Consider the following 288358-nt stretch of genomic DNA (forward strand, 5'->3'; position numbering starts at 1 on the left):
TTCTTCCTTTCTATAATATCCAAATCTTATGAAACATGTTATTTTATGATTAGAAATTAAATATTATTTAAAAAATCCTGAAACCCAAAAGTCAACTTTCCAAAAGAAAAGAGTACTCAGTACTGGCCTCATTTTCTCTGCTCAGCATCGTGGGGTATTTCCCCTTTTGGGAGCCTTGCAGTCCGTTGGTGCTGAGGCCATTTAACTGAAACAATAAACATTCCTGGATTGTTCGATGGCTAATTAGTCAGCAGGACAAATAGTTCAAGTACTGGAAAAAGAATGATGTATTTTTGGAGCTGATCGTTTGAAATGAAAGCAGTTTTGCTAAATAGAGACAGTATTTATTTCATGCTGTTCTATTTTCAGTCAAAAGCCAAAGTTTTGTAACTGTAAACTATCAAATGTCGCACTAAAAATTCTTAAGGAAATTTATTTTGGGGTCATTAGAATAACATTTAGATGCTAACTGGAATATCTTAATGTTTTTTCATAGCTGAAGTATGAATTACTCTTTCAGGCAAGTTCAGACTTATCCTATTTTTATCTCTTGCCCAGGTATATTTCACACATGCAATTATTTCACAAAATACACAATAAACAAAACAATGAATAAACAAATGCACCCTGTTTATAGTTTAATAGTCTTTAATATGATGGCACTGTATTTAGAAATGTAATCATACTTTGTAAAAACCTAAACAATTCTTTCAAGAATTCACCCTGGATGAATTGATAGTGTCATTTTAATAAAATCCACTAGGCAGTATTACCTTTGGCTAACTTTACTTTCAGATTTGTTAAGAGGTGCATGTAGTTCTGAGAAACCTCCTTTTATACCTCACTCTTATACATATTAATGAGCTCCAGCTCCAGCTAAGGATAATGGTGATTTGGTTGCTGTTATTTTCATCCGTATATAAATCCGCAAATCCAATACCGACTCATGAAATCCTCCTTTGGCAATGCCACAGAATTGTTTCTTTCTTTGGGAATGATTAAGAAAACTAGACGTTTTCACATGTTTAAAGAAAGGAAAAAGATCTGTATATTTATTATTTAAAAAAATTAGGACCTGGCTTTTGACAATGTCAAGATTTGCACTATCTCCCTGTTTGTTTTGAATATACTACTGACTTCTGTTTCTAGAAGACACAGATACATTGCTTAAGCAACCAAAGGTAAGAACCCAGTAGTAATTACTGTTGTATTTTCACATATGTTTACACCTCTGTTTTGATTTATTAAAGTATCAGCATTTGCTTTGTTTTCTGTTACGTGCTTTCTATTTACAGCAATGATTGCTTGTATCTTTATTGACTTCTCTGTAGTTTTGTCAGATAAATGAATATTACACTAAAATACATTTTTAGTTAAAAGTAATAATAAATAAATACCTGGTAATATGATTCTGTTAATCGGAATATCACAACAGTAAATACTACCTGCTTTTTGCAAATTTCAAGTTCATTTTTAGAAGTCAGAAACAATAACTTTGGCAGATGTGTCTTTTTTCAAAGGAAGTGTCTAATGCCGGGTTTTCTTTCTCTTTAAAATGTTTGAAGATTGAACACCATTAAATTCGTATATATCTTAATAAAAAATTAATTCCTGAAAACATGAGCTTCAACTCATTGAGAGCTTCTTAAGTGTTAGATACTTCTAAGCATTATTATAGCAACCTGCACACTTCCTTTTAGAGATAAGTAAGTGTTCTAAGGAGATTAAGAGGGTTCCTCAAGGTAAAATATTATTGTCGTGTGATGGAGACAGAACTGAAATCACCTTGCCTTCTTTTAATTCTCCATGGTAGTCAGTATATTTTAATTAGACTTTTAAAAACTATTATTATTTACTGTCATGTTTTATTTTTATAGATTTAAAAACTACTCTTTATCACTTTTATTGTGTCAAGAATACAAAATTATAAATACTTGTCATTTCATTATGTATTACAAAGCGAGGTGTTGTTAAACTAAGCTTTTAAAATGTTCTTATTAATAAACACACGGCTTCTGACATTTTGGTTTTTTTCATTTATATAACCCTTAATTGATTCGTTTAATTACATTCATTTTTTTGCTTAACATTCTTTCCATAAACATCTTTCACTCATGTCTTTGTTAGATCAAGCAGGCAAACGAAACAGGATGGTGTGTGTGTGTGGGGGGGGAAGCATCAGAGAGAAACTGTAAATAAAAGCCCTAATAGTTATTGATTACACTTTATATATCATAGAGGGTACACCCTCTTTTCTCTACACTTGGAATGTTTATAAATTGTTCACAAAATGATCTCGGTAAGGCAAAAAAGCATACAGGCTATAATCTCTGCCAACGGTCAAAGTTAGAAATTAATAAGTAAAGTTTATATTAAAGACCCTACCCTTAGGAATAAAAAAAATACTGAGGGTAAACTTGGGGGTGGGGGGAAGAATCATCAAAAACTTCTTTAATTGAAGATAGAAAAAAAGCAATTATAGATTTTCCTTTTCATGGAGGTAATTTTTTAGGCTGTGATGTTAATATGTGTAAAAGATCTGGATAAAATAGATTATTTTCTATAAAAACAAACGTAAAAAAAACAAATTCAATGTACATTGAATTTAGGAAGTAAAAATTCAATTGATGAAAAATTATGGGCAAAAGTGAGAAGAGTCCAAGAACTTCTTCCAAAAAAAAGCCACTTGTAACTTAAAATTTTTTACTCAATAATTTATTCAACAAATGTTTAATTAGTACCTATTATGTGAAAGGCATTGTCTTAGCCAGAAACTTTGGTTTGTTTCTTACTGTGTCCTCATCAATAGGTCTAAGGAATAAATCCACATAATGCCAGAACCTTTCACCTTGGGTAAAAGTACACGAGAATTTGGATAGCATATTTTAGGTTTTGGCTATGGCACTAACCAAACTTCCCACAGCTACATCCCCTTAAAGGAGAAATATAACGTACCTTCCCTTCAGCAGACAACTGTTGTGCGAAGATTTTGAACTATGCTATGAACTATGCTAATATAGGCAAAAAAAAGTATACAGGCTACATTCTCTGTCCACTCTACATGGGGGACAAATAGTTATATTTATGCCTAATTGTTCTCACATGAACAAATGTTCCATGGTACACAAATTTAGCTTTAATTCATATAGTTTTAGTTGATAAAAAGGTAACTGATAAAATTCAACATCTATTTTTGATATGATAGCAAATTAATAATAAAATAAAACTCTTTAACATAATAAATAATTTATCTGAAATCAACGGGCAAAAATAGGAGAAGCTCCAAAGTCTGAAATAAAACAAGGAGTGCCGGGGTATCTATTATTTAACATTGTTCAGTGACTTGTATTCAACACAATAAGACAGGAAAAATAAATAAATACAGTTTTCAGAGATAAAATTATCATTACCTATGGATGATATAATTGTCTACTCAGAGTACTCCAAAGGATCAATTTAAGACTATTAAAACTAATAAAAATGTCAATAAGATAATAGGCTACAAAATAAATATGTAAATTAATACTTCCCAGTCAATACAATAAAAATAGATCTTATTTACAAATAAAAATTTAACTATGTATAATGCATTTAATAGGAAATGTACATGCTTATTTAAAGGAATAATAAAGACTTGGGGCGCTTGGCTAGCTCAGTTGGAAAAGCATGCTACTCTTGATCTCGGGGTTGTGAGTTCGAGCCCCATGTTGGATGTAGAGATTACTTAAAAATAAAATTTAAAAAAAAGAAAGAAAATTATAAAGACTTACAAAGTAGATTTTTAAAGCCATCGATAAATGAGCTGTCCCTTGTCATGTGATTTTATTTTCTTATTATTTTTTTAATGTTTATGAGTGAGAGAGAGACAGAGAGACAGAGAGCAAGCAGGGGAGGGGCAGAGAGAGAGAGGGAGACACAGAATCCGAAATAGGCTCCAGGCTCTGAGCTGTCAGCACGGAGCCCAATGCAGGGCTTGAACTCACAAACCTCAAGATCGTGACCTGAGCCGAAGTTGGCCCTTTAACTGACTGAGCCACCCAAGTGCCCCCCTTGTCATGTAATTTTAAAAGTTTTAATATATTAAGCATGTTGATTCTCCCAAAATTCATTCATACATTTAATGAAATATCTTTTTAAAACATATTGTGTTCCAGGGAACATTATTCTAAAGGCAACTGGGAATAATAAATGTACACGTTGTAGTGACGTAGAAATAGTTATTTAAGTGCAGTCTTTAACACGATGATGGGGTGTAGATGTTTATTACCTCTACATGTAGTGTAGATGTGGTGTTTGTGCAATACAATAAGTAACGAAAGTAAAACAATTTTTTTTGGTTGTTTATTATGAGCCAGATATTATGTAAAGTGCTGCAGACATAAAAATCAGAGCTCACTGGTACCTGCTCTCAAGGCTGGTGGGAAAGACACCGCTATAAAGGGATCATCATAAAAGATCCACGCTCTGATAATAAGTGCTCCCCATTATCTGAGTGTTCAGGGGAACCACACACACCCAGGCATCTTCTTCCAGCCATTAGAAATATTTCTTCTTTACCTTTTTCACATGCTGTTTGCTCTGCCAAGAATGCTCATTTCCTCTCCTGTCTGGCAAACTACTCATTCTTCAAAATCCAGGTGTATATCCCCTGCTTTGGAAAGCTTTTTGTGAATCTCCCTGCTGTACGGTGTTGCACACACACAAAATTGTCCCACTGGATTTTTATTATGTACCTGGTTCTCTTACTAACTTTTCTTGGCCCGGAAGCCTGTCTTCATCAACAACCATCCTCTTTTGTTTCTCGCCTTGGCAACTCAGCGAGTTACGCGGTGCTGCTGTTTACACGGCCTATGCTCACCAAATGTTGAGAAGCAAAAATATTGAGTGCAGATTGGATTACGTTCTCTGCAAAGGGTTTGCAAGTAAAAATATCAGTAGTCTTAAGGTGTTTCTTTTGGGTACAGGTATAAATTTGTAAGAAAAACAGGAAAAAAACTATCCTAAATTTCAAATACTCATTGTGACTGACAAAATCTCCATATAATTAGAGTCCAGGGGACCTCAAGTGCTGAGTTCTAAGTATTTTTTGACTTTTATATGTTTCCTCACTTTTGTTATTTCCATAAAGTTTGTATTTGTGTTGTCCCAGGGCATATACAGAGAAAAAGGAAGTTCTCTGTCCTTAAGTAGCTTAGAGAATATTGGAAAAGTGGGACATTCACATGCAACCATAGATGTACGTACCAAGAAGTAAATGCTTAGGGCTAAAGAAATGATTTAATATATAGTCTCTCTCTGTCTCTCCCTCTCTCTCTCTCTTCATCTCTCTCTCTCCCTCTCTCTTTATGTATAATATATATAATTCATAATTTATTAATATATTTATTAATTTTGGGGGGTCAGTTTTTAGAATTCTGACTGCTTTCTGATTTAAAGGAGAAAGTAGAAAGATAACACATTAAAGCCTCTGACCATTGCAAAAAATCCCTTGTTCTTACCCTTGATCAGTAGAATGTATTGATTTTAAAGAAAACTTTCTTCAGTGATATAAGGTTTTGCAATACCCCAATGTCATAATATATATGACTTTGTAGTTAAAATCAATTCTTTAAATTTATTTGAAAAAGATCTCTAGTCAGTGGGAATGTAGGAGTGAACAAAACACAATTTTTTGCTCTAATGCGCTTACATTTTCTGACATTTAAACCACTCTCTATCACTGTGTTTTCTTGTAAAATGTTTTAGCCAAAAAAAAGGGAATATTGGAAGATGTATTTATTTGGTTACTTGCTGGTTTTGTTCATTGGCTTTTGATCAATCAAGATTTTATTCTATGATGGTCACTCTATAAATTTTCTGTGGATTTTGAAGGGGATGGTAATGATTATAATAATTACGGCCTCCTTGGTGAAATTGTTTCTTCCTGAGAAAGAATCGTGTTTTCTTCATAAGTTGGTAACAAGTGACTTAGCAAGCCTGTCGGGTCTCAATGTTTGTTAAAGGCAGATAGAGCAACAGTGTTGGGCCAGCTCTGTTTTTGTTTTCACGGGAATTACAGGTTGTTTATAATCCTATAAAGATAATTATTAAATAGTTGCTCTGACCAATTTGACCTCTTAAAGTGATAGTTCAAGGGGGAAGGGTTTAAAGAAAGATTATTTTAATCATTTAACTCTCTTTGTCTCCATGAGAAAGTTGATGGTCGCTTCTCTGAGCTTGGGGATTACATAACAATATCATCAATTTGCATTTATATAGCCCTTCAATATTGCTTTCGAGGTATTTATGTGAGTTTTTTCATTAGCCCCCATAGAGAATCAATCATCACCTTGGACAGGGCAGGTATTATCATCTCCACTTTACAGCAGAGGCGACTGAAGCTCAGAGAGATCTCTCTGCCAAGATCTCACCGGCAATTTGGGGAAGAGCTGGGGCCAGAACCAACATCTTTGCCAAGCAGGTGGTGGCTGTTTCCAGGCACTGGCTGCCTGTCTCTGGTACAGCCAGCAAAGCCTGTTCTGGATGGTTACACAACTCTGGGAGGATTATTAAATATTAAGCAGCAACCTTAACTCTGCAACTGAATACTGAGATTGGGCAAGGACTGGGAAACATTATTTTAAAGAAAAAGTGCTGACACTAAGTATTCTTGTTATGAAACAAAATTCCATTTAAGAATACTACCTTTTTTCCCATTAAAAAAATAAATTAGGAGAAAATGCAGAAGCGCGCAAAGAAGAAAGTGAAAACACTAATGATCTCACCACTGAAAACTTAACATGTTTACCATTTAAGTGCTTACCCTTTGTATGCACATATACACAATTTTTAATAAAATGGGATGATATTATAAATATTGCTGAACAATCGGTTTTTTCCTGCTTGACACAGTAGCGTGAACATTTCTACAAGTTGTTAAGTTATGCTCTTTAGAGAAAAAAAATATCAAAATTTATCCTTTTATTATTAAGTTAATACATGCCCATTGTATAAAACTTGAATAATACAGAGAACAATAGAGACTGCTCCAAAACTGTTGTTTACAGTGTAGTGCATATAGTTCTGCACTCTTCTATGAGGCTGAATTTTACTGGTTGCCTCAGCAGATGAGAGTGCCTTCTTTAGAAAAGCTTTGCCCTGTTGGAGGAGGGCACATCATTTATTTTAGAAGGTACATATTTTACTTATTAGAGCCAATATAACAATGGCCGAAAAACAAACACATCATTTATAATAATCATTTGGAACATTCACAAAGAAATCTACTCCAGAAAGCACCAGCACACAGCAATCTTTATACAAGCTGAATCATCCTTGGCCCTCTTCAAATAATTAGGTGGTGTGGGTGCTCTGACCTGCTTAATATGTAACTATCCTGTTTTAAAGATAATGTTTTTGGGTGTGGCGGCGGGGGGGGCTTAGTCAGTTGAGCATCTGACTCTTGATTTTGACTCAGGGCATGATTCCAGGGTTATGGGATCAAGCCCCTCGTTGGGCTCCACACTGATCATGGAGCCTGCTTAAGATTCTCTCTGCCTCTCCCTCTGCTCTGCCCCTGTGTGCCCACATGCTCTCTCTTCCTTTCTCTCAAAAAAAGAAAAGTAAAGATGATGCTTCAAAGTCTGCGTACTATGCCGGCCTTGCAAAATGAATTTCTCAGGTCAGTTTTCAATTTTATCCAGAAGTGGTATAAAAGTGCTTGGGTGACATAATACAGCCCATTATGGATCATGACATAGTAGAGATAATAGTTAACTGAGATTAGAGGAGTCAGATTGCTTTGTAAGCCATATACCGGTAAACATGTATTGCTATGTAATTGAAGGGACTTACAGATTAGTAAAGTACACAAATGACATTAGTTGATGGCAGAATTTTATGTTTATTTTAGCAAAGTAAAGTACAATTAATAGAGAATCGGGGTGCATATTCACGTAGGGGATAGTAATAATGTCTGATGCCTAGCAGGCATTTATTAAACACATGTTACATGTTGAATGGGGGAAAGAATCCAACTGAAGAAAAATTAGCCAAGAATATGAACATCTAATTCACAAAGAAGAAATCCAAATGACCAATGGACACATGCGACTTTTGCCACTTTACTAGTAAATGCAAATCAAAAAAGTTTTACTCATCAAATTGGGGAAAACCTTAAAATTTGGCGGCAGGAAGGGTTGGTGAGGATGTTGGGGATATAGCACATTTGTATAGGGTTGGCAGGATACATAAAATGATATTCCACTTTGGGCAGTGATCTGGCTGGCTCTAATAACCTAAAACTAGAACTAGCCATTCCATATTTGGATATGTACATAAGAACCACTCTCACACATGTGTCTAAGGAGACATGCAGAGGAATTTTAATTTTGCTACAGCGCTGCTCACAATCTCAAAACACTAGAAAGAACCAATCCTTCGTTATTAGAGAGAAGAAATACACATAGAGAAAAGGAACACAATACGATACACGTAGACTGCAATATTTACAAACAATATTATAAAAGGAAATAGCTCTGTATATTAGCATACTTTTCAAAACATAATTTTGAGTGAAAAAAGCAAGTTGCAAAATTATACACAGGTGAAGCTTTACATGCTTAAACAACATGTCCAAAACTATACACTGATTGATGCATATGTAGGCATGCAGTAGGAAGGAGAATGGTCTGGAAGAACACACCCCAAATTTACAGTAGTGGTTGCTTCTGGGAGGTAGGGAACGGGACAGTAAGAACAGCACTGGGAGGTGGCAATTTCTTAAAGGGCTGTAACTTTAGGCATAAAGTTTTATTGTTTTTCACTTACCATAAAAGTTGTGGATGCAAATTTGACAAAAGGCAAAAGGTAACGATAATTCTCGGTGGTAGAACTATGGATGATATCATTTTTGTACTGTTCTGCATTTTGAAATAAGAGTCACTACGTGTATCCACTAAGTACTTAATTTATATGATACAAAATTTAAAAAGTACAAAGTATTCCCTCTTCCTCTCCTATCATCTAGCCCCATCCATAGTTCCCCTTCTTAGAGGAAGGTAATCACTGGTACCAATTTCTTGTGGCATCTCTCCCTCTCTCTACACATGTGCGTGCACGCGTGTGCACACACACACACACACACACACACAGGAAATTATATATCCTTTTTCCCTGCACATGGTACTATATTATATCTTTGAGGACTTTCAATACCTGTTCATATAGAAGTGTCTTCTTATTAAAAAACTATTTTTAATGTTTATTTATTTTTGAGAGAAACTATTTTTAATGTTTATTTATTTTTGAGAGAGAGAGAGAGCATGAGCAGGGGAGAGGCAGAGACAGAGGGAGACACAGAATCTGAAGCAGGCTCCAGGCTCTGAACTGTCAGCACACAGCCTGATATGGGGCTCGAACACACGAGCAGCGAGATCATGACCTGAGCTGAAGTTGGGCGCTTAACCGACTGAGCCACCCAGGTGCCCCTCTTTGGGCTTCTTTTTTACAGCATCTGGCAGAGAACTTTGTATACAGTACTTATTTATTGAATTGGATGTAGACATTACTTGCTTGTTATGTATATATTCAATTTCATTTCATTTTCTACTTATTCATTGCTAGCATACAGAAAGAAAATGAAACTTTTACATTGATTTTTATCTTGAGACCTTGCCAAGTTTACTAATTTGTTCAATTTCCTTTTTCGTAGATTCTTTAGGGTTGTCTAATACACTATTATGTCATCTGCAAATAAAGATAGTTTAATTTCTTCACTGTATGGATATCTTTTTTTATATTTAAATATTTTGGGGGGCTTGTTGCAAGAGACAGCACAATGTTGAACACCTCTAAAATATCCTTGCCTTGTTCTTGACTTTAGGGAGAACGTGTTCAGTCTTTTATCATTAAGTATGTTATTAATTATAGGTTTTTTGTACATGTTCTTTATTGGGTTGAGGAAGTTCCTTTCTATTCTGAACTTGCTGAGATTTTGTATTATGAATAGGTGTTGAATTTTGTCAATGCCTTTTCTTCATCTGTTGAAATTATCATATGACTTTTCTCATCTTTCTTCTATTAACATGGTGAATTTTACAGACCATTTTTCAAATCAAAGTCTATATTTTTTACATTCTGTTATGAAATTGACTTCTTGTTACAATAGTTGTTTGTGAAATTTGTCTTCAGGAATTGATTCTAAAGTTTTCAGATTTGTAGATCTGAAATGTCAGAGAAGTAACAGCGATGTTGAAGCCTTTCCTGATAGTTAATTCATGTCTCTCGCTACTATAATCAGAAATACAGATACGACTGGGGTAGTGCGCCAAGATCAATAGCATAGAGTAATGTTCCTTTAAGTGTGACTCAGGAACCCCTTGAAACAGAATTACTTATGGTGCTTGATGAAATTGTAGATTCGTGTCTACACGAATTCATACTTCATTCGTACCCTGAGAGCAGGGCCGTGATATCTGCATTTTAAACAAGTTTCACAGGTATCCTTCCTACTAAATTTAGAGAATTACTGCTGCATACTAAATTATGTTTGGATGTGTGGATTTGAGATTGGGGGTTCACAACATCTTTATTGGATATAAAAGAGATTTTATTCTTCTGATTTTATAGATGATAAAATTGAGGTTCAGTAAGGTTAAAAAAAACTCACTTGAGTTCATTCAGCTAGTGAGGGAGTCAGGCTTTGAACCCAAGTTAGAGCCTGATGTCAATCAATAGAATAGACGACTTCCTGGGGATTCATAGTTTATATTCCAAATTAATTTTTCCTGAACTCTCCATAAGATTTTCCCTGTCATTTGCTTTGCTTTATCTTTGTTCGGGTTTTTACATCCTCATTTAAGTGAGAAATGTTTGTGATTCAGTTAAACATGAAAACTGAACCTTACTTTATTTTTTGAAAAGTTAAAAAAAAAAGTTTATTTATTTTTGAAAGGGAGAAAGACAGAGTACGGCTCGGGGAGGGGAAGAGAGACAAGAAAACACAGAATCCAAAGCACAGAGCCCGACACAGGGCTCGGGTTCAGGAATTGTGAGATCAGGACCTGAGTTGAAGTCGGATGCTCAACCAACTGAGCCACCCAGACACCCCTGAAACTTATTTTTAAAAGCAGCTGTTTCTCTTTGATTCACAAATTTTGATTTAAGATTCATATTCAGGAAAACCAGCAAAGCAATGAATTGTCTAAAAGAAGAATCTTTTCGTTCTTTTCAGATGCCTTCTTAACAATCCTATGATACCAAAAAGAGTTGAAAAGTGTATGAAAAACGTCAACATTTACTGTCAAAAACCCTTTCCCAAGCAACAGACTAATTTTGTGCTTTAATACAATGCAAAACATTTTAATGTAAAAATGCAAAATAAAATACAGTATTAGCAGCTAGGTTCCAATAGCATACGAAAAGAGGAATTTACCATAATCAAGAAGAGTTTATTTCATAACTATTAAAATAATTCATTAATACAGTTCATGTTAATAGAAAAAAATTAAAAGGAAAAATACTATTTCTATAAAAGTAAGAGATTCTTCAATAAAAATCAATATTCATTCCTGTTTCTAATTTTAAAAAAATTGATAAAATAAGAATAAATGGAGACTTCCTTAACACGAATCAAACATTTCTCTCAAACCAAGGGTTGTCACCATGCTGGAGGGTAAAATGATGAAAATATTTGTGTTTTTTTTAAATTTTTTTTAATGTTTATTTATTTCTGAGACAGAGAGAGACAGAGCATGAGTGGGGGAGGGGCAGAGAGAGAGGGAGACACAGAATCAGAAGCAGGCTCCAGGCTCTGAGCTGTCAGCACAGAGCCCAATGCAGAGCTCAAACCCACAAACCGTGAGATCATGACCTGAGCCGAAGTCGGTCGCTCAACCCACTGAGCCACCCAGGCGCCCCAATGCTAAAAATATTTGTATAAAGCCCAAACCACACTTAGGTATCTGTTAAGACAATGTTGATATCAAGATACGTATTATGTTCTGGAACTTTTTAGTCAAGATAATTAGCCACCTGGGTGGCTCAGTCAGTTAAGCAGCTGTCTCTTGGTTTTGGCTCAGGTTATGATCTCATAGTTTGGTGAGTTTGAGTCCCATGTCCAGCTCTGCACCTCTCTCTCTCCCCCCCGTCTCTCTGCCCTTTGCCCCTCATGCTGTTTCTGTGTCTCTCAAAATAAATAAGCCCCTAATGTGGGGCTTGAATTCATGAACCATACGATCATGACCTGGGTCGAAATCAAGTCCGATGCTTCACCAGCTGAGCCACCCAGGCGCCCCAAAAAGCAAATCATTCCTTAACATATTTTACTATAAAGAATGAAGTGTTTTATACGTTTTTTCCATATCAAATGATTCCTTCTCTCTCTCTCTCTCTTATTTTTTATTTTTGCTTTTCTATGTTATTAACAACAAAGGCAAATTTGTTGCCCAAACCTAGAACTCAGTGGTAGAAAAATAACAAAGGAAATCTCCCCAAGTCGTACAATAAAAACTTGGGAGTGCAGGCTAGGTGTGCGTTGTGGTGTAGGGGATGGATAGATGACCCGCCATCTTGGGAAGGTAGAGGTATGGGAGGTATTGAAGTTGTCTAGCACCCCACAGTCCTCCTCTCACCGCCTTGACCTTTTTTGGGTCTTCATCCCCAGACCATGGCACACACCTTCAATACAAGAGCCGGTCAACAGTGGCACTTTTTTTGGAGTGACCAGATATTGATTTTTTTTTTTCCTGCCGACACTGGGAGCTTTTAGAGTGAGGAAACTGGGTCTGGGAGAGGGGAGGCTGGGATGGACACCCAGCACCCATCTCGAGGGATTTTCCTCCAGGCAGATTTGGAGGAAACACCATCGTGGATGAAAAGCCCAGAGGGCAGCGCGGTAACTGCCAAGCAAGCGGGGTGGAGGGGAGGCCCCAGCTGGGCCCTGTGGCCCGGCTGAGCTTCCAAGTCAATGGTCGCAAAGCAGCGGCTGTATCTCCCCACAGGCACACCGTTCGTGCCCACCAGGAACTTCTCCGAGGTTCCAGGCGACGTGGTTGCAGCACACCGGAGGCCAGCGGACGACCGTGAGAGGTCGCTAAGGGCAGTGGCGTGGTCTCTGGGTGACTGCAGAGCCTCGCCTGGAAGGTGATGCGCAGCGCGCTTGCGCTCCATTCAGCGTCTGTCCAAGAGCCAGAGGTTGGTCTCGAACTGCCAACTGCCGCGGGGTAGAACGTACCTGGGGGAATTCAGAATCCCTTCGTTCTGGGCATTCTCCTGATGCCTGAGATGGTTGCACGAGCAGCCGAGCACTATATGTAATCATTTAGGGGCCTTGCTACGTGTGTCACATCCAGTTTTTCCTCCGAAGTTTAAATACCGCTCAAGAACCACCCCCCCCCCCCCGCCCGCCCCCGCTCTGTTGTTTTGGAATGCTTGTAGAAATTCATAGCTGATTACAGTCATTTTGGTATTTTATTTTACTGCTTTTTATTACTTGTTTGATCTATATGTGAGGTCCCTATAGTTTTGTTCTCTGACGACATTGCCTGAATATTTTAAAGCTGGGGTAAATTCAGGGGCACCTGGGTGGCTCAGTGGGTTAAGCCAGGTCATGATCTCACAGGTGGTGAGTTCGAGCCACGTGTGGGGGGCTCTGTGCTGACAGCTCAGAGCCTGGGGCCTGCTTCGGATTCTGTCTCTCTCTCTCTCTCTCTGCCCCTCCCCTGCTTGTGCTCTGTCTCTCTCTCAAAAATAAAAATAAACATTAAAAGAAAAAGCTGTGCTAAATCCAAAATTAAGAAAAAAAAGTTTACACCTCTGATATATTCTTGAATTAAAAAAAATACACAAAAAAACTGGCTAGTGGTAATGAAGGGCTTAGGCCACATCTATATTCTATTAGAGAATAAGTCCTATATATAACTGGAAATAAAATTATGATGAGAACCTTAGATGAATGGTAGAGTGAAACTTTTGATTGTATATGTAAATATATAGTCTTTCTACTAAGAAGACTTTTTTTCTCCCCAGATATTAAACTAACCATGAAGAAAAATATTATCAATACACGGTTCTCTTTTATAAACGTTCCCAATGTGATTGTTCCAGATATTGAAAAGGAAATAAGGAGGATGGAAAATGGAGCATGCAGGTAAATCCATGCATTGTTAATACCAGCCACCGCTAATAAATTTAACTAGGCTTGATTTCAGTTTAACTTTTAATTTGTGACTTTACCCTTTGTAATTTATTTAATTTTGTGAATGTGTTTATACTTTGGAACAGCATAACTTGTCTCACAAGTGAACAGAGATATTATTGTGGTGATTATTTAGAAGCACTTAGGCCAGGCCTTTTCTCATGGGACATTTCAAATCTAAAGCGGTGGCATTGCCATAGATGAATGTGAAAATAATTGTGTGATATGCTGAATGTTTTAGAAGTATAATTTAAAGTGGCTACCCCATGAATGCATAGACATTTATACACATATATTGCATTTATTTTTCGTGGAAAGAGATGTTATTACAGGTTAGTCCATACAAATGTATAATGTGACCTAAAAACATAGATATCATACTTTCTATTTGATAAATATTAACGTTAATCAATGCGTCAAGTAATAGAAATATGGAAGACCTAGGAAGTGGTTTCTGAACTACAATTCAGTAGTATGCACTGAATTATGCATATATTTTATCTAATTCCATGTATTCTAGAAGTTCTCATTTCCCTCTAATTAAAATGGGGGTAGGGGCACTCGGGTGACTCATTTGGTTGAGCATCTGACTCTTGATTTTGGCTCAGGTCTTGATTTCAGGGTCATGGGATACAGCCCCACATTGGGCTCTGTGCTGGGTGTGAGGCCCACTTAAAAAAAAGAAAAAGCGTCATATGTTAGTTTGAGAGGGAAGGAGAAAAGATGAGGCAGTGGTCCTCCTAATGAGAAACATTATTCCTTCATAATAATTTAAAACATTGATCTCATTCACCTCTGCCTCCTATTGGACCGTAGCTCCTTTTCTGATGACGATGATGATGACGACAGTGCCTCCATGTTTGAAGAGTCAGAGAATGAAACCCCCCATGCAGGGGATTCCTTTGGAAATAACTCACGCAGAAGGGGACCAACACAGAGGTGAGCAGTATAATCTATCCCTCCGTATCTCTTTCTAAACTATTATTTAGAGGAAAGAAAGGTATTCTACTCCTCCATTTAGTGGGCTTGGCAATGCTCCTGCTACCTAGCCACTGTGCAGGATCTCAGGAGTAACTTGCTACTTATTCTTTTCCTCTCGTGGAAAGCACAGGCTGATGATTATAGATGCCCACGGGGCTTTGAGTCACAAACACTCTTGCTGATCATTTCCCCTGAGACTGGTCTCTGCCCCTTTAGAACCTGATGCCTCAGTCCTCTCTGACTTCCTCCGCCTTTCTGATCCTTCTTTCAGGGCCCTGAGGCAATGGTATGTGAGAAGGGTTGGCTGTCATCCTCTGAAATGCTGAATCCCATTTGCCCCTACTTTCAGGGAAGTTGAGCATAGGAGTGAGTAGCTAGAACAGAAAAGCTAAAAATCCTTAGTAGGAAATGAAGCACTCATGAGAACTTCACACACGTGCCTCTAAGGGTGTGGGCACGAATGTGATTTTGGTGTGGATCAGGAGTTCCCATATTGTGGGACATATTCACTTTTTCTTTGCGTTTTCTCCCTCCTTTTTTCCTCTCTCTTATTTCTGCTTCCACCAACAACCTTCAGTTTCCCCAGTGTTTTTTATTTGTCTTTTCTTCTTTTCCAATCTTCTCTGACAATCTAAGTCTTAGATGTCTTGCTGGCATCCAAGTTGCCTCACTTGAGGCCATGGAGGATGCTAATTTTTGGTGCTAGCATTGATAGATAGGTGTTTACTAATCACTTTGGTTCATCGCATTGATATTTAGCAATTCAAGCTTCATGGAGGCTCTATATTTTCAAAATTTGTCTAGACAAGAGTAACTGAAGATAATTTGTTCTTGAAAAAAATTTTTGTAATGTTTATTTATTTATTTTTGAGAGAGAGACAGAGCACGAATGGGGGAGGGGCATAGAGAGAGGGAGATGCAGAATCCCAAGCAGGCTCCAGGCTCTGGGCTGTGTGCACAGAGCCCAACACAGGGCTCGAATCCACCAACCGCAAGGTCATGAACTGCAAGATCGTGAACAGAGAGATCATGACCTGAGCCAAAGTCGGCTGCTACACTGACTGAGCCACCCAGATGCCCTGATAATTTGTTCTTTAAGACTTCTTGGGGCACCTGGGTGGCTCAGTCAGTTAAGCATCTGACTCTTGATTTTGGCTCAGGTCATGATCTCATGGTTTGTGAGTTCAAGCCCTACGTCAGGCTCTGCACTGAAGGCATGGAGCCTGCATGGGATTCTCTCTCTCTCCCTCTATCTCTGTCCCTCCCCTGCTCATGCTCTCTCTCTCTCTTAAAATAAATAAACATTAAAAAAACAATTTTTTAAAAAATACTGTTCTTTAATGGCATTATGCAGATGGTAACTGTTATGATTTTACTGTACTTTTTCATTTTCCAGGGAGCACTACCTGCCTGGTACCATTGCACTTTTCAACGTTAACAACAGCAGCAATAAGGAGCAGTAAGTACATTTATAATAGAAAACCAAAGCTTTGCTCTTGAAGAACACCAGTAAAATGTAGGAATATATCTGAATCTGCTATAGAGGAGAACTTTATTAGGAAAACTCTATTTAATGCAATGGCAATGGTATTCCATTATTTTGTCATGTGGTTATTTACTTCTGAAAAATGTGGCTACCCATATTAAAAGCAGCATGTATTTAGGTATGTATGTGTGTTTAAATACATATAGAAAACCATGTCTCCTGTGTAAATGCAGTTGCCCCACCTGGTGGACAAAAATAAATGAAATATCAGTAATCCTTTCCATTCTGAGCCAGTGTGCCTTAGGTCAATTCCTCAGGAGACGATCTCTGAGAAGGGAGTTAGGGGAGCAGAACGGGGCAGAGGGAGAAGTTGAACTTCAGAGAATAGAGTTGATATGCCATACGATCCCATGGGAAACTCTAGAGCAGGGATGGCCCTTCAGAGTTGTGTCATAGTTAGGCAGTAGGACCGGGCCTTTACCCTCATGCACACTGTAGTCATAGTCACCCTTATTCCTGATGGATTTCAGCCCCTTGTCACTGGGCCTTTCTTGAGTTATAGCTGCCGTTATTTGTCCATTTACCACTAAAACTGGGCTGGAGAACACCAAAGGCACCAGAGTGGATCATCTATGTGCCAAATACATCCCCCTCACCCACTCTAACACAGCAACACTATCTAGTTCTGATTAAAGAACTTGCCTCATGCCTTGCATGAGGGGCCTAAAGTGACTGGGGAGCAGTCATAGCTTAATGTTTAATGGGACACCTACCGTGTTCCCTGGAAGACACGTGACCTATCTGGAAGCCTTTAGATCCACAGAGCAGAAAGTTGTGAGGATGAGAAGCACACATTTCCTATGTGAATCACTCCTACTTCAACTCCTTGGTTCCCAGACCCATGCATGGCCATTTCCTTTTCTACACAAAAGGGATGACTGGGCACTGCTTGGAGCTGTGACATTAGAAAGATTAACTTTACCATTGTCTTTCAAGGTCACTTCTAAGGAGGGCTATGGTATAGACATAGCCCATTTTGGCTTGTATCCTGATCAAGCTGACCCATTCATTGACCAGATCATTGATGATGACCTGTCCTGTAAGACCCACATATATGGCCCTGGTGGAGAGTTGAAGAGTAGGAGCTGATGCAACGGTGGTAGATGACATGACGGAAGGGTAGTGAGCACCTGCTCAATCCCAGATATACCACTTCATCATGTGATAGATTGCTGTACAACCTCATGACTTGTTAGTTCTGACAGAATCCAACTCATGGTCAACAGTCATCTTCTGTTCCATGGTTAGTCAGTCCTCTTTCAAGGTCCTATTAACATGATGCCATTGATATAGTGGACCAATGTGATGCTCCAAGGAATGTCCAGATAGTCCAGGTCCCTCTAGGCTGTGTCATGACATTAAGCAGGACAGATAACATAGCCCTGGAAGAGACTATAAATGTGCCATTTTCCATCCCGTAACTATTTCAGATCCTCTTCCCTGATAGTGATAAAAAAAAAAAAAATAACACAGTCACTGTGACTGGCCCAGAACTTTAGGTATATGGTTTAGATAGCACAAATGCATTGTTTTTCACATTTGCCACAGGAGCCACAATTGGGGCTGCCATGTGCTTGATTTTCAGTAGTCTACTGCCATTCATGAGTATCCATGTGAATTTTGTAGGGACAAGACATTGAATTAAATGTGGGGGGACTACCACCCCTGCATGCATTAGGTCTTTAAGGGTCTCATTTTCTTTCCCTCCTGTTTAGGATGCAATATTGTTTTCGGCCAGCAGGTAGGAGGCAGCTTGAGAGCTTCCACTTGGCCCTCCCCCTTATGATAGCTCTTACTCTACAAGTTAAGGAACTAGTAGGGATAAGGGTTCTGCCAATGACCAAATGTATGCATCCACTTACATTCCAGTTAACATTGAGGAACTGGAGAAATGACCACAATAGGGGTCCTTAGATCCAGTGGAAACCCCCTAAGTTGTAAATCATACAGGATTCTGTTATTAGTAAGTCACCATCTGCTGCCCCCCACTTTAATGGGAGGCATGATGACGCTTCAATCCCTGGGTCTCAATAACAGCTTGGGTCTTTTGCCAAACAGTCTTTAATGTATCTAGGTACTCCCTCTTCTCCCAGCGTATAGTCACCTATGTAAGTGACCATGGGTTTTCTCTGGGGAAAGACTGGGGAAATCATTACTGAGTATACTGGTCATGGTGTTTGCAGAGTCTTTCTTTATGGGGGCTTGGCTCCCTCTTCAGTCAGTGGTTTCATTTCTGAGAACTGGCTCAGGTTTAGAAACTACTCATAAGGTTGTGACTTTTTATCCGGTTAAGTTGCCTTCAACCTCTTAATCATCCATACCTGATATGTTTTCATTGTATACATTAAACAGTACCCCAACAAACCAAAAGGATGCCCATCTATCTAGGAATACCGTATACAATTAACTTCTTCTATAGCTGTCTATGAGTTAAGCCCTCTGGCTACCATGCTCACCTTCATGGTAATTATAGTTATTGGACCCATCTCTCCTCTGATGTGTAAGCACTGCCACCGATCTCTTATTCCCAGGTTCTGTCATCTCAATTGCTCTCAGGGAACCCAGTTTTGCACACAGTTCAGCATCTCCCACTACCAGCTCTGGCTTATAGAGGACAATACCACTGAGTTTCTTAATGATGCTGGTGCGCCTCTCACCAGCATATGCCTTATCATTTTTGTGTCCTCTGAGCCCTCTTAGGGACCATAGTCAGTTGGTGGGTACTCTTCCTTACTTGGTATGTCCACTTCAGCACATCACTTCTCTAGTCTCCCTGATACCTTCCTCCACCATCTGTCATGGCACTTTGTAATTTCTATTACACTTAGCACAAATCATCATTTTTCCTGAGCTTCTGAGAGCCATCCCAGCAGTGTGTTGGCACCATTTCCATGGATCTGGGCTAGGGTGTTGAAGCCTATAACACAAGAATATGCTGTCATGGCAGTAAATTCTCCCTTGTCCAGTTTTATGTTCTGGTCCCCTTTGTACGTGACAGTCTTAGGTGCCAAGCCCCACGTCTTTATCTAATTTATTTCATATTTCTCCTCAATAGCAGCATTCTACTTTTCCTGGGCTATTGATATGCAGACTAAATTCACTTGTACATTTGCACCTGAAAATTTTCTTCCTTTTAGTGTCCTCACTCTTCTCAACCACTCCAACTCTTACCCATGCTTTGAGGCCTAGCCCTATCTCCCTTTAACATCCTCTCTGACTACCCTAGTGGTAGTGCAATGCCTGTTCATTCATGTCTGAATAATAAACTTTCCCAAGACATCTGAGCCAACAATGGCAGCCTGTTTTGACCATAGGTCTGCCTGGCTCCAGAATCCATTCTTCAGCTAATAGAACCAACTGTAGGAAGGAGCCTCAAATCGCATAATCTCCACTGCAGAAGAAATTGTATATAGAGAAAAGGTGATCTCAAATTCAGTGAATGATTCTAAGAATTGGGATTCCACTGTGTGGAGTTTTTTGACTACTCATAAAAAATTGCTTCAGTCAGGATTACCCTTCTAAAGAAAATTGATGGCATTTTCTTGAAATTCTCCAAGTTCTTACTCAATAATAAATATAAGTGATATCAAGAAGCTTACATTTTAAATAAAAAATTTTTTTTTTGTACACATGGAGACTTTTTGAAAGTGCACTCTTGGGAGTTGTTGTTTTCTAAATTTCCCTTGTTGGGTTTATGCCTTTATCCACCTCCCTTGTCTTCAATTTTCCATGTGTACTAACCCAGGAATGTTTGTTTGTTTGTTTGTTTGTTTTATTATCTAGGTGTAGGTCTATTTTTGTATAACTCTCCATTAGAAGACCAGATTTCTAGTTCTTAGCACGCGGGCAGGTCTCTGAAGACAAGGTTCAGATTTCTTGCTCAATAGAGAGGGAAGTAAATAAGAATGGAAGTCAGGATGTAATTTGATTGTGTGACTTAGATATTATTTCTTCTTTAGAGAACCAAAAGAAAAAAAGAAAAAGAAGAAAGAAAAGAAGAGGTAAGTTAGGCTTTGGCATGAATGATCCCAGATTTTTTGGCCCATAACATTTTCATATTTTATTACTGACCACATCTCTCACTTTTCAGCAAGTCAGATGATAAAAATGTAAATAAAAAGGACTCAGAGAAGAAAAAGAAGAAAGAAAAGGAAAAAGAGAAGAAAAAGAAAGAGGAGAAAGGCAAAGATAAGAAAGAAGAGTAAGTGTTTTTACTGGCATTGAAATTAGGAATTAATTTGTAATGGATTTTGGATGCAAGGATAATTTCCTAAAAGTTCATAATTATGAAACCTTGTGTAAAAGACTAAATAGATTGTTATCTAATGGGAATTAATTTTTTTTTCTTATTTCCTTAAAGTGACCAATGGTAGTTTTATTCTTACTTTTCTCATCAAGACTTTTCAATGTTATGGTTAACTGACTTCCTCAAGACCTGGTGAAGATAAATTTACCATTTGGAGATATTTGGATTTCAAGAGAATTAGGTTTTTAGGGTCTTACCATTAATTTTTTTAAATTGAAATAAAAATTTAATAATTTTACTAACATTTTTGAGTAATAAATACTGTATGGCAAATACTCCAAAGTAAGCTAGTCTCCTTGCAAAAGCCATGCTTAATTCTGAGAGCAGGACAGGGCGCCTGGGTGGCTCAGTTAAGGGTCTGACTTGCACTTGGGTCATGATCTCACAGACTTTGAGTTCCAGCCCCGCATTGGGTTCTGTGCTGACAGCTCGGAGCCTGGACCCTGCTTCTGATTCTGTGTTTCTTTCTCTCTCTGTCTCTCTCTCTCTCTCTCTCTCAAAAATAAGGAAACATTAAAAAAAATTCTGAGCTCAGTATAAATGCTTATTAAAACTCCAACCATTTGCAAGATCTTTTGTAAGCAAACATTTGAGGGTTAGAATTTCATAAGGGTGAGGCTGAATGATATTTTCAAAACTATCTTTTTACTTTTTATTAAAGGGGAAATTCTTTTCTAAGCTTAAAGAAAACTCTTTTTCTTTACCAGATAATATTCACTTATTTGTGCCTGCTAGAAAGCCATTGAAGTTCTTACAAAGGAAAAAGTCCTTTGCAATATAGGTTTGGGGTGCCTGGCTGGCTCAGTCAGCAGAGGGGCGACTCTTCCTCTCGGGTTGTTAAGTTCAAGCTCCACACTGGAGCTTGAACTTGGGTGTAGAGATTATTTAAAAATAATATCTTTAAAAACAAAAAAAACCCAACCCCTCTCCCCAAACCCAATAGAGGCTTGATACTAGGCAATTAAAAAAAATTTTCCATTTGACGATATATTTCCTTTCTTCCTTCCTTCCTCCCTCCCTTCCTTCCTTCCTTCCTTCCTTCCTTCCTTCCTTCCTTCCTTCCTTCCTCCACCTCCTATTGCCTCTTCATCCTTCATAGATGCTTATGAACAAGTGCCTTTTATTAGATTGTGTTACAGTCTTCTTTCCACACAGATGAGAGCTCCCTCTCACAGTGCAGTTCCTGATTATTTTGTTACCTGGTAGGAAAAGTGGTAACACCACCATTCTCTCACCACCTACAACCTACCAAAGAAGTCTATGGAATATTCAGAATCTGGCATGATCTGTGCCATTATTCCTTTTCAGTGGCTGAATTGATAGAAGTATCTGCAGCATCGCAGTAAAACAGGGCTTTAATAAAAGTCTAATGTAAGGTTTAATGTAAGACTAATAATTTAACCATCTATCCAGCCCTCACTAGGTAATTGCTGATATCTAATACACTCATGCCAAGCTAATCTTCTCCCTGGAGGGTGAGCTTCTCCAGCTTAGTTCTGTTTCATTAATTGTGGATAATGGACATAACCCTATTTAATATGTGAAATAAAAATGTTCTTGTTTCTTGGTAACCTTCTACTTCATTTCAAATTGCTGCTAGGGAGAAGAAAGAAGTCACAGTTATTGATCCCTCAGGAAACACATACTACAACTGGCTGTTTTGCATCACCTTACCTGTCATGTACAACTGGACTATGATTATTGCAAGGTATCTATATATTTTTGTGGCTCTCAATTTGCTTCTAGTTTCTGAGTTAACTGACTTAATGGTTTGGTCCATAGCTCTTCAGGACATACATCCTTTCTCCACCTCAGGTTGTAAAGAGAGGTTATGTTATTCTCATATTCTCATATTCTCTTTCCTGACATCAGGAGAACATGTATTGGTTCCCAGTATACTTGGAAATCCAGTACTGGAATGAAGTGTGGGGGGATAGTTTTAAACTTTTGATTGCTGAGTCGTTTTATTAGAATTTTGGGAGAAACTTTATTTTTGTGGCCTAAGAAAAAAACATTGCCAGGAGTGGAAAAAGATAAAAAATTTAGGTTGTTTTAGAGCAAGATATGTTTCTCAGGTATGTCTACGGTTCTCTGTCTTTTAGATAGTAAACATCTCAGCAACCCAGGACCAAGCACAATTCCTGGAAGCATTTTGGGTACAGATAGTCAATAAGAACCTGGTTATCAATGTGTATAAGCCAATATATTTTGACATTAGCTTGAGGCCATTTATTCTTGTTTGATGTTTCCACAAAACGAACTAGTGTAATCGAAAGAATGCTGGAATTCAGACGCATGAGAAAAATAAATCAAACCATTCAGATTCGGAAAAGCTGTGGTTGATTAAATGGACTCTAAGGACCCTCTCAGCCTTAGTGCATTATACCTCTTACCATGATAAAAAGTATACAGAGAAGACTTTTACTTAAACTGGCTCCCAGTTCATTTTATTTACATGTTTTTCTTTTACAGAGCATGTTTTGATGAACTTCAGTCTGATTACTTAGAATATTGGCTCATTTTTGATTACCTATCAGACATAGTCTATCTTCTTGATATGTTTGTACGAACAAGGACAGGTAAATACGTTCAGCTTTGGATATTTTGCAATGTTGTGCTTTTATCTCTAGAGTATAATTTGAAATTTTTTAATTCAAGTCTTCTTCAAAATAAGCTCACAGATCTACTTTAGAAGAAAAAGCACTGTTGGAAACAAGAATACCATATATTCACCCACAAGCTTAGGCTACTCCAACGGATTCAGGTTACTTGGCAACATTTTGAATGTGGATTGGTGGCTTTCCTCCATTATCTTGTTCATTGGTTTTATGCCAGTGGGAGGAATAGAGAGAACAGAAATATTGTGCCAGCTCTATGGTGAAAAGGTAGTTGCTACCTCACAGAGAGATTCCATGAAGAGGCATGGGGAGAAATCAGTGTATCTGGCATAGCTGTACTAGACATTTTATAACAGTACACACATCCTTATTTTATTTTATTTTATTTTTATTTTTTTTCAATATATGAAATTTATTGTCAGATTGGTTTCCATACAACACCCAGTGCTCATCGCAAAAGGTGCCCTCCTCAGTACCCCTCACCCACCCTCCCCTCCCTCCCACCCCCCATCAACCCTCAGTTTGTTCTCAGTTTTTAAGAGTCTCTTATGCTTTGGCTCTCTCCCACTCTAACCTCCTTTTTTTTTCTTCCCCTCCCCCATGGGTTTCTGTTAAGTTTCTCAGGATCCACCTAAGAGTGAAAACATATGGTATCTGTCTTTCTCTGTATGACTTATTTCACTTAGCATCACACTCTCCAGTTCCATCCACGTTGCTACAAAGGGCTATATTTCATTCTTTCTCATTGCCATGTAGTACTCCATTGTGTATATAAACCACAATTTCTTTATCCATTCATCAGTTGATGGACATTTAGGCTCTTTCCATAATTTGGCTATTGTTGAAAGTGCTGCTATAAACATTGGGGTACAAGTGCCCCTATGCATCAGCACTCCTGTATCCCTTGGGTAAATTCCTAGCAGTGCTACTGCTGGGTCATAGGGTAGGTCTATTTTCAATTTTTTGAGGAACCTCCACACTGTTTTCCAGAGTGGCTGCACCAGTTTGCATTCCCACCAACAGTGCAAGAGGGTTCCCGTTTCTCCACATCCTCTCCAGCATCTATAGTCTCCTGATTTGTTCATTTTGGCCACTCTGACTGGCGTGAGGTGATATCTGAGTGTGGTTTTGATTTGTATTTCCCTGATGAGGAGCGACGTTGAGCATCTTTTCATGTGCCTGTTGGCCATCCGGATGTCTTCTTTAGAGAAGTGTCTATTCATCTTTTCTGCCCATTTCTTCACTGGGTTATTTGTTTTTCGGGTATGGAGTTTGGTGAGCTCTTTATAGATTTTGGATACTAGCCCTTTGTCCGATATGTCATTTGCAAATATCTTTTCCCATTCCGTTGGTTGCCTTTTAGTTTTGTTGGTTGTTTCCTTTGCTGTGCAGAAGCTTTTTATCTTGATGAGGTCCCAGTAGTTCATTTTTGCTTTTAATCCCCTTGCCTTTGGGGATGTGTCGAGTAAGAAATTGCTGCAGCTGAGGTCAGAGAGGTCTTTTCCTGCTTTCTCCTCTAGGGTTTTGATGGTTTCCTGTCTCACATTCAGGTCCTTTATCCATTTTGAGTTTATTTTTTGTGAATGGTGTGAGAAAGTGGTCTAGTTTCAACCTTCTGCATGTAGCTGTCCAGTTCTCCCAGCACCATTTGTTAAAGAGACTGTCTTTTTTCCATTGGATGTTCTTTCCTGCTTTGTCAAAGATTGGTTGGCCATACATTTGTGGGTCTAGTTCTGGGGTTTCTATTCTATTCCATTGGTCTGTGTATCTGTTTTTGTGCCAATACCATGCTGTCTTGATGATGACAGCTTTGTAGTAGAGGCTAAAGTCTGGGATTGTGATGTCTCCTGCTTTGGTCTTCTTCAAAGTTACTTTGGCTATTCGGGGCCTTTTGTGGTTCCATCTGAATTTTAGGATGGCTTGTTCTAGTTTTGAGAAGAATGCTGGTGCAATTTTGATTGGGATTGCACTGAATGTGTAGATAGCTTTGGGTAGTATTGACATTTTAACAATATTTATTCTTCCAATCCATGAGCATGGAATGTTTTTCCATTTCTTTATATCTTCTTCAATTTCCTTCATAAGCTTTTTATAGTTTTCAGCATACAGATCTTTTACATCTTTGGTTAGATTCATTCCTAGGTATTTTATGGTTCTTGGTGCAATTGTGAATGGGATCAGTTTCTTTATTTATCTTTCTGTTGCTTCATTATTAGAGTATAAGAATGCAACTGATTTCTGTACATTGATTTTGTATCCTGCAACTTTGCTAAATTCATGTACCAGTTCTAGCAGACTTTTGGTGGAGTCTATCAGGTTTTCCACGTATAATATCATGTCATCTGCAAAAAGTGAAAGCTTAACTTCATCTTTGCCAATTTTGATGCCTTTCATTTCCTTTTGTTGTCTGATTGCTGATGCTAGAACTTCCAACACTATGTTAAACAACAGCGGTGAGAGTGGACATCCCTGTTGTGTTCCTGATCTCAAGGAAAAAGCTCTCAGTTTTTCCCCATTGAGGATGATGTTAGCTGTGGGCTTTTCATAAATGGCTTTTATGAACTTTAAGTATGTTCCTTCTATCCCGACTTTCTCGAGGGTTTTTACTAAGAAAGGTTGCTGAATTTTGTCACATGCCTTTTCTGCATCGATTGACAGGATCATATGGTTTTTATCTTTTCTTTTATTAATGTGATGTATCACGTTGATTGATTTGTGAATGTTGAACCAGACTTACATCCCAGGAATGAATCCCACTTGATCATGGTGAATAATTCTTTTTATATGCTGTTGAATTTGATTTGCTAGTATCTTATTGAGAATTTTTGCATCCATATTCATCAGGGATATTGGCCTGTAGTTCTCTTTTTCTACTGGGTCTCTGTCTGGTTTAGGAATCAAAGTAATACTGGCATCATAGAATGAGTCTGGAAGTTTTCCTTCCCTTTCTATTTCTTGGAATAGCTTAAGAAGGATAGGTATTATCTCTGCTTTAAACGTCTGGTAGAACTCCCCTGGGAAGCCATCTGGTCCTGGACTCTGATTTGTTGGGAGATTTTTGATGACTGATTCAATTTCTTCACTGGTTATGGGTCTGTTCAAGCTTTCTCTTTCCTCCTGATTGAGCTTTGGAAGTGTGTGGGTGTTTAGGAATTTGTCCATTTCTTCCAGGTTGTCCAGTTTGTTGGCATATAATTTTTCATAGTATTCCCTGATAATTGCTTGTATTTCTGAGGGATTGGTTTTAATAAGTCCATTTTCATTCATGATTTTATCTATTTGGGTCATCTCCCTTTTCTTTTTGAGAAGCCTGGCTAGAGGTATACCAATTTTGTTTATTTTTCAAAACACCAACTCTTGGTTTCGTTGATCTGCTCTACAGTTTTTTAGATTCTATATTGTTTATTTCTGCTCTGATCTTTATTATTTCTCTTCTTCTGCTGGGTTTAGGCTGTCTTTGCTGTTCTGCTTCTATTTCCTTTAGGTGTGCTGTTAGATTTTGTATTTGGGATTTTTCTTGTTTCTTGAGATAGGCCTGGATTGCAATGTATTTTCCTCTCAGGACTGCCTTCACTGCATCCCAAAGCGTTTGGATTATTGTATTTTCATCTTCATTTGTTTCCATATATTTTTTAATTTCTTTTCTAATTGCCTGGTTGACCCACTCATTCTTTAGTAGGGTGTTCTTTAACCTTCATGCTTTTGGAGGTTTTCCAGACTTTTTCCTGTGGCTGATTTCAAGCTTCATAGCATTGTGGTCTGAAAGTATGCATGGTATGATTTCAATTCTTGTAGACTTATGAAGGGCTGTCTTGTGACCCAGTGTGTGATCTATCTTGGAGAATGTTCCATGTGCACTCGAGAAGAAAGTATATTCTGTTGCTTTGGGATGCAGAGTTCTAAATATATCTGTCAAGTCCATCTGATCCAATGTCTCATTCAGGGCCCTTGTTTCTTTATTGACCGTGTGTCTAGATGATCTATCCATTTCTGTAAGTGGAGTGTTAAAGTCCCTTGCAATTACCACATTCTTATCAATAAGGTTGCTTATGTTTGTGAGTAATTGTTTTATATATTTGGGGGCTCCTGTATTCAGCACATAGACATTTATAATTGTTAGCTCTTCCTGATGGATAGACCCTGTAATTATTATATAATGCCCTTCATCTCTTGTTACAGCCTTTAATTTAAAGTCTAGTTTGTCTGATATAAGTATGGCTATTCCAGCTTTCTTCTGACTTCCAGTGGCATGATAAATAGTTCTCCTCACTCTCAATCTAAAGGTGTCCTCAGGTCTAAAATGAGTCTCTTGTAGACAGCAAATAGATGGGTCTTGTTTTTTTATCCATTCTGATACCCTGTGTCTTTTGGTTGGTGCATTTAGTCCATTTGCATTCAGTATTATTATAGAAAGATATGGGGTTTAGAGTCATTGTGATGTCCGTAGGTTTCATGCTTGTAGTGATGTCTCTGATATTTTGTCTCACAGGATCCCCCTTAGGATCTCTTGTAGGGCTGTTTTAGTGGTGACGAATTCCTTCAGTTTTTGTTTGTTTGGGAAGACCTTTATCTCTCCTTCTATTCTAAATGACAGACTTGCTGGATAAAGGATTCTCGGCTGCATATTTTTTCTGTTCCTCACATCGAAGATTTCCTGCCATTCCTTTCTGGCTGCCAGGTTTCAGTAGAGAGATCAGTCACGAGTCTTATAGGTCTCCCTTTAGATGTTAGAGCACGTTTATCTCTAGCTGCTTTCAGAATTTTCTCTTTATCCTTGAATTTTGCCAGTTTCACTATGATATGTTGTGCAGAAGATCGGTTCAAGTTACGTCTGAAGGGAGTTCTCTGTGCCTCTTGGATTTCAGTGCCTTTTTCCTTCTCCAGTTCAGGGAAGTTCTCAGCTCTTATTTCTTCAAGTACCTCTTCAGCACCTCTCCCTCTCTCTTCCTCCTCTGGAATACCAATTATGCGTAGATTATTTCTCTTTAGTGCATGACTTAGTTCTCTAATTTTCCCCTTATACTCCTGGATTTTTTTTTATCTCTCTTTTTCTCAGCTTCTTCTTTTTCTATAATTTTATCTTCTAGTTCACCTATTCTCTCCTCTGCCTCTTCAATCCGAGCTGTGGTCATCTCCATTTTATTTTGTAGTTCATTAATAGCATTTTTTAGCTCCTCCTGGCTGTTCCTTAGACCCTTGATCTCTGTAGCAAGAGATTCTCTGCTGTCCTTTATACTGTTTTCAAGCCCAGCGATTAATTTTATGACTATTATTCTAAATTCAGTTTCTGTTATATAGTTTAAATCGTTTTTGATCAGTTCGTTAGCTGTCGTTATTTCCTGGAGGTTTTTTTGAGGGGAATTCTTCCATTTCATCATTTTGGATCCTCCCTGGAGTGGTGCGGGACTGTGGGGCACTTCCCCTGTGTTGTCTTGGATAACTTGTGTTGGTGGGCGGGGCCGCAGTGAGACTGGTGTGTGCCTTCTCTTCCCCTGTCCTAGGGGCAGGATTCACTGTGGGGTGGCGTGGCCTGTCTGGGCTACTTGTACACTGCCAGGCTTATGGTGCTGGGGATCTGGCGTATTGGCTGGGGTGGGTAGGCAAGGTGCATGGGGGCAGGAGGGGCAGCCTTAGCTCACTTTTCCTTTGGAGATCCGCTTTGGGAGGGGCCCTGTGGCACCGAGAGGGAGTCAGACCCGCTGGAGGGATGGATCCGCAGAAGCACTGCGTTGGGTGTTTGCGCGGTGCAAGCAAGTTCCCTGGCAGGAACCAGTTCCCTTTGGGATTTTGGCTGGGGGATAGGCGAGGGAGATGGCACTGGTGAGCGCCTTTGTTCCCCGCCAAGCTGCGTTCTGTCGTCAGGGGCTCAACAACTCTCCCTCCCGTTGTCTTCCAGCCCTCCCGCTCTCCGAGCAAAGCTGTTAACTTATAACCTTCCAGCTGTTAAGTCCTGCTTGCTGTCCGAACACACTCTGTCCGGCCCCTCTGCTTTTGCAAGCTAGACTCGGGGCCTCTGCTTGGCCAGCGGGCCGCCCCTCCGCCCCTCTGCCCCGGCTCCCTCCCGCCAGTCCTTGTAGCGCGCACCGCCTCTCCGCCCTTCCTACCCTCTTCTGTGGGCCTCTCGTCTGCGCTTGGCTCTGGAGACTCCGTTCTGCTAGTCTTCTGGTGGTTTTCTGGGTTATTTAGGCAGGTGTAGGTGGAATCTGAGTGATCAGCAGGACGTGGTGAGCCCAGCGTCCTCCTACGCTGCCATCTTTCCCCCCATCCTTTTTTTAAAAAATATAATTTATTGTCAAATTGGCTAACATGCAGTGTGCAAAATGTGCTCTTGGTTTTTGGGATAGAGCCCCGTGGTTCATTGCTTATATACAATACCCACCGGTCACCCCAACAAGTGACCTCCTCATTACCCATTTTCCCCTCTCCCCCCCATCAACCCTCAGTTTGTTCTCTGTATTTAATAGTGTCTTATGCTTTGCTTCCCTCCCTCTCTGTTTGTAACTAATTTTTCCCCCTCCCCTTCCCCCATGGTCTTCTGTTAAGTTTCTCAAGATCCACATAGGAGTGAAAACATATGATATCTGTCTTTGTCTGAGTGACTTATTTCACTCAGCATAACACCTTCCAATTCCATCCACGTTGCTACAAATGGCATGATTTCATTCTTTCTCATTGCCAAGTAGTATTCCGTTGTATATATAAACCACATCTTCTTTATCCTTTCATCAGTTGATGGACATTTAGGTTTTATCCATAATTTGGCTATTGTTGAAAGTGCTGCTATAAACATTGGGGTACAAGTGCCCTTATGCATCAGCACTCCTGTATGGGTAAATTCCCATTGGGTAAATTCCTAGTAGTGCTATTTCTGGGTCATTGGGTAGTTCTATTTTTAATTTTTTGAGGAAACTCCGCACTGTTTTCCAGAGTGGCTGCACCAGTTTGCATTCCCACCAGCAATGCAAGAGGGTTCCCATTTCTCCACATTCTCACCAGCATCTATAGTTTCCTGATTTGTTCATGTAAGCCACTCTGTGGTGAGGTGGTATCAGTGTGGTTTTGATTTGTATTTCCCTGATGATGAGTGATGTTGAGCATCTTTTCATGTGTCTCTTGGCCATCTGGATGTCTTCTTTGGAAAAGTGTCTATTCATGTCTTTTGCCCGTTTCTTCACTGGATTATTTGTTTTTCAGGTGTTGAGTTTGGTAAGTTCTTTATTGATTTTGGATACTAACCCTTTATCTGATATGTCATTTGCAAATATCTTTTCCCATTCCATTGGTTGCCTTTTAGTTTTGTTGATTGTTTCCTGTGCAGTGCAGAAGCTTTTATCTTGATGAGGTCCCAATAGTTCATTTTTGCTTTTAATTCCCTTGCCTTTGGAGATGTGTCGAGCAAGAAATTGCTGCGGCTGAGGTCAAAGAGGTTTTTTCCTGCTTTCTCATCTAGGGTTTTGATGGTTTCCTGTCTCACATTTAGGTCTTTCATCCATTTTGAGTTTATTTGTGTGTGTGGTGTAAGAAAGTGGTCTAGTTTCATTCTTCTGCATGTTGCTGTCCAGTTCTCACAGCACCATTTGCTAAAGAGACTGTCTTTTTTTCCATTGGATACTCTTTCCTCTTTGTCAAAGCTTATTTGGCCATATGTTTGTGGGTCCAACTCCGGGTTCTCTATTCTATTCCATTGGTCTGTTTTTGTGCCAATACTGTACTATCTTGATGATTACAGCTTTGTAGTAGAGGCTAAAGTCTGGGATTGTGATGCCTCCCACTTTGGTTTTCTTTTTCAACATTACTTTGGCTATTTGGGGTCTTTTGTGGTTCCATACAAATTTTAGTATTGCTTGTTCTAGCTTCGAGAAGAATGCTTGTGCAATTTTGATTGGGATTGCATTGAATGTGTAGTTTTGGGTAGTATTGACATTTTAACAACACAGCACAGAGTTGGGTGCCTTCTTTCACTTTTTTTTTCCTTAGAGGATCTTTGTAGAAGAATTCCTTGTACTGGTTTATTTTCTAATTTTCATTATTGCAGGAGATGAGTTTTGTCTTGATGAACTCTTTACTGAAAGTTTGTGTAGGGGAGTTATTCTTGATTTGGGGTTTTAAGTGAATTTGTTGAGTTTTGCTTCTCCCGAAGCAATGAAGGTAAGCAGCAGTGAAATTCTAGCAACCCAAAGACTCTTTTGTGCTCCTACAGAGACAGAATTCTTACAAACATGGCTAGCATCTGGTTCCTTGGAAGGCTCATCTTTGTCTTTTAATACATGAGCATGGAATGCTTTCCCATTTCTTTGTGTCTTCTTCAATTCCCTTCATAAGCTTTCTATAGTTTTCAGCATACAGATCTTTTACATCTTTGGTTAGGTTTATTCCTAGGTATTTTATGGTTCTTGGTGCAATTCTGAATGGGATCAGTTTCTTGATTTCTCTTTCTAACAGTACACACATCCTTAACTCAACTTTGTGGTCATGGTGAGGCATTACTGACCAGGGAGCAGGATCTGATAGCTTCCCACTTAAATATGCTTTTTAAGTAGGTATAAGCTTACTGTTTCTACACTGCTGTCTACATTCAAAGGTAACCACTGTACAGAGAATAGCATTTAAGAATCATTATGTAAAATAGGGACGTGTTGTAAATCCCAGTGTGCTGGAGCAATGTTCCTGTTATTCTGTCCTAGTCACAGCTCTGGTGGCCAGTATAGAAAGGGGAACAAATTCTTTCCTTGATAAAATGTATCAGAATGCTAAAAGTCATGGCCTACTGTGTTAACATCGGAGAAGGGAAGATCCCAGATGTCTAAGGAAGCCTGAGGGATAAGAGGGCTAGAGAAAATGAATCTTTGAAAGACATTTATTCTTCACATTGGTGGGACAAGCAAGAATACACATAATACACAGTAAGGCAGGTACCCAAATTTCAAGGGTGGGGCTAGGATTCTGGGAAGAGAGTGGTGTATGGCTTTAGGCACAAGAGCTGGGGTGTTTTAGAAAACTTCCCAAGAACGCTGTTCTTGGCTTTACGTGCATAGACAGGCTGGATCTAGAGAGAATTGCAGATATACATTGTATGGAATCTCTCACTTTGCACTTACAAAGTTTAATTTTTTATTTCTGCAAAATAATATTTTCCGTAGCCATATGTTGATTGGTACTCATATCTGATTGCATTGCTAAAAGCATTTTTACTGGAAATGAAGTCTTGTTTTGCACTCAGTGAAGTTCACTGAGGGTTATTTTAGAAAAAATTCCTAATGGCATAAAAGTGAAAAGCATTAAAAAAATTTTTTTTTCTATTTTAGGTTACTTGGAACAAGGACTGCTGGTAAAGGAAGAGGTTAAACTCATAGAGAAATATAAATCAAACTTGCAATTTAAACTTGATTTTATATCACTGATACCAACTGATCTGCTGTATTTTAAGCTAGGGTGGAACTATCCAGAAATTAGATTGAACAGACTGTTAAGGATCTCTCGGATGTTTGAATTCTTCCAGAGAACAGAAACGAGAACAAACTACCCAAACATCTTCAGGATTTCTAATCTTGTTATGTATATTGTCATCATTATCCACTGGAATGCATGTGTGTACTTCTCTATTTCCAAAGCTATTGGATTCGGAAATGACACATGGGTGTATCCTGATGTTAATGATCCTGAATTTGGCCGTTTGGCTAGAAAATATGTGTACAGCCTTTACTGGTCTACACTGACTTTGACCACAATTGGTGAAACACCACCTCCTGTGAGGGATTCTGAGTTTGTCTTTGTGGTGGTTGATTTCTTAATCGGAGTGTTAATTTTTGCTACCATCGTTGGTAACATAGGTTCTATGATTTCCAACATGAATGCTGCCAGAGCAGAATTTCAAGCAAGAATTGATGCAATCAAGCAATATATGCATTTTCGAAATGTAAGCAAAGATATGGAAAAGAGAGTTATTAAATGGTTCGACTATCTGTGGACCAACCAAAAAACGGTTGATGAGAGAGAAGTCTTGAAGTATCTACCTGATAAGCTGAGAGCAGAGATCGCCATCAACGTTCACTTAGACACATTAAAAAAAGTGCGTATTTTTGCGGACTGTGAAGCTGGTCTATTGGTGGAGTTGGTCTTGAAATTACAGCCCCAAGTCTACAGTCCTGGAGATTACATTTGCAAGAAAGGGGATATCGGGCGAGAGATGTACATCATCAAGGAGGGGAAACTGGCTGTGGTGGCAGATGATGGAATCACTCAGTTTGTGGTATTGAGTGATGGTAGCTACTTTGGTGAGATCAGCATCCTTAACATTAAAGGTAGCAAAGCCGGCAATCGAAGAACAGCCAATATTAAAAGCATTGGCTACTCAGATCTCTTCTGCCTCTCAAAAGATGACCTCATGGAAGCTCTGACTGAGTACCCAGATGCCAAAACTATGTTAGAAGAGAAAGGAAGGCAAATCCTGATGAAAGATGGCCTGCTGGATATAAATGTCGCAAATGCTGGAAGTGATCCTAAAGATCTTGAGGAGAAGGTCACCCGAATGGAGGGGTCCGTAGACCTCTTGCAAACGAGGTTTGCTCGGATCCTGGCGGAGTATGAGTCAATGCAGCAGAAACTGAAGCAAAGACTCACTAAGGTCGAGCGATTTCTGAAACCACTTATTGACACAGAATTTTCAGCTCTTGAAGGATCTGGAGTTGAAAGTGGGCCCATGGACTCCACCCAGGACTGAAAAGCTGGTTGTTAACAAGGACATGCTTCATGATCCTTTTGGTGATGTTATTAGGCCGCTCTAATTTGGAAGAAGAGGAAGATTCAGCTGGGGGATTTTTCCATAAGGAAAATGTGCTTTGGTGCAGGGCACAAGGCCCACATACTCACTTGTGAGGTACTGTGATTAAAGAATCATCGTACTTAGGATTTTTCAGAATGGATAGTGTGCAAAGATATAGAATGATTGTCAGTCTCTATATCTTCTGATCTTTTTCATGTATGTTCCTTTTGTGTAATATGCTTTGTAAAAGTGAATAAGTATCCCTCACTTTCAGGCATTTTTGGATCACTGAGGAGCAGCTGGGAATTACCATGTACATCATGTTCAGGGTACCATTTTGAAAAGACTTACAAGGCAGTAAAGTAAAATAAATCCTAAAATGAATACTCTTTATCTGATCATTTAGTAGGGAGTTTAGGATCTTACAGAGCATCAGAGTCATTTTAAGGATCATTTAGTAGGCAGTTTAGGATCTTACAGAGCTTCTGAGTCATTTTAAGGGTAGTAATCATTGTACTTTTGGACTTGGGAAGCGTGGTTAAGAGAAACTTCTTATGATAAAAACATGACAAATTAGACTTCACATATATATGCTAATATATAAATATGTAACATTAAAAATCATAAAATGTAGGAATCTTTTATAATAAATTTTTTAAAATTTCTCTGATTCTTTTTTTAATTAAAAAATTTTTTTTGAATGTTTATTTTTGAGAGAGAGAGAGAGAGAGAGAGCATGAATGGGGGAGGGGCAGAGAGAGAGGGAGACACAGAATCCGAAGCAGGCTCCAGGCTCCAAGCCCGACACAGGGCTCGAACTGAGAGCCATGAGATCATGACCTGAGCCGAAATCGGACGCTCAACCAACTGAGCCACCCAGGCGCCCCAAAATTTCTCTGATTCTTAAGGCCTGACAGCAATGACTACTATCTTCCTTATCTGACTGGCCAGCAATAAAAAAAGGGATAAAAATAATTCTATTGCTGGGTGATTAACAAAGGAAATTGTTGTAATGTTAGAAAAGGAGATCTGAAAGTTCAATGGCAGCTTCTTAGAAATTCAGAATCTCAGGCCCTACCCTAGACCTACTGGATTAGAACCTACTTTTTAGCAAGACCCTTGGGTGATTCATACCTACATTAAAGCTTGAGAAGCACCTAATTAGACAACCAGGAAGGAGTTAATGGGATTGTTTTAGAAATTTCAGAAAAGGGAACTGTATGAGAAGTGTGTGGTTGTGGAAGACATTGCTAATCAGTCATACAGCTCTCTATTGCTTAACCCATGTGGTTCAAAAGTTCTTCTTAACACAGATCTCTGGAATTGATATAAAATTTCAATCTCTGCCTATAATAATACGGCTTGACATGACATCTTGTTAATTTGACATTTCAAATACTTATATGAACCTTGATCAGTGTATGTCTATGGTAGAGTTTATTCTGTTCTACCAAAAAGGATATTCATTGAACTATGCATGGTATTTGCAGTCTTATGTTGCCATTTTACATGTTATTTGTTCAATATCACCCAGCAAGTGTTTCTTCACTACAGAGGAAGTGGCTGGTTCTGGAGTGGGTGGGTTGTAATTAAAATGTAATATGGTTTCTGACTGAGACAAGTACTCTTTTTACTCTCTCTTTTTCCTTATTTTTAATACTCCTCCTCCTTCACACACATTTTATTCTTTGTGCTCCTTGTTGCCTGTTATAAAAACCTCTAAGGCATTGCAAAGAGACTTGATTTAGTAAGATAAGATGGCTCAGGGCCGGGGCGCCTGGGAGGCTCAGTCGGTTAAGCATCCGACTTCAGCTCAGGTCATGATCTCACGGTTTGTGAGTTTGAGCCCCGCATCAGGCTCTGTGCTGACAGCTCAGAGCATGGAGCCTGCTTTGGATTCTGTGTCTCCCTCTCTCTGTTCCCCCACCACTCGCACTCTGTCTCTCTCTCGCTCTCTCAAAAATAAAGATTAAAAAAATAAAAATAAAAAAATATGGCTCAGGGTCTGGTTCCCAAGGAGAAGCAGCTCCAGTCACAGCATCCAGGAGGGTGGGTACATCGAGTCTGATCTGGGCTAGAGACAGCCATTCTGATTTGATGACCTCGGACCCAAAGCTCTGTAAGTCTTTCTGATGCTTCTATTGGACAGGTGGCAGATTCTTGGTACAAAGACTTGAGTCGGGAGGGCTAAGCCAATTCCTTTTCCATGACTCTTCCAGGTGGAGGCTCTGACAGGTAGTGGCAAAGTTCCACTTTAGACACCTGGAGTGCAATGCAGAGGTTCACAACTGGATTCTGGCTTCATACAGAAATCTTTTAAAAAGACAGGAAATATGTGGCTTTGGGAGACTCATGGTAAGGATGCTGACCTGGGTACAGATAGATGCCAAAGCAGGAACTCACCTTTTGCTAATGCAAGAAACCACCCTTATTCTAGATTGATTCCAGACTCCACTTGCCTGTCTTAACATATTAAGACTAGGACAGGGTCTAGATAAGGACAAGGGAGAAGTGGTTGAAATTTGAAGTTGTTTAGTAACTAATCTGAGAGCAAATGAGAGAGAATTCTGGAACTCATAGATGGCAGATCAAGGAGGGAGCAGAAGCCCAATCAGCTAGTCTTGCCAGTGTGTCTGATGAGTGTTTACTCTGCATTTCCTGCCCCACTCTAGTATAATGTAATGTTTCCATAGGAATAGATTACTTCAGAGTTTTGCATATATCTTTAAAAAACCCCAACTTTTCCAACTTGAAATATGATATAGTTAAACTTCTTACCATTAGGTGGCAATGTTGGTCTACAATCACAACCTCCAAAGCCTGAATGAAACTACTTTTTTTTTCACAGAAATTATAGGTAGTAAAATCAGAGCTCTTTGGCAATAATGGGCATTTTTTTTTCCTAACATGAATATTTCCAGAAGATTTTAGCATAGCAAACTATATGCCAGTCTAAAATTAAAGCATGATCAAATAAAATTTAATATGCAAATTTAATGGATACAGCAACAAGATAAATTGAAGCATTTTAGTATTTCTTAATTTCGGAAAGCTCACCAATGCAATAATGACAATTACATTACAAGAAGCTTTTTACCAATCTGTGAGCTATGTATTAGAGGTAAGCACACACAAAAAAGGAGCAAGCAGCATCTATATTGAAATTCACTTTATATTTTTATTAAAAAATATCCATTGCTTTAAAAAGTTTGGGAACTATTGATATGTTTTAACAGTGTTGGAAGTATGCCTGGCTAAAACACTGTCAATGTGGTTAATATTCTACCTTATGACTACAGAAATTGTATTATTGGATGCCTTTGTTTATAGACCGTTCAGAATATAAAATACCAAACAACAGGCCTATAGACTCAAAAGAAAAGGTTGCTATTCCCTGGACTAGTTTATCTCTAGGTGAAGGAAGAAAGCAGGAAATTCACGGAAAGGAAATTGGAGCACATAGAAAATGCAAAAAGATTCCAGAGATCGTCTAATTCACCCCTCCTCGTTTTACAAGTACAGAAATGATGATGAGGCAACACTACAGTTGGTGAGGATGTAGAGTGTCAGGAACTTGGAGTAGCAGTGGGAATTTTTACCATATGTTGGAGAGCCATGTGCTAATATCTGCTAAAGCCAGGGTCAGGCTGATCTAAAAGCCAGCAATTTCATCGTTAGGTATAGTCACTACAGAAAATTGGCCACATATGCACCATAAGACATGTCAAAGAATGCTTATAATAGTTAAAGGTTGGAAACAACCTAAATGTCCATCAAAAGGGAGCCAGATACATGAATTGGAATATAGCCCCATAATGGAATACCATACAACATGCTTGAATAGTAACAGATACCAACACTTAACCTAGTGATTAGTTTGTGCTGGCACTGTTCAAGTACTTTCTAGATTTCAGTGCATTTAATCTTCGCGATAGCTTGTAAATTAGGTTCCACTATGTGTTCTGTTTAAAAGATGAGGAAAGGGAGGCACAGAGAGTGTAAGTAATTTGCCCAAGGCCCACAGGAAGGAAGTGGTATAACTGCTCTTTGAACCCGGACAGTGAGGCTTCAGGGCTCCTGCTCTTCACCCTTGCATTCATGAGCCGACTTTCATGTGCACAAAATATCACCTATACAAAATTTACGAACACACAACACAATACTCAGTAGTGTGTATGGATCTGCACCTCTGATGTCACAGTTTAATAACAGGCATGGGAATATTCGATAGCAGAAATCGGAACAGCATTCACACTTGTGGGGCTGGAGAGAATGAGACGGGGGTGGGGGGACAGTGAAAAGTTCAGAGGACTTCAACAGTCCATGATGTTTTATATTTTTAAAAACAATCTGAAAGACATAAGTTCAAATGTTAAGATCTGATGAACCTAGGTACAAATACATGTATTCTGTCTATAATTTTTGGTATATGTGAACTATTTCAAATGGAAGAGAAAAGAGGAGTAGAAGAGGTAAGTATGAATTCACACAGCTAGTTTAGTGACAAAGCCTGGACTTTTGACCCTTGGTTCAGTGTTTACTTCACTGTGAGGTTGCCCTTGATTGCTCTCTACACAGACCAAGTTGAGTGCTTTATGGGGTTCTACTTGGTGATAACATGTCTGTTACCTGTAGGTTTCCACTTTAAGCTAGTCAGACTGCATATTGAGTAAATTCGAGACAATACCTTCTAGAATTACATTTCATGTCTGGCTCTTGGTTTCCTGATGAGTTAGAGGTGAAAGAATGCATTTTTCACCAATGCATTCCTTTGGGGTTCTGAAAATAGCAATTTACCACAAAATTACTCATCAGCCTGACAATGTTGGCCCTTAAAAAGAGTTGATATTGGATTTCTTGTCAGATTTCCAATTTCTCTTTTTAGTTAGATTCATTTTTGTTTTATCTGGGTTGAGCTTTAGCCAGTTGGATGTGGTCCAAAAAGCTACTTGAGTTAGTTCTTTAGAGATCATGGAGCCTGTTTCCTGGGTTTGTCACAAAGATTGATGATGCCCAGGAGCACAGTACCGTTATGGCACCAAAATCCATGATGTTCCATGCTTTCCTTCAGTGGTCTCATTGCTTTCTCTCTGCAGAAAGGGGGACCAATGAGCCAGCCACTCAGGGCACAAGGGATGAACATTTGCGTACCATTATCAGGAGTCTCTAGAACACAGATGTAATTTTTTTCCATTCATTTTTGAATGTAATAAGTCACTGTCCCTAGTTCCTTCATTTGCCAAAAATACTGATAATCAATAGATTTATATTACAGATATTCCCATTGTTCCATTTAGAAATAGTTTCAAAATGCCCAAAGAGCACAAAATATATAAAATTACTACGGAAGCATACCACAATAACGTAATATGAAATTTACTTCAATTATATTTCTTTTATTTTTATATCTAAAATAATTGGGCATTTGAAACGTTTTGATTAAAGAGAGGCAAGACTCTTTGGTGACAGAAAACTGAGAGTTGTTTTTTACTGAACTGCAATAATGGCTATTTCCTCCCTTTTTAGAAATTCTTTTTTCACATTTTGGTACTAAATCTCTTAACATAGACCTCTTGGTTTAACACCGGTGACCTAGTTTCATTTCTATGTCTTACCTGGAGAAAGAGACTGCCCTTCTGGCCTCCATGCCAAACCAGAAAGACTTTGCTTCTTTGCAGCTCAGAAAGGATGGTCAAAAATAAATCACAAAGGATCTAAAAATACATAATATAGCTTAACCATATTTCAAACACTTATCTGCAATCAAATATAGTATGCCAAAGGTATTGACCATGCGGATTGAGAGTTTGCTCTCTGAGTCTGGTTAAGATCACGCTCTTCAAATTAAATGATCCTTGAGAACAGGAAGCCATAACTAAATCACCTAGTTGAGCTGTAAATAGGTTTGTGGACAAGGGAAATAAGTAAATATCACTTATTTGAACTTCCAAAAATTTATCATAGGGATGCTTACTATTGTTTCAATTACATATGACATTTAGAGTAAGATCATACAAGTGGTAAGGTTAAATAGATTCTTGGCTTACTGATCCTGATGGGACCAGTTACACCTAACATGTTTAATTAAATATGATCTTAAAATCAATGGATGAGCTTCAGTATAGATAAGTTCCACTGGAGTACCCCAAGTAAAATAATTCAAATTATAATTTTTAAGTAATTGGCTTTAAGCAATCAAATACAGTAAAGAATACAGTAAAGGCCTAGATAAGGAGTTTTGTAGCCTGTAATGTTCCAGGGAGTACTTACAAAAAAAAAATCACGAAAAGTTTGGGTTTCGTTAGGAAGTTTTAAGAAGAAATTTTCCTGCCTTTGTAGAAAATCATGAGCATCCAAACTTAGGAAATCGTGTGCTCTTCTGTTTAATGAACCCTGAATATATTTTATTAGAGCTGGGTGGGGTCTGGAGAATGAGTGGAAAGGTGACACATGGATTAATGGTGGTGCGGGAGAGAACACAGGACTCCAGTACAGAAAGACAAAGGCTGGGAAAATGCACTTAAAAAAACAGCAACAGCAACAGTAAAGATACCTAGATGATTATTAAGAGAATGGAAAGACTTAACATTGACTATTTCATCTATAAATTTCCTTCAGAAGCTGGTTATTCCCATACTTGTCTCTGAGGACTAAGAGAAACGGAATATCTAGTCTTACTGTGGAAAGAGGCCTCAAAGCTCATCATCTACTCCTAAAGCCAAATGTAAGAAAAACAGAGAGATCCAGCAGCTTCGGATTTTGCTTCACTGATTGGACTTCCCTGAGTGCTGCACTTGTAAGACACATGACAGCATGGTACCAAAGGAAGGCTATTCTCATTGGGGAACAAATGATTCTTAGAAGTGTAATTTAAGCAGAATGTTGAGGCAAAGAAAAAATATTTCTGAGCTGAGAAAGGTCAGGTGCGATAATGAGGGCAACTGTTTCCAGGGCAGTCTGTTCAAACTTCCTTGATTATGACCCATAATAAATGACCCATATAACATGCATTTTAATTGCGATCTAGAAAACACATAGCTGTAACAAACCTTTCAGAAAAGAATACTTCCCCTTATAACGTGCAATGTACTCAAGGACTTTCTCTTTTATCTATTCTATTTTAGTTCTTTTGAAAAAATGCTTGTTGCAAATTACTAAATTGATATCGTGATTAATTAATGGACCACCACTGGCAATTTGGAAAAAAAATAAGCTCTCTTTCAGAGAATAAGTAGGATTGCTTGGAAGAGGAACGAACTCACTTTAAACTAGGCAGAGATGAGGAAAATCACGTAATGGGGAAGGGGAGGGAAAAATGTGTAATGGTGGAGGTTCTGGAAGTCTCTTCATACAAAACATTAAGAGTATAACTCCTCACAGTGCTGTCACTAGGAATGAAAAATAGCTTATTTGGAGTGGTTGCCTGTTATTTCTTGAGAGCAAACTGTGATAATGAATCACCTTGTTGCCAGATGGTTCCATCATTTTTAAAAAGTGATATATGAATGTCAACCTCATTTGCAAGAGTTGCTTCTAGTGTTTAGAAGATTTTCTTTCAGCACATTCAGAGAAATAGTGAGTCTTTTTCTAGATCACCTAGAAGTGGCAAGAATGTTTGTAATGTTTTGTAAGGTGCCTTGAATCTCCTCAGAACTAGGGTTTCTCAGATTTTATTTTTCTCTTCAAGAGAAGGCAGTAATTGTGGAAATGAAGGCTCCTACTAACTTTAGAAGCATTACGCACTGTTTGGCACACTGTCACGCCATATTAGGAAGTAACATGTTTCTAGTATCATAGTTTTTTTTTTTTTATGTTTTATTTATTTTAGAGAGACAGACAGATGAGAGCAGGGGAGGGACAGAGACACAGAATCTGAAACGGGCTCCAGGCTCCGAGCTGTCAGCACAGAGCCCGACACGGGGCTCGAACTCATGAGTGGTGAGATCGTGACCTGAGTCGAAGTCGGACGCTTCACTGACTGCGCCACTGAGGTGCCCCTCTAGTATCATAGTCTTGATGCCAACCCTGGAAAAATAAACACAACAGAATAGTCCAGTAACAAGCCTGGAAAGGATCTTCAGATGTCAAGTTAACTATTGCTGAGTTCATCTGAGTAATATCTAACGGAACAATATCTGAGCACTTTCAAAAGCCTCAAGGAATTAAAAATTTATCACCTCTTTTAAGCTGATGATTGTATTCTCTGACAGCCATCTCACTTCTGTTGGAATGTTTTTCAAATTCTTGTAATGGCTTTTGATTAAAGGTCTGTAGAAAATTTATTGAAATCGAATTATCAGCTTTCCCTCACAAAACTGGATTATTTGTGTATTGTGGGTTCAGATGCAAGCAGAGGATAGTAACGGCTTAGAAGAATTCAGGAACTGTTGTTTAAACATGATTGATCTATATTTACTTCTCGTGCTGAAGTCCAGAGAGAAGCAGGACAGGCCTGCCATGACATTTCTCAGAGAAGTTCTCCGGGATACTAGCTCCTATCTGGATGTTTCAACAGATCTGCCTTTCATCCCGTAGGTCTCCTCTCCCAAGATCGCCTCATGGTCTGAGATGGCTAATTCAGCTTCCGCCATCCTATTTACACATTAGGCATCTGGAATGAGAAAGGGGGAGGGCATTTCTTTCCTTTAGGACACTTTCCGTTTCCACTCACATCTCACTGGCAAAAACTTAGTTGTGCGGTTACACCTAAAAGCAAGAGAGGCCGACACGGCATAGTCTTTATATTAATATATAATATTACATACATGATATGTTCCGTAAAAAATATATATAAAATAATAATATAACATATCATATACAATACATAATAATATAAATATAAATAACATATGATAGTGTATAATATACATTATATATAATATTAAAGTCTAGCAGAAATACCTGTCTTCTTCTTTTAGCAATGGAACCCCTGAATCTATGTATATCTCATATTTGGAATATCTGCCCAAATAAATCTGTTGTTTCTTGAGACCATTATGTACTCATGAGTTATCCTGCTCCCAGCCTATCTTTTTTTTTTTTTTTTTTTTTAAGGTGATATCTGAATGTCAACCCTACTTCCAGGGCTTTCTCTTCTAGTTTTAGAGAATTTCCTTTCAACATATTCAGAGAAATAGTGAATCTTTTACTAGATCACAGATGAACGGCATGAACATTTTACAAAGTGTGTTGCGTTAACTCAGAAGTAGGATTTCTGCTAGACTTTAACTCTGAGCTGGGGGAAGGAAAAAAAAAAACCTGTTGGTTCCTTGGGTGCTCCCCAAGGCTATAGTAGGCCCTCAAAGGAAACAACCAAGTTGAACATGGGGAAGGCTGGATCCTAGACCTGGAGTCCCTAGCCTCTAAAAGAGTCTCATGCCCCAAGTAGTGCACTGAGAACGCACACGTTAGGGTCTTGCCACCACAGCATCGGGCATGGGAGCAAGCCTGAAGAATGTCTGAGACAAGTCTCTTACAATGGACAAGCACCCTAAGTTCCTGTCTGAGAAACTGTATCTTCTACTTGTGCACAGGTTTCTAGACCCTCTCTTGTACTCAAGGACTTTGTTGTTACAATCATCTCCCCCTTGCCTTGCCCCTCCCCCCATTATGCTTTACCATCTTCTCACCCCCTATGGATTGTCCCCTTCAATGTGCAATGGCTCAAATCTTAAAAGAACATCTACCTGCTGCTTGGCCCTGTATCTGCTTCCAGCCAACACAGCATTCTGCTCTCTTTGACTGTAAAACTTCTGTAGAATTTGTCTTTGCCAACGGAGAGAGTTCCTCTCTCTCTGTTCTTCCTTGAACCTGACACGATGAAGTTTTGCTGCTATCACTCCACTGCAATCTCTTGTCAAGGTGACCAATATCAATGACCCCTGCTTTGCCAAATCTCGTGGTCAGTCCTGAGTCCAAAACTCACCAGATCTCTCAGTGGTGTTAGGTAGAAATGATCACTTCCTTTCTGGAAATGCTTTTCTTCACTTGCCTTTCGAGATACTTGGCTTCCAGTCACTTCTCTGACTGGATTTCCATCTCCCTTGGTTCCCCTCCTCATTGAATCTTTAAAGGCCAAAGTGTCCCGTGGCCACCATAATCACTCCCTAAGTGAGCTCATATATCCCGTAGCATTTTACAAGATCTATGTGCTGTAAACTCCCAAATTTGTATCTGCAGCCTCTCCTCCGAACTCCAGACTTGTATATCGAACTGGGCACATGGTATTTTCTTTGCTAAATGTACTTTAATAAGAAATATAAATTTTGGTCTTTGTTTCTGTTTCCTGGCCCAAGCTCCTAAAACCGTTGTAGTTCCCTAAGTGATAAGAGCTATAGGAATATCTTTTTTAAGATTTGGTTTTTGTCACTGACTCCTGAAGCCAGCTCCAGAGTGAAAAATTTTTTAAAAAGCATTTTTTTGTTTTTCATAACATGCCTCTTTCAACCACATCTGAGTTTCTGTTGATGAGGTAACTTTTAGAAAGCCCCTAAGGATGGGGGCTGGTTGCCAGGGGAATAAACCATGGGATTAGATAATTGGAACTTTCAGCCCTACTCCCTGACCTTGGGAAGGGGAGAGGGACTACTGGTTGAGTCAATCACTAACACCCAATGATCTAATCCATTAGGCTTATGTAATGAGGCTCCAATAAAAAATCCTTAACCCAAGGGGTTTGGAGGGCTTCTGGCTTGCTAAACACATTGAGGTACTGGGAGGGTAGTGCCCTCAGAGTTATGGAAGCTCCTTACCCCTTCCCACATTCCTTGTCCTATGAATATCTTCCATGTGCCTGGTCCTGAGTTGTATCATTTATGATAAATCAGTAAGAAAAAGTAAACTCTGTTTCTGGCTCCTGTGAGCCATTCTAGAAAATTATAGAACAATAGGAGGAGGACATGATTTATAACTAGTTGGCTAGTAGCACATGTGACAACATGAGACTTGTGACTGGACATATGAAATGTGTGTGAGGGCAGTTTCGGGGGACTGAGCCCTTAACCTATGGGGTCTGTACTCTCCAGGCAGTTAGTGTCAGAACTGAGTTAAGTGTCAGAACTGAGTTAAATGTCAATTCTGCAAATTGAATTGTTTTGTTTGGAAGAAGCTATACATCTAGTGCCAGAAGCATTGTTGTGCAAGCTGGTGATCTTGTTTGTTTGTTTGTTTATAGTGAGAATTTGATGTGTCCTAGGCAGAACTCATGACTTTTTTTCTCAAGCCTGTTTCTTTCCCTGTCCTTCCTATGTCAGAAAATGACACTACCATTGACCCAGTTCCTCTGGTGAAAAAGTTTGAGTCTTATTTTCTTGACTCTTAATCTCATACCTGTTATCTAAGCTGTCAGTGAATGTTGTGACCTCAACCTTCAAGATATACCCCGAGTGTGAGGGTAATCTGTCACATCCATTGCTCATCTAAACTACCGTCTTTCACCTAGATTCCTACAGTAGCCTGTTACCCAGCATCTAATTCCACTTTTATTCCTCTTACCTCAACAGTCCATTTCCACGGAGTTGCCACTGTGATCTTTCAGAAGCAAAATCAGATAAAAAAAAAAAAACCTAAGGCTTCCTTTTATGATATTGTTTCCCCTTTCTTGAACCTCGTAGCGATTACTTAGTGCCATCGTTGAGAACGAATTTTTCTACTTCTGTTTTCAAGATGCTCTCCAACTTTCTTTATGACCTTTGCCTTGGGATTCAATAGAATTTTCCCTTTTCTGGTTCAAACATGTGCCATATTTATTTTCTCTTCTAAACCTTGGCTTACCACTCAGATTGCATCTTTCCATTCTATCCAAATCTAACCCTGCCCCTGGCGTCTTCATGAGTCTCTTCATCCTAATCCTGGTACTTTACCTATCATGAATCTCTCTCATCTCTGAGTACATTATGTCCAGTGCCTGATAATATTAGATATCTGCTAGACTCCATTATTGATTGATGGATGGATTATTAAGCTGAATATTTGAAAACAGTTTACATTAAATATGAATAAATGTTTGTTTGATTTTTGTTTCTCTTGTGGTTTTCCTCGACAAAGTAAAATGATAAAGTCAAAAAAAATTTTAGTTTCATTTTCATAAAATTTACATTATACAGTGCTATTTTTATCATTCAATTCTGAATATTACTAACTAAAGGAAAAAAAGAATAAGTCCCCTAAAGTTATATTTTGAAAGTTATTTTAATGTGACTATGGAAACAACCTGATTATTAATATTCTAGTTTTCCTCTGCCCTATGTATGGCAGAAAATCTTTTTTACTTATTTTGGCTGGTATATTTTTGCACTTTATGTCGTATTCTTAATTTCCTTAAAAAATTTTTTTTTTTTAATTTAAGAGAGAGTGAGCAGGGGGCCCTGGGCCAGTTTCCATGTTGAGTCTGTTTTGAAGGTTAACTGCAGGCCAGGCAGAGACTGCAAGGTTGCTGACCCTACGTGCGGTAGCAGGAAACACCGGAAAAGTTCTTTCCCACTATGTCTCTCCAGCGCCCTCTTCTGAGAAAACTTAAGGTGGTGCTCTAAGACGAGGTGCTTAAAAGAGTGCTGTCCATTATTATAGAGCATATATTGAAGGGTGAATTGGAGTTGAGAGGCAATAAATTGATAACTGGCATAGTGTTTACATAAATATATATGTATCTGTCAAGGATAAATGTATTTGGGGGCTCTGTATGGGTACTCTGGCAAAAAAAATCCACATCAGGATAATGTACCAGTAATGGACAAATAAATATAATTAAATCACATTTTTCAAGGGGCTGGACAATAGACGTATTCAGATATCTTATTTTTTCTATATTTTATAATTCTTTTCAGAATTGAGGGGTATCACACATATCGTAAATTGCACAAATCATACATGTATATATTTTTTGTTTTTATATGTATACACACACATGAAACTACCACCCAGATCAAGATAGAAGTTTTCCACCACTTAGGTGGCTACCTCACTCCTCTTCTCAGTTAAAATCCTTCTACCCCCATCAGAGGTTATCACTAATTTGGCTTCTATTTCTAGTTCAGAAACTTTATGAAATTGGAACCACACGTAAGTACTCTCCTTTGTCTGGCTTCTTTTGCTTAATATGATATCTTTGAGATCACCCATCATGTTATATTCATATATGTGTGTGTGTGTATTCATATATATTCATGTTATATTCATATATATATGTGTGTGTATATATATTCATATATATTCATGTTATATTCATGTATGTGTATGTATGTGTATATATGTATATACACACACATACACACACACACATTTGTGTGTGTGTCCATTATATGACTACACCACATTTATTTTTCTATTCTGGACATTAGGATTGTTTCTAGCTTTTGGTTGCTATGAATAAAGCTGCTCTAAATGTGAGTTTTCTGGACATATGCACTCATATCTTTTAGGGGTATATACAGAAGTGGAATTGTTTGGTTATGGTGTTATAGTACTAAGTCATATTTTAGTAGATATTGCCAAACATTTTTTGAAAGGGTTTCAACCAATTTCCACTTCCGCCAGTAAGTATTAGAGTTCCAGTTACTCCACATTGTTGCCAACACTTTGTATTGTCAGCCTCTTTTTAGCTATTCTTCTGGGTACTATTTCCAATAATTAAAATTAATTGGACCTGCACAATTATAGTTATCGATCTTTATAATTTTAATTATATTTTATAATTTTAATTGTGTTTACTTATATTTACTTATATTTATTATATAATAATTTAAAAAAATTTTTAACGTTTATTCATTTTTGAGAGACAGAGTATGAGCAGGGAAGGGGCAGAGAGAGAGGGAGGCACAGAATCCGAAGCAGGCTCCAGGCTCTGAGCTGTTAGCAGAGAGCCCCACGCGGGGCTCGAACTCACAAACTGTGAGATCATGACCTGAGCCGAAGTCGGACGCTCAACCGACTGAGCCACCCAGGCGCCCCTATTATATAATAATTTAATATATACTATATAATAACATAATATGATAATAAATTATTAATTTAATACATAGGATATATACTAAATAATATAATTTTAATTATATTTATAATTTTTAATTATATTTCCCATAAACACACAAAAAAATCTTGTTTCTCCCAAATATTATCTGAAATTCCAAAGTAAAAATAACAGCAATGGTCACTTTGTAAACAGGTTCTCAACTGACATATGCTTCCACATGGTATACAATTCTTCACTGCAAAACTTTACTATCATTCTGTAATAGTTTCCTAACACAGATAACACATATGATTCCGATTCCAAAATAATTATGATTATAAATTTTTATTTTGTCATATGGCAGGGGAAAAATTCTCGTTATGTGAGGATTTTTTCACTTGATTAGGCCCTCTAAAAGTAACTGGAATTTCTATGTAAACATTAAATACATTTATACAGTAATCATATGGCATGGTGTTTAAGAATATAGGTCAGGAATCACGCTACTCTGTTGCGATTTTGATTCTGCTAGGATTTTGAATAAGAAAATTTTGTGTTTGTTTCCTAATTTAAAAAATGGTATCCATGATAACAATACCTAGTTCTATCAGCAAAGGCAGATTACTTAACCTCTCTGTGCCTCGGTGTTCTCAGCTGTAAACTGGGAATAAATAGGGTTATTGTGAAGAATTCATTAATACATATATATTAAGACACTTTGAATAGTGTCTGGCACTTAACAAATGCCATTTAAACGTTAGGTATTTATTATTAATGTAGAGAATTGAGGTTGAAGAGTTGTATAAAGACAGTAGTTCCAAACAGCAATCAACATATTCCTCAGTCCCAGTCAGACCCCCAATTTTTTGACATTTATCTTTTTTTGATGTTTATTTATTTTGAGAGTGGGGAGACGCGCAGAGAAAGAGGGAAAAAGAGAATCCCAAGCAGGCTCCCTGTTCAGCGCTCAGCGCAGTATATCTTACTGGAAAAGTCAGCAAAGTCATGTCATGGCTTTCAATTACTTTCCTTAATAAAATCTACTTTAGGGAGCTGTCATGAAGGTAAAAATCAGCCTCCTTCAGGACCTTACTGTAAACTATAAACTATAAAAAACTATGAGACTTATCCTTTATATCGCTATAGCAATTCAGAAGGGCGCTTGTCTGTATTCCATCCACTTTCTCTCAATACTCCCAGCTTTCTTTCCTTCCTCTACGCCCAAGTGTTTTCATTGTTTATTTCCGTCAGTGAGAATTCTCCTGCCACCTGAAAGCGCGGAGTCAAGGCTAAGGCTGGAGAATAGTCAATTACAGCCACTCTGACAGAACCCTGATACCCAACTGGGTTTAAGGTACCGTTGGGGAAGCCTTAGTATCCTCTGGAGTTGAGAGCATTTAGGGCCCGCCCAGCTCCCAATCTTCCGCCCTCTCTGGGCGACGATCCCACCCAAACCCCAGAGCACGCCGGGAATTGTAGTTTCCGAAGGCTCGGTGCAAGTCAGCGCACGCGCTTTGAGCAACTCTCCCTCCCAGAAACGCTCCCGGATAAGGAAGTGGCCAGTGATGCCACGCGTTCTGCGGGCAGTCGATCTGGGCTTCTGGGAGTTGTAGTCGCCCGGGGCGGGCGCCGTCGGTAAGGAGACGTAGCTTTCCTTGGGGTCCGCTACTACGGTTGGTCTCCCGCGGGAGCCGAGGGGTCAGTCTGTACTTTTATCCGCACTACGGTCCCTCTGAGGCTGAGGAGGCGCTTCCCTTCTCCCGGGCTCTCCCTCTGCGGTACTGGATGCTCCTTGCCCTGAGGTCCATTTCTCTGTCTAGTCCTCTCTCTCCCTGGTCCATCTCCTGAACCTGGGCTTAGCGGGGACTGGCCCTCCTAGTGACAGGGCCGCGACCTTCTCACACCAGGTCCTCGCCCCGCGGGGACCCTCCTCATTCTGCTCCTCGCACTGGCTTCCCCCACTGCCCCTTTCCCCGCCTCGGCACCCGCTGCGCTCACTCTCCTTCCACTTATTTTTTCCCCCTTCCTCTGCAGGGATGGAAGCTTCCTGGCGCCAGGTGGCCGGTGGCCGAGGCCGAGCCCGAGGACGGGCCACTGCGGCCCCCTCTTCGGGAAATGGACTCCATCTTCGCGGCGCCGGAGGGGGGCGAGAGAAAGGGTCAGTGGGCGCTGTGGGTCCTGGCCCCAGCCCCAGAGGAGCCGCGACCCCTGCGGCTGCAGGTAGTTCGGCCGGGCGCAGCCCCGCGGGATCTGAGGCACTGCAGACCTCCGTAGCCTGTGGTGAGAAAGACTCCGTCCTCGGTTTCACCTGGATACCTATTAAGGCACTTACTGCCCAGAACTGCCTCCCTGCCCTTGCTCTCGTTCACTGATTTTCTTCTCCTTCGAGTTTATTATTGCCCCTACATCTCAAACTCTGCAAGGAAGCTACTCATTTCGGCATTCTAGGCAGATTCCCAGCATACCTTTAATTTTAATTGACATTAATCAGCGTCTCCTCTTTGTCCGGTGTTCTTTTCTTTATTCGTTTTTGCCTACTGAATCCCTAGACCAAAAGTTGCAAACTGTGGTCCGGGGTTCTGATTTAGCCTATAGTTTGGTTTGGTTAACACAGTCCTTTAAATCTGAATTGGTTGCCAGCAGGTTTTTTTGTTTTTCTTTTTAAAAATCTCATAAAAATCTGGTTAATAACTTTTCTTGTAAAATAGGGTCGTGTGGCTTCATTACCTTTGTTCATGGTAACAGTCAACTTGCAGAAATTCCGTTTAGGCACTCCATTTCACGTGGTCTCTCCTACCTTGGGGGCAGTTGTCATTTTCCACCTTTGCAAGATTGCCTTAGTTTAGTAACTTAAATGGTCTATGCCCCGTAAGCACTTGAGCTTGAGGTGTTTTCCTCAACTTTGGTTGCTATTCACAAATTTCATGTCCTTTTCCGGATGTCTGATGTGGCCGCACCTGGAATGTCAGTATCCTTCATCCAAGGCTGTTTGAGTGGAGCCTGAGAACACACAGGCAACTGAATTGTCCATGCTAATGGAGGATTGCATGAAGCTAAAGAAATAATCCCCTAAATCATTTCACTTTTATGTTTGGAATTTATTTTTCAGAATATATTTTTTGACGGGAGGAGCAAGTTAAGCTTGAGTGCTTTTTTTTCCTAAGCTACTTTTTAAAAAAATTAAAAAAATATATTTATTTTTGAGAGAGAGAGAGAGCATGCACGCACGCGCGAGCAGGGGAGGGGCAGAGAGAGAGGGAGACACAGAATCCCATGCAGGCTCCAGGCTCTGAGCTGTCTGCACAGACCCTGACGCCTGGCTCGAACTTGTGAACGGTGAGATCATGACCTGAGCTGAAGTCAGTTGCTTAACTGACTGAGCCACCCAGGTGCCCCTTTCCTGAGCTACTTTTATTCTCATAGCTTGCAGTTACTGAGTTTATTTTAATTCCAGTATAGTTAATAGTTAACATACAATGTTATGTTAGTTTCAGGTGTACAATATAGTGATTCAGTTCCATACAACACCCGGTGCTCATCACAAGTGCCCTCCTTAATCCCTGTTATCTCTTTCACCCATTCCCCTATCCCCTCCCCTCTGGTAGTCCTTAGGAGTTTATGATAGTGGTGGTGGTGAAATGTGTAAGTTGGAGACCAAGAACAGTTTTGGTAATGTTTCTTGGACTTTGTGGATAGTAGAAAAGCAAGCATTCTTCACCTGTATATATGAGATTTGACTGTAAGAAATAATATATATAGGAAGTTTGTTTTGTCACCTTTCCTTGAGAGGATCTTATGGGGATACCCTGATCGGGTTATGGACGTTTTTATTATATCTTCTAATTCAGCCTTAAAAAATGTATCCTTGGGGTGCCTGGGTGGCTCAGTCGGTTAAGCGACTGACTCTTGGTTTCAGCTCAGGTCATGATCTTGTGGTTTCATGAGCTCGAGCCCCGCACTGGGCTCCGAACAGGCAGTCTGCTTGGGATTTTCTCTCTCCCTCCCTCTCTCTGCCCCTTCCCTATGTGTGCTCTCTCAAAATAAATAAATAAACTTATTAAAAAAATAAATAAAAAAAGGATCCTTAAGTGGTCTTTTCCCACAATTAATGACATTTATCATCTCTCTTATCGCACATCAAGTTTTGGGTCATATAGCTCATAGCCATTACTTTTTTCCTAATACACAAAGATTCTTATAAAGGCACTGTATACATTTCTTTCAGTTTTATTTGAAATACTGAAATAATCCCCACCTAAACTGGCTTTAAAATGTAGATTTTGATTTCACAAGGGAACAAAAGATAAAATACCATTAAGTACACATATACAACCCAGATTAAGAAAGTTTGTCCTGGTAGGGGCTCATCAGTTTCAAGCATAAAGTTTAATTTTAAATTAGTGATTTATAATTTTAAATAAGTAAAATTAAAATCCTCTCAATATGGGCATTAATAAGTTCATATCAATTCGGTATGTTTGGGACTTATGTCCTAAAACTGTGGTTGTTGTCCATAAGACTTTATTAATAGTTACTTAGTGCTTAAAGAAATTTCCCCTGGTCCTTGCCCTTAAGTAGTTGGGAATACACTATGAAGTAATCTAATTCTTTTTGTGTTATTATTTAACCAAGTAACAAAATGAGAAGTATAGTCAGTGATAGAATAGTGGAAGAACTGATCAATTTATTTAACATTTCTTTTTGGAATGAAGCTGTTGTAAGAACCACATTTTCTGTATTGGCAACATTCGGGTGGATTAATGTTAAATATATATATTTTGTGACCACATTTTAATAAGGGCAAAATGTCCTTGAGCTTTCTAAGAACAGATGATAAAATAACAGGTATGCAGTGAATATTGTTTGTGCAAAATCTTCGGTGGGCTAGGTAAGGCTGGGCTGTAGTGTGGAAGAGGATTGTTTGAGAAAGCATCCATTTTAACTGATTCTGATGTGTTCCCAGTTGGCATGATTCCCACCTCTTAAAAATCACTGTGTATGATTTGTTTTTAAACATCCCATTTTTAATTTTTTAGTGTCCTTATTTTGGGATTGATTACAGTTTTTTGATGCTTTTATTATATCTTTATAATTTTTTAATCGATTTGTTAGTCACTCTGTTTCTAGAACAATTTGCTGCATTTAGGATATTTAACAAAAGTGAAAGTTTTCATTGTAGTATTCTCTTTTTTTTTAATATTTTATTTTTTATTTGAGAGAGAGTGCATGAGTGTGAATTGGAGGGAGAGGGGCAGAGGGAGAGAGAATCTTAAGCAGGGTCCATGCTCAGCGAGGAGCCTGATGCAGGGCTAGATCCCATGACTCTGGGATCATGACCTAGGCTGAAATCAAGAGTGGCTTGCTCAACTGACTCAGCCACCCAAATGCCCCAATGGTGGTATTCTCTTTAGTTATATGACAAGAAACTTGAAAATACTTCTTTTGTGCATAAAGCAAAACAGAATGTTCCAAGGGTGACTTTTAAATCTGTGCTTTTAGAGATTGTTTTGAAGAAATGAAACTAATTTTTTTTTCTTTTAAATAGAGCTAATGTCTCAAAGGAAATTTGAGGAAATCAAGAAGGCCAATCAAGCTGCAGCCAAAAAACTTGTTGAAGAACACTTTAGCTCTTCCTCTGAAGAAGAAGGAGATGAAGATTTTGAAGGAAAACAGGGAAAAATAGTTGCTAATACATTTACAACTTACACTACTCAGACAGGTGCTGTATGGTGTTTTAAATTTGATTTTTTATAGTTTTTATTGAAATTCCAGTTAACATACAGTGTAATACTAGTTTTATGTGTACAATTCAGTGATTCAGCACTTATATGTAAAACCCGGGACTCATCACAGCACGTGCACTCCCGTCACCTATTTAGCCCGTCCCCCCCATCCATCTCCTAGTAACCATCAACTTGTTCTCTGTAGTTAAGAGTCTGTTTCTTGGTTTGCCTCTCGCTTTTATTCCCCTATGATCATTTGTTTTGTTTAGAAAATTCCACATATGAGTGAAATCATACAGTATTTGTCTTCCTCTGACTGACTTCGCTTAGCATAATACTCTGTAGCTCTATTCATGTCATTGCAAATGGCAAGGTTTCATTCATTTTTATGGCCCAGTAATATCCCATTGTATATATAAACCACAACTTCTTTATCCATTCATCAGTCATGGACATTTGGGCTCTTTGAGTAATTTGGCTATTGTAGATAGTGCTGCTGCAAATACTGGGGTGGATGTATGTCTTCGAGTTAGTATTTTTGTGTTTTTTGGGAAAATGCCTAGTAGTGCAGTTGTTGGATCGTAGGGTAGTTATATTTTTAACTTTTTGTGGAACCTCCATACTATTTTCCAGAGTGGCTGCACCAGTTTGTATCCCCACCAACAGTGTAAGAGGGGTTCCCTTTCTCCACATCCTCGCCAACACCTGTTTCTTGTGTTGTTGATTTTAGCCATTCTGACAGGCGTGAGGTAATATCTCATTGTAGTTTTGATTTGTGTTTCTCTGATGGTAGGTGATGCTGAACATCTTTTTATGTGTCTGTTGGCCATCTGAATGTCTTTGGAGAAATGTCTGTTCATGTCTTCTGCCTGTTTTTTATTTATTTATTTTTATTTATTTTTAATGTTTATTTTTGAGAACGAGAGCGAGCGCAAGCAGGGGAGGGGCAGAGAGAAGGAAACACAGAATCTGAAGCGGGCTCCAGGCTCTGCGCTGTCAGTACAGAGTTCAACGTGGGACTCGAACTCACGGACTGCGAGATCATGACCTGAGCTGAAGTCGGACGCTCAACCGACTGAGCTACCCAGGCGCCCCGTCTTCTGCCTGTTTTTTTTAAAAAAATTTTTTTTTTTAAACGTTTATTCATTTTTGAGATAGAGAGAGAGCATGAACAGGGGAGGGTCAGAGACAGGGAGACACAGAATCCGAAACAGGCTCCAGGTTCTGAGCTGTCAGCACAGAGCCCGACACGGGGCTCGAACTCACGGACCGCGAGATCATGACCTGAGCCGAAGTCGGCCGCTCAACTGACTGAGCCACCCAGGCGCCCCTTCTGCCTGTTTTTTAATTGGATTTTTTTTTTTTTTCTGGGTGTTGAGTTTTATAAGGTCTTTTTATTTTAGATACTAGGCCTTTATCAGATATGTCATTTGCAGATATCTTCTCCCATTCTCTACATTGCCTTTTAGATTTTTTGATTGTTTCCTTTGCTGTGCTGAAGCTTTTTATTTTGATGGAGTCCCAACAGTTCATTTTTTGTTTTTGTTTCCCTGGCCTCAGGAGACATACCTAGTAGGAAGTTACTATGGCTGATGTCAAAGAAGTTACTGCCTGCTTTATCCTCTAGGATTTTTATGGTTTCCTGTCTCACATTTAGGTCTTTAATCCATTTTGAATTCATTTTTGTGTATAGTGTGAGAAAGTGGTCCAGTTTCATTCTTTTGGGTGTTGCTGTCCAGTTTTCCCAACACTATTTGGTGAAGAGACTGTCTTTTTCCCATTGGATATTCTTTCCTGCTTTGTTGAAGATTAATTGACCATATAGTTGTGGGTTCATTTCTGGATTTTCTATTCTGTTCTGTTGATCTATGTGTCTATTTTTGTGCCAGGACCATACTGTTTTGATCACTACAGCTTTGTAATATAACTTGAAGTCCAGAATTGTGATGCCTCCATCTTTGCTTTGCTTTTTCAAGGTTGCTTCAGCTATTGGAGTTCCGTACAAATTTTAGGATTGTTTGTGAAAACAGAAATGTCTGCAAAAAATGCTGGTGGTATTTTGATAGGGATTGCTTTAAATGCACAGATTGCTTTGGGTAATATAGGCATTTTAACAATTTTTGTTCTTCCAATCCATGAGCATGGAATGTCTTTCCATTCTTTGTGTCATCTTCAACTTCTTTCCTCAGCATTTTATAGTTGTCAGAGTACAGATCTTTCACCTCTTTGGTTAGGTTTATTCCTAGTTATATTATGGTTTTTGGTGCAATTGTAAATGAGATTGATTCCTTGACTTCTTTTTGATGCTTCATTATTGGTTATAAAAATGCAGCAGATTTCTGTATGTTGGTTTTGTATCCTGTTACTTTAATGAATTCATTGTATCAGTTCTAGCAGTTTTTTGGTGGAGTCTCTCAGGTTTTTATATATAGTATCATTTTATCTGTGAAGAATGAAAGTTTTACTTCTTCCTTGCCAGTTTGGATGCCTTTTATTCCTTTTTGTTGTCTGATTGCTGTGGTTAGGACTTCCATTACTGTGTTAAATAACATGGTGGTGGTGAGATTGTTTCGTTCCTGACCATAGAGGAAAAGCTCTCAGTTTTTCCCCATGGAGGATGATCTTAGCTGTGAGTTTTTCATATATGGCCTTTATGCTGAGGTATATTCCCTCTAAACCTACTTTGTTGAGGATTTTTATCGTATTTTGTGTTGTGTGTTGTATTTTGTCAAATGCTTTTTCTGCATCTATTGAAAGGATCATATGGTTCATATCCTTTCTTTTATTAATGTGGTGTATCATATAGATTGATTTGCAATATGGAACCATCTTTGCAGCCTAGGAATACATTCTTCTTGGTCATGGTGAATGATTCTAATGTAATGTTGGGTTTGGTTTGCTAGTATTTTATTGAGAATTTTTGCATCCATGTTTATCAGGGATAACTGGCCTGTAGTTCTTTTTTTTAGTGGAGTCTTTATCTGGTTTTGGTATCAGAGTAATGCTGACCTCAGAGTATGAATTTGGAAGTTTTCCTTCCTTTTCTATTTTTGAAATAGTTTGAGAAGAATAGGTATTAACTCTTCATTAGATACTGATAAAATTTGCCTGTGAAGCCATCTGTCCCTGGACTTTTGTTTGTTGGGAGATTTTTTATTACTGTTGAATTTCTTTGCTGGTTATCTGTCCAAGTTTTCTATTCCTGTTTCAGTTTTGGTAGTTTATATGTCTCTAGGAATTTATCCATTTCTTCCAGATTGTCCAATTTGTTGGCATATAGTTTTTCATAATATTCTGCTATAATTTTTGCATTTCTGTGGTTTTGGCTGAGATCTCTCCTCCTCATTTATGATTTTATTTATTTGGGTCCTTTCTCTTTTTGATATGTCTGGCTTGAGGTTTATCAATTTTATTATTTTTTTTTTCAAGGAACCAGCTCCTTCTTTCATTGATCTGTTATATTACTTTTTTAGTTTATATCACTTATTTCTGCTCCAACCTCTCTTATTTCCTGTCTTTTGCTGGCTTTTGGCTTTGTTTGTTCTTTTTCTAGCTCCTTTAGATGTAAAGTTAGGTTGTTTATTTGAGATTTTCCTTATGGTGGGCTTGTATTGCTATATACTTCCCTCTTAGCACTACTTTTGCTGCATCCCAAAGGTTTTGGACCAATGTGTTTTCATTTTCCTTTGTTTCCACATATATTCTTTATTTCTTCTTTAATTTCCTTGTTGACTCATTCATTCTTTAGTAGGATGTTCTTTAACCTCCATATATCTGTGGTCTTTCCAGATTTTTTTCTTGCGGTTGATTTCAAGTTTCTTATCGTTGTGGTCAGAAAATATGCATGGCATGATCTCAGCCTTTTTGTGCTTGTTAAGGCTTGATTTGTGACCTAGTATATGATCTGTTCTGGAGAATGTCTGAAGCGCACTTGAAAAGAATGTGTATTCTGCTGCTTTAGGGTAGAATGTTCTGAATATATCTGTTAAGTCCATTTGGTCTGTGTGTCATTCAAAGCCATTGTTTTCTTGTTGATTTTCTGTTAGATGATCTGTTCATTGATGTATGTGGGATGTTAAAGTCCCCTAATATTACTGTATTATTATCAATGGGTTCCTTTATATTTGCTACCATTTTATATATTTGGGTGCTTCCACATGTTGGGTGCATAAATATTTACAATTGGTAGATCTTGTTGAATTGTCCTTTTTATTATGAAACAGTGCCATTTTCATGTCTTTGGTTTAAAGTGTAGTTTTTCCAATGTAAGTATTGCTACTGTGACTTTCTTTTGATTTCTATTTGCATGATAGATGTTTCTCCACCCCTCGCTTTCAATCTGCAGGTGTCTTTAGGTCTAAAATGAGTTTCTTGTAGGCAGCATATAGATGGGTCTTGTTTTTTTAATCCATTTTGATACTCTGTATCTTTTGATTGGCACATTTAGTCCATTTATATTCAGAGTAATTATTGATATGTATTTAGTCCCATTTTATTATTTGTTTTGTCATTGTTTCTGGAGATTTTCTCTGATCCTTTCTTGTCTTTGTCACTTTTGGTCTTTCCTTTTCACTCAGAGTCCTCTTTAATATTTCTTGCAGGGCTGGTTTTATGGTCAAGAACTCCTTTAGTTTTTGTTTGTCTGGGAAACTCTTTATCTTTTCCTTCTATTCTGATAGCCTTGCTGGATAGAGTATTCATGGCTGCAGATTTTTGCCATTCAGCACTTTGAGTATATCATGCGACTCCCTTCTGGCTTGCCAACTTTCAGTTGAGAAATCTGCAGCTAGCCGTATAGGTCTTCCCTTGTAAGTTAAGGACTTCTTTTCCTGCTTTTAAGATTTCTTTCTTTATCACTGTATTTTGCAAATTTGGCCTGCTTTTGATGATTTTGATGGGAGTTCTTTCTGCCTCCGGGATCTGGATGGGTGTTTTTTTCTCCAGATTAGGAAAGGTTTCAGCTATGATTTCCTCAAATAAATTTTCTGCCCCCTGTTCTCTCTCTTCTTCTTCTGGGACTCCTTTAATATGAATGTTATTACATCTGATGGAGTCACTGAGTTCCCTCAGTCTTATCTCGTGATCCATAATTCTTCTTTTTCTCTTTGTTCAGCTTCATTATTTCCATTATATTGTCTTCTATGTCATTTATTCATTGCTCTGCTTCTTCCAGCCTTGTGTTCATTGTATTAAGCCTGTTACCAATCTCAGTTATTATATTTTTAACTTCTGACTGATTCTTTTTTTAACTCTTTCATCCCTGCAGTAAGGGTCTCCCTGATGTCTCCCATTCTTTTCTCAAGCCCAGTGATGATCCTTACGATTGTTGCGTTAAATTCTCCATCAGGCGTGTTACACATATCTGTTTCGCTTAGATCTCTGGCTGTGACTTTATCTTGTTCTTTCATTTGGGATGAATTCCAACATCTTGGCATTCTAAGTCTCTGCCTTCTTCTTTGTGTTAGAAAAGGCTGTGTGTTTCCTGCTTCTGAGAGTAATGGCTTTATGAAGAAGAGGTCATGTAAGTGTCCAGGGCCTGGTACCTCAGGGAGTGTCTCTGGTGTGTGCTGCCTGCACCCTGCTATTGTGTTTTGGTTGCTCTATTCTTCAGGCCAGTCATCTACAGAGGCTGTCCTTGCCTGCAGTGGACAGTGTTTGGACCTTAGCCAGAATGTGGCAAGTTTTAACTAGGTGTGCTCTGGTCTGCTTGTTAAGTGAGATCTGATACTACTTCCACTAGACTGAAGCTCTGAGAACTCTGGTTAGGAGATGTGGTATGTGACCACATCTTCTGGTCTTCTGGTCTTCTGGGGAAGGAGCCTGCTGTGCTAGGACTGAAGCAAGCTTGCCTGAGAGTGGCAGTCCTGCCAGAGCACAAGGGTGTGGGACTTTGTATAAGCAGGTTAGGCAGTCAGTGTTGGTGCTGTGCTGCTTTACCACAGGTGGCTCTGTGTTTATACGGGGGGGTGGGGGAGGGAAATGGCACAAGCTGGCTCCTTTGTCCCTAGGGAGACATCTCTGAACACTGCCTCTCAGGAATACACTCCAGGAGGAGTGAATAATCTCCTCGTTGTGTGCCCCAGGTGTTTTTCAGATCACTGTTTCCATGCTGCCTGACCCCAAGCCGTTTGCCTGCCTTCTCTCCGAGAACAGTGCATGCAGTGCTGTCAGGGCTCTGTGCCAGCCAAGCCCTATGCCCTTTAAAACTCTAGTGTTTAATCCCTACTGGTTACAAGAACTCATGAAGATCAGCCCTTCTCGTTTTCCCAGCCAGTGGTTTTGGGGACAGTTCTAGTGCATTCTGCTATGTGCTCCTCTCCCTTGACTTTCTCTGGGACCAGGGCTCCCTCCCCTCCTCAGTACTTGTGATCCGTTTCTCCCCTAAACCATGTCTCCGCACTGCCTATTCTTTAGTGTGGCTTCTTCTTTCCCTTTAATTATGGAATTTGTTTTGTCAGTCTTCAGGTTGATTTCTGGGGTATTTAGAAGATTTGATAGTATCTAGTCACGTTTGAGGGAAGAGACAAGCCTAGGGTACTCTGTCGCTGTCTTAGTTCACCCTAAATTGACTTTTTTGACATCAATGAATATATATTTCTGATGTTTATACGTTAAAAAAATGTTTTTAATTTTTATTTTAGAGAGAGACACACAGAATAGGAGTTCAGGAGGGGCAGGCAGAGGGGGAGACGCAGAATCCAAAGCAGGCTCTAGGCTATGAGCTGTCAGCACAGAGCCCTATGCGGGGCTCGAATTCAGGCGCTGTGAGATATGACCTGAGCTGAAGTCAGAGGCTCAACACTGAGCCATCCAAGCACTCTATATTTCTGACTTTCAAAAAACTAGTCTATATGGAATAGTTGTTGCATTTTAAATTTTTTTTTTTTTTTAACGTTTTCTTTATTTTTGAGACAGGGACAGAGCATGAACAGGGGAGGGTCAGAGAGAGGGAGACACAGAATCTGAAACAGGCTCCAGGTTCTGAGCTGTCAGCACAGAGCCCGACGCGGGGCTCGAACCCACAGATGGAGCGATCATGACCTGAGCCGAAGTTGGCCGCTCAACCGACTGAGCCACCCAGGCACCCCAGTTGTTGCATTTTAAGAATGAGCATTTTGTATCGTTTTGTGCATTTTATTATTTGAGTTACATGTTCTAGAACACTAATTTTTCCATAGAGCAAATAGAATGGCAGTGTCCCTTATAGGCTTAGAAGTTCTCCTGTATGTGTAATTGGCAGTTCATTAGATTCTGGAGGGGGATGTCAAAGTTCTCTGAAATGCATGGGATCAAGTTGTCCCCAGTTATGATTTGGTTGGGCTGGAGTACTTTATTCCCTTAAATCTATTCTTCATTTTTCTGTTTTTCATTGTGTTAAATGTGTTTCGAAGTCAATTTCATTTCTTCACTTTATTCCTTTATATCTTAAAAAATTGATTTTATACTTTTTTGAGAGCTAAGTCTTCTCATATTTGATGTGTACAGTCACATTAAATGTTGTATGTATCTGGTTTACCCTCTTTAAAAAAAAAATGTTTGTTTAGTTTGAGAGGGACCACAAATGGAGGAGGGACAGAGAGAGAGAGAGAGAGAGAGATTGAGAATCCCCAGCAGACTCTGTGCTGTCAGTGCCGAACCCGTCTCAGGGCTCAGTCCCATGAATTGTGAGATGACCTGAGCCAAAATCAAGATTCGGAAGCTTAAGTTCAAGTCCTGCATCGGGCTCTCTGCTGTCAGCACAGAGCCCGTTTCGATCCTCTGTTTCCCTCTCTCTCTGCCCCTCCCCTGCTCACGTGCTCGCTCGCTCTCTCTCTCTCTCTCTCTCTCTGTCTCTCAAAAATAAATAAAAACATTAAAAAAAAAAAAAGAGTCAGAAGTTTAACCAACTGAACTGCCCAGGCACCTCCTGGGTTACTCTTAATACCACATTTGTTTATGAGAGAAGAGGGCCTGTGTGTGCTGTGTGTGCTGCTGTGAAGGATTTAGTACTAAGCATAAAAACAGATTATTTTAAATTTAAGTGTTTTAACATTTTATACTTAAAGACATTATTGGAAAGATGCTTGCATGTGTTGTCAACATTAGTTAGTCGCCTGAGTGTTCTGATGGCATCATGAGGGCACATATTGTCAGGTAGATTTTACCCTATCTGCTAAAGAATTGAGATCAGGAAGCTTCTTTAAAGTCTGGCTCAGCCACTGTAGGTTGATAAAGTGTGACCTTTATCAACTGGCTCAGCCAGGTTAGTTGATGAAGAGGTAATTTGAGTTTAGTAAGTTTCTTTCTTCTGGAGGACATTATAGGAAGCAACCTTAAGAAGTTTCCTGCCTTAAGAAGACCTTACTTAAAATAGTCTAGATAGAGAGAAGTTTTATTTTAAATAGAAAATTCAGTACTTTAACTCAGTATTTCTTTGTAGTGTTGAAAAAACATTTTTTATGTATAAGTTACTAATTTTTGGTCTGGCTTTCGTCTTAAAGTGTTAAGGCAATTTTTCTTACATTGTTTTTTGTCAAATCCATAAATATTTTGATTCTTGTTCCTTTGTGTTCTCTACCTATATCAAAGGAGGGAAATCTTACTACTTGATTTAAGAACAATAAATGTTAGAGTAATGAGGTGTTTCCCATCTCACTTTAGTGAATTAAATGGCAGAACTTTGCCAAAGAAGTTCATTCTTTTTGTCTGAGTCCTGCCTTTGTATTTTCATGACGCTTCTCTCAAATTTCAGAGTTGCATGGTCACCTTCCCGATGGATGTCTCTATCTTGTTGACCCATGGACATACTGAACATCTGTTGAAAGATAACTTATTTCTTCTCTTGTTTTGTTTACTTCAGCACCAGAATTTTTTCACCCAAGCCAGAAATCTGGGCACAGTGATGGCATAGACATAACATGAGTGTGTCTCATCCAGTACCATTCCTCCCCTCTGCCCATGTCAGACATCTCATCAAACACAGCACCCTTTCCTTTGAATGTTGGCCTTTAAAAGCAGCACAATCTAATTGTCACCAAGCCCTGCTGAGTTTTACTTCCTATATTTCTCAACTCCACCCTTTTTCTCCCCACATGCCGTAATTGCCTAATTCAGTCCCCTACAGCTGTTTAATATGTGGATTAAATCTGTATAACTCTATGAGATAGATACTACTATTGCTATCATTACTGTTTTAAAGATGAGAAAACAGACAGAAACAGGTAAGTTGTTGAAAGTCATTTTTTGCTTTATCTGCTGCAACTGCCTCTTAAGTGGTACTTGAGGCTTCTGGTCTTGGCCTCCTTAGACTCCTCTTTCTTCTGTTGCCAGAGTGATCTTTTTAAAATGCATGACTTCAAATGCCAGGCTATCCACTATGACATCTTGGACAGTATACCTAATCCCACAGCCAAATTTCAATACACTTTTCAAAGAAATCTTAAATAAATTTTATAAATATAAGATTGGACTTTATTTTGTTAAAACCTGTTCCATCATGTTCTCAAATTCTGTTTTACATGTGAGCTGTTAAATTAGGTGAAATTTAGAATGTTTTACAGTTGGGGCGCCTGGGTGGCTCAGTCGGTTGAGCGTCTGACTTCAGCTCAGGTCATGATCTCGCGGTTTGTGGGTTCAAGCCCCGCATCGGGCTCTGCGCTGATAGCTCAGAGCCTGAAGTCTGCTTTGGATTCTGTGTCTCCCTCTCTCTCTGCCCCTCTTCACTTGTGCGCGCGTGCTCGCTCGCTCTCTCAAAAATAAACAAACATTAAAAAAAATAATAAAATGTTTTACAGTTGACCCTTGAACAACATGGGCTTGAGCTGTGGGTCCACTTATATGTGGTTTTTTTTAAAATTTTATGTACAGTATTGTAAATGCATTTTCTCTTCCTTGTGATTTTGTTAATAACATTTCCTATTTTCTAACTTGAGAATATAGCATGTAATACATACACAACATATGAAATATGTGTTAATTGATTATGTTATCAGTAAGGCTTCTGGTCAGCAGTTGGCTACTAGTAGTTAAGTTCTAGGGAGTCACAAGCTATATACCCAGATTTTTGACTGCATGGTTGTTCAGGGGTCAGCTGTCCATTTGTTAAAGCCAACTATGTTGAAAAGCAATTGAAGCTCACAGAATATGATCATTAAGTCTGCCTTTAAGGATACTCTTTAAACTTCAATGTTTATTTAAAATAAAGCAATTGTCTTTAACAATTTTATAATTTATAGTTATGGGAGTGAATTTATGTATATTTTGTTTAATATTCTAAATTATATTTGTTTATAGAGCAAGTTAGCAAGGTAGAGCAAGTTTTTGTAAAGTGCTGTGTTTACTTGGGTGATTTCAGAAAGTAAAGAATTAGCCACGTGTCCTTTTTATTTGACTTTTCTCTTTGGTGACTTAAGTTTTGGTTTAAACCATTGTATTGCCGTGATAGTTTATGCCATTTGTCTACTTTTCTTCGAGATTCAGTTAACCTCTATTGAGGAATCTTTATTGTACCAAGGGCATGTAGTTTTATTTCTCTTACACTAAAGTGACTCAGATTATTAGAGATCGTATGCTTTGAGGTAGTTTTTCAGCCTGTTACTTCTTGGATCTCTTGTAGTAACATTTAGAGGCAGCATAGCATAGTGGTCAAGTAAGGCTCACATTTAGTCAGACTGAAGTTACTTAATTGTTCTCACATCAGTTTTCTCATCTGTAAAATGAAGATAAAAATAGCTTATTTAATCCCACTAAAATACAAATAGTATAGTGCCTATCAAATAAATGCTCAATAATTGCTTACAGAAAATACAGTTTGGTAGTATTTTCTAAGAAGTTCACATTCCCCTTTTAAGTAAAGTTGTGAACATAATTTAATGAAACAAGGTTATCATAGTGTAATGACCTTGGGATCACTTCATTTAACACGTTTTATTAAGAATATATTGTGTCTCAGCACACATACTTATATTTAGGCTAAATGGCTCTGCTGAGCTTTGACTTTCCAGCTTCTTTCACTTTGCTTTTAGGTGTGCTTTTCCTTAGTTACTGGACATCTTGGAGCTCTTGCCTATGGCTCTGCCCCCACCAAATTTGCTAAGGATGGTAATAGTAAAAGCAAGTATGTTCTGAGAGGGCAGATGTACTGTTTTTAAATCAAGTACATAAGATTTAATGCATGTACTTTGTGACCTTTTGGCAGCTCATTGGTTGCTTTTTTTTTTTAACTTCTCATTTTTCAACTGTATTTCAAGCAATTGATATGGCTTCAGTCCTCAGTGTGATGCATTAGTGAGTTTGTGTTATTTTCAGATGTTGCTTAACATGAAATTTTCAATTTTTAAATTTCAAGATGGAGATATGCGTGAATTAGAGAGAACCAAACAGTATGTACATGAAGCTTTCCAAGCAGGGGCCATGACTTGCTTAATTTGTATTGCTTCAGTGAAGAGAAACCAAGCAGTAAGTTTTTCTCTTTACCTATATTAATGTATCTTCCCAAAATATCTTATTTTGCATTTATAGTTATTTATTATTTTATTTTATTTATTATTATTCTTTTGCTTATTTTTGTTAAAAAATGCTTCATTTGTGATTTTTGTTTATGAATTGATTTTCACTTTGTGAATCTAAATTTGAAAAAATTACCTCTAAATGAGCATCCAGTATTTTTAGCACTCTTAATAAGTGAAGCAAGTATCTTCAGTTTTAATGTACATCTCAGTTTGATAAAGCATAGCATCTGTACTTTAGAGATTCCCACAAATACTAAAATGTTAAAATGCACTGTGTTTCACTACTTTCAGCAGGGTTAAAAAAAAAAAAAATGTAGATATGGTCCCTGCCTTCAAGGAAGTAGAGCCTGGAGTGAGCTTCTTTTGTGTTGAAGACACTGTAGAAAATGGCTAGGGTCACTGGGGAGAGATGGATTCAGATAAAACTCATGGACTTAGAGGTGCTGCTATGGTCTAATGATGAAGTTATCCGTAAATAAATAAGGGCATAAATTAAAAGGGCATTAAAGAAGCAGTTAAGGGGAAGTAATGACTGAATATGGTAGACTCAGTGTTTAGATTCAGATTAATCTGCTGTTACAGCAGCATTGCCTAGACACAGAAAATCAGGCCAGATCAATTGAGTTGGTTGTGTAGAGTGAATCAGAAATTTAACATGCATTGGATAGGATAGATATAGATGGCATGTGCCTTTGGTGTCACATCTGATGACTTACTCTGATCTCAGGTGCGGTGGGTGAATAGTTTTTCCGCATATGGTTATAGTCCCACCTTAAACACTTGCTGTGTATGTCGATTTTTTTTTTTTTTTTTAACCTTAGTCCTTTCTTCTTGGGAACTGACTCAGGTAGTACACAGGCATTGTGCACAAGCACAGGGGAGTTAATGCCCCTTGGGGCAACATTCTTCCACATGGAATTAATTGGTGGATGAATGTCCCAACATCCTCTCTGCTAGGGGTTGGGGCCTGGGTAATTAATTGAGATGTGTTTTACATGGTTCTCCACAGGGTCCCTAACAGGACTGAACTTTGGCCCTTAGTGCTAATCAGCTCAACAATTTACTATTTATTAACATTTCCTCTTCCCCACCTTGTCCCCTCATTGCTGCATACCAGTTCTTTATTCAGTCACTGCTTTAGGGCTAACTGAAACTAAGAAATTGCCTTATTTTTTTAATTCTATTGCAGTTTATGCATTATGCTACTTGTCTGATTGTATTGAATAGTTGCCAAATGTTAAAATGAAAGCAGAATTGATTTTTGTCATTGAAATGTTGGCAGGTTTTAAAAATTAAACTACTTTACTATTATTCTTCAAGTTTTAGTATGTGTGTGTGTGTATATATATATATATATACACTTTTTTAATTTTTGGAATTTAACATTAAATGCTAGGTTACGAGATTTTACATAACAAAGGGGCTATGTAGAGAATATATGTACATATTATATTTCAGGATTCCTTGGTGGCATTATTTATGATTGGAAATACCTAAATGTCTAAAAAGAAATCGGTTAAATAAATGGCAATATATAAATCTACATGATACACTGTATAGCTGTAAATATCATGTATGAACATATTTAATAACAGTAAATGCTTATACATATCAGTACAGCATAACCTTATTTTTAGAAAAGTTTGTAATATATACCAAAAACATTGGAGATCATTCAGAATGTTAGTAGTAGTTATTTCTAGCTAAATGAATCGGGGTAATGAATCGGGGTAAAAACACTTTTTATTCAAAGTGTTTTACGCTTAAATAAATAGTTATGAAGAACATTTCTTCTATTAGAATGGAAGGAAAAATTTTTTTCCTTTATACTTCGGTAACCCTTCAAAATAATTTAATGGGATGCTCATTTTAAAGTATTGCAGAATTATCAAAGAAAATCATGGCATGCGTGTTAATTTCTGATACCTTTTTCTTAGGTTTGGAGCTGTTCAGGATGTTTCTGTATATTTCACATGCCCTGTATCCAGAAGTGGGCTAAAGATAGCCAGTTTCTAGTATCTTCTCCTTTGACAGATGACGATTTTGGAAAAAGAGATTATCCTTGGCCATGGTAACTTTTTGCTAATTTAGTTGGAACAGTAAGTTGTAAAATAAATGAAAATTGTAGCTCAAAAGTTGCTTTATTGGCAGTTTCAGGATCCATGTTGGGTTTTCAATTAGTCATTTGGTTTGTGAAGTTAAGGAACTTTGGTAATGGCTTTTTCTTTCTTTCTTTTTTTTTTTTTTTTAATTTGTGTAACTACTTGTTCCTTTCAAAAACTAATAAAGCGTTCAGACTTTTTCTTCTACAAGACGACTCCTTAATTATCCTTTTTAAAGAACTTTCATTTCTTTAAAATTCTATAGGACTAGAATCCTTCATAATTCTGGTACTTCTTTTCTGGAGTTACTGTTAGTATACATTAATTAGTATCACCTTGTAGAAGACTATCATCTAATGTATTTTGATCATAGCCTTCCCGGGTTTATCTCTGAAATCTCTCAAACTGCAGGTGTATGTTATCCAGCCTTACCAGTTCCTCCACATTTATTTATTAGTATGCTTATTGTTGATGAGTATTTGTGAACTTCTGTTACATTTCCAGAAAGAATTGGGGTGTGGAGAATTTATATCTCTGCTTAATAAAGATAATAAGAAATTAATCCATACTGGCAGCTCAGAGGGTAGATTTACTGTCAGGGTAATGAAGCATAAACTTTAGAGATTCTGTGTTCATATAAATATTCACTTTTGTAACTTATATTTGTAATTTTATGTTCTTTTTCTTAACAGAGGCACCCAAATTGTGTAAGATTCAGACCTCAGAAAATCTGGATCCATATTGGACCTCCCTTTTTTACTACAAATACTGATACATTTGTAAAATTGTGGTAGTGTAGTTTTTAAAAAACATTTAGACACGCTAGTTACTTTAAAAATAATTCTCAGCATTCTGTGAGGGTTTATATTCCCATGTTAATAATGGGGATATTGAAGTTGATAAAGCAAATTGATATGTTCAGCCTTCTCTTACTCTTAAATGGTGAAGCCAGCATTTGAAACCTAGGATTTCTGACTTCTAAATTCAGTGCTTTCTCTATTCTACTGAGTTCTCGCTTGTAGTACTACTTTTAGAGATATTATTTGTTTTCTCTTCAATGAATATTAGCTTCTCTGAAACATTTTAAAATTTCGGTCTATATTTGTTTTGCTACTCCATCTTATTTATTTGTGGGAGAATTTCAGTGTTCAATAGGTACAGAATTGAACTAGATACTCTGGCTTAGTTTTAGAGATCTAAATTTTGTGTATACCTTTTATCACCCTTGCTCTTCTCACTTCTTTTTTAAGAGGTCATTTTGCCACAGTGCTAGGAAGTAACCAGTTAAGAGATGAATGAACTGCTACTCTTCACTTAAATCTAAAAGGAACAAAAAATTGAATCAACCGTGTAGTAGTAATCTTGCATTCTGTACTTCACCTTTCTTAAGAAGGAAAATCAATGACTAGTCTGGATTTTGTTTAATCCTTATCAAGATGGAGCTAGAACTTGATAAAAATATTAATGGTTTTAAATTGGTTGTTTTTGTGGAATTCAAACATTTAAAATATATGTTTCTACTAAGATATTGCTTGTTTATAAATAAGATATGGCCTAATTACATTTCATTATTGCATGCCATTATTTTAAATAACACATGCATTTGCACATAATGTCCTTATCTCTCCCAGTCTCTTGGAGCAATTCAGCCTCACTGTTGGGCAGGCAGTATTAGGGTTTTGTGAGTTGCGTTTTAGTCATCCATATCTAGCCTTATTTAAAGTACACATCCCCCTCCACACTAGCTTAGAGGAATGTAGCCATTTGTCCTTTAGTAAAGGAAAATTATAACTCTTCCAGCAAAATTCTAGAGGAGCGTCTAAATGAATGTTTAGATGAGACATGGTATTTTGTTTTTGACTTTTGATTACAAGAACAAATATCTGTCATTCTGAATATTTTTGTGAAAAAATATTATTTTGGAAACAGAACATGTTCTCAGGACAACGAGAATATATATGATACAAGAGAAAGTGATGACATGACTTTTTCCAGTATAGTGTACTAACTGTACTCATTTGTCTGCAGGATAGTAAGGGTTAGAGCATCTTTTTTGAATGAAGTGATCTATGATCTACAAGTGAATTTGATAGAGCTTAAGGTTAACAGTACTTTTTAAAAATCTTACTAGGTAAGAATCTGCTTTAACAGAGGATATGAGACAATATTTGAACTTTCTTTGAAGCACATTTGGAATATATCTACTTTGTATTAGATGTAGAAACATTCTTTCTTTAAAGGATTTTCCCCTTTAATTGTGGATTTTAGGCAGGTTTCTTGCTGCTGCATTGCCTGCCTATAATCTGGTTTCTCTCTTCTGTTCACAGTTGCCAGTATATTTTACTTATTTGCACATCACCCAACCCAACTTTTAAAACATTGAACTTTATAAAAATTAGAGTGAATACCTCAGGAATAAAGTTCATCTGCTTAGTAGAAAGCTCATGTGCCTTTCTTTTTGTAGCTTCATTCTAACTATGTTTCATATACCACCAACTAGTCACATGTGGTTATTTAAATTTTGAAAAATTATGAAAATTTCTGTTTCTTCCTTAATTGTATGTATCAGCCACATTTTAAGTGCTCATTGGTCGTATGTGGCTAATGTCTACTGTCCTGGACATGGCAGGTAGTAGAACAGTTCCATCATCTCAAGAAATCATATTGGACAGAGCTGTTCTAGATTGTTGAAAACGGCTTTTGTAAAATCTTATTTCATACTAACATAAAGATGGAGTGGGTGGTACCTTAACATAAAATTGAGTATATTGTACTCAGTGTATTTATATTCCTTTCCCTCGTGTCACTTTTAAAAAATGAAATTCATTTCATAATTTTATTATTGTTATTTTTTTGTAGTCCAAAATGTAGATTTGAATACAAGCGATCTGACACACCTAGTAGGTACTACTGCTACTGTGGAAAAGTAGAAGATCCACCTTTGGATCCATGGCTTGTGCCTCATTCATGTGGCCACATATGTGAGAGAGAATTTAAACCTCCTTGTGGCCATAAGTGTTTGCTCCTCTGTCATCCAGGTGAGCTATATATTACATTTCTGATTATTCGTGGGTGGTTATTTCCTATGTTGAGGCAAAAAAAAAAAAAAAATTGTGAAGGTTTAATTCCGAGCTTATGTGTACGTAAGAAGGTATCAGGGTATCAGAAGGGAGTGGTTTTTAAGGTATCACTAAAGACAGCTTTACAAATTACTGGTAGGTGTAGGAATTGAAAGTTTTAAATTTTGACTTACGATTTTGTTTTTCCTTTCATTGGATTCTAGGTCCCTGCCCTCCTTGTCCAAAGATGGTCACAACTACTTGTTACTGTAAGAAGGCAAAACCGATCCCTCGTAGGTGCAGTGCCAAAGAATGGTCCTGTCAGCTTCCGTGTGGGCGCAAGTTGCTTTGTGGACAACATAAATGTGAAAGTCCTTGTCATGCAGGTAAAAGGTCATACCTCTAAGGTGTTTTGACTTTTTAGGTAAAAATCAAAGCAGCGTTGGGGCACCTGGGTGGCTCAGTTGATTAACGTGTCCGACTTCGGCTCAGGCCATGAGCTCGCGGTCTGTGAGTCGAGCCCTGCATCAGGTGCCGTGCTCACAGCTCAGAGCCTGGAGTCTGCTTCAGATTCTGTGTCTCCCTCTCTCTCTGCCCCTCCCCTGCTTGTGCTCTCTGTCTCTCTCTCTTTCAAAAATAAATAAACATTAAAAAATTTTTTTAAATCAAAGCAGTGTTTATTGTTTTTATAACGTTTCTATGCTAATTTGTCATTGTGACTTTAGGAAATTGTCCTCCCTGTCCACGAGTCAGTAGACAAAAGTGTGTCTGTGGGAAACAAGCCGCTGAAAGAAGCTGCGCCAGTCCACTGTGGCACTGTGATCAAGTAAGTGCATGTGCATTTGGAGGGCTGAGAAGTAAAGACTGCAGAGAGCATAAGCAGTTAGAGGTGCTAATTAGGTTTAGTTGGATAAAAGGAGAAGAATGGTGACTCAAATGAATTACTTTCATGTTTCAGGAAACTGTTTTCCAATTTAATACAATTTTAATTACTGGGAGAAATTTTCTTTTTCAAATTAATAGCTATTTGTTGAATTTTGGACTTAGTACATACGTGCTCTGCTTCTTGCTGTCTCTCCCACCTTCCTTGTCTTTCCCTTCTCTTGAACTGACACCACTCTCTTCTTAACTTCATCCAGTTGAGAAAGTAGGATTGATTTTATAGATTGTCCAAGAATTGACATGGTTTTCGTACCATTTGGAATTCTTTGGTAGATGGCCATGTGAAGCTATATGTACTTTTTTCCTTTTATTTTTAGAATATACCCTTTGGTACATAGGAAACGTGTGTGTATGTATGTGTGTGTGTTTATGTATGTATGTGTATATGTTTACATGTATATGACACGTGTAAGATACAAAGCATAATAGGAAGAACATAAATTGCTAATGATCAAAAAATGAGTTATGTGCACAAAGGCTTTGTAACTTTTAAGTCCTTCACTATTGCTTGTTGCATTTTATTTTAGGTATGTGGAAAAACACTGCCATGTGGTCATCATACATGTGAGCAAGTTTGCCATGTTGGTGCTTGTGGACAATGTCCTCGATCTGGGAAAAGGTTCTGTCCATGTCAGAAGTCAAGTAAGGCTTTTTTTTAAACCTTTAACGGAATATGATTATCATGTTCATTAGAGTACTTTCCTAATTAAATTAGACTTCTCTGGGAGTTCATAATGTAGTTTTGGTAATAATACAAATATGATACTAGATTTCTTTACGTTTGGTGAAAGGACAATATAATTTGGTGGGTTAAGAACTCAGACTTTGGAGTCAGGCATGTCCTGGTTCAAAACCCACGTTCATGAAATAATAGTTTTCTAAAGTTAAATGGGGACAGTAATAGTACCTTCCTTATAAAATAAAGAGAATGAAATGATAAAATGCACATAAAGTATTTGATGTAGTGCCTGGCAATAAAGGAAACCTCATGATCAGAGACTTGTCATTATTATGTATTAGGTTACAGGTGAATTTAACTTTTGGCTGCTTTGAGATAAGGCACAGAAGGTTGTAGTTTGAGTCTTTGACTCTGTACCAGCTGTACCAGCACACGTGTTTATAAGATTATTGGCAATATTTGTCTTACTATGTTTATGTTAAAGATTAGTTTCATAATGTTTTCAAGTCTACATCTTTCCTTTTTTTTCTAATCCTGTGAGGTTAAGAGCAAATTTTCCTTTTATAATTCTATAGATTGTCTAGTTCTTCATAGAGGTGTACATGGTCTTACTCTTTTATTGAGATAAGTATTTCTGAAATAGTTAGCTCATATAAACACATGCTTTTTGAGGATGGTAACTTGTCATGTGTCACATTCTTTTTAAAAAACAAACTTTTTTACTAGGGATTATTTTTATTAAATGTAACTGTTGCTGGGCACCTGTGTGGCTCAGTTGGTTAAGCCTCCAGCTTTGGCTCAGGTCATGATCTCACGGTCTGTTGGTTCGAGCCCCATTGTCGGGCTCTGTGCTGACAGCTTGGAGCCTGGGGCCTGCTTCAGAGTCTGTGTCTCCCTCTCTCTCTTCCCCTCCTCTGCTCACTCTCTCTGTCTCTCTTTCTCTCTCAAAAAAGAAATAAAAAATTTTTTTAACTGTTTCTAAAAATTATGTACGTACACAAATTCATAGTCTAAAAGGGTTGCCATTCTTTAGGAAGTCAAAAGAATATGGCATGTTATTAGTGCTTTATAGTAATGTATCTTATTAACTTTGACTTTTTGTCTGCTCTTAGAGTTTTCTTTGCCTTGTACAGAAGATGTGCCAACTTGTGGAGACAGTTGTGACAAAGTACTTGAATGTGGAATCCATAGATGTTCACAGCGTTGTCACCGAGGTCCTTGTGAAACATGTAGACAAGTTAGTCATCTCCTGTAGTAATTAATTTTAAGAACCACCTAGCATAATATGTCAAGTGAGATTATTCTGTAATTGTTTTCCATTATTTATATAAATATCTATGTCATGATCTGTATGAGTTTAGTGACCTAATACTTATGATGGAGAAGCAAGAGAGTATGCCAACAATCAAATCTAAAAATTACCTTTTGTTTGATTGTGTTTGGTAAAAGTTTGTATGTTGTTATTTTCATAATCCAGCTCGGGGTTGGTTGTTTTCAGAAGACACTCAAGGCACTGATAAAGTTGATCTAATGATAATGAAAGAAACAAATGCCTAGAAGTGAGATGTTAAAGTTATATATGTCATTTTGGTTTTGACCATATTACTAGATAATCTAATTTCTTTTATTATACTGAGACAAGATGTGCAGATGGTATGGTGTAACTAGATGTGATTTTAATGTGTGGTATTGTTTTACTATTTAATATCCAATTTTTACTATAATGAAATTCTATGAAGTCTTTGTTGGAGCAAAGTAAGATACAAACAATATTTTAAGGAAATTTAGCTTTATTTTTGGTAAAGCCTTTGTATGAAATTTTTATAAAACTTTTCTTCATTTTTTACTGATTATAGAGATTGCAATGTGGAAAAAAAGTCAACAAAAGTTGGTTTTAATAGCGTTTATTCGATATTTCCAGGAAGTGGAAAAGCAGTGTCGCTGTGGAAAGCATACAAAACGAATGCCATGTCATAAACCTTATCTGTGTGAAACTAAGTGTGTTAAGATGCGGGACTGTCAGAAGCATCAGTGTAGGAGAAAGGTATGTGTAGGAAGCTTGGGAAACTGTTTGAAAAACCGTCTTGAATTTGTCCTTTTTGTGCCTGTGATAAGTGTTACCATGATTTGTTCTTCAGATGTTCAAGCATATTCTTTGCTTTCCATATGAAATACTAATAAATGTTCTAGATTAATTTTTCTTATTTGAGAGAGAGAGAGAGAGAGCGAGCGAGCAGGGGGGAGAGAGGCAGAGGGGGAGAGAGAAAGAATCTTAAGCCCACTCCACGCTCACTGTGGAGCCTGACTGCAGGGCTTGATCCCACAACCCTGGGATTATGACCTGAGCCAAAATCAGGAGTTGGATGCTCAGCCAACTGAGCCACTCAGGCGGCTCTGTCTTAGATTAATCTTAATTGTTTATATCAGTGGGAAATCTTATCAAGTTGTTTAAATGATGGGTCTTTTTGGTCCTGGACATAAGCCTTTCAACTTGGTTCCTGGGCTGTTTCTGTTCCCTGGATTTTAAGTCTTTTTTTTTTTTTTTAACGTTTATTTATTTTTGAGACAGAGACAGAGCATGAATGGGGGAGGGTCTGTGAGAGAGAGGGAGACACAGAATCCAAAACAGGCTCCAGGCTCTGAGCTGTCAGCACAGAGCCCGACGCGGGGCTCGAACTCACAAACCGCGAGATCATGACCTGAGCCAAAGTCGGACGCTTAACCGACTGAGCCACCCAGGCGCCCCTGTTCCCTGGATTTTAAATCATCATAGCAGTGTTAGCGTGATAGTTCATTTGGTGGTAGAGGCTTAACTTTTAGTGTTCAAATCTTATTTATAAACACTTGGTTCTATGTAAGGTTGACCGGAGTATTTTATTGAGTCTGTAGATTTGTGGTTTTTTTTGAGTCCTGTTTATCATTGTGAATTATCCCTTACCCTTCTGGTAAGGTTTTCTTGTGCCTAAATCCATTTAGATACAGTGATACCAACTTTGTTTTGTTTAACGTTAACATGAGTATCTTTTCCCATTCTTTTACTTTTAACTTATTCATATTTTATCTTTAAAGTAGATTTCCTGGGGTGCCTGGGTGGCTCAGTCATTTAAGCAACCAACTCTTGATTTCACCTCAGGTCAGGATCTCAGAGTCATGAGATCAAGCCCCGAATAGGGGAATAGGGCTCTGCACTGTGTGTGGAGCCTGCTTAAGATTCTCTCACTCCCCCTCTTTCTCTCCCCCCTCCCCTGCTCACATGCACATGTACTCTCTCTCTCTCAAAATAAAGTGGATTTCTTATAGATCACATATAGATTTTATTTTATAATACCTTCGACTTTAAACATTGACAGTCTTTGTCATTTAATTTGGCTGTAAATCATTGACATTTAATATGATCTTTGGGGCACGTGGGTAGGTCAGTTGGTTAAGTGCCTGACTCTTGATTTCAGCTCACATCATGATCTCACGGTTCATGAGATTGAGCCCCACCCCCGAGCTGACAGCGCAGAGCCTGCTTGGGATTCTCTCCCTCTCTTTCTGTCCCTCTGTCACTCATGCTCACACTCTGTCTCTTCCTCACTCTCAAAAACAAACTTCAAAAAAAGTTTTTTTAAGTTTATTTATTTTTGCTGACAGCAGCAAGCCCAATGTGGGTCTCGAACTCATGAACTGCAAGATTATGACCTGAGGTGAAGTCGGATGCTCATCCGACTGAGCCACCCAGATGCCCCTCCCCCTGCCCAAAATACACTTTTAATGTGATCTTTACTATGGTAGTATTTAAATCTGTCATTTGCTATTTATTTTCTATTTGTCCATCTGTTGTTTTTTCTTTTACCATCTTTTTGTTTTCTGTTTGAGTGAGTATTGTTTTTCCATGATTACATTTTAACTCTTTTATTGGATTCTCACACATTTTATATACATGTATTTTATAAACTCCAAATACATTAATTTTACCTTTGCTTTAAATAGATATCTTTTAAAGAGTTTGAAAAAATAAGAAAAGTAGTCTTTTATATTTATCATCAAACTCTACTTCTGGTGCTTTTCATCCTTTTACATAGATTGGGGTTTCTGTTTTCATTTTTTTTCTGTCAGCGAACTTCTTCTAACGTTTTTTGTAATGTTGGTCATGACGTCTTTCAACTTTTATAAACTACCTTTAGCCTTTGTGAAACATAGTTCTATGGTAAAATTCTAGTTTGATAACTTTTCTCCCATACTTTAAAGATGTTGCTCCATTATCATTTAGCTTGCCTTTTTTTTCCCCCCGACAAAGAGTGTGCTGTGATTGTTATCTTTCTTCCTCTGCATGTAATGCCTCTTCTTTCCTTTGGGTATTTTTAGATATTTTTCTTTATACTGTTGGTTTTCAGCAGTTTATTTGCGGTGTTCCTTCATATGGCTTTCTTTGTGTTTCTTTAGCTTAGTGTTTGTTGAGCTTCTTTGGATCTGTTTATAGTTTTTATCAAATTGTGAAATTTTCAGTCTTTGTTTCTTCAAATATTTTTCCCACGTGCACTGCCTTCTGAGACTCCAAAGACATGTATGTTATGCAGCTTGAAGTCCTACAGCTCACTGATGCTCCATTTATTATTTAGTCCTTGTAATTTATGTGTTTTATTTTAGTTTATGTAACTTTGTCTTCAAGTTCACTTATTTTCTTCTACATTATCTAATTTGATGTTTATATCTGCCTGTGTTTTTTCATCTCAGATATAGTATTTTTTCATCTCTGAGAGTTGGAGTTGGGTCTTTTTTATATCTCCCATGTCTTTCCTTACCATGCTCATACTTTCCTCTATCTTCTTGAATATATAGATGGGCTATACTTACAATGCCCATTTTAATGTCTTTGCCTTCTAATTCTGTCATCTATCATGTTTGGGCCTATTTCTATTGATTGACTTTTCTTCTTTTGCATTATATTTTTCTGATTGGTAATTTTTGATTAGTTTTCAGACACTGTGAACTTTACATTTTTGGATGCTGGGGGTTTGTTTTGTATGTCTTTAAATATTTTTAAGCTTTTTTCTGTTTTGAAGTTAAGTTATTTAGAAATCATTTGGTTCTTTTGAGATTTAATTTTATTAGGTGTTTTGAGGCCACCCTTTTAGTTAGGACTAATTTGGTGTTGCTACTGAGGCAATAATTCTTGTAAGTACTCTAGGTGATGCCTGTGTGTTAGGAAGTTCTTCCATTCTGGCCATAGGGAGCACAACCTATTTCTAGTCTTGAATAATCTCTGGAAACTGTTGTACCTTCTTCCACTGGTTCTTTCTCAGATTTTGAATAGTTTCTGCTTCACACATGTAAAGACCAGTACTTAGCCAAAGACTTGAGAGGTCCTTTTGTAAGTTCGACAGAGCTTTCTCTGTACTGCTACCACTTCTCCACAAATTCAAGCCACACTGACCTCTCTGAACTATGAATTTTGTCTTCTCAGCTTGGTGAGACCACCAGACTCTGCTTGTGATCTTCTTCCTTGTCCTGTAGCCTCCAGGTCTGAGCAAGTGCTATCATAAGACTCACATTGTTTGTTTCTCTTCTTTTAGGGTTGCTGTCTTATGCTGTCTAATTGTCTAATGTCCATAGTCTGTTGTTTCATATATTTTGTATGATACTCTAGTTGTTTAAGAGAGTAAATCTGATTGTTATTCCTCCATGGTCAAAAACACAAATGCCAAAAGTCTTATTAAGTCACGGACCACATAACTTTCTTTTCTCCCACTGTTAACTGGCAGAATGATGGGCACATAGTTTTACTTGGTAAATATTTGTCTAATTGAATGAACTATTTTGACTTTTAATTGTTTTTCAATACTGCGTGTTCTGAGTTATTTTTATATACTGAAACTTGCTCTTAAGTAGGTTACAACCCTAAGTTTCTTTAAGACAGTTGTAGTATTTTTTTCTCCAAAGTTTGGATATATGAGAGGCCAAGGAAGGAGTTAGCATGGCAAGATGGGCTTTAAGTAGTTAGTTGCTTTGTGTTCATGAATGAAAATTGGGAGAAGTTTGCACGAATGGATTGGAAAACAGAGAGGTGACAAAACAAAGTTCGAAACAATTAGCCTTTCTCTTTTTCTCTCCTTTAGTCTTTGATTCCATGATTTGAAAATAACTGCTGGGGTGCCTGGGTGGTTCAGTTGGTTAAGCGTCCAACTCAGGTCATGGTCTTATGGTTCGTCAGTTTGAGCCCCACATCAGGCTCTGCTGCCGGTGAGCAGCCTGCTTGGGATTCTCTCTCTCTCTCTCTCTGCCCTTCCCCTACTCACTCTCTCTCTCTCTCTCTCTCTCTCTCTCTCTCTAAAGATAAATAAATAAACTTTAAGAAAATAACTGCCAAACTAATCTATATATTAAACTATACATTGATTTATTTTCATTAAATTTAAAAAATAGACTAATTGCCTAAATTGACTATAGGAGTTGACCAGATCCGTTCCTTTGGTTAATGTTGGCAATCTCTGCATAGATAAGTAGAAATGAAATTATCTAATGGGACTGTTGTTAGTCACAGAATAATTAACTGAAGGGCAAGAAACCTTAGCTTAATTTCATTAAATTAGGTCATTGTCTATTTACATTTATAAGTTCTTAATACAGTCTGTCTACTTAAAAGAATGTGGATACTCTTGAATACTTTTATTCTTATGGTGAAAAGTTCTTTTGCTTTTCATAAGTTATGAGAATAATGACATTCATATTATGTGTGGTTTTCAAGTGACCTGTTCTCTGTATATTGCTTTCCCTTCAGTGTTGTCCTGGAAACTGTCCACCTTGTGATCAAAACTGTGGACGGACTTTAGGATGTAGGAACCATAAATGTCCATCTGTCTGCCATAGAGGTAAAATTTAATAATAGCTGTAATTTTTTGTTTGTATTTATACAGTACTTTATAGTTGATAGAGTTTTATATTCATTATCTTACTCTTAACAACCTTGAGAATGTAGGGCAGCACCAGTATCCCTATTTTATGGACAAGGAGATTGAAGCCAAAGATACTTCAATGACTTACTCAGGGAAATACCTAGTAAAGAAGTATGGCTAAGATTTGAACACAGGCTTCCTACATATAAAAGTTCTTTCCATAATACCATGTTGTTTCCTTACTTCTTCCCAGTATCTCCCCCACAGTTTTTAAATTAGTTATTATGTTCTTAGGTTTTTCAGCATTATTTTGAATATTAGACATTTATATGGAATAGACATCTAGTAAGGGATTGGATGTATCCTAAGCCAGTGTTCTCAGCCTTTTTGGTCCCAAGATCCTTTTACATTCTTTTTGTACCCAAAGACCTTTTGTTAATGTTAGTTTCATCTATTGATATTTATTGTATTTGAAGTTAAAATACAATGTAATAATATTTATTATTTTATTTAAAAATAGCGGTAATAAACCCATCACATCTTAATACAGTAACATTTTTTTGGTGAAAAATGACTGTTTTCTGAAGCAAATGTAGTGAGAAGAATGGTATTTTACATTTCTGTAAATGTCTTTACTGTTCAGCTTGATAGAAGATAGGCTACATTCACATGTGTGCTTCTGCATTCAGTCTGTTATACCGCTTGACCCATAGCACCTGGAAAACTACTCTAAGCACGTGGGACCTTGCAGACCTCCTGAACAGGTCTTAGGGTTGCTGAAGTTATTAGACAATGAAAACTGCCTGGGTGGCTCAGTCAGTTAAGCATCTGACTCTTGGTTTCAGTTCTGGTCAGGATCTCACGGTTTTGTGAGTTCGAGCCCCAAGTCGGGCTCTGTGCTGGCAGGGCAGAGCTTGCTTGGGATTCTCTTTCCCTTTCTCTGCCCCTCCCCCACTCATGCTGTCTTTGTCTCTCTCAAATAAATAAACTTAAAAAAGAAAAACCGACTTAACTTTACCCATTTGGAGTAGGATGATATAAAAAAGAAACACTGATTGTATAGGGTAGTAGGAAGGGATGGACTTTAGGGTAAGAGGTCCTGGTTCAAGTCTGGACTTTGCCACTTAGTAATGTTATGACCTGGGACAAACTATACTGTGGGATTAGGTGGATGCTTGATACCTTCCTTAATCTCTTAGTCCTCAAAAACCTCAAAAAATATGTTGCGCTGCTGTTATTTTGTACAGTAAGGAAATAGGCAAAAAAACTATTGGCCCAAGGTCATAGAACTAGTTGCAGGCAGGTCAGATGGGAACTCAAACTTTAATGATCTTTACATTATATCACATTGGCTCCCTGTTAGGAAAAGTGGCAGATTCTATTAATCTCATAGACATTTTCCTATGAGTGTTCTCTCATGGGACTACTCATAGTGTTAGTGTCTTCAAATTGTGAAGTTTAGGACTAGTTTTTCAGTTTTCACCATTACTGAAACAATTTTATTTTTATATAGTCATATGACCTCATTGATACATTAGATTTCATTAACTTTAAGAAAAAATTTTTTAATGTTTATTATTTTGAGAGAGAGACAGAGCATGAGCAGGGGAGGGGCAGAGAGAGAGGGAGACACAGAATACAAAGCGGGTTCCATGTTCTGAGCTGTTAGGTTAGAGCTTGACATGGGGCTCAAACTCATGGACTGCAAGATCATGACTTGAGCTGAATGAAGTTGGATGCTTAACCAACTGAGCCACTCAGGTGCCCCAGATTTCATTAACTTTTCTAATGTTACTCATTAATTCAATTAAAAAAGTGTTTTTGAGTGTCTACTAAGTACCAGGCACTGGGAATATATAATTGAACGATATTGACAAAGTGCCTTCTGCTCTTATGGAACATATTTTTTTTTTTTTTTTTTTTTACTTCCCCTCAGTTAGAATATAAAGAAAGAAAGAAAGAAAGAAAGAAAGAAAGAAAGAAAGAAAGAAAGAAAGAAAGAAAGAAAGAATATCAGGTAGTGACAAGTATAGAAAGAAAATATAGTGTGATCGGGGAGGACTCTAGAAAAGTGACATTTGAGAGGAATCCTAAAAGAAGTAAGGGATACAAGCCATGTGAAAAAGAGGGTGGAATAGTGTTTTGGGCAAGAAAGCAGTAGTTGCAAAGGCCTTGAGACAGGAGCATTTGAAGGAATTGCAAAGAGGACTGTAGTAAGTGCTCAAGGGACAAAGGGTAGGAGATGAGGTCAAAGAGATGGTGGGATGAAGGGTTCTGGATAAAGAATATGTATAGGACCTTGTTGACCGTTACTAAAATGCTGGCCTTTACTACAATTAGAAAACCTATCTAGTTAAATTACCATTAAAGGAATTGGATCAGTAGTTTAGAATTGCCAAGAAAACACCAGGCTTTGTTGATTTTTGCACATTAACAAAATTTAAGATACATATATTCAATCTCTTTATAAACTGTTCGAGAGTATATGTAAAAAAGGAAGATGTCCGATTATATCATCTGACAAGGAAACTAAGAGAAAATGATCAGCCAATCTAACTCATAAACTCTGTAACTCGTAAATATTTGTAAAATATTAAAGTTTCAGCTAGTCAAATCCAGCTATCCAGTATTAAGTATTAGCTGTCTAAAACCTTAATCTTTCATAACCAAGTTGGGTTTATTCCAATAATGTATATGATTGGTTAAACTTTAGTAAATCTAATAATGTGATTTACCACATTAGTAGTTTAAAGGAAAAATGGAACTAAGTAAATGTCTAAAAAACAGTTGATGAAATTCAGTATCCATATTTGATGGAAACTTAACTGGAAATAGAAGGGAACATCCTTAGCCTGATACAGAGTATCTGTAAAAAAAAAAAAAAAAAAAAAAAATGTAGAGCAAGCATCATATTTAGTAGAGGAGTGTTGAAAACATATCCCACTCGTGTTTATTTTGACGCAAATCCCATAAATCCTTCAGTATTCATTTCTAAAATGTGGATTCTTAACCTGAAAATAGTTAATATATGTAACATCAGCAAATATCAGCTGTTTAGATATCTTGTCTCATAAATGTCTTCATTTTTTACTTTAGTTTGTAAGAATCAACAATTTGATAAGATTGACATATTGCAATTGGTTGATGTCTCTAAAGTCTATGAATCTATACTTTCCCTCCTCCATCTCCTTTTTTTTTTTTTTTTTTTTTAGCCCTTGTCACTTATTTAAGAAACTAGGTTGCTTTATTTAGTCACAAAGTCTACATATTACAGATTGCATCTCTGTGGTATTGACATTTTCTTCTGTATTTCCTATAAATTATTACATTATGAGTGGGATGTAGAGGTTTGATCAGATCCAGGTTCTTCTTCTTCTTTTTTTTTTTTTTTTTTGGGCAGAGCATTTATTTTTATTTAAAAAAGAAGCTTATTAGACCCTAACAAAAATTACTTTAATGGAAAGTATGTGGAAGATACTATTGTGTAACTTTCACCATCTACAGTTATAGAAGACATATAGAACCATTATTCCATACCCTTTTTCATCATTCTAGATACCTTCATAATCAAGGTTATACTGTGACTCTTAGGAAGAGGATGCTAACTGGATGTTTGCACTGTGAACATAGGAAAATTCGACTTACACTTCTTTAAGTTCAAGGTTATCTGTGTTTATGGTTCCAGAACATTCTGCATGAGTACCCATTTTGGCCGTTGACCCACTGGTCACTGTAGTTACCTCCTGTATGCTGCTTTTTCATTTTAAAAATCTCTCTGAAGCTATTTTAATTTGTCATGTTGTACAGGTATCTGTAACAAATTCTGTTGATCAGTAGGAAGACCGTTCACAGAAATTATTGCTTATTTTTCTCAAGATTTAATTTTCATAAAAGGAAAAGTGGTGCTGTAGGTTAGCGTGGCAAAAAAGGTGTTATGTTTGATAAGTTTTCTCTTTGAATTGCTGAAAGTGATTGAAAATTATCATTGTTAGGGAGAAAATGATATAATATGCTGCATGAGAAGAGTTAAAGGTCATTATTAACATTTAGAACATTTGACATCTAGTCATTCTTTTGGAAGGATTAAAATTGATCATGTGGATCAGGATAACTTGGCTTGTGTTACCATCAGGGAAATACTTCATGGATTACACTTATCAAAACACTGAAATATAAATTTGGTAATTTGTAAAATCCATATATATTTATATTTTTCCCTATTGTACTTTTTGCTCTCATTTCCTTATTCTGTGTTCATTATTTCAACCAGAATTCTTAACTTCTGTTCCTTCTAAGAGCTGTTTTAAGAGGCTTTATCCAGGATGCTTTTCATCATTTATCTGTTACCAGGTTAACTGCTATTCAGTATTTTGCTTGGTCTTGACACAAAGGCGGCAGTCTCTTATGATCCTCACTCCTTAGTTGAAGACTCTTATTCCCTTCTTGCTATTTCAGTTCTAGTGAGGAGCCTTAGTTACTGAGAACACTCGAGTGGGAAGAAGATGATGTTGGAACCGTGGGGGGAATGTTATAGCCTGTTTAAAAGAGTTTCTTTGATTTTGTTTTTATGTATCCTTACCAACATACAACAAAAGAAGGTAGAAAGCTGAAACCCAAATAACCGTTCTTTTTGAAATGTTTAGAAAAGAAATATTTGGAATTAGAAGGGTTATAAGGGTATAACCTAAAATAAGGGTTGAGAATGAGTCCTTCACAAAGCACGAGTAATAGAAAGTTGACTATTCTTGTTAATAACCTGAAGAGAGATGTTATTCTTATTGGGGAATTTATCTAAAAATAATATACTTGAATAAATTTAAGTAAGTTTATCTAAATTTATCTCTTGCTGGGGAATTTATCTAAAAATAATACACTTGAATAAGCAGTATGTGTGAAAATAAGCCAGAAAGACTATTGGCAACTAGATTTTCCAAGACTTAGATCCATTTTGCTTGTGCAGCGGCAATTAAATTAGTTTTTAGGAATTTTTAAAGAAAATCCTAAAACTTTTTAATGGAATTACCAGTGTAGATATAAAAAGTATACAAATCTTAAGTGTATAGCTTGATGAACCTTTACAAACTGATCATAACCAGGTAACCAGAACTCAAGATGATTAAACAGAACATTACCAATATTTCCAAAACCCTCCTTGTATCCTTTGTAACCATCATCCTGATTGCAAACGGTATAGATTAGTTTTTTGTGTTTGTTTTGTGTAAATGGAATCATATACTACATACTCTTTGTGTCTGACTCTTTTGCTCAATGTTATGTGTGTGAGGTTCATTCATGTAGTTCCTTTATTCTCATTGTAGAACATCCAGTTGTGTGAATGCTAACCTCATTGATTCTACTGTTGAGGGACATTTGAGTAGTCCTAGTCCTTTTTAAGTTTCAGACTTTTTTTTCAGGTAGTTGTTATCCCTGCCCGGAAACTGTAGATGTGAAGTGCAATTGTGGTAGTACAAAGGTGACAGTGCCCTGTGGCCGGGAACGTACCACAAGACCACCCAAGTGCAAAGAGCAGTGCAGGTTAGTATGAAGTTCTGCACAAACTTACATCTGCTTTCTTACGAATTTAAATTCATACTGACTTTTAATATTGTTAGTATCTTTAATTTTTCTTTAATGTTCTAAAATACTGATATTCACAATATTCTTGTTCTGTACGGAGTCAGAAGATAAATAGATAATTGCACTTTAGATGTAATTGTTTAATGATCAAAAGTAATTTAAAAAATTGTACTTTATGATTTAGTCGACCACCAACTTGCCATCATACAAGTCAAGAAAAACATCGCTGTCACTTTGGCTCTTGTCCTCCATGTCATCAACCTTGCCAAAAAGTTTTGGAGAAATGTGGTCACTTGTGTCCTGCTCCATGTCATGATCAAGCATTAATAAAGCAAACTGGCAGGGTAAGGGAATATATTATTAAGAGGTAGTGCATTGCTGTGGGTCATATTTTCTTAATTTTACTTAGTCATTCAACAAGCAATGATTAAGTACCTACTGGGTGTTAAGCACTGTGATAGGAGTTGGGGTACAAGGTAAATAAGACTTGATCTTTTGTCTTAAGCTCACAGTATAGAAAAAGCGAGAAACCAGTAAACAAATGTTCGCTAATACTGTGTGATAGTCATGTTGTAATCGTGATACACAAGAGTTTGGCAGTCTTCCTTCATATATTGTGGTTCAGGGTTAAAGATATCTTTTGGTTTCCTCAAAGATTCATTCACTTACTCAGTGAATATTTGTTAAGTCCGTACTGTGTGATAAGCATTCTTCGAGGTGCTGGGGAGACAACAGTGAACAAAATAATGGAGATTACATTCTACTGGTGGAAGTTGGATTTTACAGTTCTGTTTGTCATTCTTCTTTTGGCTAATGAGAAGTGAAGGAGGCTACGTTGCCTTTGTTCTGCCATTTAAAAACTGGGGTCTGCCTCAATTTTTATTGTCAAATGTGTGTAGAGGGGAACAATCTGATAATGACAATCTGATGGAATAAAATATTTCACTAAGCACAATTTGTTGATGACTTGAAAAAATTTCAATCTGCTTGAGCAGAGGATATGTGGAACTATTCGAGTCTTACAATGGCCCTATGATTTAATTCCTCTGCCTTAAAATTATTAATGTATTTTACTTGTAGCACCAGCCTACAGGCCCTTGGGAACAGCCTTCTGAACCAGCATTTATTCAGACTGCATTACCTTGTCCTCCATGTCAAGTTCCTATTCCTACGTAAGTATTTTACAATTTTAAAATGTTTATTTATTTATTTTTGAGAGAGAGAGCGAGAACATGGAGGGGAGAGGCAGAGAGAGAGGGAGACACAGAATCCAAAGCAGGCTTCAGGCTCTGAGCTGTTAGCATAGCATCTCACGCAGGGCTCGAACCCACTGACCATGAGATCGTGACATGAGATCAAGACATGAGTCAGACACTTAACTGACTGAGCCACCCAGGCACTCCAATATTTTAGAATTTTAACTTAAAAAAAAAAATCTTTCTGGGGCACCTGGGTGGCTCAATTGGTCAAGCATCCGACTTCGGCTCAGGTTATGATCTCATGGTCCGTGAGTTCGAACCCTGTGTCGGGCTCTGCACTGACAGCTCAGAGCTTGGAGCCTGCTTCGGATTCTGTGTCTCCCTCTCTCTCTGCTCTTCTTCTGCTCATAGTCTCTCAAAAATAAACAAACATAAAGAAAAAATTTTTTTAAATAAAAAAAATCTTTTGACACTTTAATTTGAAGTGTGTCTTAGGCCACCTACTCCCCTTTTTCTTTGTTGAGTTTATCATTCTTTCAGGCCTAGTCCATAAACCAGTCTCTCTTTTTCAGCCTTATTCCTTTCTAAATATATTTTACATACTGCTTGAAAACCTCTCCTATGTATATATTTTTTCAGCTTTTCCCCCAGCTGGAGTTTAATATCCTTATTAGTTTCCATAGCAACTCTTCTTATCATTACAATAATTCATCCAAGAGATCATCCTCTGTTAGTTTTTCTGACTGATTCCCATGCTAGTCTTTGAGTTCCTTTAGGATGGAGGAAAGCTAGGTTTTAGGTAAGGCGTAATTGAAGGAAACATTGAAAATGAAAGTAGGTAGTTTTCTGGAGGGACCAGAAAATGACCTGGACTGAGTTGTAAGGAGCCAAACCTAAGGTAATAATAGAATCTTGGGATGGTTCATACTTTCAGTAGAGGTTATGGAATGTAGAAGAAGAGGAAGCATAGAATTCTGGGAAGCAACAGAAAATCACCATTAGGGTTCCAAATTGAATATTGGTACGTCTTATATATCAACCTTTCCCAGAGGGCCTTCTGGTTTATTTTTAAAAGCTCTCACTCTCATTTTGTCCCTCCACATCTTTCTTTTCTGTTTAAGTAGCATGTATATTTTTGTATATTGGTTATGGAGTCAGGTTCGGAGGCAAAGTGTTGCTGGGAGCTATATCTACAGAGTGATTTTAGTCTGGATATTAGTGAAAGATTCATAAACACTAAAATTGTATAATTGTAGTCAGTTATCTTTGAATTCCTTAGTTTATCTTACAGGAGGATTATTTAACAGATATGCCTATCTTCATTCATTCAATTAATTTGCTTGAAATCTTAGGTTGGATTAAATATTTTATGACAATAGAAAAACTGCCTGGAATTACTAAGTCATGTTTACTAGAGGTTTAAGAAATTAATTTAAAAGTCTTTCCTTTGCACTTGAATGTGCTGCTGGAAGTTTTTTTGGATATGTGTATTAAAATTGTGTTTTAGAGTAAGAACTTTTGAGCCCAGTGTTGTGCTTCCCGCTAACTACTACTATGAGTAAGTCATATCCCTTCTCTGTTTGTAAAATAAGGAAATTCAAGATATCTACAAAAATGTCAGTGTGGAAGAGAAAATTTTTGGAGGTCCTTATCAAAATCTATTCATTGTGTCTAATAACAATTTTTTTCTAAAGTCTATTTTTTCTGATATTAGTATAGCTACTTATACCCTCCTTTGGTTACAGTTTACATGGAGGGATAGACAGATTCTTAGAAACACAAAAACAACTGAAGCTGACTCAGAAGTAGAAAATCTGAATAAAACTATACCTAGTAAAGAGATTAAAGTAGTAACCAAAAGCTTACCATAAGGAGAAGCTGAGGATGGGTGACTTTACTGGTAAATTCTACCAAACATTTAAAGAATTAACACCAATATTTCACTGTGGGGAGACATCTCCTGATTCATTCAATGAAGCTGGTATTTCCCTAATACTAAAAGCAGAGAAGGACCTCATAAGAAAACTATAGACCAATATCCCTTTTGTATATAGGTAACAAAAATTCTCAACAAAATACTAACAAACTGAATCTAGCAACATGTAAAAAGGATTATGCATATGACCAAGTGGATGTATCCCAGAAATATGAGGTTGATTCAACATATGAAAATCAAAATATCAAAGTAATATTTTATCACTAGAATAAAGGATAATTGATAGATTCAGAAAAACATTTGACAAAATTCTACACACTTTCTTGATAAAAAAAACTCAACAAACTTGGAATAAACAACCTCCCTCAACCTGATAAAGGGCATGTATGAAAAGCCCTTAATCATACTTAGTAGTGAAAGACTGAAAGCTTTCCTGTTAAGAACAGGAACAAGACTAGGATGTCTGCTCTTGCTCCTATTTATGTTTACATTGTATTAGAGGTGCTAGCCAGACCTATTAGACTAGAAAAAGAAATAAAAGATGCATTCATACTATTTGTATTGTTAGATGATGTGATCTTGTATATGAAAAATCCTAAGGAATCTTTACATAAGTTATTAGAGATATTGAATGAGTTTAGTAACGCCATATAAGCAATATTGATATACAAAAGTCGATTCTATATACTAGCAATGAACCATCTGAAATGAAATTAAGAAAACATTTCTACCTCCAGTAGCCCTAAAAAAGCAACTTGGGCGGTTCAGTCGGTTGAATGTCCGACTCTTGATTTCAGTTCAGGTCATGATCCCAGGGCCGTGGGATTGAGCCTCACATCAGACTTCATGCTGAGTGTGGAGCCTGTTTAAGATTATCTGCCTCTCTCCCTCTGCCCCTCTCCCCCACTCTCTAAAAAGTTAGAAAACCAACTTGTTTATTCAACAAATTTAATGAAAGAAATCTAAGGTTTTATGCACTGAAAACTGCAAAACATTGTTGAAAGAAATTAAAGACCAAAGGCTCTGGTACTGGCATACATACATATAGATCAAGGGAATAGAATTGAGAGTCTAGAAATAAATTCATACACTTAATGGCCAGTTTTTGACAAGGGTACTAAGATAATTATTTAGTAAGTGGCAAGATATCCCACTTTTATGGGTGGGAAGACAATATTGTTAAAGACACTACTACCCAAAGTAATCTACAAATTTAACATACTCCTTGTCAAAATCACAGCTGGCTTTTTCCCAAAATTCATATGGAAATGTAAGGACACAGAATAGCCAGAACAGTCTTGAAAGTGAAGAACAGATTTAGAGAACTCATACTTCCTTATTTTAAATTACAAAACTTTAGGGGCGCCTGGGTGGTTCAGTCGGTTGGGCGTCCGACTTCGGCTCAGGTCATGATCTCGCGGTCCGTGAGTTTGAGCCCCGCTTCGGGCTATGTGCTGATAGCTCAGAGCCTGCAGCCTGTTTCAGATTCTGTGTCTCCCTCTCTCTATGACCTTCCCCCATTCATGCTCTGTCTCTCTCTGTCTCAAAAATGAATAAACGTTAAAAAAAATTAAAAAAAAATAAATTACAAAACTTCAACAATCAAGAATCTGTGGTATTGTAACGACGGACATATTGATCAATGGAATAGAATTGAGAGTTCAGAAAGAAACCCATATGTTTATGGTCAGTTGATTTTTCACAAGAGTGTCAAAAAAATATAGTGGGTGCCGAGAGAACTAGATATTCACACGGAAAAAAAATGAAATTGGAACTCTACTGCACAACATATATAAATCTTAAAATGGGTCAAAGGTCTAAAAGTGAGGTTTTAAACTCTTAGAAGAAAACAGGTGTAACTCCTTGTGTCCTTGGGTTAGGCAGTGGCTTGTTACATATTGCTGCCACCTAAAGCATAAGCAACAAAAGAAAAAATAAAGTCAGGACATTATTAAGAAATTGTGCTTCAAGGACACAATAAAAGAATTGAAAACGTCACCCACAGAATGGGGGAAGATGTTCATAGATCATATATTCTATAAGAGTATTATCCAGAATATATAAAGATTTCTTTTTTTTTTTTTTCAAGTTTATTTACTTATTCTGAGAAAGAGAGCACAAGCAGGGGAGGGGGCAGAGAGAAAGAATCCCAAGCAGGCTCTGTGCAGAACCTTCAAGCAGCGCTTGAACTCACGAACCATGAGATCATGACCTGAGCTGAAACCAAGAGTCAGATGCTTAAGCCACTGAGCCACCTAGGTGTCCCAGAATATGTAAAGAATTCTTAAACTGAGAAGCAAAAAGGCAGTCTGTTTTTAAAAATGGGCAAAATCTTTGAACAGACATTTCTCTAGAGAAGATCTACACATGGCCAGTAAATGTGAAAAGATGCTCAAGTAATTATTAGGGAAATTCAAGTCAAAACCACATTAAGATGTCAATTTATACCCACTAGAATGACTAAAATAAAGAAGACATAAGTGTTGGTGAAACTATGGAATAGTTGGAATCCTCTTACATTGCTGATGGGGATGTAAAGTGGTGCCACTACTTTGCAAAGCAGTTTGGTAGTTTCTCAGGAAACTAAACTTGGAGTTACCAATTTTAGGTATATACCTAAGAGAATTGAAAATATGTGTTCATAAAAAACTTGTACATGAGTGTGACAATAATAGCATTATTATTAATAGCCAAAAAGTGGAAACAACTCAAACGTCTGTCAACTGATGAGTGGATAAAATGTGGTATAACTATGCAATGGAATATCATTCAGCTATAAAAATACATGAATTAACTGATACGTGCTGTAACATGGACGAACCTTGAAAACAGTATGCTAAGTGGAAGAGGCCAGACATAAAAGGCCACATAATGTTTGATTCCATTTATGTGAAATGTCCAGAATAGGCATATGCATAGCACCAGAAAGTAGATTAGTGGTTGCCAGGGGCTGTGGAGTGATTTCTTAGAGTTACAGGGTTTCTCTGTTGGTAGTGAAAATATGCTTGATACTGGTGATGGTTACACAACCTCGTGAATATACTAAAAACCACTGAATTGTGCTTTAAAAAAATTTTTTTAATGTTTATTTTTGAGAGAGAGCATGAGCGGGGGAAGGGCAGAGAGAGAGACAGAGACGCAGAATATGAAGCAGGCCCCAGGCTCTGAGCTGTCAACACAGAGCCAGATGCGGGACTTGATTCCACGAGCTGTGAGATCATGACCTGAGCCCAAGTCAGAGGCTTAACCGACTGAGCCACCCAGGAGCCCCTTAATTGTACTTTTTTAAAAGTATAAATCTTATCTCAGTTTTAAAGAGGAGACAAACATGTAAAGGTCTTTGTAATTCTGATATAATGATTTTTCAGTGGCAGGTGTAATAAAATTAGTATAAAGTATATGTTAAAAATATTACTTGTCACATGAACGCCGAGGTAGTATAATTTTTTCTTAGAGTAGAATGTTCATGTCTTCTTGTCCCTTGCCTACCATTTTTAAACATAACCTGACTTTTAATAATTTGGCTGTGTGGTAAAAGAATTCTGAACATAAAATATGTGCTGTATCATTATGGTGCCTTTGGCTTCAAGTTACAAAGAACCTACATAAAAAGTGACATAATAACAACGGTTTTGCCTTGTGCAGTTAGACTGGAGGTAGAGCAGCTCTGTGGTTGGTTAAGCTGATTAATGTAGTTCTGCATCATCAGGGGTCCAGATTCTGTCTTTCTGTTTTATCCTCAGTGTGGCATCTTTGCTCTCAGGCTACTTGGCTTTCTGTTAAATTTCCCATCCAGACAGGAAGCTTTCCAAAGAGAGAAACAAACTGTTTATGTCTTCTACCATCATCCTCTATTAAAAAAAATTTTTTTTTAACGTTTATTTATTTTTGAGACAGAGAGAGACGGAGCATGAATGGGGGAGGGTCAGAGAGAGAGAGAGGGAGACACAGAATCTGAAACAGGCTCCAGGCTCCGAGCTGTCAGCACAGAGCCCGACGCGGGTCTCGAACTCACGGACCGCGAGATCATGACCTGAGCCGAAGTCGGCCGCTTAACCGACTGGGCCACCCAGGCGTCCCAACATCCTCTATTTTTAAAGAGTGAGAAGCCTTTTCCAGAAGCCCCATAGCAAAACTCCTTTCACATTGCTTTGGCCAGAGTAGGATCACAAGACAGTTTAGAAACTGTCCCTGGAAAGGGAAATGAAATGTTTATTTTTTAGTTTTTTTTTTTAATAGACTTTATCTTTTTTTTAGATGATTTTCAGGTTTACAGAAAAATTACACAGAAAGTAAAGAATTCCCATATGGTCCTGCGACACAGTTTCTTTTGTTAACATTTAGTGTGGCGCATATATATATATTTTTACATTTGAGGAACTGATATTGAATAATGATAATATTATAAACTAAAGTTCATAGTTTATACTAGGATTTATATTTTGTGTTGGATGGTTTTATGAGTTTTGATAAATGCCTGATCTCGTGTATCCGCTAATTACAATATCATATACTATAGCCACTGCCCTAAAAACATCGTGTACTATTCTTGTTTATCCCTCACCTTCTTCCTCAAGTCCCTGGTGACCACTGATCTTTTTAATGTCTCTATCATTTTGCCTATCAGAATGTTATATAGTTGGAATTAGATGGTTTACAGTCTTCTCTATGCATTTAAGTTTTCTCTATGTCTTTTTATGTCTTGGTAGTTCATTTCTTTTTATTGCTGAATAATATTCCCTTGTATGAATGTACCACAGTTTGTTTATCCATTCACCTATTGAAGGACATTTTGGTTGCTTCCAAATTTTGGCAGTTATGAAGAAAGCTGCTTAAATATTCACGTGTAGGTTTTGCTGGATCATATGGTAAGTCTAGCTTAGCTTTGTAAGGCACTGCTGAACTCTCTGACAAAGTGACTGTACCAATTTTGCATTCTTATCAGCAACGAGAGTTCCTGGTGCCCTGTATTCTTGCCAGCATCTGCTTGTCAGTGTTTTGGGTTTTAGTCATTCTAACAGGTATGCAGTGGCATCTCATTTTAATTGGCAGTTTTGTAATGACATGATGTTCAGCATCTTTTCATAGGTTTGTTTGCCACCTGTATGTTTTCTTTAGAGGGTGAGGTGTCTGTTCTCTGTTCACATCTTGATCATTTTTCTTAATTGGATTGTTTGCTTTATTATTATTAAGTTTTAAGAATTTGTCTTACAGTTTGGATACAAACCCTTTACCAGATACGTTTTTTCCCAAAGTCTGTGGCTTTTCTTTTAAGTGTTTTTCACAGGGCAGATGTTTTAGTTTAATAAAGTATAGCTTAACCATTTTTCTCTCGGAGATCACGCCTTTGGTGTCGTACCTAAAAAGTCATCCCCACACACAAGGTCACCTAGATTTTCTCCTATGTTGATAATTTCACATTTCACATTTAGGTCTGTGATCCTTTTTGAGTTGTCTGTTGTGAAAGGTATAATGCCTGTTTGGATTTTTTTTTTTTTTTTTCCTCATGTAGATGTCTTTATTCCAGTACCAACCATTTGTTGAAAAGACTATCCCTTCTCTATTCAGTTGCATTTTTCCTTCATCAGAAACCAATTGAGTATATATTTGTGTAGGTCTGTTTCTGGGCTCAGTATTCTGTTCCACTGATCTATTTGTCTGTTTACTGTTACCAGTACCATACTGTCTTGATCACGGTAGCTTTATAGGATGTCTTTAAGTTGGGTAGTGTTAGCACTGTGTTGTTCTTCAATACTGTGTTGACTATCCTGGGTTTTTTTGTTTTTCTATATAGACCTTAAAATCAGTTTGTTGGTGTCCACTATTAATAACTTGCTGGGATTTTGATGGGAATTATATTGAATCTAGATCAAGTTGGGAAAGAATCAACATTTTAACAATATTGTGCCCTTCTATCAATGAACATGAAATATCTTTATATTGTCTTTGATTTCTTTCGTTAGCATTTTGTAGTTTTGCTCATATAGATCACGTATATATTTTGTTAGATTTGTATCTATTTCATTTTTTTGTGCTAATATAAATGGTGGTGTGTTTTTAATTTCAAATTCGAATTGTTTATTTCTGGTATATGGGGGAGCAGTTGGCTTTTGTATGTTAATTTTGTATCCTGCAATCTTTTTATAATCACTTATTCCATATGTGCTTATTTATGTAGTAAAACTAGTGGCGTTAGCACCTTTGCTTTAGGTAATCTTTTTGAAGAATTTATAATGTTTTCATTTTATTTCTTTTCTTGCAGAGAATGTCTTGGGAAGCATGAGGTGAGTTATAGGTACAAGTTTTAAGTAAAGCTTATAATCTATGCTACTGTATAGGGATTGTTAGAAATGACAAAGTCAAAGTATTGTTTTTTATGGTTTTTTTTAGTGCTCTAAAAAGTATAAGAGTTTATTTGCTGATTTTTAAAATATACAGTGGTTTTGAGAATTAGCCTATGTCTATGTGGTCACCATAGCATCATTATATTGAATTTCCCTTTTTAGGAATAGAATGTTTTGCTTATTAGCATTCGTTTTTTTGGATTTTTTGACAGGTTACTTTGATTTTGATAATAACTATTATTAATGAAAACGTATTAGACCTTTATGAAACTTGTTCTTAAATGATAACAGAGTCATTTCAGACATATGGGTCAGAAGGTTTTGTGTGTGTGTTGCTAATGTTTTCTTTTCTTTTCTTTTCCTTTTTTTTAAGGTGAGTCCACTACCATGCCATACTGTAGGACCCTACTCTTGTAAGAGAGTCTGTGGACGAACCTTAGATTGTCAGAATCATACATGTATGAAAGAATGCCACAAAGTAACTGAAATTGATGCCTTCATTGGCAAAAACAAGGTAATATCCTTAGGTTGAATATATATGTGCTTATAGTATGCTTGAAACATTCTTCTGGATAATTATGCCATAAATATTTTTCCATTTTGTTATAACTATTTTCCTTTTTCTTGCCCTCATCTCTTCTCCTTCCTTGCCTTTCTTAATACAAGCAGCTTTAACAGCTTGGTGTACATTTCTCTGTATCTTTGTGCTAGCTCATGATATGCCTTTTAATGTACTCTTTACATACTGTACCTGTGTTAATACATAGGCTTTCGTTTTATGATAAAAGTACAGAAATTACGTTATCTATTTAGATAGTAGATAGCAATATCACTTCCACTTCTGTCCGTTTATATCTCTGAGTTTAATTCTGGAACATTTTTTCTTAGCTGTTTTTTAAACCTAACATGTATGATAGACAATGTCCACAATTTTAATAAATTTCTAATCTTTTGTTGGGAATAAAGTAAATAGCATCACAGATGTAGGGTATGTGTGTGTGAAATTCACTAAAAGCATTTTACAAATCATATAAGTCAACCATCGAAAGATCGCTAAAAATTGCCGTTTTACAAGGAAAAATAAATATAGCCAATAAAATTTTAAATGATACTAAATTTTTTGTATATAATATATAAATAACATAAAACATAAATATATATATAAGTATATATATTTAGAGTGGGGGAGTATGAGCCAGGGAGAAGGACAGAGGGAGAGAGAGAGAATCTTAAGCAGGCTCCATGCTCAGCATGAAGCCTGATGCAGGCCTTCATGCCACGACCCTGGGATCATGATCTAAGCTAAAATCAAGAGTAGGACACTCAACTGATTGAGCCACTCATATGCCCCTATTAAATTTTATTTTTAAATGTTTAATCAACAAATAAAACTAACAAAACCCAGCAAAATCATTTACAATAGCAATAAAATATACCAGATTCCTGTTGAAACAGAATACAGATAGTCAGTCTCCTGCTCTGAATTTCCTAGGCCATATGCAAGGTTCTGGCCAATAAAACATAGGCAGAAATGTTATTCAACTTCAGGAATAGTTAGAGAAATCCTAAATTTATCATTAACCATTCTTTCTCTGTTTCCATGATGGAGGAGGTTGTATGTCTCTTGTGATACAGTTAAAAAGCTAGCAAACTCCTTGTCATCCTGTATCCCAGAATCATTGATTTGCCGGAGTCCCCTGCCAGCCTACATTTGACATGATGTGTGAATAAAAAATAAACTTTGTTATATAAAAAATTATATATTTTTAAAATATTTAATGTTTTTTCAAAGACTTCCATTCTATAGGGAATCATAATATTATTAGCAAGTGTGTGTCATGAGAAGTAAGCCAAAGATTTTAAGATTCATTTTATTAAATAACATTAAATTTTCAAATGTTTAAATTATTAATATGAATTGTATGCTATTGAAAAATTCACTTGCATTGTTACTTTTTTTTTTGTCTTTGAATCAGTGGTTGTAAAGCCTGATAATATAAATGTCCATAGTATCGTTCTTGCTCATGTGCAGACATATATGTAGATATATTGCCTATAATTTCTTCACTGATCCGTGCTTTGATCCTTAATAAAAATGTTCTCATGATAAAATGAAAAAGAGAGTGGAATTATAAAATCATACTCACATAAATATTTCAAAATCACTTTAGAGTACAGCTGCTATATCTTCTCTAGATTTCCAGAACATCAAATGAGTTGGAAAAACTCATTTTAAGAGCTGATAAGACACCAATTGGGGAATTATCTTGGATTATCCCAACATTGCTCCATGGGCAATGGCTGTGGTAAAGTTTGGGTTATAACTTACATGCAATTCATCTCAATTTAGCTACAAGTCCACCTTTGTCTCCCACTCAAGGAAGGCTACTACAGTGCAAGTGAATGAAAATTACATTATTTAGGGGATAACTTTGCAATCATTCTAATTTATATATTAAACATGAAATATATCATGAACTCTTTGAAATTCCTTACTGTAACATCTCAATTGAGACCCACTGGAGATGATCTCCTTGTATGTCTGTCTTGACCCAAATGGCTCAGGAATTGTTAATTCAGCTTCTACCTTGAGTTGTAGCACAGAGCTTACAACATACTAAAAATATTAAATTAATAAATATTAAATATCGGGTATTTAAAAAGCGTTTATTGACTGGAATCAAAAGTCTTTTGTTTCTTATCTCTGTAGATCTCTCAGTCCAGTCAAAGCTGTTCTTATACGCTATGGCTCTGATTGCTACAATTAGCAACAGATATATCTCTATTGTCTAATTCACTGGCTGCAGTGAGTGGAACTGTGGTTAATTGGGGAAAGGTGTGAGATTGATGGCAGTTGAAGTGAGTGTATTTCCCAAGCAAACCTGGGCACAAATAATTTTTAGAGTGACTGAAAGACGAAATAAGTATTTCCGTTTCTTCTACTTGAAGAGAACATACTCTCTAAGAATACTTTCCATAGTGATTTTGATGTATTAACATAAAAAATAAAACCTCAAAAATACAAAAAAAAAAAAAAAAAAAAGAAGAGGAAGAAATAATGAGGATAATCTTTGGGGAAAATCTGTACCAAAAATAAATGAAAAAGAAAAAAATATATCGGTACGTAATCAATCACACATAGACACATACATTTCCTATACGCTTATGTATATGGTAGACCCTTGCCACGCAGCATTGGCATCACCTGTAATCTTGTTGGAAACAGAATCTCAGGTCGTACCTCAGCATTTAACAATTGTCAAGTGATTGATCATGCACAAAAGTGTTTGAAAATCACTGCTACAAGCAAGTGTGTATGATGTGTCATGTTTCATTGATTTAAAAAAAAGAATTTTGTTATAATCATCAGACTTTGTAAGAGATTGGAACTTAATTATTTCAGCCATTAAAAACAAAGGATAATTCTGTAATGTGATAAAGGTTCTAATTTTTGCTATGATGATAATCATAGTATATAAATGTGGAACACCTTAAATTTATGAAATGTCAAATATATTATAATAAAACGGGAAAGAAAAATTTTACTCATCAAGATTCATTTTCCAATTTGTAATAATAACGCACATGTTTATTCTGCCTTCTCATCATCTCCTTGCTTATAATTGGGATTGCTATCCTTTTGGGATTTCTAGACATCAGATGAATCAGGAAAAACTCATTTAAAAAAGATGGTATGACTAATTGGGGAATTATTGTAGATTATCCCAATATTGCTCCCTTGGTTAAAATTCCTGTCTCCCTTTAAAAAAAAAAAATTTTTTAATGTTTATTTTTGAGACAGAGACAGAGCGTGAGCAGGAGAGGGGCAGAGAGAGAGGGAGACACAGAATCTGAAGCAGGCTCCAGGCTCTGAGCTGTCAGTACAGAGCCTGACGCGGTGCATGAACCTGTGAACCATGAGATCATGACCTGAGCCAAACTCGGATGCTTAACCGACTGAACCACCCAAGCGCCCCAGTGTCTCCCCTTTTTTAAATTTTTTTTTATTTTTAAAAATTTTTTTTTCAACATTTATTTATTTTTCGGACACAGAGAGACAGAGCATGAACGGGGGAGGGGCAGAGAGAGAGGGAGACACAGAATCGGAAACAGGCTCCAGGCTCTGAGCCATCAGCCCAGAGCCTGACGCGAGGCTCGAACTCCCGGGCCGCGAGATCGTGACGTGGCTGAAGTCGGAGGCTTAACCGACTGCGCCACCCAGGCGCCCCCACCCCTTTTTAAAATAAGAACTGTGTAAGATATTTGACAGCCAGTCTTGCTGTATTTCTGAATTAAGGTAGATTCTTCTGGAAGATAGAACTTGATATTGGAAGTGATCCAGGAAGATAGCTTAGCAAGTATAGATTCAGTGATTTTTTTTTTTTTTTCATAACTGGAACAAAGGAGCCCCATACCATCTGTATAATTCTTCTTTTGCAGATAGGGAAACTGAAGGTTTTCAAGTGACTTGTTCATGATAATATAACCAAGAGAGTAGTAATAAGAAAGGTAGTATCCCTGATACTACCTGATATTAACTTCCAGCCCAGTATGGTCTTCTATTTATTTAAATGAAAGATTATTACAGATGTACCACATAGCCAGGAAGAAACAAATGAGATAGACTATGTGTGTCATCTTTGGTTATGTTTGCATATTTTGAGATTCACTGCTTCTCTTTTTCCAGTCTTTCCCATTTCAGAAAGTTGTTTTATCAGTTTTACACCATTCTGCAGATCAAAGACAGGAACATTGCTTGATTTCTTTCTTATTTTCCTTTCCTTGTCTCACAACAAATCTTGTTAGGTTTATTATCTTCAAAGTAGATCCCTGAATCTATTTCTTATAACCTCTGACACTAACCTTCTCATTCAAGCCACCATCACCTCTTCCCTAGATTTCTGCAGTATTTTCCTAGCCAGGCTGTCCACTCCCACGTTTGTCTTACTGCATTAGCCAAATTCATCTTTTAAAAATGTAAGAAAACAAAATAAGTCATGGGTCATCTCCCTGCTCAAAACCCATCAGTAGCTTTCAGTTACTCCCAGTATAAAATGCAGATGGCCTTATGATAGCCCAATAAGACTTTATACTGATCAACTTCTGATGACATTTCCTACCTTTTCATTCGTCGCTCACTTGTTCCCTTCTACTTTTGTTCTTGCTATTTGAATATTCCACATTTGTTCTTCTGTCAGAGCTTTTGCACTTAGTTTTTTTTCCCCTCTGGAACTCTATATTCTTGTGGCTTTCTCCCTTATTTAACTTAATTCCTGTTCAAATATGAACAGGAATTTCTTCATGTTGCTCCTATTACCCTCTCTTATCCTGCTTTATCTTTTTTCAAAATATTTATGAAGACATTCTGTTATGTTCTTTATCTCCCCCATTTAAATTTAAGTTTCTTAGGTCAGGGATCTCTCCCATTTTGCATATTCCCAGTGTGTGAATGATTCCTGGCACATAACGCTGAATAAGTGTGAATAAATTAATATAATTTTTAAATTAAAAAATAGAAATTATTTATAGAAGAATGTTTCATAATTGAGACACTTTTTCTTTTTTTTTTCTTTTCTTTTTTTTTAATTTACATCCAAGTTAGTTAGCATATAGTGCAACAATGATTTAAGGGGTAGATTCCTTAATGCCCCTTACCCACTTAGCCCCTCCCCCCTCCCACGAGATACTTTTTCTTTTTAATCATGTATGTTAAAAGTAGCTTGGGTTTTTATTGACATAATAACTCATTTGTAATCATAGCTTTACTTAGGAATGATAAAACGTTTTTAAACTTTAAGACACTACCCATGTCTATAGCTCTCTTATTTTATTTCATGTATGACATATGAAAATAAATACTATCTTGTAATAACAATTTTTAACCTTCTTTTGTAGATATAGTTAAATTATTAAATTACTAGAGGAGAGAGGTGCCTTCTTGAGTTACATTCAAGTATGTTTATTTTTTTCATATTTTTTTTCAAGTTTATTTATTTTGAGAGAGAGGGAGATCACACGTGTGTGTATGTGTGAGTTGGGGAGGTGCAGAGAGAGAGGGAGAGAGAGAACACCAAGCACACTTCATACCGTCAGCACAGAGCCTGATGGGTAGCTTGATCTCAGAACTGTAAGATCATTACCTGAGGAGAAACCAAGAATTCTACCCTTAAGCTTAACCAACTGAGCCACCCAGATGCTCTGAAGTACATTTACTTGTAAATGTAATGTAATCTTGGTTCACTGAAGTGCATTAAAACATAAACTTCTGGTCATTCTTTTTCCCCTCTATACATGTTTCTCTTTGGCTAGATGAGATCAGTATCTTCAGAACACTGAATGCTTTGGGAATTGTTATTTATGTATTAACAGGGTGTTGATTTCTTTAGTTTGATGGTGATCGTGCTTGTTGGGTGGAAATGAATTGATAATGTTTTACTCTTTATTTTTTTTCTGCTACAAACTATTTAGGAAGTAATTTAAATTTTTAGTAGGAATACCTCATGTAATCAAGTACAATTTCAGATGACGCAGTTTGATTTAATGAAGTTTGTAGACATACCAGTTTGTGAATAGTGGTGATTCTTCATTTTTAATATATATTTTTTCATTTTGAATAATTTTAAAGAGTGAAAGCATGCACCGTTTTATTAATTATATTCTCAAGAGCTGCAAAAGTGCTTTTTTTTTAATGGGATATGTGAATTTTGTAGTTTTAATATATAGAAGTGTTCAACTTCTGTACTTAGATGATTTATTTCCTTACTACCCATCAGGCTGGCCCAGAATGCCTTCAGTGTGAAGAAGGGTGCTCTAAATCACGGCCTCTGGGTTGTCCCCATCCATGTGTTTTGCCATGTCACCCTGGCAAATGTCCTCCTTGTGTTCAGATGCTTAGAATAAAATGTCACTGCAAGATCACAAGCCTTTATGTGGAATGTAGGTAAGTGGACTGAAAAAGTATTTACTATAATTATTTTAACCAGTATCTCTTTGTAATTCAGAACCCTATACAGTATTCTTTAGGAAACATTATTCACTGTTGCACATAGACACTAGAAGCCTAGACTTTCCAGTAGAGACCTAAAGAAAGACATGTAGAATCCCTCACCTTCTAGATCTTAGTCCTGGTTTCAAGGGCAATTCTGCTTTTTCCATTTGGGAATTCTGTGTAAGGGTTTTTAAGGGAAAAAGTTTCATCAATCACTGCTTAAAAAAAAATAGAAATATTCCTATAGCGGATTGTCAAGCAACTGTGTCAAACTAGAATTTTGTTGGATCAAAACTTGATGTGCACATAGTTACTAAGGCATAATTTTTAAATTCTATGGGGCGCCTGGGTGGCTCAGTCGGTTGAGCGTACGACTTCAGCCCAGGTCATGATCTCGCGGTCCGTGGGTTCGAGCCCCGCATCGGGCTCTGTGCTGACAGCTCGGAGCCCGGAGCCTGTTTCAGATTCTGTGTCTCCCTCTCTCTCTGACCCTCCCCTGTTCATGCTCTGTCTCTCTCTGTCTCAAAAATAAATAAACATTAAAAAAAAAATTTAAATTCTAGACTTTTGTTTATTACAAGTGTAGCTGTTATGGCATATGCCAAACTAGGCTATGACTTCTATATTTCCTTTACTTAAAAAAATGCACACTTAATAATATGTATATTTTTGCTTATCAATTATGTGGAGGGGAAAAATTACCATTTTTTTCCTATTTAATCACAATGTAACATAATTTATCTAACTTGTTCAGCTCCATTTCACCCAAGTTTGTAAAGTGGGCTGTGTGTAAGTGTATTTGACTCAAGTTAAAGTTTGGGATATGACTTTGTTTCTCATTTTTTTAACATAAATACTTTTTGAAAAATGCCTGTTAGTAGTATCTTAAATTTGCTTTTGTCATTTATACTATAGACTACTGTTTTTTTTAAATTGGAAAAGTTAAATTTTATTCTTTTTATATATTAAAATTATTTTGTTGAACTTTTAAGAATGAACTATTATAATTTTTAGCTTTAGAGTTTTGTTTGTAGAGTGAAGAGGGCAATTTTGCTTTAGTAATTAGTGACACTAAAGAAAGGAGATTTTCTTTGGTCTTATAGGGTATAAATTTCCTTTTCTTGCTTCTTTTTCCCTTTGTCATGTAGTCCCCAAAGTGTGACTTTGCCTTTTTACCTTCTTGTCCAGAGTGGTTGCCTTTCCAAGATTGACTCCTTGATTCTTGTGCACTTTTTAAAGTTTCTTCCTTTTAGTTAGTGTTCGTATCTACCAGTACTTTGTCAAATTTAGGGTGGACTTTCTCTTTCTGGTGTGATGTTAGCTCAGTTGCCCTCTTCTCTTTACTGCTCAGTTTTTCCAGAACCCTACTAGTTCTCTGAAATGATTTGCTGTGGGAGCTTGAGAAATAGCTTCGCTATGAATTGGTATTTATTTTTCTACTTGCCTGTAATTTGAAATTTGTAGAAATTTGTATCTTCTGGTTATATGCAGGTCATGGGATTTGAGTGATTTTATTATTAATGAGCTGAATGATTTGGGGGGGGGAGGATATGTAGATAGATATATTTGGATTGAGTTGGCTTCCATTAATTACTACAGTTATCAGGAGTTCCTTTTCCCTTTCTTTGAATGTATATTTAAAGTGTATGATTTTCAGCAGAATATACAGTCTTTTCAAGTGTACATGGAACATTCTCCAGAATAGATCACACAGTAGTTCACAAAAGAGGCCTCAACAAATGCCAAAAGATTAAAGCCTCACCATGTACCTTTTCTGACTACAACACTATGAAACTAGAAGTCCAACTACAAGAAAAAATTGGAAAGACCACAAATATATGGAGGTTAAACAACATGCTACTAAACATTGAACAGCTCAACCAGGAAATCAGGGAAGAAATAAAAAATTACATGGAAATAAATGAAAATGAGAACACAGTGGTCCAAAACCTTTGGGATGCAGCAAAAGCAGTCGTAAGAAGTATATAGCAACATAGGCCTACCTCAGGAAGCAAGAAAAATATCAAACAACCTAATCTTATACTAAAGGAGCTAGAAAATGAATATCAAACAAAACCCAAAGCCAGCAGAAGGAAGGAAGTGATAAAAATTAGAGCAGAAATAAATGTTATAGAAACTAGAAAAATAGAACAGATCAGTGAAACCAGGAACTGATCCTTTGAAAAAAAAATTAATAAAATGTGATAAACCTCAAGCCAGACTTATCAAAAAGAAAAGACAAAGGACTCCAATAAATAAAATCACAAATGAGAAGATAAATAGCAACCAACACCACAGGAATACAAAAAATTATAAGAGAAAGTTATGAAAAATTGTATGCCAACAAATTTTTTAAAGTTTATTTATTTTGAAGTGGGGTAGGGGAAGAGGCAGAGAGAGATGGAGAGAAAACTCCAAGCAGGCTCCACACTGTCAGTGTGAAGCCCAGTGCAGGGCTCAAACTCATGAACTGTGAGATCATGACCTGAGCTAAAACCAAGAGCCAGATGCTTAACCAACTGAGCCATCCAGGTGCCCCTGTATGCCAACAAATTTGACAACCTAGAAGAAATGGGTAAATTCCTAGAAACATGTAAATGACCAAAACTGAAACAGGAAGAAATAAAAAACTTGAACACACTGGTAACCAGCAAAGAAATTGAATCAGTAGTCCAACTCCCAACAAACAAAAGTCCATGACCAGATTCTACCAAACATTTAGAGAAGAGTTAATAACTGTTCTCAAATAATTCAAAAAAAAATAGAAAAGGAAGGAAAACTTCCAATTTCATTCTATGGGGCTAGCATTACCTTGGTACCAAAACAAGCTACCACTAAGAAAGAACTACAGGCCAATATCCCTGATGAACATAGATGCAGAAATTCTCAATAAAATACTAGCAAATGAAATCCAACAATGTATTAAAAAAGTTATTCACCACCATCAAGTGGGATTTATTCCTGAGTTGCAGGTGTGGTTCAGTATTCACAAATCAATCAACGTGATGCACCACATTAATAAAAGAAAGGATATGAACCATATGATCCTTTCAATAGATACAGAAAAAGCATTTTACAAAGTATAATATCTGTTTATGATAAAAACCCCAACAAAGCAGATTTAGAGGGAACACACCTCAAAATGACAAAGGCTATATATAACAACCCCATAGCTAATATCATCCTCAAGGGGGAAAAACAGAGCTTTTCCTTTATGGTCAGGAACAAGACAGGGATGTCCACTCTCACCACTGTTATTTAACATAGTAATGGAAATCCTAGCCACACAATCAGACAAGAAAAAGAAATAAAAGTCATTCAAACCAGCAAGGAAGAAGTAAAACTTTCACTATGGCATGATACCTATATATAGAAAACCTGAAAGAGTCCACCAAAAAAAACTGCTAGAACTGGTACACAAATTCAGTAAAGTTATAGGATACAAAAATCAATGTACAGAAATCTGTTGCATTTCCTTACACCAATTGGAATTTAAATAAAAACTTAAAATCACAATGAGATACAACTACATACCTGTTAGAATTCAAAAGATAAAAGATTGACAGGTGTTGAAAAATTAGTTTATTACTAATTATAAATTTTTTTAATGTTTGTTTATTTTTGAGAGAGAGAAAGAGAGACAGTGCGAGTGGGGGAGGGATGGAGAGAGGGAGACACAGAATCCAAAGCAGGCTCCAGGCTCTGAGCTGTCAACACGGAGCCCTATGCAGGGTTTGAACCCAAGAGATGTGAGATCATGACCTGAGCCAAAGTCGGCCGCGTAACCAACTGAGCCACCCAGGCACCTCCCTCTGTTTTTTTTTGTTTTTTTGTTTTTTAATTTTTTCAACGTTTATTTATTTTTGGGACAGAGAGAGACAGAGCATGAACGGGGGAGGGCAGAGAGAGAGGGAGACACAGAATCGGAAACAGGCTCCAGGCTCTGAGCCATCAGCCCAGAGCCCGACGCGGGGCTCGAACTCACGGACCGCGAGATCGTGACCTGGCTGAAGTCGTATGCTTAACCGACTGCGCCACCCCGGCGCCCCCCCTCTGTTTTTTTTTTTTTTTTAATGTTTATTTATTTTTGAGAGAGTGAGATAGTGCAAGTGGGGGAGGGACAGAGAGAGGGAGACACAGAATCCGAAGCAGCTTTAAAAAAAAATTTTTTTTAATGTGTATTTATTTTTGAGAGAGATGAAAAATTAGTTTATTACTAATTGTAAAATGACAGGAACAAAATGATATTAATTCTTAAGTTCAGAGGTGAGCGCCATACTTGTAAGAATGAAAACGTACAACTTCTGGGAGAGCCAGAAATAATATATTAAGTGATATTATTAAGTGAATTTTTGCTAAGAAAATTGCATATGTTACCTTAGAGTACATTTATACTAATTTGATAACACATATTTAAGATAATAGTTTTGACATTGGGCTAAATTTATGGTATATTTTGGCAATTATGTATACTAAAAGGAAATAGGAAAAGAAGGAAAAGAAAGAAACAATAAAAAGAAGAAGAAAGGTAATGGGAAGAGAAAATAAGATTCATATGGTAGGGATTTTAAGAGTGTCACTAGTTAACTGACTCATGCGATGTCTGTTGTGGTTGTATTCAACTAGATTAGAAAGTAGTTTTATTCCCTGGTGCTTATGACTTTTCCTGAATTACCCACCAAGTCAAACATAAAAGCACAGAGACTGCTCTAAAATGGTTGAATCTAAAATGAATCAATTTCTAATATTAATAAATAAGTTACCAAAACAACTTAAAAAGATTTCCTAAAACAAGCTTACTAAATTCTTCAATTTGAAGTAGGTTTTTTTTTTTTCTCTTTAAGAAAAAACAAGTAAAGTGGGGGGGAAAAGAGAGAAAGGGAGGCAAATCAAGAAACGGACTCAACTACAGAGAACAAACTGATGGTTGCTAGAGGGGACGTGGATGGGGGAATGGGTTAAATAGTTGATGGGGGTTAAGGGGTGCACTTGTGATGAGAGCTCTGGGTATTGTATGGAGGTATTGAATTACTGTATTGAAACTTGAAACTAAATTACAATTTATGTTAACTAATTGGAATTTAAATAAAAACTTAAAAAAAAGAAATCTGGGTGAGCATTTTCTCAGGATCAATTTTAAAGTAATATATTGAGCCATCAGTTTTTAACTGTTCATAGAAGTATTAGGAAAATGATAATTATATGATAATATAATGGTTGATCTATCAACAGGGAAAGATAATAGCAGGAACTATTAAAGAGATCATACTTTGTATGTGTTTTATACTCCCTTTTTGCAGTGATTGACTTTTTGGCATTTGATTTATTGGTAATAGATAAAGCGCTGGAAGTTTTCAGTTATCAGACCAGGTAAGTAATTTGAGATAATTATTACAGATGGTACACAAAATAGTTTTCAAGAAAAAAATGAAGTAGGGTAATTTTATGGATATGTTTGAAATTGTGAATTACTTTTAGAGAAATTATGTTATAAAATGGACTTTGGTTTGAATGGCATCAAAATTTCCTCTTTTATTTTTAGAAAAATAACCACTGCTGATATAGATGAAAAGAATCTCCTTAGTTGTTGCAAAAATCAGTGTCCTAAAGAGGTAAGCTTTAATAGAAACTTTTAGGTTGTATTTCTATGGCCTTGTTTCTCTTGGATTTTCTCTTTTCTCGTTTGGTCTTATTTCAGGTCTTTTCTGAACCTGCTAGACATGTGGGTCCAGAAAGGAAGATGTGATTGAGGTCTGTAAAAATGTAATACCTACTTAACTGTGGATGCACATCTCTTTATGAAATTTTGGGGCTATTAGGACTAAGACTGACCCTTCGAAGATTTTTTTCTAAGAGCAGTTTTAAAGACAGCTTATATACTTTATATGATAGAGTATTGACCTAATGCTTTGCCCCTCCTTAAAATATTAAATAGGTGAAGAACTGTGTGAGTCATAGGCTGTGAGACAGTAAATCCATAGTAGGTTATTTAAGAAGCAGATTTGTGTGTGTGTGTGTGTGTGTGTGTGCGCGCGCGTATGTATGAACTTTAAAGTTCATTATTATTTTGAATTAATTCATACAAAGTACTTCTGTTAAAGTTTTATTTTTAAATATTCTGATTCTTGTATGTGCATTGTATCCAAACTGAAAGTATTAAAAATAGTTCAGAAAAATTATTCAGAGTGTAAAGGTTAAAAGTCACCAGCGATTTTTCTTGGTGATAATTTGAGAAACCAAAGTGGTCTGTCTATAGTTGGTTAACTTAAAAGTCAGAGTATTCCCTTTTTTGTTGTTGGAGGTAGGGCAGTAATAGTTACTTGATTTGGTTGGACATTTATAATGGAGTTCCTTTGACTTACAGATATACTCATTGTACCACTTTTATTTTAATTCTGTCTTTATGTATTTACCTGTTTCTCGTCCTCTTTATAGTCAGGGAGAGATGACGACAAAGCCTTAATGACAAGTATAGAAGTCATTCTCTTTAATTAAATAAAAAGAAATTAATGCCTGATATACCTTTTTGTTAGCAATATTTCCTTTTAACTAAAACTGGATGCTTTTTATGGATTTCTGTTTAAGAACTATTGGAAGTTGAACCTGTGTATTTTAAAAGTTATGTGAGATTATAAACAGACATTTCAAGCAATAAATGATTATTTTAATAACCTGTCTTTGTCATACAAGCAAAACTAAGGGGGGCATTGGGATACTTCAAATTTAATTTTCTGAATTCTTCAAATCCTGAGTTTTTCCTTTTTAAAATAAATTTTCTTCTGCCCAAATTCAGATTCCAGGTAATAAGTGGTTGAGAATGTTTTATTTTTAATCTGATTCAGTAACTTGGGATGAGATTGTAGTTAGAAATAACAAAATTAAATTTAGGGATTGCTAATTTGCAGTTTAACATTTCCTTGGCTGTGATTCGTTTGTGATACTGTTATGACATTTGGTGGGGCTAGATGGATGGTCACTGTTTAAAAATTTGTTTTCCATGCTCATGATTATTTGGATTCTAGATCATTCTGGGGCCCCGAGTATTTCCAGAGTCTCCTTGGGCTCTCTTGAAAAATATAGCCTTAGTTTGGGAACAATCCAGGTGGCTGTTATAGTTTGAAACAGTCTAGGAGCGGACAGGTGTCTAACAGAACTTACTCTAGTTTATGGCCTCTCAACATTGGTAAGGCTACAGCAATACTTCTCAAACAGTCAGTTTAAGAGCTTCTTGAAATGGATTAATGGGCCCTGCCCCAGAGTTTCTGGTTTTGGGGGTCCAAGAATTTGCATTTCTAATAAGCTTATATATAATAGTGATATTGTTGGTCTGGCACCACAGTTTTGAGACTCACTAAGCCATAGAATCAAGTCATACTTGGGATCAACCAAGAACTGTGTCACTTTGCATCTGCAGCAGATATCCTGTACTCAGAGTTAAGGTATAAGATGATGGTAAATTCTGATGTACTGATAGATTCCTGTTCACTTTCTCTTCCCCTCCCCATACTATGGATTTCTTGGGGGCAGGGACCATGTCATATTTGTCCTTGCATCCAGTCCTTTGTTCCCTGTTTGTATGTATTAGGCAGTTGGTAAATGTTTGTTGAATGTGAATTAAACTGAACCGTGGGAGTGATATAGGCATATCCTTCTAGATATACACACTCTATGTCTTCTGGACTGGTTTGAATTTAACTAAAAGAAAATATAAAGATACCATGAAGAACTAACTACACCTTTAAACTGCCCCACATACACAATTCTGCTTTTAAAACATATTTCTGAATTCGGTTTTATCATCCCCATGCAAGCTTTTTTACTTTTTGCTTGGGAAAATTATTTAATGTCTCTGTAACTCAGATTGTTCATGTATACAATGGGAGAAATAATACTCACTTCTGAGCGCTGAGTATTAATGAGTTGATAACATGTAAATGTCATAGTATATAGTAAGTGCCTTATATGTGCTTGCTGTAGTGATGATGATATATGTGGGTATTTATCCACAAACATTGTTTTGCAAGCTTTCCTTAATTATTTTTAAAGAGCTTTTTTAATTGTTGTGATTAAAATGGAACATTTTGAAGTAGACAGTATTGGTTATTGATGAGGTGTTGGATATGACATGCAAATGTTAGCAGAATGATGTTAGGGACTGAGTAGAAGAAAACCATTCCACATTGAGTAGAGTAGGCTATCTCTGCTTTAAATGAATGTGAAGGTTAGATGTTTTAGAAAAACCTCAGTATTTTGGTGTGAAGTCTGTAATGAAGATACAGTCTTTATATATTATGCATTTTAATCAGCTTCCTTTGAAACTGCTTTTCAGCTCTTTTAGAATATAAGCTGGCTTTTAAGATAACACATACTTGTACATCTGATTTTTTTAAACAATGAAATTATTACCTAGTCAGAAATATGTAATACATATGGACAGTTTAACAAATGGTTAAAAAGTCAAGACCGTATAACTCCACCCAGGATAAAAATTACAGTGTGACTGCATCTCAGAAGTCTACCAAAGTCCCTGTCTGACTGTGGTTTCCTCTTTCTATCCTATATGTTATCTCCATCTCCCTTTTATAGTAATTTACTTGCTTTTGTTTATAGCTTTCATCTGGAAACAATATTGCTTGCCTAATTTTATATTAAAAGTTCAAAAGTATGAACTTATGTGACCTACTTACTGTGCTTGATGTTATGTTTGTCACGTTTATTACATGTTGCCACAGTCTTTATTCCATTATGTGAGTAGACTATAGTTCACTGTGTTTTCTTTACTGTGGGTAGATATTTGAGTTGCTAAAAATACTGCTATGAACCTTCTTGTTTGTACATTCTAATATATGTGGATATAGGTTTCTCTATGTGCCATTGCTTATTCATAGTGGATGTATAATTTCAACTTAAAGTCATCTTGATTTCCAAAATAGTTGTACAATTTACTCTCAGTAGATTTTCCTGTTTACTACCAGTATTTTAAAGTTCCAGCATTTTAATTTCCAGCTACCACAACCCTTGGTATTGTCATAATTTTTAAGTTTTGCCAATTCTATGGCATCTGGTGATTTTAAATTGCATTTTCCAGATTACTAGTGGTTTTTAATACTTTTTCAGGATTAATGACATTACTTTTGTCTGTGCGGCATATGTTGGATACCAGCACAGCAGACTTCTGGATGAGTTTCAGTTCTCCTTGCAAGCTACAGAAATCAGTTTGCTTAACTTATCACACACACAAAAAGACATATTCGGAGGATATTGGAGGCCAGTTCATAGATTTTGAAGGAAATGCTGTTACAGCAACCTTTGGGAAGGGCAGGACCTGGGCAGCCCCCAGGGGCTTGCCAGCAGGGGCTTGAGGGCTCTGTAGTGAGATGACTATTCAAACCACCATCTCTTTCTTTTTAGTTTTCAGTTATCAGGAGAGCAAATCTGATTGGTCCCCTTAGGTACGGGCGCTCCCTTGGCACAGGCAGCGACAGACAGGGAACTGGAATGGGTGGTGCAGTCATGGCCATGGCTCCTGGGAGAACTGTGGTAAACCAGGCAGCCATCTCAATTTATGTCTTCTGTTTCTTCTACCAGCAGAGAAGATGAAAGGCAGGGAGATTCATGGAAGAATTGTGAGATGGGGGTAACAGGATCAATACAGTATTTAGAGAAAAGAGGGACATTTTAAAGGTAGAAGACCCAGCCAGAGAAAAGAGACTTTTAAGATGGTAGTGAAATTGTGGAGAGTGACCATGGGGTCTTTTAGGACTAAGGCAGAAAGATAGGACATCCGGTTTTTAGCTTTTCATCAAACCCCAACACGTTGAAAATATAGAATACTGTAGTCACAATTCTGAGTAACTTCAGAAAGTCTATATTGATTCTGAAAAGCTTCCCTATTCACTTTCCCCATTAGAGTTATTGATTTAAAGTTGAAGTAGAGTGGTTAGTTACTTTTAGAGAGGATGACCGATGTCATTACCTCGCTGAAGGAAAGAGCAAGAGGCTACAAAGACCTGTTTTGAGAAGAAGAGAGGATGGGTGGTAAGTTAATGCCAAATGTTTGTCTTCTTCATGAAGTCAGGCTAGAGGCACTGGCAGGAATGGAAGTGAGGAAGAAGTTGAAGAGGACAAAGACTTTAAACCACCCTGTGAGGCAGATATTTGATAGTTCAAAAGTATGAACTTTTGAGCTTATTAAGCAGTGTTCAAGGCCTGTAGTTAGGTAGAGAGAAAAACAAAACCGAAGTGGTCCAGGAATGCTAGTGTGGAACTCATTCCAGCAGCGCAGCCCTATGGTGGGACCGATGAAAATGTAGTCTGAGTGATCCATATTTAGTTTTGGTGCGAACGTCTCAGCTAAAAATGAAAAAACAAGAAATTTAGTTGAACACCAGAGAGAGACTAAAGGCAATGGAAAAGACTTCGGAATGTTTTAAAGTCAGTAGAGATAATAGTTTGAAGAATCGATCTGGTGAAATATAAAGATCAGAAGTTGGAGAATTCAATGTTTATTAAGGTGTCTTTGTTAATGAATATAAGAGACACAAAGAAATAGAAGACCATTGCCCTCATTATAATACCTTTCATTATAATAGCTAAATATATCGAGAACATTTAATCCTCACGACAGCCTTACAAAGTTCTGTTTCCCTTCCCAGTTTTGTACGTGAGGCACAGAAAAGTCAGGAGGTTTGCCCAAGATTTCACAGTTGGTAAACAGGGAAGCTGAAATTCAGTTCCAGGCAGCTTGACTTTGGAACTTAACCACTAACCAATGGTGTCTTTTATTCACAGTCTGGTTGGAGAGACAGGAATCTATGAAGTGTCTAAATTTTTTAAAATTTTTAATGTTTTTATTCATTTTTGAGAGAGACAGAGCACAAGCGGGGGAGGGGCAGATAGAGAGGGAGACACAGACTCTGAAGCAGGCTCTAGGCTCTGAGCTGTCAGCACAGAGCCCATCGTGGGACTTGGATCCACGAACCATGAGATCATGACCTGAGCTGAAGTCAGACACTCAACAGACTGAGCTACCCAGGCGCCCATAATTTTTTTGAAGACCACACAAACAGTGTCACAATAGTTTAAAAGTAGATTTCTTACATAATTACTACTATTTGTTCAAATATAGGCAAATTTCTATCATGTTACTATGGTGATCTAAGCCATTTATTGAAGTCTGGATAAGATTTGAATACAAAGAAGATCACAATGTTTCATCTGAAAGCTTGACTGTGATAAGAAGATAGTAAATAACTAAAGACGAGGAGCCACGTAGACATCATGGCAATTGCTTAGTTGGTTTGGCTACCTATATAATATGTTTTAATACATAGTGGCAAAGAGAAATGATTTAGAGTAAAAGGCTAAGCAGTTGTATTACAACACAGTGCCTTAAGGACAAGAAAGTTTTCTTTCTTTCTTATATAACCATATAGGGAAGGTAGATGTGTTATCACTGTGCTCCATGTATTCATCCAGGAACCCAAATAAGTCAGGCAGCTCTGCTTCATCTTGACACATGGTTTCCATTCGTGCTCTAAATGTCATCATTTACAGCACATTGGGAAGGGAAGAACATGGGTGTATGCTCTTGAAAAGCTTGAAGGCACAAAAGCACTTTTGCTTACATTTCATTGGCCAGAACATAGTCACAGGCTATAACTAGCCGCAACCCTGATGTAAGATACACTCTTGGAGTGGAACTGGGGAGAATATTTAACATTTATGTGTAAAGTAATGTATATCTAAAAGAAAAAGTTGGAAAATTAGATCATTATCCAGGGTTGATTGACCGACCCTACTGTGATAGACTCTCTTAAAATAGCTGTTGGAGGAAGGGGAGTTTGTAGAGTATGACTAGAATATAAATATGAATATAATAGAATATAAATAATATAAATACTAGAATATAAATATAAATAGCAATAAAAATTGCTTTATTTTTGTTTTATTTTAGCTTCCTTGTGGTCACAGATGCAAAGAAATGTGTCATCCTGGTGAATGTCCCTTTAATTGCAACCAGAAGGTAAAACTTAGATGCCCTTGTAAAAGAATAAAAAAGGTAAGTATTTTAAGTTATTGAATATACTTTTCTGTGTAAAAAAATTTTTTTTTTCTCTGTTTTGGTAATTTTTGGCTTTACTTTTTGCCTTTTAATTTTAAGGTCTTACCTTTTAGAATCTTTATTCTTAGCCTATTTCTGTAGGTACTTATTTTTAAAATCAGCTTTGTTTGGCAATTTAGTTTTCTGTAATTTACTCATAAAAGAACTTTGTTTTATGTTGGAACTAAGTTCAGTGCCCTTTTTTTGGGTAGAATCAATATGCTCTAGATTTGAGGGGTGCCTGGGTGGCTCAGTTGGTTAAGCGTCCGACTTCAGCTCAGGTCATGATCTCGCAGTTTGTGAGTTCAAGCCCTGCGTTGGGCTCTGTGCTGACAGCTCAGAGCCTGGAGCCTGCTTCGGATTCTGTGTCTCCCTCTCTTTCTGCCTCTCCCCCACTCATGTTCTGTCTCTGTCTCTCTCTCTCTCAAAAATAAAGATTAAAAAAAATTTAATATGCTCTAGATTTGAGGTCTTTGTACAAGGAACATGGAATGAGTAATAGAGTGAGTTTCATGGTTTAAGAAATGGTCTGGAATTTAACCTTTGTTGCTCTTTTTTTTCCCAACGTTTATTTATTTATTTATTTATTTATTTATTTATTTATTTATTTTTATTTTTGGGACAGAGAGAGACAGAGCATGAACGGGGGAGGGGCAGAGAGAGAGAGGGAGACACAGAATCGGAAACAGGCTCCAGGCTCTGAGCCATCAGCCCAGAGCCCGACGCAGGGCACGAACCCACGGACCGCGAGATCGTGACCTGGCTGAAGTCGGACGCTTAACCGACTGTGCCACCCAGGCGCCCCACCTTTGTTGCTCTTAATTATGAAATAGTTTTTGCCATCAGTATCATGTTGTGAAAACACAGCCTTAAAAAGACTTCACATACACAGCCTTATAACAAACTGGGAGAGAATTCATTTTAAGATAAAATAGTGGTAATGGAGGAGTAAAGGGCAAAACTTTTTTTTTTTTTTGTAATGTTTGTTTATTTTTGAAAGAGAGCGAGAGAGTCTTGAGCGGGGAGGGGCAGAGAGAGAGGGAGACACAGAATCCAAAGCGGGCTCCAGGCTCTGAGCTATCAGCACAGAGCCCAATGTGGGGCTCAGATTCACAGACCACAAGATCATAATCTGAGCCGAAGTCGGACGCTTAACCCGCTGAGCCACCCAGGAGCCTCTGAAAGGGCAAAACTAAGAACTGGAAAGCTCAGTGGAAGCAAACTATACACCATTCAGCTAAACTAAGCTTACACGGAAGAGTCTCACTGTTCTCCAGTGTCAGCAGCTGGGTGGTCTTGTTTTCAGCCTCCTTTTCCATGACTTGCCTGTTCACGCTGTTGACCTCTGATTTTTGCTATCTCGGTTACAGTTGTAACTCCTTTTTTCCTTCATATTCTTATGGTCATCCCCTAAGGTTAGTCTTTTTCTTTTCTTTAAATTCATTCAACAAATATTTATTGAGAATCTTCTGCTTTTATTGAGGATATTTGCTTTTTACTTTTTTTCACAGTTCCTACCATCACTTCCTGGGATAGGTAGCTTCTGAATTTAAATCTAGAAGCCTGACCTCTTCTGAAGTTGAATCCCTAAGTTTTAGATACTTAAATTGGACCGCTTTATGTGAAAATCAGTGCTTAGTCAAGTCACTTTTCATCTGCGATGTCTCTCTCATGTCCTGTTACTGTCCAAATACAGTTGGCCACCCACTAGAAGAACTTTGGCAACAGCTCATTCTTGGACTCTGATAACAGCTTCATAGCAGATTTCCCTGCCTCCAAGTCTAGTACTTCCTTAATCTAAGTTCTTCAGTGGTTCTTCATCACTATGGGAAAATAATATACATTTAGAAGAAACATCTATGTACATACTGACTTGGCATTCAAGTGAATCTGTGATGGTGAATGTTTGCCTGCTTATCTCCAGTCTCATCCTCTAGCAGCCATCTCTGTGAATCTGTTACTTAGGTGTCCTAACATATATGCTACCTTACGCTTTAATCTGTGGCGATGTATACATTCTTCCTTTTGTGTAAAATGCAAAGTTTTTTCCCTTTACCATTCTGTCCACTAGAATCCTGCCTCTAGTATTCAGTGCAAGCATTTCCTTGTTTGGGAACCTCTTCCTTGTCCTGACTCCCTTAGGAAGACTTAGATGCTGTTTTCCCTTGGTTTCCTTTATCCTAAGTTCATGACTAAGAGCTTGATGATCCTAGGGACGTCTGCAACCTTGTTTTCTCATCCATAAAAGAGAATGTATACTTAGATTTATTGAAAAGAATAAAAGAGGTAATGCTTATGAAGCATTTAGTACAGTGATTGCTATGTTTAATAAATAGCTGCTGTTATTATTAGTTAACCACTTGTCATATTATTCCATTCTTTTCCTTATTGTGTCCCTGTCCCTCATACAGTGCTTGGCATGTAATAGGTACTCTGTAAGTACCTTCTTTTTTTCTTTTAAATTTTATTTATTTTGAGAGAGAGAGAGAGAGAGAGAACGTGAGAGAGCACACACAGGGGAGGGGCAGAGAGAGGGAAAGAGAGAATCCCAAGCAGGCTCTGTGCTGCTAGTGCAGAGCCAGACATGGGGCTTGAACTCACAAAACCGTGAGCTCATGACCTGAGCCGAAACCAAGAGTTGGACACTTAACCAAGTGAGCCACCCAAGCGCCTCACCAAAATTTTAAAACTTTTTTAAAAAAGATTAAGTGGTTGAGAGGGAAATTTGTAGCTCTCCAGAAAATTCTCTAGAACTGAATGAGTTGGTAGCCATTGGCCACATATGGCTGTTTATTTATTTGAATATTTTTTAGCTTTATTGATGCACAGTTGACAAAAATTATACGTATTTAAAGTGCACACATGATGATTGTCCACACATATACACTGTGAAATGATTACAGCATAAAGCTAATTAACATTTACCTCACAGTTACTGTTTCTTTGTGGCGAGAATACTTACAGAGCATATTTAAAATATATAATACAGTATTAGTAACTATAGCCAGCATGTGGTGTGTTAGGTTCCTTAGAACTTATTCATCTTATCACTGAAAATTTGTAGCCAGTGACCAATTTCTTCATATTCTACCTAGTCCATAGCTCCTAGAAATTTCCATTCTCTTCTCAGCTTTTCTAAGTTCTTCTCAGCTTTAATTTTTTAGATTCCACATGTAAGTAAGATCATACAATATTTGTCTGTATCTGACTTATTTTACTTAGCATGATTGTCTCCATGTTCATCCATGTTCTCTAAATAACAGGATTTCCTTCTTTTTTATGGCTGAATAATACTGCATTATAGGTAGGTAGGCAGATCACATTTTTTTTCATTCACTTATCCATTGATGGACACATGTCTTGTTACCATATTTTGGCTATTGTGAATAATGATGGCAGTGAATATTGGAGCACAGATATCTCTTAGATACTATTTTCATTCCCTGTATAGCCAGAAGTAAGACTGCTAAAACCTATACTACATCTCTTTTAAGTTTTTAAAGAAGCTTCCACACTGTTTTTCATACTGGCTATACCAATTTACGTTCCTGCCAACACAGCGCAAGGTTTCTTTCTTTTTCTTTTCTGTATTCTTGCCATGACTTGTTATTTATTGGCGTATCGATTATAGTTATTCTAACAGTTGTGAGTTGATTATATCATTGTGGTTTAGATTTGCATTTTCCTGGTGATTAATGATATTGAGCCCATTTGCGTATCCCTGTTGGCACATATGGGTATTTAAAATTTGAATTTTAATGAATTAACATTAAATAATAGTAAACCTTCAGTTCTTCAGTTTCACTAGACACATTTTGAGTTTCAGTAGCCATATGTAGTTAGTGTTACTCTGTTGGGTAGCGCAGATTTAGAACGTTTTCATGATCTCAGAAAGCTGTGTTGGATGCCACTACTCTAGAGCATTTTACCCCCTGGAAGCCTTAGAAATATAACAAACAATAAAAATAAAGAATAAAAATGAAATTAAAGCTAAGTTCATAGTGGCTCTAGCAAATAATTATTAAATGGATGCTTTGAATTTTATGTTATTTACTTTTTTTCAATTATGAGGCAATAAAAGAATGATCCCTCTTTGAATTAAGACATTTAATGCTTGTAACCATATCATCATTAAATATTCATGAAGTGACTCTTAATATGCATAACCTTAAGCTGTTAGAGAAATTTTGCTTTTTTGTGGCATACAGTTAGGACTTTGAGGAAAAAAGCTTTTAAAATCAAATTTTTAAAAATATTATTTGCAGGAACTACAGTGTAACAAAGTACGTGAAAATCAGATCTCAATAGAATGCGACACAACATGCAAGGAAATGAAACGGAAAGCATCTGAGGTAATGTTGCATTAAATGTCAATTCTAATTTGCTAATTAATAGCCTTTTCATATTTTGTGGATTACTTTATGTGCTTATTACAAGCAAATCTCATCTCTTTTTGCTTTTGTAATAAAAGCCTAGTTTTGTAGGCCTATTTTCGATCCCCAGGTGTATTCTTCAGTATGTACTAGATTTTTCCATACCAGTTAGTGTATAATGCTCTGGAATGGGACATAGTTTTTCATTTTAATGTTAGTCTAAGTCTCCTGAAAGCTAGGTTAAAATAATACAAAATAAGGTTTTGGAATTCTTTGCTGTTTGGGTTACCTCTAGTGTCATCATTTGCCTCCATTAATGCATTCAATGAATAAACTCTTGATTTTGTTTGATACTAAGGATTCCCTTCCAGATAGAACATTTGCAGAAAATGGTCAATTTCAACTCTAAAAAAAGAGTGGTATTGAATAATTTATTATAGACTTAGTATGATAACTCAAGAGAAAAAAATCAGCTTTAAAAATATTTCATTTTGCAGTTTTGTGACTCTTTGAATTGTGATCTAATATCTATTATAATTGTTAAACTGAAATGTTTATATACTGTGTAACACTATCCCTCCCTTCCCCTTCCAGTCGGCTAGACAGAACCTTAGTAACACTTCTCAGTATAACCTTTACATGTCATTAAGTAACTTCCAATATAAAGTTCCTAGAAGTCATTCTGGGTTAGTGGATCCTGGGTGGGAAGATGTTAAAATTCTGAATAAAATTTGATGGTTATGATAGTAATATACTTTTAAATGTCTATAAAACAGATAAAAGAAGCAGAAGCCAAAGCTGCTCTTGAAGAGGAAAAACGAAGACAACAGGTAACTAAACAAAATACCTAGATTTATGTCTTTTTGTATCGTTGTTAGTTTTTAGAGAAACACAAGGTATATTCCACATACAAACTAGGGGCTGGTCTACTGTTTTCTGGACTGAAAATAATACATTTCCTACAAAACAGAAATTAGCCATTCCCTCACTTCAGTCCAGCTATCCTGAACCTCTCAAGAAGCATGAAATCTTGTATATTCCCAGATATTTTGTATATTCCCAAATTTACTTCCTTGCCAGGCTCATCCATTCTCTAGTGATAAGAATTTTAACTCCTCTTTAGGTTGGTGGGTGTTGGTGGGGTGTGGCAGCATCCATTTTTTTTTTCATTAAAAATTTTTTTACGGGTGCCTGGATGGCTCAGTGAGTTAAGTGTCCGAATTTGGCTCAGGTCATAATCTCACAGTTCATGAGCCCCATGTCGGGCTCTGTGCTGACAGCTCGGAGCTGGAGCCTGCTCCGGATTTTGTGTCTTTCTCTCTCTGCCCCTCCCCTGCTCACACTCTGTCTCTCTTCTCTCTCTCAAAAATAATAATTTTTTAAATGCTTTTTTTTTTTTTTTTCTTGAGAGAGCGAGAACGAGAGAGAACATGCTTGAGATGGGGAGAAGCAATGAGAGAAGGGGACAAAGAATCCTAAGCAGGCTCTGCGCTGACAGCAGCAAGCCCGATGCAGGGCTTGAACTCATGAACTGCGGGGCTCTAACCCACAAATGAGATCATAACCTGAGCCAAAGTCAGACACTTAAATGACTGAGCCACCCAGGCCCCTGGCAGCATCCATTTTAAAGTACCTCTTGGAGCACTTGTCTTCACTTACCTAAAATTATTTGAGTTCTATTTTCCTGGGTTGTAAATTGTCTGTAAAAGTCAGTGTTGTTTACTAACCAATGCACTTATTTTAATAATACATTCCCTTATTTCTCCTTTATTTTCATAAATGCAGGATTATTATCTGCTCTTTGTTCTATAGCAGATAACAACTACATTTCTGTACATTTGCTCAAATACTATCTTGATTGTATAGTCCAAAGAGTGGCTTAAGTTTCTAATAGTGACATGATTGTTTATCAGTTTGCATTTTGAGATGCTCCATACTTAGCAAAAAGGGTATATTATATGCAAACTGCTGCCTTTTGAATGAGGAAATTGAAATTTATATGACTTGAGGGGAGGGCACTGGAAACAATTCAGGTAGCAAATAAAAGTGGGCTAAAATGACCTCTGATGTTAAATGGTTCTATAAAGTTGGTTTGCCTAATATTCCGAAATAAGTTATCAAAGCTCTTAAAGTAAAACGTGGATTGACTAGAATCCTGGGAGGTTAATTTATTAGGAATAGTTGAGGGTGAATCTTCTTTCCCTTTTTATAAACCATTGTGGACGGAAATTTTTAATATATTCACTATTTACTGACCTTTTCAACAGAGTGTATAGAACATTGTTTAAATTCTGCATGATGAATGTGGGTCATCATTAAAGCATCAGTTATTTTACTGTGTCAGTTCCCAAGTTTGGCTCCTTTTCATGTATATTGATCTTGTTCTCTATTTCAACCACCACGAAAAATATTCTGACATTTTGATTCCTGGAAGAATGCTACTTTGTGTTAAATTAAGTCCAGGAGTAGCTCATGTTCACATGTGGTTTACGGGTGAAGTAATGGATGTGTTAACTGAAGTTTGTACAGTTGACTCTCGAACAACACAGGTTTAAGCTGCAGGGGTCCACTTAAATGAGGCTTCTTTTTTGATAGCTACAGCACAGTACTGTAAATGTATTTTCTCTTACTTATGATTTTCTTAGTAACATTTTCTTTTCTCTAGCTTATTTGATTGTAAGAATACAGTATATAATACAACATACAAAATATGTGTTCATCAACTGTTCGGTAAGGGTTCCAGTCAACAGAAGGCTGTTTATTAGCAGTTAAGTTTTGGGGGAGTCAAAAGTTGTATGTGGATTTTTGACTGTGGGGTCAGCACCCCTGACTTCTGCATTGTTTAAGGGTTAACTTGTATTTCCTTTAGATAAATAAACAAGTACAGAATCTTGCATGGCGATTACATACATATTTTAGTTAATGACTATCGTGGTTTAGTTACAATGCACTGTAGTGTATCATGTTACGTTATCATGTATAAAGTTAAGTTCTTAACAGTAGAATAAAAATCCGCATTTCATGAGTATCATCCAGTTATCCTTTTTTTAGAACCAGTTTTTATATTCTACTTTCTAAAATAGTCATTTTGACTTAAAGCATGAAGCATTTTTCCCCTGAAGAATTTCTACTCTGTTTTTAAATGTATTTGATAAAGAGAAGACTCAATTTCTGGCAGTTTTTTTTCTCTACTCACTTGAATTTCCTTCATAAAGCCATTAATGTTTATTACTAGCATTGTAAAAAGCTAGAAGTACAGGTATTTTTATTCTCACTGGGCATCTCTTATCGCTTGCCAGAAATTGTTGTGAAAACCCAGTAGGTTAATGGTGAAGTATAAAACTAATGTCTATATTTAGGGCACCCTTTTTTAATCAGATATTTCTGTATTTTGTGTCAAAGTCAGGCTCATGGTCTGAAATAATCTGTGACTCCCCATTTCCCTTTCTGCTTACCTAAACTCTGAATGTGTTGAATGCAATCTGTAGTGGAGAGAGTTTTTAAAAAAAAATCAAGTCAATATATTTATTTTATACCATTCCTATTAAAACATTTCACAAATTGATTTTCATCCAGGTGGAGAATTTCAAATCAGCGTACGTATCGAATCTAATAAAAATGATACTGTTTTGTTTTTGACTTAGGCTGAACTGGAGGCTTTTGAAAACAGACTGAAAGGTCGTCGGAAGAAGAGCAGGAAAAGAGATGAAGTGGCAGTGGAGCTGACGCTATGGCAGAAATACAAATATTCTCTCCTTCCCGCATGTGCACTGGTGGTTTTAGTGTTTGCCTGGTACATAGCCCGTGACGTGGCATAGAAGTTGTGATCTGTTCACATACCTCAGACTGGATTTAGAGAAGTCAAGTCTGGAACGTTAGGAAGTGTATACTGTAGAACATACATATTCACATTCATCTCTGTGTTCTCTTCCGGCTGTTGTTAGAAGGACGGAATGCGAAGCTTTCTCCTGATGAGCATACCGGAAGTGGTAGCGTAACATTGTTCACTAGTAAAAGCATGACCGAAATTGTGAAATCTTTCATAAGTCATAGCCAGTGGCAGGGTAGCACATCAGTTGTTCAGTGCACTTCCTCGTGTTAACACAGTTGTTTCATTGACTATTTCAAACCAACTTTCTTTCTTTTCTCTTTTCTTTTTCCTCTTTCTTTCTTTCTTTCTTTCTTTCTTTCTTTCTTTCTTTCTTTTCTTTTCTTTTCTTTTCTTTTCTTTTGCAAAATTAAGATGAAACTGAGCCATATGTGCAGTAAAAGGAATATTTCACAATGTTTTGGTTACTTATTAAAAGGTACTTTTCTTGATCATGTAACTTTGTACTTTAAAAAAAAAAAACTATTCTCTAAAAGACCTCTTAAATTGTAACATGAAGCTATAATTAGATGTAATTAGATTCCAGAAATTGGCTTATTAGTAAGGAATTTTTATCAGTTATTGAAATAAGTTTTTATGTGGTGGGTTTCTCAGAGGAAAATATAATTGTTTTTAAAAAATGTCAGGCTAGATTTCTCACATGTGGCTATTTCTTGTGTAAGAAGCACTTAACTGAAGTTTGGCATGTTTTGTAAAACTTGTATGTGTCTTCTCAAAGTAACAATAAAAGAAAAACTGATATTTATGAGCAATAAATGCTTGAGCACAGGGCTTATGAGCTTTCTATACTTAACTCTCATTTCTTTTTACCATGATCCTCTAAGTAGATTTCAGCTGGAAATCATCAGTTCTTATGAAAAAAACACTCTGATAGAGAACTATCAGTAAGCCAAATCTGTTTGAATTGTCATTTTAAATGGTTTTGCTATTTAATTTTTGTATGATTAACGTTTTCATTAAACTTTTTCATACCAAATTTGTAACCTAGAATATTTACTATTATCTAGAAGATTCAGGAGCCAGTAATTTTAGGTTAGGTATTAGTATCAATGTATAAAAGCTCTAATACTTGATGCAAAACATAGTTAATTGGTAGATACTGAAAAATGCAGAAGTATGTTTTAAACAGAAATACAAAGAAGGATTTTTACACTTTGCTGACCTGAATTCAAAACTTTTTAATGTTATATGCATTCGTCTAGTATTAGCTAGTGTCTAAAATGAAAGGGCAGTCATTCTTTTCATTATGGTATTTGTGTTTTGATTTTAGGCTTTTTTTTCTTTTTTACCTTTCTTCATGTTAGAGTAACTGGGTTAGTGTTTCAGGAGCTCTAAGTTAGAGCTGCTACACTTATGTCATTTCCTGACTCTAAAAGGTGAATATTAAAGACTGTGAGCAACTAGGTGTCTACCTGAGGAGCTATTTTTCATGTATCTCAGAATCTTGGCCTAATAAATGAGCCTAAAGCCTATTTCCTATCTGTTTGTTGGGCTTCTGTTCTTGCTAGTTTTCTTTCGCATTTGTGGGGAAGAATTTAGTGAGCTGAGGAATGAGACTGATTAGAATAATAATAATTAAGCTGTTTATTATTTTGTCATTGCTTGGCTAGTAGTTCAGAGCTTTGTTAATTTACCCAAAATCACACAATTATTTATTTATTCAGTCAACAGATGTGTTTCCTGTGTTACAGGTACTTTGTAGGTACTGGAGATGAGAGTGATCCTTCCTCTTAGGGAGTGACTAAGGAGTGGAAGGGGACAGGAAAGAAATAGATACACAATAAAATGAACATCCTTTCATGTGTGATAGGTGGTATTAAAAAATGAAAAGTCATGAAAATGGGGGTAAGTGGGGACTAGCTGTTCTATTCTGGGAAAGTCCCTCTGAGATGGGGACATCTGAGCTGTGCCCTGAATGACCTTCACTTGAAGACATGAAGGAAAAATCCATGAGGGAGGAAAAGTAGCAAGTACTAAGTCTCTGAGCCCCATAGACCATGGTGAGGAATTGGGGTTTAGTCCATTCGCAAAGGGCAGTGTTGGAAGGCTGTAAGTGGGGAATAGTTACTGTTGTTAAGATGACTGGCTGGCTGCTGGCTGCTGGCTGCTGGCTGCTGGTGGAGAAAAGACTAGAAGGGAGCAAGGGAGGGGGATGGGCTGGGAGGCAGCCTAGGCTGGAGGTGCTGGTGATGCCTTGCCCCAGTTCCCCATTGCCCTTGAAAGAGTGGCGAGCACGAGGAAGTTGCTGAAACCGCTGCGTGATGAGTGGAAGGGGAATGAATGAGATAGGATAGTTCTTTAAGGTCAACGTGAAGTTCAGTTTGGCCTAACTACTGGTTTGGAGGGAAATAAAGCGGTACATATGGACCTTTTTTTGCTTCAGTCTGAACCAGAGAAGGAATGGAAGAGTTATCAAATAGCCACTAGAAAGGACACAGATAAAATTGTGAATGTCATGGCCTTACTTTCCTATTCACTCTGTGTCATTGTAAAAGTTTAGTAGCTTACTATTTGAAATTTGTGGAAATTTTAGTTTTTCGGCTTAAACTTTTAGGGAGTGTTCAGAACCTAGTGTTTGTATTTCAATTACTTTAGTCAAGTCCAAATTAAATTCAAATTTCAAATGAATAGGTATAATCTGCTGAAATTGACAGAGGAACTTGGTTGAAGCAAAACATTGAAAACATTTGCTTTTTGCAAAGAAGTCTGATGCTTGAACTTCATGGCTATTAATGTTAAAAATTTTATTTATTTACTTATTAATTAAATGTTTATTTTTGAGAGAGAGAGTGAGCGGGAGAGGGACAGAGAGAGAGAAAGAAGCAGACTCCATACTGCCAGTGCAGAGCCCGATGCCGGGCTCAAACTCACCTCAAGATCATGACCTGACCTGAGACAAAACCAGGATAGGGGACGCTTAACCAACACCCAGGTACCCCTACTTACTTATTTTTTAAATGTTTATTTATTTATTTTGAGAAAGAATGAAAGCCCATGAGCAGGGAAGGGGCAGAGAGAGACAGACAGACAGACAGACAGAATCCCAAGCGCTGTCAGCACAGAGCCCAATATGGGGCCCGACCCAGACTCGATCTCACGAACTGAGCTGACATCAAGAGACGGAGGCCTAACTGACTGAACCCCCCAGGTGCCGCGATTTTTGTTAAAAATTTTAAACGCAGGTAAGTATCTGTGGTAGTGTTTCAAGATGACCTAAAGCTTTTTTGGCTCTTCATGTTATTTCACATGACCCAGGTGACTCCTCCAGGTGTTACCTTTGCCCATCCTTGGGTGTTAGTGAGGCAGATGTTTAAGCTCTGGAGTCAGAATTGATGTAGGGCAGCTATGTCTCCTCTCTGGTCTTTGGAAGTTGTCCTCTGTATTGAGTGGCAGTGATTAGACCACCTAATCCTTGGGGCTTAGAGTCTACTTATAAGTCGGTGAGCTTCGTAGAGGGAAGAAGCACCCCCTAGAAGAGATGCAAATTTGGGAGGGGGAGCTTCGAACGCCTCCGCGGACAAGAGAGACCAGGCATCCACCTGGAAAACCATTTCCAGGTATTGCAGAATCTTGGTCTATTGGGGTAAGCTTAGGGCTCTTCTCTTATTTCTAAGCTTCGATTTCAGTTAATGTGCAACATGTACTTATGTAGAACTGTGAAGAGTTACCCACATACAGCCTGAAATTCCACAGTCCAGATTCATTTGAGTTAAAACACTTTCAGAGAGACATTCCCTTTTCATCATCATCTGGCCATCCTCTACCTTACAATATTTTTTCCTCCTAGCACCAAACAGTACCTGTCATTGTATCATGGATTTGTTTGTTGTCTCACCTGCTTCACTAGAACATAAGTTCCATGAGGGCAGGAGTGCAGTTTTGTTTGCCGCTGTAACCTCAGAGGGGGCACGCCTCGCCACAGAGTAGATGCTGGCATTAGTTTTCTGGGGCTGCCATAGCAAATGGCCACAAACGGAGTAGCTTGAAATGACAGAAATTTATTCTCTCACAGTTCAGGAGTCCAGAAGTCCAAAATCAAAGTGACAGTGGGATTGCTTGGCTGCTTCTGGAGACCGAAAACTATTCCATGCCCCTCTCTCAGCTTCTGGTTGTGGGCATCAGTCCTTGGCTTGTGGACATAATCACTCCAGTCTCATCTCTGTCTTCGCATGACCTTCTTCTCTGGGTCTGTGTCCTTTTCTGTCTCCTCTGTATATTTAAGGTCCACTCAGCCGGTATAATCTCATTTTAATTAATTACATCTCAAAGGACCCTATTTCCAAATGTGGAAGGTGACATTCTCAGGCTCCAAATGGACATTGGTTTTGGGAGGGATGCTATTCACACTGCAACACTTATTGTTTAACTTCTGTAAGCCTCAATTTCCTTTTGTAAAATAGTGACAAGCATTAGCTATTATTATATGTCTGCAACTATTTTAAAGCAGTCTACGTTTTAAAAATTGCCATGACAGCCTATGCATTCTCCTTTTACAGCAAAGGAAAGTAGGTTTGTTTCAAGGATCAAAAACAAAATAGATATGTCACTTTGTGAAGTACTTGGTCACATAGTGGTTAGAAAATCTTAGCCACTCACCTGGGTGGCTCAGTCGGTTAAGCGTCCAACTTCAGCTCAGGTCATGATCTCACAGCTCATGGGTTCGAGCCCTGCATTGGGCGCTGTGCTCACAGCTCAGAGCCTGGAGCCTGCTTTGGGTTCTGTGTCTCCCTCTCTCTCTGTTCCTCTCCGGCTCACGCTCTCTCTCAAAAATAAGTAAACATTAAAAAAAAAAAACTTAAAAAAAAATCTTAGCTATAATAATATAGCTAAGTGTGACTTAATCTCATAACTTCAAGACCTCTGTTACAAATGGATTCACAAATCAGAGGGGGAAAAATCTGTCGTGAACTGAGGCACCTCAGCTTTTGCTCATGTGGTCACTGTCAATGAGGTGGGCACTATCCCTCTGAAGACCAGGCAGAATGCTGGCCAAAGGTAGGGGCTTTTGGACAAATTGCAGGAAGGGGCCCTGTTGGTGAGGAAACAGCACTAGGTGGGCAAGGGCGCTAAAAATAAAAATTCCTTTGGAAATTTTTCTGGACCAATTCTTATTCCTTTTCCCCAAATGACTGCTCTGGTATAGTAGAGGAGGGGACTGATACACTAGTAATAATATGTACAGCAAAGCAGAAGGTCTACCCATGCTACTCTTAACATATGCACAATATTTCAGTGTGCTGATAAGGGTATGTTGATTTTGTCTTTTTAATTAAACTCTCCCCTGCAACAGGTAAATTTCCAGTCCACCTATTTCTTGCTCTTTAACAGTGTAAAAAAATCTTTGCCTCTTTAGATCTCAGCTAAAACTGCCACGTTCTAAATCCCCTAAAGCCAGCCTCACATTATTTTCAAGTATTTTTACATAGCTTATTCTTTGTGTATGTTTAATGCATCTCTTCTACTAGACTGACAGTTCTCTGAGGGCAGGAGCCCTTATTTTGTTCACCTGGTGGCTAGCAAATCCTAAATGAGTATTAGTTGAATGAATAGCTAAATAGATAGGTCGTGGGGGTAGCGTATCTATCTTAGCCACTGCTTGCCTATTACCGTCCTCGGAGGCTGGCTGCAGCTTTAAAGTATCTTTCTCTTGTTCTCAAACTGCCTTCATTTGTAGTACTAAGCACTAAGGAGGTCTGTCATATATGTGACCAAGGTTTCATCTGCAAAACTATCCTTTGCAGAAATACATTCAGTATGTTTAAGAAGTTGATCTTTCCCATCAACCTCTTTAAGCTTTGTCTTATTTCTTTTAAATGATCTGACTAGTTGAACATACACTGGAAGTGCTAGACAATAAAAATTTCAAAAGGCTACAAATGTTTCTCTTGTAAAATTAAAGCATTTTAAGAGACTAGCCTGCGGTTGTTATCTTAAGTTGAAAAGCAAATGTGGCAAATTTTTAAAAAGGAATAACTCAGGGCATTAAAGATTACTGTGGGCCCTCTGCACATCCGAAGTACTTCAGATGTTATGAGACTTCTCACATTTTTGTGATTTCTTACATTATAAACCCTTCGTACAAAGTATATAAAAATAGATGTTTCCTGTCACGCCACCAATACCTCAAGTATTCACTCTGGTACCATTGGTAACCAGAACTGGTTCGGTTTTGGGTTTTTTTTTTTTTTTCTGGAAAGAAGTTTAAGGAATTCTTATCTGACACCAGCAATGCAAGCAGTGTTAGTTGTCAGAACACAGCTGGTGTGGAAGAGAGAGGGACACCCGTCCACACCAGCTCTCTCCAATCCACTGATTTATCTACTTTGCTTTCACAGTTCCTGCAGCACCTCCACCAGAGGGCAGAAAGTGGAAGAGAAAGGAGGGGACACAAATCCATACCAGCCTTCGGAATGCTTGTAGAACCCTTGAGGACTGAATCCAACCCTCCTTTTGCAAACTGTGGCTCAGGAAGGCCACGTGATTTGCTCAAGGTAGAGCCGGCTGAAGAATCCCCTAGGCTCTTCGTTTTCAGACTGGTGTCCCTGCAGTAATAACTTCTGATGAGGCAGTATTTCAATAAGAACACAGTCCTCAAGTTAAAGGCTTCCGGGGCATCCCAGCTCAGCACTTGTCTAGCCGTGTAACCTCGGACCGGCCACTTCAGCTCCCGAAATCTTCCTCATCTCTAAAATAAACAGTAAGAGTACCTACTTCATAAAGGGGTTGATAGACCCAAAAGAGAGAATCCGTGTACAGTGCTTAGCACAAAGCTTGCCTCAGATACTAAGAGCTTAATTTTTTGAATGATGGTAAACTTGTCAGATACTGGATTTCAAATCTGATGTTTGGAACACTGATGAAATCAGCGTTTCAACTATTTTACTATATATAGTTTTTACTGTTTCATTTCATTTCAGAAACAAAATACAGATTTCCCCCCAGTTGTACAAAGGTAGACAGTTTCCCTCAGCAATATTATTCAAGGAACAGGTGCCTGGTGCATACTTTGTTGACTATGCATGGCCTCCACCAGAAAAATGGAGATGGGTGTATTCCATGACCTCATGAATCATTTTTGAAATTTCCATTAAGATCTTGACCGAAGTCGGATAAAAACTCATTTTTCAGAAAAAAATGCAATGTAGTCTCCCTGCCCCCCACACCCCCGGACAGATGACAACTGTCTTGGCCTTCACATGACAAAGGAATCTTTACCCTTGTAAATACCGGCAGTGCCCCCCTTGCTGCCTGCAGAAGAGCGGATGATAGCGAATGACAGAAAAGCGGGGTTGCCGGACCCCTGGGGGCAGCCTGTGGATCCCTCCCTAGGAAATTGCCACCTGGGCTTATTAGGGAAGCAGCCTGAGGTTCCCCCACATGCCTGCAAAGCTCAGCAAAGTCTCAGGCAGTTTTGCAAAAGCAGTTTCTTCACCAAATATGTAACAGGAGGCAAGTTTCTATTTGTCTAATGCAAATAATGCTCGCCTTCAAAACGTTACATCTTTTTTTGAGAAAACAAAGTTGGCCTTTTATTGCCAGTGCCCGCAGTTATTTCGATTTTTACTTGGCTAAGCTCTGGCTAAAAGAAAATAGTGTAGGATGTGATAAGGAGATTTTGGGGCGCCGAGAAGTAACTCTTGCTCCCAACTATTCTGTCTCCCAGGGCCCAAAATTTCAGGTCTTCTTTTCTTGCCGTCTTCGCGGGGTGTAAGTCTGGGGGGTGGGGAGCCAGCAGTCTGCTTGGCCTCCCCCTTGCCCCTGAAGAGTAACTTCTTTGAATGCAAAAGAGGTGGGGTTGCAGAGGATCTGTCCTTAAGGGCTCGTATGGGTGGGACCCAGAGACGGCAGTGAAGGGAGGGAGTGGTCCGCGGGTGGGATCTGTGGAGCAGACAAAATGTGGGGCCCCTGTCCCTTGAAGTTCAACTTGTCTCTTCCTGAGTGAGGAGCAAGTCGTCCGTAGTACGCTCCCCCCCACCCCCAAAGGGCACAACGGGGAAAGAAAAGCGACCAGGTTAAGAGTGGGCAGAGGAAAAAGCGAGTCATGTGCTCCAGGAAACAGTCCCCAGCCCTGGCTCGGGAAGAGCGCTACCGCCCAGCCGGAGCCCAGGAGCAGGTAAGATCCACGAACTGCGCTTGCCCGCAAACAGGTCGGATGACCTCTCAGTGCAGATGAATTCGGGGTCGACCCCTCCTTCCCCTGCGTCCTCCTCCCCTCGGTGCCACCTTCCTCCCCCGCCGTCGGTGAGCTCCGGCTTGCCCGGCGGCGTTGAGCTCCCAGCGACCAGTCCTCGGGGCGCACGATCCTCCACGGGTCGCCCAGCGTCCGCGACCCTCGCAAGGTCATGAGCAGACTTTCCTTCAACGTCCGAGTCGGGTCGGTCCGGAGACCCCGCTCTCCTCGGCAGGGGCGTCGGCACGTCTCCCGCAGAGTCCCTCCTCGGCCGGGCGCCCTGCACGCGGCAAGTGGACTGGGCGGCGCACGGCCGCCGGGGGAGGCGGCAGCAGGAGCCGTCGGCACGAGCCCCTCGGGGATCCCCGGCTTCCCCTCTGCGCCAGCGCCGCGGACGCCCGGGACGCCCCGGCCCCGGAAGCACTGCGCAGCAGCCCGGCCGGCCCCAGACGTAAGCCTGCTTTCCGACTGCGCGCCCCTCGGTCTCAGTCCCTCGCAGAGCCGGGGCTCGCGCTCGCTCCCCCCCGGACAGCCGGCCCATTCTGAGCGTTGGCTTATCCCAGAACCGGCCCCGCTTGCAGCGTGCCGCGAACTCCCGCGTCCCCTGCGCGCCGACTGTCTCTGGCGCAAGTCCGCCTGGACACAACGGGAGCCGGCCTCCGGGGGGCGCAGGCTCGGAGCTGCTCTGGGTTTGGCGGGCTCCGATCCTGTCTTGGGAAGGGACCGCGCCGCCCCTACTTCGGGAGACGGAAGGGAGGGAAGGGCGTCACAGACGGCTCGCACTGGCCTGAGCCCCCAGGAACAGGGTCTGATTTGCGACCGCCCTTCTTTTTCGGGGTCAGGAGGGTCGCAGAATCCGCTCACTGCCGGGCGGTGCCGGCTGCACGGAGTCGGGGACCAGTGACCGCTCTGTGCGAGCGGGGACCGAGGGCTAGGCGGGCGGGAGGAGGGTGGTGTCGTGTCGGATCCTGTGGGAACTCTGCCCCAGCTCCTGTGGCGGGCGCCCCACCCCCGGTGCCACCAGCTTGGGGCCGGTGGATGGCGGTGTAGGCGCTTTTAGCACTGCCGGTCAATCCCAGACCGAGCCCCTGGCGCTCGGAGCTGCGAGCCCGACAGGAAAGCGGCCGGGCTGGGCATTCCCGGGGAAGCTGTCCTCGCAGTTCAGAAAGTGGAGCTTTCCTCCCGCGGGGAACCTCTGAGAACAATGCGCGACAAAGACCAATTCTTGGCTAAGCCTCCGACGGCTTCTGGGTACACATTTGTAGTTTTTAGGTTTTTGTCTTTGTAGAGTGGTTTGCTGGTGGAAACAGAACTCTGCGAAGGAATGCCCGACTGCTACCAGAAAGGGAGCCAAGTTCAGGATGTACTGACGAAGGCGGGATCATTATCCAAGAACACACACTTAGGCTGGCGGTGTTGAAATTAAAGATGCTGCAAAACGTTAATTTTTTGGCATGACCCGGAGAGCGTGAGGAGAATTGCACCCCTGCATCCCGTTTGCCCCATCACTGTTTTAGGCATTCCACTTTGCCTGGCCAAGCGGAAAATGGGGCTGCTTGGCTAAAGGAATACTGACCAGTACAGAACACTCGATCCGCAGGAAGCGCTCAAGCAACCTCCAGACTTAACCTGTTCCACAAAATCTACCCGGACATGCAAAGTGCACACACATACATGCTTTTGTGTTTGAGACTGTTTATTGAGGGTAGGGATGGAAAAAAAATCACAAGGGTGAAAGGTGCTGTTAGCTGGGGTGCCTTGGAGAGTAGAGTATGGGTTTTGGTGTCTAAGTTCAAATCTCTGGCTTTACCCCTTGAAAGTTACAAAGCCCTGGGCAAGTCAGATACTCCTGTTGAACCTTGATGTTCGACCTGGATCCAGCAAATGGAGATGATACTGTTGGCCATTTATAAGAACGCTGTGAGGATTAAGGAAATAAATATGTCCCGGAAAGACTATCCATGATAGTTGTACATTCTATGAAGTCTCCCTAACCTGTTTTTACTTACAGAGCTGGTCCCATCTCAGATCCAATGAGTCTGCCAGGCTTTTCTGCACAGCCAGGCTTCTGTGATTCTAAAGCCGTGCACTCCAATAGAGTAGCTGCTGGTCACACATTGTTATTTAATTAGTGTCATTATTTAAATTCATCAAAATTAAATCAAATGAAAAATTCCATTCTTCAGTCTCACTAGACATTTTTCAAGTGTTCACTAATCCCACGTGACTAGTGGCTACCGTATTATGTTGATAGAACATCTTCAATGTGGAATGTTCTCTTGAGCTTTCTTTTACTTGAATGATAATTTAATGAGGCTCTTGGATGATACAGTTTTTCTGTTCAGTTGCCTCCTTTTGCTTCTTTTCTTCCCAAAGAGTGGTTTTGTATAGCTAAATCACTTCTGTTTTGTTGAGGTCTTTGACATGGGGCACTTGTTGAATGGTAAATGGCTAGACTCCTTTATAAATCAACCAACAAGTGTGAATTAGCCACAAAGTCCTTGGGCATCCCCTCTCAGCCTTGATGGTTTTTGCTAATGTATTCTTTTCCCTTCACAATGAGCCTCATGGCTGATGGTTTTCCTAGTTTTAGAGCAGAAACTCTGACATAATAGAGGAACGCTCTTCTCTCTCTTCTCTCTCCCTTATGCCCTCCCATGTTGTACCATTTTTTTACACGAATGACAGTTCTAGAATACTAGGTTCAATGTTTGCATCGAAATTTACTGGGAGTGTTCGATTTATTTAGATTTGAAACTAATACCTCTGCCTTATTCTGTAGGACCCCTTCCTGAACTCACTACCCTTTGACAGACCATATTTTACTTCTTTATTCTGATTATTTTCTGTGTCCTCCTACACTGAGAAGCTCCTACGCTGAGAAGGCAGAGATTTTTCTGTGTTTGCATTCATTGCTAGAAGAGCGCCTGGTACATAGTGGGTACTTATTAATTATTTGTGAATGAACGACTGTACAGAGGTGTATTTGGAACTAGCTAGGACAGATAGATGCTGAGTTGGTTTCCAAGGGCTCTGTAACAAATAACCACAAACTGGGTGGCTTAACACAATAGAAATGTATTCGCTCACTGTTCCAAAATCAAGATGTCAGCAGGGCCATGTCCCTTGAAAGTTCTAGGGAAGAATCCTTCCTCCCCTCATCCTAGCTTCTGGTGGCTGTTGGCAATCCTTGGCTCATAGCTGTATCACCCCAGGCTCCACCTCCATAGTCCTTCTTCCCTGTGTCTCCATGTTCTTTCCTCTTTTTTTTTTTTTTTAATTTACATACAAGTTAGTTAGCATATAGTGCAACAGTGATTTCAGGAGTAGATTCCTTAATGCCCCTTACCCATTTAGCCCATCCCCCCTCCCACAACCCCTCTAGTAACCCTCTGTTTGTTCTCCATATTTAAGAGTCTCTTATGTTTTGGCCCCCTCCCTGTTTTTATATTATTTTTGTTTCCCTTCCCTTATGTTCATCTGTTTTGTCTCTTAAAGTCCTCATATGAGAGAAGTCATATGCTTTTTGTCTTTCTCTGAGTGACTAATTTTGCTTAGCATAATACCCTCCAGTTCCATCCACGTAGTTGCAAATGGCAAGATTTCATTCTTTTTGATTGCCGAGTAATACTCCATTATGTGTGTGTGTGTGTGTGTGTGTGTGTGTGTGTGTGTGTGTATACACATACCACATCTTCTTTATCCATTCATCCATCAGTGGACATTTGGGCTCTTTCCATACTTTGGCTATTGTTGATAGTGCTGCTATAAACATGGGGGTGCATGTGTCCCTTCGAAACAGCACACCTATATCCCTTGGATAAATGCCTAGTAGTGCAATTGCTGGGTCGTAGGGTAGTTCTGTTTTTAGTTTTTTGAGGAACCTCCATACGGTTTTCCAGAGTGGCTGCACCAGCTTGCATTCCCACCAACAATGCAAAAGAGATCCTCTTTCTCCACATCCTCGCCAACATCTGTTGTTGCCTGAGTTGTTAATGAGCCATCCTGACAGGTGTAAGGTGGTATCTCATTGTGGTTTTGATTTGTATTTCCCTGATGATGAGTGATGTTGAGCACTTTTTCATGCGTCGGTTGGCCACCTGGATGTCTTCTCTGGAGAAGTGTCTATTCACGTCTTTTGCCTATTTCTTCACTGGATTATTTGTTTTTTGGGTGTTGAGTTTGATAAGTTCTTTATAGGTTTTGGATACTAACCCTTCATCTGATATGTCATTTGCAAATATCTTCTCCAATTCTTTCAGTTGCCTTTTAGTTTTGCTGATTGTTTCCTTTGCTGTGCAGAAGCTTTTTATTATGATGAAGTCCTAATGGTTCATTTTTGCTTTTGTTTTCCTTGCCTCCGGAGACATGTTGAGTAAGAAGTTGCTGCGGCCAAGATCAAAGAGGTTTGTGCCTGCTGTATCCTCGAGGATTTTGATGGCTTCCTGTCTTACATTGAGGTCTTTCATCCATTTTGAGTTTGTTATTGTGTATGGTGTAAAAAAGTGGTCCAGGTTCATTCTTCTGCATGTCGCTGTCCAGTTTTCCCAGCACCACTTGCTGAAGAGACTGTCTTTATTCCATTGGATGTTCTTTCCTGCTTTGTCAAAGATTAGTTGGCCATATGTTTGTGGGTCCATTTCTGGGTTCTCTATTCTGTTCCATTGATCTGAGAGTCTGTTCTTGTGCCATCTTTTCTCTTATTATAAAAACACTGGTTATATTTGATTAAGGGCTAACCCTAATCCAGTATGACCTCACCCTAACTAATTACAAAGATGGACTTTCTTTCTTTCTTTCTTTCTTTCTTTCTTTCTTTCTCTCTCTCTCTCTCTTTCTTTCTTTTCTTTCTTTCTTTCCTCATATTATTTTTAATTATTTAAATCCAAGTTAGCTAACCTATGGTGTAAAGACCCTATTTCTAAGTAAGCTCACATTCTGAGTTTCCAGTGGACGTGAGTTTTGGGGGACACTATTCTAGCCAGCACAGAAGCATAGATAGACAATCTTTTCCCTGCCTGGATTCCCAACTCCCTAGAGGTTGGTTTTGTTTCTGGGCTTTGCTGGATCTGCTTTGTTCCAAATACAGTCCACAGCGTTTGTTATTCTTACAAAGAATCACCACACGGGTTGGGAGGTTATGTGTGCTGTCCACAGCCCCTTCCTGAGCCTGTCACTGTTCCCAGCCCTGTCCCTGGCCTCTAATATCTCTTGGCTCAGGTGGAGCCACTGTGGTCCGAGAGCACTAGCTTGTCTGCCCGCCTCATCTGTGAGCCTTTCTGCAGGGGTGTTTGCTCAGCTCTGAGCTCTGCTGAAGGGTGCCCATAAATTGTGTTTTCCTCTCAGCCTGCTGGCAGTTGCCTCCATTGGCTCACCTTACAGCAGCTGTTTGAATATTCTCCTGCAGTACATTTCTACACATCCAAGCCATCAGAGCTGGTGGTGACAAGCGACGTTTCAGTGCTCAATGGGGATCCAGGGTGGTCCTGTAGGTGATCCATCTTGCCATTCAATATCGGTGTTGAAACTCTGTCAGCAGCTCAGGAGGACATCTGTGGAGAAAGGCCAGGCAGCCAAAGGTCTGGCTTAGGAATGGGCAGAAAATATTGGGGTGGGTGGTGAAGAACGTTTTGGTGCCACTAGCTGTGCTTAGCCTGGCACCTCTGGGAGCCTTTTGGCTGAAGGGCACCTTTTATTTCCAGCAGTTGGGAGACTTTTAAAGAAAGTGCAGCTATGAAAGTGCACCTCCAAAGCCATGAAGGTCATTCTGCTAAAGTGTCACAGTAGCACCAGGAAATCTTGATTGGGGGGGGGTCCCTGAACCCCACGGGTGGTGAAAAATCTCTATGAACAGTTCCATGTGAATTTTTCTGGCTATAATACCCTGAGAGGTTAAGAGTCTTGTGCTAGACCCAAATTGCTTCAGCTTATGAGAATCCAGCCACACAGCGTGGACAGAAGGAGGAGTAGATCCATCCATTTGCTCAACAAACACTTGTATGCCAGGCACAGTACTAGGCATCGGGATACACCAGTGAACAGAACACAAAGATTCATGCGCCTCGGGAGCTTTAGTTTTCAACCAAGCAATGGCACTTTATCAAGAGTACAAGGAAGAGAGCTAGCTGTTTCAGTAGTATGAATCACATTGCTGGTCGTTCTACCTAGCGCCCTGGAATGAGAACCCGAGATACGAGAAGGGGGTCTACTGTTAGTGTCGGAACACTGGTGCCTTTCTATGTGTTCGTGTTGCAGGTCTACATGTGATTCTGTGCCTTCTTGTCCTCTGACCTCAAGCCAGTTCATTAATCTGGTGCTAAACTGACGAGCTTGCTCCATCTCTGGAAAAACTGAGCACGTGGAATTTGTTTACGGAAGTTATATTGGTCTCCAGTGTGGCACTTCTCCTAAGGACTTTCAAGGATTATTTTGACTGCCCACGATTTTCACCTTTGTGTGCCCATTTCAGAGCCTCATCCTGAAAGCAAGATGCTCCCTGAGTTTACTTCATGTATTTCTCTGTGATCATTCAGAACAATTTTGGTCCAAGTTGAACAAAAACAGGAAATCGCAAATGGGCATTCTAGTCTTCATCTGATACTAAGTTGCTCTGAGACTTTACAGAAGTCACTTAATCTGATCCTGGTGTCCTCATGTGTAAAATGAGGTAGTTGGACTAGATGCTCTCCAAGCTTTCTCGGTCTAAAAGCTGACGCGTTAATGTGGCAGAGAAAATGAGCAGCACATTGTACCATTTTTTTTTTCTTTCCTTCCTCTCTTTCCAAACTTTGAGAAGTGCTGTCTGGGGAAGAAGCATCCTAGCAGATCTTAACGTCTGCTTCCCTCTTTGTGGCTCTTTTTGCTGATTCTTCTTATGGTGACCATCTGCCAAAGTGCAGAATTGCCTGTTCAACCCCAAGAAAGACTGATCAGGGAAATCCGATCAACAGAGTTCCAATCTGTCTGGGATATCTTTTCTGGCCAGAAGTCAGAGCTGAGCATTTCACCAATGCATGTGGCTTGCGGGTGGTGGAAAGTGGGGCGAGACAGTCTTGGGTGTTGGGGTCTTCCAACAGACGACCCGGGACCAAGTTGGGAGCCAGGTGTGCCTCTGGGTGTAGCTGAGGAGCAGTTTGACACAGGAGAAAAATCATCTTCCTTAAATGGCTAGGTAGGACATGCACCCCTCTGTATTCAGTTAAGAAATAATAATAATAATAATAATAATAATAATAATAATAAAGTGTTCAGAGTAGCAAAAAGTAATAATTTTTTTTTTTTTTTTTTTTTTTTTTGGAAAAAAGGAAGAATTGTTGGATCTCTGAAAGTTAGGAAGCTTGGTTGTAAAATAACTCAGGAAGTAGAGTGAACCTGATTAAACTGTTCAACCCAAGCCTGGAAATAGGCTCAGGGCAGCCCTGGGTGCTCATGCTTGCAGACCTGGGTCAGACTCTTGCTTGTCACTTAGGAGCTGGTTGTGCCTCCAGCAAGTACGTTTTCCTTAGGCTCAGTTTCTTTCTCTGAAAAATGGGAACAAGGTCCCTCTCACAGGATTATGATGGAGGATTCAGTGAAATAATGCTTTGTGGAGGTGCTTTGTAAGAACACAAGTTGCTAGAGATATATATGTCTCTACACATACCTAAATATATAGATATATATATTTTTTTCAGTTACTGTTTTTTAGTTACTGTTGTGCATGTCCCTAGATGATATCCGTCTTGATTTGAAATCTCAATTCTGTGTTCAGTTGCTCTTCCTAGAGAAGGGTGAAAGAAGAAATGTTGCTCTCTACATCTGGGCTCCCTTCTAAGTATGAGTATGACAAAAATAAAGCAATTGCAATTTACCACTACCTTCCTTCCTTTGCGGTCTATAGCAGCACTGTCCCTTAGAAATACAATGTTGGCCACATGTGTAATTTAAAACCGTCTAGTAGCTACATTTGAAAAAGCAAAAAGAAACAGATTAATTTTAATAATGTATTTTATTTAATTCACTGTATCTGGAATTTTATAATTTTAACATGGAATCAATATAAAAATTATTAATGAAATCTATTCCTTTTTTTTTTTTTTGAGTGGGGCAGGGAAAGAGAGAGAGAGAGAGAGAGAGAATCTTAAGCATGCTCCAAGTTCTGTGCAGCACCTGATGCCAGGCTTGATCCCACACCTCTGGGATCATGACCTGAGCCCACACCGAGAGTCAGATGCTCAACTGACTGAGCCAACCAGGCGCCCCTATATTGCTTTTTGTTTATAACAAGCCTTCAAATTTCAATACTCTTACAGCACATCCCAATTCAGATGGGTCACATTTCAAATGCTCAATAACCACATGTGGCTAGGGGCTAGTGTTTGGATAGTATAGAACCATATGGAGTATGATAGGTTGAATAGTGCCCCCCCCATCCACGTCTTAATCCCTGGGATCTGTGAATATCACCTTATATGGCACCAGGGACTTTGCAGATGTGATTCGTTAAGACTCTGAGACGGGGAGATTATCCTGGATTATCTGGGAGGACCTGCTGTAATCAACAAGTTCTTGGACAGGAGGGTCCATCAGAAGAGGAAGCAATGAGATGGTGGATGTGGAGATTGGAGAGAGGTGCTTTAAAGATGCAGGAAGGCCTACCAGCCATGCCCTCCAGACAGGGAGCCACTAAAAGCTGAAAAAGGCAAGGAAACAGATTCTCCCCCAAGAGCCTTCCATAGGAAGTGGTTCTGATAACACCTTGACTTTGGCCCAGTGAAACTGATTGCAGACTTCCGACCTCCAGATTTATAGGGAAATAAGTTTGTGTTGTTGTAAGCCACTGTGGTAGTTTGTTACAGCAGCCATAGGAAACGAATTCCTTACTAGTAGCCTAACAGTAACATCATTTCTAAGACCACTTTGAGAACGGCTACATCACCTTACACAATTAGAATTATTGGCTTCATCGTGGCCCAGTCTAGGGTACCTATGCACAGTCATTCATTCTTAGGGTTGGCATGCATCATGGCCATTCTCCCCGAGGAGTGGGGTCTGTTTCTGACTCTGACTAGGTTGCAGCCCTTGATGGCAAAACTCAGTTGATGTCTTGTCATTGTCCTTGAGAATGAACGGCGGAGAGAGGTTTTTCACATTAGGGTATACAGTACACAGGAGGAAAAAGGATGTTCAAAAAAAGTTACTAGCTCTCTCTACCATTCGCTCAATGTTTTCCTACATCTAAAAATGTACAAAGAATTAATGTCTCTTAGTTTGCAAAAATGTACTGCCATGTGGATTTGGTATGGGTAAAGGTTTACTCTTTTTTATTTTTATTTTTTTAACGTTTATTTATTTTTGAGACAGAGAGAGACAGAGCATGAATGGGGGAGGGTCAGAGAGAGGGAGACACAGAATCTAAAACAGGCTCCAGGCTCCGAGCTGTCAGCACAGAGCCTGATGCGGGCCTCAAACTCACGGACCGCGAGATCATGACCTGAGTGGAAGGTGGCGCTTAACCGACTGAGCACCCAGGCGCCCCTAAAGGTTTACTCTTATGACCTTTTATCTCTGAATGTTAATGAATGTGATTGGACCACTGCTTCTCAACAGCATGGGAATCACCTAGAGGGCCTGATATAACCTGGGTCGCTGGGTCCCACTGCCACAATTTCCAATGTAGTAGATCTGGGGTGGGTCCCCGGGATTTGCATTGCCAACAAGTTCCAGGTGATGCAGATACGGCAGGTGGGCTGCAGAGGTGAGTAGATGGGCTCTGGGAGAGCCCCTGGGAATACTCGGCCTGCAGGAGGACGTCCCAGGCCTGGCTTCCGTGGGGAGGGTGCAGCACTATTCCTGGGAAGGCCCCCAGGCCGGCCTGCCCAACCCCCACCAGAGTAGACACGGAATCTTCTTCCAACAATAAGCTCCGTGGCGGCTGTTGCTAAGGAACCTCAGAGTCGGAATCCCTGGTCTTGCGTGGCTCTTTTGTGTCTCCCTCCCTGAGGTCAAAAGTAGATGACAATCCTGACATCCCCAAGTCTCAGCCAAAAATACCTCCTTTGCCACACAGGCCTGAGCTAACTTCTCAGATTTCCCAGCTGGAGTGAATCGCCCAGCCCTGGGGCTGCCCCAGTGGAAAGGCTATAAGCAGAAAATACCAGGTTAAAAATAGCCCTGGGGAGGCCCCACAAAGCTCTCACACCCAGCTGCTCCCTCCAGGTGACCAGTTCCGGGCAAGGGGGCAGGTAGAAGAATTAAGCCAAGAATGACTGAAGCCCGGTGTCATTGTGTAGAAGAGTTAGGGCAAATTTTAGAGACTAGCTCCCTCTCTTCTGATGTGTGTGTGTGTGTGTGTGTGTGTGTGTGTGTGTGTGTGTGTGTGTGTGTTTAATGTAAATTCTAGACTTGGTAACTATGGTCCTCAACCTGGCTTGTGGTGATTTTTATGCTGCCTTCTTCTGCATAAGAATAAAGCTGAGGGGCACCTGGGTGGCTCAGTTGGTTAAGCGCCACCTTCGGCTCAGGTCATGATCTCACGGTTCATGAGTTTGAGCCCCACATCAGGCTCTGTGCTGACAGCTCAGAGGCTGGAGCCTGCTTCAAATTCTGTGTCTCCCTGTCTCTCTGCCCTTCCCCCCGCTGACACTTTGTCTCTCTCAAAATAAATAAACATTAAAAAAAAAAAAAAGAATAAAGCTGAGCTTCCCACTCTGAAATTAAAATAGAGGTGAGCCTTTCCGAAGGTGTCCTTGGTGAGAAAGTCAAGTGGACCCTTGGAAGGACCTGTGAGAGCTGATTTATGTGCCAAGGTCAGCAGACTGCATCATCCTGTGACCACCTCAGCTTGCCTGCTGGGCTCCCTCCTGATCACACTGACCCTTTCATCTAGATTGTTTTGACTTTACCTCTATCAGCTCAATGTCAGTAAGAGAAACAAAAATTCTCCCTAGATAAGGGATAAATATTCCTAACTAATAATATTCTCCAGTCATTTTGTGTCAGAAACTCCTAAAAGCAGGCAACTCTCTCCCTTTCTTCCTTGAAGAGAGTTTTCCCAACAGGTGAAAAAATATCTTCGTTCCAGAAAAATTATTTATTCCCCCTAATGGAAGTAAGCAAAACTCATGGGATAGCTACTATAATTTTTATTAGAACAAATTTGTAATTAAAACAAAATTTCTTTAAATTGTTTATTGCTTTTTTAATTTTTAAAAGCAGGCTTTTCTTTTTAAAAAGTTTGCTGTTTCTCCACTCACATTTCTCAAAGACAAAGGAAAAATGTAATAAATTATCCAATTTGGCCTTTCCCTCCTTTATGGAGTGCTGGATGTTCTGCCCTGTGGCTGGGAAATTGGTCAGGTCGGGTAGGAAGCAGTGAACACAGAGCTTCGGTGGTGGTCTGGCTGCTGGAGCATAAAACGGGACACACACAATGCATACACTCACGACCTCCTGACTGACAGGTAGGGGAGAAGGTTGGAGGATCTAGATCTTGTCCTTTTATTCCTCTTTTGTGTATGTTTCAGTGAGAAGCCAGTGAACAGAGGAAGAACCTGATTGCCCCCTGTAGATTTCAGACCTTTGTTTGGATCTCCCTTTTTTTGCCCCTTAGTGATCAAGTCCTGAATCTGTTTTATGGGTAGAGAAAAGCAAGCTCTCAGGTCCCAGGAGGGGCAGTGCAGTGCCCAAGACCTGGCTGTGGAGGGGTGCCCTGTGGGGTGTAGGGGAAAGGAGGGCCTGTGTGGGGTTGGCGTGGGTTGAGGGTCAGAGCTCGAGTGGGATGAAGGTCCAAGCGTGGGGCAGCCGAGGCAGGGCATCAGAGCTTGGACAATGTGAGCATGGCATCCATACGACATGGGGCTGGGACACTCCTTGTAGACTGCAGGACTGATCAAATAATTACACATATTAAGAATAAGACACATTCTTGCTATTGGAAAAAGGAGTTAAAGACAGAGAGAGGCATAAAGCTAAATCTAGAACCCTGTGATATGGGATTGGAATTGGAGATACTTGTGTAAATGTATGTTTCAACATATAAAATTAGATAAATATAGAAGTAATGTGTGTGGCTATGTGGATACACGAGTGCACATGCCGTATAAATACATTTTCCCCTCTAGCTCTGTCTGCTGAAAGAGACTGGGCACAGCAACAACCTAAGAGTGATGAGCACACCCTGTGAGTTCCAAGGGACAGCCAGAGCTAGGTTTAAAATACCATTTGTTACCAAAAGGAACCAAGGTTCTTGGAGAAATGATTGATTCCAAGGGTGAAGCAAGAAAAGAGGCTAAAACATCTTGTTCCAGAAAGCAAGGAAGGGCTCAAAGAATGACGGGTGCATGTTAAAAGGACACTGGAAGCAGACTGACGTGGCTCCCACTGACCAAATGGGGGGCAATTTAGCATGAAATAAATAATGGTGGTAACAGATTATAAACCATTCAATAAAATAGGAAACCAAGAGTTCATGCACATGTCAATAAAAGAATAAACTGAAAATTTGAAGGGATGAGATAGTTTCATAATTTCAATACCTCACCACAAAATGCTTCTTGATTACACAAATGAGATGGGGAGGAGGGGGGTAATATTCTAGCAGGGAGGCGTGGCACACACCATGTGATTGATGTAATTGTACCAGTAGAGAAATACATTGATAGGATTCCCATGAGAAGAATATAGTATCACTTTTGTGATATTTCTTTTTTTTTTTAAGTTTATTTTTATTTATTTTGAGAGAGAGAGAAAGAGAGGGAGGGAGCAGGAGAGGAGCAGAGCGAGAGGGAGAGAGAGAATCCCAAGCAGGCTCCATGCTGTCAGCACAGAGCCTGACACAGGCTCCATCCTGCAAACTGTGAGATCTTAACCTGAGCAGAAATCAAGAGTCTGATGCTTAACTGACTGAGCCACCCAGGCACCCCACTTGTGATATTTCTGCTACAGATATCTAAATTTAATCCTAAACCACAGCTAAACATCCCACAGAATAACTGGTCTGTAATTCCCCAAAGCGTCAAAGTCATGGCAGTCAAAGGAAGACTGAAGGAGACCAAAGAAACATGAAAAAACTGGGGCACCTGGATGGTTCAGTCAGTCAGATTTTCTCTCTGTTTGTCCCTCTCCTGATTGTTGTCTCTCAAAAACAAAACAAAACAAAACAAAACAAAAGCTAAGTGTAATATCTGATTCTAAATTAGACTTTTTGGGTGTAAGGGGTATTATTGAGACTATTGGCAAAACGAGCAAATTCTGAGAATTAGATGGTAGCAATGTTCTAGTTTTGATGGTTGTACTGTGGTTATGTAGGAGAATGTCCTTGTTTGTAAGAAATACCCACTAACGTGTTCCAGAGTGATAGGGCATCTGGTTAGCAACCTATGAAATGGTTCAGAAAAATCGTTGTTTTGTACTTCTACCTTTTCTATAAACAGGTGGTTGTTTTGAATTTTTAAAAAAGGAGAAAAAGGTAAATGAGTTTCATTTGATAATTTTAAGAGATTTCAAAACTTTTTGTGTTTGTCTCTACACTAAGTTTATTTATAATTATGGCAACCTATTTATTTATTTTTTTTGGAAAGCAGTAAACAAAAAGTATACTGTTAATATGCAATTTAATCTTATATTTCCAAAAGGAGAATTTCTTCTAACTTCTTCATATGAAAACAGGATTATTTATAATCACTTAGTTCACAATCATATTTTAATTTTTTTTGTAGAAGATAAGAGTCAATGAACCAAGTTTATGCAATTATTAAACATTGAAAGATATCTTTTTCGTATTAGTTTAGTCTCTTAATTTGGATTCAGGAGTTTGCCTTCTCATAAGCAAATTAGATACATCCAGTAGATACATACTATGCATTTTAAAACATTTATCATTTATACATTTGGTTTTGTCTCAAGGTGTAGAAAACTTCGGCACTGGCAAAAAAAAAAAAAAAAAACAAACCTCAGGAGAGTTAACAGATGTTATTCTTTGCAAAATACTATATTATCATTTTTAAAAATTTCCCTTTCACCTATTTGCCCATCCACCCCCATCCACCTCCCTTCTGGTAACCACCAGTTTGTCCTCTGTATTTAAGTCCGTTTGTTCATTTGTTTTGTTTTTTAGATTCCACATATAAGTGAAATCATATGGCATCGGTCTTCTCTGTCTGACTTATTTCACTTAGCATAATAGCCTCTCGATCCATCCATGTTGTCACAAATAGCAAGATCTTTATTCTTTTTTATGGCTGAGTTTTCCACTGTACATATGCACCACATCTTTTTTATCCACTCATCTATTGACAGACACTTGAGTTGCTTCCATATTTTGGCTATTATAAATAATGCTGCAATAAACATAGAGGTTCATTTTTCTTTTCAAATTAGTGTTTTCATTTTCTTTAGGAAATTGCCCCAAAGTGGAATTACTGGATAATATGGTATTTCTATTTTTAATTTTTCCATACTGCTTTCTACTGGGGTTGCATGAATTTATATTCCCACCAACAGTGCACAAAGATTCCTTTTTCTCCACATCCTCACCGACACTTGTTATTTCTTGTCATTTTATACTAGCCATTCTCACAGGTATAAGATGATATCTTATTGCAGTTTTGATTTGCATTTCCCGAATGATTAGTGATGTCAATCATCTTTTCATGTGTCTGTTGGATATCTGTATGTCTTCTTTGGAAAAATGTGTATTCGGGTCCTCTGTCCATGCTTTAATTGGATTATTGTGGGGGGGGGTTGGCATTCAGTTGTATAACTTCTTTATATATTTTGGATATTAGTCCCTTATTGGATATATCATTTGCAAATATCTTCTCTCTTCTGTAGGCTGCCTCTTTGGTTTGTTGATAGTTTCCTTTGCTATGCAAAACATTTTTATTTTGGTGTAGTCCCAACAGTTTAATTTTGCTTTTGCTTTTGAGACATATTTTTAAAAATGTTGTTAAAGCTGATGTCAAAGAGATTATTGCCTATGTTTTCTTTTAGGAGTTTTATGGTTTAAGGTGTCACATTTAGGTCTTTCATTCATTTTTAGTTCACTTTTGTGTATGGTATAAGAAGGTGGTTTAAGAATGTGGTTTTCATTCTTTTGCATGTAGCTATCTGATTTTCCCAACACCATTTATTGAGAAGACTTTTTCTTAATGTATATTCTTGCCTGTTTTGCCATAGATTAATTGACGATATCGATGTGGGCTTATTTCTGGGCTCTCCAATTTGTTCCATTGATCTATGTGTCTGTCTTTGTGCCAGAACCATACTGTTTTGATTACTATAGGTTTGTAGTATACCTTGAAATCTGGGATTGGGATACCTCCAGCCTTGTTCTTCTTTCTCAAGATTGCTGTGGCTATTCCAGGTCTTTTGTGGTCCCCTACAAATTTTAGGATTATTTTAGCTCTGTGAAAATGCACTTGGTTTTTTGATAGGGATTGCACTGAATCTGTAAATTGCTTTGGGTAGTATGGACATGTTAGCAATACTAATTCTTCCAATCCATGAGAATGGTATATCTTTACATTTGTTTGTGTCATCTTTAATTTATTTCATCAATGTGTTACTGTTTTCAGAATATACGTCTTTTACTTAATTGGCTAAATTTATTCCTAGGTATTTTATTTATTTATTTTTGGTATAATCATAAACTGATTTTTATTTATTTATTTATTAAAAATTTTTTTTAATGTTTATTTATTTTTGAGAAGAGAGAGACAGAGCATGAGCAGAGCAGGAGAGAGAAAGAGGGAGACACAGAATCTGAACAGGCTCCAGGCTCTGAGCTGTCAACATAGAGCCCGACATGGGGCTTGAACTCACGGAACGTGAGATCATGACCTGAGCTGAAGTCAGACGCTTAACCGACTAAGCCACCCAGGTGCCCCTAAACTGATTTTTAAAATGTTCTATTCCTTGGGAATACTAACTGTAAAGACATTAAAACGGTATTTAAAAATATGATGGATGGGGGGATGCCTGAGTGGCTCAGTCGGTTAAGCATCTGACTTCAGCTCAGGTCATGATCTCGCGGTTGGTGAGTTTGAGCCCTGCATCGGGCTCTGTGCTGATAGCTCAGAGCTGGAGCCTGCTTCAGATTCTGTGTCCCCTTCTCTCTCTGCCCCTCCCCTGCTCATGCCCTGTCTCTCTCTGTCTCAAAAATGAATAAAAACATTTTTAAAAAATTAAAAAAAAATATGACGGATGGGCTGATGAGGCTTATAGTCTGAAAAGTCTTCTTTTAATCATCAGCCTCTTATAATTTTAGGAAATGTTATACAATTCTTAATACTTTGGACTCTGATCATAAATATTAAACAGCACAGTTTATGTTGTAAATATGATTAACATAGGGGCTATTCGGTGGCTCAGTCAGTTGGGCGTCGAACTTCGGCTCAGGTCATGATCTCATAGTTCATGGGTTCAAGCCCTGTGTTGGGCTCTGGACTGACAGCTTAGAGCGTTGAGCCTCTTCAGATTCTGTGTCTCCCTCTCTCTCTGCCCCTCCCTGCTTGTGCTCTGTCTCTCTCTGTCTCTCAGAGATAAATAAACATTAAAAAAATATTAAAAATAAATGTGATTAACATATTAAAAACATTTGAAACCCTCATTGGAAAGAAATTGGGAAGCTAAATTATTTAATTATGGATGAAATAATTCTAGTAATTCAGTTTTGAGTGCTAATAAGCAAGTATTCATTAGAAGTCCTTGTCACTGAAGTATTTTCAATATTAGACTATTCCCTGTTGTAGTTAAAACAACATGTTAAGTTTTAATGAAAAAGTGGTAATTAGTTTTGTATGTTCCTTTTTCACATTACCACATATTATTTACCCAGCAGTTATTCTGTATAGCACTTAATGCAATTATAATTAAATGAATATTTGAATAACTATATACTCTCTTTCTCCTCTGACAGATTGTGTGTTTCATGAATATCATTTTCAGTAGCCACTTGACATAGATGTACAATCTTGAAAGCATGGTTTCCAAATTGTTCTTGCAGTGAACTGTCTACTGGCAGCTTTAAGAAGCCAGTTTTCAGTAATTTCTCCAATTCTTTCCTCCTTGGGAGCAATCAATTTATTTGTTCTTTGAGATTTTGCCTTGCCCCTCCTTCTCTGTTTGACTTCTTTAGGTTCCAGCCATGTATTATTGTCTAATAACTGCCAAAACTATCTTCCCTCTTCTAATAGCCTCCCTAAGAGTAGTAGACCTGGGTGAAACTTTGCCATTCTCTATCTAGACCTTCAGAGTCATGTTTTCTTCTTCCTATCTGCTTAGCCTGTTGGCTCAAGGCTCAGCCTTTCTCTTAAGGAAATCTCTTTCTTCCTCTAGCTTCATTAGTTTGTTGTTAGGGAAGTAAGACTGAAGTGTGTTTTTTAAACCATTCCACATCTCCTTTGACTCTCTGAGTTAAGTTGATTTTGTCAAGACAGATTGTTCAATGCACAAGCCTTTTAAAATGTCTTTTTAGGATTGCATTTACAAAAATTTTATTGAGTTGTGCTCCTAGTTCACCTCAGGAAGATGAAATACAAAATGATAAAGCTGTCTATTCCTCTTCGTTTTGAAACAAAATCTGCCACCTTTCCCTGACAGAATCCATGAATTAGTCTCTAAAATCTAAAGCCAGGGCTAGAGGTTATTTAATTAACAAATCCAGAGTGAATTCGGACCATGTGGTGGGGGATGGCTAAAACTTGCAAACAAGCCCCATGCATTTGGGTACCTCTACTTGTTGGTTTATTTCCATGGGTCTGACTATAATTTAAAACAACATCATGAGAAATGGCATCTGGGGAAGCCTTCCTTCCATATCTGTTCTAAGACTGACACAAATAGTCAAAACTAAAAGTTCACATCTACTCCTGGAAAGCCAAAGGATCTCAGTTGCTTTGTAGTTTCTCAGAAGCACATTTGGATCTGCTCACCTCTAGGACTACAAAGGCTTGGTCCTACCTCTTCCTCATTTGAAACACTGGACCAAGCTACACCTGGGTAGCCTGGGGGCAGAGCCTGCAAAGATGGTCCAAAGTCTAAAATCCTTCATGGCTCATACTTGGTATGGATCCACCAGAGCTTAAAACCTCATGCCCTGTCTACCCAAGAAATAATCACTCCATGTATATTTTCCCCCCAGTACAACTCACTCTTACTCAGTATTCCTAGTTTAATGTAGTAGATGTTAGGTTTCGAAGGACCTAATAAATTATGCCTCTCTTCTTTAATTAATTAATGTTGACATTAAGAGTCTGTGTGTGTGTGTGTGTGTGTGTGTGTGTGTGTGTGTGTGTTTTATATGCCAAGTACGGTGATGGTCACAATGAAATGATAAAATGTTTGATCTCGAAAAGTGTACTATCTCTCTGTGGACAAAAAGGTATATTTACCTGAAGGCATTAGCTCTCAGTGCTAGTTTATGCCTATAGAATGTGGGAGAAATTTGCTAACCTAGGACTTTGCCTTGCATCCAGAGCATAGAGCTTACCGTGCAATATGTGTTCAATAGATGCCGGCTGAACAGCCCAAATGTTTCTTAACCAGAAAACATAGCACCCTGGGGGACACTTAGAAATAATGGAGGATGTGCTGTTGGTCACAATGCCTGGGCAGGGTGAGGAGAATTACTGCTGGCATTTATTAGGTGGTGGCCAGGGATGCCAAATGTCCTGAAATATGTGTGAGAGTCCCATCAGTGAAAAATTGCCCTGCAAAAATATCAATTGTGTTGATTTCCCTTGGCTTCCCTCCTCCCTCAACCAACACACACATGCTCCTAGCCCCATCAAAATGAAGGCTGGAGAAATACTGTTGTTTAATCTTGGGGCAAAAGTGAAAACTTACATATTTTTAAAAACATAGCAGTGTGGACTGACTGTGCCCTAGTTCACTTCGCCTTTATGGTTGACTTACTGTCCTTTCTGCATAGTTTTACTGCCGGATCATGGGCTATTGAAGTTACTCATTAAGGTGTGCATCTCCTGGGAGGTAGACTGTCAACTCCCGGAGGGCAGGGGCTCTGTCTTGCTCACCTTTGTATCCTTAGAGCTCAGCTGCACAGAGAATAGGTGCTAAATAAGCATGAGTGGAACAAGCCAAATTAATGTTTTAGCACGTAGCATAGACATGTTTTGTATTGGAACACAAGACAGGACTTCTCTGAATTTTCCAACTAGAATACTCATGAAATATAGCAAAACAAATGATGACTGTTAAGTTTGGAATACACCCCTTTGCTACAGGCATTAAGAAAGAAATTGCTGCTTCATCTAACACATAAAATCCTAACTTGTACTTTTTTTTTTTCTTTTTTTGCTGCAAGATCCCTTTCAGGTAGGTTCAGTAGGTTAACTCTTTTCGACATCTGTTTATGTTTTACTTTGCATTGAAATGCCTGAAATGGATTGTTGTAGAGCATAAAATCCATTTTGTCTTGTATGCATTCCCTGATTATTTTCAGCTGTAGGGAGTCAATATTTTAGTTCTGTACTCACTTTCCCAATCTGTTTGAATTTTTTAAAGTCACAACATTTCCATTGTTATAGGATCAGCGAGTCAATTAGGTCTCAAATTTGCACGAAGTCAACAGCTTCCTTAGTGCTCCATGAAAAATAGGTTTGGCTTCATTTGACAATATGTTAGGCTCCTCTGGATTTTGCTGTAGCATCCTTAGAAATATAGTAACTTATAGTCAGGATGTGAAATTTAAAACATTTTAATGAATGGATGTCAAATATTTAATTTCCTGAGAGACAGATAACCCAACCCTCTTCCCCCTTTCCCGCTCCCCCCCTCCCCAGCCTCCATTGTTTCCAAAGAAACATACTGAAAAGGCTTTAAGACTCTGTAATACATGCAGAAAGACTTCTGATATTGTATCTACTTTAAAAGGAATCTTTTATTACTTTACGATTTGTGGCTGTCATAAAATGGTAACATCAACATGTTTGAGATTGGGGGCAAAGTCATCTCACAACAAGGACGCAGGGCCCCATTTATCTATCTTGTCTAGATGGGGAGTTGCCTGCTGTTTCGTTCTGAGATCATCTTCTGTAACCGTAACAGAAATATGACCCTCCCACCTTGCTCTGAAGAAAATGAGGTTTACCTTAAAAGATTTTCCTGTTGCCCCTGAAGACATCGCCTCACTTGAATAAAGATTATTATAACTTTCCCCCAGAGACTGAATTGAACAAACTCAACACAATGTGTTGGAGAGAAATCAAGGCTCTTAGAGCTTTTTGAACTTGAAAGAGACATTGTTATTCTTCTTTTCTTTTGCTTTACCAATTTCATTTTATTTTTGGAATATTTGTGGTTGGCACCAGACATTTATTTTTCAACCCTTACTTACACATATGGAAATATGGTTAGGACACGGTGATGGCTTTATAAGGTCACCTAGATTGTCAGTGGTGGAGACAATATTGTACAAGTTGTCCCTGAAACATTCCAATCTTCCCTCTCATATTTCAGACTTCGGCTAAACAATGCTACCCTCAAAACAGAAACAATGAAGTGATATGCTGCCTGGGTACTGGATTATTATTATTAGTCTCCTCGGCAGGAGAAATATTTGTCAGTATTTAGTGTCTGTATTGAGCATCCCTTGTGGGGTGTGGGGATATGGAACTTGCGTTGGGGGTACTATCTGGTGCTGCTGTTAAGTTAATTTTCAAAGGACAAAATGGTTGCCTTGCAGAACCATGTGTTCTGGTGTGAACTGAGTAATTTCATTTTGAGAGAGCTCATGAGTTCTTTGAACTTTTTATGCTTCAATTAAATACCAGAAAATGGGATGAAAAGACTTACTGAAAACCAGATGCTTGTTTTTCATGCCTCTTGGAATATTAAAAACAAACATCACAACAAAAGACATTTGGGTTTGGCATAATTCACTGATGGATGATTTTGGAGGCATTTTGCTTAGTGGTAGAGTGGGAGCTAATATTTGAAGAATTAACGGATGTCTGGTCTGAATGTATCTAAATCACTGATCTCTTATTCAGTAAATCTACTTTTAATTCATATAGGGAATGCTTCCACAGCTCATTGAGACCAGAGCGGAGAAAGCATCTAGCGCTGGCAGGTTTTCTTCTCAAATATGGGGTAACAGTTGGCTTGTTTTTTGTCAGTGGATAGACAGTGGAAGGGGATTGGAGAAGCTCTTTCTTGGGTACTGAAAGCACGTTTCAAATCACATTTTGGAGTGATGGTCGTACAGGACCGTGTTCCATGCTGAATATCGAGCAGCAAGTGGAGTCTTGGGTGTCTGCATGTTTTCGGGACTGTAATTACATTAACACGTGATAGCATAATATTCTCACAGCGTTTAAGGGAGCTTCTACGTCCTGTTCAGGCCACAGCAGGCAGAGTGACCTTGTCCTTCTTGCAGGCTGCTCCCTGCATCACGGAAGCAGCAGAGTACAGAATATATTGACAGTTTATCAGCTTTCTGCCCAGCAGACTAAGGTGCTAGGTTGGTCTTGAGCCAACACATAGTTTGGCGGTGGGATGAAATTGTTCTTGTGAATTGTTTCTAACATTGTAAGCAAATCTTGTTTGGTAGGACAGATGGGTATTGAATTCTGCCATAGTTTTGCATAAAATCCCATCCATCAAAATGTGTGCTGTCATTTTGGCTTAGGAATGTTTTTGATATTTGACTTGCTCGTATCATAAACCGCAAAGCGATACATAGAATTTTACTAGATCTATGAGTTAGGATAACTTGTGGGTAGTAGGTAGTAATATTTGTACATGGCTAAAATTAACAGGCTATTGACTAACCAGCCCATCTTAACTAAGTCTACATAATTTCATAATTGTATTTAAGAATATAATCATTTTGGGGCACCTGGGTGGCTCAGTTGGTTAAGCACTTGACTTCGGCTCAGGTTGTGATCTCATGGTTTGTGGGTTCGAGCCCCATGTCCAGCTCTGTGCTGACAGTTCAGAGCCTGGAGCCTGCTTCCGATTCTGTGTCTCTGTCTCTGCCCTTCCCCTGCTCATGCTCTGTCTCTCTGTCTCTCTGTCTCTCTCTCAAAAATGAAAAATACACATTAAAAAATATATAGTCATTTTGATTTTTAAGAAAATCCATAGTATAGTATCATGTTATAAAGGTAGAATTAACCTCCACATTTCAAAATACTCTGTTAATCTGGAACAGTTTATATACTACCTCAAATTTGTCTAATCTTTGGTTGTAATTTAAGCAAATCCTATTTGAAGTAAAAATAATCAACATATCTCTACATATGATATTGTACCTTAAGAAGTAGAAAGCTGATACTAGTCTTTTATAAACAGTGTCTTTGGGTGTGCATGCCACTTTTGGAGCTATTGTAGGCCAAGGAGAGCATATGTTTGGCAAAACCTTGGAATGGTCAGGAAATAGGGTTTTTGTTGTTGTTAATTAGGGTTTTCACGTATTACATATGAACCTGAACCTCCTTTCTATTCTGACTTTTTACTGTTGAAATGATGTTACTTACTAGGCAGAACAATATCCCGATTTTTGAAAACTGATCATTAGGGCCAATGCCCTGCATTCTCAGGGCAAAATATTCTACACTATAGAAACTGTAGAAGATTCCAGGGGCGCCTGGGTGGCGCAGTCGGTTAAGCGTCCGACTTCAGCCAGGTCAGGATCTCGCGGTCCGTGAGTTCGAGCCCCGCGTTAGGCTCTGGGCTGATGGCTCAGAGCCTGGAGCCTGTTTCCGATTCTGTGTCTCCCTCTCTCTCTGCCCCTCCCCCGTTCATGCTCTGTCTTTCTCTGTCCCAAAAATAAATAAACATTAAAAAAAAAATTTTTTTTTTAAATTAAAAAAAAAAAAAGAAACTGTAGAAGATTCCATATTTTCCAGAATTTCAAGTCATTCTCTGGCAATATTTTATAAATTTAATTATTGACAGTTTACTTATTTTCTTATGATTTTTCCATCTCTCATATCTAAAAGAAAAAGAATAGAAAACTTATGCACTTCAAGATTCCAGGTAATTAAGGTTTTACTAGATAATTAGATCAAGGTTATAAAGGTAATTTTGAAATGTGAGCTCTAGAAAGAAATTGAAAAATACCACAGACAGGCCACTTCTAAAATGTATCTCTTAATGGCTGGCTGTGGTAACCTCCATTATGCCATATCTGACCTGGGAGGAGGGGCAGAAACATGGAGACTCAGGAAAAGGTCTATTTCCTACCTCCAAAGGACGAGCTGTACTCAGGAATGGGTGGTTTTGAGTCTTTTAGGATGAGGGCCATGAGATCTGGTCCTTCATAGGACATCTGGATCCAGCTCTGCATGACTCAGGGTAAAAGCTTAGTCTATCTTCACAGGGACAGAGCTGGAGTGTGGACAGTGTGTTCTAAAAAGTTCCGAAAACCATAGAATTCGATCAAATTAAAAAATCATGAGATCTCTGGTCTTTCTACTGAGCTTTAGAAAAAGGAACTGAATGACTGAATATTGCTTTGGATTCTGCCTTTTTGTCAGTTGCTTTGAATTATTTTTATAAGTTATTCACAAAGAGCCTCACACTCATCTATAAATGGGTATGGTAATAGCAACCACCTAGTAGAGTTTTTTGAGGATTAAGAGCATTTTTATATGCAAAACACTGAGAGCAGTGCCTGGCTCACAGGAAATGCCCAATTGATTTTTTGCTGTATTGTTATTATTTCTGTTATTATTATGACGGTAGTAATTATTCCAACATGGAACAGCATTTTACTCCTTGTGTTTCCAGGACTCTTCTGACAGTGGAAGGGCAGATTTAGATGAATTTATTGATTCATCATTTTAATACTTTTATGAAGTGCCTACTACAGTCAAGGCCCTTTTCACGTATAGGGCTACACTGGCGAGCAAAAGCCAACATGGTCCCTGACTTTATGGCACCTACAGTGTAGCAGGAATAACCAACAGAATCTAATGAGCACAAACATATATGTAAATTGCAACTGGGATAAAGAGCAGAAAGATGAGAACTAATCATGGTCATGAGTGGATGTAGGAAGGGTGAGTCTTGAGGGACACAGGCTGGTTGGGAGATGGAGGGAGGCCGTTCTAGGCAGAGAGTTCTTCTGAGCATCCAGAAGAGCCAGGTGGCAGAAGGTAGAGAAGGAGGCCATGAGAGGTGTCCAAAGAGGCTAGCATTGGTGGTGCAGACCCAGAAGGGTCCCTAGATCCTGCTACTGCAAAGTGTGGTTCTCAGACCACTAGCATCAGCGTTACCTGGGAGCTGGGGAGGAATGCACAGTCTCAGGCTCCACCCCAGACCTGCTGGCTCAGACTCCTCCCACATGTTTCACATGTACATCGAACTCTGACAAACACTGTCTTCTACGCCATGTGAAAGAAGTTTGCCTTTGTTTCTGGAGGGTTTTAAGCAGGGTTACAATGTGAGGTTGGAAGGGGACAGGTGAGGATAGGGGGAAACCAGGTAGGAGATTGCTGAAGTTGGGAGAGAATGTGGGGTTTCCAATGGGATTGCGAGATGACCTAGTCCACTAATTGCCTGCATTTTAACCAACCTCACGTTTTATTGCTTGCTCCCTATTAACTCCTGATGAAACATTTTCGTTACTACACTGTATTTAGAAATTAAAAAAAAATGTATATTTATTTTTGGGAGAGTGTAAGTGGGGGAGAGGTGGAGAGAGGGGGACAGGGGATCTGAAGTGGGCTCTGTACTGATAGGATGACAGCAGCAAGCCTGATGTGGGGCTCAAACTCATGGACCTTGAGATCATGACCCGAGCTGAAGTTGGACGCTCAACTGTCTGAGCCACCCAGGTGCCCCTTTAGAAATTTTTTAGAAGTTTATTTATTTTGAGAGAGAGAGAGAGAGTGCAAACAGGGGAGTGCAGAGAGAGAGGAAGAGGGAATCCCAAGCAGGCTTCTCACTGTCAGCACACAGCCCTACTTGGGGCTTGATCTCAGGAATTATGAGATCATGACCTGAGCCAAAATCAAGAGTTGGACGCGTAACTGACTGAACTACCCAGGTGCCCCAGAAATTTTTAATTGAAAATTGATAAGCTATATTTTACTATGTTGTAAATTTTTTCTTCTGAATTTATCCTTGTTGAAGACATATAAAAGGCGCCTAGCTCCTGAGTAGCAGGAGATAATCTACTGTGGTCACACTGAGTTTCTGTGATTCTGGTCAAAGGCAAACACACTTGACAGTTATATTATTTATCAAAAAGTCTCTTACGGTTTTTATCTCCCTCCCATACACAGTAAGTAAATTAAAAACCCCAAACATTTCTTGGGACATATTTTAAGCTTTAATTGTGAGTCATTTATTCAATCGAGAAAACATATATTTAATTGATCCTACTATGTACTATGTACTATGTACTCCTACCTAGTACTGAGATTGTAGATTGATAATTTTAGTTTGTACATACATGACCATGATCCAAAGTAGAAAGTGATAAGTGCATAGGTCAGTTAAAATTGCTTCAACGGCAAGTGATGGAATATTCAGACTGACAGTGATTTATCAAGAATTTATTCTTTTCTCATGGGAATGTAGTCTGGAAAATAAGCAGTTCAGGACTGATAGATCAGCTTCACAAATCTATCAGGGATTCAATTTCCTTCTTTCTTGCTACTCGGCTGCCTTCTGCATATAGTTGTTTTTTTTTTTTTTAATTTTTTTTTTCAAGATTTATTTATTTTTGGGACAGAGAGAGACAGAGCATGAACGGGGGAGGGGCAGAGAGAGAGAGAGGGAGACACAGAATCGGAAACAGGCTCCAGGCTCTGAGCCATCAGCCCAGAGCCTGACGCGGGGCTCGAACTCACGGACCGCAAGATCGCGACCTGGCTGAAGTCGGACGCTTAACCGACTGCGCCACCCAGGCGCCCCTGCATATAGTTTTTACTTCAGAGTCTAAAATGGTTGCTTGAGCTCCAGCTATTACATTCATATTCCCACCAGCAGGAAAGAGGAAAGACAATACCCCTCTCTTTGAGGACCCTTCCTGTAAGTCACATTTACTACTTCTAGTTTCATTTCATGAGCAAGAACTCAGCCACATGGCCTTACATAGCTGCAAGCGAGGCTGGGAAATGTTGTCTCTATTCTTAGTGGCCATTAAATATTGACCCAAACAAAATTTAGGATTCTGTTTCTAAGATTAAAGGAAAGAATAGATGCTAGCAGTCAATTAGTCTCTGCCACCTACCAGAAATTCAGATAAGGCAGAGGGAGATTATTTATAGCTAGGGTATCAAGGGAAACTTTCTGAATGAGGTTAAATATGAATTACTTCTCCGAGGATTTGGACTTAGGCAGGTAGATGTTGGAGAAATAGTGTGGAACCATGATTTCCAAACTGTGGGCTGAGGTCCCCCAAACACTGCAGTGACTCACAGAGGCTCTGCTAGTTATTTTCAGTTTTTGAAAGGAATCCAGTGATACTCAACATTTGTTGGTTATCAAAAATACTAGCTTGAGATAGTTTACAGTTTCCACATTGTACTATATTCCTCTTGATATCATCCTGTCTTCATAAGGCTGCGTTCTTGATGGTTACTGTGTAAAAAGTTGTACCACGGAAAAAATCACACGCGATGAATGGTGGTGATTTCCAATCTGATTCCAAGGTTTGAGGTGTTGTGTGTAAGTATTTGTCATTACTTAAGAATCACATGAAAATTTTGCTTATTTCAATTTATGTGTTGTATTTTTTCAAATGGCTACTAAGTGCTTAGGATGCAAAAACGTATAAAATAGTGGTACCAAGAGACTTAAAAAAATGGAACTGTTAGGCATTTCTTTTGGTTTAGGCCACTGAAAAAAAATTACCTGGAAGCCAATAATTCCCTGAGCCAAGAATGTCTGGGAATCTCTGATTTAGGGGGTTAATGGTGTTACAAAACCACTTCTTTTCATGTTCTTAACAAAGATAGTATTTAAAAAATTTTGCCTATTAAAAAAACCCACTAAAATTTACTCCTTGAATCACAAAAGTTTCTAACTGACTTCAAAGCTCATAATAGGAAATGTGAGTATGGCATTGTACCAATACTCCTAGTAAAAGCCAATTTTATTAATTTTAGTATATTTTCCCTGAACGGGAAATATTTTTACTTTTTTTACCAAACACATTTTCTACTCCATGATTTTGGAATAGACTTTGTAAGGCGTATATAATTTAAAAAAAGAAGTAGTAATTTCCATTAATGATGCACAGAGCAATTTCTGTTTAGGTGATTTAATTCATTTATTTATTCAGTTGGTATTGGTCCACTCCTGATTGTGTTCAGGTGCTACTGTAGATGCTGGTACACTGATGAGAAAAGGGAACGATCTGCATATAAAGAGTCACAACTGAGTTAGTACTATTTATGCTATGATTACAGAAGCAGGTATCTCCTTGTTCTAAAGCAGCTTCTGCCATTTGCAGCTGTGGAAGTATTCCCAAGACTGCACTATGTGCTAATGAAGTCAGATGCTCCAGGAAGACAGAACAAGATAAAGGCTAATGTACCTGAAATGTCAACTATGGTCTCTTTGACCTTTGAAATCTTTTTTAAGTTTATGTATTTATTTTGAGAAGAGAGAGAACACGAGTGAGAGATCATGTGTGAGCAGGAGAGGGGCAGAGAGAGAAGGAGAGAGAGAATCCCAAGCAGGTTCCATGATGTCAGCATAGAGCCTGACGCGGGCTTGAACTCAAGAACCATGAGATCATGACCTGAGCCAAAATCAAGAGTCGGATGCTTAACTGGGCCACCCAGATGTCCCTGACCTTTGAAATCTTAACAAAATGGACTTGAAATCCCACACACCCCTGTGGAAGTCCAAAGCCCTCTCCAAATCTCTACCAATACACTGGGTACATGCTTCTCATGATCGTATCTTGGTTCTAGGCTCTGAATTTTCTGAATTAGTTAAGTTTGGGAATCATTTTTCATGTTGCCTTTTCTCGTATCCAATGATATACATCCTCTTCATCATTCTGGCTAGAATGTAGAGAACAAATTAGGGAGAGAAATAATGGATATAGGTAAACATGATGGTAAATTTTTGCTAGAATATAAGATCTATGAAGCTGGAGATTTTTGCCTGCACAATGATATATCCCAAGTGCCCAAACATCACCTGACACACAACAGGTGCTCAATTACTTTTTCCTGAGATAGGAAACTCTAGAAAAATACCAGATAGGAGGATAAAGATTATTTGTTTTGTTTCAGACATGTCAAGTTTGAGGTATTTTTGTAACATCCATTGAGAAGATGTCAAATGGCCTGTTGGATACAAAAGTCTGGAGCTCAGGGGAAAGAATTATGCTCAGTATTTAAAGATGTAAGTCACATGTACAGGGTTGGCAATTGATGCTATTTGTGTAGGTGACATTGCCTGGAGAGTGTGAATGTGAGAAAAGAGCCTACAGAAAGAGAAGGAATGACCATAGAGACAGGAGAAAGAGAAGTCAAGGGAAGAAAGTGCTTGAAGCAGATGGGAGTGGCTGAGAATGTGATCATTCAAATGATATTGAGATGTCATTACAATGATGACTGAAAAATGTCATTTGGATATGGCAATATGGACATTGTTGGTGACCATACCAAAAAGTCTTTTGGTGTGGTGACAGAAGTGGGTCCCAAATTGTAGTGGCCACAAGAGTAAACAGTAAGTGAAGAAATTTGGACAATAAATATTAACAACTCTCAGGGTGTTTGGGATGCAAAAGAAGGAGAGAACTAGGACAGTGGCTGTTGCAATTAGGCTTGAAGACGGTTAAAAAAATAACTGGAGAAATCTAAACATGATAAAAAGCTGATGGCAGTGAGAGAGGGGTGGGGAATGAGGGAGAGAAGGAGAGAGAGAGAATAAGAGAGAGAGAGAGAAAGAATTTGGATTTGGATGTATGATTTAATGGAGAATTAAGATGTAAGATTCCTGAGCAGGGAAAAGGAGATGGAGTGTGGGAGGATTAGCCTTAAAAAAAAATTTTTTTTTAAGGTTTATTTATTTTGAGAGAGAGAGAGAGAGAGAGAGAGAGAGAGAGAGAGCGCACGTGGGGTAGGGACAGAGAGAGAGAGAGAGAGCAAGAGAGACTTCCAAGCAGGCTCTGTGCTGACACAGTGCAGAGCCTGAAAGGGGGTTTGAACTCATGAATTGTGAGATCATGACCTGAGCCAAAATCAAGAGTCAGATGTTTAACTGATTGAAACACCCAGGCACCCCAGGATTAGTCTTAAATATGAGGAGCCTTAAATAGCTTCTCTGTTTGAACAGGAAGGAAGGGTCTACAAATGATCAGATGTGTAGGTTTAGATTTAAGTAAGTGAGGCAATTCTCATTTGACAGTTTTTGTTCTCTGTGTAAGATGGGAATTGAGATGGGTCATTTTTTAGGGTGAGGGTGGAATGGGAGAAGGTAGTTTGAGGAGAATGGAGAAGGCTTTAAGTCAGCAATTGAGTAGTCCTGTTGAGTGACTTTTTATAGCTACACTCAACTGTCCAGGTGTAGATACAGAGAGATAAGATTGTTGGATTCATCTGGTATTGACTTTTACATGATGGGTGAGAAGAAAATTTAGAGGGGTGAGCAGGTTCAGGGCATTAGCAAGAGTATTGTTGCATTAATGGCACAAAGATTTTAAAGAAGATATGTAGGGAAATGAAAAAAGGAGAGAGCTGATAGACTGGAACAAGATAGAGGCATCCATGGACAGCCGGTCTCCAAAGAGTCAGAGGATGGCTGTCATGAGAATGGTTGAGTCAGCAAGTTCAGGGGTGAGCATGAGAGAGTTAAAAATATGAAAGGAGAGGGATGAGAAGGTCTCCCACATGGAATCAAGTTGACTCAAGAAAATATCCTAGTTAGATAGATTGTATCCGTACATGTGGTATAAACCAACATGGCAGCTTTTAAAAGAAATGTAGCTCTTAAGATATAAGAAATGAGTTTTTACCAGCAGGATTAACAAAACACAAGAAGGACATATTTGAAGTATGTGCAGGTCAATCAGATGCAGTCTTGCCTGCCTGTCCCATGGAATGCTGTGCTTGTGCTTGTCTTACAGTTTCAAGCCCGTGGAGGTAGTTTCTGGAAGAGGGTGCCCTCTGGAGAGAGGGTTGTAGTCCACTGAAACAAAGCTTAGGAATTTCCCTAGCAGGTTATCTCATCTGGTGTTATTAACTCAACAAGAGAGTCTAAGAGTTATGTTATGCCCAGGGGAAACTCCTCTGGCCTCTGAGTAATGCAGCACTTATAGCTATAGTCCTAAGTGGTCATGAGTACAGGAGGACAGTTATGAAATTGACAATAGTGCTGGCTTTCTTCTAAGTATTTCTTTCTCTTCTCCCCTTGATAAGAGCAAAAAATTTCCTAGACACTGGAGAACATATTTGCACAAATCATGAATATGGTTTCTGGAGGTCAAGTACTTGTTGACTTGTTGACTTGACTCCTATATCCATAGGAGATATCAGAATGAGCTTCTAGCACTTTCTCCGCTGACTCTTCATGGATCAATACTAAATAGGATGTGCTTGTCTACAAGATTCCAGACAGTGTTGAGGCCATTGTGAATTTGCTACCTAAGAAGATGATCTCTGTAACCTCCTGTGACCATCTTAACAAAGAAACCTTTTCAACTGTTATAGAAGCCAAAGAAAGTTCATAACTTCCTTACCTCTCTGATTGTATCTTACCACTCTTTAAAACTATAGTAGGACTTTTCAGGGGTACTTTTCTCGGAATTATGTTTGCCTCAAGTGCTGGTTCTCTGTAATGCTTTACCTGATCCTGCAGCAAGAAATTGTATTCCTATCTTTTGAATTCTTACGGCACTTTAGCTGTAAGTGTCATGGTGCTTAACATTTGCTACCTTGACATGTAGGTATATCGTTTATGGACTTATCTCTCCTATAAGACTGTGAGCTTTTGAGGGACAGTTAGTCTGAAATCATAGTTACATCCATCACCATGCTGATGATAATCTTAGGTTTTCAATAACTAATTGCTGAGTAAATGAAGTCAGTAGATTCTCCTACTGTCTCTGTTGGGCTGTAGTCCCACATTTGCTTATTTCCATGCCTGAAAGGACACCACCCGTCCAACGCTGGTGTTGTAATTATTGTGCTATTGCAGATCTTATATTAAATTGTGTCAGTGTGTTGGTTTGCAAACTTAGGAGCTTCCTGGGTAAAATTCGAAACTGGCTTTTACACACAGAGTGCAAGGAGATACTGAAGAAAAAGACCACTTCAGATTGGTAGATGGTAGGTTTAAGAAGCAAGGTAACTTACTATGAGGCTTGTCTTAGGCAGACAAGATGAGTGAATTTCCACACCTGCCTGCCTGAATCATAAAAGTTTATATAGAGGTCTTAACTAGGTTTAGTCATGTGTATTGTCCAGATGGTCTCAACAACACATTGCTCTCTCAAGGCTGCATTCTTGAAAATGGCTCTGGCTGTGGGAACAGTGGTACATTTCAAGGACGGGGGAGGGAGTGAGGAGCCTCTGATTGCCTGGGTTCCGCTCACGGGTCGATGGGTGGTCACATTCTTTTTATGGTGTCCTCTAACACAGTGCCATGTCTTCGTGCAGATCAAATTGTAAATTCACTCTGATCTCACTTTGGCTGATGGATTAAACCAGGTGCAGAGGGAATGGGTCAGTAAAGACATTAACCTAGCAGATCAAGCCATTCTCAAGCTAACATCATAGGTTCTTTCAAATAATATGTCTCATGGGGTATGCTTAAAATTACAGAGGGTGTCATTACATCACAGTACATGTAGTGAACACTGCCTGCAATATGTGTTAGCGAATAAGAATTGGTTCTGATTTAGGGGGAATAAAGCAGAAATGGAATATCACATATGCCTTGCAATCCAGAAGAACGTATCCAAGTTGCCTTTTTATCCATGAGAAATTTTCAAGTACTTGTTATATGCTGTAAACGATCAAGTACAGGACCATTCTATTAGAAACTTCTTGATTAGGATAAAGGTCTATCTCAAAGGCCATTCATTTTTCAAAATTAGACATTCGTTATAAGGGAAGAACCAACAAAACCTGATAATGCGGGGCATGGGGGGGTGATGGAGAAGTGAGGAGTCTTGGGGTACTGGAGTAGTGGAATGTCTGTTAGCAAAAATATGGAAATCAAGAGAAGAACTAGCTTTAAGGTAGAGGCAGAGAAAGAGATTAATTTGGTTTTGGACTTGTTGAGAAGAGATGCCGCTGAGCACCGGGCATTGGAAATATATGATACAACTTGGAAGGAAGTTGGAGACTCGAGAAAGGTTCAGCAGTCACTCATGCAGAGGTTATCATTCAAGCTCTGAAACTGTCACAGAAGAAAATGCTGGAGAGTCAGAAGTCTAAGAGGAAGCCGTGAGAAACACCTTCACATGGGATTGGAAGAATCGCTCATAGTGAGGGACTCAAATCTCTTTTAATTTCATCTCAGACTCCTGTTGAAAATGTCAGTGCCCTAAACTAGCCATTTGCAAGAAATGAACTTCCAGACATCATTTCTGGCAAGGGACCAAACTAAAAATCAAGGTATTTAATTTTAGTTTAAATTAGCAAAATTTCAAGTACTTTAAGATAAGAATGTTGTCGGAACCATCTCATAATGCTTTCACAAATAGACTGCAGGGGCAGCCTGGACAGTGGAAGGTATCCTCAGGGGTTGTCAGTGTTTAACTGGTCAACAGGACAGGCTCTCTTTTTCATTGTTCAGCTTGTCACTAAATACATGGTGAGTAATATTTAATCTTGCTGAATTATAAATGGCTGAAAATTAATTTTATCCAGATTCATGCAGATTGGGCTTAGGACTGAGGGGACGAACAACAGTGAAATCTAGATAATGTCCTGTCTACACCTACTCACCAATATTTTATCACTGTACTAGGTAGTCTTTGCTTGTAGCTCTGGGCCAAGATAAGTCCTTGCCATGGAAACTCAGAGCCCTTTGAAATAATACCAAATTGGCAAATATGTTCAAGATGGGATATCGTTAAAAGTTCATGTACTCCTGAAAAACACTTCAGAAACAGATGATTTTATCTGCCTTGAATGTGGTTGTATAGTTATTTGTTCACTTAATAGTGTGATTTAATGCCTAAGTTCATTTTTATGCCCTAAAGCACACGCACTAGAATCTCTCAGGAATGCTGCTTCTCTGAATGGACAGCTCTACTCTATAATTTCATACCGTGTATTGCGTTGCCTTGTGATATTAAAACCATGTTTCATATTCCTCTTTTACGTTAGGTCTTGGGAGCTGTTGACAATAACATGGGTGATGGCTGCTCTCAGAAGCTGGCAACTGTGAATATTCTCCGCTTCCTGTTGCTGGTCTTGATTCCGTGTATCTGTGCCCTCATTGTCCTGCTCGTGATCCTGCTCTCCTTTGTTGGTGAGTGATGCCACTATTAAAGAAAAATGGAGTCAAAATGAAAATGAGCATAACCGTCATTTCTACTTAGTACTTATTTAACCTGAAGTGTCAACTTGGTGAAAGGGTTACCTGTTGACTATCTAATGCAAATCTGAAGTTTCTGCCAGTGTAATCACTCTGCTAGTGATTATTATCAATATAAATTAATGAAGTAATTAATTAAAAGCACTTAAGGTGTGATTACCAGGTACCAGGCACTTTGAAAGTCCCTGAGAACCTAGGGATGGTTAAAAGTCCTTTCGTAGGAACTCATGGGGGAGAGGAAGAGATGATTACTACACAAGGCAACACAAGTTGATGGAGGTTTACCCTAGGTACTTTGGGGGAAATCGAAGAAGGGTTCATGAGGCATTAACATTTTAACTTTGGGAGAGTTCATAGCAATTCAGGTAAGAAGGCCATAGTACAAGTACAGGGTTTGGCAGAGATAGTAGCAAGTGCAAAAGTATAACCTTGTGCTAGATGGAGGTAGACTTAGGAGATTGGGTAGAATTTTGGCAGTGGGAGTAAATGCAGTTAGATTGATAGATAAAAGTCCAAATGACACAGGCCCTTCCTTGCATGTTGTCCTAAGGGAATTGGGCTTAAGCTCCTAGGTAATTGGTTTTCAAACTCTATTCCATGAAACCAAGGTTCTGAGGAAGAATTCCAAGGATTACACAAATGTTTTCTTTTTTCTTTCTTTTTAAAAAAAATGTTTTAAGTTTATTATTTATTTTTGTGTGTGAGAGAGAGAGAGCACACACAAGCAGGGGAGGGGCAGAGAGGAGAGACAGAATCCCATGCAGGCTCCATGCGGTTAGCGCAGAACCCAGTGTGGGCCCAGACTCACAAACCTTGAGATCATAACCTGAGCCAAGCTCAAGAGGAATGTGCTTAACCAACTATGTCACCCTTTTTTTTTAATTTTAGAGAGAGAGGGGGGAGAGCTGGAAAGAGGGGCAAAGGGATAAAGAGAGAATTTTTAAAAAAATGTTTATTTATTTTTGAGGCGGGGGGAAGGGCCAGAGAGAGGGAGAGAGGCAGAGAGAAGGGGACAGAGGATCTGAAGCAGGCTCAAAGCCCAATTTGGGGCTCGAACTCATGAACCACGAGATCATGACATGAGATGAAGTCGGATGCTTAACCCCTGAGCCACCCAGATGCCCCAGGAGAGAGAGAGAGAGAGAGAGAGAGAGAGAGAGAGAGAGAGAGAGAGAATCTTAAGTTGGCTCCACACTCAGTGTGGAGCTTGACATGGGGCTCAATCCCACTAGCCTGGGATCATGCCCTGAGCTGAAATCAAGAGTCAGAACCTCAACCAACTGAGCCACCCAGCCTCCCTGCAAATGTTTGTTTTGGCTTTCAATTTATAAAAGAAATCTTAAACACATACTCAAACTAAATATTACACACCAATTTTTAACCGAGTGGAGACCAACAACCAAGTAATTTGTGCTGACAGATTAATTCATTTGTATTTGGACCTTGCTATCTCTGTAAATGAATCAAATGCTAAACTTAAAAGGTGAACTGTTAGTGGGGAGAAACCCCAAAATACTACTTTTGGTAGTTACCTATTGCTATGAATCAGGATTTTTTTTGATCATGTGCATTCAAATGAAATAGAGGAATAAATAGTAAGATGATTTTGATCAAATTGCTTACCAACAATTTTGAATTTTTATATTTCATCAAAACTACCTATTATTTTCTAATTGGTTTTTAATAAGTTATACACTTATAACTTAGACAGTAAATTAATCCTAATAAAATACAGCTTCTGTTTGTAGATATTAGGAACTTATATAGTATTAATTTGAAAATAGTATTTATTTTCTAGAAAAATGCTTGAGAACCACTGCTATGAGTGGTAGTTTACCATTAGAAGATCTTTCCAAGCAGGGATAAATCTGATCATATTTGCATCTGCAAAAGACAGTAGGTCTAGATAAACCACAGAGGATTGGAGGCAGAAAGTCAGGAGGCCTTTTTGAGGCTCTGGCTATGGTCTAAGTAAAAAAATGATAAGGGCTTGAATTAAGGCATTTGGTGGATTAAAATCAGAAATCAGGACTGATTGGATTTTGCTGTGAAGGAAAAGAGGTATCAATGTTGACCTCTGAATTTTTGGCTTAGGCAACCAGGGTGATTTTGGTACCATTTGTTCGAGGAGGAAATAAAAGTGGAAGAGTGTGATGTAGGTAGATGGAAGGCAGGTTGGAAGTTTAGTTTGGACATGTTAACTTAGAGATACTTGTGGGAAAACAAAATATATTGGCATCATAGTTTAAGTGCATTTATCTTGATCAAATTCAACAGTGTAGGCAAGACTAAGAAATGAATGTAGGTATAGGGATGCCTGGGTGGCTTAGTCGGCTAGGCGACTGACTTCCGCTCAGGTCATGATCTCACAGTTTGTGAGTTCAAGCCCCGCGTCGGGCTCTGTGCTGACAGCTCAGAGCCTGGAGCCTGCTTCAGATTCTGTGTTCCCTCTCTCTCTAACGCCTCCCCTGCTCATGCTGTGTCTCTCTCTCTCTCTTTGTTTCTCTCTGTTTCTCTCAAAAATAAATAAACATTAAAAAAAATTTAAAAAAAAAAGAAATTAATGTAGGTATAGAAGAACATGTTGCTTTCCTAAGGAAATTTCAAAGGAAATTGTGACTACACATGATTTTTGGCTTTCGTGTTCACTTTAGAACTTAGGGTGCCTGAGTGTCTCGGTTGAGTGCTGACTCTTAATTTCAGTTCAACTCATGATCCCATGGTCATGAGATCAAGCCCCAAGTTGGGCCTGTGCTAGGCTTGGAGGCTGCTTGGGATTCTCTCTCTCCCTCTCTCTCAGCACCGTGCCCCCCACCCCCAATAAATAAATAAACAAACAAACAAAAAAAGAACTTAACTCTCACCCCACTGTTACTGGTTTGAAGCTAGAAGGATCTAGAAGGGAAGCCGAGTCTGACCAGTTATGAAGGTGTGAGTCTCGCTGGCAGTTGAAGCAATAGAAATAGATGAACCATAAACAGGAAGTGTACTGATCAAAAGCTGAGGGCAAAAGCCCTGGAGTATTTAAGGGGAAGATAAAGAAAAAGAAGGAATCAAGAGATACAGGAAGAATGGTCAGAGAAGAAGGAAAAGAACCCGAAGTGCTGGGTTTCATACCCAAGAGAGGAGAGACACTGCAGAGGTTACAAAGTGACAAGTTAGAAGAGGAAACAGGAAGTGGCTCAGCCCAGGAAGACTTCAGGTTATCTACTGGAGTTTTAGTCGCCCTGCCCCCACATGGTACCAACTGTGGTCTGCTCTCAGGCCAGAGACAGGACAAAACTCTGAAACTCTTCTCTGCCACTCTTTTCTTCCAAGACTCAACTCTTCTCCAGAATTGGCCAGCTTCTGTTTCCTTTCCTGGGCCTTCGGGTACTTTTTTGGTGTGTTTCGTCCAGATTTATAGTTGTTATCTTTGCGAGGGTCTGTCTGATAGGAGCTCCCTCAGTCAGACCACTGTCATTTTTAAAGGTCTAATTCTAAGAGGTTCAGAGGCTCACACACACTGAAGAGTATTTCCTTTCATTCTCAGGGTAGAATGCTAAATGTAAGTTTTAAACACATTTTTAAGTACCTCAGGGGTTGATGGGGGGGTGGAAGGGGGTGGAGGGTGGGTGATGGGTATTGAGGAGGGCACCTTTTGGGATGAGCACTGGGTGTTGTATGGAAACCAGTTTGACAATAAACTTCATATATTGAAAAAAAAAATAAGTACCTCAGGGCTTAGAGGCCTCTGCACGGAGGTGAGATGCTATTAAAGCAGTGCTTTAATCGGGTTAAATTTGTTTGTTTGCTTCTTTATTTATTAGATTCTAATTTTTGTACAGCTTTATTGGAATATAATTCACATACCTATTTAAAGTGGATATTGGACAATTTTTAGTATATTCACAGATCAGTGTCACCATCCCTACAATCAATTGTGGAACATTTTTATCACATTAAGAAGGCACTCTATACTTTTTACTGTTAGTCCCCTATATTTCCATCCTCCTCTTGCAGCCACTAATCTATGTTCTGTCTCTATAGATGTCCCTAGTCTGGACATTTTGTATGAGCATATGTGGTTTTGTAACTGGCATTTTTTACTTGGGATAATATTTTCAAGATTCATCCATATTGTATTATGTATCAGTACCCCACTCTTTCTTATGGCCGAATAATGTTCTATTGTATTGATTTACCACATTTTTAAAATCCATTTGCCAGTTGATGGACATTTTAGTTGTTTCCGTCTTTTGGTTATTATGAATAATGTTTCTCTGAATATTCATGTACAAGTTTTTGTGTGAACCTGTTTCCATTACTCTTGGGTTATACCTAAGAGTACAATTTTTTTTATCACTATATATGGGATTAGGAAATGTACCATTTATAACCACTTTTGAGTACGATTTTGGCTTATATTTAAGTAACCTTTAGAAAGTGAGAGTTTCCTGGACAGTTTCTTCAAAAACATTCTTTTCATAGATTCTGCCCCAGATGATTTGATATGGATATGTTAAGTAGTATCTGCTCAAATAAATATTTTCTATTTTATAACTGACATGTTTGTTTTTGTAATAAGCAATAAAACAGTTTTATATTTTTGTTTTTAAAAATAACCTTATTAAATTATTCTGCTTACTTTAAAAAATGTTCTGTTTGTTTTGAGTTGTTAACTGCATGCTCTTTCAAAGTTATTTATTTATTTATGGGTCCATAAGTGTTGCTGTGGGATGCTGGGATGCCAATTTTGTATAAATAACAGGAGTTGTAGCTTCAAAAGACAACAATAATAGCGAGAGGATTATGAATTAGGAAAAGATAATAAAAGCCTTATGCTAATACAGATGCACTCTGTGTAGTAGTGTTTTGTCCCTTTGGGCTTCTCTCATGCAAAAAGTCAAGTTAGTAAAGAGATTCTGGAAGATAAGGGAGTTGGACTTTCTAAATAATTATTTCAGGAGCAGGATATAGAGGGGAGCAGTAGCAAATTATTTCTCTCCTCAACCCACAAACCTGAAGCTGGAGCTACAAAGGTTTAGTTTAGTTTAGTATTTCTTTTTTTCTTTCTTTCTTCTTCTTCTTCTTTTTTTTTTTTTGAAAGTTTGTTTATTTTGAGAGAGACAGAGAGAGAGTATGAGTTGAGAAGGGGAAGAAAGATGGAGAGAGGGAGAATCCCAGTTGGGCTGTGTGTGATCAGTACACAGAGCCTAAAGCAGGGCTTGAACTCATGAAACTGTGAGATCATGAGCTGAAATCAAGAGTCAGATTCTTAACTGACTAAGCCACCCAGGTGCCCCAGTTGAGTATTTCTAAAATTATTGGATAGTCTGAGCTGTCCATATGGTTCCAAAAATTTGGACTTTAAAATAAAGATTTAGGTTTTTAAAAAGTGAAAGTCCAGGATCAGGTGGATTTCAAGGTGGATTTTACCAAACATTTAAAGAAGAACTGGGGCACTTGGATGGCTCAGTCAGTTAAGCTTCCGACTTTGGCTCAGGTCATGATCTCACAGTCCGTGAGTTTGAGCCCCCGCGTTGGCCTCTGTGCTGACAGCTCAGAGCCTGGAGCCTGTTTCAGATTCTGTGTCTCCCTCTCTCTCTGCCCCTTCCCTGCTCTCTCTCTCTCTCTCTCTGTGTCTCTAATAATAAATAAACATTAAAAAATAATAAAAAAAAATAAAGAAGAGTTAATATGTATTCTCTTCAAACTATTCCAAACAACAGAAGAGGAAGAAGAGCTTACAAAGACATTCTATGAGGCCAGCATTACTCTGATACCAAAACCAGACAAAGACACCACACAAAAAAAGAAAATGATAAGCCAGTATCCCTGATGAACACAGATGCAAAAACTCTTAACAGAATAGCAAACTATTCAATAATACATTAAAAGGATCATTCACCAGAATCAAGTGGAATTTATTCTGAGGTTGCAAGGATGGTTCAATATTTGCAAATCAATCAATATGATCAACCACATCAACAAAATGAAGAATAAAAATCATGTGATCATCTTAATAGATGCAAAAAACCATTTGACAAAATTCAACATCTGTTCATGATAAACACTCCCAACAAAGTGGGTTTAGAGGGAACATACCTCGGCATAATAAATGCCACATGTAAAAAAGTCACAGCTGACATCATACTCAATGGTGAAAAACTGAGAGCCTTTCCTATAAGATTAGGAACTCTCACTACCTTTATTCAGCATTGTACTGGAAGTCCTATTCATGGTAATCAGAAAAGAAAAGAAATAAAAGGAACCCATATTGGTAAGGAAGAAGTTAAGCTGTCACTATTTGCTGATGGCATGATACTATACATAGAAAATCTTAAATCCTCCACCAAAAAGCTATTAGAGGAAATAAATAACTGGTAAATCTGCAGGATACAAAATTAACCCCCAGAAATCAATAGTATTTCTATACACTAATGAAGTAGCATCAATAGAGAAATTAACAAAACAATCCATTTAGAATTGCACCAAAAAGAATAAAATACCTAGGAATAAACTTAACCAAGGCAGTGGAAGACCTTTACTCTGAAAACTGGAAAACATTGATGAAAGAATTGAAGATGACACAAACAAATGGAAAGATATTCCATACTCATGAATGGGAAGAATTAATATTGTTAAAATGTCCATATTATCCAAAGCAATCTACAGATTCAATGCAATTACTATGAGAATACTAAGAGCATTTCACCTAGAACTAGAAGAAATAATACTAAAATTTGTATAGCACCCATAAGACCCCAAGTAGCCATAGCCAACTTGAGAAATCAGAACAAAGCTGGAGGTACCACAATCCCAGATTTCAAGATATACAACAAAGCTATAGTAATAAAAACAGTATAGTGCTAGCACAAAAATTGACACATAGATCAATGAAACAGAATGGAGTTCAGAAATAAACCCATACTTATATAGTCAATTTATCTATGACAAAGAAGTCCAGAATATATAATGGGAAAAAGTCTCTTCGACAACTGGTGCTGGGAAAATGACAGCTGCATGCAAACGCGTGAAAGTGGACCACTTACTTACAGGATATGCAAAAATAAACTTGAAATGGATTAAAGATCTAAATGTGGCACTGATACCATAAAATTCCTAGAAGAAAACATAGGTAGTGATTTCTTTGAGATCAGCCATAGAAATATTTTCCTTGTGTGTCTCCTGAAGCAAGGGAAACACAAACAAAATTAAACTGTTGGGCTACACCAAAATAAAAAGCTTCTGCACAGTGAAGGAAACCATTAACAAAACAAAAAGATAACTTACTGAGTGGGAGGGGATATACACAAATGATATACCTGATAAGGGGTTAATATCCAAAATACATAAAGAATTTATACAACTTAACACCAAAACCCCACAGAAATCCAATTAAAAAATGGGCAGAATGGGAAAGCAAGCTGGTACCGTCACTCTGGAAAACAGTATGGAGTTTCCTCAAAAAACTAAAAATAGAACTACCCTACGACCCAGCAATTGCACTACTAGGCATTTATCCAAGGGATACAGGTGTGCTGTTTCAAAGGGACACATGCACCCCTATGTATATAGCAGCACTATCAACAATAGCCAAAGTATGAAAAGGACCCCAATGTCCATCGATGGAATGGATAAAGAAGATGTGGCATATATATTCAATGGAGTATTGCTCGGCAATCAAAAAGAATGAAATCTTGCCATTTGCAACTACGTGAATGGAACTGGAGGGTATTATGCTAAGTGAAATTAGTCAGTCAGAGAAAGACAAATATCATATGGCTTTACTCATATGAGGACTCTAAAAGACAAAACAGATGAACATTGGGGAAGGGAAGCAAAAATAATATAAAAACAGGGAGGGGGACAAAACATAAAAGACTCTTAAATATAGAGAACAGAGGGTTACTGGAGGGGTTGTGGGAGGAGGGATGGGCTAAATGGGTAAGGGGCATTAAGGAATCTACTCCTGAAATCATTGTTGCACTGTATACTAACTAATTTGGATGTAAATTAAAAAAAATAAAACAATTTAAAAAAAAACTGTAAGCAAAAAAACAAAAAAAAAAGGGCAGAGGACCTGAATTATATTTTTCCAAAGAAGACATACAGACACATGAAAAGATGCTCAACATCACCAATCATCAAGGAAATGCAAATTATAACCCAATGATACATCACCTCACAGCTGTCAGAATGGCTAAAATCAAGAACACAAGAAACAGTAAGTGTTGGTGAAGATGTGGAGAAAAAGGAACCTTCATACACTGTTGGTGGGAATGCAAACTGGTGCACCCCCTGTGGAAAGCAATGTGGATATTCCTCAAAAAATGAAAAAAAAAATAAAATTACCATATCATCCAGCAGTTTCACTATGGGTATTTACTCAAAGAAAATGAAAACACTAATTTAAAAAGGTGTACGTACCCCTATGTTTATTGCAGCATTATTTGCAATAGTCCAGATATGGAAGCAACCCAATTGTCCATCAATAGACAATTGGATAAGATGGTGTGATATATGTACACAATAGGATATTATGCAGCCATATAAAAGGATGAGATCTTGCCATTTGTGATGGCATGGATAGACCTAGAGTCTGTTATGCTAAGTGAGATAAGTCAGACTAGGAAAGATAAATACCATATGATTTTACTTGTAAGTGGAATCTAAAAACACACAAAAAAGTGAATAAACAAACAAGCAAACTGAAAGTGGAATGAGACTCTAAATACAGAGGACAGACTGATGATTGCCAGAGGGAAGTGGGTGGGAGGATGGGCAAAATGGGTGAATGGGATTGGGAGGCTTCCTGTTACTAAGTCACAGGAATAAAAGGCACAGCATAGGGAATATAATCAATGATATTGTAGTAGCATTGTATGGTGACAGATGGTAGCTACATTTGTGGTGAGCACAGCATAACAGAGAGAAGTTGCACTACATTGCACAGCTGAAACTAATGTGACACTGTATGTCAATTACACTAAACATTTTTTTTTTTTAAGATTTAGGTTTTTGAAAGACATTGAAAGGAAAATTGAAGAGTCGGAAAGTTACAATATTCTCCCTAGATTTTTATTTCTTTAGTTATAACCTAATAATGAAGGGCCATGTGACATAGAAATGTAATTTATAATGTCACTGGGAAGCTGGGGTTTAATGTCTTCCTCTTCCATTTACTAGACGTGTGAGTTTTGGTCAGATGCTTTAACTTCTCTGTCAGCGGAGGAATATAATTTTTATTCATTTCGCAGCATTGTTACAAAAGTCAAATGAAAAAATTTGTGAAAGTGTTTTTATAAATGACAAAATTCATTATTAAAGTTAAGAATTAGTTTTTACTATACTCAGAAATTGACTAAAAATGGGCTTATCTTTTTTAAACTCTATCCATAAGACCTAGAATCTTTGTGCAATGATCCAGTGTCATAGTAATCCCATAATCCATAACCCCATAACCCTATTACCCAGCCATTGCCACAGTGTATTTCAGTTACGAGTATAGTTGCTAGGAAGGAATAAAATGGACTCGTTGTTGGATTTGCAATGTGATGGCAGGTTTCACATGAAACCTTTATGCTTAGACCCGAGTGTTAATTTCAGAGGTTATTCATTTCTTATCAGAACTAAACTGGGGGCAGGTTATATTGCCATCACATCCTTAGAAGAGTGAGTTTATGCCCTGGAGTACTTTATTAGAGATTGAGCTGATATCTGCTTGAAATTATATGTAAATGTATAAATAATATCTAAACATATATATGCAATATTTATTTTGCTATGTTGGGAAACATTTGAAAGAGATAGAATTGTGGCTATATTTGATACTGAATTATTCAGTCCTTTAACAAACATTTATTGAGTGCAAGGCAATCTTCCTTGAATAAACTTGGCATTGAATAAACTTGGCATTGAATAAACGTACCCTCCTGGGTACTGGACCCCACAGTTCAATGAGAGAGGAAGGCATTAAAAGATGATCACTCAATTAATTAATGCCAACAGAGGTAACTGATGTGGGAAGAAACAGTTGCTAGGAGAGCTTATGACAGGGGCCCAAAGCTAGTTTGAGTTGAGAGCAGACTTTTCTGATGGAGTGGCACTTTAATCTTGAACTCCACAATGGGGACAATAAGGGTGTTGGAGTAAGGGAGTGACATGTTTGATCTGGTAGAGGCTTTTCAAAGGTGCCTTTGGCAGGTATAGGGAGAGAAGGTTGAAGTGGGTAGAGTATGTGTCAGGGAGAAAAAATGAGGGGGGGTATTGCAACGTTCCTACAAGTGTGGTGCTTTGGGTTTTGGTTTGCGCTGAGTTTTGCAAACCATTGTTCATCTTAATTTAATTTCATCAAAGTTATGGTCCAAAAAAATCTCATTAGGATGCTCCCTATCTTCTTTCCCAGGCTGTTGAAGCCTTGGTTTCAAAGGCTGTTCCATACATCCACATCAAAAATACATTTTGTTTTAGGCATAAGCTTATTATGAGTGGTATAAGGTAACATTCCTAATTTTCCTAATACTATGAAAGGACTATGTGGTTTGTTTGTTTGTTTGTTTGTTTGTTTTTTGTCATGCGATGAAGAAGAAAGAAAAATGATAGTGGTGAAGATTGTCGCAAGTATGGTAAATAGGCCATTTTTCTTGAACTCAAGAGAAATATTCCTTACAAAAATGCTAGATCAGCTAAAGATCATTGGTTAAACTTAGAGTTTTTCTCTTAGCAAATATCTTTGCAGCTTGTGGCTTTTACGAGAATTTGGAATTATAAGAATTTTAACTTCCTAATTTATAATGTTGCATTTTGACTATCACTTTAACCTGGAAAAACCTCCCAGATCCTTATTTCCTTACACCAAAAAATTTAAGATCCTCTACGATCCTTTATGACCTGACTCCGCATTTTACTTAGTTGAGCCCCCAAATTCCTTTAATAACCCTGGCCTTCTGGTACAGATTCAGGGACATAAAGCTTCCAAACTTGAGAATAGTTTCCTTTAACCGCTCAGGTCTGAGGTTATATGTAACGTCTAAAGCTTTTTGAAATGGGAGTCTAAAGCCTTACACTCGAAGTGTGGTCCATGGGCTGGAAACATCAACATCACTTGAGAGTTTGTGTGAAATGCAGATTCCACGCCCACCTCCTGCCTTTGCCTTCCAGCAACATCCCCAGGTGATTTCTGTGCTTGATCCAGTCCTCAATCCACTGCAATCTGGTCTTCCCCTCTTTCTCTTCTTGTCCTACTACTAAATATTCTTACTGAGGCACTGAGTGCATTGTATGGTGGCCTCTCTGAGGCGGTGACTTTTTATCCAATGCACAGCATTTGAAACTGATGTGTGTTTGAACAAGACTCTGAAATGAAGAACGCATGCTTTCTCTCTGTGTTTGTTTACACCAGCTCACAAAGAGCATGTTCATTGTTAGTTGGTGCCAGCAACACTGTCTTTCATTCAAGTAGGGTCACGTGACCAGATATAATCTTGCCCAGTTTTGACTCTCTTCCCAAAATGCTCTTCTGTTTGGCCTGCATATTATCATTTCTGATTTTTCTTCTATTTTTGACTATTCTTTCTCCGTCTCCTGGAGCTTATCTTTCTTTACCTAGCCATTAAATGGTTGGGGTTTCTGTCCTAGGCTCTCTCTCTTCTCACCTTACACCCATGACTCTCTTGGAAGTGTCATCCATGCCCATCCATGAGTTGCTTCATCATTCACACATGCAACAAATATTCTTTAAGGCCTACACTGGTGCCAAGCATTCTGCTGGGCACTTGAGATGCAGACATGCATAGAATACCTTCCTACCTTCAAGAAGGCAGACAAGAAAACAGACAATTGCTCTTGAGTATATGTGTGATACAAACAGTGTGTGCGCTGGGACCACAAAGATCAGATTTGTGGGGGTCTGACAAGGCATTCTGGAGGAAATGCTTAGATTGCTCTAGATTTTATACTCAGTGAATTATAACAATAACGAAAGCCAGCTCCTACAAATTCTATTTTTCATTCTCTGTATTAGTCAGGATAGGCTATGCAATACTGTGTAACAAAAATAACCCTAAAATAATAGTGGCTTAAAAACAGCAAAGGTCAATTTCTCACTCATGCTGCATGTCCTTTGTGAATGACATGGGGGCTATGCTCATTCAGGGACTAAACTGATCACCCAGCCATCATCTTGCACCTGTGTAGTTATTGTGCCAACGAGAAAGAAAAAGAGCACTGGAGATTCTTTTCTTTTCCTCAAAGGGGTATGATACAGTATTATTAACTATAATCTCCATGCTGTACATTAGATCCCCAGAGCTTATTCAACTTATAACTGGAAGCTTGTGCCCTTTGAGGACAACATCAGAAATGTCCAGAGACAGAGAATGTGACCCAAGCATATGTCTTAGTGAATGCGAGAGACTTGAAAATATTTGATGAACAGCCTTATCTCAGTGGAAGGTCCCTTCATACACACAGTAATTCAAACCAGAAACCTTGAAGTGACCTCTGACTCTTTCCCTGATGAGCCCATAATTTTTGCCTCTTCCAAATGTTACCTGAGTCCTCACTGCTTTTGTCTTGGATCAGACCTTCCTCTTTTCTCACTTGGACTTGACCCCTTTCCATCACCATGCTGCTGCCACAGTGATCATTCTAATGTGCCACCCTTTTTAAGATCCTTCAAAAGTTCTTCATCACAAGAACAACTTCAAGCCTTTAACAGGAACTCCTCGTCATAGTCTGGCTTCTTCTCTCTCTTTAGCCTTTCCTCTTGCCAGGCCCCTATGAGCTAGCGATGTTTAGTTACTTGCCACTAGGTTTTCAGTATCTTTCTCCCTTTGCTCCAACTAGAAAGTTCTCCATTCCCTATTACTATACCTCCTTCTTCTTCCCCACAGATGCTTTGCTCAAACTTCGACAATCCTTAATTATCCTTTAAGATTTATATTGAGTATGATCTCCTCCTAGGAAACCTTTCCTGGCTTTCTCAAATGGAATGACAACTACCTCTCTGCTTTCTGTCATCAGATTGTCTTATGCTTACCATTCTCAAAGCACTTGTATCATGGTTTGTATTTTTAGACTACATGCCTATTTCCCTCAACTAATCTGTAAACGTCTTGATGATAAGGAGCTTTTACAAAATGTCATGTTTTCAGCAGAGAGTAAATACAGCATTCCTGGCACATAGAAAATGCCCAGTGAATGTATTACCGCATGGCTAGAGATGTAAAGATGAGGAATTACTTTTAAGCTCCCATCATAGGAAGATAATTTTTTTACATGCGTATGATGGTTGATTTTTTAAAACCTGCAGACTTTGTCCAAAGTGAGAAGTGTATATGGGTGTATATGTGTGTGTGTGTGTGTGTGTGTGTGTGTGTCATGTCCTGACTCCATTCCTGGGTGCATTAAAGAACTCTTGAAAGCTTCAGTTTCCTCCTCCCTGAAACTCTGTAAATGAGAGTTAATTATAGCATCTGTTTCAAAAGATTGTTGGAAGACTAACTCAGTAGATGCTTATAGTGAAGATCCTTAGCAAGGTGCTTGTGTTTGTTTCCTATTGCTGCTGTAACAAATTGATTACTCAGTACAATGCAAATACCTTACCGTGGAGTTGTAGAGGGCAGAAGTCGAAATAGGTCTCAATGAGCTAAATTAAGGTGTTGGCAGTGCTGTATTCCTTCTGGAGACTCTAGGGGATGGTCTGTTTCCTGTCTTTCCCAGCTTTTGGAGGCTTCATGTGTTCCTTGGCTTGTGGCCTCTTTCCATCTTTAAAATGAGCAATGGTCCATTAAGACCTTCTCACACTGCGTGGCTCTGATACACAAAACCTCTCACCTCCCTCTTCTGCTTGTAAAAACCCTGTGACCATCTTGGGCTCACGTGAATAATCCAGGGTAATTTCCCCATCTCAAATTCCTTAAGTAATTCACATTGGCAACATCTCTTTTGCCATTTAAGGTATGTAGGGTAGCATATTCACAGGTTCTGGGACTTAGGAGGTGGATGTCTCTGGAGGAACGTTAATTTTGCCTACCACAGTGCTCGATATGTTCATTATAAGTGACCAGTGAAGTTCAGATATTATCATTGGAATTATAGACTTTTCCTTAAACATTTTTTTTTTTATTTTTAATGTTTTATTTATTTTTGAGAGACAGAGGCGGGGGGGGGTGGGTGGGAAGGGGCAGAGAGAGAGAGGGTGACACAGAATCTGAAGCAGGCTCCAGGCTCTGAGCTGTCAGCACAGAGCCTGACGTAGGGCTCGAACCCACGAACCATGAGATCATGACCTGAGACGAAGTCGGACGCTTAACCAACTGAGCCACCCAGGTGCCCCTACTTAAACATTGCTAATTAAACAGAGCTGTGTTCCAGAGCTGATACACTTTTGAGCCAAACAACCTTGATTGGTGGGGCCTTGTATTATTAACTGGGCGTGAAAGAGCCACACTTCTTTTACTCCAAAAGTAGGTTAGGTGATTCGCTTTTGAAATTTTCCTTAGCCATTTTGTTATGTGGGATGCACTTAGAGTAAATGGAAATTGATAGTTATTTAAAAGTACCTAAATAGCCCTAAGGAAGACAGTTTTACTTTCATTACTATCATTATGTACTAATGACTAACAGTTATTGAGAACTTACTATGTGCCAGGAACTGTTCCAAATGTTTATATATACATTGACTAATTTGATCTTAACAGCCAGTCCCATGAGGGGAGGGACTTTTATTTTCCTTATTTAATGGCAGTTGAGACTTTGCCCAGTTTCGGGGCTAGTGAGCACCAGAGATGGGATTTAAACCCACGTGGTCAGGCTATAGAACCTGGACTTTTAACCACAGCACTGTGAAAATAAGAGTGTAGAAAATTCTGGGGCGAAATTGGAAGAGCGAACCCTCAATTGTGGGCTAATCACTCTCAGCATTTTTATAGCTCACTGTGGTGTAGCTTGAGGGTATTTAGTCTTATCGAGTTCTAATGTTTGTACGTTTTAAAAAATGACCAACTATGAGGTGAGAGTTGGTCGGTTTCCAGAGCTGCTTGAAAAGAGATTGTCTAGTGAGTGCAGGCTTTTAAAGACAGGTCCTTAGGTTTATTCTCTCTCCTTCTTTGTCAGTTGGTCCATCTGTCTGTCTCTTAAAAATATACTTTAGGGACATTAACTACAGCAACTACCATGTATCATATATTACCTGTCCCTTTCTATCTATTCTGCCAGCTTGTCTTCATATGTAGAATTTAAGAGCAAGGAAGCCGAATTTTTTAGAAAGTTATTATCTCAGTGTTTCCAGTCAGTGATTCAGAAGATGACCCCCTTCTTCTTCCTCTTCTTCTTCTTCTTCTTCTTCTGGTAATTCATTTAGCTAATTTTTTTAATATAATTTATCGTCAAACTGGCTAACATGCAGTATGTAAAGTATGCTTTTGGTTTTGGGGGTAGATTCCTGTGGTTCATCGCTTACATACAACACCCAGCGCTCATCCCAACAAGTGTCCTCCTCAGTGCCCCTCACCCATTTTCCCCTCTCCCTGTCCCACCATCAACTCTCAGTTTGTTCTCTGTATTTAAGCGTCTCTTCCCGTTTGCCTCCCTAAGCAGAGGTTATTAACACTTTCACCCCTGTGGTTTGATGAAAAAGATAAAGGAAAGATTAGTAATATGGTTAATTATTACAAGCAAAATGTTGAGAACAACTGTTGAAATATTTCATATGGAAAGCAACTCCTTTTGAATGGATTACTCAGGGATGTAACTGTGAGGAGTTTGCATTTGCTAAATGTGTGTTGACAGAGCTGGATGCTGACTCAGAGGGTTAGCCTGCTAAGTAAGTCAACTTTATGGACTTTAAAAGTTCATCATGGCCACGTTAATGGAATTAACATGTTATTGTGAAAAGTCTATTTATGCCAAAGTAAGGAACGGTGAGAGCAACTAATAAATGGATGAAAATAAAATTATATCTAATTGATTGGTAAATTTTCCTGTATGAATGAAATCTGTATTACATAGTCATCAAGCCTATCAAATACTTTATTTTGATCTCAATCATTTTGAAAATAAAAAAACAATTACATAAAGTCTTTCATTTTACTTACTGCATTTAATACTTACTCATAATCATACAGTTTGGAGAGTATGTTACCTGCACCACATGGTCACGATTGAGTTTTTATGCTCCGACGTTTTATTTAGAATCCTTTAGCAGATGAAACTGTTGACCTTAGTTAGCTAGAAAACAGCTGCTTTTCTATTTTGATTTGTAGTTAATGTTTTCCAAGTGTCAAGCACATGTAGGGAAATTTTTTCCATAGACTGATATTAAACATTTTATTTATATTTCTTTTATTTTTAATGGTCCGTGGACTGTTTGGAAAAGTGAGAGCCAATTAGAGCATTCGCTGTAAATTCTTCTAGAAAAAAAATCTCCCTTGGGTATTTCTATAATGAATCAATATCACATTTGTTTATTTTAGTGACATACTCAATTGCAGTGCTATATTCTGGAAACAATCTGTTGTCTATTTTTACTAAGTTAAAAATACATGATCTCTTTCAAGGTTTTCAGGAGTTTCGGCCTAAAGCCAAAGTGAGGTGATTTCCAGTAATCTTAGGTTTGACTATTTTGTCATTGAATGAATACCTTGAGAAAGTGACCAGTTGATATTCCTAGTTTTAATGCCTGTATCTTATAGTCATATTTATAGTTCTGGTCAAAGATGAAGGTAATTTAGTTCCTTCTCTTAGTTTTTCTAGAATTAGAGTTTGCTTTTTGGCGGGTTTTCCGATCTAGGCTTGGTAAATATATGAGCCCTATTATTTTTATTTATTTGTTATGTGCAGGTCACTGAAACTTAGTGGAAAATGTGGAGAAATAAAGGCTGAACCTAAGCAGGCACTGTTGTCTTTTGGTGGCAGATATAGAGATATGAAGAGCTTGTGTCCTGGGTACTAAGTAGCATAAAATGGTGGATGAAATTGAGAAACTGAGAAAGCCAGAAGGAAACACCAAGATTCACCACATTTCATTTATTTGTTGTGAGTCTCAGGCGAAATGGAATTGCCCTGCATTCTTTGGGCACCGGGAACCCTAGATGGGAGGCTCAGTTTCTATGCCTGAAGCTTTTGAGAAAGCAGTGGTTTCTTCACAGGATTAGGTTATTTGTGGTAGAAAAGAAACTCTCTTGGTTGTTCCAATGAAGTGGGTAGTTTTGTGAGCCATCATCTTCCTCTTTGGATTAGACAGGATAGAATGAGACTTGGGAAAGTAGTTCGAGAATTTTCTCAATATGTTTTTAAAAATAAACACTTCTAGTTATGTATCAGAATTTTTTTTTTTTTTTTTTGTCTTTCAGGAACATTAAAAAAAGCCTATTTTAAATCAAATGGAACTGAACCTTTGGTCACCGATGGTGAAGTCCCAGTGTCTGATATTGTTCTTACAAATACGATTTGTAACAAGAGCACTGTGACGTCTGCCACGCATCCCAACCAGCACGTTCCAGCCTGGACCACGGATGCTTCTCTCCCAGGGAACCAGAATCACAGGAACACAAGTAAGTCTGAAGGTACTGAATACCCATGCCCTTTAATGTTTATAGAACCTACAGGTGGATTTTAAGTGTGGCAACCAAGTGTGACCACGAACTGGCCACAGAGGCCACATTGCACTCACTTACCCAGCAACCCTAACTGAGGGTTCTGTTCCTAGGCATGAAATGCCATCAGCTCGGCCATCCAGATAGGGAGGGATAAGGGTGGGAAAGGAAAACGTATGAATGTCATTCAACATTTCTGAGGCACACTGCTTGCCCCGATAGAATGGTAGTGATTTTTATGGTGGTTCATCTCTGAAAGTTTGTGCTTCTGTTTTGAAGTTTTGAAGTTACTTGTTTTGAGATAGATAAATGAATATGTAAGTGAAGTTACTTATTTTGTTATTGGTGCCTTGTGGGAAGGATCTCGGTTCTATAATAGAATGTCAATGATTTAATGGGAACTATCCCCCCCCATTTACTTTTGAGGTGCTCACGCATTCTTCTTTCCTTACTTCCCTCTTCTCCCCCCTTTATTGGCTGTGCAATTTATTTTATGTGTTGATGACTGACAATCACACCTTAAGGAAAATGGTGTGTATGAAACCCTGCTTGAGGACCAATGCCAGGTATTCCAGAACAAGAGCTGGGAGAGAGAGAGGACAGAAAGTGTGGAGATGCGACCAGGTAGATAGTGGCAGATGGTATGCTGTGGAACATGATTTTATTCCTCAATATCCCTCAAGTTTTTAGTAAGGTCACTAAGCTTCCAGATTGCTGGTGGGATTAGAGTTGGGGGCAAGCTCCTGAGAGCCTCAGCTCTGACCCAGTCAGCTCTGGCAAACATAATCAGAGCGTAGTCACTGTAAGAACTTTCTCTGTAGTTGTCTTCATTCTTATTTTCTGCTTCCCCAAACAAGGTCATGTGATTGAAAATTATACAAAACCCATCCATCTGGGGTCATTTCCTTGTTTGTTCCTCCCTCTTTCATGAAAACCCACAAAGGGAATCACATCCTAGGTCTAGGACAGAGTATTGATTTTCATCCTGAGCCAGGAAGGGAAGGAGGAAGCTAAATTTTAGCGATCATGGTATATATTTGGCAGTGTCTGAAGAAAAGCAGGGTTATTCTATTGCTCTAGACCCAAAGAGACAGACTGTTTGGATTCCATTGTTTCACACAGCACCTACATATTAACTGTTTCTGATGCTTGGTGTTTACCAGTGATTAATACGGATTTGTGTTTATTACCTGACGGTAATAACTGCAAACCCAAAGTATGACAAGTAAAATTTGCTTTCCTCATGAGTTTTACTTTGAAGTTTTTAATGTTTTTGTCATGTTTTAAGCCCTTCATTTTTCTTAACGACAGTGTTTTTCATCAGAAGTGCAGAGGTAATTTAAGCAAAAGCTCAGTCCCATTAATGTGTTTGCAATTATAGCGGTTGTTATTTTCTTTTGCTAAGTGGATTTTTCTCTCTTTTGAAAGTTTTGCCATTTGTTAAGATTCAAGTAGAAGTGGCAAACACATACTGTGAAGAGAGTAAAGAAACATATGGTATTTGTTACTCAGTTTGGAAGCTCGATGGAGGTCTGTTCCACTCGTTTTCTCTTCCTATGACTGGAACATTGCGTGAGACTAGGAATGTAATTTGACATGTAAAGGAAATCCAGGTGAAATTAGCACGGTTAAATGGAGAAAGGTCAACACCTTTGAATATATGTCATTCCGTGTTGTTCATGTACTTGACAGCATTGAGCTTTACTGCTAACCACATAGACCTTCAATACACTATCTTAACTAAACTTGTTCATTGCAAGGGATTCGATAGTTTTTCATACATTTCAGTAATATTGCTAGTCTGTGATTGTAGAGCTTTTGGTCATTTTTAGGGCATATTTAAATTCTTTTCTCCTTATATATAATTAACTGATGACGTATGCAGGACAGGCGACACATACCATTTCAAGTTATGGAACTGAGGCTTAGCTGACATATCCCAAATTGCTTGTCTAGTACGTGATAGGCATGAAATTGGAATTCAGATCCTGGGACTTGTAGACCAGTGCTCTTTCAAGTTTTGCATGCTTCTTCATTTAGTTTTATTGCTTTCATTGCAGGAGCAGAGCAAATTTTAAGCTCCAGGAGAGTCGTCTGTTTTGTTTGCTGCTGTATAGCCAGTGCACAAGAAAATATTTATTGAATGAATAAGTAAACAAACTGCAGACATTTCAAAATTTTAATATCTGCTTTATCACTTCTCATTAATAATGTCTGATCACACTTCTGCACTTAGTATTTACTTAACCAGTTTTATTTAAAGCATCATGTAGTGCCTTGTATCACTACTAACACCTAGGAGAGAACTTGCTTTTGTCCCTCTGAAAAAATTGCTCTCTAATTAAAATGTCATTTTAAATTCCTGGCATATGGAAAAGCTATTTAAGTCCACTTCAGTCCAAAAATACAGTGGCCAGACATTCTGTTCCATCCAAATATCCTGGGTAGGAAACCGAGGACTAACCTTCTGGCAAAAGGTACCAGGAAGTAGCCTCTCCTTAACACATTTGCCCCTGGGCATCCTTAATATCAAGCCAAAGCATAGAATACGTTAGTTTGTAAAGTCTTAATCAGAATCCTCCCTGTATGACACTGTGTGACAGAGCTTTGTAAATGTATAAAGTAGGTTTTATGTGACATCTGTTACTGCTGGACTTCCATGAGCTGCATTTTGAAACCCAGCTGTGATATGGAAAGGGAAAAGGTTGATAGCTCGCATGTTATATTTTAGCAAGGCATTTTTCTAGGTTGCCTTTTGTATTTTCACCTTTTCTCCTTGTATATGTATAGAAGCATAAACTGAATTTTAAGGAAAGAAAAAAAAAAACTCTTTGACCAACCAAAAACATTTGGGTTAAAAATAATATGGTGGCCAATGGAATAACCTGGAAACTGATCAGGAATTGAAGTGACAAAAGAGTGGGGTAATGTGCTAAAAGCTTAAGATGTTCCTTTTTCTCATCATGTTGTTCGATAACCAGATCCGAAATCTCTGCATCAGATGAAAATGCATCATATCTATCATTCACTTTAATCAAAAGAACACTTTTTGAGTTATTGTCCACCTACTATAAAATTCACCCTCTAATACGTAAAATACAAGATTTTAAGAATGCATTCACAGAGTTGTGCAACCACCACAACTATCTAATTTTAGAACATTTTCCTCCATGCAAAAAGTGTTGGGGGCACCTGGGTGGCTCTCTTGGCCATCTGACTTCGGCTCAGATCTCACAGTCTGTGAGTTCGAGCCCTGCCTCAGGCTCTGTGCTGACAGTTCAGAGCCTGGAGCCTGCTTCAGATTGTGTGTCTCTCTTTCTGCCCCTCCCCCACTCATGTGCATGGGCGCGCTCTCTCTCTCTCAAAAATGGATGAACATTTAAAAAAAAAAAAAAGAAAAGAAAAAAGAAATGTTGTATCCATTGTTCCTCATTTCCCCATTCTCCCATCCTGTGTCCAAAACTCCTACACTTTCTGTCTTTATGGATTTGCCTATTCTGAACACTTCATATAAACAGCATTATATAATAATTATGTGGCTTTGGGACTGGCTCTTTATAGCTTTCTTGAATATGTGCACAGTCTGGCCTTCTAGGTCCCGGGAGAATATATCAGAGCCATTCTAAGGCCCGTTTGGCTATCTTATTCTCCAGTTTTTCCTTTTTAAGTGTTTTGGGTCAGCCTCTTATTTCCAAGGGCATCTTTGCCTTAGGTAGCAGTGAAGTTTAGCAATCGCCACACATTGTTTTTGACAAGTGCCCTGGGGATAGGGCTGTTTGCATATAGACAGTTCTGAGTCAGAAACAACAACAACAAAAAGTTCTGAGTCAGGTCAAGTAAGGAGAAGCTCTGAGAATGGATTCTTTCCAGGGATCTTCCAGACAGGTTGAATAATGACAGTTTTCTGGGGACGGCTTTTTGGATAGCTTCAAACCCATTCTTTCTTCTCCATTGCCTCCCCCCTCAGTTGCAGGTTTTTGCAATAAATGCAAAGCCATTGGTTTTCAAGGTTACCGCAGAACTGAGGTGATGGTGATGGAAATAAGGCAAGATGAAATGCTACGAAGCTCAGAGTTCTCACTATGGTTCAGTCATTTTTCTTGAATAAATGTTCCTCTAACTAATGCAAGCCTTTGGTTAAATTCCAAAGTTTTGAGAAATTTGATTTTGATAATTTTTTTTCCCCAGTGTTTTCACTGCTTTTACATAGGAGCATATTTCTGGAGGATCTTACTGTGCTGTTCGGGAATTGCTTCCTACCCCTCAATCATTTTTATCTTCCTTATCTACTCTGGTGCTTGTTTTTCATCTCCTCCTACATTGGGAGCTTATTTTCTTCTTTTTTATAATGCACAACTATGTTCATGTTATACATATTATGCTTAAATGGAAGTATTTTTCTTTTTTTCTTTTTCTTTTTTTTTTTTTTTTTGCATAAATCTCTTCATTCCCTCTCTTTCCTTTTGCATTATATTACCCCCAATCTGCCCATGGTTAACCCATGTTGACTACTTAGTGTATATGATTTTATAGTTTTCCCCATGCTCATATAATCATACACAAACATATATGCACATACCTGTTGTATATAGAAGAACATACGTACAGGTTTTCTTGTCATTGTTTTTCAAAAAATGGGATCACATTTATTACATAAAATGTTTTCTTCATTCAAGAATACTTTGAGTAAATGTCTCCAAGACAACAATTTAGCTTTAATTCATTATTACAATGACTGAATAGCAGTCCATATTGTCATTAGGCCATACTTTATTTCAATGATTCTCCTAACAGTGGACATTCACCTTATGTTTACTTTTTTTTTTTCTTCAAGGAACTATATAGAGTCTTTCTTCTGAATATAAAATGACTTGGATCAGAACAGTGAAGCTGTCTAAAAAGCAGAGATTTATTAGCACTGATAACTTTGTACCAAAAGTGCCCTAACCCCATGCTCAAAATTTGCTGAATGTAGAAAGCTTATATACCAATCAAAAACCCTAAGGTTATTCTTTCTTCCTGGTTTTCTGTTTGTTACATAGTATTTCTATTAGCTTGAAAATGAGTTCTGCAAGAATATGAGGCTAAGAGGATCAGAGAGCATCTTTTGAAGTTTTGCCACGAGTACTATTCATCAGGCAACTATCCAAGGGAGTACTTGGGAGAGGGAGTCTAATTAGACATCAGAAATCTTTCTTTTATCCTGACGTTTTCTAATACTATTAACAATAGAACCCTAGATGTCTTTATTATATTTTTCAAAACTCAGTTCTGCTGTCCTCAGAGTAAGATACACACCTCTGTAGATTGCTGACTGTGGATTATTGTGCCGTTTGGAGTAGGAATCTGTGCTTATCTGTTCTTACATGTGTAAATGTAGATGAGTGAATGGATTAAATGCATCTGAGAATTGTATCCTTAGCATTCCTCTGTTGTTGTTGGATAGTACTTCTCCATCTAGGGTCTGAGAGACCTCAGATGTATTCTGGGGATCCAAGAATTCTCTGTAACAATTTCTTAAGTATATGCTTTCATTTCAACGACAATATAAAATAGCTAATGTAAGCCTGATCTCGATAACCTGGATAACCATCTTATAACAAGTAGTTACATGGACTTTTGATGCCTGTATTTGAGCTTCTATTTATGATTTATGTTGCTGCTAAGCTGCATTGCTTAGACATTTGCCACGCATCAAGAAAGGAACAGAGGCAGACTTGATATTCTTCTCATTTGCAGAACTAAAGTACATACCAGCTTCTTGTGCAAAGGGCACCTTCAGGGCAACTCAGATGGAGAAAAATGGTGACCCACTTACTCAGCTGGAATACACTGTAGTATAAGTGTCGTAAAGACAGAAGAAACTTGTGCCTCAGCACCATGCTTTTCAGAGAATAATGTTAATATTATTCATTAATGTAATTAACTTAAATTTCATTAGTTTTGTAGTTTTGTTTCAATTTAATTTATACATACTAATTTTGTAGTTGTGTTAGATCTATAGGCATAAAGTGTTTTCTATCTAATTGTATATATACTTGCATAACTTTCTTCCCGTAAAAATGCCTATACAATTTTCAGCTTGCAAAATACTGCTTTAGGGTGACAGAATGCTAGCTGTTTGTGTCACATCCCCAGGAAAAGCAGCGATGCTCTAGGGCAAAGCTGCTTCTTCTTCTTCTTCTTTTTTGACCGCACCCCCACCCTAACCCTATGGCAGAGCTTCTTAAATTTTTTGTGCCCAGGGCTCCTTCTGAAATCTGATGAGGCCTCTGGGTACCTTCTCAGAGTATTGTTTTGGTGCTTAAAAAAAATTACACAGAATCACAAAGGAAGGCAATTTTATTACAATTCAGTTACCAAAATATTAGAAATACAAATTCATGGTACAGTAATTCACATGTCTATTAATGCATTAAACAATGGTATCTAGCTATAGGCCAATAACTATAATTTTAGAGCAGGGATGAGCATAAATAATAATTTGAAATGTCTATAATAATTCCAGGTTGATATGAAAATACCAGATATAACTTTTAATTTGTTCTCCTACATGTGTTCCCTGCATTGATAATTTCAGTGTGCTCAATTTCAGTAGGAGATTAATGGAAATAGAAATGCTATTTTTCTCCAAGTCAGATTCTTCATAGACAGTAAAAATTCTATGTATAGGCACTTTTGGGGTCTTTGAATTATGAGTAAGGACACATATTCCAGATGAAAAAAGTATTTTTTGGTAGCTAAGAGAGTTGAAGGCCTTTTTAAGCTGCTTCATTAGGAATTTGCTACTATAAAATTTACTGTAGTTGATAGGGGAATTTCAGTCCCTGCCTAAAGACTTCCGTTTCCGGGTTCTTCTTCCCACCCTGCTTGCCGTGAGCACCAAATTACTACTAATGAAGAATGCGGAAGTAACAGACTATAAATTGTCCCCTCTGTTGATGCCCTGCACTCAGACCTCTGGAGAACGATCTCTGCCCTGGGCTCAGTCCTCTGGAGAATGATCTCCTCTGAGCCCCCCGGTGTAAAATAAACCTCCTGCCTTCCAAGATCTCTCAGTGCCACTTGGTTCTTCTACTGGGTGATCCAGACCAGTTTCCGTAACACAGTCCTGATCCTGGACACCATCGCTTATGTACTCTGCTAACCCCCAGTGTTCCACACCAATGTTCACGTCCAGTTGGTTGCCCTCCACTGTATATTAATCATATTCTTCAGGCTTAAAGAATACTTATGAGATTCAGACATGGGCTTCTGGCTAGCATCAACATCTAAGCAAGAGCCAGCAAAGCATTTGAATAATTGCTTCATGTTCTTTCAGTTCGCATGGTAGCATTCTAGTGAAGACTGGCACACTTCTTGGAAGAGAGAGAAAGGAAATTTGAATGTAACACTGGGCTCTCTTTTTTTCCCCCCAGTCTTCCTTTTTTCTCCTCATTTCATCCTCCTTTGGATGACTGGGAAGTATTGGGTCTCTCCCAGAGAGAGCAAACTTGTAGAGGTAGACTTTTGAAAGGGGTAATGGATTGGTGACTGGCTCACTCTCCTTTGACTACAGTCCCAGTCTTCCCTTCTCAAAGATCTCTGGGTGAGACTTTCTGACCTTCTTTCCAAAATGAATCCTGCCACATTCCACAGGTGACATATTCCCCCAAAAGCATGTTCCTGTAACACATTACTAAAGCAAGCGAGTCAGAGTTTAGGTAGTTATGTCAAAGGCCTATGGCTCAAAATTTTCCTCTCCAGATTTATTATCAATTTCCTTTTATGAAAGAACAGGCCAATATCTTGGATCTGTATAAAGAAAAAAAATAATAATAACAAGGTAATACTGCATTACAATCACAGTCCCAATAACAATTCAAGGTTACAAATCATCTTTTAAAAGACAAATTCTCAGATAAAACTAAACAAACAAACAAACAAACAAAAACAACTGTGTAAATTATTCTACTCTCTGGTTCTGAAAGAAAATTGGCATTGTGTATATTCTTTTGCCTGAATCATTCAATTTGCTGACTGTCTTAGGTTTTTGGTCTTTGTACAATTCTGTGTTGAAAGCAAAAAAAAAAAAAAAAACCATCAGTGGGAATCTGTTTGCTGTTATTTATGCCTTTGGAGAATATGTCTTTTCACTTACTTGTAGTTGAAATGAATATGATAATGAGTTTTGTAAGCCAAAAGCTTTGTACCAATTTACATTTGATATAAACCACTCCTTGTTTTTTATTGTTAACACATTTTATGCTTATATTTTTCTCCACTGCATCATTAATCTAATATTTGTATATGGTGTTTGAATTGATAAAACTTGTACTTGTTTATAATTATGTTAGTTGGTGTGAATTCACTCTGATGTGTACGTACTCCTCCAGGCTTTATGAGGCATCTCAATTTCTGAGAGTTTAGGATATTCTGGGAAGCACCATTTATTCATCAGCAACTGTTTATTGGGTGCCATGCTCTGGGGTTTGGCTGTGCAGACTATAAGGGTGAGTCAGATAGAAATCCTGTCCCCAAGTCGTAGCTGCTGTCTGGTCACTGCCTTAAGATAATGAACATGTTTACAACCTGAGAAATTCTATAGGAGTTTCAATGAGAGAGGAAAACATGGTCTATTTCAATTCTTCTTATTTCTTTAAAAGATAAGGTTTCTAATTCATACCATTTATATGCTGTAAGAAATACAACATTTCCCCAAACAATAAAGTTTTATTTATAATTATAAAGGTAAATTTTAGTTTAAAGGTTTGACCTGGAATTTTAATTTTTGGTGAGATTATACTGTTTCATTCTTAAATTTAAAAACTTATTTATCATGTAATTATCTTAGATAAATTGAACAATAGTTTTCAATTTTATGGGAAGGCCAACCTTGCTTTTATAGGTACTACTGAGAATTTGATCACCTCAGGAAGTGGGAGGTCTATAATTATACAATTCCCTTCTTGAAATTTCTTTTCAAATTTCATTGTTTATTAAGTAATCAGCTCAGAGAGTTTGTTTCTGCTTTGGTTGTATGTTTAGAAATGTGTTCTGACAATGGATATACATTAAGAAACTGATTTATGTTAACTCAGTGGCTATTAAGCCACAGTATGTTACCATATTATGTATCCTTTAAAGTCAACAGAAAAGTTTAAACATAAATAATACAAGAGTGCTGCCATGAAAAAGAAATGGACACTTTAAATCAAAAGTCTCTGCTAGTTTTAGAGTTCAGGGATTGGCCACGTGGCCATGTTATAGCCAATCATGAGATGCAGTGAAGCAAGTAATGTGTGGGGACACATCAAGTTCTGTCAGTGTTCAGGTGAGGACCGGCCACCCCTTCCTTATTTCCTGTTTCTCCCTTTGGGAATGGAGATGTCTATCTTATGCCTGTCCCACCATTGCATTTTGGAAGCACATAACAAGTCCGTTTTCAGTTTCACAGCTGGAGAGGAATTTTGCCTCAGGATGAACTGTACCTTGAGTCCCACCCATATCTGATGTGGATAGTATTTAGATAAGACTTTGGACTTTAGACTTTGGAGTTGATGCTGGATTGACTTGAGACTTTTAGGGCTTTGGGGATAGAATAAATATATTTTGCGTTAAGAAGGACATGAATTTGGGAGGGGCAAGGGTGGAATGTTATGGACTGAATGTTTGTATCCCTCTAAAATTCGTATGTTGAAGCTCTGACACCCAGTGTGATGGCACTTGGAGATGGGGACTTTGGGAGGTAATTAGGGCTAAAGCAGGTCATGAGGGGGGACCATCATGATGGGATTAGTGCCCTTATAAGAAGAGACAGAGGAAAACTTGCTCTCCCTCTCTCCGTTTTCACCCCAAAAAGAGGTCATGTGACCACACACAGCCAGAAGACATCCTCTGTAACCCAAGGGGAGAGGTTTCATTGGAAACACACCATGCTGTCACCTTGATCTTAGACTTCCAGTTCCAGAACTGTGAGAAAAATAAATTTCTGTTCTTTAAGCCACCCAGTCTATGGTATTCTGTTATAACAGCCTGGGTAGACTAATGCAAATCTCACTTATAAAATGCGAAGCTATTAAATAGAATATCAGCAACCAAATCTATTAATACCAAAAAATACATTGCATCTTAACAAAACAGGCTTTATAAAAATGCAAGGATGGCTTAATATTAGACACTTTATTTGTATGTCTCTTCATTTAATTAATACGGTAGATTTCTTTTATTGATCATCTCAATTGCTGAAGCAAACACATTTGTTAAAATTTGACAGTAAAAAAGAAAGAAAATTTCTTTAATTCTAAAAAGAATATCCCTCAAAAACCTGGATGCTTTGACATTATTTGCAATTACAAAAGAATGGAAATACCCTAAATGTCCATTAGGAGGGAACTGTTAAAAACAAAACAAAACATGGTTTAGCCAAGTAATAGTGTAAGATACATCTGGGAAGATAATGAGGTAGATTGCTACACACATATATATATATTATGTATATATAATATATAGTATATTATATACAAAATGATTTCTGGACTAAATAGTGAATCAGTAAATCAAGGTGCAAAACAGTGTATAAAATGTCACCTTTTGTGTGATAAATGGAAAGGGGAAATTATTTATTGACATTAAAAAATAAACAGAGGATACACCAGAAACTAATAAAAATGTTTCTTATTGGTGAAGAGAGGCAGGAAGGAAGTGACAGAGATGCAAATAAGACATGTTCATATGTACCATTCATGTAGCTTTGATTTAGAATCAGGTAAACGACTTACTTACTTAATGAACAATTATACCAAAGGAAGAAATTCCTTAAAAATTGAAAACAAGGCAACAAGTTATCTAACTGTATATCAAGTTAGTGACTTGACCATCTAAAATAAACGAATTATCTCCACTGAACTTAGAATATTTTGATTGTTCATCCCTAGTGGATGTACTCTAAGCACCTAAAGAATTGCAAAGAAAGCTTAAACTTCAACAAGTAGTATTGTTTTCCTCCCAACTTTACTGAGGAAAAATTGACCAATATAATTGCATATATTTTCAGTGTAAAATGTGATGATTTGATATACATATACATTTTGACATGTTTGCCGAGATCAAGGTAATTGATGCATCCATGATTTCATGTAGTCAACTCTTTGTGTGTGTGTGCTGAGAACACTTCTACTCTCAGCAAATTCAAGTCTATCACACAGTGTCATTAACTATAGTCACCCTGTTGTACATTAGATCCTCAGAGCTTATTGATCTTGTGACTGAAAATTTGTACCATTTGATCTACACCTGTCTATTTCCCCTCAGCCCCTAGCAATCACAAGTCTGTTCTCTGTTTCAGTGAAATCCCCCCTTTTTTTTTTTTTAAGATTCCACATATAAATGATACCATGCAGTATTTGTCTTTCTCTGGGTTTATCCATGTTGTTGCAATTGCCAGGATTTCTTCTTATGACCAAATGATATTCTATTACATTTTCTTTATCTATTCATCCATCAATGGGCGTTGATGTTGTTCATGTCTTGGCTGTTGTAAATCATGCTGCAGTGAATACGGGGTGCATGTATCTTTGTGAATTGGTGTTCTCATTTTTTTTGCAGATAAAAAAGAAATTGTGCTTTCCCAGAAGTGGCATGGCTGGGTCATATGGTAGTTCTATTTTTATTTTTGTGTGGAATCTCCACACTGTTTTTCATAGTGGCTGCACCAATTTACATTCCCATCAACACTGTTCAAGGGTTCTCCTTTCTCTACATCCTCATCAACACTTGTCTCTTGTCTTTTTGATAATAGCTATCCTAACAGGTGTGAAGTGATATTTCATTGTGGTTTTGATTGGCATTTCTTGATGATTAGAGATGTTGAGCATCTTTTCATATTATTTTTGGCAGTTTGTATGTCTTTTTTGGGAAACTATCTATTCAGGTCCTTTGCCCATTTTAAAATTAGGATTATTTGTTTTTTTGCTACCGAGTTGTGTGAGTTCCTTATATATTTTGACTATTAACCACTGATTGGATATATGATTTACAAATGTTTTTTCATTTCAGAGGTTGCGTTTTCAAGTTTTTTAGTTTTATGTGGTTCTACTTATTTACTTAGCTTTTGTTGCCTGTACTTTTGGTATCTTATCAAAAAAACCATTGCTAAGATCAATGTTAGGAAGCTCCCCCCTCTCCTGTTTTCTTTTAGGAATTTTATGGTTTTAGGTGTTATATTTAAATCTTTAATTCATTTCAAGTTTCCATTAGGCAGTCTTATTGTTATATTGGGGTTGTTATTTTGAAAGCGTTGTTTGCACATTACAGGAGAAAGCGAGTAAGTATTTACATTCATGTTGTCAGGAACCAACATTTTCAACATAAGAGAAAAGAGATACAGATACAAAAATAAGTAAAACACTGTAATCTTAATTTTGAATTGAAAAGGAAAATATTTTTTCCTTCTTTGAAAATACATAATAGTTGGGGCACCTGGGTGGCTCAGTCAGTTGAGCCTATGACTTCGGCTCAGGTCATGATCTCACGATTTGTGAGTTCAAGCCCCGCGTCGGGGTCTGTGCTGACAGCTCAGAGACTGGAGCCTGCTTCAGATTCTGTGTCTCCCTCTCTCTCTATCCCTCCCCGACTAGTGCTCTGTCTCTCTCTGTCTTTCAAAAATAAGTAAATGTAAAAAAAAATTTTTTTTAAATACGTAATAATTGTCTCTGTTCAACATAAAGCGAAAGAAGTGACAACTCAAGGACAATGAACAAATTTGGTCCTTACTTCCTGACAAAGTTCTTGAAGAATTCTTCTATTAAGTTTATTAACTTAAACGGTTTGTATCTTGATGTCCATCATTCTGATGTCATAACGAAATATGGTTGCCTTTCTCATATGCAGATTCATTTAGTCCTTCATTTCAGGAAAATTTTTTCTTTTATTTGTTATATTTTTTAAAGATGTTTATTTTTGAGAGAAAGAGATACAGAGCACAAGAAGGGGCAGGGCAGAGAGAGAAGGAGACAGAGAATCCAAAGCAGGCTCCAGACTCTGATCTGTCAGCACGGAGCCTGACACGGGGCCAGACTCACAAACTGTGAGATCATGACCTGAGCCAAGGTCAGATGCTTGACTGGGCCATCCAGGGGCCTCAGGAAAAATTTTTCTTACTAACATTTTCAGGACTTTTCTCTTCCACTTCTGGGTTCTTGGATTTAGAAGGATATTTTTTGTTGAGTTGCTATTTTCCTTATATGTGCATCTTCTTAAATGTGCTTATAGTGATTATACTAAGACTCGTCAATTTTGATTTATTACTTGTAAACATTTTCAGTGTTAAATTACTATTATTAGTCTTATAGCCACAATTTTCTTAGTTTTCTTTTATTACAATTTTTTCTTTTGTCTTTGAGCTGTATTTTTTTTTTGGTAAACATATATTTTATGCATGTATATATATATATATATTAAAATAAATATATATATATATTTATTTTAATTCCAGTTAGTTTACATATTGTGTTATGTTAGTTTCCAGCATACAATATAGTAATGCAACAATTCCATACATCACTCTGTGATCATCATGACAAGTGCCCTCCTTAATCCCCATCACCTAATTAACCTAGCACACCCCTCTGGTAACCATCAGTTTGTACTCATAATTAAGAGCCTTTTTTTGTTTGTTTTGTTTTGGTTTTGGTTTGTCTCTCTATCTCTCTCTTTTTTCCCTTTGCTCATTTGTTTTGCTTCTTAAATTCCACACATAAGTGAAATCATATGGTATTTGTCTTTCTCTCACTGATGTTTTTTGTTTAGCCTTATACTCAGTAGCTCCATCCATGTCCTTGCAAATGGTGAGATTTTATTCTTTTTAATGCATGAGTAGTATTCGTGTGTGTGTGTGTGTGTGTGTGTGTGTGTGTGTGTATCCCATCTTCTTTATCCATTCATCAGTTGATAGACACTTGGGCTAGTTCCATATGTTGGCTACTATAAATAATGCTGCTATAAAACACAACGGCGTATGTGTGCTTTTGAATTAGTGTTTTTGTATTCTTTGGGTAAATACCCAGTAGCATTATTGCTGGATCATAGGGTGGTTCTATTTTTAACTTTTTGAGGAGGCTCCATACTGTTTTCCATAGTGGCCACACCAGTTTGTCTTCCCCAACAACAGTGAACAAGGGTTCCTTTTTCTCCACATCTTCACCAGCACCTGTTGTGTCTTGTGTTGTTGATTTTAGCCATTCTGCACGTGTGAGGTGATATCTCACTGTAGTTTTGATTAGCATTTCCCTGATGGTAAGTGATGATGAGCATCTTTTCATGTATCTGTTGGTCATCTGCATGTCTTTTTTTTTGGAGGGTGGGGGAGAAATGTCTGTTCACATCTTCTGCCCATTTTTTAATTGGATCATTTGAGCTGTTGTTTTATTAAACTCTTTCCTTAGTGTTTTCTTATAATACATAGCATTTATAAAGATTTTGGGTTTGTTTGTTTGTTTCTGGGTTATATTTTTTAATGGGTTTTTAATCAGTCTTTTGTTCTTCTCCCCATCCCTTCCTTTTGATTCATTGTATGAATAAATGTACAACCATTAAAAACAATGTTGTGGAAGAATACATACTGATATGTGGAAATGTTCAAGATAGGTTAGTGAGCGAATAAGTAGACTAAATAATATACTTTGCATATATACAGAGCATTGTGATGCATTGCAACATTATATATATTCATATTATGTTAAGTAATATACAATATATCTTTTGAAAGAAAAAAAGACTAGCAAAATAATGTCAAATTTATTGTGTGCTCAGTATTATGCTACATACTTGATTACATGAAAGCTCTATTACGTAGGCACTATTAATATTTATTGACTATATCAGCAAATACAATAATAATTTAAAATAGATTTCTACTTATGCTTGCCTCATTTCATTGCTAGTTACATAGGTTGTTTTCCACATCTTCTAATAGTAGGGATTGAATTAAAGTTTACATAGGATATGGAAATACAGGCAACAGATATATAGTGTAACGTTCCAAAATCAAAATAATTCAATAATCTGATTTAACTTAAAATACATCATTTTCTTTCTTAGTTCCTTTCTGCATCCAAGGTACAGACTTTCCTTTTTTTTTTTCAAACTTTAAAATATGAGGAATACTCTTATTTTCCTCTATGTTGTGAGCAAGCAAAGCAATAAGCCCCAGGTTTCTGATTTTTATGGTAATAAATAAGTACCATAGCCAGTGCTACTCAACCTCGCAAATTTTTAGGCAATTTAAAGAAGTCTTTACAAAGAAGCCTCTTGCACTCTTTTTCAATGTGATGAGGGATTTCAAGTATACATAATTTAATAATCACCATTGCTTCTTGCTTCCTGCTTCTTCCTTCTGTGTTAAATTCTCTTCTTAATTGAAAATACTCCTTGGAGGTTTGACCAGTGGGAACTATTTCAGTTTTGGTTTATCTTCAAATGTCTTTATTTCCCCCTCAAAATGGCATGACTGTTTAGCTAGGTTGGCAATTTTTTTCCTCTCATCAATCTAAGAATTTTATTTCACATTTATCTGGATTCTTCAATGCTATCAGAAACTTTAGTGCCAACTTAAATTTTGTTTCCTTGTAGGCAATTGGAATATTGTCTTTGGATGTTTGAAGTTTTGTGTGTGTGTTTTTAAAATAAACTGGTTATATTACAATGGATAAAATGTGGGTATCTTTCTTTCTATTTATTATCTATCTATCTATCTATCTATCTATCATCTATCTATCTATCTATTTTAGAGAGAGAGAATGTGCACAGGGGAGAGGGGCAGAAGGAAAGAGAGAGAGAGAGAGAGAGAGAGAGAGAGAGAGAGAGAGAGAGAGAGAGAATCTTAAGGAGGCTCCACACTTAGCACGGAGCCTGATGTGGGGCTTGATCCCATGACCCTAGGATCATGACTTGAGCTGAAATCAAGAGCGATATGCTCAATCATCTGAGCCACCCAGGTGCCCCTGTATTTCTTTTTATATATCTTGTCTGGAAGATGCACTTCTTGAATTTGGGAAAAAATATTCAGATATTTTTTCAGTTTGGGAGAGTTCTCAGCTTTTAATGCTATGAATATAACCTCCCTCCTGATGTTTCTATTCTGTCTTTCTGGAACTCTAATTACACTTAGGTTGGACATTCTCATCCATCCTTTATTAATCTTTGTGCTAAATTCTGGTATATTTCTCAGGTTTGTCTTCTAGTTCTTTAGTTCTCTCTTCAGCAGTATCTAATCTTCTATTTTACTCTATTCACTGACTTTTAAATTTTATTGTTTATATGTATTTTTCATTTCTAGAGGTTCTGTTTGGTTTCTTTTCAGATTGTCCAGTTTTTTTAAATTTATAGTGTGTCATTCAAATGACTACATTTTTGTCTTTAGTTGTTTCATTCATACTTGTTTTTTTTTTAATTTTTAATGTTTATTTATTTTTGAGAGAGAGAGAGAGACACAGCCTGAGTGGGGGAGGGGCATAGAAAGAGGGAGACACAGAATCTGAAGTAGGCTCCAGGCTCCATGCTGTCAGCACTGAGCCTGACTTGGGGCTCGAACTCATGAACTGTGAGATCATGACCTGAGCTGCAGTCAGATGCTTAACTGACTGAGCCACCCAGGTGCCCCCATTCACACTTGTTCAATAGCCTCCATTGATTGTTCAATTGTCTGAAGTTCTCAGACTTTAATACTGCTGCTGGTTATGGTTAGTGATTCATTATTCTTTCTCTTAATGGATTGGGTTTATGGGTTTATGGGTTTATGACTTTAGGTTATAAACTTCCTTGGATTCAGGTCATGTCACTCTAGGACAATTTTGTGTTCAGTTTGACCAGGCATCCCAAGGTAATACTGTCCTGGGGCCAATTTTAATGTTAATATTTCATTTTTGTGGTTCTTGGATCACATGCATAGTTGTAATTTCAAACCCTTGGGAAGGCTAGAACTGTGGTAAAAAGTGCCCAAATAAATGCTTTGTTTCCAGCCAGAATCTAAGCAGGGTCCGAATGGCATCCTCATAATATGCCTGAGCTAACTGAGTCCTTGTTTTTTGTTGGGGGGATCTTTGTTCTTCTTTGTGCTTCTTATGGATACAAGACTTCATTTCATTTTTTTTTTTATTTTTAAATTAAGTTTATTTATTTATTTTGAGAGAGACAGAGACAGTGTGAACAGAGCAGGGGCAGAGAAAGAGGAAGAGAGAGAATCCCAAGCAGGCTCCGTACCATCAGTGCAGAGCCCAACGTGGGACTCAAACTCGTGAAACTGTGAGATCATGACCTGAGCTGAAACGAAGAGTCGGATGCTTAACCAACCGAACCACCCAGGCACCCCTGCAAGGTTTCATTTCTTTATTGAAAATGATAGCTTCCTTCAAGACAAGGCCATTGTAATATTGGCTCATGTGATATTCATTCATGTGATGTCATCTCATGTACTCACTGCTTTTGTTGTCAGTTTCCTACTGTCTTTCTGGAATCCTGAGATTTCCTTTTCTTGATGGAGAGTTCAACTGTTCACATGAAAGAAATTTGTTTTAGTTTACAAAATATTTCTCAATGTTTATCATGGGTGGGCTTTTAGATTATTTTCTAATATTTCAGAATTCATTCTTTAAAAAAATCAATTTACACAAAAATTTTTAGTCACACACAAAAATAGAGAGAATAGTACAATGAATCTCAATATGCTGTCTCCCAGCTTACCAATATTGTATCAATTTTGTCAGGATCTTTCTTTTTTTTTTAATTTTTTTTAATGTTTATTTATTTTTGAGACAGAGAGAGACAGAGCATGAACAGGGGAGGGTCAGAGAGAGAGGGAGACATAGAATCCGAAACAGGCTCCAGGCTCTGAGATGTCAGCACAGAGCCCAACGCGGGGCTCGAACCCACAGACCATGGGATCACGACCTGAGCTGAAGTCAGAATCTCAACTGACTGAGCCACCCAGGTGCCCTTGTCAGGATCTTTCTTAAAGCATTTTTTCCTAGTGACTTTTGTAGCAGAGTTAAACTTTCTCCTGTAATTACACAGAGGAATTTTGGCATTAACTAGTTTTTAATTATAATACTATGTTTCATAGTTTTAAGAAATCACCTAGAGAAAGCAAAAGCTTTATATAGCAGTATGTTAAACCTAATATTAAATACTTAATTCATCGTTATTAAAATTCACATTCCAACATTTTCCAATTATAGGAAAATTACAATGTCCCTACACAGACACAAAATTGAATTGATATTCCCCCTTGGAGTTTTTGTGTTGGGTACTCCAGGGCTTTCACTGCACCATTCAGATCTCTGCCTCTCTTTGTTTGTATTCTACCCCATTTGAATTTGGGCCAATCTCACTAATTTAAAAAAAAATTTTTTTTTTCATTTATTTATTTTTGAGAGACAGAGACAGCACAAGTGGGGAGGGTCAGAGAGAGAAGGAGACAGAATCCAAAACAGGCTCCAGGCTCTGAGCTGTCAGCACGGAGCCCGACATGGGGCTCAAACTCGCAAACTGTGAGATCATGACCTGAGCCGAAGTCAGACGCTCAACCGACTGAGCCACCCAGGTGCCCCCAGTCTCACTGATTTTTGACTCCGTTTCTTTGCTATTTCAACTTCATTCATTCGTGTACATGTTTAAGCTTCCTGTGTCTCTTTTTTGGCTTTATTATCCCAGGGCCCTCTACTCCAGTTACTTCCATCTTCACCCTAATGTGAAAAGGCAGAGAGTAGAGAAGTTTCAGAATTTACATTTTTTCTAAGGTCACATTTTACAGAGTCCTGTTTTTTGTCATCTGACAAGTGAATTGACATTACCTACTATTGTTGGTGACAAGTAGGAGAAAAGTACTCCCAGTTTCCTGTTAATATCTTCTTGATAAAGAAGAAACACTTCTTAATGTTCTACAAATCTCTTCAGTTACAGTTTGGCCAAATTCATCTAATGTGTCCATAGTAGGGATACAGTATAGCCATTAATATTTTCTTGAGAAATTCCCTGTGAGTCAAGGGCTCAAAATGACTGACTCGTGATGGGTGGGCTTTACTATGTGCACTATAATTTAGAAGCAGGTGTAAAGCCGCAAATATTTCAGCACAACGTTTGGAACATTGGATCAGCAGAATTAGACCACCTTTTCTCTCCTGGCTAAACGTGAGAGAAAAGAGGCCACTTAACAATGGCAGGGAATGGGCTCCTTACCAGTCCTGTGTAGGCAGCTTCCCTGGAGAGATGTATGACTCTCTCAAGCTGGAGTTGAAATGTAGTTTGCACATACATCCAGTTTCCCAAGAGGAGACACTACTTTCATGCCATGTTTGAATGGGTGGACAAAGCCAGGGATGCTGTGTGTTTGGATATCTCTGCCTCTGACACCTTAAAATCTTAGAAAAAGATAGAAGTCCTCTGACTAAGTTGGAGGCCCCTACAGCTCTTAAACTGTCACCTTTAGTTCTTACCTAATGTCATAGAGAAATCCTGGGACTGCTGCTCAAATATCCCTATGTGGAGAGTGACGGAGTTTTGTGGAGGGAGGACTCCTTTTCTAATCATTGACCAGCTTCATAAACACGCTGACCTGTATGGTTGCACAGAACTCTGAGCACAGGGCTCCACCCATTGTTTAATGCTCTGCTGTCACTTTGTTGAAATTATTAACAATAATATAAATATTACAAATAATATAATATAAATAATATAAAATAATTTTTGAACAAGGGGCCCTATATTTGCGATTTACCCTGAGTGCCCTAAATTAGGTAGCCCATTCTGTCCCTGGGTTTTACTGTGATTGGACCAACTGCAGTCTCTTATTTGCCCTTGAATTAAGGACAGTGCCAAGCAATGTCATGAGTTAACAGTCATTGGCCAGTCAGGACCGCTGCCTGGAGCCAGGGATAGGGAGAGGTCTTCTAAACTTCATGGCTGATATTCCAATTAGAGATGAGGAAGTTGATACTGAGGATACAACCAATAAGAACTAGTCCATTCTTCCTCCTTGTTGTTGAGTGGTTGCTTATGTTTTACTTTTACTTTCTAATCTTACACCGCCTTGTAATAAGATAAAAGGTATATTTGTTAAAAAGAAAAAGTATATCATATGCATCCCCAAAACTGAAATTTTCAATATTCCCTTTTGAGATTCCCTTTACAATCTTACTCCCTTTACAATTGTATTCTCTGTAAAGTCTTCCTTTGTAAATTCAGAGAGTAAAAAAGGTAAATATCAGCTCAGCTTGAGACTGACTTGTTACTGATTTTAAAGTGAGAGAATTCTGGGGGTGCCTCAGTCGGTTAAGCTCAGTCAGTTAAGCCTCCGACTTCAGCTCAGGTCGTGATCTCACGGTCCTTGAGTTTGAGTCCCGCGTTGGGCTCTGTGCTGACAGCTCAGAGCCTGGAGCCTGTTTCAGATTCTGTGTCTCCCTCTCTCTGCCCCTCCCCCGTTCATGCTCTGTCTCTCTCTGTCTCAAAAATAAATAAAGGTTAAAAAAAAATTTTAAAGTTAGAGAATTCTGAGTGAGAGATGGTTATCTGAATGGGTGTTGTACAAATACATTAAGAACCACAGTACTTAGCTGGTATGATGCAGACCTTGGTATTACAGATCTGCCCTCTCACATATTCTTCCAGTATTTCAATGTTGACTGTGAAATGGGGTTCCCAATAAAACTACACATGCTGGAAAGTCCGCTTAGATCTCATTGCCTTCGTGAACAGTGAAGTTTAAAACTAACCTCAAGTGAGGCACTGATTTTATAATAAACCCTACCCTCTATGAACATGATGTGTCACTAAGTAGTTTCTTTTTTTTTTTTTTTTCAACGTTTATTTTTTTTTATTTTTGGGACAGAGAGAGACAGAGCATGAACGGGGGAGGAGCAGAGAGAGAGGGAGACACAGAATCGGAAACAGGCTCCAGGCTCTGAGCCATCAGCCCAGAGCCCGACGCGGGGCTCGAACGCACGGACCGCGAGATCGTGACCTGGCTGAAGTCGGACGCTTAACCGACTGCGCCACCCAGGCGCCCCAGTAGTTTCTTATACTCTCGTCATTTTAGAACTTATTTTTGCCATTAGTGGCATTAAAAACCAAACAGTTTTCATGTGTGTTAAAGTACATTTTGGGTAAATAAATAAAATGTGGTCTAATTTCAAATTCTTATTTTTAAATTCTTTAGCACCAAGACTAATGCCTATATTTAATAGAGAATACATATTTTCTCAATGAATAACTAATGTTTTTTAAAATATAACACCCAACATTTGTTTCTTTTTCAAGTAAGCAAACTAATTAATGAAACTTTGAATTTTGACCGTGTGTGTGTGTGTGTGTGTGTGTGTGTGTGTGTGTAATGGAATATAATCACAGAATTTAGAAGAAAACGGCTGATGAAAGCTTAATGTTTCAGCCTCAGATACACCATGGATACAAGTATTTCTCCTTTCTAGTCTACAGAGTTTTTGTGAGTCACAAATGAGTTAATCATAATAGTGAAAAGTTTTATAACTTACCATATGTGCTAATGAAAGGCATTATGTAACATCACTTAATCCTTATAATAACCCGAAATATAGTAATTTGCAGATGAAGAAACATAAATAGAAAAGTTCAGTAACTTGTGAAAAGCCACATAAATATGGAATAATAAAAGCAGGATTTGAAGCAGACCAATAGATATAATTATATAGAAAATGTTAAATCCCAATCCTCATGCTTCTCCTGGCAAAATTTGGTAGCTCATACGTAACTCTGATAATTAGTGTTGTACCAGCCAGGCACTTACATTTTTTGCATGTTCAAGACATTGAGTTACCAATGCCCTTGACTATGTCTGTAAAGACTTTTTACAAATGCCACAGTTGACTCATGTGTTTTACTTTGTCTCATTGATTTTCTTTTATGAGAAATAAAATAGTTACCATATATGGATTCAAAGATGTTTACAGAGTTGGTTAGGAGGCCAGGATCTTCACAGAAGGACCTGTCTTTAACTCTCTGTTCCTTCTTATCTTACTGTAACCCTTTTACGGATCTTCCTAAGTACACGAAGTCCTTTCATATTGGTTTGTGCCAGCAATTATTCTGACAAGATGTAACTGTCCCCATCAGTTATCTAGAATAGAGAATAGCTTTCATTATTCCATTCTGGTGATGTAGTCCTGACCTGTGTTGACTTTGTAGTACAGCCAGGAATAGATACTAAGCGTTCCCAATCCAAATGGACTCTTAGTAAGGACAGGTGAACTACTTTTAATAGCAAATTCACTGTTTCCTTTGAGAACGTTTATTTGCCAGTCGTAGAGAAGCAGCTCTGTTGCTAAATCCAAGGAGAGTCATCAAAATATTCTACAATGAATGAAGTGAATTTACCATGTTTAAAATGGAATAGTATCTTTGGCAGAATTGTACGGAGGAAAAGAATAGGTTATGGGATCAGAAAAACCTGGTTTTGATTCTACAAGTTAACATCTGTGTACTTTTGAGCACTTTCTTACCCTCACTGAATCTATCTCATCATATATAAAATAGGAATAAAAAATCTTTCTCATAGGATTGTAACGTACCTAGAATATATATAACGTATATATTGTATATAACGTATATAATGTATATATAACGTACCTAGAATCATAAATCCAGCCTAGAAGGTACTCAAGGATCTTTTGTCTATTTTCTTACCTTTAAGTTGTTTTACTTAATACAAAACAATAAGTGGAAGGGAAATTTTAAGTATATTTAATAACAAGAGACAACTTGAATAGATACTAATAATTTATTTAGGCTTTTACTGTCAACCTATCTCAGCCGATCCTCTCTGAATTGTATGTTTTTCTTGCTGAAGGTACCAACACTGTTGAAATGATAGTTGAACATCAGCAGTATGATGATTTCTGTTTTCTCTGCTATGGTGAGGTCTCATGCTACAAGCAATTGAGCATGCTTAAGGGTAACAGAAGGTATACCTTTTACTGGAAAGGGAGGGCAGCCCTTTCTCTCTTACTTCCAACTGCTGCACTTTTATAGTCCAGAGGGGAGTCCAAGATAAAAATTAATCTAGTGAAAGAAACAGGATGGGATGACTCCCTAGGTCATGGTAAGTTCTAGGGAATAGATAATTAAAAACAATAGTTGCAGTATTAGCCATCAACATTGGTGCCTTTGGGTCTGAGATATACTGGCTCATTCACATCTACTATCTTTTTCAGGAAGAAATCTTTTAGTGGGGACAATCTGTTCCATTGAATCTTTGCATTCATGCAGTGAATAACTATTGTCTACTCTTTGGTATCCCAGTGGTTTCTATCATTGTGGAAGAACGCTGGGAGTAAATAGATAGATAGACAGACAAGATTGTATGAGGTAGTCCTAATACTGTAATGAAAATAAAATAGGATGATGTTACTGAGGGATATAGGAGCACTTTGGATGATATGCTTATGGGAATTCTTGCTGTCCTCTGAAAAGGAAATACCTTTTGTGCATGTGTGTGTGTGCAGCTCACAATGCCATATCACAGTAGCACACCAAATGTGAGTTACCTTACTATTTTGTACTTTTCAAATGATTTCTTAAAATTCATTTCTCAGTATTCTCAATATTGATTCTCAATATTCTTTGGCTAGGTGAGGATGAATTAGCCTTTTGATCATCTCCTCACTTCAAATTTAGTTTATCATCAAGTGTATAAACCCCAAAGCTGTGAGCCCTACAGAAAATAATGTAATATAAAATGAATGATACTGGTCAGTATACATGGGTGCATTATCTATGAATATAAATTCAGATCGATGACATGCCATTACATGCTTTTTAGTCTTTTCCTTTCATGGGCCATTAGGAATTATATTCTTTAAGATATGTTTTTAACATAATAACCCCTTTGGTGTTAGCCTGGGGTGGTTCCAAACAGAAGTTATTCAGAAGACCTAAGTTTGAAGATCTGGAATTTTCACAGAATGGCTCTGCATAGCCAGGCAGATGTCTTAGCCTTTCTGCAATTGAGTTTTCTCATGTATACTATAGATGTGATACCACTTTAGCAGGTTGTGAAAATGAGATCATTGTGAACGAGGGCCTCTGAGTACCTGGTTTGGTGCTTGGCACCTGCTGGTTTTCAATACATGTCTTCCTGAGACTGAATTTTCCACCGATTTTTTTCACCTTTTTTGGTGGAGTCAAACTCTTACTCTCAGCTCTTTTAAGTAAGCATCTCTGCTTGTAGCACAATACATACAGTTGTGTCATTTTGAAGTTTACTGTCTGTATGATCACTCTGCCTGTGCTTATCTCCCACACTGAAATGTGTTTTAACCTCCCGCACCAAATGACATGACGGTCATATTCATGCAACGTGCCCGGAACCCCTGACCTTAGCACTCACGTGAGGCTGAATTTATGTGTTTATGTGTCTGTTTGTGTTCTGTCTGAGTATTATTTTGACTTGGATTTTCTTCCTCTCTGACTCCTGTCTTTCCCATTTTGTATTTTGAGTTTGAGGAGGTCGAAAAAAGTGTTGTGTCCTTAAGTTTTTGGCCGTGTCTCCTCTATGTTCTAGGATGAGAGACATTCCACATGTCATTGATTGGCTTTGAAAAGGAAAATCATGTTTTGATCCTGCCCCACTGAGCTCAGCGCATTTTGGGTTAGATAATAAAAACAGTGGTGAAGTGTGTGTTTTCATGAAGAATGAGACTCTGAGCTAATGGCTACAATCTGGTCATTTGGGGGAAAGACTTCTTACACGGTTTGGGCAGTTTTCAGAGAGGTTTGAAAGAGACGTGACATTAGGCAGTGTACTTAGGAGACTAGGAAGGGCAGTGAGACGATAAGAAGTGAAGTCTCTGAGGTGACCTATGTGAAGGAAACAAGCAGAAGAGGAGGTCTGGAATCCTTCTGTGATAGGCTGTATTTGCTCTGTATTACAGATCAAAGGGTTTGTTCGGCCATTTTGTCAGAGATGCAGAATTATTGTTAAACATTGTTTTTATTAAAATGAAATTGGCCTTAGGTTTGGAGAGGTTTTTCCCTTTATTTCTTTGACTGGGAGTTATATATCAGAAGAGATGTTTCCTTTCTTGTTGAGCTCTGTTCCCTTGCCTTTATCCTCCTCAACATAATTAGAATTAATTCTTCCACTGTGTTTCCGAAACCTGAAGACTCTGGGTTCAAGTAGCAGCTTGCTTAAATAATAACCAAAATTTTAATTATCACCTTCTTAAATGAAAAGTAATAAATCTTTATATAAACCAATAAGAGAATACAGAATTCAAAGAGCAAAATAGAATAGTCTCCTAATATCCCATCACCTGGATTCATATTAATATTTTTATTTATATGACACCAACCATGCAAATTTAGGGAATGAAGGAGAAAGAGAGGCTATGGAGGTGGTAGTGAGCCAATTATGGAGGAAAATGAAATCGGAGGCTCTGAGCTGACCCTGAACTGTTAGCATGGACAAGATTGGAAACCTTTGAGTAACCATGTATTTTTAAAAATAGGATCATGGTATGCAAATTGTTTTGTGACTTGCTATTTTTATTTACTACAAACACCATTCTATGTGATTAAATAGTCTTCTAAAGCATCTTTCATATAGTTAAGTATTCTGTTGTTTGTTTCATAGTATTTTTAAGCAACTCCCATTGGTGAATGTTTAGGTGATTGCTATCTTTTTATTATAGGGGGCACCAGTGGGGCTCAGTCAATTAAGCGTCTGCCTCTGGCTCAGGTCGTGATCTGGCAGTTCATGGGTTTGAGCCCGATGTGCTGACGGTGGAGAGCCTGCTTGGGATCCTCTCTTTCCTCTCTCTCTCTGCCTCTATCCAGCTTTTCCTCTCTCTCACAAAATAAATAAATAAACTTTAAAAATGTTAAAAAAAATTATAAACTATGCAGAGATGAAGATCCATGTAGATAAATCCATGTTCACAACCATGATTATTTCCTTAGGATAAAAGTATTAGAAATACCACAGTGTCAAAGGGTATGCATTTAAAACTTTTTTTTTTTTGGATACATATTGTCCTGCCTAGCTGTAATCCAAAACAGTATTTGCCAACTTATATGCCCATCAGCTGGCTGTGAGAGTGTATTTTTCTATACATTTGCCCAGGACACAGATGCTACCCCTTTGTGAATATTAGTAGCTTGATTTCATTATCATATGCATGCAGGCGCGTGCACACGCGTGCACACACACACACACACACACACACACACAATTTTCTGTATGTATGTGGGTGTCTAGAATCTAGAATCTAGAGTCATTCTTATTTGCAGAATGTATTTTATATTATGAACATTGTCAGTCTATCGTGTCAAATGAGTTTGCAAACATAGGATTCTGTCGTGCCTGCTCCTAAATATAAATATCTTGACTTCCCAGGTGCCTGTATGAACATCACCCACAGCCAGTGTCAGATGCTGCCCTACCACACCACGCTAACCCCTGTCTTCTCATTTGTCAAAAACATGGAAATGGAGAAGTTCCTCAAGTTCTTCATGTACCTCCATCGCCTCAGTTGCTATCAACATATCATGCTTTTTGGCTGTAGCCTCGCCTTCCCTGAGTGCGTCGGTGATGGCGATGACAGGTATTTTGGAACCAAAATCATTCAATGATAAGAGTCAGTTGTAGCAGAAGTGACTGAGGGGGAATGAGATCATCCCAAGCTACCACCGTATATTTTTGTGAAAGGAGAAAATATCTCATGCCAGTCATAGCCAGTTGTAATTCTTTTAAACTAGATTTTTGTTTGAAAACCTAGAGTAGTTTTATTTCTGGGAAGAAATTAGTCAGGATGTTAGGTTGAGGCGATCAGCTGGGACACTGAGTAGCTGTTTCAGTGAGGGTCTGGCAGAAGACAGCACACTCAAAGGGGTGACTGAAAAGAGTTTATTGAAGAGAAGATTTATGGAGGTGTGGACAGGTTAAGAGAACAAATAAATTATGAGAGGCACCAGGGTCTCATGATAGGGGGATGCAGTTCTACCACCCAGGACTTGGAAGGGGAGAAGGGCGGATAGCACCTGGAGAGAATTATAGCTGCGGGTAAGAGGTCTTCCAACAAGCCAAGTGCTGTGACCCGAGACAGAGGAGCACAGCCACTGCCAGCCCTGCAGGACAGAGAAGAAGAAATAAATACCCCAACCTCACTCTCCTGCCCTCCCCCCTGCCAGGACCTCCCACCAGATCAACTCACCCACAGCTATTGGGCAAGGGTGTGTTATTGATGTGAGCACAATGGATGAGATCCCAAATCTCGTCTAAGTATCATCAGGTCCTAAGTGCCAAATCTCATCCTCTAAATCAGGTAAAGGTAAGACACCAGGTGGTTCTTATGGTCAACACGGGAACCCACAGCAGGTGAGGAGGGCGTGGGGTAGATGCAGAAGGGCAAACAGAGACTGTCTAGTGCTCCATCAAATAAGATTGGAAAGAATTTTCTTATTTTAGGTGTGGGGAAGCATTTGTGAGTGAGCATGCTTGTGTACGTGTCTTGTAAGCGCATTTCTTTTTTTTTTTTTTTGAGATATAAAATTGATACAAACATTATATTGGTTTCAGGCATACCACATAATGGTTCAACATTTGCATATATTGCCAAATGACCACCTCAGTAAGTCCAGTTAGCACTCACCACCACACAATGGCAAATTTTCTTTTTCTTAGAATGAGAAGTTTATTTTGCTTATTTTTTTAAGGTTTATTCATTTTTCGGAGATAGAGAGACAGAGAGACAAAGCGTGAATAGGGGAGGGGCAGAGAGAGAGGGAGACATAGAATCTGAAGCAGGTTCCAGGATCTGAGCTGTCAGCACAGACCCCGATGTGGGGCTCGAACTCACAGACCGCGAGATCATGACCTGAGCTGAAGTTGGACGTTTAACTGACGGAGCCACCCAGGTGCCCCTAGAATGAGAAATTTTAAAATCAACTCTCTTAGCAACTTTTAAATGTACAATAGAGTATTATTAACTATAGTCACTATGCTGTATATTACATCTCCATAAATTATTTAGTTTATAACTGGAAATTTGTACATTAATTTGACCACCTTCACCTTACTGAAATAGCATAACTTCAATATTACATTATTATATTGAAATAATTTTCAATAAGAGTAAATCAATTAAAAGTGTGTTATGGAATATTTTAAATTTACTAAGTATACATCTTTAAAAATTTTTCAAAGCATGTACTAAATACAAAATTACATGGAACATCAGTTGTTTTCTGAATTAAAATGTTAAGGTGTCTTTGGAATAGTAATGTTAGAATGAGATGCATTTTCAAGTGTAAATAGATTCCATATTATTTGCAGTATTTTTTTTTAATGTTTATTTTTGAGAGAGAGAGAGAGAGAGAGGGAGAGAGAGAGAGGGAGGGAGACAGAGTGTGAGTGGGGGAGGGGCAGAGAGAGAGGGAGACACAGAATCTGAGGCAGGCTGCAGGCTCTGGGCTGTCAGCACAGAGCCCCATGCAGGGCTTGAGCTCACAGACTGCGAGATCATGACCTGAACTGACGTCAGATGCTTAACACTGAGCCACCCAGGCGCCCCTATTTGTACTAATTTAATTAGTGTATAAAATGTGTCTGGAATAGGACACAGGCGTTTATTGTTTTAACTGGAAAATGCCTGAATGGCCACAGAATAAAATCTGGGTAAAACAGAAACAGTAGATTATTGTAGAAATAAGTAAAGAGCTATGATCAGATACTGTGTTCAGGAAAACATTTCACTCGAAAGAACCCTATGCAGAGCAGGCTTTCATGGTGATAAGAGTGAAGCAGTGGGAGCGTGACATGATGGTTGGATTAGTTTTCTAGAGCTGCCATAATAAATTACTACAAGCTGAGTGGCTTACACATTTATTCTCTCACAGTTCTAGAAACGAGAAGTCTAAAATCTGACAGGGCCATGCTCCCTCTGGAGATTCTGAGGGGGGCAGGGGACATTGTCTCCCTTTGTCAGCTTCTGGTAGTTTCAGGCTTTCCTTGACCTGTGGCCACATCACTCTACTCTCTGCCTCCATTTTCACATAGCCTTCTCTGTGTGTCTCTCTTCTCTTATGAGGACACTTGCCATTGGTTTAGGTAGCCCAAGAGGGTCTCATCATCTCAAGGTTCTAATTACACCCACAAAGACCTTTTATCCAAATAAGGCAACGTTCACAGGTTCCAGAAGTTAGGACGTGGACACATCATTTTGGGACCATCCATTCAACACACTGCAGCCAGTGAGGAAGCAGGGCACAAAGCCACACGTCTCAGCCTTATCTTGTACGTAGATAAAACAATGAAAGAGAGTGCATTCAGCTTCCTGGAGACTCTGAATTCCCTTTGGTCATCCTTATTGTAACTCAACCTCCACTCTCACTTCAATCAACTGTAAAATTTTAGTGATGCTACTCATAGCCTTCCGGGCACTTTTAGGTAAAATTTGTTTCTCTTCTGACCTGGTTCATCCTGAGAAATGCTCTAATATAAGTGTTTTCCATTTTCTGTTATAATGGATAATAATTTATAGTCACTTTTCAGGTATACTTTGGAGACTTATCCTATTTTTTATTATTACATTTATTATTATACTTAACTTTATAATTACACTTTCAGACCAGTGCTTCCTGCTGTCATTTAGTGTGTGCCTAGACCCAACTAGCTAGATTTAATAAGCAAAACAAGTTAATAAAGGTAAAATGTATTTTAGAAAATAGTTCAAACATTTTTCTTCTTTTTCACATAACATCATCCATTATACTAATTTTTTCTACTGTTCAAATAATGGAGCATTGCTTATATTCTATTATGGACAAAATAGCTGTTTGGTAATATTTAACATTTAGTTTAAAAAGATCTAGTGGGATATATAAATAGTATAGTTTTTAACCTGCTCCCTCAGATGCTCATTAACTACATATATAAGAATGAACTTTAATAATTTCTATTTACACTAGGATTGCTATGAATAAATATGTGTATCATATACTATAACACAGGCTAATTGAAGTTGTGTATAATTTCTGTGGATTCAGTGACATATATCTCAAACTATAGAGATTTCGCTGATAAGTCATTTGGGTAGTCATAAAAATATGAGTTAGAAGGACTAGCTTAAAAATATCAGCAAGTAACTAGAGAGAAATTCACAATTTCTGGGCCAGGAGAATACCAGTTGCTTCTGGATGGCTCTTTGATACACAAGATACAATTAAGGTGTCTGGAAAAGAAACCATCCACATGCTTTCTATGTGTAACTATCTCTCATTCCAACCTTGTTTAAATAATCGGCCTATAACATTATCAAAGCTGTAGGGAAGTCAGTTTGCCTTGGAAGGTCCAGCTTTGCTTGTAGAAGACACCCAGGAGACCTGCTGATGTGGGGTGATGGTCACTCCACTCACATCTTCTAATACTTTGTAGAGAAACTCTGTGCTCATGGAATGAGTCCTTAACATTAAAAACTGGACATGCTTGCTATTGATTCTTTTCCCCCTCTGGAGCATTAATTTGTCACTAGGTCCTTTGCAGAAATTCTTAATATCTGTGGAGATGAAATAATCTTTATCTAGCTGGATTAGTTGAGATTAAAGATTATATCTCAAACCTAGGACTACAGGACAGTTTTCTGTAGTGTACTCAGTCCCTGTACGATTGTGGTAAGGATCAAATGAATTTCCTTGAATGAGCTTCCTCAAAAGAACTATTGTGCTTTTTCCCAAATAACTATGTTTGCTGGAAGTTAGAAAATTTAATCTGGTAACTACAGAGAAAGCACTTAAAGTTTGGGGGCAGATGAACACTGACTCAATCTGTAGCTCTGTCAATCGCCAGTTAAAGGGCCTTGGACATATTAGTTAGTCTTGTGAGCCCATGGTTTACTCATTTCTATGATGAGGGTGATTATACCCCCTTTATAGGCTGTGTTTGTGTGTATTCGACAGAATGATTTATGCAAAGTGCCCATACATGGTTTCCCCTACCTGGTGTGCAGTAACTTCTCCATATATAATAACTTAGTATTATTGATGTGGTAGTCCAAGATGATATGTGACTTTCTGGGAGCATATAAACTTCATCACCTCCTTTAGAGATGCAAGATTTGCAATTTTTTTTTTCTCATTCTTCTCACCTTCTAAACCTGATTAGTGATATTGAGCATCATTTAATGTGTCTGTTGGACATCTATATGTCTTCTTTGGGAAAATATCCATCAGGTCCTCTGCCCATTTTTTAATTGGATTTTTTTTTTTTTTTGGTGTTCAGTTGTGTAAGTTCTTTATGTATTTTGGATATTGACCCCTTATCTGATGTATTATTCGCAAATATCTTCTCCCATTCAGTAAGTTTCCTTTTTGTTTTGTTGATGGTTTCTGTCACTGTGCAAAAGCTTTTTATTTTGGTGTGGTCCCAATAGTTTAATTTTGCATTCATTTCCCTTGCCTCAGGAGACATATCAAGGAAAATGTTTATATGGCTGATATTGGAGAAATTACTATGTTTGCTTCTAGGAATTTTATGGTTTCAGGTCTCACATTTAGGTCTTTAATCCATTTTGGGTTTATTTTTGTGTATAGTGTAAGAAAGTGGTCTAGTTTCATTCTTTTGCATTTATCTGTCCTGTATTCCCGACAGTATTTGTTGAAGAGACTTTTCTCCATTATATATTCTTGCCTCCTTTGTCGTAAATTAATTGACCATAAAATTGTGGGTTTATTTCTAGACTCTCTGTGTTTATTCTTTGTGCTGCTGCTGTACTGTTTTGGTTACTGAAGCTTTGTAATATATCGTGAGGTCTGGGATTGTGGTACCTCTGCTTTGTTCTCATTTCTCAAGATTTCTTTGGCTATTTGAGGTCTTCTGTGGGTCCATGTAAATTTTAGTATCATTTGTTCTGGCTCTGTGAAAAATGTCTTGGTATTTTGATAGAGACTGTATTGAATCTATAGATCGCTTTGAGGGGTATGGACATTTTAACAATATTAATTCTTCCACCTATCGGTGTGAAACATTGTTCCATTTGCTGGTGTTGTCTTCAGTTCTTTCATCAATGTTTTATAGTTTTCAGAGTACAAGTCTTTCACCTCCTTGGTTAAATTTATTCCTAGGTATTTTATTGGTTTCGGTGCAATTATAAATGGAATTGTTTTCTTAATTTCTCTTTCTGCTATTTTGTTATTAATGTATAGCAATATGGCTGATTTATGAGGACTAATTTTGTATCCTTCAACTTTTCTGACTTGACTTATTACTTGTAATAGTTTTTTGGTGGACTCTTTAGGATTTTCTGTATATAGTACCAGGTCATCTGCAGATAGCAACAGTTTAACTTCTACCTTGCCAATATGGATGCTTCTTATTTCTTTTTCTTTTCTGATTGCTGTGGCTAGGATTTCCAGTATTATGTTCAATAACAGTATACTGTGAGGGTGGATATCTTTGTGTTGTTCCTGATCTTGTAGGAAAAACTCTCAGGTTTTTTTAAATCATTGAATAGGTTGTTGGCTGTGGGTTTTTTATATATGCCCTTTATTATGTTGAAGTATGTTGATTACTGGAATGATTAAAAAAATATTTGCTATACTAGAATTATAAAGCCTCTCCCTCATCACCAAATTTATACTCACAATTCCTACTACTGCACATCATTATATTGCTACACCATTTCTGAGTTAGATTTTACTGATAATGTTTTAATAAGAAATTAAAATTTGTCTGCTTCTAATGTAATTTTGGGGAGCTTACTGTATTCTTAAATGTGTTATTTTATAAGACAGCATGGGCCAATCTCCTATGTAAATGCAACCCTGAAGTCATCTTGAAAGCTATTAGAAAATATAATTTGTTTTAAAACCATTTTTGGGGGGCTCCTGGGTGGTTCAGTCAGTTGAGCATCTGACTCTTGGTTTTGGCTCAGGTCATAGACCTAGGGTTGTGAGATCAAGCTCCAGATCAGGTTCTGTGCTGACAGTGCGGAGCCTGCTTGGGATTATCTCTCCCCCCTCCTCTCTCTGCCACTTCCCCACTCTCTCTCTCTGTCTCTCAAAACAAATAAATAGACTTAACATTTTTTTTGAAGTATTCATAAATTATATAAGTTAGCATAAGCTTATTGTATTAATTTTTTCTAAGTGGAAAGTAATTACATACTGCTAATTTATTTTATTAAAGATTTTTTCTATGTCCCAAGAACTCTATTATGTCACATTTGGGAATAAATGGAAATATTACAGATTAACATTTTTTAATAATTATAATTTTAAAATTTTATATAGGTCAGTAGTCAAATAAATAAACTTTGTTGCTATTACCAAGTAAATATCCTGAAAGCCATTTGCCACTTGCTTCCCTGATTGTACCAACTAACTTGGAAGCAGCAGTCTTTTCAGCCATACCAGTGTTGACTACATGGCTGTTCAGATGGTCAATTGTGTCTGTTTGCTTTTCAACTTCAGGCAGCACAGTTGATGTTGTCTGCTTTTCAGCATTAGACATAAAAGATTAAATGGTAAGTAAGCTTCCATTTTATGATCCAAAATGGCCCCAAATGTGGGTGAGATATAGTCAAATAACTCATATTATTTTTATTTTACAAAGACGTAAAGCTAGACAATCCGGCCATGATAGCTCAGCTCTTTGTGATTCTGTCCTGTCACATCACTGATGGTGTCTCAAGCACACATATTTTATGAAGCTCAGTGGAATCATTTGTTTACTTTTCTCCTCAAAAGCTCATTGGTATTACGTGGCTGTGACTAGAATTTAGATTTAATCTTTTTGATTCAATTTATTTGAAGATCCATATGTAAGGCGTCATTTCATGATGTACAAAAATCAAAACAGCTGCAAAAATAATTTAACAATTGCAAGTTTCTTGTGTGATTCGTTAATCCTCTATTCCATGGGCCCTGGTAAATATGCCAAGTATTAATGAGAATCAGGATCCTGTCAGTTAGAAGTTGAGTGGAATTTTATATTCCCTTTCAGGGGTGGTTGTGTGGTTTTACATTATTCACACTTATCTTAATTCAAGCTGTGTTTATCTGTTAGTATTTCCTTGTTCTTCTATTTTAAGGGCGACCCCCTACTGCTGGCATATTAACAAGACACTTAATCTGTAGAGTTTTCATCCTTAGCAATTTTATTAACATTTTAAGAGCGTTTTCCTCTTATACGAGAATTATTTCGAGATTGAACAGCACGTGTAAAATTTGCTGACCTAATGGGGAGGAAATCATATGAGCAAGACCGGCATGAGTTCTTGTATAATCTGTAGTTGGGAGTTAGGTAGTTATGGTTTGCTCCCAACTTTGGTACTGACAGCTTTATTCCAAGCAGGACACTAAATTATCCCCTGCATGTGACTCATTTGTTTTTTCAAAAAATATTTGCTGACTGTACATACTGGGTATATAGCCACAAACAAAATAGATCCTTGACCTCGCAGGACTTTTATTACAGTGAAGGGAAATAAGCAATAAGCAAATAAATAGATAATAAAAAAAATTAAAATAAATAAATAAATAGATAGTAGTATATCACATAGTGAAAAGTGCGATGGAAAAAAAATCCAGCAAGGAATTGGAGAGCTTTGGGAGAATGGGCTTTGGTGGCAAGATGTGTAATTTTAAGCAGAGCCTTGTTTAGGAGAACTTCACTGAGATCTGTGAGGATATGAGAATCTAGGAGATGAGGGAGACCTGGACATCTGTTGGTGTTTCCAATTTATTTATGCCTTTAGCAAGCATTTGTTGGCACCTACAATGTGCCAGGTGCATAGTTTGATGTTGGGGATGTGGAAATGAATAAAATACAGTTCTGCCTTCAAGGAACTCAGCATAATAGGGGACCAGACATGAAAACAATCAAATTGTACAGTGCGATCAGCTCACAAAGTGTGGGGGTTACAGACAGACAAAGGAAGCCCTCTTTCCATCCTGCATTGTTAGAGAAGGCTTCTCCCAGGGAGGAAGCAACGGCTGAATTGGTTTTGCAGGATAAATAGAAGTTCGCCATGTGGACAAGGTAGAAAAAGAAGACGTTTCAGGTAGAGCAACTGTCTAGATCTAGGATATATTAGGGGAACTACAACTAGTTCAATTTTGCTAGGATATAAAGTGGGGAGAGAACAAACATATTTTAGGGAATTTTAAGAAGTAGAATTAATAGCACGTAGTGATTAGTTGCATATGAATGGTGAGGTTGAGGGTGAGGCAAAGGCTTTTGGGCTTGCAGACTTAGGTGGACGGTATTACCACCAAGAAAACCATGTATATCAAGGGAGAAGTCGTGGCTGTGGTGGTGGGGGGGGGGGCGGTTAGTGGATAGTGAGTTAATATTGGCGTAATGTCTTTACCTGGTTCGAGAAGTGCATGATTGTACTTTTCCTTTCAGAGGAGATAAGAGCATTTTCTCTTCTGTAAGACATGACCTGATTGATATTTTCATCTAGTGGTTTGCTAGTAAACTGGCTCCCTGAACCAAAAAACGAAACAAAACAATCATTCGTGGCACTGGCTGATTTCTGTGGTATAAATACTCCCAGATTTCAAGCTAATAATAGTTTAACAATCTAATCACACCCCACATTGTGTTTTATCCCGTGACAAGTGTTTGCTGAGCTCCCACTAGATACAGGGCACACAGCAGCATGCTGGCTGTTTCTCATGTACCACTTTTTTTTTTTTTTTTTTAAGTTTACTTATTTATTTGCAGAGAGAGCACGTGTAGGAAAGAAAGTCCCAAGCAGGCTCCATGCTGTCAGCACAGAGCCTGAAGCAGGACTCAATCTCATGAACCTTGAGATTATGACCTGAGCCAAAATCAAGAGTTGGACACTTAACGGACTGAGCCACCCTGGCGCTCCCCTCTCATTTGCTTCTCGATGTCCACTTGCCACCATCCTCCACTTCACTCTTGTCCCCAGGGGGCTTTCAATCATGCTACTTTCTCCCTTGCTGTGGGGCTCAGCCAGCGGGAGCCACCAACAGGACATCAGCATATGGGAAGAGTCAGGGTGTGTAGTAATCCCGTACTTCTTTCTTTGCCAGATTGCGTGGTTGGCTTGCATTCCACCACGAGAATCTGTGGCTGGTACAGGAAGCCTTCTCCATATGGCTTTCTCTAAGTTCCAATGACTGCTCCTTCCCTTGTTCCTTAAGACTGGGATGCTAACAGTAACCTGTCTCAGCATACTGTACTACCCCTTGTTGATTTTTCTAAACCCTGCCAGCGCCTTTGTTAAGTGGCTCTTTCACTAAACGCTCTGCAGTGATCCTACTTGCTTTCCCTCTGGAACCGTGGCTATTTCAAAGGAAAAATAAGACAGACATGGTCTTTGTTTTTAAAGCGCTTCAGACCAATGTGACCAAAAAACATCCTGACATTTCCCATTATTTCTCCTCTGATGTGGGACAATGACATAAAACATTCTCTTGTGCACTTTTCCATCTCCATAGCTAGTGAAGCTGGGAACCAAGGAAACCTCTTTCCTACCTCTGTCATACCCCATCTAAGCCATACCTCTTATGAGGTCTCTTGAGGCCAACAGAATGTGCTGGCATAGGAAGCTGATGTGGTTGGTTCATCAAAGAGAGAACAAGCCATCTGTTGTTTTTGTGTTTTCCAGCAGTGGTGATGAAATCATGCTCCTGTGTCATTGGTAGGTTTACTCCTATGTTACTTACCTGTGGCTCACGTCTGTGAGAAGAGACCAGCTAGGTGATGCATTTTGGAGCCCTGGCTGGAGTCATACTATCTGACTATGAGAACTCTTTTTTTTTAGTTTTCATGTTCCTCACAATGTAAAAGGAGGAAATAGGAGCCAATTATCTTGTAAGACATTTCCAGCATTAACATTCTTTTCATGCTAAGGTCTGCAGCTCTGGGAGCTGCCTGTGACGAGGACTCTGTGAGCATTGTTGACGGAATAGCTCACCCTAACAGAAAATTTAGGAATATGGTTTTCAAAAATGACTGTATGAGTCTCATCAATGAGTGGCACATCTAACTCAGTAGCAATTTCTGACCAAGCGATATATCAAAGAAAAGTATATTATTTACATACTACTGCATAACAAATTACCACAAATCTAGCAGCTTAAAACAACGCACACCGAACTCTTTTCATGCCTAGCACAGCCATGGCTCATGGTCCCAAGAAGCATTGAAAGCGTGTAGCAGCTCCAAAGCTTTGGATGCTGGATAAACTGACCGGTATGTTTGCCCCTCGCCCATCTACTGGTCCCCATAAAATGAGAGAATGTCTCCCTTTTATTATTTTCCTAAGGAACAGACTTAAGTATGCCCTAACAGGAGATGAAGTAAAGAAGATCTGTACCTAGTGTTTTATGAAGATTGATGGCAAGGTCTGAACTGATATAACCTCCCCTGATGTTTTTATGGATGTCTTCAGCATTGACAAGGCTGGGGAGAATTTCGGTCTAAATTTTCCTTGGTTTTAAAGACCTTCAGACCAATGTGACCAAAAAATACCCTGACATTCCCCATTATTTCTCTTCTGATGTGAGACAAGGGTGCCACCAAGAGTCGCTTTGCTGTTCATTGGATTATACCTGAGGAAGCCACATGTAGGTTATGCAAAGTGAGAAGCATGTTTTGTCGGGACAAAAGGAATCCCTCATCCGATGACCCATGATGCTTGCATGATCTGCTATCCTAATCCCCTCCTCAAGGTGAATGACCATTCAGAAACTGGAGACTGGAAAGACTGGAAAGTTTGACACTGGTAATCTATGTATGGTGACCAGAGGGTACTAACCTGGGAAGAGTTGGTGTGATCACCAACAGAGAGAAACACCCTGATTTGCCAATGGCAACAGCTTTGCCACACGGCTGTGTCCGACATTTTTGTTATTAGCAAAGACAATAAACCATGGATTTCTCTTCCCTGTGGAGAGTACATCCACCTCACCATTGTTGAAGAGAGAGACAAGAGACTGGCAGCCAAACAGAGTACTGGATAAAATTGTCTCTAGGTAATGTAATTAGAAATATTTATACTTTATGACACAAAAATAGACACTCAGATCAATGGAACAGAATAGAGAACCCAGAAATGGACCCACAAACCTATGTCCAACTAATGTTTGACAAGCAGGAAAGAATATCCAATGGAATAAAAACAGTCTCTTCAGCAAGTGGTGCTGGGAAAACTGGACAGCGACATGCAGAAGAATGAACCCGGACCACTTTCTTACACCATACACAATAACAAACTCAAAATGGTTGAAAGACCTCAATGTAAGACCGGAAGCCATCAAAATCCTCGAGGATACAGCAGGCACAAACCTCTTTGATCTTGGCCGCAGCAACTTCTTACTCAACACGTCTCCGGAGGCAAGGGAAACAAAAGCAAAAAATGAACTATTAGGACCTCATCATAATACAAAGCTTCTGCACGGCAAAGGAAACAATCAGTAAAACTAAAAGGCAACCGACAGAATTGGAGAAGATATTTGCAAATGACATATCAGATGAAGGGTTAGTATCCAAAATCTATAAAGAACTTATCAAACTCAACACCCAAAAACAAATAATCCAGTGAAGAAATGGACAAAAGACATGAATAGACACTTCTCCAGAGAAGACATCCAGATGGCCAACCGACACATGAAAAAGTGCTCAACATCACTCATCATCAGGGAAATACAAATCAAAACCACAATGAGATACCACCTTACACATGTCAGAATGGCTCACATTAACAACTCAGGCAAAAACAGATGTTGGCAAGGATGCAGAGAAAGAGGATCTCTTTTGCACTGCTGGTGGGAATGTAAGCTGGTGCAACCACTCTGGAAAACAGTATGGATGTTCCTCAAAAAATTAAAAATAGAACTACCCTATGACCCAGCAATTGCACTACTAGCTATTTATCCAAGGGATACAGGGATACAGGTGTGCTGTTTTGAAGGACACATGCACCCCCATGTTTATAGCAGCACTATCGACAATAACCAAAGAATGGAAAGAGCCCAAATGTCCATTGATAGATGAATGGATAAAGAAGATGTGGTATGTGTGTGTGTGTATATATATATATATATATATGTGTGTGTGTGTGTGTGTGTGTGTGTGTGTATATACACACACACATATATATGTGTATATATACATGCGTATACATACACGTGTGTATATACATACACGTGTGTATATACATGCGTATACATACACGTGTGTATATATGCGTATATATACACGTGTACAGATACACATATATACGTGTATATATGTATGTGTATATATATATATATATACACAATGGAGTATTACTCAGCAATCAAAAAGAATGAAATCTTGCCATTTGCGACTACGTGGATGGAACTGGAGGGTATTATGCTAAGTGAAATTAGTCAGAGAAAGACAAATATCACAGGACTTCAACCATATGAAGACTCTAAGACAGAACTGATGAACATAAGGGAAGGGAAGGGAAGCAAATATAACATAAAAACAAGGAAGGGGACAAACATAAGAGACTCTTAAATATGGAGAACAAACAGAGGGTTACTGAAGGGGTTGTGGGAGGGGGGATGGGCTAAATGGGTAAGGGGCATTAAGGAATCTACTCCTGAAATCATTGTTGCACTATATGCTAACTAATTGGGATATAAATTTAAAAAATAAAATAAAATCTACTGGAAAAAAGAAATCTTTATACTTTATTAATAATACAGCAGAAAGAAAGAAAGAAAGAAAGAAAGAAAGAAAGAAAGAAAGAAAAAGAAAGAAAACATTACACATCTATTATCTCACAGTTTCTGGTGTCTGTAACCTGGGAATGACTTACCTGGATCCTCTGCTTTAGGGTCTGTCATATGGGTACAATCAAGGTATTGGCCAGGGCTGGGGTCTTATTTGAATCATACAATTGGAAGAATTTCAGTTCCTCAAGAGTTATTGGACTGATGACCTATTTCTAGCTGGCTGTTGACCAGAGGTCACTCTTAAATTTTTTTTTTTAATGTTTATTTATTTTTGAGAAAGAGACAGAGCATGAGTGGGGGAGGAGCAGAGAGAGAGGGAGACAGAATCAGAAGCAGGCTCCAGGTCCTGAACTGTCAGCACAGGGTCCAATGTGGGGCTCGAACCCACGAACCATGAGATCACAGCCTGAGCTGAAATCGGATGCTCAACCGGCTGAGCCACCCAGGCACCCCCAGAGGTCACTCTTAAGTTCTTGTCATGTGAGCCCCCCAATATGGCAACTTGCTTCACCAAATCCAATAAGGAAGAGTGTGCTAGCAGTAGAGAAGTCATAATCTTATGTACCATAATGATGGAATGACATCCCAATACCTTGTATTGGTTGCAAGAAGAGTCTCAAGGGGAGGGAGGGGCTTACACAGGCATGAATAACAGGAGGTGAGGATCATTAGGGACCATCTCAGAGTCTGCCTGTCACAGAGACTCTTTTTTTTTTTAAATGGTAAAAGAGTTTTAAATCCTAAGCTCTTCTAATATATTGAAAGGTTGGTTTCTTTGCCAAAAATAAAAAGTGGCAATAAAATGCAATGTGAGATCCCGAATGGAGGTCTTGGGAAGATTGGAATAGAGTTCTTCGTTAAAGGTATTGTACCAATATTAATTTTCTGGTTCTGATGATTATACTGTAGTTATATAAGATGTTTGCCTTGGGGGAGCCTGGATGAAGGATATATGGAAACTTTTTGTAATATTCCTATAACTTGTCTGTACGTCAAAAAGTAGGCCAAAGTAAAGAAATTGAAAAAATAAATGATTTGTCAAATTTAAAACCCATAGCTATATAAGCTTACTTTGTGACCTTGTTCAGGAACTTTAAAATTTATCTCTTTATCAGAACTTTTTTTTTTTTTTTTTTTTTGCAAATAACATGTATAGATTTGGGGAGACATGAGATGTTGGTTAAAGGGCACAGTAAAAAAAAATTTAAAAAACTGTAAATAAAGCTAACAATTTTGGTAGATAAATTCACTAAAAATTATATTGGCAAAATCTCCCATTTTTTAGGTAAATTATTTTAGAATGTCCCTGCTCGTGAAAATAAAAGCTTCACTATCATTATATAGTGGAATTATTTATGTATTTCTTTATATGTCTTTGTTTCAACAAATAGTTACAGAGGTGATGCAACAGGTTTTCTGCTTGAACTTTAGTTGAAATGTGTTAGGGACTTGGGCACACCACAAGTGCTTCCCACATCAATTTAAAATAATCGCCCGTGCTAAAAATAGTATTCTCATAGCCAAATCTGACTCTTCGCCTGTGCGGTGCACTGTTTTCAGATGTCAGTCTGCTTACTGCTTGGGTATCGACACTCCTAATCCAAAATAGTGTGGCCTGTCTCACCACACTGTTCCATGTGATGAAAAGCCAAATACTTCAAGCCCTCATAGGCAGTTGGATTTCGTGCAAAGCAAGAACAAATGGCTCCTCGTTTTGCTCCCTGTTTAAAAGGGCTGCTTGTTATAAATACTCCTCACCATTTCACATGTCCTGCTGTAACAGGTCTCTGTCGGTTACCCCTCTTAAGAGAGCTATTTGGAAACACTCTAGACATTTTTCTTAAGTCCTATTTTTAGAACGGAGGCCTAATGGTATTTTAATGTCTCTATATATTCCCAGAACAAATCTTAAGGAAAAAAAAAACTGTCTGTTACCTTTCGAAATTTAGCAAAGCTGGTAGGTTTAGCACTGCTCCTCTGAGAAGTATTGTGTTAAAGAATGAATTTTGATTTATAGAATGTTAGTAGGAAAAGGACCATGAGAAACCAGCCCTTCCAAACCCCTCACTTTTCGAATGAGGAGAGTGTGAGTCTTCGTGTGAGCGAATTGTTGGCCCAGGATCAGACAGTGAGGAGTGGCTGTGTGGAAGTTTTAGAGTGGTAGACGTATGCTTTCCTACAGAAAACGATCTTGATCAGAGTCCGTAACGGTCTTATCTGAGGTAAGACTCGGCTTTAGAACATGAAAACAATCTGCTAGGTGCTTGCGTGAAATTTTAATGCTCTTCTACAAGATTCTGAGAATAGATGTTGAGTCATCCAAAAATACGTGGGCTCAGAAGTGAGGAAAAGTCCGTGAACCTCTCAAGAGAATTGGGCTCTGCGTGTTCGACAGCTTTGCATGGATCTCCCCCACCCCACTCTCTTGGATGAATGTTTCCCTGGTAAATGGCACCTGGCATTCCATCAACTAGCGATTCCTTTGCTCCAACCATCTTCTAATGATGCAAAAACCTTGGGAAGGTTAAGTGTCCCTCGGTTATTATGAATTACTCTGTGCTATTTTCATCTCTTTTCTTCTTTGGCAGCCTAATTGGGATCTGATCATTTGAGGAATGTAGTTTTGATTGTAGGAAGGGAAGGAAATGTTTAAGAGTGAGTAATGGTCTGGGGGGGGCGGTTATCTAAGTGGGACGCTGGAGTGAGGGTGGCCAGGATCATGTCAGAAACTGGGAAGGTCGGAACTAGAAGGCAAAGAAAGAATGCTGAAGACAAGCCTGGCTTGCTTGTACCATGACTGTGGGCTGTCTCACACCTGGAAAAGAAAGAGAAATCACTTTACCCTTCCTTTGTGTTCCTTAGCCCCTTGGGCAAATACCGGTTCATTGCAAGTTAACTAGGAGTTTGTGGAGTGAAGGGAGAGCCCAACCCCGTGTATACGGCTGGTCCACTCCAAGTGTATACAAGCATACCTTGTTTAATTGCACTTTCCATTATTGTGCTTCACAGATGTTTCATGTTTTGCAAATTGGAGATTTGTGGCAACTCTGTGTTGAGCAAGTCTATCAGCGCCATTTTTCCAACAGCATTTGCTCACTTCATGTCTCTGTGTCACATTTGGTAATTCTTGAAGTATTTCACATTTTTTTATTGTTACTATATTTGTTATGATGATCTGTGATCAGTGATCTTTGATGTACTATTGTATTTGTTTTCGAGGGTCATGAGCCACACCCATAGAAGAGAACGAACTTAGTAAGTGTTGTGTGGGTTCTGACTGCTCCACAAGCTGGCCATTCCCCTGTCTCTCTCCCTCTCCTCAGTTCTCCCTTTTCCATGAGATGCAACAATATTAAAATCAGGCCCATGAATAACCCTACAATGACCTGTAAGTGTTCAAGTGAAAGGAAGAGCCATGTGTCTCACGTGAAATCAAAAGCTAGAAATGATTAAGCTCAGTGAGGAAGGTGTAGCAAAAGCTAAGAGAGGCCGAAAGCTAGGCCTCTTGTGCGAAACACCCAAATTGTGAATGCAAAGGAAAAGTGCTAAGGAAATTAAAAGTGCCACTCCAGTGAACACATGAATGATAAGAAAGCTAAACAGCCTTGCTGCTGATAGGGAGAAAGTTTGAGAGGTCTGGATAGAAGATCAAACCAGCCACAACATTCCCGTGAGCCAAAGCCTCATCCAGAGCAAGGCCCTAACTCTCTTCAATTCTGTGAAGGCTGAGAGAAGTGGAAAAGCTGCAAAAGAAAAGGGCGAGGTTAGCAGAAGTTGGTTCATGAGGTTTAAGAAAAGAAGCCATCTCTAGAACATAAAGGTGCAAGGGGAGGCAGCAAGTGCTGACGTAGAAGCTGCAGCAAGTTACCCAGAGATCTAGGTTAGGTACTTAATGAAGGTGGCTGCACTAAACAACAGATTTTCAGCATAAATGAAACAGCGTTCTATTGGAAGAAAATGCCACCTAGGACTTTCATAGTTAGAGAGGAAAAGTCAAGGCCTGGCTTCAAAACTTTAAAGGACAGGCTGACTCTATTAGGGGCTAAGGCAGTGGTTGACTTGAAATGGAAGCCAGTGTTTCTACACTCTTCCAAAATCTCTAGAGCCCTTATGAATTATGCCAAATCTACTCTACTTGTGCTCTATAGATGGAACGCAAAGCCTGGATAATAGCACATCTGTTTACAACCATGATTTACTGAATATTTTAAACTAGATCTACTGCTCAGAAAAAAAAAATCTTTCAAAATATTGCTGCTCATTGACAATGCACCTAGTCACCCAAGAGCTCTGATGGAGATGAACAATGAGGTTAATGTTGTTTTCATGCCTGTTAACACAGCATCCATTCTGTAGCCCATGGGTCAAGGAGTAATTTTAATTTTGAAGTCTTTACTATTTAAGAAATGTGTTTTGTAAGGCTATAGCTGCCATAGATAGTGATTCCTTTGATGGATCTGGGAAGAGTAAATCAAAACCTTCTGGATCGGATTAACCATTCAAATGCCTTAAAGACATTTGTGATTCGTGGGAAGTGGCCAAAATATTAACATTAAGAGGAGCTTGGAAGAAGTTGATTCCGAGCCTCATGGATAACTGGGAGGGGTTCAGGACTTCAGTGGAGGAAGTCACTGCAAATGTGGTGGAAATAGTAAGAGAACTAGAACGACAAGTGGGGCCTGACGATGTGACCGAATTGCTGCAATCTCAGGACAAAACATGAACAGATGACGGGCTGCTTCTTATGGATGAGCAAAGAAAGTGGTATCTGGAGTTGGAATCTACTCCTGGGAAGATGCTGCGAAAATTATTGAAATGACAACAAGAATTTAGAATACTACATAAGCTTAGTTTATAAAGCAGCAGCAAGGTTTGAGAAGACTGATTCCAATTTTGAAAGTTCTACTGTGGGTAAGATGCTATCACACAGCATCATGTGCTACAGAGGAATTGTTCATGAAAGGAAGAATCCGTGGATGAGGCAAACTGCATTGTTGTCTTATATTAAGAAATTGCTACAGCCACCCCGACCTTCAGCAACCACCACCTGCACCCCAGCAGCAGGACCCTGTACCCCAGGGTCCTGATGAGTCAGCGGCAAGACCCTGCACCCCAGCAGAAAGATTATAACTTGCTGAAAGCTCAGATGATGAGTAGCATTTTTAGCAATAAAGTATTTTTTTAATTAAGGTATGGACACCACTTTTTTAGACATGATGCTATTGCACACTGAATAGACTATAGTGTAGTGTTAACATAACTTTTATAAATGCAATGGGAAACCAAAAAATGCATTTGATTTGCTTTGTTGTGACTTCACTTTATTGTGGTGGTCTGGAGCCTGTATCAGGTTTTGAACTAACCTTGAGTGGTGCTTTTGGAACATGCGTTCTTGAAGTATAGACTCACATAAAATAGAGTTTAACTGAGCGTGTCCTGGGATCAGTCTGCCTGGGTCTGAATCTTGGCTCTGACACTCACTACCTCAGTGATCTTGGGCAAGTCTCTTCTTATTTTTCCTGTGCTTCAACTTTTTTATTTGTATATTTGGGGCCATAATGAGAAATGAATGAGTTAATGCACATGAAGCACTTAGAACCTAGCAAAGTGTCGCAAAGGAATCGCGTAAGAATTCTGTGTTTTCCAGATTTCCTCAACCATGTCCTTTGGTTTTATTTGAGAAAATACAGTCTCTAACTTCTCTGGAATATGATTTTAAAATGCTATTTAAGTGATGCTTTCTCAAGTCCTATAAACATCTAATGTATTTCACGATGGCAGTCAAGTGTCTTCTTTATACCAAGAAATTTGCCTGAACCGATTCATAATTTTATGTCCGAAACCTAATCTTTCAAATGCAAAACCTCTCTTTCTGCATCTTCATTAATAAATTTAGTTACATTTTAATGTAGGTAGATAATTATATGGAGATCAGGATTCTAAAAGATACTCAGTTTTTTTTTTATTTTTATTTTTTTAACGTTTATTTATTTTTGAGACAGAGAGAGACAGAGCATGAACGGGGGAGGGGCAGAGAGAGAGGGAGACACAGAATCAGAAGCAGGCTCCAGGCTCTGAGCCATCAGCCCAGAGCCCGACGCGGGGCTCGAACTCACGGACCGTGAGATCGTCGGAGCTGAAGTCGGAGGCTTAACCGACTGAGCCACCCAGGCGCCCCTAAAAGATACTCAGTTTTAAGACAAATTCCTGAGAGGAAGGCCAAAAGCATTTGCATCTGAGTGTAATTGTTGAGGACCCCGTTTCCATACTTTTATTGTTCTTTTTAAAGTTTATTTATTTGGGGGGAGACAGAGTTTGAGCAAGGGAGGGTCAGAGAGTGAGGGAGAATCCCAAGTAGGCTCCGTGCTGTTAGCACAGAATCCAAAATGGGTCTTGAACTCACGAACCAACCGTGATATCATGACCTGAGCCAAAAATCAAGAGTCGGACACTCAACTGACTGAGCCACCCAGGCGCCCCCATATTTTTATATATAATAAGATCTCTCTCCTGAGATTCTTTTATAGATTCTATCGGACTCTATCACTCTATCAGTGGCTGGTACATCCCATTATGTTTCTGCAATCCATAGAAGTATCAATGGGGAATTTTAATGTTCTTGTTTCATCAAAGGATTTTTAAAGCTGAATTATTCCATCCTTATGTGAGAATAGACAATATGGAAGAGTAGATAGAGCATGAACTGAAATTTCAAACACCTGGATTCTCTTCCCGCTTCTGCCATTAAGAAGATTGTGCTCTTGAGCGTGTCCCAGAATCTTCTTAGGCCCATCTCCAATAAGGGTTTGAACCAGATATTGTTTAAGGTTGTCACAGTGTGTGCTTTGCCTTGACTGACATGTATATTTTTTTCCCCAGTTTCCTTGAAACCACTTGAAATGGCTTAGCCTGATCACCAGCCAGGGTGAGAGATGGATACATTTTATTGCTGCAAAGTAGGAAATGCCACCTGTGTCTGGAAGGGAACAAGTCCCTGGCCTTCGTGTTGTAGCATTCTGATCCAGAAGTGTTCGATTGCCTGGCGGTTGATAGAGACAGGCTCCCAGAGCATCATTACCCTTACCAACAGCAGACAGTTGTTTGCATTTTTCTGTTTTGCCAAAGATAAAAGAGAAATCTGAGAAGATAAATAACTTTCAAAACCGAAGATAAATAGTTTCTTACTGTAGACAAATAACTGAGTTTCCACTTGTCTCTGCTTTTTTTCTGGGGAGGCTGTGGAGGTTAAGGCACAGCTTTCTGTCTGCCTCTCAAAGATACTTTTAATTTCTCAAAGGGAAGATGAAGAAATGAGATTAACCTATTTTGTGACCTACTTCTGCTTTTCCAATTTGGGGCCTTCATTTCTATGTTAATTTACTCCATTTGAGATTAACTAGAGCTCCTTTTGTTTTTTTTTTTTTTTTTGACAGTTTTACTTCAGCACACGAAATTGAGGGAAAAAAATCATTTGGGATAAATACTTCTACAAGAGATAGTGAGCTGATATGTTATGGAACTAGCTTCTTGTCCCTAAAATCATGATAATAAGGTGGCTGAAATCCTTGTTTTAGGACTTAATGTGGAAATTTAAATTGTTGACTACACTAAATATAGATTAAGATGATATCTCAGCACTGGCGGCCAGCTTTTCTTTAATTTCATTGTTATTTCAGGAAGTAGTCTATAAAAACATTAATTTTCATCTTTTCTTTCCTTCTAGTCATGGACTCCTGCCCTGTAGGTCCTTCTGTGAGGCTGCAAAAGAGGGCTGTGAATCAGTCCTAGGGATGGTGAATGCCTCCTGGCCGGATTTCCTCACATGCTCCCAGTTTAGAGTCCAAAACGAAAGCAGCAACGTCAGCAGGATTTGCTTCTCACCACAACAGGAGAAAGGAAAGCAATGTAGGTGTCTGTGTTTCATTTCATTAAACAAAATTTTATTGCAAAATACTGTTCATACAAGCACGTATACAAATAATATATACTTCAATATATTTTATGAAAGTGATCAGATCCTTATAAGCAGCACCCAGATTAAGAAATAGATCACACCAAACTTATACATAAATGTTCATAAGTGGCATTGTTTATGGTAACCAAAAAGTGGAAACAACCCAAATGTTTTTCAACTAATGTATGGATTTTTAAAAAAAATAGCATATTCATACAGTGGAATAGTAATTAACAGTAAAAATGCACGAAGTACTGATACATGCTACAACACGGATTAACCTTGAAAATATTAGGTAAGTGGAAGAAGCAAATCACAAAAGGTCCAGCATCCCAGAAGACCTCTCAAGCCCCCTTTCAGTCGTCTGAAAGAAACCCAAAAGTAACCTCTCTTCTAAGAGAAGCAATCTAAGGTGACTTCTGCCATCTTAGATAGGCTTGCCTACTTTTGAGATTCATGTCATTGGAATTGAGCAGGATGGACTCCTTTTGTATCTAGCTTCATTTGCTCAACATTATGTTTGAGAGATTCGTTATGTTTTCACCTTTGTGGTTCCTTCATTCTCATTGTTGTATAGTATTCTAATATATGGTTATATCCCAATATATTTTTTCTATTCAGTTGTTGATAAATGTTTGAGTTGTTTCTAACTATTATGAATAGTGACGCCATGACTATTCTTGTACATGTCTTTGAACATGCTCATATGTTTATTCAGCAGAGTTTTTTAAAGTGGTTGTACCCATTCATCCTCCTACCAGCTATGTTTAAAAGTTGCAGTTGCCCCAAATCCTCCCCAGCACTTGTTGCTGTCTTTTTCATTTTAGCAATTCTCATGGTGCTGTGATCTTTTGTGGTTTTAAGTTGCATTTTCCTGATGAGTTAGATTGATTTTTTCTGAAACTTTTAGTTGGGTGAATATTCCTTTTTGTGAAGTGTCTGTCCAAGTATTTTGTCCAATCTTTGGGAAGTCTCCCTTTTTGTTCTTGATTTGCATTTCGTTACGCATTCTGGATATGTCAACTCTTGGGAATATGTATTGTGACTATCTCCCACTTGGTTGGCTTGCTTTTCTTATTAGTGTCTATTGTGGAATAGAAGGTCGTAATTTTAATGGGTCCATATTATCAACCCTTTATTTTGTGATTCATTTTTGATATCTTATATAAGACATCTTTGCCTACATCAAAACACAGAAGCTTTCCCCCACCCCACCCCCCATGTTTTCTTCTTGGAGCTTTATTGTTTCAGTATTAACGTTTATACCTAAAACATTCTGGAACTAATTTTTGTGTATGGTGTGAGCTATGGATTAACTTTTTTTTTTTCCTGCACATATATTTAATTGACCCCACTGCCCTTTATTTATTTGGAGTACTGTCTTTCCCCTCTGCACTGTAATGTCACCTTTGTTATCAGTCAAGTGATTGATTATATGTACATCTATATCTAGACCCTCCATTCGACATAGAATTAAGCCAATACCACTCTGTCTGGACCACTGTAATTTTATAATAAGTCTTTAAATTTAATAGTGTAAGTCTTTCAGCCTTTTTCTTCTTAAAGATGGTTTGCCTATTCTTGGCCCTTCCATTTTATGTAAATTTTCAAATCACCTTGCAGTTGCCACAAATGCCTTTTGTTTTCTTTTGTTTTGTTTTGAATTGGGATTGTATTAAATCCATAAATCAAATTGGGGAGAATTGCTTTACAACATTGAGGCCTCCAAACCGTCAAAATGATATACTATGATAATCTTTAATTAAGTATTTTAATGACTTACTCCTTAAAGTTTGTCAAAAATGGTAATTTCAACCAGAAAGATATTACACATCTTCCCTTAGATTTACTCATGGGTATTTGATATTTTTGATGTCATTGTAAATAGAAACTCAAAAAAATTTTTTTTCTGTTTGTGTAGAAATAAATCACATATTGAGTTTTATAACTCTCATTTGGATTTTCTGAGTACACATTATGTCATCTACAAATGGCAGTTTATTTTCTCCTTTCTGACCATTGTGCTTTCTGTTTTTCCTCTGTCAGAGAAAGGTTTCAATATTTCACCTTTAATTATAATGTTTGCAGAAAGACTTTATGGATATCTGTGTCAGATTAAGGAAGTAAGTCCTTTCTATTTCTGGTTTGCTAAGGTTTTTTTTTTTTTTTTTTGAAATCATGAATAGTTGGGGCGCCTGGGTAGCTCAGTCGGTTAAACATCCAACTTCGGCCCAGGTCATGATCTCACAGTTCGTGGATTCGAGCCCCGCGTCGGGCTCTGTGCTGACAGCTTAGAGCCTGGAGCCTGCTTCGGATTCTGTGTCTCCCTCTCTCTCTGCCCCTCCCCAGCTCATGCTCGCACTCTGTCTCTGTCAAAAATAAATAAACTTAAAAAAGAAAATCATGAGTAGTTTTTGAATTTTATCAAATGCATTTTCTACACTTGTGAGATGATACGATTTTCTCTATATTATGTTAAAAACATAATATTTAGTGATATATAATGCATATGCCATAACATTCACTCTCTAACATGTATAATTAACTGTTTTTTCGTATACTTGGAGAGTTGTGCAACCATCACAGCCATCTAATTCCAAAATATTTTTATCACCCAAAAAAGAAACCCCATACCCATTATCAGTAGTGCCATTTTCTCCTCTCCTACTCCCTGGAAACCACTAATCTACTTTCTGATTCTATGGATTTGCCTATTTTGGCCATTTTGCATAAATGGAGTCAGACGATATGGGACCTCTGGTGATTTGCTGCCTTCATTTGGCAGTTTTCAAGGTTTATCCATGTTGCAGTATGTATCAGTACTTCATGCATTTTCATTGTCAATTACTATTACTTTTTATGAACATACTAAACATTTTTTTTTTAGCTTTTATTTATTTTTGAGAGACAGAGAGAGACAGAGGGCAAGTGGGCAAGGGGCAGAGAGAGGGAGACACAGAAACCGAAGCAGGTTCCAGGCTCTGAGCTGTCAGCACAGAGCCTGACGCGGGGCTTGAACCCACAATCTGTGAGATCATGACCTGAACCGAAGTCCGGCGCTTAACCGTCTGAGCCACCCAGGCACCCGATTGTACTATTTTTTTTTAACCCAAACATTAATTGAGGAACATTTAGGTTGTTTCTACTTTTTGTTTATTATGAATGATGATGCTACAGTGGACTTTCATGTGCAAGTTTTATGTGAGTATATGTTTTCAATTCCCTTGGGTATGTATCTTGGAGTAGAATTGCTGTGACTAGTAATAACTGTTTAACATTTTGAGGAAATGCCAGTCTCACCAGCAGTGTAGAAGGGTTCCAGTTTCTCTGCATCCTCACCAACACTTTTTATCCTTTTTGATTGTAACCATCCTGGTGGGTAGGAAGTGATATTTCATTGTGGTTTTGTTTTACATGTTGCTAATGACTAATTATGGAGTTAATTCAACATTTCATGAGCTTGTTAGCCATTTGTATGTCTTTTTAGAAATATATTTTCAAATATGAGGTCCATTTTAAAACTAGGTAATTTGTCTTTAAATTGTTGAATTAAGGGTGCCTGGGTGGCTCGGTCGGTTGAGCACCTGACTTCAGCTCAGGTCATGATCTCCCGGTTTGTGAGTTCGAGCCCTGTGTCAGGCTCTGTGCTGACAGCTCGGAGCCTGGAGCCTGCTTCGGATTCTCTGTCTCCTTCTCTCTCTGCCCCTTCCCCACTCATGCTCTGTCTCTCTCTCTGTCTCTCAAAAATGAATAAACATTAAAAAAAAAAATACAAAAATAAAATAAATTGTTGAATTGTAAGAATTCTTCATCCACTCTGGATACAAGCCCATTATCAGATATATTATTTGCAAATATTTTCGTATGTTCTGTGGAGTGTCTTTTCAAATGATTTTCCTGTTTCTTTTTTTTCTCCAAGTGATTTTCAAGTGACTTTTTTTTTAATGTTTATTTATTTATTTTGAGAAAGAGCTAGAGAGAGCACAAGCATGAGAGGGTAGAGAGAGAGGGAGAGAGAGAATCCTAAGCAGGCTCCATGCTGTCAACATGGAGCCTGATGCAGGGCTGGATTTCACAACCATGAGATCATGACCTGAGTCAAAGTCAGGAGTTGGATGCTTAACTGAGCCACCCAGGCACCCCTCAAGTGACTTTTCTTGGTTGTGTCCTTTGAAGCACATAAGTTGTTTTTTTTTTTTAACTTTGAAGGAAGTTCAACTTATCTATCTTTTGTCACTTCTGGTTTTAATGTCATGTCTAGAAAGTTGTAGTCTAACCCAAGGGTGCTAATATTTACTCCTGTTTCCTTCTAAGAGTTTTAAGATTTTAGCTCTCATATGTAGGTTATCAATTCATTTTGAATTAATTTTCGTATATGGTATGAGGTAGGGGTCTAACCTCATCCAGTTATCTCAGGACCAACTATTGAAGAGACAATTCTTTCCCCAGTGAATGGACTTGGTATCCTTGTCAAAAATCAATTGGCCACAGATGTATGGGTTTATGTATGAAATCTCAATTCTATTCCATTTATTGATATGTCTATTCTTATGTGAGTATCCACTGTATTGATTATTATAGCTTTGCAGTAAGATTATTACTGGAAGCAAAGAAGGACATTTAAAAATGATACAAGAATCAATGCATCAAGAAGCCATAACCTAATGTCAGAGATCAGAAATATATGAAGCAAAAACTTATAGAATTAAAGGGAAAAATAGATACAAGTTAATACTCCCCTTTCAATAGTGGATAGAAAAACTAGGTGGAAGATCTATAAGGAAGAATTGAAAAACATTATAAGCCAACTTGATTTACTAGCCATCTGTAGAACATTACATCTAACAACAGCAAAATATATGTAAGCATGTATGCATCTCAAATTTTTCTTTTTTTTAATGTTTTTATTTATTAATTTTTGAGAGAAAGACTGAGCCTGAGTGGGAGAGGGTCAGAGAGAGAGAGAGAGAGAGAGAGAGAGAGAGAGAGAGAGAGAATCCCAGGCAGGCTGGCAGGCTCTGCACTATCAGTGCAGAGCCCAATGCAGGACTCAAACTTATGAACCGTGAGATCATGACCTGAGCCAAATCAAGAGTCAGAGGCTTAACTGACTGAGCCATCTAGTCTCCCCTCAAATTTTTAATTTTTTAACTTTCAACCTATTTGTGTCTCTGAATATGAGTTGAATAGTGTTTTTTATGCACTAGGCAAATCCTTGCCTTTTGACTATAGTGTTCAATTCATTTACATTTAATGTAATTACTAATAAGAGAGGATCTACATCTTCTGTTGTGCTATTTGTTTTCTTTTTTTTCTTTTTTCTTTTCTTTTCTTTTTTTTTTTTTTTTTTAGAGAGAGAGAGAGAGTGAGCTGGAGAGAAGGGTAGAGAGAAAGAATCTTAAGCAGGTTTCATGTCCAGTGCAAAGCCCAACATGGGGCTCGATCCCACAACCCTGCTTGTTCAGCATCTCTGGTGAAATTTTCATTTTATTGTTGTACTTTTCAACTACTGAATTTCTACTTGGTTCATTTTTTTTAAGAAAAAACTAATTTATATCTCTTTGTTAATGCTCTATTTGTTGAAACATTGTTATTATACTTTAGTTCTTTTGAAATGGGTTTCTCTAATTCTTTGAATATATTTAACATAGCTGATATAAATTATTTGTCTGTAAGTCCAATATCTGAGCCTCCTCGGTGACAGTTTCTATTGACTGTTTTTTTTCCTTACATATCAGTCACACTTTCCTGTCTCTTTGTCATATTTTGTTGCTGTTGTTGAAAATTGGATATTTTAAATAATATAATGTACAACTCTTCAAATCAAAATTTCCCTCTCCCCAGGATTTGTTGTTGTTACTAGTTGGTGTTGTTGCTAGTTACTTGTTTAGTGATTTCCCTAAACTAACTTTGTATTGTAACATTGGTATTCTTTGTCATGTCTGGCCATTGAAAGTTTTACCCAGATAGCAGCTCAGTGATGAGCTGTTGATTGGAGAGATATTTTTTAAAATGCCTTGAACCAATAAGTCTCCCACCCTTTTCCAATGGGTTCTGTGTGTATACTGTGGTAGGACTTAAACACTCTGGAAATTTACAACTCTGCCTTAGCCTTCAATTCCTACTTATGTAGAGCCTCAATGTCAGCTAGAGGTAAGACATCAGAGGGATATTCCCAGCTGTTCTTATTCCAAGTGTCAGCATTCGTTTTCTTTCTTTCTTTCTTTCTTTCTTTCTTTCTTTCTTTCTTTCTTTCTTTCTTTCTAAACTCCCTAATTCAGGCTTTACATTGCCAAAAAGATCTGCTTTCATTAGCTGCTTATCCTTCAGTAGAGCTTGAACACTCTATTAATTCTTGAGCTTGGTCCTCAGTTTTCTAGACTCTCCAGCTACGGTGTTGTAAGAGCCTCTTTCTAAGCTACTGCAGAGGCTTTTTGGCTTTCACACATGAGTTACAATTATCTGTAGCTTTGAGTTATTGTTTTCTAGGTCATTGATGCTTAGCAGTAAGGCATCCAGTTCACTGTCCTTATAGTTACTTTTTTTTTTCACTTCTCAAACCCCATTCAGTGCATTCCTTTGCATAGGTACATTATTCCAATTCACCTCTGATGAGGGTTTTAACAATTGGACTCCCTGATTGTGTCGGGGAATGTCTGCCCTAACTACCAGGAATGACAACACTTTCACAGCAGTGAGTAATCCAGATCAATAACCCTATGTTACAACATGCTCTCTTGGATCACTCCTGAGACTGTCACAAACAAGTCGAGTTTTTCAGAAGCAGTCATTGAGATGGAGTTTGTTGTACAGGATATTCATTAGGCATCAGCACTTGTGTAAAGGAGGGAGAGTAAACAGGATTGAGCAGAAGAAGAAACTGAAATTTGATCCAGGCCCTTCAAAGTCTCTTGCTAAATCCATGCGAAGCTCTGGAGTATATGTGATCTGAGAAAGGTGTTCCATATTAGGCCCAAATAGCTGGTTCTTTACATCCCCATCTCAGTCATTGATGTGGTCCTTTCTGGGTAGGGTGTACCTTTGGGTGAGGCAGCTCTCTGCAGTTGGAGCAAAATCTGAAGGAGATAAAGACTGTTGGCTGACAGTTGGGGCAACAAGACCTTTCTTGAGGGCTAGACACATAGTGGAACAGATCACCTGCATCCAACAGAGACTGACTGACTTTGCTGTTTTAATAAGGCTCCATCTACCTACCTCTGGTTTGTCCTAAGTCTGAGGGTGCACTTCGCCTGTGGTCCCAAATGAGAAACTGGGTTTTTACTGTGTTCTGTTCTTCCTTGGGCCATCCCAAATTCTATTTTTCCCTTCTCAGAACAATAAGATTGCTGGAATTTCCATTTTATGTTGCAGAGGTCTTTAGCCTCTTGCTCTTTGTGGAAAATGAAAGGGGAAAATCCTTCCAAGTGATAGGCCTACTTGCCTCTGTCTCCTTTCTCACCACATACATGGCCCCTTAATACCTCATCCCTTTGGCAGTATCCAAACTCTGACTTTTGTCTCTCTATACCTGTGGGAATGCCAAGATCTCTACTGGTTTCTCTGCCTCTTTGCAGAGGTACTATGTCCAGATTCTCAGTTTATAGCACCATGCCAATAACTGGAAAGTTCCATAAGGGGAAAACATATCCACAGAATGCACACTCTTTGTTCTACAGTTATTTTCTCTCCAGGATCTTGGCCACTCACGTCCTAACAGTCTCGAGAGCTATAAGATGCCTTGATACAGATGTTTCTTCTGTTTTATCTGGCTTTTCTAGCTTTACTTGATGAGGGCATAGACCTGCTGGAAGTTACTACACTGAAGCCAGGAGTAGAAGTTTGTTTTATTTTATTTTTTTTAACACAATGTTTAGTAGAGGTCTGATGTTAAGCTGGGTTTCCATCCAAAAGATGGTATATAGCAATAAACCATAAGAACGATAAGTGAGGGTATCTGAAAGCGAAGTCCCTCACATCTTATCTTGTTTAGCTACATTTGCCCCTGTTTTGATAAGAACACTTTATTAGTTGTCTTTATTAGAAGTCATTTGGAAAATGTAGCCCATTGGTACAGGATTTAAGAATCCATAGAGAAAATTTAAGAATCAAAACATCATCAGTGTTCCTTAACACTGATGGTTAAAGCGTTTCTTGAAAATCAAAGTAAGATTATCAGTATTATTTAATAGCTCAGACTGAAATGCCAACTGAATATAGGTAGGTTCTCCAGATATCAGAAAATATAAATTTTCTAATCTCAAAATGTACCTTAGAAGTTTGATGAAGCATTTACATCCAAAAACATATGCTTAAAGAGACAGAAATTTCCTACGAGGATCTGAGATCCTCTGCTTGTCATAGTCTTTTTAGAATTCTTGTTGTAATATTTTCTCTGCGTAGAATTGATTCTCTGAAAATAAACCTGAGAAAAAAGTGTTTGATGCAATATTTTCCTAGAATTTAAAATAATTGTTCTGTCTCGTGCTTAATGGATAAATAGGATGTAGCAATTCTAGATATGTTCATGATACATGTCCTAGGGAGAGAGCTACTGCTAGCTATGATCTTTGTGTGTGCTTAAGAACATAATTTCTAGCATACACACACATGGTTACTAAATATGTGTTCACTTACTAAGAATATGAATGCCAACTAGAAAAGTCTTTGTTATATAATATAGTCTTAATCATATAAGGGTTTATGCTATAAGGCCACTTATAAATACAACTAATGAAGTCCTTTTCTCATTTTTTCATTTATTTGACAAATACCAGTTGAGTACCTGCTCTGTTTTGAGCATCATCCAGGGAATCTGAAAAAATAAAAGTAATCACAATAATCATAATATTAGTTTATATCCATTTAGTGCAGGAGTTCTCAACCAAGAGTCACTTTGTAGCCCCACTGAGGAACATTTGGCAATTTCTGTAGACATTTTGGTTGTTACAACTCTACATACAGAAAGAAGTTGGTACCAGCATCTAGTGAGTAGCGACCAGGTATGCTACGTAACCTCCTACGATGCACAAACAGCTCATCACAACAAAAGAACTATGTGGCCCAAAATATCAAAAGGACTGCTTTTGAGAAGCCTTGGTTTAATGTTTATGTTTTGCAAAGTATTTAATAATATCAATGATAATAATTTCCATGCTTCCTACTTTTAAGGAGTATTAAGCCTAATCTGGTCCACCCTTATGTGAGAACCAATGTAAGAAGAGTATGAGTGACTACATTTATACATGCTGTCACACAGAAACTACAAAGGGACACAGGTTAAATGTCAGTGGAGTAGAGGGGAGCCAACCGCATAAAGGAATTCTGAGTATCCAAAAAAGAGAAGGATCCCACCTGCAAAGATGAAGAGAAAAGCTATTCTGTAGGCATTCAGCCCTGTGGACTTGTGTTGGGCATCAGGCTCCTATTCAACCCATGAAATGAAGGGTCATTAAAAGTTAATTACCATTTTAGTCTTCTCTTTCCCACTTGTGAATAATTTGCCCCAAGAAAATAGTAATTTCCCCCCTTATGTTATGGACCCCGTTCTCCTTTCCAGAATACCTTCATAGCTGTTAGCTCACTTGCTTCCAGAGTAGATCTCTGAGGTATTATCATCTTCATTTAATTAATTAGGAAACAAAGGGTCAGAGATATCGTTTCAAGGTTATTTTAAATCTAGCCCCCCCCCCCCCCCCCCGGCCCTATCATCTTCCCAGTAGTCCACCATCATGGGACTATCCCGAGATTCAATTATTAATCCTTGAGCACTACCCTCTGTTACAGCCCCCTACTCACAGGAGCTTTCTGAATGTCTTTTCAGACTGAATTGAACCTAAACCCATGACTTGTAACAGCTGCTTTTCCCAAGGCACAGCTCTGTGAATTTCATTCTTATTTTAGCATCCTTCAGTCAACACTCTGAAGATATTTTGTTGTCATATAGAAGGATACACGGTTGTCTCGTCCTTTCTGTCTTTTAGCGATGCTACATCCTGTAAAGTAAGTCATGTGCTAAATGACAACGCCGTGGGAAGTGTTCTTCAGAGGTTTCAAAATAAACACTTGTGTGCGTTTCCGTAGTTGAGTTGTGAGAATTCAGGGGCTAAAGGTCAAGGCCCATCAATCATTCTGAGCTTTCTGACTAATCCTTTACTCTACCTTCTCTGTGATCACATATGAAAAGGCTTTTTTAAATGGTATTTCTGTAGGTCTAGAGAAATCTCCCCGGCCATGAAAGAACTTCAGCTATTTATTTTTTTCCTTGTCCTTTTCCTTTTCCTCCTCTCTTATTTGCCTTTTTTTTAGCTCTGGTCCCTGAGAGCAACCATTTCAGCCCAGTAGCAGCAAAAGGGTAGTTTTGGGATCTTGGTAAAACTCACACCCTGGATTTCTCCTGTTGACATGTGGATTCATCTGGGATAAATAATGCAATACTGTTTCTCTGAGGTACCCAGTGTCAGTGTTTTGCCAGAGACACTGGCAAAAGTTTGATTATAGGTAGCGTCATGAAGTTACTAAGAGCTAGCCAGGAACTTTTCGTTACAATGAATAGTCAAATAAAATGGGGTTTTCTTAGAACTTCAAATTTTCCTACATTTACGGTTTTAAATTATTCAAATTTAAACTAAGGAAACATTTTCTTTCTTTCATATGTAGATGTTTCTTTTAAAGGCACCAAACTTAGGTCTGAAGAATGGTGTTCAAGCCCTGACTATTCTACTTACGAATTGTGTGGGCTTGAGAAAGTTTCTTAAACTCATCTATCCCCTCTTTTCTCACCATTGATTTTTAAGTTTATTTACTTATTTTGAGAGAGAGAAAGAGCATAGGAAGAGCAGAGAGAGAGAGAGAGAGAGAGAGAGAGAGAGAGAATCCCAAGCAGGCTCTGCACTGTCAGCACAGAGCCCGACATGGGGCTTGAACTCACAAATGGTGAGATCATGACCTGAGCTGAAACCAGGAGTTGGATGCTCAACTGACTGAGCCACCCAGGTGCCCCTCCTCCCTTTTTAATAGGAATACTTATTATTATACATCTGGGTGGTATAACTGTTTTATGGGCAAAAGGAGAGAACGTATCTGAAAGAATTCTGCCAACCATAACACCCTATGCAAATATGAATGCTTCAATTAAACAGATATTTAGAAGTATATTCTGTATGCCAGGCAGTTTGCCAGGAACTGGAAAAGGAAAGATTACCTGCACATTTTTAAAAAAGCTTATAGACCAGTGGAGAAATAGAATCTAAGCACAGAAGCAGAGCCTGAGACAAGAGTTGGAGCATAAATGGTGTATTTGAGAGAGGCATGGGACAGTGAGGGAGGGTAGATGTGATTTAGGGAAGGGAAGATGGCCAAGAAAAGCAAATTATTAAACGAGCTACCATAGTGGGCAACTGGAGAGCTTAATCTCTTGGGAAAATCTGGGCAATAGTGTACAACATATGGCTCAGAATTATCCCACTAGAGGAGTGAGGTGGCTGGAGTGTGCACTTACTTGCTTTAGCTTTGGAAACTGATAGTATCTACTATAAGTATTATGTCTTGTAATGGCAGAGACAAGGGATAGTGGGGGAGGATGTATACAATTTGCCTGTGCCCTGCAAAAAGCCTGGCAAGGCTTTTGTCCCATTGACTTCTCCATTTGTAGCACTCTCTTTGCCTTTGATTTCTAGACCAATGCTCTGTTTGATCTGCTTCCCACCACACAGGCCACTCTCTGAACTCTTTCCTTTTCTTCTACAGACTCCTTACGTTTGGCATTTAACAGATTCTACTCTCAACCTTCTTTCCTTAACATTCTGTATGTTTCCTCTAGGAAATCTCTTGCTTGTGGCCATGTAAGTACTGATGACTCTTAAATCTATATTTCACCCCAAATTTTATTCTACATCCCCAAGCTTCATACTCATATTCCAATGTCCTCGCTTCCATTTCTCAAACAAAGCTACTTTTCTCCAGGTCTCCAGGGATTTTCATCCATGTTGCTAAATCCCATGGAAAGTTCTCCGTTCTCTTCTGACTTGACCTCCTGCAGCATTTGCCACATTTAATTACTCCCTCCGCCCTGATAATCTCTCTTCCCTTGGATTCCAGGGAGAAGCCACTCATTTTCAGCCTCCTTTGATGTATCTCCTCATTTCTATCACCTCTAAACATTGGAGTGCCCTACAGCTTAGTCTTTGGATCTTTCCTGTTTTAGTGATCTGATTCAGGCTGTGGCTTCATGCACAAACTACCAATGTGAGTCTCAAGCCTGAATCTTCTCTGAACTTTGGGACTGCATGCATATTTAGGACTCTCTCTCATTCTCTCTCTCTCTCTCGTACACACACACACACACACACACACACACACACACACACACTGCCATCTATTTATTTCCACTTGAGTGTCTGAAAGGCATGTTAAACATAACACATACAAAACTGATCTGATGTTGCCCCCACACCAGCTCCTCTCCCAGCTTCCCCCATCTTAATAAATAACAATTTTTCTATTCCAGTTGCTCCAGCCAAAAATTTTAGGTCATCCTTGACCCTATTCTCTCTCACTCGCTCATACCATAGCTGATCTATCAGCAAATTCCATTGGCTCTGCTGTCAAAATATATACATAATCCAACCAGTGCTCACCACCTCCATAACCACCACTTGACCCAAGCCACTTCAACTTGTTCCTGGACTATCCTTCCAACTCCTTATTAGTTCTTTGCTTCCTTCATTTGCTCCTGTTTGCTATTTTCCACACAGAAACAAAATGTTCTTTTTTGCTACTTAAACGTTCACCTCTCTACTCTCCAAGGCTTCTAAAGGTTTCCCATCTCATTCACTTTGAGAGCCACCATCCTTACAACCTTCAGGGCCACCCGTCAGTATTGCATTGCACAACTCCAGGGGAGCACCAGTCACACAGAATTCAATATAACTAGTGCTTCTCAGAGCAACATACATCCGGCCCTACATTATCTGGCTGTCTTACCCCCCTGACGCCTCTCTTAATACTTTCCTTTTTTGCTTCTTAGGTTCTAGCTATTCTGTTCTATCTGCCTGCCATGCTGTTCCCCCAGATATCTCCTCTCCGTTCTCTTAAACACTTGTCTGTAAGACCGTTAGGGTGAGTAGCCAAAGGCAAGGTACGAAAGAGAAGCTATACCAGTAACAGCTATTATTATCCTTGTTATTGGGGTAGTGAGAGACTCAAGGACATGGAAGAATTCTTAATAAAATTCATGATCAACTTGAATTTCATTCTGCTATGAATTGAAGCTTGAAGGTTTTTATTTTTGTTTTTGTTTTAAATTATTTAAAATCCCTAACAACTTCTTTCTATCTATTGAACTGTAAGAAATGCTCATCTGGTGGGTTCCCACTGTTTTTCTGTGAGAACCACAGTCTTGTTTTGATTTCTCTATGCCACATACCCAGCCAGAAGAAGCAGTGCCAAACAAAATAGATTTCTCATTAAGCCTAAATACTACCTGTTCTCTTTGGGCTCAGTAATTTTTGTTTATAGATCTTTTGAGATTAGGTTTCTATTCTCTGCCAAACACTGCTTTGCTTGAGGCAGCACAGTGGTTCCTCAAACAGAAATAAGGAGGTGCCTGCCCTCACTTGCATTTCGTTCTTCTTACTCTCTCTACAAGTTGGTCTCACGGCTTAGAGGTTGATGACTCAGAAGCCCAAGAGCACAGACTGAGCCCTGTGTTATTTTGTTCAGTGGCTCAAGACCAAGGGCATCCACATTTTGTTCAGTATCGTGCCTCACAATCAGAAATCCCCATCTGTGGACTTACAGATTATGATCAAATACAGAAATGTTTAGCTACAAAGGAAAGGTCTGATGTTTTCAACATATATAAGTACATAACCTCTAAGCGTTTCTGGTCAGTAATCACTTTGATCACTGCAACAAGAATGCCCCTCTGTCACACCCTGAACCATTCAAAACATCATTTATTTTAATTCTAAATTCAGCTTTATATCCCCCAAGGGTGGTCAATTTAATCATAACAGAACCAGGTAGCTGAAAGAAATTGCTGGGATTTTTTTTTTCCCTTCACATGATTGAAATGTTAGCTTAGTTCTAAGTTTTGTATTTGTCTTCAAAAATTCCCAAGAAGGGATACCTGTTAATGTCTTTTTGGTGGATATAGTTTCTTAAGCTCAATCAGCTCTCCTTGAAATTGAACTAGAATGATGTAGTAATTGCCTAGTAACTCAGCCATACAAGTGTCTGAACTCTAGGCCGCCCGCTGAAACTAATGTGTGATTCGGGATCGGCACATCAAAATCTGTGAATCTCTTTTGAAATTGCAATTTCATTATGCCAAATAGCACTGCCATCTTCATAACCTCAATTCCATTGAGCTCAGCAGTTGGGAAGTAATTGCAGTCTCCCTTTTCATCTGTTCAATCTGTATGTTTATTTTGTGTCTGAAGCCCTGCACCCATTGAAACAAAATGAGCTGAATTCTTTTATGCTTAATGTTTATTTATTTTTGAGGGAGAGACAGAGACAGAGTGTGAATGGGGGAGGGGCAGAGAGAGAGGGAGACACAGAATCCCAAGCAGGCTCCAGGCTCTGAGCTGTCAGCACAGAGCCCGACATGGGGCTCGAACCCACAAACCCTGATATCTGACCTGAGCCGAAGTTGGACGTTTAAACCGACTGAGCCAACCAGGCACCCCATGAGCTAAATTTTAATTGAGGAGGCAGTGTAAGACAGTGTTTTAAAGCTGTGGTCTTCTAAATATTTTTGCTTGTGGAACCCTGAAAGGATTTTGAAAAACGATACACCCCTTGCACAATTTGAAGTTACTGTCTAAAAATTTTAAATCATGAATGTAGTTGGCAAAGAGTATAATTTAAAAGATATCACAGTAATTGACATTTTACAATGAAACCATTGTATTACTTTTTTAAATGTGTCCAAAGGAATTTAAATACCATAGTGAGGGGGGTTTTACCAACCATTCAAAAATTACAAGCTCTTCTTTTCACAGTCAATGGACATTACATTGATTCTCTTTCTCCCTGAACTCTTATTTCTATTTTCCTTCTACAGAATTTCATTCTAGTGTAATCTCTTTGGATCCTGTGAATTATTTTCTATCACACTACCATACATCTCTAGAACTAAACCCTGTATTACTTTGAAACATTTTCCCTCAGTCATGAGATTCCGAGTGTCAACTTCTTTTTTGATTATCATAAAAATTATGATTTAAATCTATTACAAGCTTTTGTAATTACTAAATGTGACATTTGCTGGAGGTTCATCTCTTTTTAAAAAAATGTTTATTTATGTATTTTGAGAGAGAGAAAGCACGAGTGGGGTAGAGGCAGAGAGAGAGAGGGAGAGAGAGAGAATCTTCAGCAGTCTCCACACTTAGTGTGGAGTCTGACATGGGACTTGATCCCATGACTGTGAGATCCCATGACTGGATCCCATGACCATGACCAAAATCAAGAGTCTGATGCTCAACTGACTGAGCCACACAGGTGCCCCTGGAGATTCTTCTCTTGATGTGTTAGAGGAATGGTTGGCTTTCTTTTAAAACTGGTTTGTGGGGGCGCCTGGGTGGTGCAGTAGGTTAAGCGTCCGACTTCAGCCAGGTCACGATCTCGCACTCCGTGAGTTCGAGCCCCGCGTCGGGCTCTGGGCTGATGGCTCAGAGCCTGGAGCCTGTTTCCGATTCTGTGTCTCCCTCTCTCTCTGCCCCTCCCCCGTTCATGCTCTGTCTCTCTCTGTCCCAAAAATAAATAAAAAAAAAAACGTTGAAAAAAAAATTTTTAAAACTGGTTTGTGTACAGTGTAACAGAGTTTGTGATATATTCCGTTCCTGTATTTTTTCTTCTAGATGATTGTGCTTTAGAACTTATTCACATAATTAAGTACAGGGAATAGAAAGAATTTTATTAGAGTAATGGCATTCAGTTATTTGAACAACTTCCCAGTTTAATGTCAAAATCCACATTATAATAACCTATCATTAAAAATTATTTCTAATGATTAGATGACAACTTTATTAGATTCTCCTTCCATTTTTGAAAGCACAGAGTTGGAAAGAACTGTACTTGCATCTGAATTTGTTATTCCATCAGTAGAGTCTTCATGATCTTAATTTCTTAGACCTTTACCAGGTTTTATCAAAGGTCAACGTATGGCTTTTTCACTTAGAGGCACTTTATTTAATCCTGTATACTCAGAAAGAATTTGGAAAACAGATGTATTGTTAATTTCAATTAATTATTATTTTTTTAAGTTTATTTATTTGGGGGGAGGGGAGGGGCAGAGAGAGGGGGTGGGAAAGAGAGAATCCCAGGCAGGCTTCACACTGTCAGTGCAAAGCCCCATGTGGGGCTTCAACTCAGAAACCACGAGATCATGACCTGAGCTGAAGTCGGACGCTTAACCCACTAAGCTACCTAGGCATCCCAATGACACAATATTTTTGATATGATGGGAGGTGGGTGGGGGATGGGCTAAATGGTGATGGGCATTAAGGGGGGCACTTGTTGGGATGAGCACTGGGTGTTATGTGTAAGTAATGAATCAATGGATTATACCCCTGAAACCAATACTACACTGTATGTTAACTAAATTGAATTTAAATCAATCAATCAATCAATCAATCAATAACATCATATTATTGTGTGCTTTAAATATATGTTTTAAAACCTTGGAGCCATTGATTTGATTCCTTCAGCTTATAGAGAATTTACCTTACTGGTAAAGTCACTTTCCAATGTTAAGTTAATTGGCCAAATTAGAGTTACTTTTTGACAGAAAGAGGCTGACTTTATTTTTCAGCTTATATTAGTGTCGATATGTGTTCCCATAATAAGAATCTGTTATTTATTTCTTTTACTTATTAAGTTATACAATATTCACTTTTTCCCCCTTGTGTATAGTTCTATGAGTTTTAACACAGGCATAGATTTGTATAACCACCAACGCAATCAGGATAAAATAGTTCCATCCCCCCAAATATATCCTCATATTATTCTTTGTAGTCAAATCTACATTCCCACCTCAAACCTCTGGAAACCAATGATCTGCTCTCCAAACCTACAGTCATGCTTTTCCCACAATAGAATACTATGCTTCATTATCTTTTGAGACTGACTTCTTTCACTTAGCATAATACCTTTAAGAGTCATCCATGTTGTTACATGGATCAATTTTTTTCATTTTACTTTTTAATAGTATTTCATTTTATGGATGTACCCCAATCTGCTTATTCATTCATTTGTTGAAAGTCATTTTTTGTTTCCAGTTTTTGGTAGTTATGAAAATTATTGCTAAACATTTGATTATAGGATTTGTAAGCAAATTTCTCTAGAATAAATACCTAGATTGGTAAATGTATGTGTTGCTTTTTCAGAAACTGCCAAACTGTTTTCCAGAATGGCTATGTTATTTGGCTTCTCCTTCAACAATATATATGAGTTCAAGTTGCTTCACAAGCTCATCAGTATTTGGTATTGCCAGGGTGAATTTTGTTGTTGTTTTGTGTTAGTCATTCCAATAAGGGTGTAGCGGTATCTCATTGCAGTTTTAATTTGCATTTGCCTAATGACTAATGATCAGCATCTTTTAACATGTTTGCTGTCAGTATATCTACTTTGGTGAAGTGTCTGTTCATATCTTTTGCCCATTTTTTCCCTTACATTGTGTGATTTCTTATTTGAGACTCCTTTATGTATTCTGGTGCAAGTCCTTTGTGAAATATGTGATTTGGAAATAGTTTCTCCCAGTCCGTAACTTGTCTTATTATTTTCTTCACATTGGCTTTCACAGAGCAAATGTTTTTAATTTTGATGACATCTAATTTATTAATTTTGCCATGCATGGAACATACTTTGGTGTCCTATAAGAACTCTTTGCCTTATTCACACACACAGATTTTCTCTATAATGTCTCCCAAGACTTTTTTAGTTTTCATTTTATTATGATTTATAGGGAGTTAATTTTTGCATAATGTGTGAAGTATAGGTCAAGTAGTATTTTCTTCTTTTTGCACATGGATGTCCAATTTTCTAGGACCATTTGCTGAAAAGATTGAATTGCTTTTGCAACCTTGTTAAAAAGTAGTTGACCATATTCATGTAAGTCTATTTCTGGACTCTATTTTGTTCCATTGATCTTTGTGTCTATCCCCAAACCAAAAACACTCTGTCTTGATTATGATATCTTTATGTTGTGTTAACATATGGTAGTATGAGTTTTTCAACTGTGTTCTTGCTCCAAATTTATTTTTCTGTTCTAGTACTTTGCCTTTCTATATAAGTTTTAAAATCAGCTTGTCAAAACTCCTTCAAAGATTTTGACTAGAATTATGTTAAAGCTCTGGATCAATTTAGGGAGATACCAGTATGATATCTTAAACATAATGAATCTTTCAAACAATGAACTCTGTTTATCTCTCCATTTATTAGGTCTGCCATGGTTCTTTTATCAGCATTTTATAATTTTCATTTATATATCTTGCACATATTTTGTTAGATGTTTTTAGAGCTATTGTGCAAGGTACTGTTTTCAGAATATTGGCTTCATACTGTTCATTGCTTATTATGGTAAACAGAATTCTGAGATGGTCTCCAAGATTCTAGTCTTCTGGTATATAATCTTCCTATTTTTGAATGTGGGTATGAAATCTGAGTATAATGAGATGGTCACTCCTGTGATTAGTTATGTTATATGCCACAGTTGACTTCAAGAAAGGTAGGATATTTTTGGCAGGGCTGACATAATCAGATAATTCCTTAAACTGAATCTCTCCTCCTGGTTTCCTGAAGAGTTGTCATGAAAGATGTAGAATTCTATCAAATGTTTTCCCACATATGTTGGCATGATTATGTGGGGTTTTTTTTAGTTTGTTAATGTGGAGTTTACATTTATTACTTTTTCAATGTAGAACTAGTCTTGCATTCCCAGAATAAACCCTATTTGTTTGAGTATTTTGTGTACATATATGATTTTCCTTGAGTTAGTCCTGTTTGGGTTGTGCTGAGCTCAAGTCTAAATTCATAGTGTTCTCTGGATTTCAGAAGTTGAGTCATTAATTTTTAAATAATTTTTTGTACAAATCTCATTCTTCTTTCTTTCTTGGATTTTAATGACATCAGCATTAGACCTTTTTATAGTATCTAATAGGTCCCTGAAGTTATGTTCATTCTTTTCAATCTTTTTTCTCTCTATTGTTCAAGTTGGGCAATGCCTATTAATCTATATTCAAGCTCATTGATTCTTTTCATTGTCGTCGTCATTCTTCCATTCAGTAGCCTTTTAAAAAAATTATATTTTTTAATTCTAAAATTTCCATTTGATTCTTATAACTGCTGTTTCTCTACTGAGAACTTCTACCCTTCCATTCATTTCAAATTTGTTGACCCTTACTTCATGGAGCATGGGTGTAATAGCTGCTGCAAAGGCCTGTCAAATAATTCCAGTATCTAGGTCTTCTCACGAATTGTGTCTACTGATTATCTTTTCACCTGGGGGTTGCTGAAAGTGTCCTGCTTCTTGGTATGTCAACTAATTTTGGATTACATCCTGGGTGTTTTGAATATATTATGAAATTCTGGGTCCTGTTAAAAATCTCTGGATAATGTTAATTTTTGTGTATGTTTTTCTTTATAGTCAACTGAGCCAGTTGGGTTTAGGTCACAAGTCCCAATATACTTTCTGTGGTCTTTAGTTCCAATGTGTCAGCTTACTTTTCAAAGATTTTGTGGTGTTACTTGGATCCTCCACACATATTCGCCTCCCAGTGACTGTTGGGCCATGGAATACATTGTAGTTCAGTTCTCAAAGACTTGGTGTTCTGTTTCAAGTGATTTTCGTGCATGTATCTCCGGGGGCTAAGTCCAGGACTCAATACACAATTCTATGGGATTTTCTCCTCAATCTCTCTTCTCTCTGTGATCTCTCCAAACTCTCTGGCTCCCAGGGACTCTTCTTCCTGGTCCTTTGTGTCCACAAAGCTGTAGTTTCAGCATCTTTCACTGTCATATCCTCCTCCAGGGCAAACAGGCAACCCAGCCCATAGCTGCTCCCATTGTTGTGTGAGTACAGCTCCAGAACTAAGACCTCCCTCTAGAAGAGGGTCAAGAGAGAAAACAGCTTGGAGGATTGCCTCCCCACTCTTTGTTTTGCAGGATTCCTCCCTCCCATCCCTCTGACCAGGGAGAGAGTTTCTCCTGGCCATGCCTGTAGCTCAGTTCTATGATTTTGCTGCCCAGACTCTATGTTGGGAAATATGGGTGAAAAAGGAAAACGCCAGAAAACTCACTTCCTAATTAGTCTTTTTCTTTTTTTAAATGAATGAGGTACAATTGACATAACATTGTGTTAGTTTCAGGTGTACAATATAATGATTTGATATTTGTATTACTCTTTTTTATGTCTTGATATCCCTTCCCAAGCTGCCTGCTATTCTTAACTTTTCAGATCCCATAGATAGTTGCTTTATGCGTTTTGTTTGTGATTTTTAGTTATAACCAAAGGAGGAGATAAGATGGAATATTCTTATGCCATCTTAACTGGAACTGGTAGCTTCTAACCTCATTTGCACTTTTAATTTTAGTGCATATATTTAGGAGGACAGTCCGTCAGACAAAACCCAATGGCTGGACTCAAGTTTGTTGCTGTAATGAAATGAGTTCCCTGTCCTTCTGTGTTTCTTGTCAGTGCTCTGTTGACTTTGCCCTTCAAGGGGTTTCCCTGGGAACAATATATTATCTGACATTTGGGGAATGAGGATGCAAGATAGCTAAACTGAAGGTATTTTGAAATGTCTACATGTTTGGAATTTCAGATATTTTGCACCTCACGATGAGGCACTGGAGCAGGTTTGGAATGGATAAGAGACATGTCTTTATTTTGTCAATTAAAAAAAAAGAGACATCATGAGATGGGGAAGGGAAAACTGACAACTCCAGCCTTGGACAGGTAGGGCAATTAAGTAGGGCAGTTATAAAAAAGAGGGCATTGAAGAATGTGGACACTGATTCCTTTAAAACTATTTCTACCTGTGTGTAGCCTTGGAAAATCTTTGCTTATGCCCAGGGCTACTGTGGAATCCTTCAGACTTGGCTTTGATCCCAGTTCTGTTTCTTTAGTGATAAAGTTGAAAACGGGCACATACGGTGTCAAAATGAATCACACGTGACAGAAACTCATAGGCACGTACACAAGTGATTACATTAATACATGGGATAAATATTAAGAACAGAAAAATGCTGACTAACTGTGAGGACGGATAGCTACATGTTAGAGGCTGGTGGCGCTAGTCCGTGCGAGCGTTACTTTGGCTAGAGATTTGCAGAAGGGAAGATCAATGACTTTTCGTTTAAGTTCTTCTCTGGTGAATGTGGGTAAGGCAATTACAGAACTGGGAAAAAAAATGCAGAAGAAACAGTAGAGGAACTTTTTAATCCAAATAATAGTTTCAACAATAGTATAATAATAATAATAAATAACACTTGCTGAACATATGTTATATACTAAATGCCATGCCAGGCGTTTAGAGATACTATCTTATTTACTGCTCACAGATGCACTGTGAGTATCATAGCAATTCTTCCCATTTGGGGCTATATATTGTGTCTCCCCAAAAATCCATATGTTGGAACCTGAACTCCCAAAGGAATGGTATTAGGATATAGAGCCTTTGGGAGGTAATTAGGTTTCCATGATGGTAGAGTCCCATGATGGGATAAGAAAAGAGACTGGAGCTTGCTCTCTGTGGTATATATCAAGGAAGGCCATGTGAGGACATAACCAGGAAGAGAGCCCTCACCAAGAACTAGACCATGCTAGCACCCCGACTTTAGACTTCCAGCCTCCAGAACTGTGAGAAATGAATGTTTTGTGTTACCACCCAGTCTATGGTATTGTTGCTACAGCCAAAACTGACTGAGACACTTCTCCTTTTGTAGATGAGAGGACAGACACTTAGATTCTATCATTTGCTCAAGGTTATCGAGCTAGGACGACGCAAGCTGTGATTTGAACCCATTTGAACCCGGGCCGGGTAGAGCTCACAGATTTAGTATATCACTGTTGTAAACGAAACACACACATTTTAAAAGGAGGAAAGAAGATTTCTGTGTATATTTAACTTAATGACCTTCAAAATTAGCTCCAAATGATTTCTGTGTGCAAAGACTACTTATTTAAAAATCATTCATTGGAAGCACTTAATTAGAATGGATTAAAGATTAGAACTATGGCATTAGGTCCACAAAGGAAGGGAGGGGTTTATTCCATACAAAAAGTTCATGTTGCATAAGGAAATTTCTATGTATATGTATGTAGCACATGATTTTATATATAAACAGCAAGTACTGTTCATTTGCCTTATATTTTGTGATTCGATAAGCAAGCAGTGGTCACCTGCACATACTCCAGTTGGCTTCTTTTCTTCTTCATGAGAATGTTCCTATTTTTTTTTTTTCATGGTTTGTAGTTCAAATAAATCTCAACATGGGACAAAAAAAGTGGCCATTTAGCTTAGAACTGTTGATGTTGACTGGGTAAGAAGTTTGGAGTTTTGCTTTCAATCTCTTCGGACAAGAAGTCAGAAATGCGTGGCTTAATTTAGGCTAAGGCTTTGCACTGAAAATAAGTCTGCCTGCTGGCAGTCTTATAATTGAAGAAAACATGTAATGTTCAGATCTGCCCGGTATAGAATAGTAGTAATAAAAATAAGAGTCTTGACATATTTTTATCTCATGAAGTCTCCTTATTTTGCAAGTCAAATGCAGATGCAGACATGAATGTACTGACCTTTTATTTATTTCTGTTATTTGTAGCACATTTTTGCTATTTTTGTGAAGCAGGCAATGCAAATTGATGTGACTGGACACTTGACAGAAAGTAAAATGCAAGGCCACATACTTCTAGCAGTAAAGCAACATGTATCGTTCAGAACCTTGTCCTACTAAAATCAGTTCAAATGGATATGACGTTTTAGATGAAATATGAAAAGATCTTCACTCAAAAATCTTGGGGAACACTTGACAAGTTACTTCTGTCCACTAAGTAGCATCTAGAGGGTTCGAAAGAGTTAATGCTTTCTGAGATTGCCCAATACACACAGCCAGTGGCCCCACAGGATCTGGCTTTTTACTCCATAGGATTTTATGAAATATTATTCCTTGGGGTTGTTAAGCTGTTTCCAATTTTCTCAGTTTGGATTTCAGAAGACTCCCTGCTAAGTATAACTTTTGAATAGAGGGTTTTTACAGATTTTTATTAGACAAAATCTGAAGACTAGAAAATGTCTTGCTTATCTGGGAAACTCAACAGCCAGAGGATTAACATTTGAACATTATAACAAAACAAATAGTATCTTGTTCTGATAGAAAACAAAATTGTTTCATATGATTTAACAGCCGTGTTTAAATGAACAAATTATTAGAAAGATTTAAGTAAAAGGGAATTATTTTTATGTTCTTGTTTTTTGAGAACCCAGCTTAAAGAAACGCATTCACCCCTTCCTTCAGCAGGTATGGAAAAGCAGCTACGGGCCATTCATGCATACAGCAAATGTGTATGGAGTGCCTATTGTCACTGGGGTTGTTTCGGCCACTGGGGATTCAGGAGCATACAAAACAAAGTCCCTGTTCTGAAGGACTCACACATTGGAGAATTTGATGATTCTCGTGGGAGAGGAAAAGATGGAAGGTGTTTGGTTGGGAGAAGATGGAGGGTGGTGGTTGCAGTAGAAACCACAGGGAAGAGAACAGTTTAGGAGGAAGAACCATTTGGGCTGTGACTTTCCAGATCGTATCAGTTGGGTGTAGGCACCTGAAGCTCAGGAGACAGGTTTCAACAGGGCAACAAGAGCTTGGGAGTTGTTTGTATAGATACCGGGCTGAGAGCAAAGTGGATGAGCTCATAGAGGGTGAAAGCGAAGTGCAAAGGAGACAAAGAGGAATGAGCTTGAAAGTTCAGGACATGTAAAGGGCAGCTTGCAAAAGCAGTTTTGATATCTGTCCCCCTCTGAGACCCACCGGAGTTGTGGGAAATGGCTCACCGACTCATCTCTTGACTGTATCACAGACTAAGGAATACTAAATCTTCTATTCCGGTATTTCTCCTTCCTCTCTCGTGTGTTTCCCCCAGTTGATTATGAAACAGGCTGGTGCCCTGCTGGACCCAGGAGGATTGGGATGGAGGCACTGGAACTCGGGAAAATTGGAAAAAGATGTGACTCATTGTATTCTGTGAGAAGATAAAAAATGTATATAAATAAACATTGTTTTGCTTAAAAATGAGTTTTTATTGGTTTTTAGCTCAAGTTAGGCGACAGCTAAAAACAAGGTCCTTAGAGCAATAATAACAATAACAGCAACAACGGTAATGATAAGTTACTTTGATTGCATGGGTGCTGGGTGCCACTTGTGTTAAGTGCTTTTTACATTCTGTTTCATTTAATTTTCTATACAGTGTACTGGGTACATAATATCATCCTTATTTTACAAGTGAGGAAACGGAAGCTTATCATTTTAGGATATTTCCTGACAGAATAACCTTGATACTCAGTGCATTTTTGAATGAGAGAGCGAATGAAGGGGCTTTCAGCAATGAAAAAAAGAATACTAATTTAAGGGGTACTAAATTAATCCAATCGTTTGCATTGCAACTAGAGAATCTCATTGGGGTGAGTATTAGGAGCAACAAAAGAAGCAAGCTCGTAGTCATGTTTATTGCAGAAAAGGGAAGAACTTTCAGAAACTAAGGCTAAGGAGATAGTGATTCAGGTCACTAATGTGTGTCCCTGTTGGCATTTGGCCCGATCAGATGCCCAAAGGCAGTTCTGCCTGGCAGGCTGGATTGCGGTCTATTTTCATTCCTACTTGGGATGCTGTGCTCTTCTGCTGCCTAGTTCCCCCTTCAGTATCCTGTCTCTGTCCCTCCTTCTCAGCTTGTCACTTTCAGGGTGCGATATGAGGCTATCCATGCCTTTGTTCCTCTCTCAGCTAGTGGCTAACCTTCCCAGTTTCTTCCGGGCCTGGCAGGGTCCCCGAAGCTGTATCAGCTGAAGTTCCTATATCCAGCAGTCATGTAATAGAGTGTCTCTTTTTTCCCTATATTTAAATGTAATGCAGCTGCTTTATTTTTTATTCTGTGTCATGCCTCTAACAGATTGAACGTGAATAACTAAAACACCAGAAATTTGTTACTGGTGTCCCGGTCCCATTTCAGAATCTCTTGTGTACAGGGCCAATGTCGTTAGATTTTAAAAAGAAAAACAAGCAAACAAAAGCTTAGGTCATTTAACCTATCAAGTTTAGGCTTAATCACATTTTGGGGGAGAGGCAGGTTGTTGAAAGTGGTGCGAGTTGAGGGTGCAGAGCGTGGACATGTGAGAGGACGGGGGAAGGATTGGGGTCAGTGAATGAAAGAGCTGAATGAAGGATTTCTTGGCTGGAAGAATACAGGCTGGTTAGAGAGGAAATGAAGGCTGGGAAAACTGGAGGGGGCCTTTGAAGCTAAGAATGAGGAGTCTGCGTTTGATAAGGAGAACAATAGCGAGGCCACTGGCTGGGAGGGGTGACCTGGTCAAAGCTGTGGGTGAGAAAAAACATTTTTTACCAACTGGTAAAATTGAGTATATACTGGTTTTGCATGCCTGAGTCCTCTGTTAGATCCATTGTTGTTGTGAAAAACTCTGAAGGACATTACGATGGAAAATAAATGCGGAGAATCCACAGTTCTGAGATGTCCGAGTTGCTACACAAAACATTAATTTTCTGTTAAGCAAATCAAACGCAACTTTTCTTGTTCCAGGGGGCAGGCATCTTTTTGGTCTTGACAGTTTAATTCCTAAAAATACCCTTTAGTTCCGATTTTCAGAGTATTATTTCTGTAGGAATTTTGTTTATAATGTCAGCTACAACTAATGAGCATCTCCATACGTTACACCATAATGAATATATTCCTTCTGCATTTTTTCCAACACAGTATTCTTTCAGTTCGCATGTATTTTTTTAACAAGTGTGAAAGGGGCTTAATGTTCATTCGCTTTTTAGTAATATTTGTAAAGTGTCAACATTTGTGTTAGTTGAAGCCGTCTTAATTTTTTTAGTTGATGCACAAAAATAAAATGCCTATCATCTATATTGAAAAACTGAGGTTTTTGGCTATAAATTATAATTGCATTGCAAGTGAACACATATGAGTAGAGAGTATTTTATGTATTTTATGTATATATATGAAAACTACTATTTGTTCTGTGTGATTTCACATTGTGATGGAGTGTGATCCTTCATCTATTAAGTTAACATTTTTCTTTGCTATCTAAAGAAAAAGGTATAGGAAATGACAGTGAACTACAGTACTCAAGTAACAGCTCTGATCGTGTTTCGGACAGAGAGCAAAGGTGTCTAAATGCTTTTTGGCTATAACATCATCATGTTGACTCATAGCCCTTTGAGTTGCAGAAGTTGTATCCATAAAACTTTCATAGTTATAATCATTTATAACCCGATCTCTCGTTCATTGATAGAGCTTCATTTTGTGCCTTTCTGCTTCCAAAGCCATGCAGTGAAACCAAAGTTGAGGTGTGTGAAAGCCCAAGGGTAAATCAAATATTGGAAGATGATGGTTGTTTGCACTAAGCCCTGAATACGCTGAATGAGTCATTGTATAAACTGAACAGATGTTGGGAGCAAGTTGGCACAAAGTAATGAACCTCATTCTCATCATATATCATTGGGTTAGTTTTTAGTGCCTCCAAGGGTAGATGTGCTTTTTAAACAACCAATTTACTACTAGGGAGCAACATAAACATTAGGGAAAATAGAGTACTACATTTAGTTCAACTGAGTATGTCAAATGACAATTTGTATAGTTCTCTTAAAATTCAGATGTTGAAAAGTCTTGTACTTCTTTCCTTTCTCTTCAGGGAGGGTACCTCATGCCAAACAGATGCAAAGTTTCGAATTCTCTCAAAAGCTCCCTAGAGGAAATTTGAAGTGTTCCTTGGCAAACTCATCCCAATCTGTCATATTTGTTAGGAAGAGGAAATTTGTCCCTGCCTCAGATTGCAGGAAAAAGAGGCTTTTTCCTCTTTTCCTCCTCCTTCCCCTCCCCCTTCCCCTCCTTTTCCTCCTCTTCCTCCCCCTCCTTCCTCTTCCTCCCCCTCCTCCTCCTCCTCCTCCTCCTCCTCCTCCTCCTCTTCCTCCTTTTTTCTGCATTAATCCTTCATGGAGAAGAAAAGGCATTTGGGCACTTTCTTCCATGAAATCTCTCTTTGTGTGTCTGGAGAATATCATGAAGATTATGATCATTGCACCAGTATCATCAAGGGCTCCTGACACAGGCCAAATGCACTTTGGGCATGTTTTTGTTGCGGGGAGATTATTCATGGTTCCGTGATCAGACTCATTGATTCTGATATGAAGGATGCTCCCTTGGTGAGAGGGTGATGTGTTTTCAGTTTGTGGTAACTAGTAGATTTTGATGGCACTCTTTACTTATTTCTTTAGGTTAGAATACTTTGCTTACACAAAACCCCTGATGCCTTGCATTTTAGTTATTTTAATTAAGTAAGTTGTATCATTTAATGCATACTAATATTTTAGTTCTCTTCACCATTCTTATTTAGCCAAGATAATTTAGAATTCCAATTCTCTTAAGAATCCTCTGCTTTCTCAGAGTTGTTTTCTTGCATTTTCTCAATATTACCAAAGAATATAATGGTCTTGAGGCCAGGATTAATCCTTACCCAACATCATTTAAAAATGTCACACTGGCAACATTTAAAATATATATAATCACTCTCCTGAGTTCTGTTACTGTTATTCAGTTTTTTACTGTATTGACAATAGGTTTGTTGATTTGAAATTATACTGATCATTTTCATTAAGCTAGAGTCTGCCATCTTGTTCAAGATCAGGGTCAGCAAACGACAGCCCATGAAGCCAACTAGAGCCTGTAGCCTGTTTTGTAAATAAACTTTTACTGAAACACAGCCATGCCCATTCATTTATGCATTCCCTATGACTGCTTTTGCTGCACAATGGCATAGTTGAATATAGTTTACAACAGAGACTATATCACTGCAAAGTGTAAAAAATTTACTATCTGGGGGCGCCTGGGTCGCTCGGTTGGTTAAGCGTCTGACTTCAGCTCAGGTCATGATCTCACAGTCTGTAAGTTTGAGCCCTGCATGGGGCTCTGTGCTGATGGCTCAGAACCTGGATCCTGTTTCAGATTCTGTGTCTCCCTCTCTCTGACCCTCCCCAACTCGCACCTCCCTCCCTCCCTCTGTCTCTCAAAAGTAAATAAACATTAAAAAAATTTTTTTTAAATTTGCTATCTGCCCCTTTGTAGAAAAAGTTTGCCAACCTCTATCCTAGATTAATTCGTATGTGCTTAAGAGCGTTGGAAAGGACATGAGAAAACCAGATTCCAGTCCTGTCTCTACATTCTCATTAGTTCACTGATGTTGATTCTCCGGCCTATGTTTCCTCATTCATAGATTGGGCAGGCAGAACTGTATGATCGCCAGTGTCTTTCAGCTTGAAATTTTCAGAAATCTGATTAACACTATTTTACTTAAAGTAACTTGAAGTTGATTTTTTTCTTACATATTTTTGGGTTTGTTACAATCCCTCTTGAGCATATTAGACACACATCCAAATTTCCATATGTATTCAATGATTTAAAAATAATAATATAGCTTGCCTATGTGAGCTCCATATGTGCCAAGTATGGAGGTGGGCATTTTACTTTATCTCTTTTAATCTTTAAAATGCCTGTCTAGGGGCACCTGGGTAGTTGGTTGAGCATCTGACTTCGGCTCAGGTCATGATCTCATGGTTCGTGAGTTCGAGCCCCGCATCGGGCTCTGTGCTGACAGCTCGGAGCCTGGAGCCTGCTTCAGATTCTGTGTGTCTTCCTCCCTCTCTGCACCTCCCCCACTCACACTTTGTGTCTCTCTGTCTCTCTCTCAAAAATAAATAAACATTAAAAAAAATTTTTAAAAAATAAAAAATAAAAATAAAATGCCTGTCTAGAGTGGATGTGAATGTTCCCACAACTGTAAGAGGCAGAGCCAGGACTTGAACTCAGTTCTCATGGTGAAGCTCCCTGCCCTTTCCACGGTCTCTTTTCATATGCCTCCTCTATTGTAATTGTCATTTGCATAAATGGTAGTATCTCATTTATCCAGGGGTTGCCACTTAAATTATTCAGAACACAATCAATAATTAAAAAGTAAAAAAACAAAAAGATTAGATTAACCGAAAAGATGGTCTCTTTTAACCACTAAAAGTATTTCCCAAGGTCCTCTTTTATAGCCTGTTCACTTTTACTTTAAAAAAAAATAATGTTTATTTTGAGGGAGAGAGAGAGAGAGACAGCGTGAGTGGGGGAGGGGCAAGAGTGAGAGGGAGACAGAGAATCCAAAGCAGACTCCAGGCTCTGAGCTGTCAGCAAAGAGCCCAGTGTAGGGCTTGAAGTCATGAACCATGGGATCATGACCTGAGCCGAAGTCGGACGCTTAACTGAGCCACCCAGGCGCCCTTATTCACTTTTACTTTTGAACAAATATAAAAACTTGCTTTTTGTTTGTTTGTTTCCCAAACCTCTATAATTAATGGCAAACCAATTGGAATCAGAGATGGGTAAAACCACAGGTGCGGGTTATCTTTAGTAGAGATGGTGATGGTGGAGACTATGGATAATGTAAGAAGGATTAATCCTAAATGGCAAGAGCCTAAAGCAGGTGGCAATCCTTGGCAGCTTAGTCTAGGGACAAATTTACCGCAGGAAACTCCCAGGGGCACTGAAAAATTTTTGCTTCTCATCGCAAAGACCCTGGAGCAGCAGGGAAATGTTTAAAATTAGCACACTCGATTTAAGAAGGTGGAGAAAGAGTGCTCTATTTCATGAAACTTTAATACAATGTTGAAGGATATTAGGAATCTCAAATAGATAATGCTTCAGTTATTTGAATTTCTCACTATGTGGAATATTTCCTTCCTTCAAAGTGCTCAGCAAACAAAATACTGCCGAGTCCCGAGTATTTGAGAAATCTTTCTCCAGATTTTCACCGATTTCATCTCACTTTTCTGCTCTTTGTTATTGCCTTAGTCAGTGTTCACACTCTGAAAACAGGGCTCTAGAGAGAAGTAATTAAAAGTCTGACTTTTCAGTTTCGTGTATTACCAGATTTTCTCCACACCTCATTCAGTCTTACATGTTCCCACTACCTCTTTTTATTCCCTATGGCTCTAAAGAAGGTCTTATTGTTTTCCTTTTATTGTTTTCATTTTTTCCAAAGTAGAGACTTTGGTTTCTAAAAACCATCTTGCTTTGATCCATTGAGTATTATTGATTGTAAAGTGAATTTGCAGAAGGTAAACATTTCTTCTACTGGCAGACTCTTGCAGAGGTGGGGGTAGTGGATGGTGGCCCTTCCTTTTATGTTTCTCTCTTGTATTCAGTTCTTGGTTTCTTCTTCCTGACGTGTAGGCATTTCCGGCCATGTTGATTTTCTAACCCATCATTTCTAATTGTCTACTTTGGGAAATGTTTTAAAACCTGAAACATTTTTTGAGGTAATATTTTATGCTATTTAGTTTGGGGAAAATGCGCTAGAATTACTTGTGGAAGTTACGAGATCTGGAAATATTTAAATCATTCATCCCTCATACCTCTGACTGTGAGGGTCATACCAAAAGCCTGAGGCACTATACTTCCTTAGAGTAAATTCCTCCTTTCCTTGCTGCCTATATTATGATATTGATTTAATAATGTCAGTAATAGTCCACTAAATATGTTAAAAGCTCATTTGAAGGCAGATACTATGCATAATGGTTTGCGTGTAATATGTCCATTAATCTTCCCTATAAGGCAGATACAGAATTACTGGCAGTCTTCAGCCAATAAATGGGCTATATTTCAAAGATATACTTACAGATTAGTTGTTTCAAACATGAAAGATATTTTCTCATAGAAGCTCTGTTGTGGGTACATCTCTAGCTTGAACTGGATTACGAAGTCTATTGGACTCATAGCCAACATGTGTAAATGAATGTCTGTGTGGGAAGGTACGCCCTGAGTCCTCATTGGGATGCAGTGGGCCCACCTTCTTCCTTGGGTCCTATATTTATTACAAGTGACTTGGCTTTATTCCCAGATCTTCCTTATGGACAGTGGGAATGAAACCCCCCCAGATTCAAACCGTTCATATCAGTTATCGAAAAACTAACCTGCTGTAACAAAAGAGATCTTGAAATACAGTGGCTTAAAGGAAACAACACTTTGTTTCTCTGTTAAGCAGTAGAACCAAGATGAATTTTCCAGTTTGTAAGCTCAAACTTCCTCTATGAACTCATCCAAAGACTTGAGTTCCATCCAATTTTTTTTTCTTTTCTTTTTGGTTTTTTTCGCTTCTCCAGTTCCTAGATTATGGTCCTTATCTGAGTGATTGAAGCTGGCTGAGCCATGTAGCTGTGCTCCATCTTATGGGAAGGCAAAGAGAGGAAGCACATGGCAGCCAGTCATGTTTAAGCCTGCAAAATAGAAGAATCATCTGCTTATAATATATTGCTGAGAACTTAGTAACATGACCACACTGAGCCACAAATGAGCTAAGATATGTAGTCTTTAGCTGGTCAGCCATAGGGGCACCTCAAACTCCATTACTACAACAAAGGTGGAGGTGTTTTAGGATGAACAACCAGCAGTCTTTGCCATATCCCGGTGGTGGTACCCACGTCTAGACAGGAACTCTGGCGGGATTGAATTTGGTGCCTGTGGCAGAAGAGATGTGCGTAGAGGTTGGATACAGCAAGTAACACAGGGTAGGTTTTGGGGTGAGTGGGACGCTGGGTCCCTTGCCATTGTAACTTCTTGGAAGAACTCGTTGCAGATTTTCATTTCCATTTCACCTCCTGCCTTTCTTTTTCCTTTGGAAGGCTGAAGGCAGGGCTGGTTTCATGGCTGGTGATCTGTGCAGTGAGTGGCACAGGACCCTAAGGTCAGAAGGGTTCCAGGCTTGGTTTTAGGCTATGCTGTCACCATCTTGAAATTGCTAATAACTTTATATTTATACTTGTGCTTTGTGATGAGGTTGGATGGGACAATGGAGCAGGTGTGTGAGTGGCAGAGATATGCTAGGTAGTAGTGTGTGCACATGTGGGCCTATGCCAATAGGCATGGCGAGTGAACGGTGTGGGTGCTGAGCAATTGGCCTGGTGCCTCAAAGCACATGCATATGCCTGAGGATCATCTGGAGGTGGCCGGGTCAGGACCTGGGTCCCCATTGGTGGCCATGATGCAGCCACAACAGAAACACAACAAAGCAGGTTTTGAGGGTGTAGTGGTAGCCTTGGCCCTGGGCTAGAAGAGGGGCTCCCCCCAAGAACCTGTGGGAGGTCAGCCTGGCTGACTGTCCCTGGAGCCTGTCCCTGGGGCATCTGCACAAGTATTAACTCTACAGCCTGAACCTTGAGACGGAAACTTCTGGTGCTTGGGCAGCCGGCTTTGTAAGTAAATTATCACACAGTAAAAGTGTACACATGAACATTGCAATAAAGCATTAATCAGAGTTATTAAGATTCTTCGAGGATTTAAAAATCCTTGGTTTTGAATGTGGAAACATTGCAAAATGCATATCCACAGGCTTAGAAATAGAAATCACATTTAACTATTGTCATTGGAAAAGAACACTATTTTCATATGAACTTTGGATGAACCATTTGTTAACAAGGAAGATAACTGAAAATGAGAATTTTACATAAAATTGGCAATACGGCTATAGAATGTATAAACAGGCATTTTGAATTGTATATACATTTTAAAGCCCTTTTTGATTTCTTTTATGATCTCCACAATTTACAGGGAATATCAGAAGAATCATCAAAATATCATTGTATAAACTTACATTTAAAATAAAATTCAGACTTCCATGAAACTGATTCATATGAAGAGTTAAATCTTTTTATTAAAATTGCTCCTAGAGAATCATCAGCTCTAGATATGCTAAAATTTGTATTTCCGAATGGTTTATCAGACATCTATCCTAATGTTGTCACAGCCTATAAATACTGCAAACAGAAAGAGTAAAATTTGCACCAAAGATTCTTGTCAAAATTAAGAACGAACAAAAATCATTTGCAATCTTGCTTTTTTGTTGAGCTACTTACTGAATCTATTTTCATTTATGTAGACTAAAAATAATGTTGCTAAACATTAAATTAATACATGAATTTGCAGAAAAGTGAGCCAGAAAAATCACATTAATAGGGTATTGCTATTAAAAAAATTTTTTTTTAATGTTTGTTTATTTTTTTTGAGAGAGAGAGATAGAGTGCGAGGTGGGGAGGGGCAGAGAGCAAGGGAGACCCAGAATCCAAAGCAGGCTCCAGGCTCTGAGCTGTCAGTACAGAGTCCGATGCAGGGCTCGAACCCACAAACCATGAGATCATGACCTGAGCTGAAGTCGGATGCTTAACCGACTGAGCCACCCAGGCGCCCCAATAGTGTTTTGTTATTTATTGTATCATATTAAATTATGACACAAAAATATGTTTTGTGCTATTTGTAAGTTTATGTTGTTCCTGATATATCACTATTATTGATATTATATTTTATAAGTAATAAAGTATTTTTAAAGGAAAGTATGTTTGTATTTTAGTGTCCTTGAAGCACTCTTTTTTTTCCCTGCAAGGGCCTCTGTGTCTTCAGTTTCCACTGGGCCCTGCACATTATGTAGTTTGTACAGGTTGGGGGATGAGTTTATCTGCTCAGCTTTCTTTTCTGCCTTTTCTATGCCTGCTACGTATAGTTCTTTTGCAGGTTTTAAAGGATTTTGGTTACTAATGATGAATGAGACAGTGAGTCAAGGCCAAGCTCCTCCTCAGGCCTTTTCTGTCTCTTTGCTTGGCGCTTGGCTACTCAGAAAGTAAGAAACACATGTAACTGATGGCTACAAAAGCACAGATATAGCTCTTGGTTGCACCAAAGCCCGATAGAAGATTCATTTACATTTTAGAGTATCATCCCTGAGTCTTTTGAACACTCTTATTACAGGAATAGAATCAAACAGCAATTATCCACTTAGTGATTTTGTGCAGCCAAGATGCCTGCTACCCTGGGCTCCTCTAACACTAGAATTGGCTGAATCAGGTTGGATTCAAGGACTGAGACTAGAGATTCCAGACCATGGCATCTCTGACACAGGGAATGGGAAGGAGGAAGAGGAGGGCAGTCAGCAGGTGGGACAGAAGGCACATCTGTTTGAGCCAGTCATTTGCAGGTGGCTGTTCATACGTATGGGGCACACAAATAGAGTAAGATGTTAAGGCATCTGTGGTAGGCCGAATAATGGCTCCCCAAAGAGGTCCATATCCTAATCCCTGGAACCTGTGAAGATGTTAGGTTACGTGGCGACGGGGAATTAAAGTTGAAGAATGGAAGTAAGGGTTCTACCCATCTGACCTTAAAACAGGGAGATTCTTCTGGATTATGTGGGCGGCCCCATTGTAATCACAGGAGTCCTTAACAGTTGAAGAGAGAGGCAGAAGAGAAGAGTCAGACCAAGAGATGTGAAGCACACACAAGAGCAAAGAGATGCTATGTGGCTGGCTTTCCTTATGGAAGAAGGGGCCACAAGCCAAGGAATGGGGGCAGCCACCAGAAGATGGAAAAGGAAGGTATCATTCTCCCCTAAGAACCTCCCAAAAGAAAGACAGCCTGCTGGCACTTTGATCCTAGCCCAATGAGACCTATGTCAGACTTCGACCTGCAGACCAGTGGGAGAATACATTTCCACTGTTTTAAGCCACCCAGTTTGTGATCGTTGTTGATGACTGTAATAGGAAACTAACACAGCACCCTTGAGTGTTTATATTAAGGGTACAGGCTCCTGAGTCAGACTACATGGGTTTTGGTGAGGAGCTGTGCTACTTATTAGCTGTGTTATGGGGGAAATTTCCTAACTTTTCCAAGCCTTGGTTTCATCCTCTGATAAATGAGGTTATCACCATCATGGCTGTGTTCTAAGGAAAAATGAAGGTAAATCCTTTAAGACCTTGCCTGGTAAATAGAAAGTTCTTGGTAAGTGTTAGTTTAAACAAAGTCATGGGGGTCTGATCCTGGACGGAGTTTTCAGTAAGGCAAAAGACTTTCTTCCTCATCTATTCTGTGTCATTCACTGCTACTCCCCTCCCTGACATCTTTGGCTCCTGAAGATCCCATTTGACTCTTGGTCCTCTAGGGCTCTTACCCAGGTATGTCCTTGATGGAGTCACAATCTTTAGATTCCACCGTTTCCTATATTTCATGCTAAGTTTCCAATATCTCTTAAAGAAAAATAAATACACAAGATAAATATATAAAGTACTATCTCCAGAGGTACTAGTCACTGATATTGCCTTCATCTTTTATGGTCTCTGCAAGGCCTTATGATTTCTGCCAGGTCCTGCACTATGCCTTCTGCCGACAGCCTCGTGGAATTCTTGGTGGTTGAATAAATGAGGAGTCCCAAGGAACTGCCTTTTAATTGAGGACTTTTGGCTTACGTTAAATGAGTGAAATCCAAACTGAAGAATTTCAGTTGGGAAATATTTTAGGGAGAGAGACCTCCCAGGAGCCCTTCGAATCAAGCCAACTTTCATAAACATTTGGCCTCGTTTTCTGTCTACTTGTAAACAGCTCTGGAATGGCTGTCACAAAAGTTTCTTAGGAGGGTATTTGCTGAGTAAAATTGGCAGTTTTTCTTCAGAGTTCTTAGAGCAGAGGGGTTGGAGCTGATGATGCTAACATTTCAGAAGAACTTTGCTACAGCTGCGAAGTTTCATTTCGATCTGGATGCCGCGGTAAGACGTTCTAACAGGCATTTGTAATGAGATTGATTATCTTGTAATGAGATCGCCTGCTAAAAAATCCGTTTCAGTTCCATAAAAATCGTATTATGGATAGATTACAATCCTAAAAATGTATACAAAGCCATTTGAAAGAAAACCGTCGGAATCAAAACTGGATCTCTAAAGTTCTTGGTTGTTATGAGAATGGAAAATGTCAATTCCAAAACAAATGCACAAAGTACGTGTTAGTGTTCCATATGCACAGGTCTACGAGGCTTCCGTATTTTTGGCATCTGTAGTTAAAATGCAAAATTACACTGTGATTTGATGTTTAATAGAAATGCTGAGAACCCATAAAAGACTGTCGTTTTCAAATACTTTCACACACCTGGCCACTTCCCGCAAGCATAGGGCAGGCTCTGTAGTTTGCTTGGTGGTGGGGTCTCCCTCTGGTGGTTGGTGTTAAGGAAGGTACCGGCTTGAAAGCAATGACCGGATTTATTCCCCTTGGCGTTTGGCTGACACTTAAATCTGGAAAGCGACTCAAGAGTTCCTTTCTCCTATTCTGTTAAATACAGACCAGGCTACATATTTTGTATTTTGACCATTTCAACAATATGGGAAGCTTTCTTATTTGAACAGAAGTTAGTCAGTCAGCCTGTAGCCTACCCCCTATGACCGTGTCAAAATCAGTTTTGACTATTAGGAAAGCTAACCTGGATTTTCTATCTCTATGGCCTATTTTTGGCATATTTTGACCCCAGAACGTCTCTTGATTTGGCCGGGATGTTTTCCATTTGCTTTAGAAAAGGCTCTGAGTTGAATACCACATTTATTCAGCCCACCTGTGTGTCCATCACTTTTCCATGACCCATGGCATAGCAGGAATCAGACAGAAATTACTGCCCTCCTAGAGTTTCCGTTCTGTGATGCATATAGATATGGTTTACAAATACATACATTTTATAAAGATTTTTGGCTTCACCTGTGAAACATTTGTATAGCTCAAGGGACTATGAATTTAAAAGGCAAATAGGGGCTCCTGGGTGGTTCAGTCAGTTAAGTGTCCACTTCTTAATTTCGGCTCAGGTCATGATCTTACAGTTGGGAGTTCGAGCCCCACGTCAGGCTCTGGAGCCTACTTAGGATTCTTTTTCTCTCCCTCTCTTTTTCTGCCCCTCCCCTGCTCACGCTCTCTCTCTCAAAATAAATGAACATTTAAAAGCTTTTTAAAAACAAAGAAAAAATGGAACAAAAAGGGCTCCAATAAATCAACAAGGAAGAAAACCAACAGAAAAAATAATTGGCAGAAGTGGGATTCCATGATATCACATTTACCTGGTTAAAGACACAAGCAAGGGTGCCCATTGGAAAAGAGCCAGCTCCCAGCTAGAATTCCCTGTGCATCTTTACAACCTCTCGCATAGTGGGGGTCTCCGGCAGACTTCCCTGTAGCACTGCCCAGAGCCTGTGTGCTGAGTATGCCTGCTTGGAAACCGCACGTTCCCTACCCTTTTGGCAAGTGGCAGCAAATGGACCTTTTCCCAACGGTATTCACCCCCTTGCTCAGCTCGGTCCCCCAACCCATCTACCGTTGGCTGATCCCTGTGGCATAAAGTTTCCCAGGATTAATTTAAGCACATTAGATTGATCAGTTGAATATTTCCAGATGAGACTACATTACTGCTCAGACTGCGGTGTCGAGAGTCTATAGTGATAGACACGTAGTTTGTGACTTTCCACTATCTGCTCCAAGGTCTTTCCTCCTCTCAGGGATAACATAGAGCTCTTCCTATTTGACTCAGGGCCGATCTTAATGACAAATTATTTGCCACCCATTTCTAGTCCCTGTATGGCTTTCCTGAAACTGCGGCCTCATTCCAACCTCTCACCTCTTCCTTTCCTTGGCTCATTCCGATTGGATCACTATATCTTGTTCACAGAGACATTCTTCCTGTTTACCTGTACAAAGAAACATGTGAATCCTATGAAAATGTTGAAAAAAAAAGCAGGTTTTATTTTTCCCCCATCCCTCTGAGCCCTTGGGTGCTGTGTACCCAATCTTCTAGTCTCAGCGCACTAGCAGCTACGACTCTGGAATGCAAGTTAATTAAATGGTGCTTATATTTAGTTTTAGGCAAGGTTGATTTTTTTTTTTTTCTGTGTTAGGTTTAGTCTGTGTGGCTTTGCGATATACAATCCTGGTAACTAGGGATACTAGGAGAAATTTTATGTGGCTGTGCTGTGAAAGGCATGCAGTGGGAGAGAGAACTCAGGGACCTCTGTGTTCCACCAGTATGTAAATCATCTAGCAGAACACAAATGCTTTAACAGTCAAAGTCAACTTTCCTGGAGCAATTGACTTCCTTTTCTGTCTCTGAGCCAAAGAAAAGTTAGGAATTCTATCCCTAGATGCTGTTATATTGGTTCCTGTGTGTGTCGATCTCTTCAGAAGCAGGCTCTTTTCCAGTTATCTTGGCTGTTACAAAGAATCCAGTGCCCCCACCTCCCAGCTCCAAGGAGGCAGTGCTATATCCCTTTAAAGTTGGGAAAGGGGACCCTCTAGTTACTCACAGGTTAACCCTTGAAGCGCAAGGCATTTTTCGACACTTGGTGATGACCATCTTTCGGAAGTGAGTTACGCATTTCACAACCTTAGTAAACAGAGCATGCTGGTCATTCCAGGTGCTTTCTATCCATTACTGATCTATATTCTTAAAGGCCATACCAAAGCAGGTAGGATTCAGATAAGGAAACTGAAGCTCAGAAAGGTTACATAAGTCACCCAAACTAGCATGAATCGCTTAATTTAAATCCAAGTTCATACTTTTTCTCCACGATTACTTTTATTTTCATATCAGGTTCATTATCGTGAATAGTTACTTTTCTGGCCTCTAGATCCAGTCACTATCAGTATGGTTATTAGAGTGAGTGTTTTAAACTAACCATTAATTTATTTTCTTCTAATCACGATACCATTTAGGATTGAAGTTTCCTGATCATTGTGGGGTGGTTTAAGCTTGAAGGGTCGGATAACTGGAAGTGTCTAGGCTTTCCCACCCCTGCCCTGACCCAAGCAATGGAATGTGTGCTGTCTCCACGGGCTACTGTGCGAGGGCAAGTGAGTGGGGTTTGTTGCCATCTGTTAAGAGGAAGGAGATTGGAGAAGGTCTGGGGCAGAGCTCTAATTGAGGGCTTGAGAATCTCAGCACCCAGTACTGGCTATCTGATGTGGAAGATAAGTGAGATCCTACAGTATCCTGAAGATTAGTGACTTTTAAAAGATGAGAGTACTTTGGGGTACTGTAAATTATAATAATTAACAATAGGGAGTAGGTGGGAAAATGATACAAAGCCATCTTCATGGGATTTGAGGTGAATTTTTAGACAATAAGATAGAACTGTTATCTCTTCTTGAAAGACGTTTCCTCTAAGTTCTTAGAGTAAATTCTAAATATATATGTCTATTCTATGTCTGGGTCTCAGGCCACAATAGTATTGCATCGTAAGCAATTTATTCCAGCTTTTAGATTGTCATTATATAAAACACATAAAATGAGCTGAAGTAAAAGAAACCAGGATTAAAAATAAATCTGGGTGAGTTGAAAATTAAATCCATGAACTATTAACTTATAAAATGAAATCAGTCCAATTTGTATAGCTTAACAAGTAAGAAAAATAACATGGAATAGCTCTTCAAGCTTATTATTATTTTTTGTCTGTTTATCTTTCTCTTAAGTCTTTCCATAGGTGTTGTGACCGACTTTCACATGTAATAAAGGTCAGGAAAAATGCTAGTATGTATAATTTTTCAGATACTACCCTGTGAATTCAAGAGACTGTTACTTTCTTTCCAAATAATATGTATCTCTTTTAGTTCTCCTAGATTTATATGCAGACATCTAATTCTTTTCTAAAAAACACCCTACATGTGTTTGAAATTTGTCAATGTAATGTATATATTGTTCCATCATTTTCATTTCATGATTCATAATCAATAATTGCAAAATGTCCTATGAGACAGACTTACGTTTGGAGAAAATCTCAAAAATGTTCTAAAGCACCATGAAATGATCATTCTTGTTTGGAAAATAAACTGTTTATTTCTTAAAGCAAACTCAGAAAGTAGCACCCCTCCCCCCTCCGTAAAACCTAAATGTTTGAGTAGGAATCTCTACCTGCCTTGTCAAGAGGGTAGACTGGTTTAGGCATATAGTTTCTAAATTGTCCGCGTTCTCTAGAAAGCTGAAGTTACGTTATTGCACTTACATGCAGGGAATGATAAATAACACAATCATTGTAGGCATCTTATTTTCCAGTGGTTTTTGATAAAAGTGTTTTAGGGTTCTATTTGGGACTTTTAGACACTAAAGCTTGGGGTAGTAGATTTGTACATCCTTTTAACTGGACAATTCCTGTTTGGAAGTTTTCCCTTCTTTCCTCCCTCCCTTCCTTCCTTCTGCAATGTTGAATGAATACATTTTTTTTTTAAGTTTTGTTTAGACTTCTGCTTGGCAGTCTATTTCTGTCAGTCTCTGATCGTAAAGCTAACATCCTCCGTTTTCTCCTGCTCTGTCTCTACTTTCTCCTCTGTCTAATTAGATTTAAAATCGGAGCAGGATTTTGTCTAGCTCTATTTTATGCTGCGATTTTACTTGAGACATTGAATGCTGACATACAACTGCTCCCCAAACTCTATATTCTCTCTTCTATCAGAGTGCCACCAGTCACAGAACTATTTTTGTTTCCTGCTTATGATTTTTAGGTAATTTCACAATGACTGATTTTTCTATAGAATGATAGATCCTCCCTCCATCATGCTGTCAGGCGATACATATACTTAGTTCTGATTTTCAGGATTTCAAGCTGAAGGCCAGATGGCAAAGTTTCCATCGAGTCAAAGCATAGCTTTATTTCAGAGAGAGAGAGAGAGAGAGAAACGAGTCAAGAAGTAACTTAATCTTGAGGACATTTAATTGGGAGTTGTTTTGGATTTTCTTTGGCCATTTATTTGACAATGATAGTTTCTCACTAATTGAAACATGTTATATACCAGTCACTGAGGGACTTGCAACTAACGAGTTTGCACTGTGTAAGGGAACTCGTTGGACCTGGTCTCCGCAGCAGGTGTAGGAGCACCACAGAAAATAAAAGAGAAAGTCACCATGGTACTTCTGCTGTTAGACTAAGTTAAGAAGTCCCTAAGTGCATTTATTCAATGGCATTTACTAGCCACTTACCATATTCTGCTTTGGAACAAAGATCTGTATGTTAAAAGGTGGTAACAGAGTCCTTTGCTCCCTTGGTCATGAACAAAATATCTGTGTAATAGAGCAATCTACTAAGAAAACAAACAGGGGGCGCCTGGGTGGCTCAGTCAGTTGAGCGTCTGTCTTCGGCTCAGGTCATGATCCCACGGTCCGTGGGTTCGAGCCCCGCGTCGGGCTCTGTGCTCAAGAGCCTGGAGCCTGTTTCAGATTCTGTGTCCTCCTGTCTCTCTGCTCCTCCCCGACTCATGCTCTGTCTCTCTCTCAAAAAAATAAATAAACATTAAAAAAAAAAAAAAAGAAAACAAACAGGATCTGTGTCACCATCTCTGCATTTTCAGAAGAGAGAGCAGCTCTGGGGAGGGAAGGACTGAGCAGAGATCGTGCGGCATCACCCAGGGTGGGGTGGAACAGGGCGGGGGGAATGTTTGGAGGTGTAAGTGGAGCAGGGGATGTAGGAGACATTACCTAAGGCTCAGAAGGGGGCTGAGTTTTGCCATGTCCCTCACATAGCAGGGAAAGAGGCAGGATCTCAGACAGGAGTGGCTGTGTGGGGCAGCCTAGAAAGCTTGACTCTGGGGACCATGACACTGCACCCTGGGATGGATCAGACATAGTGGAGTGGTCTATTCAGTACAAACCCTAAGGGCGTAGAACCACAAGTCCCTCAGCAATTCTCTGAGGAACTGAAAACCAGAGTCCCTTCCTCGGTTCTTCCAGGTACCATGTAAGCCCCTTGGATCCTCACAGCGCCCTAGGAAGGCTGAAATCCCTGAAACACATGTCTGAATAAGATTTCTTATCACCTTTTTGAGTGGGGAAGGATGCGTTCATTTCATTTAGAAAAATAAAGCGATGTGGCATTTCTCATACTGTAGTGTGACAGAGTTAGGGCCACACCCACTTCTGAGCTCATTGCGCTTCCTTCCGTGTCTACTTCTCATCGTCACTTCTCAAGTCATGAAACTTCCCTGAACTCTCCTACTCCCACCTCGAAAGCTACTCGTCCAATAGCTCATTCTTCCAAGTCTAGATATAAGGAGAAGCACAACAGCTTGTAATTAAATTCAGAACAAAGTATTCATAGCCCCCCAAAAAAGTGTAATTAAAGTGTAATCTCTCTGAGACTTTAAGTAAACACTTAAAATCTTCAGGGTGAAGGGTCGTCAAACTTGTTTGGGCAGCAAAACCCCATTTTCAAAGGAAATTTTCCATGGACCGAAATTTGTAAAGCGGACAATTTGTAAAGCGAAATTTGTGGCACTCCCTGGCTAAAGTGGAGAGGGGACTGGAGACACCCCTCCAACCCACGATGTGGCCCCAGAGCCCCTTCCCTTGGTCTCCTAGAGTTCATCGGAAAACCACCATTCATTTTAACCTAAGGAATGAGTAGTGTGGGTGTAGGTTTGGGGGGAGTGGTAGACACATCTCCACAGGCCAATGGGGAAGATTATTTTAGGTAGAAGTGTCCTTTATACCCATTGTCCTACCACACAAGCAAATGCTCCTCAGAAGGCTGGCTTGCCAGCAGGTTTGAGTGAGTATCCCACACTAACACAGAGGGATTTTTAACATTTCATCAGCACCTTATTTCCCTGCCAATTAAAAGAAGAAAGTTGTAACATATGTATTGCCTTTGAACATCTCCCCCCAAAGGAATGATCATTTAGTTCTGCTAGGCACCTTACGCTCTGTCTTTACTTAATTATTTAACAACTATTTAATTCCATCCTAGACTCAGGAGTGAGAGAAACTGATACAGTGCTTTCTCTCACGGAGCTTACATTCTAGAAGGGAGAGAGAGGGAGACAATAAACAAAGAAATACCTTCTGCTAATATAAATTATGGGAATCATAAAACAGTCTTTTTTAAAGCAGGCTGTAGTTCTGATGGTTTTGAGCATCAGCACTATTAGAAATGATTAGCATGGTGCACCATGTTTAATAGAGGCCTAGTAGATGTGCCAGAAGGTAAAGAAGAGAATGAGAGCATTTCTCACCTTGGAAGACAGATACTTTTCCTGAGGAAGCTGCATTTTAGTGATAGGATTAGAGAGAGAGACAGAATAAGACTGGCTTCATGTTTGGATGGTAAATATATCCCTGATGTTGGTGACTCTTTATCCCCAGCCCCCTCTATCTTCAAGAGTGATCATTGTTTATTTGATTCATGCCAACCGGTAGGCAAAACTGAGTACCACTCTGCTCCCCACAAAGAACATACTCATACAAAATCACTTAAAAATGCCTTAAAAAACACCCCACTTCCTTTGATATCTACCACCCATTTATTCGCTTCTGCAGCAGCAAAGTTGTCCTGCCTTTCTGAGCTACTTCCTCTCCTTTTATTCTCTCTTAAACATAGACTTTTGTCCTTCGAACTCCATTGAAACTGCTCTTATTAGAGTCCCCACTGACCTCACATTGCCAAAATCTCATCTGGGCACATGGTGTCAAATCGGTATGCTGACAACTCACACATTAATATTAATATTGTTTCTATTTGGATTTTACTCCTATCCTCTTTCCCAGACGTTGAACTTACATATCCAGTTGTCTACTTAATATCTCTACTTGGGTGCCCACTGTATATGTCAGATGCAACAAGTCCAAAATGCAACTCTTGATCTTTTTTCCCACAGTCTTGCTCCTCCAGTAGGCTTCTCCACCTCAGGAGATGGCAATTCCAGTCTTCTGGCTGGCGGGAAACTTGAAGTCCTCATTGGCTCTTGTCTTTCCCTCACAATTCTCATTGTGTGGGCCAGAAAACCCTCCTGGCTCTACTTTGAAAACACACCCAGCATCCAGTCAGGTCTCAGCACCCTCACTGCTGCCCCCACGAGGCCGCCATCACTCTTTCTGGACAGCTCTGATAGGCTCCTAACACTAGTTCCCACTGGTTTCTTTGCCCCTCTAGAGTATTTCCAACACCACAGGCAGAGATCCTTGTAAACATAGGTCAGATCATACCACATTTTACTGAAACCTTGTAATGACTTTACTTTTAAGTCTTTGCAAAGCCCTAGGTGTTTGACCCCTCCCCTCTACTCCCCTTCCTGTCTTGCTACATTCTCCACCACTTGCTCTACTGTGGCTACACGGGTTTCTTTGCTTTCCCCATACCCCACACCCCCGCCAGACATGCTCCTGCCTGAGAGTCTTTGCACTGAGACCTCCTTCTGCTGAAATCTGCCCTTGAAAGTTGGTTAATTCCTTCACCTCTTTGAAATTGTTACTTAAATGTCAACTTTTAGTGAGGCATAGCACTGGCTCCTCTCTTTTCCCATGGGGATGCTTTACTCGTTCATACACAGAGCTCTCTGATACCCATGCATACCTACCCATGTTAATGTTCAACAAAAAGAAGGGTGTGCTAGTGAGTATGGCGTGGAAAGCTGGGTAAGAACGAGTTGACTCACTTGAGCATATCGTTAGATTTTCTTTCTCCTTTCTCATCTTTTATCTTTCACCTCAATCCTTTTATCTACCCAAAGATACAGTGCTCTCCACAAGAGGAATTCTTGTATCAGCTGCTAAAAGATTAGACATGTTCTTTTTCGTCTAGTCAAATACTCTCGTAAAAGGTAAGAGCGATAGAGGTTGACAGTAACTTAATTTCAAGAAGCATGTAGTATGAAGGGCTAACAGGCTCTCAGTACAGGCTCAGGTGATAAGAGTCTCTGCCAGGTCAGCTTTCTTTTCAGACCTTGAGTTGAACCTGAGCTTCAGACTTTATACAAAGGCTCAAAGACTGAGTGAATGAGGACATTATACAGTCAGTGATTGGTAGGTAGTTTCCGAAAAGGACTCCAAAAATTAACAATCAAAGTATTGAGAGCATTTGCCAATATAAATGCCTCCCATAATACACTAGCAGAGCAAACTGAGAGACCTGGAAGCGGCTCTAGAAAATCTAAAGGTCATTTCAGGATATGGATGTTATTTCAGCAGGCTGTTATCAGAGACCAAAATACTGAAGAGTTGATCATCTTCATGGGTATATACTCTTCAGAATCCAGAGAATACTGAAATCAGGTGGTTCATAATTATCCCCATCATCTGGACATGTAAACTAGTGTCTTAGGCAATATTCCTTTGTATGCTGCTATTATTGCATTAATATTAATCAGTTGCCACGTGTCTAAATGGAAATCAACTTTGGTGGTGAAGTACCTTTACTTGGTAAAATTATCTTTATCAGGTGACCATCAGTAGAATATATGCTACCAAAGGTAGGGGATTATTTTTGTTTTCTTCACTGCTGTGTCCCTAGATGCTAGAATAATGCCTAGCACATAGTAAACAGCCAGTAACTGATTAACAAACGAATCTTCTGTTGATCAATTTGCCATTGATTTAAAGTCCAACATGCACCTCTTAGAATCACAGATGATTGTATAGCATGTCAAGATTGTATAGCATGACTTCTCCTCATGGGATCTTTCTTTTTCACCTTAAGGGCTAAGTCAAAAGGTTATTTGAATGAAGATAATTGGTATAAGAAAGTGAAATTTATGGTTGAAAAATTTCGACACAGATTTGTTACGAGCTCTCTCAGGGTGTTCTCTAAAAAACCCAGAGCTGAGATGGAATGTCATCTCACCTGGTCCCAATCACCTGAAGGGCAGACATTTATCTTTTGTTTAGATAGAAAAATAAAGACAAACTTGAACTTTTACTTGGAACTGATGTCTTTGAACTGACCACAAATAAGGTGACCACACAACTGCTCTGGACAAGAAACCAGGCGCGTGTCTGGTATGGAGGACTGAGCCTGAAGCTCAGACCTCATGATTCTGTGTCTACCTGGCTATATGACTTTGGGCAATTGTTGTCTTAACCACATGACACTCCAATTTCTGTATTTGTAAATCACCGTTTCCCCTAAGGAAGGTGAATAGAATGCCTGCCTGTCTACTTTATGCGGCTGCTTGGAAATTCCAAAGAAGATGTGTTTGAAGTACTTTGCTAGTTGAAGAGTTTTACACACCAGAAGTGGAAGTGCTGAATACAAGTTACGGAGAAATCAAACAGAAAATAAACAAAAGTTATTCTGAGTTTACAAAAATAGTATTGATTAATGAAACTATGAACTTCTAAAGAAAGAATAAGAATAAACAAACAACTTACAATGTAAAACCAAGGGCAATCACACCTCCCACTGTGGAACCACACAAAAGAAGTCAGTGTCTGCTGAATCAGTCAAGACAGGGGGATAGCAATAATCAAAACAATGCAAGCAATGCTATGTTTTAAATTTGATCCAGATTTGATATAACCATACACAAGAGATGGCTTTACTGGAGTAAAATATTTAGGGTCTTAACGATGAAATCTAGATGTTAGGAGCTATTTACGGGTGAACTTTCAGCTACATTTCTGGAGGAATCATCGGAGCCCTAAGGTGGGGAATGCAATAATTCTTCTGAAACATTGCAGCTGCTGAAATGCAGACAGATGGAATTTCTGCAGTCTCTAATATAACACAGAAACAATCCCAACAATAGGATAAACACTTATGCCTTGAAAATGTTCTCTTAACCCTAGAGAGAGGATATTGTATAGACCGGCCAGTAAAATCTTAGTGTTTTGGGTTCTCCTTTTATATCTGGTTTCCTGTGTACCTTTTAGAAGTCTGTGTTTGTAGGTATAGGAACGCAGTCCCGTGCTGAGTCCTCTAAGACTATTCAAAATATAAACATGTTTCATATTTTAGTAGTTGAGGTCCATAGATGTAATTTGTATTGATACTGAAATGGTAGCATGTAAAGGAAAACCAGACATTTGTTGCTGATCTTTTGACGATTACACGTGAAGTAACATCATAAGAAACTTAAATCAATCAACTGGTAATTAATGTTCAGCAAATCAAAATTCTGATTTCCTTGATACCATTGGAAAATAATTAATTGCATTTTTTTCTTTGCTTTTTTTGGTAATATACTGTGCTTCATTGAGATTGAAGTGACTTTTTCTCATCATATATTAACTAAGAACCTTCTGAGTGCCAGCCACTCTCTTAAGAGATACTTTTCTGTATTTCTAATTCTGAGTTAAAATATTCTGTTATTTCCTAGTCCTCTTTAGTTAGTCAACAAAGCTCATCTCATCAAGGAATATACCGTTCTGGGAGCAGTGACAGCAAGCAGGCAACTGACCACATGAATGATCACACTATCTTTTGTGGAGGGACAGAGACAAAGAGAGACAGAAGTTTTCAAGGGTTGCGTTTATTTACTGTTACTCTGAATTGAAAACTCGTGAAAAACTTAGCTTTTTTCTTTTCTGATTAAAAAAGTCAGACATCATGAAAGCCCGTGGTATGCCCCAGCCCAAAGCTCTTAGTCCCGTGAAAGGAAGTGGGCACGATCCCGTCCTGCACTTTCCCACTGCGTTGCTAAAGCCAGCACATAGTCTGCATAGGGGATGTTCCTTAATCACCTGGCTCTGGTGGCGGGGGGCTGGGGGGAGTATTTCTGGGCACCACAGGATTGTAACTATTGGAGAGACAGTTCTAGGCATGCTAGATATATGCACCCTTATGTTTACTGCAGCATTAGTTGTAAAAACCAAGATATGGAAGCAACCGAAGTGTCCATCAGCAGATGAATGGATACAAAAGATGAAGTATATACATACACAATTGAATATTACTCAGCCATAATAAAGAATGAAATCTTGCCGTTTGCAACAACATGGATGGATCTACAGAGTATAATGCTAAGTGAAATAAGTCAGACAAAGACAGATACCATATGCATTCATTTATATGTGGAAATTAAGAAACAAAACAAATGAACAAAGAAAAGAAACAAAAAACCAGACTCTGAAATATGGGGACTAAATTGGTGGTTGCCAGAGAGGAGGCCGGTGGGAGGATGGGTGAAATAGGCAATGGGGATTAAGAGTACACTTATCATGATGAGCACTGAGTAATGTACAGAATTGTTGAATCATTATATTATATCTGAAAGTAATATAATTAATTAATATAAATAATTAATACATATAAAATAATTAACCGCATGTAAACTATACTGGAATTAAAATAATAATTAAATAATTAATTAAAATGGATACGAGATCTGAATAGACATTTTTCCAAAGACATGCAGATGGCCAAAAGGTAACTGAAACGATGCTCAACATCACTGACAATCAGGGAAATGCAAATCAAAAGCACAATGAGATACCACCCCACCTCTGTTAGAATGGCTATTATCAAAAAGACAAGAAATAAAAAAGAAAGACAACAACTGTTGGTGAGGGTGTGGTAAAAAGAGAACCTTGTACACTGTGGGTAGAAGTGGAATTGGTGCCTCAACCACTATGGAAAACAGAATGGACTTTCCTCAAAAAATTAAAAGTAGAACTACCATGTGGTCTAGTAATTCCAGTTCTGGGAATTTATCTGAAAAAAAGGGAAACACTAATTCAAAATTATATATGCATTCCCACATTCATTGCAGCATTGTTTATAATAGTCAAGATATGGAAACAACCAAAGGGTCCATCAATGGATGAATGGTATATACATATGTGTGTGTGTGTGTGTATGTGTGTGTGTGTGTGTGTGTGTATGTGTATACACGCAATGGAATATTACTGAACCATTAAAAAAGAACCATAAAAAAAGGAATTTTTACCATTTGTGACAACATATATGGACCTCAAAGGCATTATGCCAAGGGAAAAGTCAAAGAAAGACAAATACCACATGATCCCTCTTATAGGTGGAATCTTAAAAACAAACAAAAGCAAAACAAAACACCAAACTCATGGACACAGAGAACAGATTGGTGTTTGCAAGAGGCAGAGTCTAGGGGGAGGTGGAAGAAATGGGTAAATATTGGTTTTTGTCTGTATTCATTTAAATAAATTGAATAAAAGATTTTTAAAAAAACAAATAAAAGACCTTATTTCCAAAAAAAATCCTTATCTAAAAAAAAAAACCAAAAAAACAAACTCATCAAACCATAAGGGAAGAGAGCAAGAGAAGAAGGAACAAAGAACTAGAAAGCAGCCAAGAAGCAATGAAAACCAAAAAAACAAACTCATCAAACCATAAGGGAAGAGAGCAAGAGAAGAAGGAACAAAGAACTAGAAAGCAGCCAAGAAGCAATGAACCGAATGGCAGTAAGTACCTACCTAATAATTACTTTAAATGTAAATGGACTAGGACTCACGTCGTGGTGGCTGTGGGAGGTGCTGCTGCAAAAGGAGGCAGACGAGGAGATGGGGCAGAAAACTGGTTTGTCCCACAAAAGCATAGGGCATGAGTAGGGCAGGGGTCCTGACTCAGGAGCTTCTGGCCATGCCTGGTCTCTTCATTGTCCTGGAAAAGGTCTGACGTGGGGCTGAAATGAGAGGGACTCCGTGTTCCCTGATCTCTGTATGTTATCATCTCGTGTACACCTCATTCCCACAATAGTCCGGCTTGTCCGTTCCCTGATCTGCAAATCCCCATTCCTTCATGGATTTGAAGGCTCTGCTTTCCTCCTTGAATAACTTCGCATCCCTCTCACTTGCTGAAAGTTGGGACAGTGTTGGATTATGGTGGAACGAATCCCACAACACACTGTGAACACACTCTTCCTTACCAATAACTTGACTGCGGAAGTGATGCAGGAGGCGCTGCAGAAGAAGGCAGGTCTCACTCTCTCCTACCATCCGCCTATTTTCTGACCCTTGAAGCACATAACCTGGAAAACCTGGAAGGAGTGCCTGGTGCTCCTGGCTCTGGGAAACCGTCCATATTTATTCTTCTCACACAGCCCAGGATGCCACACCTCAAGAAGTCAGCAGCCAGTTGGCTTAAGGGCTTGGAGTTTGCACCTCCAGGCCCATACATCCTTCCAAAGCTCCCAACTACCCCATGAGGGGAATGTACAGGGTAGAATTCAGTGTTAACTGCACCCACGGACCGGCCAAAGTCATTTCTGCAGTGAAAGGAATTGTGCGTGTTTCTGTCACTTCTTCTACTAGGACTGGTGATGAAGAACAAACGTGGATTAGTCTGAATTGCAGTCAGGGGGATTTGATGCAGGTGGTGGCTGTTCTTTCTAAGAGCAGACATTTTATCAGAAGACTGAAATTTTGTCACTGGGGAAGCCTCGGCTCCCACATGCTGGAATGGGACAGTTGTGCATGGTGGATGTGTCTATTGCCTTGGCAGCCATGATTGTGTGAATCAAAAGTCACTTTAAACTATCTCATGGTCTTGCTCTTGAGGTAAGAAGGACTCCAGTCAAAGCTGTGACCCTGTGCACTGGTTCTAGGAGCACTGTGCTGCAGGTTGGCAGTGGCCGACCTTTCCCTCACAAGTGAGATGTTCCGTCGTGATGCTCTGTATGCTGCACCCCAAGGAATAAATGTCTTCCTGTGTCAACACAGCAACATCGAGTGAAGCTTTCTTTCTGATCTTCAAGATACGCTGGGTGCTCCCTTAGGAAAATAAGATTAATATTATCCTGTCAGAAACAGACAGGGACCCGCTTCATGTGGTGCACAGCATACAGGAACAACAGGATGACAAAATCGACAAACTGGTTCCCAATGTGAATGCATAACGAGAATCAACGGAGTTGGTATCCTTCTGGAAGAATGTCTTAGAATGTACTTATTTCTGGTTTCTAAATCTGCTTCACCAAATGTCCTGTAGCTCCTATGGTGAAAACCATGACGTAACTACCATTAAAGAACAAATATTCATCATAAAAGATGAACTAAGAATATACAATGTAAAGTATATATTCATTATAAACTCCAGGAAAGATCAACTAAAATCTGTTTACTTAACACACTTGGTAAGTAGCTCAAGTAATTGTCTCCTTAGTTTAATTAAAGGTGGAATGTGTCTTTCTAGATCTTTCTGCCCTTAACCAGTTTAAAAACATACTTTTAGGAGCCCCTGGGTGGCTTAGTTGGTTGAGTGTCTGACTCAACCAACTCATGTCATGATCTCCTGGTTTGTGGGATCGAGCCCTTTATGGGGCTCTGGGCTGACAGCACAGAGCCTGCTTGGGGTTCTCTCTCCCCCTCTCTCTGTGTCTCCCCCACTAGTGCTCTCTCTTTCTCAAAAATAAATATTAAAAAAATAAAAGTGAAAACATACTTTTAAAAAACTTCAGATTGGAACACTGATTTCTAGGTAGTAGCCTCTAGAGGGTGAGAAGGTCTGTCTGTATGTTCCTGTTTCTAGATTACTAATCTCTCACCTAAATTTCAAAATCAGAGGGAGTTTTTTTTTTCTTAATATACATGAGCATTATTCATAACTATTATTTTATTGCTTTTAGGTAACTCACCTGTAATTTTATTAGTAATATATAAAAATGCTTAGCTTTCAAAATAATACCAGTAATTATATAATATTGATTTTGTGCCAGGCACTCTCTTAAGTATGTTATAAATATTTTCAATTCTTTATAAACAAGAATATAGTTATTATTATCCCCATTTTACAGATGAAGAAACTGAAACAGAGGTTAAAGAGTTTGCCCAAGGCCACATAGTTAGGAAGTGATGGAGTTAGGACACAAACTCAGGCAGTCTGGCTCCAGAGTCTGTGTTCTTAACTACTTCTTAATCAGCATGGATGATAAAACTGACATAGGAGGTATGTAAGAAATCCTGAAGGAAAAGTAATCCATTTTATTTATTTATTTATTTATTTATTTATTTATTTTTAAAATTTTTTTTTTCAACGTTTATTTATTTTTGGGACAGAGAGAGACAGAGCATGAACGGGGGAGGGGCAGAGAGAGAGGGAGACACAGAATCAGAAACAGGCTCCAGGCTCTGAGCCATCAGCCCAGAGCCTGACGCGGGGCTCGAACTCACGGACCGCGAGATCGTGACCTGGCTGAAGTCGGACGCTTAACCGACTGCGCCACCCAGGTGCCCCAAAAGTAATCCATTTTAACTGGGATTTTCTCTGGGTGGTATGATGGAAGGTTTTTCTTTTGAATGCTCCTATACATGTATATTTCTAATTTATGCTGAGCATGTTACTTTGATAATGAGAAAAGAAAATCTTTTAAAAATACTGTCTAACATGGGGCTCCTGGGTGGCTCGGTCGGTTAAGCGTTCAACTTCGGCTCAGGTCATGATCTCTCAGCTTGTGGGTTTGAGCCCCACGTCAGGCTCTGTGCTGACAGCTCAGAGCCTGGAGCCTGCTTTGGATTCTGTGTCTCCCTCTCTCTCTGTTCCTCCCCTGTTCACGCTCTTTCTCTCTCTCTCAAAAATAAATAAAGATTAGACGAATTTTACATTTCTTTTGTAGGACCCCTTTCCTACCAATCTTACCTCCTGGGGGATTTGGGATCCTAGCTTACAAATTATTCTTGGTGATTCACCTGTAATATTAATTCACTACAGAAATAACCAATTGGACCGAGCCTTAAGAAATGCACCCAGTTAGAGAATTGGAGGAGGAGCCAAGAGAGGAGGTGGGAGAAGATCAGCAGTGTCAGAAGCCAAGTAGAGAGCTTTGATGAGAGACCGCCAACAATGTCCAAGTGAGAGAATGAGACAGCAGACAGCTTTGAGATACTATCTCAGTGGTATTTGCTTCAGTTATTGTTTGTGTTTTATGTGGGGAAAATAGGGACAGAAATTGGATAATACTTAAGAGTTTAATACTTCAACTTAATTGGATAATACTTAAGAGTTATTGTGATTGTGCCAAAAATATGCAGAGGGCCTACAAGGAAGGTTTTCTGGGGGAAGTGGGTAGAATTCAGTCAGAAGGTACAGCTTGAACAAACACAGTAAGTGTAAAGAAACAGCACAATGCATTGAAAAAACCCAAGTAACCAATTCATTATTGTCAGGGCAGAAAGCAGGAGGCAGGGAAGGTATGGTCAGAGATGATGCTTAAGAAATAGCCTGAGGCCAGTCATGATCAAGCCATTTTAAATTTATGGCACACTTAAGGTATAGCATGATTTTAACTTTAACAGTTAATCAAGTTGAAGGTTGTGGATTCCTTTGGATAGAGTTCCAGAAGGGGTTAATTGATCATATAATTTCTTTATGATTTGTCAAACTTATTGCCAAATAGTTTTTTTCTTTAAAGAATGACATTACTACTGTAACTTTTTGTTTTTTATTTTTTAAATTTACATCCAAATTAGTCAGCATATAGTGCAACAATGATTTCAGGAGTAGATTCCTTAATGTCCCTTACCCATTTAGCCCATCCCCCCTCTCACAACCCTTCCAGTACCCCTCAGTTTGTTCTCCGGTTTATGAGTCTCTTCTGTTTTGTCCCCCTCCCTGTTTTTATATTATTTTTGTTTCCCTTCCTTTATGTTCATCTGCTTTGTCTCTTAAAGTGCTCATATGAGTGAAGTCATATGATATTTGTCTTTCTCTGACTAATTTCACTTAGCATAATACCCTCCAGTTCCATTCACGTAGTTGCAAATGGCAAGATTTCATTCTTTTTGATTGCCAAGTAATACTCCATTGTGTGTGTGTGTGTGTGTGTGTGTGTGTGTGTGTGTGTGTGTGTATACCACATCTTCTTTATCATTCATCCATCGATGGACATTTAGGTCCTTTCCATACTTTGGCTATTGTTGATAGTGCTGCTATAAACATGGGGGTGCATGTGTCCCTTTGAAACAGCACATCTGTATTCCATGGATAGCTGCCTAGTAGTGCAATTGCTGGGTTGTAGTGTAGTTCTATTTTTAGTTTTTTGAGGAACCTCCATACTGTTTTCCAGAGTGGCTGCACCAGCTTGCATTCCCACCAACAATGCAAAAGAGATCCTCTTTCTCCACGTCCTCGGCAACATGTTGTTGCCTGAGTTGTTAATGTGAGCCATTCTGACAGGTGTAAGGTGGTATCTCATGGTGGTTTTGATTTGTATTTCCCTGATGATGAGTGATGTTGAGCACTTTTTCATGTGTCGGTTGGCCATCTGGATGTCTTCTCTGGAGAAGTGTCTATTCATGTCTTTTGCCCATTTCTTCACGGGATTATTTGTTTTTTGGGTGTTGAGTTTGATAAGTTCTTTTATCAAACAAAGTTCTTAGATTTTGGATACTAACCCTTTATCTGATATGTCATTTGCAAATATCTTCTCCCATTCTGTCGGTTGCCTTTTAGTTTTGCTACTACTCTAACTTTTCTTTACTGGCATGCTAACATTTATAAATAACTAAAAATACCCCCAAATATATCATTTATAGTTAAAAAAAATAAAGTATCAGTGAAGATTTAAAAAAAATAAATAAATGTAAATTGACTAAATTCTCCCACCAAAAAACATGGAGTGGCTGGATTAAAAAAAAATTATAATAAAATCCATTTTTTTGTACCTACAAGAGATTCACTTCAGATGTAATGGCACTCAAAGACTGCAGGTGAAGAGATGGAAAAAGATGTTCCATGCAAACAGAACCCGAAAGAAAGCTGGGGTAGCTATGTTTATACGCAACAAAATAGACTTTAAAACAAACACTGTAATAAAAGGCAAAGAAGGGCATTATATAATGATAAAGGGGTCTATCCAATGAGAGGATAATAATTTTTGTAAATATTATGCATGTAACATAGGAGTACCTAAATATATAAAGCAAATATTAACAGACCTAAAGGGAAAAATTGACAGGAATACAAATTAGTAGAGGTCTTTAATACCCCATTTACATCAATGGATGGATTATCTAGACAAAAAAAATCAATAAAAAAACATTGGTCTTAAATGATATATTAGACCAGATGGACTTAATAGATATTTACAGAACATTTTATCCAAAAGCAAAAAAATACACATTTTTCTCAAATGCACATGGAACATTCTCCAAGATAGATTATATGTTAGGCCCCAAAACAGGTCTTCATAAATTAAAGGAGACTGAAATCATATCAAGCATCTTTTCTGACCACAACAGTATGAAACTAGGAATCAAAGAAGAAAACTGGAAAGGTCACAAATATGTGGAGATTAAATAACTCCACATAAATATATACATAAATATATAATGAGTCAATGACAAGATCAAAGGAGAAATCAAAAAATACCTTGAGACAAGAAAAATGGAAATACAAATCTTTGAGATGCAATAAAAGTAGTTTCTAAGAGGGAGGTTCATAGCAATGTGGGCCTACCACAAGCAACAAGAAAAATCCCAAATAGCAATCTAACCTTATACGTAAGAACTAGAAAAGGACAAAGAAGCAAAGCTCAAAGTTAGTAGAAGTAAGGAAATAACAAAGATCAACACAGAAGTAAATGAAATAGAGACTGAAAAGATAATAGTAACTAAGTAACTTGAGCTTGTAAACAAGAGCTTGATCTTTGAAAAGATAAGCAACATTTAAAAATCTTTACGCTCACCAAGAAAAAAAGAGAGAGGGCTCAAATAAATAAAATAAGAAATGGAAGAAGAGAAGTTACAACTGATACCACAGAAATATAAAACATCTTGAGAAACTATGAACAATTCTGTGCCAGAAAATTGGATAACCTAGAAGAAATGGATAAATTCCTAGAAACATATAATCTTTCAAGATTGAATAATGAAGAAATAAAAAGGCTGAATAGACCAATTACTGGTAAGGAGATTAATCAGTATTCAAAAACCTACCAACAATAAACAGAAGTCCAGGATCAGATGGCTTCACTGGTGAATTCTACCCCACATTTGAAGATTTTATATATATCCTTTTCTGACTCTTCCAAAAAATTGAAGAAGAAAGGACACTTCAAAGCTCATTTTACAAGGCCAGCATTACCCTGAAACCAAAACCAGACTAGGACATCATAAGAAAGGAAGAAAAGAAAAAGAAAAGAAAAGAAAAGAAAAGGAGAAGAAACCAAAGGAAAGCAATAGGCCAATATCTCTAATGAACATAGATGCAAAAATCCATGACATTTTTCACAGAAATAAAACAATCCTAAAATTTGTATAAACCACAAAAGATCCTGAATAGCAAAAGCAATCTTGAAGAAAGAGAATGAAACTGGAGGTATAATGCTCCCTGGTTTCAAACTATATTATAAAGCTATAGTAATCAAAACAGTATGGTATAGGCATAAAAAACAGACACATGGATCCATGGAAAGGAATAGAGAGTCCAGAAATAAACCCGTGCATATATGGTCAATTAATTTACAACAAAGGAGACAAGAATATACTATGGGGAAAGGACACACTCTTTAAAAAATGGTGTTGGGAAAACTGGACAGCCATATGCTCAAGAATGAAACTGGACTACTCTCTTACACCACACATAAAAATAAACTCAAAATGGATTAAAGACTTGAATGTGAGACCTGAAACCATAAAATTTATAGGAGAAAACATAGGTGGCAAGCTCCTTGACATCAGTCTTAGTGATGAATGTTTGAATCAAATTCCAAAAACAAAAGCAAAAATAAACAATTGGGACTACTTGGAACTAAAAACCTTCTGCACAGCAAAGGAAACCATCAACAAAATGAAAGGCAAGCTACTAATGGGAGAAGATATTTGCAAATGATGTAACTGATAAGGGATCAATATCCAAAATATATGAAGAACTCATACAACTCTATCGCAAAACAACAAAACACAACCTGATTTAAAAATTGGGCAGAGGATCTGAACAGACATTTTTTCCAAAGAAGACATACAGTTGGCCAACAAGCACATGAAAAGATGCTCAACACCACTGATCATCAAGGAAATGCAAATCAAAAGCACTATGAGATATTGCTTCCCAGGTGTTTGGTTATTATCAAAAAGACAAGGAATAGCAAATGCTGACAAGGATATGGAGAAAAGAGAACTTTCATGCACTGTTGGTGCAAATGTAAATCGGTGTAGCCACTATGGAAATTAATATGGAGGTTCCTCAAAAAATTCAAATAGAGCTACCACACTGATGTAGTAATTCCACTTCTGGATATTTATCTGAAGAAAAGGAAAACATTAAATTGAAAAGATATATGCATCCCTATATTCATTGAGCATTATTTACACAAGCCAAGATATGTAAACAGCCTAAGTTTCTATTGATAGATGAAAGGATAAAGAAAATGTGGTATACACATACACAAAGGAATACTACTCAGCCAAAAGAAAAAAGAATGACATTTTGCCATTTGTAACAAGATGGCTGGACCTTGAAGGTATTATGCCAACTGAAATAAGTCAGACAGAGAAAGACAAATACCATATGATCTCAATTATGTGTGGAATCTAAAAAACAAAACAAAGGAACAAAGAAGACAAAACAAAACATGGAGATACAGAAACAGAATGATGGTTTCTAGAGGGGAGGGAGGTTGGGTGTGAATGAAATGGGAGCAAATGGGGGTCAAGAGGTACAAACTTAGTTACAAAATAAATAAGTCATGGGGATGAAATATACAGTAGTCAATAACATTATGGTGCATATTTGTAAGTTGCCAAGAGAGTAAATCTTAAAAGTTGCCATCACAAGAAAAAAAATCTGTAACTTTCACTGGTGATGGATGGTAACTAGAACGACTGAAGTGATCATTTGGCTGTGTATACAAACACTGAATCATTATGCCGTGCACCTGAAACTAATATAACGTTATGTGTCAATTATACTTGAATAAAAACAGACACCATCATTATAAGAACATTTGTAAAATACAGAGGAAAATAAAATGAAGAAAATAAAAATTGCTTTTAATCCCAATACTGGGGATAATCACAGTAACCATTGATTTACTTCTTTCTAGGCCAAATTATATTATGCTTTTTTTCCGTACCAGTGTTTTTCCACTTAAATTATCTTGAACTTTGTCCTAAGACATCAAGTATTTTCTGCAGTATACTTTTCAATGGCTCTAACAGTATTTCTTATTATGAAGGTAACAAAATTTAACCAGCCTCCTACTATTGCATAGTTCTTTTCTATCATTTCCTCATTATAAATCATGATTGTACAAATAGCCTTAAAAGTAAAAACTTGCACTTATTTATAATGATTTCCTTTGTATGAAGTCCAAGGAATAAGGCGCTTGGTGAAAGGTCATGCACATTTGAAAGGCATTTGATGCACATTACCAAATATTTAAGTCTATTTTAACACCCATTTTATTTTGAAAAGGAACTGATTTTGCCTTTTGTTAATGATTTTCCTTAAAAAAAAATCTCTCTAGCTTTTTGTCTTACACTTGTCTACTGTAATTTTGAAGCCATTGAATATTGATTAAAAAAAGAGTACCATAATACTAAGCAAAAAATATTAAGATGTAACTATGCTGAAGAAAAGAATGAAAAAATCCTTAGGTCATGTTTCACATTCCTTATGCCAAAATAGACTCTGATATAGTCAACTGACATCCTTTTAAGGCAAGTAAATATATTTCACTACAGATCAGGGTGTCTCTAGGCCTGGTTCAAGCACACAACGATGGACTCTTTTTACTGTAACTTTACTGTGCAGCATTGTGTAGCATTTTAATTTTTTTTAATGTTTATTTATTTTTGAGACAGGGAGAGAGAAAGGAAGGTGGAGCTTGAGTGGAAGAGGGGCAGAGAGAGAGGGAGACACAGAATCCCAAGCAGCGTCCAGGCTCTGAGCTGTCAGCACAGAGCCGCATGGGGGCCTTCAACTCACCAACGTTGAGGTCATGACCTGAGCGGAAGTCAGACAATCGGCTGAGCCACCCAGACGCCGGGTGCAGCAATTTAGAAGGAGAGGGTTGGGGTTTTTTGTTTGTTTGCGTGTTTGTTTCTTTCTTTTTTTCTTTTTTTTTTTAATGTTTGTTCAACTAACAGCACTTCATTTTTAAATAATTTGCAGTTATTAAGAAAAATATTCACATCTGGTATTTTCCCCACATAAATCGTGCAATTGATAAGAATACCTACCCTCTTGTGCTCTGAACACGGAGACCTCTCACCCCGCAAGCCTAGTGCTGAGTTTTCTTTTGCGTTTCTCAGGCACTGTTTGTATTATTCCCAGGCAATTTCACCATTCATGTTCTAGAGGGCCAAAGGAAACTCGGTGAGGGAATGTGGACACAAATCCGTTGGAGAGCAAGGGAAGGTTTTCCAAACTCTGTTCTTCATTTCTCCCACTTTTGATGGGAAAACCCTTCTCACGCTGTGTTCCCACCCTTGTATTTCAGGGCTGTGCGGAGGGGGCGAGAGCTTTCTGTGCGCCAGCGGGCACTGCGTGCCCCGGAAGCTGCAGTGCAACGGCCACAACGACTGTAACGACTGGAGCGATGAGGAGCATTGCAGTAGGCGCGGGGCCCTGGGGGTTGTGCGGGCGGCCGGGTCCTAGTCAGGCGCCTACAGACCACAGCCATTGCATTGTCAGAGCCTGCCGACCACCGGCCCTTGCGCAGACCACTGCTAGTTTGCCTTTCTAAAGTGAGCCAACGGGTACGGGGTTTGCGCGCCTTTCAAAGGCCTGATGCCCTTAGCAGGGCAGGAGCTGGAGGCCACAATGGAGCTGCTCAAGGACTGGGGCGTTGTGTTGCCTCAAGTGCTCAAAATTGCAAGAAGGCTTTTTTGTTTATTTTGTTTGGGGGAGGATTTTGTTTTTGTTTTTAAAGTTTAATGAGCTATAAAGGTCAGCTTTTTGGAAAAGGACGTTTTTAAGAGGGAAAATTTTCACCCTTGTGATGCTTAACATTCCAGGTCCAGCAGATGCAAAACCTCTTGTTTAGGTTTTCTCGAAACCTGGAGAGAGACCATGGTGTTAACTGTTTTGAATCCATGCATTGATAGATTCAG

At 38.4% G+C, this 288358-nt stretch overlaps 3 protein-coding genes and 3 pseudogenes across 13 annotated transcripts in view; all 6 read left to right on the forward strand.

Annotated features, from left to right (window-relative positions):
* Positions 1-720: 720 nt before the first annotated feature.
* CNGA1 (cyclic nucleotide gated channel subunit alpha 1) lies at positions 721-35054 on the forward strand. Its single transcript, XM_015072288.3, has 9 exons — positions 721-1181; positions 14008-14128; positions 14993-15115; positions 16554-16616; positions 20663-20704; positions 20794-20904; positions 22610-22717; positions 23482-23588; positions 32933-35054. The coding sequence occupies exons 2-9, from the start codon at positions 14022-14024 to the stop codon at positions 34345-34347; spliced, it is 2076 nt and encodes a 691-aa protein (XP_014927774.1). The 5' UTR covers positions 721-1181; positions 14008-14021; the 3' UTR covers positions 34348-35054.
* Positions 35055-49865: 14811 nt separating this feature from the next.
* NFXL1 (nuclear transcription factor, X-box binding like 1) lies at positions 49866-121889 on the forward strand. 5 transcript variants are annotated; one of them, XM_015072313.3, is made up of 23 exons: positions 49866-49972; positions 50372-50617; positions 53883-54056; positions 65387-65496; positions 67487-67620; positions 70511-70689; positions 70935-71096; positions 71436-71536; positions 72180-72294; positions 73444-73568; positions 74253-74375; positions 79095-79185; positions 84624-84744; positions 84971-85130; positions 85867-85958; positions 94184-94205; positions 94639-94779; positions 101039-101205; positions 106796-106865; positions 113210-113314; positions 117622-117708; positions 118506-118559; positions 121374-121889. In XM_015072313.3, exons 2-23 carry the CDS (start codon positions 50374-50376, stop codon positions 121545-121547), a joined length of 2751 nt encoding a protein of 916 aa, XP_014927799.2. In that variant the 5' UTR covers positions 49866-49972; positions 50372-50373; the 3' UTR covers positions 121548-121889. The 5 variants fall into 5 exon arrangements, with proteins under 5 accessions (XP_014927799.2, XP_014927797.2, XP_026912156.1 ...); XM_015072311.3 differs by having other exon boundaries at positions 49938-50035; XM_027056355.2 differs by having other exon boundaries at positions 49938-50035; positions 50372-50557.
* A 7571-nt stretch (positions 121890-129460) lies between these two features.
* The window catches only part of CORIN (corin, serine peptidase), a 255232-nt gene continuing 96334 nt past the window's right edge, over positions 129461-288358 (forward strand). For 2 of the 7 annotated variants that reach the window (XM_053217396.1, XM_053217397.1), the window contains exons 1-6: positions 129758-130239; positions 163040-163184; positions 180590-180802; positions 207231-207438; positions 228300-228481; positions 287746-287859. In XM_053217396.1, the coding sequence (XP_053073371.1) occupies positions 129961-130239; positions 163040-163184; positions 180590-180802; positions 207231-207438; positions 228300-228481; positions 287746-287859 (1141 nt within the window). In that variant the 5' untranslated portion in view covers positions 129758-129960. Of the gene's footprint in view, positions 129732-129757; positions 130240-163039; positions 163185-180589; positions 180803-207230; positions 207439-228299; positions 228482-287745; positions 287860-288358 lie in introns of those variants that run through there. The other 5 variants (XM_027056350.2, XM_053217394.1, XM_053217398.1 and 2 more) reach the window with 5 other exon arrangements.
* Positions 216150-219751, forward strand: LOC128314553 (40S ribosomal protein S4, X isoform-like; annotated as a pseudogene).
* Positions 220090-228159, forward strand: LOC128314552 (tigger transposable element-derived protein 1-like; annotated as a pseudogene).
* LOC106975043 (NIF3-like protein 1) lies at positions 277682-280285 on the forward strand (annotated as a pseudogene).

This window comes from Acinonyx jubatus, chromosome B1, assembly GCF_027475565.1.
Source record: "Acinonyx jubatus isolate Ajub_Pintada_27869175 chromosome B1, VMU_Ajub_asm_v1.0, whole genome shotgun sequence".
In the NCBI taxonomy this organism is placed as follows: Eukaryota; Metazoa; Chordata; class Mammalia; order Carnivora; family Felidae; genus Acinonyx; species Acinonyx jubatus.

Coding starts and splice junctions, on each gene's coding strand:
- CNGA1 (XM_015072288.3), top strand. CDS start 14,022: ATGAAGAAAAATATTATCAATACACGGTTCTCTTTTATAAACGTTCCC. Junction 14,129..14,992: donor ATGGAAAATGGAGCATGCAG/GTAAATCCATGC, acceptor ATTGGACCGTAG/CTCCTTTTCTGATGACGATG. Junction 20,905..22,609: donor GGCAAAGATAAGAAAGAAGA/GTAAGTGTTTTT, acceptor AATTGCTGCTAG/GGAGAAGAAAGAAGTCACAG.
- NFXL1 (XM_015072313.3), top strand. CDS start 50,374: ATGGAAGCTTCCTGGCGCCAGGTGGCCGGTGGCCGAGGCCGAGCCCGA. Junction 50,618..53,882: donor GCAGACCTCCGTAGCCTGTG/GTGAGAAAGACT, acceptor TCTTTTAAATAG/AGCTAATGTCTCAAAGGAAA. Junction 106,866..113,209: donor AAAATCAGTGTCCTAAAGAG/GTAAGCTTTAAT, acceptor GTTTTATTTTAG/CTTCCTTGTGGTCACAGATG.